The 216,286-nt window shown below is 42.2% G+C and overlaps 10 protein-coding genes across 15 annotated transcripts; 8 read left to right on the plus strand and 2 right to left on the minus strand.

Annotated features, from left to right (window-relative positions):
- The first annotated feature begins 8,018 nt into the window (after window positions 1-8,018).
- LOC146647367 (uncharacterized) lies at window positions 8,019-12,903 on the plus strand. The gene is made up of 3 exons (XM_085388907.1): window positions 8,019-8,260; window positions 9,401-9,808; window positions 10,570-12,903. The coding sequence occupies exons 1-3, from the start codon at window positions 8,089-8,091 to the stop codon at window positions 11,397-11,399; spliced, it is 1,410 nt and encodes a 469-aa protein (XP_085245033.1). The 5' UTR covers window positions 8,019-8,088; the 3' UTR covers window positions 11,400-12,903.
- An 8,721-nt stretch (window positions 12,904-21,624) lies between these two features.
- Window positions 21,625-34,946, plus strand: LOC146647368 (uncharacterized). Its single transcript, XM_085388864.1, has 4 exons — window positions 21,625-22,081; window positions 23,365-23,757; window positions 29,894-30,301; window positions 33,002-34,946. Exons 1-4 carry the CDS (start codon window positions 21,910-21,912, stop codon window positions 33,883-33,885), a joined length of 1,857 nt encoding a protein of 618 aa, XP_085244990.1. The 5' UTR covers window positions 21,625-21,909; the 3' UTR covers window positions 33,886-34,946.
- A 9,278-nt stretch (window positions 34,947-44,224) lies between these two features.
- On the plus strand, window positions 44,225-196,092 carry LOC146647369 (uncharacterized). The gene is made up of 5 exons (XM_085388859.1): window positions 44,225-46,323; window positions 186,661-186,866; window positions 191,071-191,451; window positions 192,395-192,739; window positions 193,683-196,092. Exons 2-5 carry the CDS (start codon window positions 186,695-186,697, stop codon window positions 194,747-194,749), a joined length of 1,965 nt encoding a protein of 654 aa, XP_085244985.1. The 5' UTR covers window positions 44,225-46,323; window positions 186,661-186,694; the 3' UTR covers window positions 194,750-196,092.
- Window positions 46,319-62,156, plus strand: LOC146647370 (uncharacterized). 2 transcript variants are annotated; one of them, XM_085388924.1, is made up of 3 exons: window positions 46,319-46,514; window positions 55,219-55,899; window positions 56,030-62,156. In XM_085388924.1, exons 1-3 carry the CDS (start codon window positions 46,343-46,345, stop codon window positions 56,221-56,223), a joined length of 1,047 nt encoding a protein of 348 aa, XP_085245050.1. In that variant the 5' UTR covers window positions 46,319-46,342; the 3' UTR covers window positions 56,224-62,156. The 2 variants fall into 2 exon arrangements, with proteins under 2 accessions (XP_085245050.1, XP_085245049.1); XM_085388923.1 differs by having other exon boundaries at window positions 55,219-62,156.
- Window positions 69,933-76,722, plus strand: LOC146647371 (uncharacterized). The gene is made up of 3 exons (XM_085388963.1): window positions 69,933-70,067; window positions 70,151-70,375; window positions 75,584-76,722. Exons 2-3 carry the CDS (start codon window positions 70,204-70,206, stop codon window positions 76,387-76,389), a joined length of 978 nt encoding a protein of 325 aa, XP_085245089.1. The 5' UTR covers window positions 69,933-70,067; window positions 70,151-70,203; the 3' UTR covers window positions 76,390-76,722.
- LOC146647372 (uncharacterized) lies at window positions 86,818-137,036 on the plus strand. 2 transcript variants are annotated; one of them, XM_085388960.1, is made up of 3 exons: window positions 86,818-86,921; window positions 132,874-133,101; window positions 135,337-137,036. In XM_085388960.1, the coding sequence occupies exons 2-3, from the start codon at window positions 132,930-132,932 to the stop codon at window positions 136,203-136,205; spliced, it is 1,041 nt and encodes a 346-aa protein (XP_085245086.1). In that variant the 5' UTR covers window positions 86,818-86,921; window positions 132,874-132,929; the 3' UTR covers window positions 136,206-137,036. The 2 variants fall into 2 exon arrangements, with proteins under 2 accessions (XP_085245086.1, XP_085245085.1); XM_085388959.1 differs by lacking the exon at window positions 86,818-86,921 and having other exon boundaries at window positions 132,600-133,101.
- LOC146647373 (uncharacterized) lies at window positions 86,819-204,016 on the plus strand. Its single transcript, XM_085388908.1, has 3 exons — window positions 86,819-86,921; window positions 199,332-199,572; window positions 202,671-204,016. The coding sequence occupies exons 2-3, from the start codon at window positions 199,401-199,403 to the stop codon at window positions 203,852-203,854; spliced, it is 1,356 nt and encodes a 451-aa protein (XP_085245034.1). The 5' UTR covers window positions 86,819-86,921; window positions 199,332-199,400; the 3' UTR covers window positions 203,855-204,016.
- LOC146647374 (uncharacterized) lies at window positions 86,916-97,820 on the plus strand. Of its 3 annotated transcripts, XR_014908446.1 has the most exons (4): window positions 86,916-87,121; window positions 87,435-88,594; window positions 89,734-89,819; window positions 96,471-97,820. XR_014908446.1 is itself a non-coding variant. In XM_085388970.1 (2 exons), the coding sequence occupies exons 1-2, from the start codon at window positions 86,950-86,952 to the stop codon at window positions 88,184-88,186; spliced, it is 924 nt and encodes a 307-aa protein (XP_085245096.1). In that variant the 5' UTR covers window positions 86,916-86,949; the 3' UTR covers window positions 88,187-88,800. The 3 variants fall into 3 exon arrangements, 1 of the variants encoding a protein (XP_085245096.1); XR_014908445.1 differs by lacking the exon at window positions 96,471-97,820 and having other exon boundaries at window positions 89,734-90,274; XM_085388970.1 differs by lacking the exons at window positions 89,734-89,819; window positions 96,471-97,820 and having other exon boundaries at window positions 87,435-88,800.
- Window positions 98,794-106,932, minus strand: iqub (IQ motif and ubiquitin domain containing). Of its 2 annotated transcripts, none has more exons than XM_085388856.1 (12): window positions 106,631-106,932; window positions 106,276-106,410; window positions 105,441-105,608; window positions 104,974-105,149; window positions 104,159-104,314; window positions 103,429-103,639; window positions 103,168-103,343; window positions 101,693-101,863; window positions 100,513-100,689; window positions 100,181-100,429; window positions 99,910-100,095; window positions 98,794-99,070 (listed from the first exon to the last, which is right to left on the minus strand). In XM_085388856.1, the coding sequence occupies exons 1-12, from the start codon at window positions 106,752-106,754 to the stop codon at window positions 98,876-98,878; spliced, it is 2,124 nt and encodes a 707-aa protein (XP_085244982.1). In that variant the 5' UTR covers window positions 106,755-106,932; the 3' UTR covers window positions 98,794-98,875. The 2 variants fall into 2 exon arrangements, with proteins under 2 accessions (XP_085244982.1, XP_085244983.1); XM_085388857.1 differs by having other exon boundaries at window positions 106,621-106,752.
- LOC146647376 (uncharacterized) lies at window positions 112,228-113,871 on the minus strand. The gene is made up of 3 exons (XM_085389012.1): window positions 113,763-113,871; window positions 112,900-113,064; window positions 112,228-112,824 (listed from the first exon to the last, which is right to left on the minus strand). Exons 1-3 carry the CDS (start codon window positions 113,817-113,819, stop codon window positions 112,735-112,737), a joined length of 312 nt encoding a protein of 103 aa, XP_085245138.1. The 5' UTR covers window positions 113,820-113,871; the 3' UTR covers window positions 112,228-112,734.
- Window positions 204,017-216,286: the final 12,270 nt, after the last annotated feature.

The raw sequence follows: 216,286 nt of genomic DNA on the forward strand, positions 1-216,286 counted from the left end.
GTCAAAGACAATTGTATTATAGTGTATTTTATTTCATGGCAGCCAAGGCAAACGTGCAGTCTCGGCTGTACCAAAATGACTGGGAAGATGATCTTAGTACCCTAGCAGGGGTGTATGGTCTAAGCCAGGGGTGGCCAACTCCGGGCCTCGAGGGCCAGTGTCCTGCAGGTTTTAGATGTGTCCTTGATCCATCACAGCTGATATAATGGCTAAATTACCTCCTCAACATGTCTTGAAGTTCTCCAGAGGCCTTGTAATGAACCAATCATTTGATTCAGGTGTGGAGACCCAGGGTGAGATCTAAAACCTGCAGGACACCGGCTGTTGAGACGTGGAGCTGGCCACCCCGATCTAAGTCGTTCTATGAGGTAACTTGGCGCTTTATTTTTAATAGTTCTAAAGGTGAGCAGCAGGATTTTGAATTAAATAGGGTATTTAACAGGAAGCCAATGCAGGTCAGCAAGGACGGGGGTAATGGAGACACACCGTACCAGTAAGGATACGAGCCGCCGCATTCTGAACAATTTGCAGTCTATGGAGAAGAGTAGAGTTCAGGCCAAATAAAAAATAATAAAAGGGAGTTGCAGTAATCCAACCTAGATGTCACGAAGGCGAGGATGAGCTTTTCCAGGTCTCTATGCGGGACATAATGTCTGGCTTTGCTAATAAGACGAAATTGGTGGAAGCAGGATTTAACAACAGAAGACACTTGTTTGTCGAATTTAAATGAGCTATCCAAAATCACACAGGTCACAAACGGTGCCGGAGAGGTAACTGGCAAAGCGACCAAAGGCGTCACGGAGCTGGCCGCAAGGGATATTACTGTCGAACACGATGATTTCGGTTTTCCTGTCATTTAAGATAAGAGAGTTACCAGAGAGCCAATCTTTGACCTCGTGCATACGCTCACGAAAACGGTACAAGACATGGCAGGATCATCAGTTAATTCGAAATAGATCTGAATATCATTGGCATAACAATGATGTGCAATGTTGTACTTCTCAAAGATTGCGCCTAAGGGAAGCATATACAGTGAGAAGAGCAGGGGACCAAGGACAGATCCTTGAGGCATGCCGCTTTCTTCCTTCTTCTCTCATCGTTGCGGCACGCACGTCGCGAGGCACGAGTAGAATCATTTAGCCAACATTGGGAAAAGGATCTAGGTTGCTTCATTTTAATAGGGGCAAAAGTATTGAGGATGGAGGAGCATGTGAAAAAAAAAGGTGCTGGCAAAGTCATCAACCATGGGATGGTTCAGAAGTTCAGAATTACATAAATTAACATCAAAGATAACAGGAAATCCCAACATTGCTTATATCCCTAATGCAAATGTCCAAACCATGTGAAAAAACAGATCGAGAGTATGGCCCTTAGTGTGGGTTGGTTGGTTGACTCACTGGGCAAGATTAAAAGAATCAGTTAATGCAAGGAAGTCTTTAGCTAACGGATCGTCCTTACAGCAGATATGAATGTTAAAATAACCAATAATAATCACACAGTCATATTTAAAAATAACAGAACTAAGAAGGTCAGCAAATTAATGAATAAAAGTCTTATTATATTTAGGTGGCCGGTAAACCAGAACAAACAGAGTAGTTCGAGGGGCGGTCATCTCCAAAAGTTGAGCCTCGTAGCTGAGGTAGAAAGGAGAGGTTAGCTGTCGGACTTTGTATTTACATTTAGAGACCGAGGCTAAGCCGCCGCCTCTACGGGTAAGCCTCGGAGAGCTAAAAAAGACACAGTGAAGCTCAGGAAGAGGAGAAGACATGGCTGTTCAATAGGTTTGAGATCATCTTTTCAATTGGGGATGCTACAATCATCACAAGGAATGCAGAAAACAGAGAAGTCAACAGTGTGTGGCTCCCTCTAGTGGATGTTGTGGAGTATTCTGTTGTCTTTGCTCCAAAGGTTTTTGTACAGAGTTTTGCTGTTTCCTGTCACTGTGGGCTGCAGAGCACAGTAGTACACAGCAGAGTCTGTCACTGCAGCAGAGGAGATGCTCATCTTGATTTCTTTTCCCTCCACTTGAATCTTCAGTCCAGGAATTTTTTCTTCTCCTACTGATCCTGAAGGTGAGTGTGAGATCAGGAACTCTGGAGGTTTTCCTGGATGTTGTCGATACCAGAAGAAATAATCAGAAGGTGACACTTTGTAAGTGTAGGTCAGAGTAACTGTGCTGTAACTGTGCTGTGTGCTGTGACGTTATTGTAGCTGCTAAAGTTCGCTGTCACAGCTGTGGCTCATTCTCTCAGAGTCTACAGAGGTTTAACAGTGTGTGGCTCCCTCTAGTGGATGTTGTGGAGTATTCTGTTGTCTTTGCTCCAAAGGTTTTTGTACAGAGTTTTGCTGTTTCCTGTCACTGTGGGCTGCAGAGCACAGTAGTACACAGCAGAGTCAGACACTGCAGCAGAGGAGATCTGAAGGTCCATTTGTTTTTGATCGTCATGCACTTTAACTGACACTGTGGGAAATTCTTGTTTCAATATGTTTCCTGATGCCAAATGAGAGATCAGGAACTCTGGTGGGTTTCCTGGATATTGTCGATACCAGAAGAAATAATCGTCACTTCTTGCTTCTCTGGATAAACTGTAGGACAGAGTGAGAGTGTTTCCTTCTACAGTGGACTCTTCATCCTTGACTGCAGTGAGTTGATCACAGCTGACACCTAAAGGAAGAGATAAATGTTGTTAAAGACGACGTTAAACTGTGAGCGCCTGTTCCAGTGATTTCTAGCAAACAGATCCTTTAAAGACATTTCTTCTTCCTGCTTTAACCGACCTGTTAGTGTGATCACAAACAAAGGAAACATGAGCCAGTAATGCAGTGACAGCATCTTCCACACACTATCTGTTCTGTATGCTTCACATATTGAATGTATCTGACAGTGGGAGTCCTTTTCTGCTCTGTGACAGTGTTGCTCCTCCTTCAGCCTCTTCCTCCTCCTTCAGCCTCTTCCTCCTTCAGCCTCTTCCTCCTCTCATATCTCTGCATGTTACAAACACCAAAACCAAACCTCAATACATGTTACAGCTTTCAGCACAAACTCAGAAACCTCCAGTGGCTTTCAATCTTTGTTTTTAACTCCTTTGAACATCTTCATCACTCGCCGACAAATCTTAGGAAACATTAATTTTATATGAAAAGAATTTCACTAAAGAAACCAACACATTTTAATCCATTTGATTCGTTTCATAATCCTATAATGTTTCCAAGCATTTTATGATTTCTTGTATTCATAAAACTTGTTTATGTAAAGTTTTTGTAATTTATGTTTTGAAAACCCCCCAGCACATATCTGTGGACTTTAGAGTAAAATACTGAATAAAACTAGTTAATTTGAGAGTTCATCGTTATATTTTTCTTTCTGTCTGAACGTTCCTGCAGTTGGTTTGTGGTTGATGTGGATTTGCTGCTCATGTGAATCCTCCCACAGTGTTTCATTAGCAGCTGTAACCACAGTGACTCTGATAAAACAGGAATTAGCAGAATCCATCTGATATGAAGCTGTGCTTTGAATACCACTTCCCTCCTCTTTGAAGAGTAGTCAGATATCTGTGTTCAGGTTTTTGTACAGCCTCTTCTACACTTTGTATCACTGTGTTTGTAGAGCACAGTAGTAGAGAGCTGTGTCTGCCAGGGTTAGGGCTGCTATGGTCAGATTAGTTATTGTTGGTGATGTTTCTGATCCATATCGTTTATCAGGAATATATTCACTTGTGCTGCGTTTTGCCCCTTTCCTTAGTATGAACTGAGGAGCCTGAAGGTCAGAATCATGTCTGTACCAATAAAGGTTATCATAATCCGATGTTGTCTCATAGCTACATGTGAGTTTGACAGATTCTCCTTCTGTTTCAGTGACTTCAGGTTGTTGAGGAGTGATTGAGTCTCCAGCTGTTAGTCCTGGAAAAAGAAAGAAGAAAAGTAGTGAAATGCAGTCTGTATATCTGCTTAATGCAGCAGCTTCAACTAAACTTTAATCCCTGTTCTTAAACTCACCTATAATGTGAGATAGAAGCAAAAAGAGGTGCAGCAACATGTCTTTGGAGTTATTAAAGCCAGACAGACAGCACATGAACAATGTTCTTCCACTGCAGCACAATGACCAACAAATAATGTCATTGGATGAGCTCAACTTCAGTGGGCGGGGCCAGTTTAATAGCTCAGCCAATCAAACAGTTCTGTGCTTCCACAGCAGCTCTGTCTCTGTCTCTGATCTTTACTGCTTCATTTCTCTGTTGTCTTTGTCATCAGTCCAATGACACAAGAATCAGAGGTTTAACAGTGTGTGGCTCCCTCTAGTGGATGTTGTGGAGTATTCTGTTGTCTTTGCTCCAAAGGTTTTTGTACAGAGTTTTGCTGTTTCCTGTCACTGTGGGCCTCACAGCACAGTAGTACACAGCAGAGTCTGTCACTGCAGCAGAGGAGATGCTCATCTTGATTTCTTTTCCCTCCACTTGAATCTTCAGTCCAGGAACTTTTTCTTCTCCTACTGATCCTGAAGGTGAGTGTGAGATCAGGAACTCTGGAGGTTTTCCTGGATGTTGTCGATACCAGAAGAAATAATCAGAAGGTGACACTTTGTAAGTGTAGGTCAGAGTAACTGTGCTGCCTTCTACGCTGGACTCTTCATCTTTGACTGGAGTGAGCTGATCACATGTGACACCTGAAGGAAGAGAGAACGTTTTCAATCAATAATTGACGTTAATGAATCATTTAATTGAACATAGTTTCCTGTGTAGGTGAGCAGACCTGTGAGAGTGAGAAGAATCAGAGGAAACACACAGTGATGTAATGACAGCATGTTGAGGAACATAAAGTTTGTTTTGTGTTGAACTCTGTTGAATGTGGAGGTTTTTCTCTCTTCTATAGTTCAGTAACAGCTCAGCTCCTCCCTGAATCTCTGCTCCTCCTCTCTGCTCTCAGTCACTCCTCCTCCTGTGCTTCACACACTTTATAACCAGAGTTGCTGGTTGCTTCATCATCCCAACAAATGCTAGTTGGGATGTTGAAGGTTTCAACTCTTTTGAAAACTTTTCCATTATGTGCAACAAAGAAAATTTGCTCTTTTGAATAAAAATGATTAAAACATGAAAATCTTACATCATCCATGTGTTCCTTCCAAAGCTGCTGCAGGACTTGTTGTTGCTTCTTTTAAAAAGGCTGATGAATTGCTAACGACTAACTCTTGCTGCCTGCAGTCTTGCAGTGCAGCTTGGACTTTGTAAAAATCTTCCACACTTCACATTTGCTTACAGAAGTTTTGTTCAGTATACCGATGCACATGAAACACTAATAATAAAAGTGTGATGTGAGCAGTGAGCCTCACATGAACAGAAAGTTTTGACTTATTTCTCTCAGATTAGTTGTCTCGATTTGTAGAAACGCACAGACACGTCACATTAGGCCTACGAGATCATTTCAAATGTCAGTTATTAACTGACGTATGTCTGTACGTGGGAGCCTTTGTCAAGGCGGCCTTTTGCCAATGGATTTACAGTCAGACCGAGTACGGTGGAAGCAGGGGGTGTTTATTTCCCCACACATATATAACGCCATGGATAAGTAACGGCAGCTCAAGCAACAAAATCATGATCCTGCCTAATGACCAATGGCAGCCTTAAATCATTTCAGCTGTTAAAGGATTAAACCATTACTTACTGTAAATGACTGTGTAAACACAGTGTCAACGTCCAGCAAACATCATGTAGAAAAACAGTTAAATATGTAACTTCTTTGCACTGAGAGAAAGTTTCACCGGTCTGACCCACTTAAGATCACAGTGGGCTATGTGTGGCCTGTGGTGGTCTAACAGCCCAGCCCGAGTGCTCAGTCCACTCGCTCATCGTTACAGTCTGACAGGACAACACAACAGCTTCTTTCTTAAAGACGTGTTGATGCACGGGCGAATATTCAGGTAAGGAAATCCCACAAGGTTGATTCTGTTCATCTGTAGCGTTTCAGTGGGAGAAGAAAGCAGCAGACACCATGAAGGTATCAGTTTTCTTTATTGACAACAATTTCGAATATTTAAATTGAATTTAATATATTATTTACTATTATTGTAATTTTCTTACATTTAGGAAGACATTATGATGTAAATACATCAGTTCAATTAGTTGCCATAATTGTCTTTAAATAATGATAATAATTAGGGGTGGTTGATGTGAGTTTCCATCAACATCAATGTTATTTCTTATATTTTGCTTCATAAGTGAAATGAATCCAGTCTGTATCCACACAGACTGTTTATAAGATTAAAACCTGCAGTCAGCTGAGACTGAAGAAGTCACCTGATGATGATGATGATGAAACGTTTCTCCCACAAAACGCTACGAACAGATGAAGAGAATCAACTTTTAGAGATATCCACACAGAGGTTTAACAGTGTGTGGCTCCCTCTAGTGGATGTTGTGGAGTATTCTGTTGTCTTTGCTCCAAAGGTTTTTGTACAGAGTTTTGCTGTTTCCTGTCACTGTGGGCTGCAGAGCACAGTAGTACACAGCAGAGTCAGACAGCTGAAGCTTCTGGATCTTCAGAGGAACTGACTTTTCTTGTAGCGTAGCCGTAAATCTGCTCCTCTCAGAGTCTTCATGTTCTGTTGATCCGGAGAAGCGTCGTAGTATAAACTCTGGAAAGCTTCCTACTTTTTGTTTGTACCAGAACAATCTGGGGAAATTGTCTGTTGTTTCAAATCTACATCCAAGTGTAACTGTGTCTCCTTCAGCAGCAATGACATCTCCTTGTTCCTGGATCACTTTGTCTTCTCCTTTACACTCTGAGGAAGAACAGAACATGCAGAGGAAGAGATGGATCAATAAACATGATTAAAAAGTCACCATTAATCAGACTCACACATTGATTTAAGCAGAGGAAACATGTTGATGTTTGTATCTCACCAAAGAAAAGAGCAGCAAGAATAATCCACAGCCAATGTTCCATCTGTACAACAAGGTTTAAATCAACAGGAGAAACTAGCTGATGTTCAACATTCAGTCTGAGAATTGTTCTCTTCACAGCAGCACTTATTATTGACACAATGGTTGAACACAGTGCAGAAGGAGAGCCCCGCCTACTGGATGATGTCGCCCTCTGTCTCCTCTTTGAGTCTCACTTCTCTCACTTCCTCTTCCTCCTGGTTCACAGACTGTTAGCAGCATTTGAATCACTGTGAGGAGGGAGGATGGAGCACTTTGCACTGTGTGCAAGGACAACGAGCCAAATGTTCTCCATCACTGAGCTCCCACGAGAAGAGCATTGAAAGAAAATATAAATGGTCACAAACAGAACTTGTTTCTTTGGGATTCTGGTGGGTGGTTGGACTGGAGCGGTGTCTTGGGTAGATAATGATCATGACATGGATTTGGGCGAGTGGGCACTGGGTCGTCGGATTGTTGGTTTCTTTATAATATTGCAGGGTCTTTGCTCTTTGAGGCATCTTTGATGTTTTATGTGTTTATGCGTTGGATGTGACTGTGGACTTGGTTAGGTTGATCGGTACTGTGAGTGTCATTATGGATGTGTAGTAAATACTTCAGCATCGACATGAGCGAGGCAGAAATAAAGAGCATGATAAAGCAGAAATGGTGGAAACGTTGGAAAAGCAGTGGGCGGAGGAAAAAGAAGGATGACGGTGTTACAGGACTCAGAGGAAAGCAGGAGAGAGAGGACATCAGCACTTTGATTTGGATGCTCTGGTTTAAACAGCACATGGTTCATAACAGGAAACAGGACACAGCTGTGAGGAAACCAAGCATCATCTTACACCAGGCTGTCAGAAACATGCGGCTGAGAGCTGCAGACTGACCCCAAACCTCATTAAAGTCGCTGACAGCGAAACTTTCAGGTCCTGTTAAACAGAATCAGTTCTTTTTCTCAGTGACGCGCTCGTTCACACTTCGCACCAGCAGATGGCGCTAATGCACTATTTCCCTGTTTTCCAACCACTAATATCTGCCTTCAACTGACGGAACTTCACATTGTGACACCAGGCGGAAGTAAACAAAGAAAAGGCGGAAGAACCGTTAGCTTTCCTCCCGTGTGTCTGAGCACGAAGTGTGTGAGCTGAGTGTGTGAGCTGCGGCAGCAACGATGCCTTCAGTTCAGTATCTGAGAGAGTTCATCAACGAGCGACTAACTGCTGCTGCTGAACAAATATTCTTGGAGTTTGAAAAAACGATCGTCCAGTACGAGGAAGAGATCGACCGTCAGCGCAGACTGCTGGATATCACCTGGAAACCCCAAATCAAGCTGCACAGGACAGGTGAGTGTCCCTCTGAGGGAGGATCCTGATCACAGCTCTGCGGGACGTTTCTGATTGTGAGGTAGAAAAACCTGAATGCATCATTTTCACCGAGCCGGTGTGTGTGTGTGTGTGTCTGTCTCTGTGTGTGTGTGTGTGTGTGTGTGTGTGTGTGTGTGTGTGTGTGTGTGTGTGAATAACTCTGAGCTGATGGACTCTGAGTTTGTCTTTAATGACAGTTTAATCCGAGCAGCTGCTCAGTGAGATGCAGCTCAGATGCTCCTTATCTGTTTACCTTCAGACAGCTTGAACTTTAAAACTGATAGATGTAAAAACAGGGCTCAGAGTCTATTGGAGAAGCTGGCTGGTGTCATTTGTTGCCATCAGGCTGTGAGCATGTGCTGTTTATATCAGAGATAAACTGAGAACATGACGCACGTATGAAATTATGAGTTTAGAGCTTATCAGTGTCTTAAAATGGAACTGCAGCGCTGGCTAGTGTGAAGCTTCTGACAATAAAAATTCATATATGAACTTTAATTTGTATCATATTTGTTACAGCTGGTTTTTTTCAATTCATTGGTTGCATTTTTATTATTTATTTATTTTTAATTAATTTAGGATTTTCAGTGGAGAGAAACCCACTGATGATGTAAGTCTCAAAAACTCACAAAGACTCACAAATATGATACACCAGGTGTTAAGGAGTTAAAGACTTCAGCAAATGAAACAGAAACAATCAACAGTTTCTCCAGATCTCTGTCAGTGTCAGTGTATCTACAGGAAATGTTACAAAATGATGATTTGGTTAAAAATGTCTGCCAGCTGAGTTCAAACCTGCAGAAGCACTTTGGTTAACAACAGCTCTTCTGAATGGAGCTGCTGATAGTTTTTAAGCTGCTTTTACTGCTCAGCGGACGAGCTTTCATGTTCCAGAGCAGCTAACATTAACTTCCACTATGGACCCGCCTCATCTGCAATAATTCAGCAGTCGTGAATGCACAAATACAAAAGTCAGCCATTACTTTTATGTAACTCTGGGTATAATCGGCTCTGCTCACAACCTCTTGAGATTCTGAGGAGCGAAGCTGATTTTAAAAAATGAGTCCAACGTCTAACATCATCACTTTTCTTCTTCTTGTGTCCTTTTTTTTCCTCCAGACGACCCACAGCAGCACGTCTGTAAGGAGGAGGAGGAGGTTCTCCCTGAGCAGCAGCTCTGGAACCAGGAGAGGAGCTCCAGTGTGGAGCAGGAGGAACCAGAAGCTCCACAGATTAAAGAGGAAGAGGAGGAACTGTGCAGCAGTCAGGAGGGAGAGCAGCTGGGACTGAAGGAGGAGACGGACACCTTCATGGTGACTGCTGCTGAGGAAGGAGAGCACAGTGAACCAGAAGCAAACACTGACCAGCTCCCCTCTCACAGCTCTGACACTTTTACGTTTCTTCAGTCCAAATCTAAAGAAATATTTGAAGTTATTAATAATTCTATCCTGTACGAGGAAGAGAACGACCATCAGCACAGACTCATGGATGTCAGCTGGAAACCCGAAATACAGCTTCACATTACAGGTATGTAAAAGTCTGAATGAAGTCACACATGAATGGGACTCATGTAAGTTATGAATCTAAATCATGATCAACATGTTTGAAGGAGGTCAGGAGAGAGGTCTAACAGTCGGCGTCTGCAGCCTTCTGTTGAACACGGTGGAGGTGCTGTCATGGTTTGCGCTGCATTTCAGCCAGTGTTGGAGCTCATATTAAAACTGAAGGAATTATAAATCATTAACTTGCTACATCATTTCCTCATTTTCCAGGCAAAACATAAATGAAGGATAGCTTTAGACTTTTGGACAGTATTACACTTTTATCTCACTCGTCTGTAAATTTTTACCAACTGACATTTTTAAAATACACATGCAAAATATAAACATTTATTTAAATGTACTGGAAATGTATTCAAACTGAAAGTTCTTTAAAGAATCGACTAAAAGACAAAAACCTGCATGAATGCCATAAAAACGACACAAACACAATCTTTTTATTTTGTTACTGTTAGAAAGTTGGTTTGTCGTGTCATACTGATCATTTATTCATTCAGTATATGTTCACTGCCTGCAGCTTTTCTACCTTGCCATTTAACCTCTCTCTTCCTTTACTGCTGCACGTCTGCTGATGTTCCTCTGTTGATGAGCTTATATCTGGAGTAGCAGCCTTTGTGGATGACACTTATTTTCTCTGTAAAAGTCTTATTTTGACAATGTATTCTCTCTGGGATGTTTTTTCTATTATCACATCACTTTTCATTTTCTCGTGTCCTTTTGTCCTTCCAGACGTCCCACAGCAGCCTGTCTGTGAGAAGGAGGAGGTTCTCCCTGAACAGAAGCTCTGGAACCAGAAAAGGAGCTCCAGTGTGGACCAGGAGGAACCAGAACCAGAGGGAGAGCAGCTTGGACTGAAGGGGGAGACTGATACCTTTGTGGTGACTGCTGCTGAGGAAGGAGACCACAATGACCCAGAAGCAAACACTGACCAGCTTCTTTATCACAGCTGTCCTATAAATGAGAGCCAAAATCATGAAGGAAGCTGGAATTTAGATTCAGGGACAAATAGTAACTCAGAGAGTCGGTGTAACTCCGACACGGGTAAAAAGTCCTTAACATGTGATTTTTGTGGAAAATCCTTTAAGAATAAGTACAACATGAATCAACATCACAGAATCCACACAGGTGAGAAGCCGTATTCTTGTGAAACATGTGGGAAAGGTTTTTATGTGTCATCATCTCTTAAAAGCCATGAGACTACCCATACAGGTGAGAAACCATATTCTTGTAAAACATGTGGGAAAAGTTTCACACAGAGGGGTAGTTTGACTATACACATGAGAACGCACACAGGTGAAAAGCCGTATCATTGTAAAACGTGCAGGAAAATATTCACATGTAGCAGTCATTTATCAGTGCACATAAGAACACACACAGGTGAGAAACCATATTGTTGTAAAACATGCGGGAAAATGTTCACATACAGAAGTCAGCTATTCGGGCACATAAGAACGCACACTGGTGAGAAACCGTATCATTGCAAAACATGCGGGAAAATGTTCACATATAACAGTCATTTGTGGCGTCACATGAAAACTCACACAGGTGAGAAACCATAATGTTGTACAAAATGCGGAAGAATGTTCACATACAGAAGTGTCTGTTTGGACATAGAAGAACTCACACCGTTGTATCAAGCGTATCATTTTCAGAAATTGTAGTCTTGAAACGTGGAGAGAAGCCAAGCGTGAAAGAAGATTGGCAGATTATACGTGTTCACAGGAGAGCTTTCAGAGTTCAAATATCTTTAGACTGTGTTCCGACAAGCATCATTTATTGCATGATTATTATGTATAAAGCAGAGTTTCATCTAATCTGTTCTCATCTAATTCTTCAGTGAAAATATGGTGACTCTTAAAAAATGAATTTTAGTTTTGGTTTTATTTATTGATATACAGTCTTTATTTACAGGGGGTTTGAAACTCAATTTGTATATTAAGTTTTGTATTTGCTGTCTATTAGTGGATAACCAATGACTGTTGCTGGTTGGTGTCTTGTGATGTAAAACTGCATTCGAGGTATTTGTTTTTTAATAAATAGAAAATGTTGACGTTTTTTATTTATTTTGTTTTTTATATTTGAAGCTATTCACTTTATTTGGTTCATAATATCTTTGGTTATTTAGTTCATTTAGACTGACTTTGTTTTGTTGTGTTTTATCTGCATATCAGTAACTAATGACAATAATAAAGTAGAAAGTTTCAAGGGGATGATTGTTTCCCTTGGACTCCTCCAGCCTTCAGCAAAGACCTCGTTCCTATAGCTGCACATATGTTTCTCTGATTGAGAGCACAGTGTGAGGCAAAGATGTTTTTCCTGCGTCATGGGGACCTGCCAGAGCTGAGGAAGGCTGGTTTGAGCTCATCTTTCATTCAGCATCGCTTTAAAAGGTCAAAGAGGGTTTTAAGCAGAGTAGAATAAGATGGAATAGGGATAAATGAAGATAAGGGTTTACTTCAATTTTACCTTTATAATGTTTGAATAGTTTTTTATAGATTATTGCTGTTAGCTTCTGCCTGCATTAAATAAATTGAATCTGTTATTAAAGTAAAGCCCACCTGTCATTACTTATTTCATTCAATAGTTTCTTTCAGATTGTGTGCTAGAGAAACATTTTTGCCCCTTTACCTCCATCATTTTGGTTTGTGTACACCTGAACTTTGTTGAAAACCGTTACATAGGGGTCTATGGCTGTATCCCAATTCAGGGTCTGCAGCCTTAAAGTACGCAGCCTCAACGACCCTCAAGGGCCGCGTACTCAAAGACCGAGGCTTGTGTAATGGGACGGTCTAGCCTCTGTTGCGCTGATACTGTTGTTTGTCAATAAAGTTTTTTTTAAAAAGCCTCCGTTGCGCTGCCCAGGTTGCCTAGCAACCATGATACTAACAGCTGGAAACGTGTCATACAGCTGTGTTTGACAGAAATGAAGGAGAAAATCTTTTTGTTCATTTGTTTGTTTCTACATGAGCTTTGATCATTCTCTGTAAGATTAAGCTCAGCTATTGAACGGCGTATATTTTAAAGTAAAGGCTTTAAAACCAAGTTAGTACAAACGTCACTAATGTCACATAACTTTGCCGACATGTGGCCAACAGGAATGTTTTAATGTTCTTCGTTATTAAACATTTGCACATAAATAAGTGACATAATATTCAGTACTTAGTGTACTCTTCGGCCGCCCCTCATCCGCTATGCATTCTGGGATATGTTGGGCCACGAAGTCTACACTGCCACAGCCTTAAAATTCAGGGGAATGAAGGACGCATTCCAGGGCCGCATTTCGAGCAGCCTTTGAATTGGGACAGCCTTCGGCGCGCCGCTGTGACTTAATCGGCCTTGAAATGCGGCCTTTAAGGCTGCAGACCCTGAATTGGGATACAGCCAGTGTCTGTTCGTCAGACTCCTCCCACCTGAATGCTGTCATTATACAGCCACTTGAGCTCGGTCCTTAAGATGTTTGAGATTAAATATCTGGCACTATGGCTCCATGAATATGGACTCTCAGAAGTGGAGAGTCCACTGCAGTCCAACATCAGGCTGGTTGTGCTTTGACTTGTGCAGACAGAAATCATCTCATTGGTTGAGTTCAACATCAGTGGGTGGAGTCAGAAACAGTTTCAGGTCAGTCGGTGAGGTTATTTCTGTCTTTGCCTCTGTGTGTTACTCTACTCGATCTATTTTCTTTTTCTTGTTTCCTTTTGTTCCTACAGACGTCCCACAGCAGCACATCTGTACGAAGGAGCAGGAGGAGGTTCTCCCTGAGCAGAAGCTCTGGAACCAGGAGAGGAGCTCCAGTCTGGAGCAGGAGGAACCAGAACCTCCACAGATTAAAGCGGAAGATGAGGAACTCTGCAGCAGTCGGGACGGCGAGCAACTTGCATTTGAAGAGACTGATACCTTTATGGTGACTGCTGCTTATTAGGAAAGAGATCATAGACCATGATAGGAGTATCTCCTCTCTCACAGCTAGAGAGTAGCTGAGAGAAAAGATCAGGAAAGAAAGAATAAAGATTTGGGATCATCTAAAAATTCAGAGTCAAAGTCAAAGAAGAGACTTCACATAAACTGACTTCACAGCAAAAATGTAAAAGACTCCTCTATCAAAAAGTCCGTGTGACTCTGGTGCAAGTAAAAAGTCTTTAAAATGTGAAAAGGTTCCAAATGAATAAATTTCACAGAATCCGCACATGAAAGAAGTCTTGCTCTTGTAAAGAATGTGAGAAACATTTTACTCACAACAGTACTTTGACTCTCCACATGAGAACGCACACAGGAGAGAAGCCATATCATTGTAAAACCCACGGGAAAACATTCAATGTAGGAGTTAGTTGTCAGTACACACACGAACTCAGACAGGTGACAAACATATGAATGTAAAGCATGTGGCAAAGTATTCATATTGTGTAGAAATATTTTACGCCAGCGGTCTCCAACCTTTTTTGCACCACGGACCGGTTTATGCCCGACAATATTTTCACGGACCGGCCTTTAAGGTGTCGCGGATAAATACAACAAAATAAAACTAGTACCGAAAAAAAGATTTATTCATAACACACGTGAAAAGACCCAAGAAAAACGATGAAAACAATAACAAAATAACGCTGAAAACCGATAAAAACCCTGAAAACCATACATTTCACACCTGAGCCTCAACTCTCGCGGCCCGGTACCAAACGACTCACGGACCGGTACCAGTATGAGGCCCGGGGTTGGGGACCACTGTTTTACGCCACACTGAAAATCACATGGGTCAGAAGTCCTAGTCTTGACAGTTAAACATTATTAGGGAATCCAGCTTTGGGCAAAACATCCAAAAATGTGTACATGTTTCAGTTTTCAGAGTTCAAACTCCTTTTGTGTTTGAGTTTATTACGTGTAACACTGATCAGTCTGATCTGTTATCTATCTACATCAGGCTTCTCGGTGATATTCAGTGAATTTTTATTCTGATTAGATTTTGTTGTTAAAAAAAACAAAACATGGACAGTTGTTTAGTTTATTTGGCTCATTTTCGATTATGAAGTTCATTTAAATCAGTTTATTGTTAGCTTTATTTAGGACAGCTTCCTTTGAGCTCATCGTACAGCCATGCGTCACATGATCCCAGGCAGTCATGAGTAGAGGAGGATAAGGTGGAGTAGAGTTGGATGAAAATAATGGAAGATTCATTTTTGTCTTCATGCATTTATTATTTTGAACATAATTTCACAGAATATTGCTGTTAGCTTCTGCAAGCTGTAAATAAAGCATTTAACTTGTTGTTAAAGTAAAACTCTTGTCTTTATTTTATTTGACTGTTTTGGTTTCCTTAAAATGCCAGTAGCCTCTCCTCAGTGATCTAAAATACAACTATGTAGTATGAGTGCGCTTGTTTTTAAAAAGTTCCTTCATGTAACGATCTGCTAGAGGGTGTGGGGGGGGCCACAGCCCCGTCCTCCAGGGCATGAAGCAGGTATGGAGGAGATCAAAACTCCAGACATCCAGAGGCCCCCAGAACACAAGAGACCAAGGAAGACCAACAGAGGGGCAGCCGCGCCACTGTCCCAGAAAGAGCTGAGGAGAGTCCCAGCCAGCTGTGCCAGAGCGACCGAGCCCCAGGCCGAGAGGCTGAGGGCACCCCACCCCCAAAGTGGCCGAAGTGAGCCCCAGGATCCAGGCTGGACAATCTAACACCAGACAATCAAAACTAGAAATACCGATAACTAAGCTACGAACAAGTCACACAGAGAAAACAATAATGAATGAACAAGACTCAAAAAAGCATAAAGACAAAACAAAGAGTCAGAAACCCAAGGACCCTAACAGTTTTATATTTAGACTATTATTTACTCGATTCTGTCAAAAAACAGACAAATATTCACATTGGTTGGTTGAATCTATGAAAATGCAAAAGATTTGACATAATGAAATGAATGAGGTGATTCTCAGCTACTAGCTTGAAAATGGGAATTTTATTTAAATATGAGAAGAAAGAGTTCTTAGTATTTTATTTTATAAAAGAGAAATTACGCAAAGGAATCAAAAATATGAAAAAAAATGACCTAAAGACTTTTAGCTCCATGTGAGAGATTTTACCTTAAAGAGATAAACCTCTGTTACTCTGTTTATTTTGCTTCTGCTGCATTTCTGCATGTCCTCATCCATCCATTCGCTATCGCTTATCCTTTTCAGGGTCGCGGGGGGCGCTGGAGCCAATCCCAGCTGTCATAGGGCGAGAGGCGGGGTACACCCTGGACAGGTCGCCAGTCTGTCGCAGGGCCAACACACAGGGACAGACAACCATTCACACTCACATTCACACCTAGTGACAATTTGGATTATCCAATTAACCTATCCCCACAAACTGCATGTCTTTGGACGGTGGGAGGAAGCCGGAGTACCCGGAGGGAACCCACGCAGACACGGGGAGAACATGCAAACTCCACACAGAAAGACCCCGGCCTGATGGTGGAATTGAACTCAGGACCTTTTTGCTGTGTGGCAACAGTGCTAACCACCGTGCCACCGTGCTGCCCTAGTGTGTGTCCTCATCCACTAAATATAAAATAGTGTAAATGAGCAGCTTTTGATGTTTGACAGTTTTTATTGTGTCTGAACGTTCCTGCAGTTGGTTTGTGGTTGATGTGGATTTGCTGCTCATGTGAATCCTCCCACAGTGTTTCATTAGCAGCTGTAACCACAGTGACTCTGATAAAACAGGAATTAGCAGAATCCATCTGATATGAAGCTGTGCTTTGAATACCACTTCCCTCCTCTTTGAAGAGTAGTCAGATATCTGTGTTCAGGTTTTTGTACAGCCTCTTCTACACTTTGTATCACTGTGTTTGTAGAGCACAGTAGTAGAGAGCTGTGTCTGCCAGGGTTAGGGCTGCTATGGTCAGATTAGTTGTTGTATCTGTTGTTTGGGATCCATATCGATTATTGGGAATATATTGACGACCACTGTAGTCTTTGGCTCCTTTCCAGAGTATAAACTGAGGAGCCTGAAGGTCAGAATGATGTCTGTACCAGTGAAGCTCTGGATGTGTATAACTTGTCTCATAGCTACATGTGAGTGTGACAGATTCTCCTTCTGTTTCAGTGACTTCAGGTTGTTGAGGAGTGATTGAGTCTCCAGCTGTTAGTCCTGGAAAAAGAAAGAAGAAAAGTAGTGAAATGCAGTCTGTATATCTGCTTAATGCAGCAGCTTCAACTAAACTTTAATCCCTGTTCTTAAACTCACCTATAATGTGAGATAGAAGCAAAAAGAGGTGCAGCAACATGTCTTTGGAGTTATTAAAGCCAGACAGACAGCACATGAACAATGTTCTTCCACTGCAGCACAATGACCAACAAATAATGTCATTGGATGAGCTCAACTTCAGTGGGCGGGGCCAGTTTAATAGCTCAGCCAATCAAACAGTTTTGTGCTTCCACAGCAGCTCTGTCTCTGTCTCTGATCTTTACTGCTTCATGTTGTCTTTGTCATCAGTCCAATGACAAAAACATATGTGAACTGCTTCAGTCTTTCCAGTCATGTCAAGGCTTCCAAAGTTTCCAGTGAAATGATGACTTATGTGAATGTGATGAATCTTGAATTATCTATTTTCACTAAATGATAGTTTAATTAATTATTTATATAGCACATTTAATTACAACAGGAGCGTTGACCAAAGTGCTGTACAAGAATACAACATACATAATAAAACAACTTAGAGTATTAAAAGCAAACACCAAATATGAATTAACAAATAACAAATAACTCTCATGCTGTATTAAAAGCCAGTAAATAAAAATGCGTTTTAAGATAAGATTTAAAAAGATTGACAGTATGAGCCTGTCTGATGTACAGGGGTAAATTATTCCACAGCTTAGGCGCTACGACTGCAAATGCTCGATCACCTCTATGAACCAGCCTCGACCTTGGTACAGCTAAAAGCAAAAGATCACTTGATCTAACAGATCTAAGGGGGGTATAAGTCTGCAAGAGGTCAGACAAATACCCGGGAGCCTGTCCATTCAGGGCTTTGTAAGTCAACAATAAAATTTTAAAATTAATTCTGAAGCGGACAGGGAGCCAATGAAGGGAGGCAAGTACCGGGGAAATGTGTTCACATCTTTTAGTACGTGTCAGAAGACAAGCTGCAGCATTCTGGACCAACTGCAGCCTTGCCAGGCAGGTCTGGCTGACTCCAGCATATAAGGAGTTACAATAGTCCAGCTGGGATATAATAAAAGCATGAATCGCTCGTTCAAAGTTTTTAAAAGATAAAAATGATCTCACCTTAGATAAAAGCCTCAGTTTGAAGAAAGACCGCTGTACAACTGAGCTAATTTTTTTTTCAAAGGTGAAATTGCTGTCAAGTATAACCCCCAAATTTTTGGCATGTGATTTGACAAAAGGCTCAAAACTGTGCAGGTTAAAATTAGAGGTGCTGGGATAGCCGCTTGGTCCAAAAATTATCACTTCGGTTTTGTTCTCATTAAAGTTAAGGAAATTAGAGGCCATCCAGGATTTAACTTCGCCGAGACACTGAAGTAAGGGTTCTAGTGAGGCAGGACTGTTTCCCTTCAATTGAAGATAGATCTGAGTATCATCGGCATATGAATGAAAACAAATGTTGTATTTTCTAAAAATTAGACCTAAAGGCAGCATATAAATGGAGAACAATATTGGCCCCAGTATAGATCCCTGGGGAACACCACAAGTAAGGGGAGCTGAGGAAGAGATAAAATCGCCAAAGCTCACAAATGATGATATATAGACAGATATTTTATATGAACAGAAAACATAAAAAAAAAACAAATACCGTATTTTCACGACCATAAGGCGCACTGTGCTAAAAGGCGCAGTCTCAGTTATGTGTGCCCTTACTGTATTTAACACACACATAAGGCGCACTGGACCATAGGGCGCATACAAGTACCGTATGCGTATTTAAAAATAAAGCGGGAGCAAACCTGAATTCGGTACCTTACTCACATTTTTATTACCAGTAATCGTCATCATCAACAACACACAAGCATACAAGTGTGCGTATTTAAAAATAAAGCAGGAGCAAAACAAAGTTTGGTACTCACATTTTTATCATCAATCAAACCCATCGAAGTCCTCATCCTCTGTGTCTGAATTGAACAGCTGCGCTAAATCTCCATCAAACATGCCAAGTTCACTTTCTTCACTGTCAGAGTCACTTTCCGTGCCGTGCGGCTCCTCGGAAACGATGCCGGCTTTTGCGAAAGCTTGAACAACAGTGCCAGCAGACATGTTAGCCCAAGCATCTACAATCCTTTGGCAAATTGTGGCGTAACTCGCCCGGCGCTGCCTTCCACTCTTAGTGAAACTGTGGTCTCCACCGGTCATCCATCGCTCCCAGGCCGCTCGCAGCCTTACTTTGAACGGGCGGTTCACACCGATGCCCAGCGGTTGGAGCTCCTTTGTCAGGCCTCCCGGAATGACAGCAAGCTCACAGTTCATTTGCTTCACAAGTTTTTTCACATCGGCTGTGAGATGGGCACGCATAGAGTCACAGATCAACAGCGATGGTGATGCATGGAAAAAACCACCTGGTCTCCTTACATACACCTCCCTCAGCCACTCTTTCATCATTTCCTCATCCATCCAGCCCTTTTCATTTGCCTTAATGATGATTTCTGCTGGAAACTTCTCTTTAGGCAAAGTCTTTCCCTTAAAATCACCATAGGCGGCAGCTTCTGTCCATTAGCATGGCAGCCAAGCACAACAGTAAAAGAAGACTTTTCATACCCCGTTGTGCGTATCGCTACCGTGCTGGTCCCCTTCTTCTCCACAGTGTGACTCACCGGGATGTCAAAAGTGAGCGGGATCTAATCTTAAATTCTCTCGCCGCTGCTCGATTTCCATGTTCCTCCGCGTAGCTGATGGCCTTCAGTTTAAACTGTGCTTCGTAAGCATGTCTCTTTGCCATTTTCAGGGTTGTTAAAACAACGATGTCCTGCATAATGCACATACCTGTTCTTTTATACAGGTATGTGCGATTGTCCCGGTATATACGATCAACGCCCACACTTCACCCTTTAACGTTCTCATGGTGTTCTCTACTACGTCCTCCTTACAACACATAGGACGCACCGCGCTATAGGGCGCGCCGTACTTTTTGAAGAAAATCTAAGACTTTTAAGTGTGCCTTATGGTCGTGAAAATACGGTAAAAGAAAAAAGGAAGTCAGTTAAAAACATTCGTGATATTTAAAGTCCCTGAACTGGATATTTCCTTTGTTTTTTGCCAAGTTACTGAATTAACAATGGAAATGAGTTTATTTGCTCTGTGTTGTTCTAAAGATGGTTTTTTTAGATGCCAAGACAGATTTCTCTCTTTTTTAAAACTGGCTTTCAAATGCATCACTGGCCTTGTCCCAGAGTTAGTGACCAATATGATTCTAAAAGTCAGCTCAGGGAGCCTGCAAACTACCAAAATCCAAAACATAACTTGGTGAGTCCTCGTTTTCTTTCAAATGTCCTCATATTTTGAATAGTTTACCATTTGCAATAAAACTAGCTGATGTTCAACATTCAGTCTGAGAATTGTTCTCTTCACAGCAGCACTTATTATTGACACAATGGTTGAACACAGTGCAGAAGGAGAGCCCCGCCTACTGGATGATGTCGCCCTCTGTCTCCTCTTTGAGTCTGACTTCTCTCACTTCCTCTTCCTCCTGGTTCACAGACTGTTAGCAGCATTTGAATCCCTGTAAGGAGGGAGGATGGAGCACTTTGCACTGTGTGCAAGGACAACGAGCCAAATGTTCTCCATCACTGAGCTGATTAATACTTGAAATTTAAGAATTATATGAGGCTTAAGTTTGACATGAACAGAATTTCACCAAAACAGAATCTCTTACAGAATTCACCTGCTTGCTGCTACTACTGCACATTCACCTAATGTATATACTATATATATAATGTTCTTCCTCTACCCCCCCCCCCCCCCCCCCCCCATTTCTGCACATGTCGAGGAGCGTGGGAGCGTGTCAGGTTACATTTCACTGTGTTTTATACTTATATACTTATGTATAATTATGCATGTGACAAATGAAGAACCTTGAACCTCTTATGGTTATGATTAGAAAAAAATACACATGGCATAAGCCGAACAGGGAATTAAGAGCAAAACTAAAATTGAAAAGAACACATCATCTCATCTATATGAAAGTATGAGCACCAGAACTTCTGATTTATTAGACAAAAGGCCAAATATTTAAGATCTGAATATAATAAAAAAATAATTCATGGCCAAATCGTAATAATAATTAACACATAATTTATTCTGGAAATGCTTTGTGAGTTCCTATGTAATCAAACTGTGTTTGTTGTAGTGGTGGATTAGCAGGTAGCTGAGCTAGCTCTCCTGAGCCTCCAGAACACGAGGAGAACAGCTGGACGGGCTCACCTGAGCTTCCAGCGAGGTCAGAAACTGCACCTGCCGGGGACAACACCCGAGGAGCAGTTTGTTTGTTCTAAATTCACCAAATCCAAAAAGTAACTCCTTTTTTAAAAATAAGATTTAAAAATGTCATATTATTCTGCGGTGTCAGTTTAAGGAGGCAGTGGATTCAAGATGGGAATCATGTTAAAGTTCAACCTAAGAAAACCATTCAGATAATTTCAAAACAGAAAACTTCAAATTTAATTTATAATATTTGTGATTTTCTTGTTTTTCATGGATGTAGAAAAAACATTGTTTTCAGCTGGAAACTGATTTGAAACAGAGAAATCTTCGACAGCGGAACAGTTAAAGGTAAATGCCCTCTGCCGGAACAACAACCGTGTGACACCAAGCGGAAATAAAGAAAGGAAAGGCGCGTGTGTGAACAGAGCCGGGAGTGTGGGACCGAAAGAGTCAGCACATCACTGTGGTGTTAGCGGCTTTGCACAGACTCACCGAGCTCTCTGTAATACTTTACATTCATTAATAAGAGAGAGGGGGAGGTGCGTTAATCACGTGACACCAGGCGGAAGTAAACAAAGGAAAGGCGCTAATGCCGTTAGCTTTCCTCTTGTGTGACTGAGCAGAGTGTGTTGTGTTGTTGTGTGTGAGCTGCGGCAGCAACGATGCCTTCAGTTCAGTATCTGAGAGAGTTCATCAACGAGCGACTAACTGCTGCTGCTGAACAAATATTCTTGGAGTTTGAAAAAACGATCGTCCAGTACGAGGAAGAGATCGACCGTCAGCGCAGACTGCTGGATATCACCTGGAAACCCCAAATCAAGCTGCACAGGACAGGTGAGTGTCCCTCTGAGGGAGGATCCTGATCACAGCTCTGCGGGACGTTTCTGATTGTGAGGACTTTTTGATGTGAGCTAACAAAGAGCAAACAGAGGACAGGACTGCGCTGCATTCAAACAGCAGGCGCTGAAACCATTTAAAGCTTTGAAGTCTGAACTTTTTCCTCCTGATGTTTTTTTAGCTAAGGAATCAGATTTATATATAAGACCAAGCTAAGAGAAATCTGAGCATGGATCGTGTGTGAGGCTGCACATGTGTTACATGTAGAGGTGTAACAGGGCAGCCATTAGCGGCTGGAAACACAGTGAAACAGACCAAGGCAAGTGTAGTGGAACAAAGTATTTATTTGCTATATGGCTCTCCTTAAAACAATTAACTTGTCGAGCTTCTTTACAGCACAAAAAATCCATCCTCTAATGACAACTGGCAGCCTTAAATATGTTCAGCTGTCACAGACTTAACCATTATTCCACTCTCAGGTAAATTCTTAAATCCCAACCTTCCACCACAGTATACAATATATCAATAAGAATAAATAAATACATAAATACATCTTCACATTTACATATTAATAAATATTTCACACTTTAATGTTACACAAAACCCAATATTATAAAAACCCAGAAACCCAAGCACAAAAAGATTCACCACACTCTCTTTACCAATGGTCTCTCCCGGAACCTTTAAATGGTGTCTGGACCCCCGGGGAAACATTTGCCCAAACACCTTGAAGAGGACACAGGCAAGAAAGGTGAGTAATCATTAACTTACAAACACTTATTTGCACCACTTTTATCCCTAGATTTCACACACACACACTTGCATTAGTTTTCCTTACTGGTAAACCTTAATCACAATCACCATTCTTCTCTCCTGACAGACAACCACCACATTCCTTGATGAGGAGCAGCTGTGCAGGATCTGAAACAAGGCCACCAACTGATTTTAAAATTCCCAATAAATAGTCAATAAATATTTAAACTTCTTGTGTGCAAATCCATGCTTAAAGTGCAATGCTCATAAAGTGCTTGATAAGGTGCTTTTAATAAAGTGAAAGGTGTGCTCTAAAGTGCTATACAGACAATACAATATAAATAAATGCAGTAAGGGAGTCCTCTTCCTTACAAGAGGTGACAGTATCTTCATGTAGTTGACGTTATTCCCCTTTTCAATATTTTTTTTTTTTTACTCATACAAGCTTATGGTTGCAGAGGATATTTACTGATTTGTACTTTTTTTTTTAAATTATCGCATCTGTTTCATTATTTTCATCCCTCCAGATGTCCCACTGCAGCCTGTCTGTGAGGAGAAGGTTCTCCCTGAGCTGCAGCTCTGTGACCAGGAGAGGAGCTCCAGTGTGGACCAGGAGGAACCAGAAGCTCCACAGATTAAAGAGGAACAGGAGCAACTGTGCAGCAGTCAGGAGGGGGAGCAGCTGGGACTGAAGGAGGAGACGGACACCTTCATGGTGACTGTTGCTGAGGAAGGAGAGCACAGTGAACCAGAAGCAGACCATGAACAGCTTCCATCTCTCAGCTCTGATAACTTTTTTTGTACCAAACCAACAGACATGGAAGACATTAGAATTTTTTTCCAGTACAAAGAAGACATCAACCATCAACAAAGGCAGTTGGCTGTCAACTGGAAACCAGAAATAAAGCTCTACAGAATAGGTGAGTCAGTCTCAGGGAGGATCCTATCAGGAGGATCAGAGGAGCAGGTCATTGATCCATAAAGAAACTGACCACATGACTGAAACTATAGTCAAATGTCTGTAGCTCAGTTTGTAGAGCAGGTCACCTACCAACTAAAAGGTTGGTTTGATCCCCATTTCTGCCACTCAGGTGGGTTTTTTTTTCTGTTTTGCAGCTTGCAGGCTTGTTTCACCTGCATGGAGAGCTCCTTTGACTGCATGTTGTATGTTCACAGCAAAATCTTCCAAATGCAAGCACCACAACTCAGATCAACTGCAGGCATTTTATCTGCTTAATTGATAATGGCATAACAAAAGAATTGCCCATGAAATGGTATTTGAGTCAACTGTCCAATTACTTTTACACATGTTAAGGAGCTGAAACTCTTAAACCCTTCATCCAATTATAATTGGAATAAAATGTTTCATTTCATCTGACCAGCTCCTTTGCTGATTAAAATGAGAATCTTGGGCTTATTTTTACTATTTTCTGTCCAGAAAAGAACTCAGGTTGTGACCACTGGATTATCGGACTGGACTGGTGGTACTGTCTTTTAAGAAGGGAGGGTGTGCTCCAGCTGTGTGGGGGATCACACGGCTAAGCCTACCTGGGAAGGTGTACGCTGGAGTACTGGAGAGGAGAATCCATTAGTCAAACATCAGATTGAGGATGTACAGTGCAGTTTTCATCCTGGTCATCGAACACTGGCTCTTTATCCTCTTGAGGCTGTTCGAGGGTGTGTGGGAGTTTGCCCAACAGTCTACAGTGCTTTGTGGACTTGGAGAAGGTATTCGACTGCAGTCCTTGGGGTGTCCTGTGAACGGTGCTTTGGAACTATTGGCTATTTTGCCGTTGTCAAAGGGCAGTTAGTCCCTGTACAGCTGCCCTGAACTTGGTCCATGTTGGCAACAATAAGTTGGACTCATTCCTGGTGGATGATGGGTTCCAGCAGTGCTGCCCTTCATCACCAGTTCTACTTTTATATCATCAGGACTTCTTGGTACAGCAAAGTGGCAGAGAGTCTCAGGTTTGGTGGTCCCAGAATCTTAACTGTGTTCAACAGACGACTTGTTTCTTTTGGTGGTGACTTGATGCACTTTGCAGCTGTAAGTCACCTGGTGCAGAGTGTGAAACAGCGGAAATGAGAATTTAGCATCTCAAAGTCCAGAGCCATGACTCTCAGCTGAAAAAGGGTGGCGTGCCCAATTCCAGGCAAAGGCAGACCCAGGACACAGTGGCAAGATCTGATATCCTTAACTGCTGTCTTTGCACAGTCATGTGGTTGATTGTCGATTATTGCCATTCCTTCAGCCATGTTGAATGTGTGCCATAGGTGATATGCGGCTGTGTAAGCGTGCTGGAGATCTTTGTCTTCCTGGCTGGTGTCTAAATGAATGCACTTGAGCTCAAAAATGCCACTACTCCATGGTTTGTGTTGGAAATTTCTCATGCCAAAAGCCACCAACCGACACCTCTGCCAGCATTCCATATTGGGACAAATCGTGGTCCTGGCTGTTGTTGCTGTAGCTTTGGTTCACGCTCAGGCTGTGCTCGTGTAGCCAATGCAGCAGCCACAGATTGTTGTATCTCTGTTTTTAAGTCAGCTGATACAGCCACCATTTGTTTAGCTTTTGTTTTGTTCATGTTAAACTCTGAGTCCCTTTCTTCCATCTAATGTTTAAGCAACCTTTTGGTTAATTGTTTAATCTTTTGCTCTGGTTTCTCTCCATGTCTCCTGACATGATGTTGCAAGTGCTCTCTCCATAACGAGTCTGTCATAGCACTCAAGTCGACCACCCCATCCAGCGAGTCTTGTACAGATCTTGGCACTGATTTCTCCACAAGAGTAAGGTTGCCTCACTCGTATCAGGCCGCACACTTGTGTGATGTTTTCAGAGTTTGGCTGCTTGTTCCAGATATTCAGCCAGAGACTCGTTGGCTTCCAGCTTCAATCATTTGAGTGCCCTTTAGGGCTGCCACAAATGATTATTTTCATAGTCGACTAGTCACAGATTATTTTTGCGATTAGTCGACTAATCAGATTATCATCCATTGGACGTAAAACGTACAGCTTATTGCACCAACATGAATCTGCTCTTATATGTGATTAGCTTACAGCTTTAAGTGTTTAGTAGGGGTGCAATGATACACAAAACTCACGGTTCGTTCGATACTTTGGTGTCACGGTTCGATATTTTTTTCAATACAAAAAAAGTTCATGCCTTTTTAATTAACATTTATTAAAATTATAAATATATATTTTAACTGAAAAGTACAGTTTTTAATTTAATGTTGCTGAAACTACAAAGTAATTTAAAAAATCTATCTGATGGAGAAATCCCTCATCTTTGGAAAAGAGAGTTTATTACAGAGAAATGGCTCTTTCCAAAATAAAAGCTATACTATCCGCTTCTTCTGGGCTATATTCTCAGCAGCATATTAAACATATCAGGTCCCCATAAGGAGAATCATGTGCTAACGGCTGTCTAAATGACTCGGGTAAAGTTTGTAGCATGCGTGCTTGTTGTTTTTGTCTTTGCACTAGGATGATGTCGGAGTAAATGTGCAGTCATATTCGTTGTGTTCCCACTAGTGCTGTCAGCGTAAATCTCGTTAAAATGACGTTAACGTCACAACACGGCAAATCTCCGTTAACGAGCTACCGTGGATCGCCCCGTGCGTGGGGCTGGACGGCCAACACGTTAACAAGCTAACTGCGCTAACACACTAGTTCCCACCCATGTAATTGAGCATTGCGTGGCACATCTGACACACTGTTTTACTTTAGTCCATGACGCGCTTACCTTCAGGGTCATACGTCACATGAAAACCAAAATAGTTCCAAACGCCAGATCTGAATGAGGGTGGGGGAGGTTCAATTTCGGGTAGCGTTGAGGCAGTTGCCATGTTGCAACGAGCTTAGTTTCTGTCTTGCTAGCTTGTGCTGTGCTCAGTGGATCTGCGCTCGACAGTGCAGCCTAGGCAGAGTAGTCGAACGCAGATCCACTGAGCTCTCAACACAGACAGCATCGTCAGGAGAAAAGTTGATAAAATAAATGAAAAATTTTGTATTGTTCGATACATATGCGTACCGAACCGAAAGCAGTGTATCGAACGGTTCAATGTCGATACGAGTATCGTTGCACCCCTAGTGTTTAGGTATGTACTAACTAAAAACAAAGACAAGATGATAGTTTATTAAGTTTTGATGATATTTGCAGATTGTTTCGGTGGAGTTTAATAAACTCACCCGTCTGATCCTTGCTATCTAAAATATAACAGGACACCGGAGTAAATTCTCGAGCATCTCACACTTCTGATAATCAGCTGTCTGCTTGACGTTTATTCAGCTGTGTAAAAACTATAACTTTAATCTCAGCCAAACCGATTTACTCAGGAACAAATAAAATACTGAAAAAAGCCAAACAATATCATTTTTAAGTTCTCTAAGTGACTCATATATCCTGTTGAACCAGAGTGGCAAAAAATCTTGAGGGGTTTAAAACGATTTGCCGGGAGTCCGGTGTTCTCACGGCTCTAGTTAGCCTAGCCCCCGGCTCGCTATCGAGCTAGTGGGTAACAGACGTCTCCGAAAACGTCGGAGCGCTTTTGAAAATATGCGGTGTCCTGATAAACTGAGCAGATATTTGAGGTTTACACAGCTACATTCTCGCCTGAAAATATGTTAAACGTTTATTTTGTGACCCAGAAAGAATAATAAGAGTAACATTAAAACTAACTAGCTGCCGCCATTGTTGGAAACTGAGCCGGGCCGCGCTATGAATTCTGGGGCAGGTTGGGCCACGAGGGATACACCCAACCCATCCTTCAAATCTGGGGAAATGAAGGACGCATTTGTCGGCCGCGTTTGTCGGAGTCTTTAAATTTGGACAGTCTTCGTTGTGTAGCTGTAACGTAATTGGCCTACAAATGCGGGCACAGGAGGATGCGGTTCCTCAATTTGGACACAGCTACGATACCGGACACTGCTTCTTCTTCTTCTTCGTGGATTAACAGCAGCTGGCATCCTTGTACATGCAGTGCTGCCATCTTCTGTTTCAGTCCGATATTACACTCTTAAATCCTGCTACTTATTCCTGCGTCTTTTGGGATCTTGCAAAGCTTCAAACGACGCGTCGACTATTAAATCAGTCGTCTACAATTTTGATAGTTGACGTAATCATAACTAAATGACTAATCGTGGCAGCCCTAGTATTAAAATACACCAAATGTTTTCCTTTTAAGCACATTTTATATAAATCCGATTTTACCAGTAGGCTACCATTGTTATTAACTTCTCAATGCACTCTGGGTAATGATGTCATACGGTTGCACAGCATTGAGTTCACAGTTAGCAGCGCACTGAAAATGGGTTCTGTTCAACCTTTCCAGTATGAACCAGTGCAAACCGAGAGAGGATGAAAATAGTCAACCATAGTCTATGCGGCTGCTGCTTGCCAATGGCAACGGTGACTGAGAGCATAAAGAGCTCAATTTTATGGCAGCAGCTATCCATGGTATCGCATAACTGCATGATCAAACCATTAACACATTTTAATTTTTATTATATAGTGAAATTACGATATTGTTGTTCTTACAGATTCTCCATGCAACACAGTGCACCAAAACTTTGAAGCCGTATGTCTTAATACAGATGTTCTTTGGGCAGCCCTCGTTGGCCTCCATGACCGGCATAGTGCTGGTTTACCAAGTCGTAACCAGGTCACTAGTAGGCAAGTTAATTAACACCCTCGCCGACAACCAATACGTGTCATCGTCCCAGAATGCATTGTGTACGAAAAAACATGGCCGCTCCCACGGCTCCAAAAATAGTTTTAAACAACAAAGATTTAATGGAAAAACAAAAATTGTAGTTATTCTCAACTATGTTTTTATGTAGTGAAGATAATTTGTAACATATTTAGAGTAACTTGTCATAATAGCCGGGGGTCCTTCTAAGGCGTTAAAGAATTCAGCAAATGAAAACGAAACGATCAACAGTTTCTGCCAGATCACTGTCGCCAAAGTGCTTCTCATAGTCATATGATTGTTGGGTTTTTCTCTGTATCTGTTATTATAGGATGTACTGTACAATATAAAGCGCCTTGAGGCAACTTTTGTTGTGATTTGGCGCTACATAAATTGAATTGAATCGTCGGCGTCAGTGTATCTACAGGAAATGATGATTTGGTTAAAAATGTCTGCCAACTGACTTCTTCCCCTCTTCTGTGGAACCAGCTTCCAGTTTGGATTCGGGAGACAGACACTATCTCTACTTTTAAGATTAGGCTTCAAACTTTCCTTTTTGCTAAAGCATATAGTTAGGGCTGGACCAGGTGACCCTGAATCCTCCCTTAGTTATGCTGCAATAGACGTAGGCTGCCGGGGGATTCCCATGATGCATTGAGTTTTTCCTTTCCAGTCACCTTTCTCACTCACTATGTGTTAACAGACCTCTCTGCATTGAATCATACTTGTTATTAACCTCTGTCTCTCTTCCACAGCATGTCTTTATCCTGTCTTCCTTCTCTCACCCCAACCAATCACAGCAGATGGCCCCGCCCCTCCCTGAGCCTGGTTCTGCCGGAGGTTTCTTCCTGTTAAAAGGGAGTTTTTCCTTCCCACTGTCGCCAAAGTGCTTGCTCATAGGGGTCATATGATTGTTGGGCTTTTCTCTGTATCTATGAAGCGCCTTGAGGTGACTTTTGTTGTGATTTGGCGCTATATAAATAAAATTTAATAAAATTGACTTCTTCCCAAAGCCCTATCAGCTCGCTGATCACATGAAAACCTGCAGAAGCACTTTGGTTAACAGCAGCTCTTCTGAATGGAGCTGCTGATAGTTTTTAAGCTGCTTTTACTGCTCAGGGGACGAGCTTTCATGTTCCAGAGCAGCTGACATTAACTTCCACTATGGACCCGCCTCATCTGCAATAATTCAGCAGTCGTGAATGCACAAATACAAAAGTCAGCCATTACTTTTATGTAACTCTGGGTATAATCGGCTCTGCTCACAACCTCTTGAGATTCTGAGGAGCGAAGCTGATTTTAAAAAATGAGTCCAACGTCTAACATCATCACTTTTCTTCTTCTTGTGTCCTTTTTTTCCCTCCAGACGACCCACAGCAGCACGTCTGTAAGGAGGAGGAGGAGGTTCTCCCTGAGCAGCAGCTCTGGAACCAGGAGAGGAGCTCCAGTGTGGAGCAGGAGGAACCAGAACCTCCACAGATTAAAGAGGAACAGGAGGAACTGTGCAGCAGTCAGGAGGGAGAGCAGCTGGGACTGAAGGAGGAGACGGACACCTTCATGGTGACTGCTGCTGAGGAAGGAGAGCACAGTGAACCAGAAGCAAACACTGACCAGCTCCCCTCTCACAGCTCTGATATTTTTGCGTTTCTTCAGTCCAAATCTAAAGAAATATTTGAAGTTATTAATAATTCTATCCAGTACGAGGAAGAGAACGACCATCAGCACAGACTCATGGATGTCAGCTGGAAACCCGAAATACAGCTTCACATTACAGGTATGTAAAAGTCTGAATGAAGTCACACATGAATGGGACTCATGAAGCATCCTGATCACAGCTCTGCGGGACGTTTCTGATTGTGAGGGCTTTTTGGAGATGTGAGCTAACAAAGAGCAAACAGACTGCACTGTGTAAGTTATGAATCTGAATCATGATCAACATGTTTGAAGGAGGTCAGGAGAGAGGTCTAACAGTCGGCGTCTGCAGCCTTCTGTTGAACACGGTGGAGGTGCTGTCATGGTTTGCGCTGCATTTCAGCCAGTGTTGGAGCTCATATTAACCCTTGTGTGGTGTTCGTATTTTTGTTACTCAGCCAGTGTTCATGGGTCTGGTGGACCCGCTAGAGTTTTGGCTTTCCAAATTAACCCTTTAAGACCTACCATAGAACCAAGTCCGCCAGAGCTTATATTATATTTTTACATGCTGTGGAGCCATTTTTGGGAGCATTTCAAGTTGCTATACATCAATACAACCATTATAGCCCAAACTTTAATAATATGTCTGCATTAGGTGCATAGTAATTACATAAATTGCAAAAAAGTGCAATAAACTACAAAAAAATTGAAAATCGTTTTTGTTTTTTAAACATATATTTCTAGTTAGAGAAATTTAAGAGGCTTATCCCTCAAAACTGTAAATACAAAAAAGTTGCACAAACTAGTTTCCCACCACAGGAAATTTATTTTGAGTGTCTTCATAGTTTTATTTTTGAAATACACCAATTTTTATATACTGCAGGAAAAACGAAAATAAATATTATAGTGCAAATTTGCAAAATAACAGCATATGCATCAAAATAAACTATTTCCAGCAGTGCAATATGAGTCCTAAGCATCCCAGAAATGACACAGAAAGTCATAAAGTCAAACATAACTTTTTAAAACACCAGTATAGGCTCATAAGCCCCCGATCGTAAAAAAAACTACATTTCCGCAAAATGACGTCACTTCCGGTTTCGGGCAGGTCATGCGGTCATGTGATAGTTCGCGCTGATGGACGTAGGAAGTGTTACAAACAGCTGATCGGATCGGCGAAGCGTGTTTCTGGAATATCATGTTTTTGTTGCTGCAAGTGATTTTTATGCAGTTTTTGCAAAGCTATATGTGGAAGGAAACTGTGACCGAGGACAAGCTGATGGCATCAGATGTAAGTACAACTCCTCTGGTTTCATATGCAAAAAAAATTATTGCGCTAGCTTACGTGGTTGCAGTGCTACCGGGATTTAAAAATATTTACGCAAAATGGAGCGTGCCCGCTCCGATCGGCTGTAAAGGGTTAACACTATCAAACAATTTTATGTTAAATTACTCAACAGATGTTTACTTCATCCCAATTACAAGACATATGAACAGCAAACATGGTTAATTTTTTCCCTTTACCTTTGTTAGATCACATTTATGAATTAATGTGCTTCTCGTTTTTCTTTTATATAAAATGTTATAAATAAATCAGTTATAATCAAGTGGAGTGAGTGGAAAGACACAACACATTTACACGTGAAAAAATAATTAATTGTTTAATTTTTCTTTTGAAAAAAACTGAACACGGGTCTCACAGACCCGAACACCATACAAGGGTTAAAACTGAAGGAATTATAAATGCGGAAAAGTACATGCAGATTTAATCCACCGTACAATATCACCTTGAGCCTGGAAATGGCTTCATTTTCAGTCTGAGTATGATCACAAACAGTCAGATGATGCATCAGAAGGTAATCTTTGTTAATGTTGTTGTTACTGTTAGAAAGTTGGTTTGTCGTGTCATACTGATCTTTTTTTTTTTCTTTTTTTTTTTTTTTTGCCTGTCCCGTTTGGCTCTTTTGCATCAGAATTGTTGTCTAAAGGCAAAGAAAGATGCCCAACGGATTTACTTTACCAAATTGACCATCCCAGTCTTGCCGTAATGGTCCATTTGATTCACCTTTTATTGTTTATTTTATTTTCACTTACTGAATACGGGACAGACTTGACTGGAGGAAAGAAGGGGAGAAAGAAAGAGGGAAAGAGAAACAGCTGAGAAGAGGGACGGGGGAGAAGGGCAAAAAACAAAAACCAACAGAATGAGCAGAAAAAAAAAAAAAGAAATAAAAAATGCATATATCAATCACCTGGATCACCTGCTGAGAAAGAAAAAAACAGTTTTGATCTCCTCCATACCTGCTTCATGCCCTGGAGGACGGGGCTGTGGCCCCCCCACACCCTCTAGCAGATCATTACATGAAGGAACCTTTTAAAAAAACAAGCGCGTCCATGCTCACAGGTGTACACACGGGTGATCACACCCACAAACTACACCCTTTTTGGCTCCTACCTCAAAGCACACTGTGTTCTGTTGATCTTATGTGCTGCACAATAATGTTTAATATTTAGTATTTACTGTCATATTCCCATATATCATTGTGATGTTGTTTATTCTATTACTCTTGTTCTCTTCTGCTTGCTTTCTTTTTTCTTTCTCAGCAGGTGATCCAGGTCATACTGATCATTTATTCATTCAGTATATGTTCACTGCCTGCAGCTTTTCTACCTTGCCGTTTAACCTCTCTCTTCCTTTACTGCTGCACGTCTGCTGATGTTCCTCTGTTGATGAGCTTATATCTGGAGTAGCAGCCTTTGTGGATGACACTTATTTTCTCTGTAAAAGTGTTATTTTGACAATGTATTTTCTCAGGCATGTTTTTCTATTATCACATCACAGAGGGAGAGCAGCTTGGACTGAAGGAGGAGACTGATACCTTTATGGTGACTGCTGCTGAGGAAGGAGACCACAATGACCCAGAAGCAAACACTGACCAGCTTCTTTATCACAGCTGTCCTATGAATGAGAGCCAAAATCATGAAGGAAGCTGGAATTTAGATTCAGGGACAAATAGTAACTCAGAGAGTCGGTGTAACTCTGACACAGGTAAAAAGTATTTAACGTGTGATTTTTGTGGAAAATCCTTTAATGAAATGTACAAAATGAATCGACATCTGACAATCCACACAGGTAATAAGCCGTATTCTTGTGAAACATGTGAGAAAAGTTTCACAGTGAAGGGTAATCTGACTGTACACATGAGAACGCACACAGGTGAGAAGCCGTATTCTTGTGAAACGTGTGGGAAAAGTTTTCATTTGTCATCATCACTTAAAGACCATAAGAATGTCCACACAGGTGAGAAACCATATTCTTGTAAAACATGTGGGAAAAGTTTCAGAAACGGGGGTAATTTAAATATGCACAAGAAAGCACACACAGGTGAGAAGCCGTATCATTGTAAAATATGCAGGAAGATGTTCATTCGTAGAAGAAGTTTATCTGAACACATAAGAATGCACACAGGTGAGAAGCCGTATTCTTGTGAAACTTGTGGAAAAAGTTTTTATTTTTCATATTCACTTAAAAGACATATGACTGCCCATACAGGTGAGAAGCTGTATTCTTGTAAAACCTGTGGGAAAAGTTTAACACAGAGGGCTAGTTTGACCATACACATGAGACTGCACACAGGTGAGAGACCGTATCGTTGTAAACGATGCAGGAAAAAATTTATAAGTAGTAGTTGTTTATCGGTACACATGAAAAAAGCACACAAGTGAGAAACCGTATCATTGCAAAACATGTGGGAAAATGTTCCCATACAGAAGAAGTCGTAGTCTTGAAGAATTTAGAGAGACTGACATCTGAGAGACCTAGCGTAACAGAAGATCTAAGGATTTATACAGGTTCACAGGAGAGCTGTTAAGAGAATATTTATCTACCGGGTGGTTGAAACTCAATTTGAATATCAAGTTTTATATTTGCTGTCTATTCGTTGATAGCTGATAGCTTTTGCTGATTTGGAGTTGGTGTCTTGTGATGTAAAAGTGCATTTGAGCTATTTGTTTTTTAATAAATAGAAAATGTTGAAGGTTTTTTTTTAATTTTGTTTTTTACATTTTGTAGCTATTCAGTTTATTTGGTTCATATCATTTTTGGTTATTTAGTTCATTGACTTTGTTTTGTTTTTGTTTGTTTTTTACTTTTCAGTTTTGTAAGAATGTAGACGTTGTTATGCGTTGTTATCATCAGGTTATAACTGTACCAGCATTGGGGAGGGTCTTTGTTTTGTTGTGTTTTATCTGCATAGCAGTAACTAATGAAAGAATATTTTGACAGTGATAAAGTAGAACATTTGTTTCCCTTGGACTCCTCCAGCCAGCAGCAAAGACCTCGTTCCTATAGCTGCACATATGTTTCTCTGCTTGAGAGCACAGTGTGAGGCAAAGATGTTTTTCCTGCGTCATGGGGACCTGCCAGAGCTGAGGAAGGCTGGTTTGAGCTCAACTTTCATTCAGCATCGCTTTAAAAGGTCAAAGAGGGTTTTAAGCAGAGTAGAATAAGCTGGAACAGGGATAAGTGAAGATAACAGTTTACTTAAATTGTATCCTTTATAACTGTTGAATAGATTTTTATATATTATTGCTGTTAGCCTTCTGCCTGCATTAAATAAATTCAATCTATGATTATATTAAAGCCCATCTGTCCTTACTTTATTTCATTCAGTAGTTTCTTTCAGTAGTCTTTCCTGAGTGATGTAAAATCCAGATTGTGTTAGAGAAACAGTTTTCCCCTTTACCTCCGTCATTTTGTTACATGCCTATTGTTACAACCTGGTGCCCTCGTGGTTTACTGTGGTGAAGCTCGCTCACTGTGAGAAGCTGATCATTGCATCCAATTCAAATGTTCCTCTACTCTGGAGAGGTTTCTGAAGAAAACAATACTGATGAAGAAAGGCATGAAAAACATTTATTTATTTTTTTGTTTTATCTTTTTTGTGCTACAGATGGTCAGAATCCCCTTTGCAGTAAAGACTTGCACCCATACCTGCAGAGGCAACTGTTTGTTTATAGTTTCTTTAATTTTCTTTATTTTGATATTTTTTTTGCATCATTTTAATACTGATGCTGTGCATTGGGGTTTTGTTAAAATCTAGACATGACTTTAGAATCCAAAGATGGGTAAAGGGCCACCATGCACTCAGGAGATTTTGGGTTGCTTGTTTTACACAGCGGCACAGGAGTGCAGTTTCTTCGCTTGTCTGTGTCAAAGATTTTCAAAAAGCAGATGCTGATTAAAAATCCTCACGGGCTGTTTTTGGTCGTTCGTACTCCCTCAGCCTGTTCCTGGACCCACCTAGATGTTTGGAGGCCTCTGGTCACTTAGCCAAGAAGCACAAATAAGGCCACAGCCTGAAGTTAAGATGCTTTTTCTCCTTCATGGGGACCAATCACAGCTGACAACAGCTGCCTCATTCAACTCATTCCCAATAAATCCTTCAACAATTTTTGTTTCAAACAAACAACTTTCACTTCAAACTATTTGTAACTTTTGTCACTGGACTGCTTCATTAGTTTGCTACACTTCTTCAAAAAAGCAACAAGTTAAACAGAACGTGAACGTGGCCAGACATGGAAAAGAAAGTTCAGTCTTATAAAAAAAAAATGTGGTTGGGTCTCGTGCCCCAGTCCTGGGTTTCGGCACCACTGTAAAAGATGCACAACAGACCCGACCACATGATCGCACTTTTTAGTACACTCCTTTATTGAAACTGTCAACTTACACACGTGGCCGCAGCTTTTCAGCAGATGCTTAACATGCGCAACTAATGTTGAACATTAGTTGCGCATGGTTTTTCTGCCAGGTAACTGGTGCCCCACCTGTCAGAACCCCACCAGTGGCGCACGCCACATACTTTGAGAATAACTGTTTTAAGCTCATCTATTATCCAGCCATGTTTCAAGATCCAAGGTGGTTACAAGTACAGGGAAAGAGAACCAAGGACAGATTAGAATAGTTGACTTTTTTTTTTCTGAATGCATTTATAACTGCTGCAATAAAACAGAAAACCACTGGTTAAAATAAATCTCCCCTGCTTATTGTATCAGTGGTTTCTTTAAAATGTCAGTAGTCTCTCCTAAGTCATGTAGAAATACAGATTTTGTGGCTAAGTCAGATCCTTAGTTGAAGTTTCTAAACAGTTCCATCTAAATTGCACATAACTTAGTACTAAGAACATAAATTCACATTTTAGTATTAAATGCATAAATATGTATTTAAAGTCAGTGGGTTTTGAATTTCAGCTGTGTGAATTTGCTTTTTTATTTCTTTGTGCTTGAACGTTCCTGCAGTTGGTTTGTGGTTGATGTGGATTTGCTGCTCATGTGAATCCTCCCACAGTGTTTCATTAGCAGCTGTAACCACAGTGACTCTGATAAAACAGGAATTAGCAGAATCCATCTGATATGAAGCTGTGCTTTGAATACCACTTCCCTCCTCTTTGAAGAGTAGTCAGATATCTGTGTTCAGGTTTTTGTACAGCCTCTTCTACACTTTGTATCACTGTGTTTGTAGAGCACAGTAGTAGAGAGCTGTGTCTGCCAGGGTTAGGGCTGCTATGGTCAGATTAGTTGTTGTTGGTGATGTTTGGGATCCATAACGTTTATCAGGAATATATTCATAACGACTGCTGTCCTTTGCTCCTTTCCAGAGTATAAACTGAGGAGCCTGAAGGTCAGAATGATGTTTGTACCAGTAAAGTAAAGCACCACTTGCATCTGTCTCATAGCTACATGTGAGTTTGACAGATTTTCCTTCTGTTTCAGTGACTTCAGGTTGTTGAGGAGTGATTGAGTCTCCAGCTGTTAGTCCTGGAAAAAGAAAGAAGAAAAGTAGTGAAATGCAGTCTGTATATCTGCTTAATGCAGCAGCTTCAACTAAACTTTAATCCCTGTTCTTAAACTCACCTATAATGTGAGATAGAAGCAAAAAGAGGTGCAGCAACATGTCTTTGGAGTTATTAAAGCCAGACAGACAGCACATGAACAATGTTCTTCCACTGCAGCACAATGACCAACAAATAATGTCATTGGATGAGCTCAGGTTCAGTGGGCGGGGCCAGTTTAATAGCTCAGCCAATCAAACAGTTTTGTGCTTCCACAGCAGCTCTGTCTCTGTCTCTGATCTTTACTGCTTCATTTCTCTGTTGTCTTTGTCATCAGTCCAATGACACAAGAATCAGAGGTTTAACAGTGTGTGGCTCCCTCTAGTGGATGTTGTGGAGTATTCTGATGTCTTTCATCGCTTAGAAGTAAACGTGGAGGTAAATGGACTGTGTGGAAATGAAACAACCTTGCCTTTGATTCAAAACAATGGCGATGAGCAAGCTAGTACACAGCTAAGGAGCACAGATAACATGACCAAGAAAGTAGACTCTGTGCATTATTATAAATCCTCAAGTGATAATCCCCCCTTAGACTGTCTTGGTGCAAAACCAAGACATAAATCATGTCTCCTGGAAGGGGGAGGACGTATCACAGGCAGGGCACAGCGAGCTGAAATCTCTGAAACCGACTGGCCTTCACTTCCTATGAGACAGAGAAGCTCTTCTACCCCTGTATACGGGAGGAAACAGGACTGGACAACCGTGAATAGGAAGGTTAACAACAAACCTCCAAAACAACTGAATGTGAAACTGCAGAACAGATTTGCTCCACTATCAAAGGACCCTGGATCTATATCGGACAACCATCCATCTATAAGCAGCAAAATAAGGTCTGAAAATCTGTTGAAAAGTGAAAGGCCACAGGGAAAGCTAAAGGCTAGGCCTGAAACTCTGATTGTGGGTGACTCTGCCGTAAAGGATGTACAAAGGATGTGCGGTAAGAACACTAAAGTCCTCTGCTTTCCTAACGATATGGTCAACAACCTGAAGGAGAGAATTCTTCAAATTGCAGATGAATATCCAACTGTGACAAACATTGTTCTGCATACAGGGTCAAACGATGTGTCCAAACAACAGTCGGAGGTTCTGAAACGGGACTTTACTGGATTATTAAATACTGTAAACTCTCTGAATGCAGCTGTATTCATCAGTGGACCTGTACCGCCGGTCAGAGGAGGAGACGAGAGATTCAGCAGGTTGTTTACACTGAATAAATGGCTTATATCAGCATGTGCTGACCACTCAGTGCATTTTATCGACAACTTTAATATTTTTTGGGAACGCAGGCATCTGTTCAAAGCAAATGGATTTAATTTTAACAAGTCAGGGGTGAAACTGTTCACCTCCAACTTGTTTTATTCCATACGTCATCCATCCGTGCTTGGTGCCAAGGCTGAGATAAACGAGGAGTTATCTCATAAAGAGGAACAAACAGTACTCCAAGAACAGACAAAGCCCAGCAGAAACCTTGAGGAGGAGCTCCATTTGCCCCCACCCGGGAAGAGCCTCAGAAAGGAGAGACATCCATGGCATCTGAGGAAGAGCCTCAGAAAGGAGAGACATCTAAGGCAAGAAGAGGGGTCCCTATTTGCCTCCAACTCTCTCAACAACACCAACGACCAGGACAAGGGACCACGACCTTCCCCAGTCCCCCAAACCCCTGACAGGCCATCACCCTCCTCCCCCTCCCTTTCTCCCTCCTCCCCACACCTGAAATTCACTGAGGAGATGATGGAGCGGGTCAATGCTGGGTTCAGATCTACCCCCCGTCCCAATCCCTTTTTGTCCCCCATAAACCCCCCACCAGAGCGGCCAAAGGTTCGCCATCGAGCCCCACCCTCAACAGAGCAATCGAAGTCACATTGCCCAGCCTCGCCCCCCTTAGTTCCTCTTCATGCCCTGTCTCCGCAGTCTGATGCGTGATGTGTGAAGGGTCCGGGCTGTGAGGATTATGGCAGTGATGACTTTTCCCAGGAGAAGCTGGGACCCTGTTTACTAGAAGGTTTTAAAATTTCTGTACTTTTAGGTGACAGGAGACATGTGGCCTGGTCAAAACACAGAGAGCTGCACTCTAAAAGATCTTTAAACATAGTAAACATACCTTGTGTGCCACAGACTGCTCCCAAACACGAGGGGACAAGTAATACCTCTAAAACACTTAAGTTGGCTTTATTAAACATTAGATCTCTAGCTGGGAAAACATTTTTAATTAATGATTTAATCACTGAGCACAGCCTTGATTTTATGTTTTTAACTGAAACTTGGTTGGACCAAAGTAACAGTGGAGCTGTTCTCATCGAGACGACCCCTCCTAACTACAGTTTTATCAGTGAGGTCAGGGCGAGCAGGAGAGGAGGAGGGGTCGCTGTCTTATTTAATGAATCATTTCAATGTAAGCAGCTATCTCCTGGAAGTTTTCAGTCTTTTGAATATGTGGCTTTACAGCTGAAGGCCCCATCCAAAGTTGTGTTTCTTAATGTTTACAGGCCTCCCAAATACTGCACAGACTTTTTTAATGACCTCAGTGAACTGCTGTCTGTGATCTGTGTTGATTTTGACTGTGTAATTATTGCTGGGGATTTTAACATTCATGTGGACAACCCTCAGGACAAAGGGACTAAAGACCTGAGTAACATTCTGGGCAACTTTGGGCTGACTCAGCATGTAACAGAGGCCACACATAATAGAGGACACACTCTTGACCTACTGATCTCCAAGGGCCTGAGCATTTCAAAGGTTACTGTGTCTGATGTGGGCCTGTCTGATCATTACTGTGTTTTCTTTGAAAGTAAAATCTCAGCCCACACAAATATATCAACAACAGTGATCACAAAACGGTGTATAACTGAACACAGTAGTGAGATCTTTAACCAGGTCTTCCCATTAACACCTGACCTGCCCAGAGGGTCAGTCAATGAGCTCGTCAATAGCTTCAATGCTAACATGTTAAATGTAATGGATACTATTGCTCCCATTAAGGTGAAGGTTATCTCTGGAAGGAAAAAGTCTCCATGGAGAAACTCCACACTGGTGAAAAATGAAAAAAGAGAGTGTAGGAAAGCTGAGCGCAGATGGAGAAAAACAAACCTCCAGGTTCATTATGACATCTATAAAGAGAAACTTCACAATTATAATTTACAACTGAGGAATGCAAGGAGGTCCTACTTCTCTGACATCATCACTAAAAACAGCCATAATGCTCGGGTCTTATTTTCTACAGTTGACAGGCTAACAAACCCCCCTGTGTCAGTGGCAGCTGAACTTCATTCGACCATGGCCTGCAATGACTTTGCCAAATTCTTCACTGAAAAAATCCAAAAAATTAGACAAGCAATTGGTACATCAACAGCAGATCCAGGATATGTACTGTGTCCACCGAAAAACTGTTTAAACACCATGAAACAGTTTCAACCTATTAACAGCAAAGACCTGGAGGACATCTTAGGTCAACTGAACTCCTCCTCCTGCTGTTTAGATGTCCTGCCAACAAGTTTTTTCAAAAAGGTCTCAAAGACTTTAGAGTCAGACCTGTTACAGATCGTCAACTTTTCTTTATTATCAGGTGTGTTTCCAGAATCACTAAAAACTGCTGTAATCAAACCTATACTGAAAAAGGACAATCTTGACAAGACACAAATGAACAACTACAGGCCGATCTCAAATCTCCCATTTTTAAGTAAGATCATTGAAAAAGCAGTTTCTCAACAGCTCAGTTACTTCTTAAAACAGAATAATTGCTACGATGCCTTCCAGTCAGGTTTTAGACAGAACCACAGCACTGAAACCGCTCTGACCAAAGTGTTTAATGACATATGTCTGAACACAGACAGTGGAAAAATGTCAGTCCTAGTTTTACTGGATCTCAGTGCAGCATTTGATACAGTTGACCACAACATATTACTCAAACGACTGGAGAACTGGGCAGGTCTCTCAGGAACTGTACTAAACTGGTTCAAAACATACGTAGAAAACAGGAAATACTTTGTATCAATAGGTAACTTCACATCTGAGCAGACAAGTATCACATGTGGAGTTCCCCAAGGTTCCATCTTGGGACCCCTTCTGTTTAACATCTACATGCTCCCACTGGCACAGATTATAAACAACAACAAAATAAACTATCACAGCTATGCAGATGACACACAAATATATATCACAATGTCACCAGGAGACCGAGGCCCTGTACAGGCTCTTGGTAAATGCATTGAGGAAATCAATGACTGGTTGTGCCACAATTTTCTCCAGCTAAACAAAAACAAAACTGAGGTAATAGTCTTTGGCGCCAAAGAAAAACGATTACAGGTCACCAGAGAACTTCAATCTATACATCTAAAAACCACAAACCAGGCGAGAAATTTGGGTGTAGTGATGGATGCAGACCTAAACTTAGAGAAACACATTAAGACAATAACAAAGTCAGCTTACTATCACCTCAAGAATATATCAAGGATAAAAGATCTGATGTCTCAACAGGACCTGGAAAAACTAGTCCATGCATTCATCTTTAGTAGGCTTGATTACTGTAACAGCATCTTTACAGGTCTGCCTAAAAAATCAGTCAGACAACTACAGCTCATTCAGAACTCTGCTGCTCGAGTCCTCACTAAGACCAAAAAAGTGGACCACATCAGTCCAGCTCTGAGGTCTTTACACTGGCTGCCTGTCCGTCAGAGGATAGAGTTTAAAGTTCTGATGCTGGCCTATAAAGCTCTGAATGGTTTAGGACCAAAATACATCAATGACCTCCTGACCCAGTATGAACCTTCCAGATCCCTCAGGTCATCTGGATCCGGTCTTTTATCAGTTCCCAGAGTCAGAACCAGACACGGAGAAGCTGCATTCAGCTTTTATGCTCCTTATATCTGGAACAAACTCCCAGAAAGCCTCAGATCAGCTGAAACACTCAGTTTATTTAAATCCAGGTTGAAGACTCACCTGTTCTCAGCTGCATTTGAATAAAGCACCAAATCCACACTTTTAAGCTTAAATTTCAAAACTTACATTTAACTACTGATGTTAGATTTGTATTGTTGATTGTCATTTATGCTTAGAAATATTTACTTATATATGCTTAGAGTTTTGTAATTAGTTGTAGATTGGTAGAGGTTTTGATCCTTGATAGTCTGCAAACTTTGTGTGTATTAGACAGCACTTTGGGAGCATGAGAGGTCATACCGTGTCTTATTATTTTATGGTAGGATTAACGTAGTTGCGTCTGTTCTAGTCTAAGTGCTCTTTGTTTAGATGAACTGCAGGACTTCCTCACCGTGTTATCTAGGATGAACCATCTAGGGTGAGGGGGAGGCTACCCTCTTCCTGACCAAGGATGTTTGACCCTTTGATCAGCAGTACACACACACACACACACACACACACACACACACACACACACACACACAGGCAAGGTACTCTTTGTGTATGTAGACGTCATATGTTAATGAACTTATGCATATTCATGTAACCTCAATAAAAGGACAGTGATACGGGAGAACGGACGAGAGCTACTGGGGTCAAGCGAAGGAACGGTGCCTGTCCGGTTCTCTCCCGTGCACGAGTACCATGAAGAAGTTTGCCTACTTGTGTCTTGCTTGCAGTGTAATTATATTGTCTTAACGTTCCAGCGAATAGGTTTATGCTACAAACCTATCAACTGATTTTATCTACTGTTCTGATTTTATCTGTTTTGATTTTATATACTGTTGTTTGTTTGTTTGTTTGTTTGTTTGTTAATTAGTTAGTTAGTTTATTTGCTTGTTTTATTCAATTTTAAATCATGCTTTTTATTTGTTCTTGTTTCTAATGTCTCTGTAAAGCACTTTGAATCACCTTGTTGTTGAATTGTGCTATACAAATAAACTTGCCTTGCCTTGCCTTTGCTCCAAAGGTTTTTGTACAGAGTTTTGCTGTTTCCTGTCACTGTGGGCTGCAGAGCACAGTAGTACACAGCAGAGTCTGTCACTGCAGCAGAGGAGATCTCCAGATGAAACTCACTTTTGTCTTGATCTTTTCTAAACTTCAGCTTTTCGTTTTGCTCTGAATATTCATTGATGAGAAACTGTGGAGATAAACTGGACTTTTGTTTGTACCAGAAGAAGTAACTGACAGAGCCTGAATAGTTGCAGGAGAGAGTCACAGTGCCTCCTTCCAAACTCGTCACTACATCTTTAGATGGTGTCAGTAAATCCTCAGAGGATCCTGAAAACAACAAAGACATATTTCACCATCATGTTTCTGCATCTTTAAACTTAGTTTATAAAAAGTGAATCAATTCAAACAACATCCAGATATTTTCATGTCCATCATCTCCTTTTACATCTCACTCCATCTTTTGATGACTCACCAGTCTGAAAGGAGACTATCATCATCCAAATGAAAAGCAGCAACATGATTTTCTCTTGGACTGAATGAACAATAGAGAGAACACAGCAGCTCTTCAGCTCCTAAATGAAGCCTTTCATGTTCACTGCTGTAGCTCCTCCTCTTGCTGAGCTCTGTTTCCTGTCACTGTTTCCTCATATCTGCAGAGCGCAGAGTCCAACACCCACCAGGAACAAATTCGCTTTCTTTCCAGCTATGTGGATCAAGCTCTTATGCCTTTGCTGGTTGGGGTCAGTGATGAATCAGGTGAGGAGGATTCAAGACTGAGGCGAGAGATAAGAATGTGCACTGAATGTACTCAGCTGCATGAAGAGTACATGAGATTTTCTCAGACACAATTAAATAAAACCTGAGGAAGGTCAAAGGTCGTCACTTGTATGTTTAACTACAAACTTGTGATCTGGAATTCTTTCACTGTTTTTTGCCAGTAGCGTGTTGTTTACCATAAAGTAATTCAGAGTCATTCATACCACAGTAACCAGAGATGATAATATATTTGTAAATATATAACTTTCTACAGGACTGAATATAATATCTTTATGTCCGGAGCCTCTGAGGAGTATCCGAGTATTTATAACATTACACAAACATCTCCATCACAGTGTTCATGAAATGCTGAGTTTATCCATCTTCTGGGTGGGCCTACGGAGGAGTTTTGAAGATTTCCCTGTGAGGGAGCTGGTGGTGACCAGCACCAGGGGCCTGTTCTTCGTACCTCGCTAAGTAAGTTAGCTGGATTAGATTGTTGACGATTTCGCGTGATCTTTGATCGTTCGGTTCCCCGAAGCTCATCCGGGACTTGCTGTCATAGCAACAGAGCCGTAAGCGTAAACCTGCTCGGGAGCAGGCTTACTTTATGTAAACAGGATTAGATCGCGGCCACGCAGGTATGTCCGCTTCATTTATACGAAAGCAACAGCGATATTCCACCACTGTTTCACCATAAATAAATAACATCAATGTAACTAAAGACAATGCAGCACCTGATCCATTTATTGATGTCACACAGATACATACAGGTCATTTCCTAAAAAAGGGAAATGTACTATTAACATTCTATCACATGTATGTGATTATTTCAGATGTAATTCATATTTTAGAGTAGCAATAGTAAATTACTTCGTGTAATCAAGATGAGAGACCACGGCTATAAAAGCGAAGGTGGATTTGGGAAGCCTGTCGCAGCCATGTCCTGTCCGTATACGCGAGCAGCCCATTGTGGAAGGTGCAAGATTGATAAGGAGAGTCCTCAGAATTCAGCGTATATTGCGGGACAGACAGGATCCTTTAGCTCAGCGCGACAGTGTGCTCATAGAGAGATATCGATATTCCCGTGAGGGTATTATTTACTTAACCAACTTGTTGACGAGGGGGTGCAGGACCACCACCTGTCTTTTTTTCCTCTGCCCTTTTCTTGGTTGCTGTTATGAACAAACTAACAGAGTATTACAGGCCAGTATTACCTTGCCAAGAGACGAAAAGCAATCTAAGAGATAAATATTACCATTCTGTAGAATACTCCTGTATTCCACTTTTACTTGTTCCCATGTTCTTGTGGGTCCTGTTGTGGCTCTAATGTGAAAGGGGATATAATATAACATATTATAATATAATATAATGCCATATGATATTGGACAATATAGTGTCATATGATAGATCTACCCTACCGCCTACTGGTGTTGGCCAGAGGGGCCGATGGCGCGATATGGCAGCCTGGCTACAACCGTAGCTGCCTCCACCAGTGTGTGAATGTGGGAGTGAATGAATAGTGGTATCGTAAAGCGCTTTGGGTGCCTTGGAAAGCGCTATATAAACCCAATCCATTATTATTATTATTATTAAATTACCTACGAGTTTGATTTGTCAGCAACTTTCTGCCAGCCCTCTCTCCTTGCTTTTGCAGCCTTTGCAGTGTTCTCTTGCGTTTTAATTAAACTCTGAAACTCCTGAAATCCCTCACTCAGGAGTTCTTGCTCTGCTGCCGGAAAATACCGAGCGCGCCCCTTCGACATTTTCGCCGACCAATCAGCGGGTTGCCGATCAATGTTTCTACTATCGATGCGTGGCCCCTTTTACGACACCCAGTGATGTCACATTACTGCGTCCAGCTGTACTAATCGTCAACAGCAGGTGTGTTCGGGGAACCGGATTAGCGAGCTCACGGTTAGCGCGATGGTTTGATCTTGGATGTAGTAAGCGACGTACGAAGAACAGGCCCCAGAGGTTCTAATTTAATAAACAATATGCCGAATGTTTAACAACTGAATATAATAAAAATTGATTTGTGGCCAGTCAAACAACAGTAATAATTAATAACTTATTCTGGCATTACTTTGTAAGTTTTTAATCAAACTTTATATATTTTGATCAGAAAGCACATTTTTTTTGTTTGTTCTGAGCTCACCAGATCAAACAGTAACTCTTTTTATAGGGATCATGTTAAAGTTCAATATAAGAAACGTATTCAGATCATTTCAAACCAGAAAGCTTAAAATTCAAATGAGAATATCTGCGATTTTCTTGTTTTCCGTGGATGTAGAAAAAAATTGATTTCAGCTGGAAACTGATTTGAAACAGAGAAATCTTCGACAGCGGAACAGTTAAAGGTAAATGCTCTCTGCCGGAGCAACAACCGTGTGACACCAAGCGGAAATAAAGAAAGGAAAGGCGCGTGTGTGAACAGAGCCGGGAGTGTGGGACCGAAAGAGTCAGCACATCACTGTGGTGTTAGCGGCTTTGCACTGACTCACCGAGCTCTCTGTAATACTTTACATTCATTAATAAGAGAGAGAGGGGGAGGTGCGTTAATCACGTGACACCAGGCGGAAGTAAACAAAGGAAAGGCGCAAATTGCGTTAGCTTTCCAGAGACTGTTGTTGTTGTGTGAGCTGAGTGTGTGAGCTGCGGCAGCAACGATGCCTTCAGTTCAGTATCTGAGAGAGTTCATCAACGAGCGACTAACTGCTGCTGCTGAACAAATATTCTTGGAGTTTGAAAAAACGATCGTCCAGTACGAGGAAGAGATCGACCGTCAGCGCAGACTGCTGGATATCACCTGTAAACCCCAAATCAAGCTGCACATGACAGGTGAGTGTCCCTCTGAGGGAGGATCCTGATCACAGCTCTGCGGGACGTTTCTGATTGTGAGGACTTTTTGATGTGAGCTAACAAAGAGCAAACAGAGGACAGGACTGCACGAGTGAAGTTGCCCCCCACCTTCTTCAAATCCAACAAAAGTGGTATCTAACGTTTGTGCTGCAAACATTTTCGTTTGTGCTGCTTTCATTTTAAAGATATTCAAGAAAAATTCTAGAGGTCATCAGAGGTCAACCAGCTCCCCCACATTAATGGAATCAAACAAATTTGATGTCAAACGTTTGTGCTGCAAAAATGTTTGTTTGTGCCGCTGTCGTTTTAAAGATATTATTATAAGTTTCTAAAGTTCAACCAGCCACTTCCTTTGCTGTAAAAAAAACATTGAGAGATATTAACCAGCATTGGATATTTTTTTCTCATGATCACACTCTTAAACCTAGTAATCAAACTGCTATAACCTATTTAAAAACTAGGTTAAATATAGCATTTAAAATAATTAATGCATTCTGTTGGAGAAACAACTTTATTTGCTGGTAACAAAATACAAAACTACGAGAACAACGTGGTTTATGTTTCCTGTTAGAAAAGGTAAATACATGGAAGTGTCTGAGCCTCACAAGTCTAATACAATAACTGAAAAATAACAGCTATTTCCATCATCTAACTCACAAACTAGAAAAGGACTTTCTTTCATGAAATCTTGCCATCATTCCTTTGTGTAGAGCACAGCGTGCGGACATGCGCTGGTGTTTTCAGATGCTATGGTTACATCCTTCCTTAGGTCATCATACATCTCCCAGATGTACGGGGTCCTGTTACAGAATGTCATATAATGCCCGAGTGTTTCTGGTGTTGGGCCCTCCTGAAATGTAATGACTGCTTTCAGTGTGAATTTCTCTCCTTGAAGTAGCAGAGTGGATGGGAATTCAGTAAGCAAAAACCTTTTTGGACTGTGAAAACTGTGCTCCAGAGTTTCTGTAGAGCCTTTTCCAAGGTCTGTGTCAATCCATACAAGCTCTCTCAGGGTGAAACTGTGACAAACAGTCCCTGTGCAAAGTTGCTTTCCTGATGAATCTGTTTTAAATGCTGTTGGAGATGCATCAGGACTTTCGATTGGTCTTAGGCATGGCGATGCTGGAAGGTTGAGCCCTTGTTCAACAGCAGACTGAAGGTGAGCTATGCCAGAAGCTGACAGATCAATGGAAACAAAAGGGATTTGCCTTGTGTTTGGTGTGTAAAGTTTGCAGTACTGGGAGGAACACTGTCTTGTGAAGTGAACACTTGGATTTTCCGTCATTGTTTTTTGAATTACTGTGGACACATGGCGCTGTGCATCAACACGATGAACAGCAGTCTTCAACTGAACAGGGCAGAATATTGAGCTCAGCACCTCTGCCCTCAATGAATAGGCATGTTGAGTGACACCCTTTGAAGCAAGGGATTTCACAAGCTGGAATACTTTGTTCTCCTCTGAACTATTCAACATGTTTTGAGCAGTAAGACTGTCACAGAAAGCGCAGCACAGACTTTGACAGAAGGCATCAAAGGCACAGGTGTTCATGACACAGTATTGTCCTTTGCCAAGTTTGACTGGCTGTTGATTATTTCCATTTTTTAACAGCCATAGCTTTACTTTTTTCTTTTTCACAGCTGGATCTGAGTGGAGCCATTCAGGACAAGGGGAGAGGTATGGTTTGGTGGAACTGCAAGGCCTCTCCAGTTTTCCAAAGCTGCTGTTTCTTCAATGTCCATGTCTGTGTCAATTTTGGGCTCCTGAGAGGGGTTATCATCCACTTCCTGCTCCACAAAGGCTTTGTGTGGATCCTGACGCTTCACTGTACCATCCTGTCTGGCAACCTCTGCTTCTTTTCGTATTTGTGTTGCAGAACAGATCTGCATGTTTCCTTCAATGAAACCAAGATGTCGTGCAGTGAATTTATCTATCCTTATAGGGAGATTTTCATGCTTGAACAGACCATGTTTAATGTTCTTGAACTCTGCTTCAACATTAGCTGAAGTTATCTAATGTCTTCTTCTTCCTTGTCATCAGAAACAGACATAGTCTCATCTGCAATCTTTCTTTTCAGATTTGATTTGGACACTTCTGACATAAGGGGGATTTTTTTCCGAAGCAAGACACCAAAGCATTCATTAATGTAGCTTCAAATCTGAATGATGTGTTAAAGCCTTAACTAAAGCACCAAGTAAAGCTAAGGAGAAATCACAGATGGCCTCCTTTGGGATTGGTGCTCCAGCACGAATCCATTCCGATAACCATCTTGTGATTGCCTGGACATCATGTCTCTCTGACAACATTTGCACCACTGGGACGTGAGAGTTGTCCCTTCCTGTTAACACACCTTGATACAGGAAGATGTTTCCAGATAAACCATTAGGCCTGAGAAGCTTTTTTACAGCTGAGCCAGTCGCATCAAAGGCGACTATGGGTGCTTTGCAGTCTTGTACAGCATTTGAGTTTGACTCCAGTAGTGACAGAAGAACTTGTCTAATCCAATGTCCCAAATGCTTCCACTGGGAGGGGAACTGTATTTTAATGAGTGGAGAGACAGTATTGGGTTTTTATGAGCAACTTCTAGTTGATTTTGTTCGTGTTTGTCTTTGCGCAGAGTTGTCAAATTTGGTAGATGGCTTGGCTCTGGATCACCAAAGTCCATCAGCTTTGCTGCCTCTGATGCTCTCCACACATGGGGCTGCAGTCTGCCTTCACCAAGTTCTTTTGTTACTTGTGCCCTCAGACTTCCGGGCATGGCGCTCTTAGAAAAGCCAGTGTGCATGGATTCATCCGTGTTTGCCATTACACACTTCAGCACCATTGGGCAGTGATTTCAGGTTCCTTTTCACATGTAATGTACAGCTGGCCAGCTTCCCTTTTCTTGAAAGTATTCTTTTTGTATGTGACTTTATGTGGAATCATATGTATCCACATATCATATGTATCCACATATCATATGTATCCAAATGGGAGCTCCACAGTCTTGCAGTCTTTGTTTTGAAAAGGAGAGCTGCTTTGTTCAAAATCATTATCATTGTCACTGCTGTCTGTGTCAGTCTCTCTTCGTCACTGTAATCCAGAGCAGCCCATACATTGTCTGTTTAATTTAACAAAAGTGTAAAGAGCTTTTGGTGTCATCTTTTCGCCAAGTTGTTTGCATAGATTTTTCTATATGTCACTTGGAGTTGAAACTTCCATCTTTTATGACTGCTTCTTTAGAAGCACGAAGGACTTCAAATACTGCAGTTTTGTCCACCACTGATTTCTTTGGCATCTGTCAAGCAAAAATGACAAATGTGATATATTACTGCCATAATTTGGTTATAACTTTAGTTCTACATCTTTAAGTGGACATAAAATTACTTTGATACACTGTTTTGACGTAGTGAATTGAAGTGTTGATGATTGCTGTTGCTCATGGAAGCTAGCTTAAAAATGCAAATGAGAGAGCTAGCACATGTTTTCTTCAACTCTTGTTTTTTTTTCTCAGACGTAGAATGTGTGTGATAGCGCCCCCTGGTGATCACAAACCGAACACAGGTCGCTATGTTTGCTTTTTCGGCAGAGTTGTACCAGTTTATCCTTAACAAGATCTAGTTCAAAATTCATTTGATCGGCATAAAAATGAATTTAGTCAATGTTCATAGCTCATCATCAAAATACTTGTAGATAAATCCAGGCTCTGAGATAAATGTGTGTCAATGCCACACGTGTTTAATAGCCCTTTGGGACCATGGCTACAGAAGTTTGGCTCTTTCAGGTAACATTGACAGTTACCTGAGATTCACAGTTCTGCAGGCTGTTTGGAGCCGTTGAGCTCAGATTTGCTGAATCACTGAAGTGCACGTTAATTTTATACAACTTGCTCATGACAGCCCACATACAAATGACAGCACTTTTGTTAATATTAGCATTTGAATTAAAAGCTACAGTTCACATATTATTAGGTTAATGTTTTAACAACCATTAGCATTTTAGCATATACCCTGCTGGTAGCACACTAGATGGAGTAAGGTAATGTTAAGAAACATGGTAGTCAGTGATCCACAACCAGCTTATTGGCTCAAAACACCATATCTAATTATAAACTGATACGCACCTACGGGCATGCCCCTTTAAATTTCTTCAGATAGGCTCCAGCGCCCCCGCGACCCTTAAAAGGATAAGTGGAAGCGAATGGATGGATTGATGGAATTTTATAAATATCTTTAAAATGAAAGCGGCACAAACAAAAAATTTGCAGCACAAACGTTTGATACCACTTTTGTTGGATTTGAAGAAGGTGGGGGGCAACTTCACTGACAGGACTGCACTGTGCTCCATTCAAACAGCAGGCGCTGAAATCAGCCTGGATTTGAGTTTTCTTTATGCAAGTAACAGCATAAAGTTAGAACTGTGAAAGTATCGCTTTAAAAGAAAGTGTAATGTAAAATACCCTCATGTATGAATGCATTAAGATGCAGATGCAGATACAGCGATAGAAGTCCTCCTGTGGGTCTCCAATAATATGAACGCATCAGTGTCATTTCAGGCAGCTCATGGTCATTTTCATCACAGACATTCTGCTGATTGTGTCCTCAGTTCTCAGTGGCTTGGTTTGTAAAAGTTCAGACTCAGTGTGACTTAGCGTTGCTAAGTGCATCATATAGGTTGTTGCTTAGTTACAAGGCATCAACTCCGTTGCCTTTCTTTAGCCCATCCATAAACAGAGACCAGTACTTGCTGAGTGTTTGTGTCGTGCGCTTGATTAGATGTAGGAAACATAAAACAGGTTTTCATCTTCAGATGTTTGAGCACTGAGGATGCAGCCTGGTCACATACAGGTAGATCCACCCTCTCAGTGTCAGGGCCTTCGTGCATCAGTATAAAACAGACACACACTTTCTTTGGCTCTCGGAGGAGGCGGACGCACTTTTCTCCTCTCCCTTATCTTTCCTGCTAGTTCTTATGTCCTTGTCTAGTCTCGTGTCTTTTTTTGTATTACTTTCCCTGGAACACTCTCTCACAGTCTGTGTCTAAAACCTAAAAGAGAATTATGGATTTGATCAACTGGTCTCTGAATGCTATTGACACCCTTTAACGTGAAGTCTGGGCTCGGGAGAACCCGAGTGCCCTGGAGGGACTTTCCCTGCCGGATACACGATGGACGGGTGGCAGAGGATCGTGTGCCTGGCGGGACTGTCGATCGAGGACGCTGAAGATATCTACCTATTCGGAACCACGATAACAGGGTTCTTGCTGATCGGAGCTGGCTTGGCCCTGACTTATCGGAGAATTAAGAGAGCGGAACCGGCTGTTCAAACCCCACCAAGGCTGCCCGCTGGGATTGGAACGACAGGTGCGACTTCTCAGAAAGGGCTCACTGAAGGCAGCATGGTTAAGAGCTTGGAGGCGCTAACGGCTGCAGTGAATGCTCAGAATAACACCTTTGAGCGTATGTATGTTGGATTATATCAGGAAAGAATCAACTCAGAACAACATCTCTGGGTGGAGCTGGATTACACCTCGGATCAGTTGGCTGCGGTCGTGAGGTCTCAGAATCTGCTCTGTGAGCAAAAAGAGTGACAAGACCACAGAATCGACGGCTAATAACATCACGGAGAAGCTCGCAGCTATTAACGGGAGACTGAGAGACCAGTGTCGGAGTGTTAAAAAACAGCTTGAAATTCTCAATTACCATCATAACCTGGCTACCCCTTCGGCGCCAGCTCAAGGCTGGAGCCGAACAACAACTCCCTGATAACGACTGTGTTGAGTCTGTTCCTTCCCATTCCCTACAAGGCCACCTGGGTTGGCTGGAAGACTGTTTACTTAGCCTGGCAGGGCGAAGGACAGTGTCTCAGCTGAACTATAGACACGCACACACATACATATACAGGGAGTGCAGAATTATTAGGCAAGTTGTATTTCTGAGGAATAATTTTATTATTGAACAACAACCATGTTCTCAATGAACCCAAAAAAACTCATTAATATCAAAGCTGAATATTTTTGGAAGTAGTTTTTAGTTTGTTTTTAGTTTTAGCTATTTTAGGGGGATATCTGTTTGTGCAGGTGACTATTACTGTGCATAATTATTAGGCAACTTAACAAAAAACAAATATATACCCATTTCAATTATTTATTTTTACCAGTGACACCAATATAACATCTCCACATTCACAAATATACATTTCTGATATTCAAAAACAAAACAAAAACAAATCAGCGACCAATATAGCCACCTTTCTTTGCAAGGACACTCAAAAGCCTGCCATCCATGGATTCTGTCAGTGTTTTGATCTGTTCACCATCAACATTGCGTGCAGCAGCAACCACAGCCTCCCAGACACTGTTCAGAGAGGTGTACTGTTTTCCCTCCTTGTAAATCTCACATTTGATGATGGACCACAGGTTCTCAATGGGGTTCAGATCAGGTGAACAAGGAGGCCATGTCATTAGTTTTTCTTCTTTTATACCCTTTCTTGCAGCCACGCTGTGGAGTACTTGGACGCGTGTGATGGAGCATTGTCCTGCATGAAAATCATGTTTTTCTTGAAGGATGCAGACTTCTTCCTGTACCACTGCTTGAAGAAGGTGTCTTCCAGAAACTGGCAGTAGGACTGGGAGTTGAGCTTGACTCCATCCTCAACCCGAAAAGGCCCCACAAGCTCATCTTTGATGATACCAGCCCAAACCAGTACTCCACCTTGCTGGCGTCTGAGTGGGACTGGAGCTCTCTGCCCTTTACCAATCCAGCCACAGGCCCATCCATCTGGCCCATCAAGACTCACTCTCATTTCATCAGTCCATAAAACCTTAGAAAAACCAGTCTTGAGATATTTCTTGGCCCAGTCTTGACGTTTCAGCTTGTGTGTCTTGTTCAGTGGTGGTCGTCTTTCAGCCTTTCTTACCTTGGCCATGTCTCTGAGTATTGCACACCTTGTGCTTTTGGGCACTCCAGTGATGTTGCAGCTCTGAAATATGGCCAAACTGGTGGCAAGTGGCATCTTGGCAGCTGCACGCTTGACTTTTCTCAGTTCATGGGCAGTTATTTTGCGCCTTGGTTTTTCCACACGCTTCTTGCGACCCTGTTGACTATTTTGAATGAAACGCTTGATTGTTCGATGATCACGCTTCAGAAGCTTTGCAATTTTGAGACTGCTGCATCCCTCTGCAAGATATCTCACTATTTTTGACTTTTCTGAGCCTGTCAAGTCCTTCTTTTGACCCATTTTGCCAAAGGAAAGGACGTTGCCTAATAATTATGCACACCTGATATAGGGTGTTGATGTCATTAGACCACACCCCTTCTCATTACAGAGATGCACATCACCTAATATGCTTAATTGGTAGTAGGCTTTCGAGCCTATACAGCTTGGAGTAAGACAACATGCATGAAGAGGATGATGTGGACAAAATACTCATTTGCCTAATAATTCTGCACTCCCTGTACTGATACTGATAAGCACTCACTGACGCATCACCCTCCCTACCCCGGATCCAACGCCACCTCCAACGCTTACCTCCCCCATGATGTGGACATCGGGTCAGCTGGAGGCGCAGTCGAAAGATTGTAGCGGTTCCAGATCAGATGTCCACACTGGAACTCTTTCCCATGTTGCTTGTCTGTGTTTATTGTGCTGTGGTGTGTTGATATCTGTGCATTCCTGTATTATCCTTTTGTGTTGCACATTTCAATGTTTTTTTTCCTCGCTACCTAGCCTGACCTGTCTCCCCAATGTGATGTTTGTATTGTATGTACGGTCGGCAAGGTCTGTCATCTCGGTTGTGGCCAAAAGACCTGCAACTGACAAATAAAGGCTATCTCATCTCATCTCAATGGCTGTATCCCAATTCAGGTTCAGGCCGCATTTTTTTTTTTTTTTTTTTTTTTTTTTTTTTTTTTTATTGCTACTGCTGTTCAAAATCCCATAAGGCTGGCTGACATGATAGACGATGGGCAGGGCTGTGAGTACTCAGACTGTGTTTTGATAAGATCTTGGAGAAGAACAACGGGAATTGAGATAATTGGTGACCAGTGACGGACATTAGACCAACTGTAAAAATTGGATGCAGTTGTTCGCACTAAACCCAAACATTCACCATCTTCACTCATGCAGCTATCCCACTGGCGCCAAGGTCGAAGCTGACTGGAACAACAAATTGTTCCCATGATTACAGGATTGTTGTCAGAACTCTTTGTCCCTCCTTCAAGGCCACCTGCGTCCACTGGAGACTGTTGACCTTTGCTTAACCGGGCGTGGTGACACTTTCTCTCAGCTGAACACGGGATACACATGCACACGCACGAAACATGTACACTGATACTGATGCGCCCTCACTATCACCCTCCCTCCCCTGAATCCAACGCCTCCCATCCAATGTGGACGGATCAGCTGGAGGCGCAGGCGAAGATTGTCCCAGATCAGCTGTACACACTGGAATACTCTCCCATGTTGCTTGTCTGTGTTTTATTGTGTTATGGTGTGCTGATATTCCTGTATTATCCTTTTGTGTTACACATTTCACTGTTGTTTTTTTGTTTTTTGTTTTTTTTTTTCCTCACTACCTAGCCTGACCATCCCCAATGTGATATTTGTATTGTATGTACTCTCTCTCTCTCTGTCTCTCTCTGTCTCTCTGTCTGTCTCTCTCTGTCTCTCATAATCTCATTAGTTGTCTTTTTTTTTTCCCCTCCAGACGTCCCACAGCAGCCTGTCTGTAAGGAGGAGGAGGTTCTCCTTGAGCTGCAGCTCTGTGACCAGGAGGAACCAGAACCTCCACAGATTAAAGAGGAGCAGGAGGAACTGTGCAGCAGTCAGGAGGGAGAGCAGCTGGGACTGAAGGAGGAGACGGATACCTTCATGGTGACTGCTGCTGAGGAAGGAGAGCACAGTGAACCAGATAATGATCGTCTCATCACTAATAACGCCCCTCTTGCTGAGAGCCAAGATCAGGGAAGAAGCAGGAGTGCAGATCCAGGATCATCGAGAAATCCAAACAGTAAAAATGCAGAAAGCTCTGAAGGACTGAAGGAGGAGACGGATACCTTCATGGTGACTGCTGCTGAGGAAGGAGAGCACAGTGAACCAGATAATGATCGTCTCATCACTAATAACGCCCCTCTTGCTGAGAGCCAAGATCAGGGAAGAAGCAGGAGTGCAGATCCAGGATCATCGAGAAATCCAAACAGTAAAAATGCAGAAAGCTCTCGTTCGTGCAAAAATCTCTGTAAGACTTGTGGTAAAATGTTTTCTAGGCCATCAGTACTTAGAAGGCATACACAGATCCACACAGGTGAGAAGCCATATTCCTGTAAAACATGTGGGAAAAAGTTTCGTCGAACTTGTCATTTGACCGTCCACATGAGATATCACACAGGTGAGAAACCGTACTCTTGTCAAACATGTAGTAAACAGTTTTCTGCGTCATCGTCACTTAAAGAACACGCAAGGCTTCACACAGGTGAGAAGCCGTACTCTTGTCAAACATGCGGTAAATTGTTTTCCAGGTCATCGTCATTTAAAGACCATGTACGGCTGCACACAGGTGAGAAGCCGTACTCTTGTCAAACATGCGGTAAAAGGTTTCCCAGGTCATCGTCACTTAAACAACACGCACGACTTCACTCAGGTGAGAAGCCGTACTCTTGCAAAACATGCGGGAAAGGTTTTTATCACAATAAAAGTTTGTCTTTCCACATAAGAACTCACACAGTTGAGAGGTCACATGTTGGTAACACCTCCAGTAAAAAGTTTTCAAATTCAACATCACTTAAAAAACACACAGAAATTCATTCAGGTAAATAGCTGCATTCCTGCAAAGCGTGGGGAAAGTTGAAATCCTCATTTGACTGGCCACGTAAATGTTGAACATCAGCTGTTTCCTCCTGCTGAGAGCTCACACAGGTGAGAAGCTGTAGTCTTAACATATTTTTAGAAAAGGTCAAATATTTGGAGCTAAGTTTGACACAAATGTACAAATTCATGCTGGTTCAAATGTTTTTGCTTTTGGCTTGAAAACCTATTCAGACAATGATCGTTTGACTGTATTACATGTCGCAATGTGTGAACTAAATCTGATGATACCTATCATGTTGAAGCTTTTTCATTCGTCAGGGAAAATATGATAAATCTTTTTTTTGAAATTGATGGCAGCACCAGGTCTCAAAAAAGGTTTGATAGAGGATTCTAGAGGCTCAGCAGTCCCCCGGCTCTTTGTTGTGTTTTTGATTTTCTGATGCTCCAGAGGTTTCAATTTGTCTTTGATTAGTCAACGATTATTTCAATAAATCTTGTCTCCGCTTCCTGTGGGAAGACTTCCTGTTCTAGGCTTTAGTACCTCACCTGCTCAGGTCTGCCCACCTGTGAGTATCACCCTCTCGTCTCGTCCCACAGAAAATTAAAACAATGACCCAGGAGACATGAATTTGAAAATAATGTATTTTTAACATCAATACTTAAATATTTAGTCCTATTTTACTCAATAAGACTGTCCAAATAAAAATGAAATAAATACAAATATTAAGTAATATGAATTAAATTCTAGTAGTATTTGAACCAAAAATTCAGCTTTAAAGTAAATAAAAAAAGATTTTGTTTTCCAGTCCAAAATAACAAGTTTCCAAAGTTTACAGATGATGCTGTTTTGCTGTTCCACTGCATTCTTCGTCAGTGTTGAGTGCAGTGTTGGCAGACAACATACAGTGGGGCAAAAAAGTATTTAGTCAGCCACCGATTGTGCAAGTTCCCCCACCTAAAATGATGACAGAGGTCAGTAATTTGCACCAGAGGTACACTTCAACTGTGAGAGACAGAATGTGAAAAAAAAAATCCATGAATCCACATGGTAGGATTTGTAAAGAATTTATTCGTAAATCAGGGTGGAAAATAAGTATTTGGTCAATAACAAAAATACAACTCAATACTTTGTAACTAGGGCTGAACGATATATCGCATTTGCAATAATATCGCGACATGATCAAGTGCAATTTTCTAACCGCAAAGGCTGCGATTATACTCTGGACATGTCCAAATTCATGGGCTGCATCCTTCTGAGGCCGCATTTGTAGACCGATTACGTCACAGCGACGCGCCGAAGGCTGTCCAAATTACTACCATATCCCAGAATTCATAGCGCGGCCCAGCCAAACTCCAGTTTCCAACAATGGCGGCCGCTACTAAGTTTTAAAATTACTCATACTAATCTTTCTGGGTCACAAAATAAACTTTTAAAATATTTTCAGGCGAGAAAGTAGTTGTGTAAACATCAAATATCTGCTCGGTTTATCAAGATATCCCATATTTGCAAAAGTGCTTCGACGTTTTCAGAGGCGTCTGCTACCCACCAGCTCGACAGCTAGCCGGGAGCTCGAGGGTTACTGATGCGGCCGAGAACGGCACAACTCCCGGCACATCATTTTCAGATCACCGCGGAGTTTCGCTGCTCGGGTTAAACGTAATATATAAGTCACTTAGAAATAAATAAAAATGTTATTGTTGGGCTTTTTTCAGTGTTTTGTTTGTTCGTGAGTAAATCGGTTTGGCTGAGATTAAAGTTATTAGATTAGATAAAATAAAACTTTATTAATCCCCCGGGTGGGTTCCTCCTTGGTTTTCACACAGCTGACTAAACGTCAAACAGAAAACTTATTAAACAGAAGTATGAGACAGTCGAGAATTTACACCAGTGTCTGGTTATATTTTAGATAGCAAGAAGCAGACGGCCGAGTTTATTAAACTCCACCGAGACAGCGGTGACGCTAATCAGAACTAGACCGTCCAATTTCACCCCTTTAAATTTTAAAGGCGTGTTTGTGTGTGTGTTTATACAATTGCTATTATGTTTGCACTTTATGTGTAATGTTACTGACTGCAGAGATCAGTAAGATGTGTGTATTTTTTATTTATTAGTTTTATTTATTTAATATTATTTTTTAATTGAATGACTGTCTAGTAGTTCACAGATGTCGAAAAACTGAGTGTGGTAAAGCCACTGATTTTGTTTATGTATATTTCTGCAATCTGCACATTGTACTGACTTTCATTTTAATGTTTACACCAGGGTTCCTTGTCAGCACTTTATGCTCAGATGTTTGTAAGCTAAAAATAAACTATTGTGTATGTTCAAATATACTGTTGTGATTGAAGAAGTTAAATAAAAATGTCAGTCATCAATTCATGCATCACCTCATGTCATCATAACAGAGGTCTGTCTTCCAGGAAAGAACAGTTTAAAATTAATGTAATATAGTATTGGCCATACTATATGATGTATTGCTTGTCTTTGTTTAATAATACAGAAGACAAAGACCTTAAAAAATAATCGCATATCGCATCGCAATCGCAATATTGGGGCAAAAAATCGCAATTAGATTATTTTCCATAATCGTTCAGCCCTATTTGTAACATAACCTTTGTTGGCAATAACAGAGGTCAAACGTTTACTATAGGTCTTTACCAGGTTTGCACACACAGTAGCTGGTATTTTGGCCCATTCCTCCATGCAGATCTTCTCGAGAGCAGTGATGTTTTGGGGCTGTCGCCGAGCAACACGGACTTTCAACTCCCGCCACAGATTTTCTATGGGGTTGAGGTCTGGAGACTGGCTAGGCCACTCCAGGGGCCCGTTCTTTGTACGTCGCTCACTACATCCAAGATCAAACCATCGCGCTAACCGTGAGCTCGCTAATCCGGTTCCCCGAACACACCTGCTGTTGACGATTAGTACAGCTGGACGCAGTAATGTGACATCACTGGGTGTCGTAAAAGGGGCTACGCATCGATAGTGGAAACATTGATCGGCAACCCTCTGATTGGTCGGCGAAAATGTCGACGGAGCGCGCTCGGCTCGGTATTTTTCGGCAGCAGAGCAAGAACTCCTGAGTGAGGGATTTCAGGAGTTTCAGAGTTTAATCAGAACGCAAGGGAACACTGCAAAGGCTGCAAAAGCAAGGAGAGAGGGCTGGCAGGAAGTTGCTGACAAATTAAACTCGTAAGTAATTTAATAATAACAATAATAATGGAGTGGATTGATATAGCGCTTTTCAAGGCACCCAAAGCGCTTTACAATGCCACTATTCAGTCACTCTCACATTCACACACTGGTGGAGGCAGCTACGGTTGTAGCCACAGCTGCCCTGGGGCAGACTGACAGAAGCCAGGCTGCCATATCGCGCCATCGGCCCCTCTGGCCAACACCAGTAGGCGGTAGGGTAGATTTATTATATTATATTATATTATATTATGTTATATTATATCCCCTTTCACATTAGAGCCACAACAGGACCCACAAGAACATGGGAACAGGTAAAAGTGAAATATAAGAATATTCTACAGAATGGTAATATTTATCACTTATATTGCTTTTAGTCTCTTGGAAAGAGACCCTGGAATAATCTGTTTGTTTGTTTATAACAGCAACCAAGAAAAGGGCAGAGCAAAAAAAGACAGGTGGTGGTCCTGCACCCCGTCGTCAACAAGTCGGTTAAGTAAATAATACCCTCACGGGAAAATCGATATCTCTCTATGAGCACACTGTCGCGCTGAGCTAAAGGATCCTGTCTATCCCGCAATATACGCTGAATTCTGAGGACTCTCCTTATCAATCTTGCACCTTCCGCAATGGGTGGCTCGCGTATACGGACAGGACATGGCTGCGACAGACTTCCCAAATCCACCTTCGCTTTTATAGCCGTGGTCTCTCATCTTGATTACACAAAGTAATTTGCAATTGCTACTCTGAAATATGAATTACATCTGTAATAATCACATACATGTAATAGAATGTTAATAGTACATTTCCCTTTTTTAGGAAATGACCTGTATGTATCTGTGTGACATCAATAAATGGATCAGGTGCTGCATTATCTTTAGTTACATTGATGTTATTTATTTATGGTGAAACAGTGGTGGAATATCGCTGTTGCTTTCGTATGAATGAAGCGGACATACCTGCGTGGCCGCGATCTAATCCTGTTTACATAAAGTAAGCCTGCTCCCGAGCAGGTTTACGCTTACGGCTCTGTTGCTATGACAGCAAGTCCCGGATGATCTTCGGGGAACCGAACGATCCAAGATCACGCGAAATCGTCAACAATCTAATCCAGCTAACTTACTTAGCGAGGTACGAAGAACGGGCCCCTGGACTTTCAAATGCTTCTTACGGAGCCACTCCTTTGTTGCCCGGGCGGTGTGTTTTGGATCATTGTCATGTTGGAAGACCCAGCCTCGTTTCATCTTCAAAGTTCTCACTGATGGAAGGAGGTTTTGGCTCAAAATCTCACGATACATGGCCCCATTCATTCTGTCCTTAACACGGATCAGTCGTCCTGTCCCCTTGGCAGAAAAACAGCCCCATAGCATGATGTTTCCACCCCCATGCTTCACAGTAGGTATGGTGTTCTTGGGATGCAACTCAGTATTCTTCTTCCTCCAAACACGACGAGTTGAGTTTATACCAAAAAGTTCTACTTTGGTTTCATCTGACCACATGACATTCTCCCAATCCTCTGCTGTATCATCCATGTGCTCTCTGGCAAACTTCAGACGGGCCTGGACATGCACTGGCTTCAGCAGCGGAACACGTCTGGCACTGCGGGATTTGATTCCCTGCCGTTGTAGTGTGTTACTGATGGTGACCTTTGTTACTTTGGTCCCAGCTCTCTGCAGGTCATTCACCAGGTCCCCCCGTGTGGTTCTGGGATCTTTGCTCACCGTTCTCATGATCATTTTGACCCCACGGGATGAGATCTTGCGTGGAGCCCCAGATCGAGGGAGATTATCAGTGGTCTTGTATGTCTTCCATTTTCTGATGATTGCTCCCACAGTTGATTTTTTCACACCAAGCTGCTTGCCTATTGTAGATTCACTCTTCCCAGTCTGGTGCAGGTCTACAATACTTTTCCTGGTGTCCTTCGAAAGCTCTTTGGTCTTGGCCATGGCGGAGTTTGGAGTCTGACTGTTTGAGGCTGTGGACAGGTGTCTTTTATACAGATGATGAGTTCAAACAGGTGCCATTCATACAGGTAACGAGTGGGGGACAGAAAAGCTTCTTACAGAAGACGTTACAGGTCTGTGAGAGCCAGAGATTTTCCATGTTTGAGGTGACCAAATACTTATTTTCCACCCTGATTTACCAATAAATTCTTTACAAATCCTACCATGTGAATTCATGGATTTTTTTTTCACATTCTGTCTCTCACGGTTGAAGTGTACCTCTGGTGCAAATTACTGACCTCTGTCATCATTTTCAGTGGGGGAACTTGCACAATCGGTGGCTGACTAAATACTTTTTTGCCCCACTGTAGGTGATACTGCCCCCACAGCTTCCTGTAGTGTGTTTTAGTTTAAATAAAAACAAAAAAAACATTTATGTGGTTTTAAGATGTGACAAGAAATTTCTATGTCGTGTGATCGATTATGTCGACGAATCATTGTAGCCCTACAAATGAACCTTACAGTTTTCAAAATGCTCCTCCACCTGTTTTCTTTAGCACCACTTAATTCTCCAGCCTTTGTTGTTCCATCGTGAAACATGTCGCTGCATTAAAGTCAAAACAAGTTCATAGTTTTCTTAAAATTGTAGTTTTTTCCACATTTTGTTTTTTCTGTCCTATTTTGAATAAAACGTGTTTCTGAGATGTGCATTCTGTTTTTATTTCCATTTTACACAAAGTCCCAACTTTTTTGGAATTGGGTTTGTATAACTGCTGAAGGACAACATTCAATTGTTGAGAACATGGTTCGATCCTGGATTGTAGTCCAGGAAAAGACAAACAGTTTCCTCTGTGTCTGCTTTAGTGTCCTGAGATAAAATCATGCAGTGAATTTAGTTTTTCCTTTATATTGCTGTAATAAAAGTTTGTTTACTTATAATTTTGTATTTTTTATGTCTTCGTGTCTGAACGTTCCTGCAGTTGGTTTGTGGTTGATGTGGATTTGCTGCTCATGTGAATCCTCCCACAGTGTTTCATTAGCAGCTGTAACCACAGTGACTCTGATAAAACAGGAATTAGCAGAATCCATCTGATATGAAGCTGTGCTTTGAATACCACTTCCCTCCTCTTTGAAGAGTAGTCAGATATCTGTGTTCAGGTTTTTGTACAGCCTCTTCTACACTTTGTATCACTGTGTTTCTAGAGCACAGTAGTAGAGAGCTGTGTCTGCCAGGGTTAGGGCTGCTATGGTCAGATTAGTTGTTATACGTGATGTTTTTGATTCATATCGATTATCAGGAATATATTCATTGCCACTCCATGATCTTGCTCCTTTCCAGAGTATAAACTGAGGAGCCTGAAGGTCAGAATCATGTCTGTACCAGTGAAGTAGAAGACTGCTTTCACTCGTCTCATAGCTACATGTGAGTTTGACAGATTCTCCTTCTGTTTCAGTGACTTCAGGTTGTTGAGGAGTGATTGAGTCTCCAGCTGTTAGTCCTGGAAAAAGAAAGAAGAAAAGTAGTGAAATGCAGTCTGTATATCTGCTTAATGCAGCAGCTTCAACTAAACTTTAATCCCTGTTCTTAAACTCACCTATAATGTGAGATAGAAGCAAAAAGAGGTGCAGCAACATGTCTTTGGAGTTATTAAAGCCAGACAGACAGCACATGAACAATGTTCTTCCACTGCAGCACAATGACCAACAAATAATGTCATTGGATGAGCTCAACTTCAGTGGGCGGGGCCAGTGTAATAGCTCAGCCAATCAAACAGTTCTGTGCTTCCACAGCAGCTCTGTCTCTGTCTCTGATCTTTACTGCTTCATTTCTCTGTTGTCTTTGTCATCAGTCCAATGACACAAGAATCAGAGGTTTAACAGTGTGTGGCTCCCTCTAGTGGATGTTGTGGAGTATTCTGTTGTCTTTGCTCCAAAGGTTTTTGTACAGAGTTTTGCTGTTTCCTGTCACTGTGGGCTGCAGAGCACAGTAGTACACAGCAGAGTCTGTCACTGCAGCAGAGGAGATCTCCAGATGAAACTCCTGTTTTTCTTTGTCATGTATAAACTTCAGCTTTTCTGTTTGCTTTGAATAGTAGGCGATGAGAAAGTCTGGATGTGAATTAGGTTTCTGTTTGTACCAAAAGAAGTAAGTTTCAGAGCCTGAATAGTTGCAGGAGAGAGTCACAGTGCCTCCTTCCAAACTCATCACTACATCTTTAGATGGTGTCAGTAAATCCTCAGAGGATCCTGAAAACAACAAAGACATATTTCACCATCATGTTTCTGCATCTTTAAACTTAGTTTATAAAAAGTGAATCAATTCAAACAACATCCAGATATTTTCATGTCCATCATCTCCTTTTACATCTCACTCCATCTTTTGATGACTCACCAGTCTGAAAGGAGACTATCATCATCCAAATGAAAAGCAGCAACATGATTTCCTCTTGGACTGAATGAACAATAGAGAGAACACAGCAGCTCTTCAGCTCCTAAATGAAGCCTTTCATGTTTACTGCTGTAGCTCCTCCTCTTGCTGAGCTCTGTTTCCATTCAGGCTGATGAAGCTTTGACAGTGATGCTGCAGTCATCATCATCATCATTATCATCAAGAAGGTCAGACTGAAGGAGGAGCCTGCAGAGCTCCGACTGCATCCTGCACACATGGTCTAACTGAAACATGTTCGAGCAACAAAAAGAAGTTTACAAAGTTAACAGCACAGAGCTTCAATTATAGTTTTAAAATGAGCAACAGGAAAACTTCTGAAACTCCTGACAGTGTTCTTGTTCTAAGACACCAACTGTATTTGGTGAGACAAACTTACTCTTCTCTGCGTTTAATCATTAGTTGTTAATCTCTGGCTCTCTGCCACAGCGTGACTTTGTCCTGGCTTCCTCCTCTCACCTGATGACCGCCCCTCCCTGAGCCTTTTCCTGCTTGAAGTTTATTCCTGTTAAAAGGGAGTTTTTCCTTCCCACTGTTGCCTTTGCTTGCTCATAAGTGTTCATGTTATTGTTGGGGTTTTCTCTCTGTCTCTGTTCTTAATACTCCACTGAATGTCTGTTTGGAAGTTTCTCCTAAGATTTGCAATGATTTTCTGAACTTTTTATTGAAAAGGTTGTCACCACCAGGGCTCTTATCACAGCTCCTGACTGTGAGCCCTCTGTCTCTGTCCCTTGCACTGCTGTTTTCACTCAGTTTGAGCTTGTGACGCTCTCCACTTTAGAGGATGTGGTTCGCCATATTAAGCCCACAGGTTCCCCTCGTGGTCCTTTCCCTCCACGATTCTTTAAAGAAATTTTTCCTGGTATAGGGCAGTCTGTCCTTGACATTATTAACAGCAGTCTGTCTTCTGGTATGGTTCCTCCAAATTTCAAACATACAGTAGTGCAGCCACTGCTTAAGAAACCTGGCCTTGATCACACAGTTTTAGCGAACTATAGGCCTATTTCCAAGCTGCCTTTAGTCTCCAAGGTTTTAGAGAAAATAGTTTTTAGTCATCTGAAAGATTTTCTAGATGGTAATGGCATCTTTGAGGTTTTTCAGTCAGGTTTTAAAACACTTCATAGCACAGAATCTGCATTACTAAGGGTTTTTAATGACATCCTTCTGGCATGTGATTCTGGTAGCCATGTTGTTCTTGTCTTGCTCGACCGAACTGCTGCCTTTGACACCGTAGACCACAATATTCTAACTTCTCGATTAAGTGATGTAGTGGGTATTGGTGGCACTGCACTTAATTGGTTTAGGTCTTATTTGTCAGACAGAACTTTCTCTGTCAGCCTTCTCGGTTACGAATCGTCTTCTGCTCCTCTGTCATGCGGCGTCCCACAGGGCTCAATTTTAGGGCCACTACTCTTTTTACTGTATCTTTAGAAGGCCCGGGATCTCATTTCATTGTTATGCCGATGACTGCCAAATTTGTTTGCCACTGAAGCACAAGGATGGCATCTCCATAAAACCTCTCTTGACATGTCTAGATGACATTAAAGCTTGGTTGGCTCTAAACTTTGTAAATTTTAATGAAAAGAAAACAGAAGTGTTGGTGTTTGGACCCAGTGGTCCCTGTGAGTCCTCCTCTGTTGTTTTAGGATCCCTGGAAGTCTATTTTAAATCTGTTGTTACTGACCTTGGTTTTAAGTTGGACAGTGATTTTAAATTGGACAACCAAATCAGAGCAGTGGTGAAGTCCAGTTTTTATCATTTAAGGCAACTGGCAAGAGTAAAATCTTTTCTTTCGAGGCAGCACCTTGAAACAGTGATCCATGCTTTTATTTCTTCCCGCCTGGACTGTAACTCACTTTATGTGGGGGTCAGTCAGTCGTTGCTCTCACGTCTGCAGCTGGTTCAAAATGCGGCTGCACGACTCCTAACAGGAACTCGAAAAAGAGAGCATATAACCCCCGTGCTGGCCTCTCTGCACTGGCTGCCTGTGTCTTTTAGAGTTCATTTTAAAATTCTCATGTTTGTTTTTAAATGCCTTCAGTCTTGCCCCGCCTTACCTCTCTGAGCTTCTTCATCCCCACACACCCTGTCGGTCTCTCAGGTCAGCTGACCAGCTGCTCCTGGAGGTACCGAGATCCAGGAGGAAGCTCAGAGGGGGCGGGGCCTTCTCTACCGTGGCTCCTAAATTATGGAATAATTTGCCCATGCATGTTAGAGAGGCCCCTTCACTGTCCACTTTTAAATCCCGTCTTAAAACCCACTTTTATTCCTTGGCTTTTAACCTCAGTGAGACTTAGTTTCTCTTTTAATTGAAGTAGTTATTTAATTAATGATTTCACTCTTTTATTTGTTTTTATTTATATCTCATGTAATTTTATTTTACAGTTCCAGTGTACAGCACTTTGTGTCAGCTGTGGTTGTTTTAAAGTGCTTTATAAATAAAGTTGATGATGATGATGATGATGATCTTTACCTTACAGTGTTCAGCCCATTGAGGTGACTGTTTGGTGCTATATAAATAAACCTGAATTGAATACAACCATGTGTTACTCCCTCTACAGCACAGAGTTCCTGTTGCACGCTGAGCAGTGGACATTAGAGATGAGCAGTATTGCAAAAGAGTAATTAGATTACTGTTACTTTCCCGTAGCCATGCTGCATTACTAAACTGTGATTTTGTTTGTGAATGTGTCTCATGACAGTGACGTCCGTGGCAGCAACAGACGTGTGCAGATCAACATGTATAATATGGTGTGATGGAGAGAGTACAAACACGCAGTGTTTAAAGTGTGGAAGTAATCGCATTACTTTGAATTTGAGTCTGTAAAGAGTGACAAAAATATTAGCGTCCACTGTACACTCTGTGTGGGCAGAAAACTTCCATGGGAGGAAGCAATTGAGGAAGCATTTGAGCGTAAGAAGCTGCGCTATGCCAACAACAGCTGAGGCAGAGGAGAGAGGCTGGAAGATCATGGTGGGCCCGGTGGAAGTGGGGTGCAGGGGCTTTGTGGCCAACAGCAAAACTGCTCAGAGAGACTGGGATCAGAGGACAGGCGCAACAGCAGGCTATAAGAGAACTAGCTAACAGTGCTGAGAGGAGCAGTCACTGGCCATGGTTAAAAAGGGCTGACATCACTTGGGGAGCTAAGGCAGTCAGCTAACCATGAGAAAATAAATATTCTGTTCTTCTTCCCTTTTTTGGGAGGCAGTGGGGAGGTAGAGCGTACAGCCCGATCCGGCGGGGAGGTGTGGGAAGCCAGACCGGGCGCCCCCCTTCCGGCTCTTCTCTCTCCTATCTTGTCCCGTTTGTCTTACTTCTCTCGATCACCTTTTCTATCCCTTTGAAGAAGTTAGGCTCCATAAATGCTAAAGAGGTAAGTATTATTTCTCAGTTGCAGTAGATAGAAATAGATAGAAAATAAACTGTAGGAAACTAAACAGAAGAAAGAAGGAGAGAAATAACAATTTAACACAAACCACTGACACTCCGGGGCCTGACCAACCCTGGCAGGGCCTCCTTGGATGAGGGTGTCTGGTGATAATGGCCGAAACACCCGATGAATCCAAGGTCCACAACTGATGATGTGTCCCAAATTTAAAATGATAATCTAGATCAGATCTCTAATCCCTAAACCTAACCAAGGAAGGAAAATGGCAGATTAGCCTGGGTAAAAGACCGAAAGTTGAGGCACAACGATGCGTGCTGCTGACAAAGTTTCTGGGCTTTCCTCATAACAGCCGTCCCTCAAGAGTCTCTCCATCTGAAGCAATGCATTATCAGGGACCGTAACATCGAGTCCTTTTACTGAATCTACAGCAAAAAATTAAACTTCAAATCTGTGCGAGCAGCGAGCACGCTGCCACGGGAATGTGACATTCACAGACAGACACCCGGATGCCCCCACTGACACGACCGCTGTGGGCAAACCTCCACCCGCCCCACTCCTGCTAAACAGGTGACAATAGATTTAAGAGCGACAGGACTCAGTGCTGCTGAATCTTTCATTTTATTTATTTTTGCTGTGTTTTACTTGAATCTATTTGAAAAAGTGTAAACACAAAACTTTATTTTATGCTGGAATATGCAGAAAATAGGTTTAAATGTTAAACACGTTTCTTCAAGTCAAAGACTGTTGCATATAATTTAATTTTTGCTTGATGCATAAAGTTAAAATATTAATACTAATAAAACAAATTTTAGAAAGAGACTTTCATTTGATTCAGTTTCATATGATGGATTATGGGCTAAAGGTCTATTTCTTTATTACGTACTGAGCTTGTGTATCATGTTTTTAAAAAGTAACTAAGTAATAAGTAACTAATTACTTTTGAATATAAGTAATCAGTAAAGTAACAAGATTACTTTCTTTGAGAAGTAACCAGTAATTAGTAACTAATTACTATTTTCATGTAACTGGACCAGCGTCTGAGTCATTATTTGAAAAACAGACTCCTTACAGGTCCTCAGCTGACAGCTTCATGATACCGGATTGCAAAGGGACTAAAATACATTGTTGTATAACCCTTGATGTCCCAAAGCCATTTCTTTGATCAGCAGTTGTGCAAATGTACTGTTTATAAAGTTGAGGAAACCTAGAGTCAGCTGAGACTGAAGAAGTCACCTGGATGAGTGACGAATCGTTTCTCACACTGATGAACAGAATCAACTTTTTGGAACTTGGTGTCCCAGCTTTCAGTCTGTACACAGGCTGTTTGAAAAGTTCTTTCTTCAGGTGTTATTGTGAGAGTAAAACTGAAGCCACAAAAATTGATGCTCAACACGCTCAGTTTGCTAAATGGTTCATATCAGGCCAAGAATAACTCTTTATGAGAAATAATAAATCACCTAGTTTCTGCTATACTTGCTTACTTTAGACTCACAAAACTTACAACAGCACTTAATGATTTACAGTGGACTGAGTCACATGTCACACTAGTGAAGTGGAGTGAAAAGAAGGGATTATATCCAACCAAAGCACTGAGGTTTAACAGTGTGTGGCTCCCTCTAGTGGATGTTGTGGAGTATTCTGTTGTCTTTGCTCCAAAGGTTTTTGTACAGAGTTTTGCTGTTTCCTGTCACTGTGGGCCTCACAGCACAGTAGTACACAGCAGAGTCTGTCGCTGCAGCAGAGGAGATCTGAAGGTCCAGACGCTTTTTTCCAGACAGTTTTGTGGAGAATCTTGCAGCTGATTTCAGAAACTCTGACGGTCTTGAATTGTTCGTCCCTGATATGAGGATCAGGAACTCTGGAGGTTTTCCTGGATATTGTCGATACCAGAAGAAATAATCATTAATTATAATATCTCTGGATAATCTGTAGGACAGAGTGAGAGTGTTTCCTTCTACAGTGGACTCTTCATCCTTGACTGCAGTGAGTTGATCACAGCTGACACCTAAAGGAAGAGATAAATGTTGTTAAAGACGATGTTAAACTGTGAGCGCCTGTTCCAGTGATTTCTAGCAAACAGATCCTTTAAAGACATTTCTTCTTCCTGCTTTAACCGACCTGTTAGTGTGATCACAAACAAAGGAAACATGAGCCAGTAATGCAGTGACAGCATCTTCCACACACTATCTGTTCTGTATGCTTCACATATTGAATGTATCTGACAGTGGGAGTCCTTTTCTGCTCTGTGACAGTGTTGCTCCTCCTTCAGCCTCTTCCTCCTCTCATATCTCTGCATGTTCAGTCTTATCTTCATTTAGCTGCAGAAAGTTGCAGCTCATCGGGTCGATTTGGTGAATCTCACATTCAGACAGTTTGTTCATGTTCAAATGTCACCTTCACCTTAATGTCAGCACAATGTCAGAAAAAGGCTTAATAAAGATTATTGTGACCTTTATTTTAGCGCAGTTATGAACTTTATTAATTCATTGATGTGCGGGAGCTCTGGTATATGTTTGTGTATTTTTCATCTTCTATTTGAAGAACAAACTGGGAATTTAAAAGAACATACAGACACGAGAGCGGAATTCAAAGCAACTTTCCTCATCGACAGGAAGCGCTCTGTGTGACAGCAGGCGGAAGTAAACAAGGAAAAGGCGGAAGTGGTTCCGTTTCTTGTGTGTCGCGCGAGCAGCAAGGCTGTTGCGTCTTCAAAGGCTTAATTTAGACTTTATGAGACATTCACACCTGTGCGGACTGAACGTGGAGCAATTTCTGTGTGTGAGCCGCGTGTGTGAGCCGCGTGTGTGAGCTGAGTGTGTGAGCCGCGTGTGTGAGCCGCGTGTGTGAGCCGCGTGTGTGAGCTGAGTGTGTGAGCTGAGTGTGTGAGCTGAGTGTGTGAGCCGCGGCAGCAACGATGCCTTCAGTTCAGTATCTGAGAGAGTTCATCAACGAGCGACTAACTGCTGCTGCTGAACAAATATTCTTGGAGTTTGAAAAAACGATCGTCCAGTACGAGGAAGAGATCGACCGTCAGCGCAGACTGCTGGATATCACCTGGAAACCCCAAATCAAGCTGCACAGGACAGGTGAGTGTCCCTCTGAGGGAGGATCCTGATCACAGCTCTGCGGGACGTTTCTGATTGTGAGGACTTTTTGGAGATGTGAGCTAACAAAGAGCAAACAGAGGACAGGACTGCGCTGTGAGGATGAAGTATAAATTTAAGAAAGAGGAAGATGATGAAGTGAAACTGTCTTTGATAGAGCAAATAATGTCAGGTGACCAGATATTCATAATAATAAATGTATTTTAATATTATTTATTTGAAGTGAAGTAGTAGTTATGTAGCAGACATTAGTAAATGTCTCCATGGTTGTCTACACCAGGGGTCTCTAACTCGCGGCCCGGGGGCCACTTGCAGCCCACGTCACCCCTCCTTACTTATATATTGCAATTTGGCCGTTAAAGTGACTTTTTGTGTTAGGGAGGATTTGTTTGTTGTTGAGTGCAATGTTAAAATAAGTTCTTTAAAAGCCAAAAATGATTTGATATGAAGGCAATATGAGCAAAGAGTACAAACATGTTGAGGTGTGAGTTCAGGGAGAGAGTCAAAGACGAATGTGTTCTCTTATGTCTGCATTTTTATTTTGTTAAATACAAACAAAATGATAGAAGTGCTGCCACGTGTCTGAACAGGAAGAGAGGACCGATGGGTTTGTTTGGTAGATCAGTGAAGGCTGCAGTTAGTGAAGAGTGGGACAAAGTAATGTGTGTTCATGTTTGCTGTTTTGTCTTGTTGTAGAACAGGCACGTGAGGGGGGGGGGGCTAGAGGGGCTTGAGCACCCGCCCCTTTCCTGATGGGTGCCCAAAGTGCCCTTTTGATAAGGCAACTTTAAAAAAATATGTATATATATATTTTTTTATGTGTGTGTGCGTGCGGAGTCCTGTCTGTGCCCCTCAGCAATAATATTTAACTATTAATCACAGTTTTGCTAAATAAAAGGATCTGGCTTGCATCAGTCACATGATCACATTTAACCAATGATCACTCTTGACGGCTGAACGCGCTGGTTACGAGCCGGGAACGAGCTCACAAAGAGCACGCGCATTTTTTGCGGTCCGGAGCTGCAGAGAAACACAAGTTAACTCAGAGACACAGACTGATGCGACACAACCAGTAAGTAGGTGTACAGCGTACACTGTAGTGTATAGCACACAGGAGTATTAGCTTATTACGTACACGTTGGTAAGCTGTCTTGTTGCAACTGACGAACTGAAACAAACGAGCGTGCTGTGTGTGCAACAGCGCGACAAACATTACCTGTCCTTTTATTAACTGCACATGTAGTGCTGGTCACAGCTGCTGGCTACCTGTGTAAGGCTGTCATGGATCTGTAGCTCTGTCACCGTTTTAGGGAACATGTTTAGTTTTAAAGTATTTAGAACATATTTAGTTTTAAAGTAAGTTTCCGGGCTTTTCCTGCCTTTCTGGAGGGATTATATTTCACTAAAAAACGATCTAATATGCATGTCCACATAATTATGCATTATTATAATTATAATATATTTAAAAACACACGCTGTATTTTAAAGAACATACATTAAGAAGCAGATTATATTAGATTTATATTTTAAATAAGACAAAAGTTGGATTTTACAGCAGTAAAATGATTGTATCTCTACAGTTTAAACATGTAATAAGCTTTGCCCTGCACAGAGTGGATAGTGAAACAAATGGAATCATCATAAATACATTATTTCATATTTATTACTTCCCCCTCCTCTTTGCTTTATTATTGTAGCTCTAGTAATAAATAATAATGTAAGGATGCCCATAGTATATACAGTATTCTGAAGAAGGTCTAAAATGTCACTGTGTGTGCGTGCATGTGTGTGTTTTATTTAGATGGATTTAAAAATATATATATTACTCATGATATAACATTGTGCAGACATGGCTGGTAAGGACATGAGGAGGAAACAGCAGGAGCTGTGTGAGGCTACTAAAGGCAGGGCTATAACATTTTTCTGTCATCATTTTATTATAGATTAAGTGCAGGAGTTGTTAGGTGTGGATAATTAGATTATAGTTTATTGCAATAGCAAGTTGTGCCTTGTTCTCACATAGACAGCAAGTGCAGAGTGATATATGAAATGATGGAAGGAAGAAGAGAAGCAAAGAGTGATTCACAGGCAGAGCCGAGTTTATGTCACAGTTTTTTGTTGCCTTATGGTTCCAAGCGCTGTCACCAATCTTTGCATTTTGTTATTATCTCATGACACTTGTTTAATCAGCTACCATCTCTCCTGTGGACTTTTTAATGTCTACAGTCTCAGATCAACACAGCCCTGCCCTTCCCATATTAGATTCTTGATGAATGTGTGTTGTTGTTATTCAGCCTGGTTCAATGTGCCCCTTTTTAACTTTGAGCACCCGCCCCTTTAAACCTCTCTGCACGGCCCTGTTGTAGAATATTTGAAATTTTAAAAACAAACATTTTCAGAAATATTTGTGGCTGTTTGTTTGTTTGTTTGTTTGTTTGTTTGTTTGTTTGTTTTTGTACTACTTGATCACTAAAGTTGCCCTCCAATGAGATGACAGTGCCAGCAGTGGCCCACAGCTCGTTTAAGTTTGAGACCCCTGGTCTACAGTGTGCAGCATTAAACATGACAGAAAATCTGATAAATAAATTAATTTTTTTAATATAAGGAAATATCTTAGTAAGCAGTCTCTGTTGAAGTAAAAAATGGACTTTTTTGCTGTCACCACAGTTTCCAGTGGAAGTAGCTGATATAGTCATGTATCGTGTGCCATGTCCTGATCCAGAATGGCGGCTACATCACTGCATTAGCTATAAACACCTGTGAAGTGCCCCCCCTGGGAGGGTTAGGGTTAGCAGCATCAGTCTCATGAAATCAGCTAATCCAGGTACATGTGTGTGGTTTATCAGGTGTGTTACACAGGAGGAGGACAGGGAGCACACGTGCTTTTCTGTAAACTCAGTTAGTGCAGTAACATTCATCCATCCCTCCACTGTCATGAACTATACTCACTCTACGTTCGTGAATTCATGATTTTGACTAAAAACAATACTAGCTTTACCTCATGCCATTTTCTTTAGGCTACATTTTTCAGTGTTTGCTCCCTTGAATATACCACCAGAGAAAAGTGAAGGTTGATTGTACCACATAATATCGATTATATGCTATCATAGCGAGAAAAACAGTTTTCACCTCCCTTGATTACAGGTACCTGAAAGAGTTTGAGTTTGTGTCACAGTAGGGTAACACCTTGATACAAGTCACCAGAAACTATTTTAAGCCGCTGGCAGGGAGACACGTCTGGCTTCTATCGGCCTACTTTTGAGTAGGCAGGCTAGCTCAGGCTCCTTCCCCATTGTCACCGCAGAGAGGTGACATTCCATGTCCCAATTGCCAGTCTTGGTAGCCAGGGATCGGTCCACCAGGGCTTCCGCTCCGCTCCTAGAGGTTGGGTTCCTTACACCGCCTCCTGCAGGTGGTGGGCCTGCAGGACGATGGGCCTGTGTCCCGTTTTCAGGCTGGGCCCCATGGACTAAGGCCCGGTCACCAGACGCTTGCCCATGAACACCCTTCCCCATGCCTGGCTCCAGGGCAGGGCTCTGGTAACCCTATCCAAGGAAGGGTGAACTGTTCCCTTGATCTTACACTCAAATCAAATCAAATCACTTTTATTGTCACATCACATGTGCAGGCACACTGGCACAGCACATGCGAGTGAAATTCTTGTGTGCGAGCCCCACAAGCAACAGAGATGTGCAAACACAACAACACAAACGAGCAAAATACAAGAATGGCCAACCTGAAACTAATAAATATATGTACAATATATAATAGTGTATGCATTTCTGGATGTGTATACTAAATATTTTCCTACGTGTGTGTGTGTGTGTGTGTGTGTGTGTGTGTGTGTGTGTGTGTGTGTGTGTGTGTGTGTGTGTGTGTGTATACACATTTTTACAAATTAAATAGTAAAAAAATAAAATAAAATAAAATAATAATAATAATAATAAAATATATAAAATATACAGAGTTGAATATGTGCAAAACAAGTGGCATTTATATACAGTGTGGAGTGCATAATGTTGAAGCTCCAGTAGTGAAGCTGAGGTGTCTATGACGTGTTCAGCAGTCTGATGGCCTGATGGAAAAAGCTGTCTCTCAGTCTGCTGGTACGGGACCGGATGCTGCAGAACCTCCTTCCTGATGGAAGCAGTCTGAACAGTTTATGGCTGGGGTGACTGGAGTCCTTGATGATCCTCCCCGCTTTCCTCAGGCAGCGCTTCCTGTAGATGTCTTGGAGGGAGGGAAGCTCACCTCCAATTATCCGTTCAGAGCACCGCACTACTCGCTGGAGAGCTTTGCAGTTGTAGGCGGTGCTGTTGCCATACCAGGTGGTGATGCATCCAGTGAGGATGCTCTCAATGGCACAGCGATAGAAGGTCCTGAGGATGCGGGGGCTCATGCCGAATCTTTTCAGTCTCCTGAGAAAGAAGAGGCGCTGCTGCGCCTTCTTCACTGTTTTGTTTGTGTGTACTGACCACGTAAGATCCTCAGCCAGATGTACACCAAGGAAGCGGAAGCTGCTCACTCTCTCCACAGCAGCGCCGTTGATGGTGATGGGGGTGTGTACTTCTCTGCACCTCCGGAAGTCCACTATCAACTCCTTTGTCTTTGCGACGTTGAGGGTGAGATGGTTGTCTTGACACCAGTGGGTCAGGGCGCTGACCTCCTCCCTGTAAGCTGTCTCATCACCGTTGGTGATAAGACCCACCACTGTAGTGTCGTCCGCAAACTTCACAATGATGTTGGAGCTGTTAGTGGCTGTGCAGTCGTAGGTGTAGAGTGAGTACAGGAGAGGGCTCAGTACACACCCCTGTGGAGCACCAGTGTTCAGTGTGATGGGGGATGAGGTGATGCTGCCCAGTCTGACCACCTGGCGTCTGTCAGACAGGAAGCTAAGGATCCAGCTGCAGAGGGAGCTGCTCAGTCCTAGATCCTGCAGTTTCCTGTCCAGCTTCGAGGGAACGATGGTATTCATAGGGGTCTTCTGAATCTCTCTTTGTCTAGTCCCTTACCCTGGACCAATTTGCCACATGAGACCCTTCCAGGGGGGAAAAGCCCCCAGACAACACAACACACAAACCCCTCCACCACGATAAGGTAGCGATTCGCAGCACTGACAACAAGTGGAAACCTTTTGTGCATTTCAGAGAATCATGTTCAGTTCACTTTTGTTTTTGTTGTCTCCTTTAGTCCCTCCAGACGTCCCGCAGCAGCCTGTCTGTAAGGAGGAGGAGGTTCTCATTGAGCTGCAGCTCTGTGACCAGGAGAGGAGCTCCAGCCTGGGCCAGGAAGAGCCAGAACCTCCACAGATTAAAGAGGAACAGGAGGAACTCTGCAGGAGTGAGGAGGGAGAGGAGCTTGGATTGAAGGAGGAGACTGATACCTTAATGGTGCCTGCTGCTAACGAGGAAAGAGACCACAGTGAATCAGAAGGAGGCTCTGCTGTAGCTGAGAGCCAGGATCAGGAAGAAAGCAGGAGTGCAGATCCAGGATCAACTGGAAATAAAAATGAAAGTCAAGAATTTCCTCCCAGATCAGGGAGTCAGTATAATTTTGACACAGCTAAAAAGTTTTTAAAATGTGACGTTTGTGGAAAATGCTTTAAAGATAATTATGAAATGAAACGACATTACAGAATCCACACAGGTGAGAAACCGTATTCTTGTGAAATGTGTGGGCATCGTTTTAGTCAGAAGAGTACTTTGACTGTCCACATGAGAATCCACACAAGTGAGAAGCCGTATCCATGTCAAACATGTGGAAAAATGTTTACACGCAGTAGTCGTTTGCTGGAGCACGTAAGATCTCACACAGGAGAGAAACCATATCCTTGTAAAATGTGCGGGAAAATGTTCACACGTAGTAGTTACCTGTCGGTGCACATAAGAATGCACACAGGAGAGAAACCACATCATTGTAAAACATGTGGGGAAATGTTCACCTATAGTAGTCAGCTCTTGCGCCACATGAAAACTCACACAGCTGAGAAGTCTTAGAGTATGTTGGAACTAGAGATGCACGCACTAAATTATTTTTTGGCCATTTCAGATTTTTCTCTGGGTGTCCTGCTGGTACTGATTTTTGATAATTGATGTTTAACTTTGACCATATAGAAACACCAATCACCAATGGTTTTCTCTGAACTCTGGATAGATTCGATAGATGAAGCTGATTTGTTAGGTTTGTAGCTACAAATGTTTTATGTGGGTCCAAACTGAGATATTATGGTACATAGTGGGGGATAAATAACTGACAGTTGTTACTTTATTAGTGTCTTATGGTGTGAAATAACATGTATGAGCTGTTTGGTTTTAAATAAATGGCAGATGTTGAAGCTATTATATATTTGTATATTTTTATTGCTCTATTTGTTTCACTGCTGTTTTTCATTTCATTGGGGGGGGTGATTAAAAAGTCAAGATAGAATATGGAAATCTCAGGTTGTATAGATAGGGTAAGCAGGTATAGGACCAGCATGCACTGGTTGTTTGTTTGTTTGTTTGTTTGTTTTTTTAAATACCTGCACAGGAGGGGCAGCAAAGAGAAAAAGTCTGCATGAAGGGATGAGGTCACTCAAGACCTCACTCCTGTACCTGCAGAGGTGTTTGGAGACCTCTGCTCTCTGAGCCAAGTAGCCACATGAGGCCACAGCCTGAGGGAAAGATCGTTTTCCTTCTTCGTGGGGACCTCTCAGAGCTGAGGACAGCTGCCTTTGAGCTCATCTGTTATCCAACCAAGCTTCATGAGGCTCACGGTGGTTGTAAGTAGTGCAGGATAAGATAAACTAGGGGTAAATGGAAATAATGGTGGGCTTGGTGATAAAGATGATAAAGACAATTATCGCAAAATAACATATCATGATAAAAATATGACATTGTTAATTTAAATTTTTTAGAAATACTGACAGAAACTGACATGAATGACTCGAATATTCCAGCCCACAGTTATTCAACACCAGTAATTATACCGTACCACCACATAGGAGAAATAACATCAACAAAAATATCACAAATCCTTGTGTCAAAGTCAATTAATGTAAATATTTAAAGAACAAAAGCTTGAGTCCCAGATGTGTTTGGAATAAGAATAGGTCTATATCAATACAAAAGTCAGCGTCTCCAACAAGGGCAAAGGTCAAAGCAGCTCCTCATAGCTCCTTTTGTTCTTGAAGAAGACATCTTTGCGATGAGCCTATCGAGATAATCCTTGTGTTAATGTATAGCCACTATACAAGCCATCTGCTGTCAGGAAGTATGTCTTTCAGTCAGCTATGAGTACCGAGGCACTTAGTCATGATGATAACATCTCCAGGAGCGATGCTTTTTTTGGTTCTCTGACAATTCTGACTGTCCTGAAGTTGAGGCAGATACTTCTGAAACCAGTGCTTCCAGAACAGGTCAGACATGTACTGCTCTTGTTCCCATCAGCACTGACCTCCGTCTTTCTGAAACACCCTGGTGCTACAGAGGTTTAGACGAGGGGTATCAAACTCATTTTACACCACATGACACATACAGCCCACTTTGATGTTAAGTAGGCAAGACTGGTGAATTTTTCTGTCAGTGTAAATAAGGTACATGAAGAACTGTGAGAAATACAACGACAGAAGTAGTTCTGGGAGCTCATTGCCCAAACTGTCCAGTTTTTTTTAACTGTAGTTGTAAAAAATCTAAAACTTCTATAGCAGAAAGTGAAAAAGATCAACTTTTCTGTTTCTCACAAAGTCACAGAGGTTTTGTTAGAGACACAGCTGAGCACTTTGTAGTTTGGCATCATTTGTGAAAGCTGAAATTTCTTCTGTATTGAAAAGCAAAAATGAGGCTTTCTTGTCAGAAGCCATTTTGGGGAATAAACAAAAACAGCGGCCGACAGCAGCATACACAACGGTAGACTGGTGTGTAATAAGCAAGCACATAATGCAGAAAACAGAGATTTTTGATGGTCTCAAAGCAGAAAGAGGGAGAGAGATGTGCAGGAATCATGGTGGAAGCAAAACAGCCAAAGAAAGAGTGAATTCATGAAAATGTTTTTCAAACGTGAGGCGTAGTTTTGGTCTTCTTTCATGCTGGTTCAGTGAATGTTGGTCTAATCATCGGAATCTGCATTTCCAGTGAGATGTCTACTTTCATCACGGGCGGCGTGTTCGTGTTCCTGCTGCCGGGTGAACGATCAGCTCATTATGTTTACATCTCTTTGTTTAATCTGTTTACCTGCTCTTTAATCGTTTGCTGTTTTGGCTGTTTGGTGGTCGTTGAAACTGTTTTAAGAGCTTTTAGCTGAGATTCTAACGTTTCCGTGGATACCACACATGTCTTTGTATAAACAACACATCTGGTGGTACATCCTGTTCAACCACATGTTCTCTCGCTCTGCTCCTGTACTGGGGGCATTAATTGTTTGTTGCTAGATTTCTTTGTCTGGTATGAATGGCCATAAGTTTGTATCAGTAGGAAAAACTGTAACACTTATGAACAGTCCAAAAAATGTCTGCTTGTGCTTGTTTGTGGTGAGCAGGTTAAGAATTCAAACAGGTTAAGAATTATAAGTTATATTTATAAATGGCTTCAAGTGCACAATTAGGACTGTGAGACTCATTTAGACACTCAAACACTGAGCAAGCTGAGCTTTGACACCCCTGATTTAGACATGAGATGTAACGGAGTCACATCTACATCCAGGGTTGTGTTTTAAGCATGAAATTCACACCCTGATGGCAACATATTGCACCAAGCATGAGATGGTCTTCCTGGTTGGACTTTTAGCCTCATGTGAGAGATTTTACCTTAAAGAGATAAACCTCTGTTACTCTGTTTATTTTGCTTCTGCTGCATTTCTGCATGTCCTCATCCACTAAATATAAAATAGTGTAAATGAGCAGCTTTTGATGTTTGACAGTTTTTATTGTGTCTGAACGTTCCTGCAGTTGGTTTGTGGTTGATGTGGATTTGCTGCTCATGTGAATCCTCCCACAGTGTTTCATTAGCAGCTGTAACCACAGTGACTCTGATAAAACAGGAATTAGCAGAATCCATCTGATATGAAGCTGTGCTTTGAATACCACTTCCCTCCTCTTTGAAGAGTAGTCAGATATCTGTGTTCAGGTTTTTGTACAGCCTCTTCTACACTTTGTATCACTGTGTTTGTAGAGCACAGTAGTAGAGAGCTGTGTCTGCCAGGGTTAGGGCTGCTATGGTCAGATTAGTTGATGTAGAAGATGTTTCATGAGTCATATCGTTTATCAGGGATATACTTTAGATGACTGTCTGATCTTGCTCCTTTCCACAATATACACTGAGGAGCCTGAAGGTCAGAATCATGTCTGTACCAGTAAAGTAAAGCACCACCTGCATTTGTCTCATAGTCACATGTGAGTGTGACAGATTCTCCTTCTGTTTCAGTGACTTCAGGTTGTTGAGGAGTGATTGAGTCTCCAGCTGTTAGTCCTGGAAAAAGAAAGAAGAAAAGTAGTGAAATGCAGTCTGTATATCTGCTTAATGCAGCAGCTTCAACTAAACTTTAATCCCTGTTCTTAAACTCACCTATAATGTGAGATAGAAGCAAAAAGAGGTGCAGCAACATGTCTTTGGAGTTATTAAAGCCAGACAGACAGCACATGAACAATGTTCTTCCACTGCAGCACAATGACCAACAAATAATGTCATTGGATGAGCTCAACTTCAGTGGGCGGGGCCAGTTTAATAGCTCAGCCAATCAAATAGTTCTGTGCTTCCACAGCAGCTCTGTCTCTGTCTCTGATCTTTACTGCTTCATTTCTCTGTTGTCTTTGTCATCAGTCCAATGACACAAGAATCAGAGGTTTAACAGTGTGTGGCTCCCTCTAGTGGATGTTGTGGAGTATTCTGTTGTCTTTGCTCCAAAGGTTTTTGTACAGAGTTTTGCTGTTTCCTGTCACTGTGGGCTGCAGAGCACAGTAGTACACAGCAGAGTCAGACAGCTGAAGCTTCTGGATCTTCAGAGGAGCTGACTTTTGCTTCTCATTGATTTTTGCATCAAATCTGTTGTTGTTGAATTCTTCAGCTTTAACTGTTGTTTCTGAGACACATTTGAGCATATACTTTGGGTAACTATTTACTTCTTGCTTGTACCAGATCAGTGTAGCTGCATAACTGGTCTCATATCTACAGTCAAGTGTAACTGTGTCTCCTTCAGCAGCAATGACATCTCCTTGATCCTGGATCACTTTGTCTTCTCCTTTACACTCTGAGGAAGAACAGAACATGCAGAGGAAGAGATGGATCAATAAACATGATTAAAAACTCACCATTAATCAGACTCACACATTTATTTAAGCAGAGGAAACATGTTGATGTTTGTATCTCACCAAAGAAAAGAGCAGCAAGAATAATCCACAGCCAATGTTCCATCTGTACAACAAGGTTTAAATCAACAGGAGAAACTAGCTGATGTTCAACATTCAGTCTGAGAATTGTTCTCTTCACAGCAGCACTTATTATTGACACAATGGTTGAACACAGTGCAGAAGGAGAGCCCCGCCTACTGGATGATGTCGCCCTCTGTCTCCTCTTTGAGTCTCACTTCTCTCACTTCCTCTTCCTCCTGGTTCACAGACTGCTAGCAGCATTTGAATCACTGTGAGGAGGGAGGATGGAGCACTTTGCACTGTGTGCAAGGACAACGACCCGCAGTGTCATGGTTCACACAAGGATGAGACATGTCATCTGACACAATTTGTCAGATGACACGTAATATTTCAATCAAGAGAATTACTAAAATTGAAGAGAATAACGTTAACACTAATGAGCGATATTTATCTGTATGACAGAATGGAGCACCAGATATTCAGATTTAATATACAAGATGCAAAATATTTCAAATTTAAATATCACAAAAATAAATTTGCAAATTTCAATACTAATGATTAACAAATACTTTAACGAATAATTTATTCTTATTAAGACTTGTGGTAAAATGTTTTCTAGCCAATCAGTACTTAGAAAGCATACAAAGATCCACACAGGTGAGAAGCCATATTCCTGTAAATCATGTGGGAAAAACTTTCGTCGAAACTATCATTTGACCATCCACATGAGAACTCACACAGGTTAGAAACCGTATCAATGTCAAACATGTAGTGAAAAGTTTTGTGCATCTTCTTCACTTAAAGATCACGCACGGCTCCACTCAGGTGAGAAGCCGTACTCTTGCAAAACATGCGGGAAAAGTTTTTGTTGCCGTAATCATTTGGTTCTCCACATGTGTGAAGCGACATCTTTGTAACACTTGTGGGGAAAGTTTTCATCACAGGAGTATTCTGATGGAGCACATGAAAATCCACATGGGTGAGATGTCACACGTCTGTAACATCTGCGGGAAAAGATTTTTAAATATAACAGGACTTAAAAAACACAAAAATCCACCCAGGTAAACAGCTGTATTCCTGCAAAACATACGGGAAAAGCTTTAATCAAAATTCTGATTTGACTAGCCACATGAGAATTCACACAGGTGAAAAGGTGTAACCGAAAAATATCTTTAGAAAAAGCAACACCTTTGAAGCCAAGTTTAACGCAAACATTAATTCATGATGGTTCAAAAGTAGAGGCTTGGCTTGAAATCATCTTCTGACCTCTCCAATGATTGTTTGACTCTTACATGTAAGGCTTTTATATTATTCAGTGAAAATATGATTAATCTTATTTTGGATTTGATGGCAGCAGCACGTCTCAAAAGCTGGGTCAGGTCTCCACTGTGCAGCGTCCGTGACCTGAAAAGAGGAGTGTTGTCCCATTCTGGTCTGATAGAGGGTTCTAGCTGCTCAGCAGTCCTGGGTCTTCTTTGGTGTATTTTTGTTTCATGATGATCCAGATGTTTCAGCTGGTGAAAGGTCTGGGTCAGTTCAACACCCAGATGTTTCTGCTATGAAGCTGTGCTGTTAGAATAGATGCAGTGTGCAGTTTAGCGTCGTCCTGCTAAAATATGAAGACCTCTGAAAAAGTCGTCTGGGTAGAGAATATGTCACCTGTAAGCACCTTTCAGTGTTGATGGTGCCTTTCCAGATGTGCCAGCTGCCAGATCCACAGGCACTGATTTATACCCAGTCTTGTTCCTGACTGGTGGCCAATTAACCTCATTAGTTGCCAAATGTTCCTCCAACTGTTTCTTTCAGTACAACGTACTCTTCCAGCTTTTTGCTGCCCAATCCTGAGATGTGTCGCTACCATTCAATTCAAAATAAGTTCAATTCAAAATTTGGAAAAATATTTTTTCAGAAAAAAAAACTGACTTTAAAAATGTTTTTCTGTTTTGTTGTGAATAAAATACGGACTTATGAGATTTGCATGTTGTTTTTGTTGAAATTTTACACAAAGTCTGAGCCTTTTTGGAGTTTGGATAACGTACAACCCAGCTTTGGTTTGTAGTTCTGCTAAAGAACGGCATTGAATTGTTGAGTTGATGGTGTGATCCTAGTTTTCTATTCTGGAAAAATAAAAGTTAATACCTTTATTGTCATGGTAAGACTTTCTTTTTGGCTTCGACAGCAGCTCTGTCTCTGTCTCTGATCTTTACTGCTTCATTTCTCTGTTGTCTTTGTCATCAGTCACACAAGAATCAGAGGTTTAACAGTGTGTGGCTCCCTCTAGTGGATGTTGTGGAGTATTCTGTTGTCTTTGCTCCAAAGGTTTTTGTACAGAGTTTTGCTGTTTCCTGTCACTGTGGGCTGCACAGCACAGTAGTACACAGCAGAGTCTGTCACTGCAGCAGAGGAGATCTGAAGAGTCATCAGTGTTTTATCTCCACTCACATTAAAAGTGATTCCAGGGACTGGATCTGATATTTTCCTTCCTGTTCCTGTGTGAGAGATCAGGAACTCTGGTGGTTTTCCTGGATGTTGCTGATACCAGTAGAAATAATCACTTCCAGTTGCTTCCTTGGAGTATTTGTAGGACAGAGTAACAGTGCTGCGTTCTACACTGAACTCTTCTTTGTTGGTTGGAGTGAGATCTTGACAGCAAACAGCTAAAATGAGAGAAATATGCTTTATACGAATTATAAATATTGAAATATATTTATGAATCACTGGAATGAAAAGCATTTTTAAATGTACAGATATTAGCGTACCTGTTAGAATCATTATAATCAGCAGAGGATGTGTGGAGCAGCTGAACGACAGCATGTTGAATAAAGAGGGTTTGTGTGGTCTGTATGATGAACTCTGTGTACTGTGGAGTTTTTCTGTTCTGTACTTCACCTCAGCTCCTCCCACAGTCTGTGTCTCCTCTTGGTCTTTATTTCAGGTTCCTGTTACGCTTCCTCAGAATGAAATTCAAAGATCCTGACAGCATGTTAGATAGGTGGCTGCTCAGAACAAGGTGCAGCATGTGAAAGGAAACTTCTGCCTTTGGCATTTTTACAGAGATTTGGAGTTCAGCTTGTGTGGGAATGTTTCTGATTCTTCTCTGAAAGTCTGAAGTTCATGTTCATCAGGTTGAACTGCCAGCGTGCTTCTGTCATCAGATTGCAATAACGTGTACTCTTGGTATCCAACACTTGTCTTTTCTACAGGACGATGCTTACATCACAGCATATGGATGTGACAGTTTAACCGTAAAGAGATAAACCTCTGTCACTCTGTTTATTTTGCTTCAGGTGCATTTTTGCACCTTCTAACTAATGAAATCTATAAATAATGTTCGTTGTTATAAGTTGTCAGTACATTAAAATTCAGCAGGTGTTGCAACAGTTACTCGCCTTGAGGTGACTTTTGTTGTGATTTGGCGCTATATAAATAAAATTGAATTGAATTGAACTTTGTTTCTTCATGTCTGAACGTTCCTGCAGTTGGTTTGTGGTTGATGTGGATTTGCTGCTCATGTGAATCCTCCCACAGTGTTTCATTAGCAGCTGTAACCACAGTGACTCTGATAAAACAGGAATTAGCAGAATCCATCTGATATGAATCTGTGCTTTGAATACCACTTCCCTCCTCTTTGAAGAGTAGTCAGATATCTGTGTTCAGGTTTTTGTACAGCCTCTTCTACACTTTGTATCACTGTGTTTGTAGAGCACAGTAGTAGAGAGCTGTGTCTGCCAGGGTTAGGGCTGCTATGGTCAGATTAGTTGATGTTGGTGAAGCTTCTGAGTCATATCGATTATCAGGAATATACTGAGTTGTGTCCCCCTTTGCCCCTTTCCAGAGTATGAACTGAGGAGCCTGAAGGTCAGAATGATGTCTGTACCAGAAAAGCCAAGGAGTATCATCACTCGTCTCATAGCTACATGTGAGTGTGACAGATTCTCCTTCTGTTTCAGTGACTTCAGGTTGTTGAGGAGTGATTGAGTCTCCAGCTGTTAGTCCTGGAAAAAGAAAGAAGAAAAGTAGTGAAATGCAGTCTGTATATCTGCTTAATGCAGCAGCTTCAACTAAACTTTAATCCCTGTTCTTAAACTCACCTATAATGTGAGATAGAAGCAAAAAGAGGTGCAGCAACATGTCTTTGGAGTTATTAAAGCCAGACAGACAGCACATGAACAATGTTCTTCCACTGCAGCACAATGACCAACAAATAATGTCATTGGATGAGCTCAACTTCAGTGGGCGGGGCCAGTTTAATAGCTCAGCCAATCAAACAGTTCTGTGCTTCCACAGCAGCTCTGTCTCTGTCTCTGATCTTTACTGCTTCATTTCTCTGTTGTCTTTGTCATCAGTCACACAAGAATCAGAGGTTTAACAGTGTGTGGCTCCCTCTAGTGGATGTTGTGGAGTATTTTGTTGTCTTTGCTCCAAAGGTTTTTGTACAGAGTTTTGCTGTTTCCTGTCACTGTGGGCTGCAGAGCACAGTAGTACACAGCAGAGTCAGACACTGCAGCAGAGGAGATCTGAAGGTCCAGACGGTTTTTTCCAGACAGTTTTGTGGAGAATCTTGCAGCTGATTTCAGAAACTCTGACGGTCTTGAATTGTTCGTCCCTGATATGAGGATCAGGAACTCTGGCGGTTTCCCTGGATATTGTCGATACCAGAAGAAATAATCATTAATTATAATATCTCTGGATAATCTGTAGGACAGAGTGAGAGTGTTTCCTTCTACAGTGGACTCTTCATCCTTGACTGCAGTGAGTTGATCACAGCTGACACCTAAAGGAAGAGATAAATGTTGTTAAAGACGATGTTAAACTGTGAGCGCCTGTTCCAGTGATTTCTAGCAAACAGATCCTTTAAAGACATTTCTTCTTCCTGCTTTAACCGACCTGTTAGTGTGATCACAAACAAAGGAAACATGAGCCAGTAATGCAGTGACAGCATCTTCCACACACTATCTGTTCTGTATGCTTCACATATTGAATGTATCTGACAGTGGGAGTCCTTTTCTGCTCTGTGACAGTGTTGCTCCTCCTTCAGCCTCTTCCTCCTCTCATATCTCTGCATGTTCAGTCTTATCTTCATTTAGCTGCAGAAAGTTGTTGCTCATTGAGTTGTGTTGTGACTTGTGCACTGAGACAGAGAGGGCAGCATTTAAAGCATTCAACAGAAAACCCTTCACCAAACTTTCAATCTTGCATTTTTTAAACATTTGTCCTGAAGCTCTCAGTGTGGCTGTTGTTCTTAAAATGTCCTTCAGCTTTAATACATTAAAACATTTTATTTAGAGACATCCTGAAAATAAGAACATTACAAACATTTCCTAAACTTTGTCTGAACCCGTCTGAAGGCTGACAGTCAGTACTGATTTTCAACCTTGTCTTTTGTACAGAGCATTTTTCAGAATCTTTTACTAACATGAGGTGAAACATTTCGAGCTTTATAGCGTCAGTTTTGATGAGAATCCACAGTCTCGATTTAACAGAATACCACCTACACTAGACTGATCAATGTGTGGTCGTAAGTAAAGCCTCGGTTGTGAAGTCCATCATCTCAGTCCGCTGTATGAGTCCAGAAAAATCTTCAGCTTTGACAGAAACTGTTGTACACTTTGAAGCATGTGTGTGGGAATGTATGTGAATGTTTTACTGTTATATCTTATTAGTATTTTAAGTATTCTATCTATTTTATTTATTGAATTTTATTGTTTTATTTATATTTTGATATTGCTAGGGATGATGCAATGATCGGGGACCATTCTTAATTTCGTTGTTCTCATGACAATGACAATAAAGTTTCTGATTCTGATTATCGAGCTGCTCTCCAGGCTGATGCGTTCAGTTAGTCTGACTGATGAACTTTATAACCTGTGGATTTAAAAGCGACGCAGACATTGCGGGTTGTACAGGGCGGAACAAAAAGCAACTGTCCTCTGCAGGAAGCTTTATGTGTGACAGCAGGCGGAAGTAAGGAAAGAAAAGCCGGAAGTGTTTGTTTCCTGCGTGAGGAGTGAGCAGGGAGGCTTTTCTGTTGGAAAAGGCTTAATTTAGAGTTCTGCGTTGAATATTTTAAAAATCTGCGACACCGTCTGTGGAAGCTCACACCTGTGCGGCTGAAAGCGGAGTAATATCTCCGAGAAAGAGCGCAATTTAGCGCGGAAGCATACATCGATCGTGAGCTGAGTGTGTGTGCTGTGTGTGAGCTGCGGCAGCAACGATGCCTTCAGTTCAGTATCTGAGAGAGTTCATCAACGAGCGACTAACTGCTGCTGCTGAACAAATATTCTTGGAGTTTGAAAAAACGATCGTCCAGTACGAGGAAGAGATCGACCGTCAGCGCAGACTGCTGGATATCACCTGGAAACCCCAAATCAAGCTGCACAGGACAGGTGAGTGTCCCTCTGAGGGAGGATCCTGATCACAGCTCTGCGGGACGTTTCTGATTGTGAGGACTTTTTGGAGATGTGAGCTAACAAAGAGCAAACAGAGGACAGGACTGCGCTGCGCTTTAAAGCTTTGAAGTCAGAATATTTTCCTCTTGAGGATTTTTTAGCTGAGGAATCAGATTTGTATATAAGACCAAGCTAAGAGAGGTCTGAGGATGGATAGTGTGAGAGGCTGCACTCGTGTCACATGTAAAGATGATAGTTTCTTTAAAGTGTAGTTGACTTTATTCACCATACAAGCTTATGATTGTCTCAGGTGTCCCACAGCAGCAGGTCTGTGAGGAGGAGGAGGAGGTTCTCCCTGAGCAGCAGCTCTGGAACCAGGAGAGGAGCTCCAGTGTGGAGCAGGAGGAACCAGAAGCTCCACAGATTAAAGAGGAACAGGAGGAACTGTGCAGCAGTCAGGAGGGAGAGCAGCTGGGACTGAAGGAGGAGACGGACACCTTCATGGTGACTGCTGCTGCTGAGGAAAGTGGGTACAGTGAACTTGAACCGATGTGGGAGCAGCTCCTCTCTCACAGCTCTGCTGGAGCTGAGAGTCAGCATCAGGAAGGAAGCGGGAGCGCCGACTCAGGATCCACTAGAAATCGAAACATTAGTCACAGCAACAATGCAGATCGCCCTCCTGTGTCATACAGTCAGTGTAACAACAAAACTGGTGAAAAGTCTATAAAATGTGATGTTTGTGGAAAATCTTTTAAGTATACTTCCAGAATGAAGCGACATTATTCGATGCACACAGGTGAGAAGCCGTATTCTTGTGACATATGTGGAAAAGGTTTTTCTCAGATGGATAATTTGACTGTGCACATGAGAATCCACACGGGTGAAAAGCCGTATCCTTGTGTTGCATGTGGGAAGAACTTTACTGTAAGGAGTAATTTGTTGATCCACATGAGAATCCACACAGGCGAGAAGCCGTCTTCCTGTAAAACATGCGGGAAAATGTTCAGGTGTCACAGTCATTTGTGGCGCCACAATAAAATTCACACGTGGCAAAAGTCTTAGAGAAAAACTGTCTGTGAAGCCGAGGCTGATAAATATCCATCCGAGGATTCACAGAATCTCAGAGCAGAGCTTCCAGGTTTACAAACCTTCACACTGCTCCATCACTTTATTACATGTCACACGGTGTGAGATCAGTCTAACAACAGATGTGTCAGCCTGCAGAGTCTCGTGGAGGCTTTTAAATGCTCAAGTGAAAACACGGTGAAGGTCTTTTATTTAAATTGTACTTTGGAAAAAGTCAAATTTAAAGGTCTTTTGAATGAAATATTAAGTTTGCTTTTTCTGTGTATGTTTGTACTGTCAGGCAGATTAGATCCCTGAGCTCGGCTCCATCCAGAAGTGAAGTTAAAGGCCGAAAATCCAGCCTTCATGGGTGTCATGTAACACAGAGCTTTAACAGAGTCTTCTGTATGTATAAAGTCCAAAACCTTTGTGCCTGCTTCACTTTTATCAGATGTTTGCTCTTCTCTCTCACTCAGACACACACACACACACACACTCACACTCACACAGACACAGACACACACAGACACAGACACACACACACACACACACACACACACACACACTCACACTCAGACACACACACACTCACACTCAGACACACACACACACACACACACACACACACACAGGTTGAAAGGTTTAAATATTATTATTATTTCATTGCAGCAATTCTTTTTCAGTTTTATTGATTCAGAACTGGAAACTGCATGTGAACTATGTAGAGTACGAGAGGGGGAACTGTGTTTCTAATCGAGATGATAAGAAGTCCGGTTAAAATTATACAAACTGAATTATGTTGAATAAATGTAACTAATAAAGAAACGTTTGCTGCAGAGGGAAGTAGAGAGAGAACACCAGGGTGCGGCTCGTCATCAAATGATTGGATATAATTGGATGATGACATGAGGGAAAAGTGGAGAGGACTATCAAACTCTTTCTGGTTAATGATTGGTCATTATTTCATCTGGATTTTGTTGCAGTGTACTGACTGAAAGATCCAGGATCACACATGTAGGAGCCTAAATGCATGCGCTTCAACATATAAAGAAACATTCCTGAGCTAGAAGCCAATGACATTTAGATGAGGAAGCTCCTGACCATGCACAGAGGGTTTCACCCAAAGCCCAGCACCCTGTGACTGTATGCTACGGTGTTACGGCCCTAGCAGGGCCTCCTCCTGAAGGTGCCTGTGTGGGCGTGTCCCACCACCTCTTCTGCCTGAGGTGCCACCTTTCCCTTTTGTGCAGCTGACTCTCGTCAGTAGTTAAGGAGATTTAAGCCCAGGGAAAGGTGAGCTCTGGGCCAGAGTGCCCTTAGTGTGTTTGCAGCTTGTGAGCTGCACTCTTTTTGACTTACTTTGTGCTTTATTGACTAACATTTGAGTTTCGTTTGTTTTCTTAAATGGTGATAGCGGCTTGTCTGTCTCTTTTAGTTGAGCTATTTTAATAAAACTCTTTAATTTAACCCTGTTGCCTCCTTGGCTCCTTTTTCTGACCTGGACACTTATTGTTACTTCCCCCTCACCGCCTGGACCCTTTTAGGGGAACGTAACATACGGGAAGAAAGCAGAAACCCAAGAAAAAGGAGCAAGAGGACAAACCATCATGGAAGGACAGGCCCCTGCACGGTATGTACCACCGGCAGATAGAGGAGGTGGCTGATACCCAGAAATCCTACCAGTGGCTGGACTGAAAGACAGCACAGAGGCACTAATCATGGCAGCACAGGAACAAGCTCTGAGCACAAGAGGCTGGGGTCTGTCACAGCAGGAGAGACCCCAGGTGCAGGCTGTGTAAAGATGCTTTCTTTTGTCCTCGCTAAATTGCTTTTATAAATGATCCTGTCTGCATTTAAAGTTAAGCTGGTGTACATTACCTTTGATATCATTCAATTAGACTTATCTTCTCATATAAAACAGTGTACAGAATGACAAATGGTTTGTCTCTTTTTTACTGTAAAAGCTGAGTTTTAAAGGTTTTCATATAGGAAATCTTTACAATTTGTACAATACAGAATTTATCATCAACTAGCGACGATGTTTCCTCCTGACTGTTGATGCTGATATAAAGTGTTGGTTTGTGGTTGATGTGGATTTGCTGCTCATGTGAATCCTCCCACAGTGTTTCATTAGCAGCTGTAACCACAGTGACTCTGATAAAACAGGAATTAGCAGAATCCATCTGATATGAATCTGTGCTTTGAATACCACTTCCCTCCTCTTTGAAGAGTAGTCAGATATCTGTGTTCAGGTTTTTGTACAGCCTCTTCTACACTTTGTATCACTGTGTTTGTAGAGCACAGTAGTAGAGAGCTGTGTCTGCCAGGGTTAGGGCTGCTATGGTCAGATTAGTTGATTTATCTGTTGTTGTGGACTGATATCGATTATCAGGAATATATTGAGTTGTTTCTCGTTTCCCTCCTTTCCAGAGTATAAACTGAGGAGCCTGAAGGTCAGAATCATGTCTGTACCAGTGAAGGCGTGGGTAACTTGCATCTGTCTCATAGCTACATGTGAGTGTGACAGATTCTCCTTCTGTTTTAGTGACTTCAGTATGTTGAGGAGTGATTGAGTCTCCAGCTGTTAGTCCTGGAAAAAGAAAGAAGAAAAGTAGTGAAATGCAGTCTGTATATCTGCTTAATGCAGCAGCTTCAACTAAACTTTAATCCCTGTTCTTAAACTCACCTATAATGTGAGATAGAAGCAAAAAGAGGTGCAGCAACATGTCTTTGGAGTTATTAAAGCCAGACAGACAGCACATGAACAATGTTCTTCCACTGCAGCACAATGACCAACAAATAATGTCATTGGATGAGCTCAACTTCATTGGGCGGGGCCAGTTTAATAGCTCAGCCAATCAAACAGTTCTGTGCTTCCACAGCAGCTCTGTCTCTGTCTCTGATCTTTACTGCTTCATTTCTCTGTTGTCTTTGTCATCAGTCCAATGACACAAGAATCAGAGGTTTAACAGTGTGTGGCTCCCTCTAGTGGATGTTGTGGAGTATTCTGTTGTCTTTGCTCCAAAGGTTTTTGTACAGAGTTTTGCTGTTTCCTGTCACTGTGGGCTGCAGAGCACAGTAGTACACAGCAGAGTCAGACACTGCAGCAGAGGAGATCGTTATTTGTCTTTGATCATCAACGACTTTAAAAGACACTCTGGAGAATTCTCGCTTCAATAAATCTCCATTTCCCAAATGAGAGATCAGGAACTCTGGTGGGTTTCCAGGATATTGTCGATACCAGAAGAAATAATCATTAGTTATAATATCTCTGGATAATCTGTAGGACAGAGTGAGAGTGTTTCCTTCTACAGTGGACTCTTCATCCTTGACTGCAGTGAGTTGATCACAGCTGACACCTAAAGGAAGAGATAAATGTTGTTAAAGACGATGTTAAACTGTGAGCGCCTGTTCCAGTGATTTCTAGCAAACAGATCCTTTAAAGACATTTCTTCTTCCTGCTTTAACCGACCTGTTAGTGTGATCACAAACAAAGGAAACATGAGCCAGTAATGCAGTGACAGCATCTTCCACACACTATCTGTTCTGTATGCTTCACATATTGAATGTATCTGACAGTGGGAGTCCTTTTCTGCTCTGTGACAGTGTTGCTCCTCCTTCAGCCTCTTCCTCCTCTCATATCACTATATTAGTTTTTTTTTCTTATAAAACTTGATCTAAACCCATCTACTTAACAAAGATGGCAGCCTCGTCGCGAGCTCCCCCAAGCAACGGCTTTCTTCTGTGTTTAATTTTACTTTTCCTTTATTTTTTCACGAGCAGCACTTGTCTCCTTGTGTACGACCGACAAACCTTACTGGACATAAAAGACGGTCTTTCTTATAACTTTCCGGAGTTCAAGTTTTGCAACACGGACGCTCCGTTTGCAGACCCCCCATTCATCTCACCTGAGACGCCTTTGTTCTCTGGCCCTGGAGGCCGCAAACGCCGACGCAGAGGGAGAAGATCTGGCGTTCTGGTTCGACTGAGACGGCGCACTTACAGACCACCGTTACCCAGTTTATTACTGGCTAATATGCAGTCTCTGGAGAACAAGCTGTGCGAGCTTCGGGCACGGATCTCATTCCAGCGAGAGATGCGGGACTGCTGCGTGATCTGCCTCACAGAAACCTGGCTATCGGACAAAGTACCGGACTCCGCAATACAACTGCCGGGGTTCTCTGTGCACCGCGCGGACAGGTCACAGGATCTTACTGGGAAAAGCAGAGGCGGTGGTGTATGTTTCATGATCAACAACAGCTGGTGTGATTATGCGAACGTGCACCCGGTCAAATCCTTCTGCTCACCGGACCTGGAGTACCTGATGATTAAGTGCCGGCCATTCTGGCTACCGAGGGAATTTACAGCAGTGATTATTACGGCTGTTTACATTCCCCCACAAGCCGACACTGACCGAGCACTCAGGGAACTGTACAGCGCGATCAGCAGCGAGGAAACCGCACACCCAGAGGCAGCGTTTATCACAGCCGGAGACTTTAATAAGGGAAACCTGAAGAAAGTCTCACCAAAACTCCATCAACACATCCTTTTCAACACACGTGGAAACCGGCAACTCGACCACTGTTACACCTCTTTCCGGGATGCGTACAAAGCCCTCCCCCGCGCCCCATTCGGCCAATCAGATCACTGCTCCATCCTGCTCCTGCCCGCCTACAGGCAGAAGCTGAAAGTAGGAAGCTCCAACCCGGAGGGCGGTGCACTGTTGGACGGACCAATCGGAGTCTGCGCTGCGGGACTGTTTTGATCACGCGGACTGGGAAATGTTTCACGTGGCCGCCAGAGACATTGATGAATACACAGACTCAGTCTGTGGATTTATCAGGAAATGCGTGGAAGATGTCGTCCCATCCAGAACAGTTAAATCCTTCCCAAATCAAAAACCCTGGATTAACGGAGATGTTCGCGCGGCACGGAACACCGCCTTTGCCTCCGCGAACACATCGGACTACAAACACGCACATTACCAACTCCGGAAGACGATCAAAGCAGCCAAACGTGAGTACAGGGACAGGGTGGAACAACAGTTTGACAACCCTCGGAGTATGTGGCAGGGACTAAACACGATCACAGACTTTAGAGGGAAAACCAGCACACCGCAGACCACGGCCTCTCTGTGTGAGGATCTAAACGTATTCTACGCTAGATTCGACACAGCGAACACCATGAGACCGGACAGTGTGCGCCCGGTGCGCACACTGTGTCTGAGGAGGATGTGCGGAAGTGCTTCAGGAAGGTGAACGCACGCAAAGCTACTGGTCCGGACGGGATTCCCGGCCGCGTCCTCAAGTCATGCACGGCTCAGCTGGCTGGAGTGTTCACGCACATCTTCAACCTTTCCCTCTCTCTGTCTGTAGTCCCAGCCTGCTTCAAAATGGCCACCGTCGTCCCTGTACCCAAATCCTCCACCATCTCCTCACTGAACGACTGGCGACCTGTAGCCCTGACCCCCATCGTGAGCAAATGCTTCGAGAAGCTGGTCAGGGACTTCATCTGCTCTGCACTACCCGACTCACTGGACCCTCTACAGTTTGCATACCGCCACAACAGGTCCACTGATGATGCCATAGCCCTGACACTACACACTGCCCTGTCACACCTGGAGAAGAGAGACACGTATGTGAGGATGCTGTTTGTAGATTACAGCTCAGCATTCAATACCATCGTTCCCTCGAAGCTGGACAGGAAACTGCAGGATCTAGGACTGAGCAGCTCCCTCTGCAGCTGGATCCTTAGCTTCCTGTCTGACAGACGCCAAGTGGTCAGACTGGGCAGCATCACCTCATCCCCCATCACACTGAACACTGGTGCTCCACAGGGGTGTGTACTGAGCCCTCTCCTGTACTCACTCTACACCTACGACTGCACAGCCACTAACAGCTCCAACATCATTGTGAAGTTTGCGGACGACACTACAGTGGTGGGTCTTATCACCAACGGTGATGAGACGGCTTACTTGGTAGGTCAGATCATAACCTGATTCACCTCACCCCCCGCTATGTGCCAATTGTGAGGAGGGAACCTGTGACCACCAGGACTGTTAGGAGGTGGTCAGAGGAGGCAATAGCGGAACTACAGGGCTGTTTCGAGGTGACCGACTGGGAAACACTCTGTGAGCCTCACGCCGAGGACATCAATGGGCTTACTGAGTGTATCACAGACTACATAACTTTCTGCACCGACTCCATTGTTCCAGCTCAGACTGTTCATTGTTACCCAAATAACAAGCCGTGGGTGACTAAGGACATCAAAGCCCTCCTCAACAACAAGAAGAGGGCTTTCAGAGGGGGCAACAAAGAGGAGGTGAGGAAGGTCCAGGTGTTACTAAAGGACAAGATCAGAGAGGCTAAGGACAATTACAGGAGGAAGCTGGAGTGGAAACTCCAGCAGAACAGCATGAGAGAGGTGTGGAGGGGCATGAAGACCATCACTGGATTCAGGCCAACCAACAGCAGGGGAGCTGAGGGAGGTGAGAATAGAGCCGACGAGTTGAATCTGTTTTTCAATAGATTCGACACCACAGTGTCTGCTCCCACCCCCACAACCTCACCTGCAGTCAGCCTGGAATCCAGAGCCACACCACTGTGCCAGCCTCTCTCTTCACATGTTGCCTCCTGTGAGATTCCTGACACCCCTCCCCCACCCATCACCTTCACTCAATACCAGGTTGAGATGCAAATGAGGAGACTTCACTCAGGCAAGTCTGCTGGACCAGACGGAGTGAGTCCCCTTGTCCTCAAGGCCTGTGCCCCCCAGCTGTGTGGAGTCTTTCATAAACTGTTTATGCTGAGTCTGAGTCTGCAGAGGGTCCCGGTGATGTGGAAGACATCATGCCTCGTCCCTGTACCAAAGACGCCTCGTCCCAGTGGCCCCCAGGATTACAGGCCCGTGGCACTGACCTCCCACATCATGAAGACCCTGGAAAGGCTCATCCTGGACCAGCTGCGACCCATAGTAAGACCACATCTGGATCCCCTTCAGTTCGCTTATCAGCCTCGTCTCGGAACAGAGGACGCCATCATCTACCTGCTCAATCGTGTCTACACCCATCTGGACCAGCCGGCGAGCACTGTGAGGGTCATGTTTTTTGACTTTTCCAGTGCTTTCAACACCATCAGGCCGACCCTCCTGGGTGATAAGTTAGCAGCGATGCAGGTGGATGCTTCTCTGGTGTCCTGGATTGTTGATTACCTGACAGGAAGACCACAATATGTACGTCTCCCACAGTGTGTGTCTGACAAGGTGATTAGCAACACAGGGGCACCACAGGGGACTGTCCTCTCCCCCTTCCTCTTCACCCTCTACACCACAGACTTCAGCCACTGCACAGAGACCTGCCATCTTCAGAAGTTTTCTGATGACTCTGCGGTGGTTGGATGCATCAGCAGGGATGATGAGACAGAGTACCGGGCTGTGGTCGACTCCTTTGTCACGTGGTGTGAGCAGAATCATCTGCAGCTCAACGTGGCAAAGACCAAGGAACTGATCGTGGACTTCAGGAAGACCAGGAAACACTTGACCCCTGTTTCAATCCAGGGGGTCAGTGTTGACATTGTGGAGGACTATAAATACCTTGGAGTACACATTGACAATAAACTGGACTGGGCTAAAAACACCACAGCACTTTACAGGAAGGGCCAGAGTCGTCTCTATTTTTTGAGGCGACTGAGGTCCTTCAACATCTGCCAGAAAATGCTGAGGATTTTCTATGAGTCTGTGGTGGCCAGTGCGATCCTCTATGCTGTTGCATGCTGGGGGAGCAGGCTGAGGGTCGCAGATGCCAACAGACTTAATAAACTGATCCGTAAGGCCAGCAATGTTGTGGGGATGGAGCTGGACTCCCTCAAGGTGGTGTCGGAGAGGCGGATGCTGTCCAAGATAAAGACAATGTTGGATAACACCTCCCACCCACTCCATGACATGTTGGTCAGTCACAGGAGCTCGTTCAGTGAGAGACTGAGATTACCGAAAAGCACCACTGAACGACACAGGAAATCATTCCTGCCTGTGGCCATCTCCCTGTACAACGCATCCACTTAACACACTGTTTGCTGCTACAACTACACATGTTTCTTTTCCAACTATTTATTTATAAGTGACTTATGTATGTATGTATGTATATATATGTATATATTGTACTATTCTTAGTTAGCGTATTGTCTGTCTTGTCTTAATGTTGGTTTAAAATGGAGCACTGTAACAAAAAATAATTTCCCCCAGGGATCAATAAAGTATTCTGATTCTGATTCTGATTCTGATACAGGGAGGAGGTCAGCGCCCTGACCCACTGGTGTCAAGACAACCATCTCACCCTCAACGTCGCAAAGACAAAGGAGTTGATAGTGGACTTCCGGAGGTGCAGAGAAGTACACACCCCCATCACCATCAACGGCGCTGCTGTGGAGAGAGTGAGCAGCTTCCGGTTCCTTGGCGTACACCTGGCTGAGGATCTTACGTGGTCAGTACACACAAACAAAACAGTGAAGAAGGCCCAGCAGCGCCTCTTCTTTCTCAGGAGACTGAAAAGATTCGGCATGAGCCCCCGCATCCTCAGGACCTTCTATCACTGTGCCATTGAGAGCATCCTCACTGGATGCATCACCACCTGGTATGGCAACAGCACCGCCTACAACTGCAAAGCTCTCCAGCGAGTAGTGCGGTGCTCTGAACGGATAATTGGAGGTGAGCTTCCCTCCCTCCAAGACATCTACAGGAAGCGGTGCCTGAGGAAAGCGGGGAGGATCATCAAGGACTCCAGTCACCCCAGCCATAAACTGTTCAGACTACTTCCATCAGGAAGGAGGTTCTGCAGCATCCGGTCCCGTACCAGCAGACTGAGAGACAGCTTTTTCCATCAGGCCATCAGACTGCTGAACACGTCATAGACACCTCAGCTTCACTACTGGAACTTCAACATTATGCACTCCACACTGTATATAAATGCCACTTGTTTTGCACATATTCAACTCTGTATATTTTATATATTTTATTATTATTATTTTATTTTATTTTTTTACTATTTAATTTGTAAAAATGTGTATACACACACACACACACACACACACACACACACACACACACACACACACACACACGTAGGAAAATATTTAGTATACACATCCAGAAATGCATACACTATTATATATTGTACATATATTTATTAGTTTCAGGTTGGCCATTCTTGTATTTTGCTCGTTTGTGTTGTTGTGTTTGCACATCTCTGTTGCTTGTGGGGCTCGCACACAAGAATTTCACTCGCATGTGCTGTGCCAGTGTGCCTGCACATGTGATGTGACAATAAAAAGTGATTTGATTTGATTTGATTTGAAGGCCTGAAGGTCACTAACAGTCAACATTGATTTCTAGCCTCATCTTTTGTGTGCATTTTTGCATTTTTCCTAACATAAAGTGAAATGTTTTGGAAATGCCTTTTAGCTTTAGTTTTTAAGATCATGGGATAAACCTAAAACACAATCTCCAAAAGAATACTGCCTACAACAGACTGCTCAATGTGTGGTTGTAAATAAAGTTCTCACTTGTAGAACTCAGCATCTCAGTCTGTTGTACGAGTCAATAAACATCTTTAGCTTTGACATAACCGGTTATAGTTGATGTTATTCTGTCAGTCTGGTAAAGTTTCGTGCAGGCTACACTGGTTAGTTTTCAGTGAAATTTACAGTGATGCTCGATGTTTGACTGCTGCAGAGCAGCTGCGGTGTTCATGGTCAATGGTAAATTACACTGAGAGCAGCAGACATCAATTTACATTAAAGATGTTAATGCTGTTTAAATTCACTTTGAATTTAGCTGTTTATAACAGGTTGATAGTGTCCAGGGGTCGCAAATCAGCGACAGCTTGTGTAACATCTGTTTCTGCTCCTGGACCTGGGGGAGGATGGATGATTGTAGCTGCTCGATACTCGAGTATTCTTTATGGTTTCTTTTGCTTTATGAGGCTCCAGATGTTCTCAGCTAGTAAAACGTCTGGACTGCAGGCTGGCCAGTTCAGCACATGGACTCTACAAGTACGCTGCTGGTTCCACTGAGGCACCACCATTATCTGAGATGCAGGTGTTTGAACTCTGCGCTGATAATGAGCGGGTTGCCCCCCCCCCCCCCCCCCCCCCTAGTCTAATAACACATCCACAGTTGCCAAAAAAAAGTTCAAATTTGAAACAATGGTCCAGAGAAGATTGCTTTGCATGATGGAGCTTTAACCTGCATTTGGACACACAATCTGTAACTGTGAACAGTTTTTAATTTGTTAAAATCTAAAACCAGTCTGTCCTATATCCCGTCTCTGCTGGGATTCTGTTCTGCCGTCACTGGTAAGTGTGAGTATCATCATCTAGAAACTGAATGTCTTCTTATGGCAACTTGCGCTGATACTGAATAAGGCCCCACAGTTCACCCTGCATACCAGGCCAAACATCAAGCTATGAATATAAAAGCTTGTTAAGCACATGACTTTTCATAAAGCTGAACATCTTGGCAAACTCAAAACATCCTTGAGATGTTTGTATGAGACATTTTAAGATGAGCCTCTACCTTAAAAGTCAAATCAGAGAAATAAATGTACAAAAGTCAGAACCAACATAAGCTTTACTGTAGACTTCAAATGAAAGTTACAAGAAATATGAGGCAGAAGAAATAAAACTGCACAGAGTGTTAATGATCTGAGGTCTGAGTGTCTCTGGTATGCTTGATTATTGCCATGGTAATGGGCTTGGAGACAAGTTGGTTGCCAAGGACAGCAGCAGGGTGAGTATCCAGCTGCTCGGACATAACGGGAACCTGGCTGAAGTGGCGTCGAGCTTGTGCGTGTTTGCGTTCGATCTCGTGGATTAACGTTGTGTCGTATGTCTGAACACACAAACACACACAGGCTTAGAGAATTCATCAAGGGTCCCTGCTGCACAAAGTGCTTAACAATGTAAAATGCCACCAAAACAAATAAAATGTAAAACAATCAAATGTACATCGGAAAGTATTAGAAAATGCGCAGAGTGCCTTCAATTACAGTGTAAATATGTAAGCTTTGTACAAAGCTAAGAACAACATTGGAGCCAGAAACATGAGCAGGTGCTGCGCCAAAAACCATCCGTAACGGAACGAGTCAACAGCTCTGGTCTGATGGCTTCAGGCTCTGGATACATGTCAAACCGCAAAACGTGTAATAGGCACGCCGTCCATCGTGTCCATTTCACACTTTACCTCTCCAAAACATGAAATGGACACGTATGCAGAAGTTGCATTACCAGCAGGGCGAGATAATATATAATATATTTAAAGCCAAGAAGTCGGTAATGAGCAAAAAGTGCCAATAAGTACATTCCAAGGTCCTAAATCGTCAGAATCGATTAAGCTAGGGACTAATATGTATTTACATGTAAATGTGTTGCTGTCTGTTTAAATTTTCATGTTGGCTGGAAATAAAATATCTCCCTCTGTTGCTGTTACTGCAACTTGCTGTAACTTCTGCATGCGTGAACACTTCACGTTTTGGACGGGCAAAGCGTGAAATGTAGGCGGTGGACTGGACGTGGTATGCAGGTACCTGTTCACAGAGATTAGCATTAAGGAGGTCGATTCAGAAGTGAAACAGAGTCAGAGTTCCTTCTAGTGGAAGCTGAGAGGGGCTGTCCTAATACGGACTTTCTCTCAACAAAAGATAAATTGATATTGTTCAGACATGTACAGACCGTGTGGACGTCCTCCACCTCTAAGTGAGCTGAGGTCTCTTCTTTGGACAGCAGAATGCAGTTCCAGGGGCTCCAGTCCTTCTGACGATCCCACCGAACAAACGCCAGGTTGTAGAGATCGATGTTGGCGCTGAGGGCCGACCGGGACACCCACACTGCTTCCACCAAGTACTGCATGTCTTGCACCTGAAACGATGAAGATGGCAGACTTCTGTAGACAAAAGAGTGAAATCAGTGGAGCTGTTCATTATACACAATGAAAGCAGTTCACCTTCAGCAGGAAGGGGATCTTAGCTTCTGCGTTGAGCCTCTGCTCGTCGGCTCTCAGCCTCATCAGGATGCTTTTGTAAAAGGTGAAGTCATGGCGAGATCTGGCTATGTTGTTGAGTCTGGCGCACTGGCGGCACTGGCGGTTCGGACTGCCGCTGGCCGACATAATGAAGTCCGTGAGGCGCAGGTAACGATGACAGTATTGGCAGAGTATCATGTCATTGTTCAGCTGGGAAGGATTCTGGGGAACCTGGGGCAGATTTTTAATTTTACATATGAAATCATATTTGAGATTGTGCCAAACACGTGAGATGAGGAGGGATGGTCGCTCACCTTCAGCAGCTTGGCCACCTCAGGGTTGAAAGCTGGAGTTTTGATGTACTGAAGTAACAGAGTACAGATCCTCTTCCTCAGGCCCTCCAACTTGGCTGATTTGACCCCTCGAGTCATCAGGTCTACCTCCCTGTCAACCAAATCCACGATGTCCCGGGTCAGCGCACACTCCTGCTCCTGTCCAATGAGCATGGAAGAAAGAAAATTTCAGCGCAACCGCACTGCTCATGTAAAACAGATATTTACAGTATTTTGATGTACGTACGTATCTCCAGGTCAGTAAAGTTGATGTGTCAAATTATGAACAAGGCAACACAAAGCACAGACTTTTATTCTGAAGGGCACTACTTGTCTGAGCTTCATATCGTGAGCTTCATATATTTGGCATTTTAATAATAATAATGGATTGGATTTATATAGGGCTTTTCAAGGCACCCAAAAGCACTTTACAACGCCACTCTCGCATTCACACACTGGTGGAGGCAGCTACAGTTGTAGCCACAGCTGCCCTGGGGCAGACTGACAGAAGCGAGGCTGCCATATCGCACCATCACCAGTAGGCGGTAGGGGAAAGTGTCTTACCCAAGGACACAGCGACCAGGACAGAGAGCCCGGGGATCGAACTGGCGACCTTCCGGTTACAGATACGCTTCCCAACCCCCTGAGCCACGGTCGCCCCGGGATTTTGGTGACAGTAAATAGTTTTCTGTTGAATGTGTACACTTCTGTAATAGTCAATGTTTTGGTTATGAAAAGGTTGTTTTATTCTAAAAATAACACTTTTGACCAAGAAGTGAAACTCATGAGATTCAGAGTGACACAGTGAAACATTCAAAGGGGAAAAAACTGAAGCTCCCAGAGGAATGAACCCAGTAACCTCTCACCGTGCAGGCAGTGGTCCTAACCACTGAGCCTCAGGACTCATTTATGCTATGAACCGTGCGCGATTCACTTCCACTTATCTTTGATAAAAACGTAACAGCATGAGCAGCTGACCAACTGCTACAAGGCTGAAATGTTGTGTCTCAGTCTGACCTGTTTGTGCTCAGCGAGTCCCTGCTTTCCTGTCCCCTCCCCATGACTACGTTACTGAATAAGGCAAAAGGCCCCAAAATAATATAAATAATAACAGGACGACATCAGAGTACTGTTAGCTGTGAAAGAACTGTGTGTGTTTTACCTTGACAGTGTGTTTCAGTGTCATGAGGAAGTGGAGCCTCTGCTCCTGGCTGACGGTGGTCAGGCTGATGCTGTTGTACAGATCTCGCAGCTCTCGGGCTCTGATGGTGTTCTGAGTTTCAATCTCAATCAGACGACCGTCCGCTGCTCGCCTTTGATGAGGAGACGCAGACTGGAGCAGATACAGCACAGTGTCAGTACCTGTGAGACCGAACGCTCCTCTGAAGTTTGCTCTGAGCATCCCACAGTCACCCCAGCGTTTACGGAGAAACCAGAGACTGTATATAAAAGATGGCTGTAGCCACCAAGGTCTCACCCAAGTCCTGTTTTAAAGTTGAGTGTTTCTGTGATCACCGTGTGGGTGGGGATCTGACTCGAAACTAAGGGACCCTCTATTTTCACAAACCATCCTACTTTGGCAAAACGTCCTACCGTAAGTAGTTTATGCACATTTCTGCTGTCACAGAGTAATTCCAGCAAATTTACGCAGGTATGACGGTTTGCCACTTCACGTTGCCCATCAGAGTATGCTGTAGCCCATAATCATAAAGCCAGGACGCTTTGCCACTTCATTTTACCCGTTAAAGTATGTTTCTAGCTCATATTCACAAGGGTAGGGCAGTTCGCCACTTAATTTCGTGTTGTGCGCATGTGTAGAAACAACGGGTAGGATGGTTTGTCGGGTAGGATGGTTTGTCGGGTAGGATGGTTTGTCGGGTAGGATGGATTCCCAGAACACCCTCCACTCTTGGACAGTCACTAAGGAAAGAGTGCAAGGTCTCTCCGATTCCAACGAGGATACGTTAAATAAAGACTGATCAGGAAAGTCTTTCCTAATCAAGTGAGCCAAACGAGTCATTTCTTTAAACTCCTGCAGAACTAAACTGTTTTTTTTTACAAGCAGAGGAGTCGCCCTCTGCTGGCCATCGGAAAGAATGCAAGATCAGGTTTTCAAACTTAGAAGCTATGCCTCATAACACATGTCAGTACAGCATAAAATATTAGATCTGTGGCCAAAAATTTGCTTTACATTATGTAACGAAAGCTGAGATTCTTCCGGCACACTTTTAGATTCTGGTTGCGATTGATGATTCACAACGAACAACAAGCTTATTGTCACATTTGGTGTGAAACACCATAAGAAACCCAAACATTACTGACAGCATTAGAATCTCTTTGGAACATCGTGCTACGAAAGCATGTGATGAGAGTGCTTGTAAGTGTAGCAAGCAGCCTTGCACTGACTGAAGTGCCGTGAATAAGAATGAAACAGGCTCCACCTTGTATTAAACATCTTCTAACGAGCACCGCAACAAACTGAAGGTGCGTAAAATCCAAATCAAATTAAGATGATGTGACTACACACTTAACCATGGTTCTCTTTTTGTGTTTAATGATGACTTTCATTTGCATATAAAAGATAAATTATGAAATTGGGTTGAGAGCTGGAGTAGAGTAGGTGGAGCGACCTCTGACCTTGTCCAGGAAGTTCCTGACAGCTTTGTCGTAGTTGTCGCTGTGAACGGCGATGTGATGGCGTCCGATAGCAGCAATGAGATCCATCTCCTGGTCCAGCAGCGCGCAGAGAGCTGCTTTCCTCTCAGCTCCTCGCAGGGACGAGCTGATCCTCTGCTCCTCCTCGTTCCTCCACTCTGAGACACACAAAGTTAAATACGTAACTGCTCTGCTGCATTCACAGACATAAAGCGGGGAACTCCTCCTGCCCCTAAAGCCTACTCTCCAGAGCTTGGTACAGCAGGTTGAAGTCCTCCTGCCTCTTCGGATTCAGCCAGCGGTTTCGGCGGTCTCTCAGCTGCTCCTCTTTCTCCTCGTTCCTCCTCCTTTCCTGCATCTCCAGCCAGGCCAACCGCCGGGCTCGCTCCTTCCGCAGGTGGTCCACCGCCTGCTGGGCCAACCAGCGCCGAGCAAACGTCTGCAGACGGATCACCTGGGTGTGTGACGGGTCATATACTTAGTCCCACTAAATGTATTTTTTATATTTAGTGGGACTGAATTGACTGCGTATATGATAACTACACACACAAACTGCTCTTCATCTTCTGTGATGCAGAACGAGACTGAAGACATCGAAACCATTTCAAACACCAAAAATCTGAAAGTTCAAACACCGTGAATCCCCGAGATGAAGAAGCAGAGCAAGACTTCACTGTAACACAGAGGGCCAGCAGCCTGAAGCCTCAGAAATCTGAGCATGTGTTCCCACCATAAAGCATGCTGAGCTCTAACAGCGCAGCATTGCTGGTCACATTTCTATTCAGAAGCCAAGGCAACACTGAATCATCACTCGCACTATGAAGCTCAAATGTGTTATTTCCTAGTTTTGATATCTTCAGTTTTGTTCTACAGAGCTGGAAACAGCATAAAAGAGCAGGTGTGTCCAAACACTTGGTACAGCAGGTACTCAGAAACACTGCATTGCAACCACACACGCTCAGTGTACACTCACAGCTCTCAGCCTCCGGTCGTGGTGCTCATCAGCAGTGGTGTATGTCCCTGGAGTCACCAACCTGTCGTTCATGCAGGAGACGTAGCAGCCGATGCCAGTCATCTGGGTGGAGGCACTGACTGGACACTGCTGAGCCTGAGACTTCAGCTCTACTGTCTGAAACAGAGAAAACAAACTAAATCAGGGGCTGACTGGCTTTAAGAGCAACATCTTTAAACATGTAGACAAAGTTAATACCAAAAAATGTGAAAGTTGTGTGAGGAGCTTCCGGCCTGCAGACAGACCTCGTGACTTTGTTTTGTTTGACTAGGCTGGGTTTTGTTTCAGTGTGGTTAATGGAAGGTTTTTAATAAATAATAAGATTACTGTAATGTTAATCTCATTGACATTGGGTGTAATAGTACTCGAGTAGTAACTAAAACTGAATTCAAACTGAAATTAAGTAAGTATTGACTGTGATGGGATAAATGAAAGGAATAAGAAAAGATCCCCTGTGAGGTAAAACTGACAGAAAGCTGCAGCACTGACCATATAAAACCTCGAGTGTGGAGAGTTTAAGAGATTTTAACCAAAAAAAGTAGATGAATGTTTAAATGAGCACATCAGCTGAGCGCTGTAATCCTCAGAGGTGTTTGTCTCTGTTGGTCCAGGGAGCTCATTACACTCGCTGCTTATCTCTAGAATTACATTGTTTAATTTGAACATGAAGTCTGGGCGTCCTGTGCCGATCTTTTTCATTATTTATGTAAAGACTTATTTAGTCCCAGTTTTGACTCTGATATAAACTGTGGTGCTTTTGAAGCTGTTTTCTGTACCTGTGTGTCGCGGCTGAAGACCGCCACTCCTCTATCGGGTCTCCTCTTGGGCAGCGTCTGGACTGCGGCGTGATGGTACTCCAGCCCCGTCAGCCGATGCCTGTAGCCACCGAGGAAGGCTTTCTGATGGCGTGGGCGCTCAATCTCCACCACCACCTCCTGAAGCACCCCCCCATCTGAGAGACAATGACTGAAGGTTTTTCAAAGACGGCATATCTTTGTATGGAAATCTTTAGCTTGGCACCAGGATTAAACCAGGTCTGGCAAACTTGTTTAGCTAAAAGTCGGTTCAAATGAATGCACGTCACATTATGAGGATTCTCTCTTATCCTTATCTTTACAGTGTTATTTCCTATGGAGTCTTGTAGTTTTATATAAATCAGATGTAACTCGTGATTTCTTAGTGCTTTCATGTCTAATGGAAGCACTTTGTGTATACGGACAGGTAGCAGCTTGTGTATTCGTACCTGCTTCAACTTGGACGGTGATAACATCGGGCATGCTGTCGTGCTCTAGGGGGCGAACAGGGCGGAGTGGGTGGAAGCTTGGGTCAGTGGAGCTCATTTCCATCCGGGTGGAGCTGTGAGGCCTGACACCGAGCTCCATCAGACTCTTGTGTTCCTCCACCGCTCTGCCTAAAAACACACTGACCCGTTAATCTGTATCCACACAGGCAGCAGCTCGCAGCGACTTGGTGACCAAACATCATAGGAAATGAAAAAAACACTCCTCTCAACTTGAAGGCAAATAACTGAAGCAACTACCAGTCAGGATACTAGTGACTGTTATATGGCAGGACAGTAAAGACTTTGTAGGGTTATCTAGACAACTGACACCTATGTCCACTAGTCGTCATCTTCAAAGTGCGACTCTGTAGAAAAACTTGTGGAAGTAAGGCAAGTTTATTTATAGAGCACAATTCAACAACAAGGTGATTCAAAGTGCTTCACAGAGACATTAGAAACAAAAACAAATAAAAAGTGTGATTTAAGATTGATTAAAACAAGCAAAAGATAAAATCAGTAGTTAAATGTAAGTTTTGAAGTTTAATCTTAAAAGTGTGGATTTGGTGCTTTATTCAAATGCAGCTGAGAACAGGTGAGTCTTCAACCTGGATTTAAATAAACTGAGTGTTTCAGCTGATCTGAGGCTTTCTGGGAGTTTGTTCCAGATATAAGGAGCATAAAAGCTGAATGCAGCTTCTCCGTGTCTGGTTCTGACTCTGGGAACTGATAAAAGACCGGATCCAGATGACCTGAGGGATCTGGAAGGTTCATACTGGGTCAGGAGAAAGAAACGAACCGTCCAGAGAGATCTGAAGCACGTCTGCTGGGACTCGGAGCTCTGAGGCGAGGTGACGCTTCAGCTCGTGAATGCTGAGCTCGATAGCAAACGCCACCGTCATCACGTGGCCCTCCGGCACCAGCACCACCTTGACTGCAACCACACACAGAGACACAGAGGTGCTATCGAGTCTGGCCGTGCTCAGTCACAATCCAGACAAACAGCATTTCAGTATTTCTCCCCTCCAGTGTAATAAAACCTTTGATGTGAGTTGCGCCACACGAGTCTCTGCTGCTGTGAAAAAGGTCACATTCTCTTTATTCCTGAGTATTTATCCGAACACTGTCAGGAGCTCCAGCCCACCTGGACTCACCTGAAGCCGAGCTGCCGGACCTCACCTCCTCTCCTCCCGGCTCCCCGCCGTCCTCCTCCGCGGTGTCTCCGCCTGGCTCTGTGTTTGTTTCTTTCTGCTCTTGGTTTCCTCTTTGCGCCGACATGACAGATTTCAGTGACTGAACTAAACTACAGCTCCTGTTATGATTGAAAATGATACAAAAGCCTTTCAAACGTCAGGTTTGAAGACCGGGCGCGTTGCGCTTTTCTGTATTTAACGACATTATGTGTCAACCTGGAGCGAACTGCATTAACTGGTTTCCACGCAAAAGCAGTGTTTACATGTTGCTATAGCAACGACTAGCAGTCACTTCCTGTTGGAAGCAGAGTCAGAGGATTTTGTCCCTCTCATTGGCGCGTGTTTGGGTCAGATAAAAAAAAGAGTACACCACAAACTTCACTGAAATGAAACCTCATTAAAATAAAAATCTGAAACTATTGTCTAAGAAAATGATCATTCACATCAATCACAATGACTCCTGGTTGTCAATCACAGACCACTAAAACGAATAGAATAGAATAGAATAATCTTTTAATTGTTTGGTTGTAACAGCAGGAGATGTGATGGGTCTGTCTGTGATGATTTTCCCTGCCCGTTTCCTGGTTCTTGAGAGGTACAGATCCTGGATGGAGGGCAGGGGGGCGCTGATGATCCTTTCTGCTGCCCGTACAGTCCGCTGCAGTCTGCTCCTGTCCTGTTTAGTGGCTGCTCCATACCAGACTGTGATGGAGGAGCACAGGACAGACTCAATGACCGCAGTGTAGAACTGGATCAGCAGCTCCTGTGGAAGACTGTACTTCCCCAGTTGTCTCAGGAAGTACATCCTCTGCTGGGTCTTTTTGAGGATGGAGTTGATGTTGGTCTCCCACTTCAGGTCCTGGGAGATGGTTGTACCCAGGAACTTGAAGGTCTTCACAGTTGACACAGGGCTGTCTGATATGGTGAGGGGGAGCAGAGTTGAGGGATGTCTCCTGAAGTCCACTGTCATCTCTACAGTCTTAAGAGTGTTCAGCTCCAGATTGTGCTGACTGCACCAGAGTACCAGCTGCTCAACTTCCTGCCGGTATGCAGACTCATCACCATCTTGAATGAGGCCAATGACAGTGGTGTCATCTGCAAACTTTAGGAGTTTGACAGCTGAGTTATTGGAGGTGCAGTCGTTAGTGTAGAGGGAGAACAGTAGTGGTGAGAGGACACATCCTTGAGGGGCACCAATACTGAGGGACCGGGTTTCAGAGGTGATCTCCCCCAGCCTCACTTGTTGCTTTCTGTCTGTCAGGAAGCTGGTGATCCACTGACAGGTATCTGGTGACACGCTGAGCTGGGAGAGTTTGGGGGAAAGAAGTTCAGGCACAATGGTGTTAAAAGCCGAACTAAAGTCCACAAACAGGACCCTGGCATAAGTTCCCGGGCGGTCAAGGTGTTGCAGGATGTAATGCAGCCCCATGTTCACTGCATCATCCACCGACCTGTTTGCCCGGTAGGCAAACTGCAGAGGGTCCAGCTGGTGGCCTGTAATGTCTTTCAGATATTACAGTACAGTTATTAAAGTTACATAAAATTAAATACAGATAAGAGGCGAACACAGGTTGCAGTGTGAATCAGTTGAAGCGCTGATGTAAACCTCTCTGTTGGGAACAGTTCTGATTGTGCAGTCTGGCAGCTGCAGGGAGGAAGGACCTGCTGAATCACTTCTTCATCCATTGAGGACGCAGCAGTTTGTCACTGAAGGAGCTCTGTAGTTCAGCAACATTTACATGCATGGGGTGGGAGACTCTGTCCATCAGAGATGTTATTTTGGCCAGAGTCCTTCTGTCTCCCACCACCTGCACTGGGTCCATTCGGTGTGTAACACTGCCAAAACAATGCACCACTATGTAGTTTTCAAAACTGGCAGATAAACTGATGTCTGTCTGAACGGTGTTGAAACACCTTTGTAGATATTAGGGAAGTTTTCTGGCGAAAACCTGATTTTGTGAGGGCAGAAGGCATCCAGGTGAGATCTTACACACCTATAATGTGAGTCCTGGAAAAAGAAAGAATTAAATTATTTATTATTTATTTATTATTAAGTTATTAAAGCCAGACAGACAGCACATGAACAATGTTCTTCCACTGCAGCACAATGACCAACAAATAATGTCATTGGATGAGCTCAGGTTCAGTGGGCGGGGCCATTGTAATAGCTCAGCCAATCAAACAGTTCTGTGCTTCCACAGCAGCTCTGTCTCTGTCTCTGATCTTTACTGCTTCATTTCTCTGTTGTCTTTGTCATCAGTCCAATGACACAAGAATCAGAGGTTTAACAGTGTGTGGCTCCCTCTAGTGGATGTTGTGGAGTATTCTGTTGTCTTTGCTCCAAAGGTTTTTGTACAGAGTTTTGCTGTTTCCTGTCACTGTGGGCTGCAGAGCACAGTAGTACACAGCAGAGTCAGACAGCTGAAGCTTCTGGATCTTCAGAGGAACTGATGTCTTGTTGAGTTCAGCATCAAATCTGTCCTTCGGGAACTCTTGAGCGTTTTCAGTTCCAGAAGCATCTCGCCGTAAAACATATTTCGGATAGTCGTTCACGTCCTGTTTGTACCAGAACAAATATGGAAATGCAGAAGTTGTTTCGTATTTGCAGTAAAGTGTAACTGTGTCTCCTTCAGCAGCAATGACATCTCCTTGTTCCTGGATCACTTTGTCTTCTCCTTTACACTCTGAGGAAGAACAGAACATGCAGAGGAAGAGATGGATCAATAAACATGATTAAAAACTCACCATTAATCAGACTCACACATTTATTTAAGCAGAGGAAACATGTTGATGTTTGTATCTCACCAAAGAAAAGAGCAGCAAGAATAATCCACAGCCAATGTTCCATCTGTACAACAAGGTTTAAATCAACAGGAGAAACTAGCTGATGTTCAACATTCAGTCTGAGAATTGTTCTCTTCACAGCAGCACTTATTATTGACACAATGGTTGAACACAGTGCAGAAGGAGAGCCCCGCCTACTGGATGATGTCGCCCTCTGTCTCCTCTTTGAGTCTCACTTCTCTCACTTCCTCTTCCTCCTGGTTCACAGACTGTTAGCAGCAGTTGAATCACTGTGAGGAGGGAGGATGGAGCACTTTGCACTGTGTGCAAGGACAACGAGCCAAATGTTCTCCATCACTGAGCTGATTAATGCTTCTTGTGTTCTCTTATGTTTGTTTTAGTATAAGATCTTTAAGTTTGACATGAACAGCAGAAAGGATTTATCGTGGTTCGTACTAGAATGAGACATGAGTCACACAGGGACTGATAAACAACACTATAAGGTAAAATAGCATTTAATGTTTGACAAAACATTAAAAACTGAAAAGAAAGAAGTTGTCAGGAAGTGAAATCATTGGTTTTTTTATCAAGAAATGTGGCCCCTGGAATTCAAATGCATTAAACCAGATGTTAAATATTTAAGATTTGAATAAACCTGAAATGTAAATTTGTTATCAGCCAAACAACAGATCAAAAATAAATTGCTCGAATACTGTTAGCTTTCCTCCTGTGTGACAGTACGGAGAGTGTGTTGTGTTGTTGTTGTGTGAGCTGAGTGTGTGAGCTGTGGCAGCAACGATGCCTTCACACTCAGAAAAATAAAGGTGCCAACTGGAACCAAAAGTGGTTCTTTAGACTGATGCCATAGAAGAACCTTTTTTGGTGCCACAAAGAACCTTTCAAACAATGGTTCTTTGAAGAACCATTTCTTTCAGTGGTTCATTGAAGAACCTTTAAAGGTGCCCCAAAGAACCATCAAGAAATGGTTCTTTGGGGCACCTTTAATGGTTTTTCAAAGAACCTTTTTAAAAATGGTTCTTTAAAGAACCATTTTTAAAAAGGTCCTTCAAATGGTTCTTTAAAAGAACCATTTTAAAGGACCTTTTTTGAGTGGTTCTTTAAAAAAACATTTTAAATCTTTCAAAATAAAATGCATCATAAATTGAATTTGAGTAGGGTAAAAATAAATACGAGCACAGCATAGACATATATTAATGGTTTATTGTCATTTTGTAGTTACCAAAAGACAAAAAGGCATTTTAACCCTCAGCACAACATCACTACTAATACATGTCACATATTAGTGTTTTAAACAGTAATAATTAAATATATTTGCTATACTATAAATAAATATATATATAAATACTATAGCTACAGATAACACAACAATACATGTATTGTTTAATTAATAAAACATCAAAAAGTGATAAAACACATTAGAAATAGCAATAGCTTCATAACAGACCAATAAATCAACACATTTTCATCAGCAGATGTTTGCATGTTCAGTAAAAATATTTCAACAACAAGTTTATGATTAAAATGATCAATGAACTTTAGCATTACGCTATGTAATGTACGTTTCATGTTGTACTCATGGTCCTTTGTTAGTCCAGTTTAGGATAATGTCTCTGACGTATGTTTCATATCAAATACAGGGAGTGCAGAATTATTAGGCAAATGAGTATTTTGTCCACATCATCCTCTTCATGCATGTTGTCTTACTCCAAGCTGTATAGGCTCGAAAGCCTACTACCAATTAAGCATATTAGGTGATGTGCATCTCTGTAATGAGAAGGGGTGTGGTCTAATGACATCAACACCCTATATCAGGTGTGCATAATTATTAGGCAACGTCCTTTCCTTTGGCAAAATGGGTCAAAAGAAGGACTTGACAGGCTCAGAAAAGTCAAAAATAGTGAGATATCTTGCAGAGGGATGCAGCAGTCTCAAAATTGCAAAGCTTCTGAAGCGTGATCATCGAACAATCAAGCGTTTCATTCAAAATAGTCAACAGGGTCGCAAGAAGCGTGTGGAAAAACCAAGGCGCAAAATAACTGCCCATGAACTGAGAAAAGTCAAGCGTGCAGCTGCCAAGATGCCACTTGCCACCAGTTTGGCCATATTTCAGAGCTGCAACATCACTGGAGTGCCCAAAAGCACAAGGTGTGCAATACTCAGAGACATGGCCAAGGTAAGAAAGGCTGAAAGACGACCACCACTGAACAAGACACACAAGCTGAAACGTCAAGACTGGGCCAAGAAATATCTCAAGACTGGTTTTTCTAAGGTCTTATGGACTGATGAAATGAGAGTGAGTCTTGATGGGCCAGATGGATGGGCCCGTGGCTGGATTGGTAAAGGGCAGAGAGCTCCAGTCCCACTCAGACGCCAGCAAGGTGGAGGTGGAGTACTGGTTTGGGCTGGTATCATCAAAGATGAGCTTGTGGGGCCTTTTCGGGTTGAGGATGGAGTCAAGCTCAACTCCCAGTCCTACTGCCAGTTTCTGGAAGACACCTTCTTCAAGCAGTGGTACAGGAAGAAGTCTGCATCCTTCAAGAAAAACATGATTTTCATGCAGGACAATGCTCCATCACACGCGTCCAAGTACTCCACAGCGTGGCTGGCAAGAAAGGGTATAAAAGAAGAAAAACTAATGACATGGCCTCCTTGTTCACCTGATCTGAACCCCATTGAGAACCTGTGGTCCATCATCAAATGTGAGATTTACAAGGAGGGAAAACAGTACACCTCTCTGAACAGTGTCTGGGAGGCTGTGGTTGCTGCTGCACGCAATGTTGATGGTGAACAGATCAAAACACTGACAGAATCCATGGATGGCAGGCTTTTGAGTGTCCTTGCAAAGAAAGGTGGCTATATTGGTCGCTGATTTGTTTTTGTTTTGTTTTTGAATGTCAGAAATGTATATTTGTGAATGTGGAGATGTTATATTGGTTTCACTGGTAAAAATAAATAATTGAAATGGGTATATATTTGTTTTTTGTTAAGTTGCCTAATAATTATGCACAGTAATAGTCACCTGCACACACAGATATCCCCCTAAAATAGCTAAAACTAAAAACAAACTAAAAACTACTTCCACAAACATTCAGCTTTGATATTAATGAGTTTTTTGGGTTCATTGAGAACATGGTTGTTGTTCAATAATAAAATTATTCCTCAGAAATACAACTTGCCTAATAATTCTGCACTCCCTGTATATGTCATATCAAAACAAGCCCACACCTGCAGTTGTTTCAGTTTTTCACTGGTGTTTCCTGTCAGCTGGTCAACCTCACATCCATATCAGCCAACCAAATGACAAGTTCCTCCCTTTGTGCTTCAAATCCCTCCCACTCTGAGACAAGGAGCTGAAAGAGAGAGAAAAGAGTCAATTATAAAGAAGAGAAAAGTGAAACCCTCCTCAGAAGGTCTGACTCGCATACCTGCAGTTGACCTGTGATGGACTCCAGTTTGGCGTTCACGTCATCCCTCGCCGATGCCAGCAGCCGAGTCTGCAGGGTGCCCTGGAAGAGCTCAGTTAATGTTCGACTCCTCCTGGTCAGGCTCTCCAGCTGGATGAGCCGAGGTCTCCCCTCTCGCCGCTGCCTCTGAACACAGAAACACAAATTGCATCTGAAGCAGGAGGTGCAGATTTTTTTGCTATTCTTTTCTAAATCCAGGCTAGATCAAGTGGAGGTATTTGGAAAACTTTTTTGGCCAGCGGACAACTGTTGTCTTGCAGAAAGTCAAATCAAACATATGCGATACACAATCAATTCACAAGAACACATAAAAAAATAAGTCCAGTTCTTGCCTGATTTCAAGTGAATTCTGCATCAAAACAGGGTGACAGAAGTAAAACGAGAGCACAAAGCTTCACTTTGTACAAGCCTGCTATTACAGTTCTCCTCTATGCAGACGACTTTCCTGTTTTCAAGGCACAACTTGGATCTGCTGTACGAATCTTATGGATACACACTAAATGAAACAATAGTGTGCATGACTCCAGATTCTGATCCCTCATCCTAATATGGTCCCAACATAGCAACAGCAAGAAAGCAAATGTTGAGGCTTCAAAATACAAAGTCCATAAACCAATGGCTGACGTGGGTTTTATCATAAGGGTGATAAATATACAAATTTCAGTCTGTCTTAGAGATTTGATGTTCATTTACCTGCAGATGCACTATACATACCTGCTCCATGGTTTTTCACAACATTTTGCACATCACTATTTAATACAGGAAGTACGTGAACTAAAACAAGTCATCGTTCTTTGTGAGAGGACCATATTAATGAAACCAACCTCAATGACATCATAGGGATCCCTAAAGATGCTCTTGCTGCTTCTCTTCCTCCTCATCCTAAGCTTCCTTCTCCTTGTCCTCGCCTTCCATCCAATTGTAATTCAACCTAATCGTGTTTCTCCCCCTCCTCTTCCTCATTTTGTTGGCGCTGTGAACACAATTAATGTGACTCTGGATTAATTTGTGCAAACAAGAAAAATCTACAGCTTTTTGGTCAGAGGTGCTCTTGTGATTTAAGCCGGGTAGAGTAGATTTATGTGTTGATGCTACCTGCTTCAGCTCTGGCTGCTGAGTGATATTTACACCCTGGCTGGATTACAAACTTTAACCATGTGCTGAACTTTGGCCCGGCGTTGATACCTCTTGTTAGTATAACGACCTCTTCTTAGCTTGTATGTATGATGGTGGATAAATGAAATATACAAAAAAATTAACTATATTACAAAAGAACATCTACCTTGGAAACATCAAATGACCGGAGCATAACTTGTCAACTAGTCCGAAACTAAGTTATGCAGGAACAGTCAAAGACACACCTTCTCATGTCACATTTATATTCATTTCTATATAATTCGATTAGACAATGAAGAGTTATCTAATCTAATTATTCATTCAAAACACTTATGCATAGCTGCATTTTATACAGCTCATACAGAATTCAAAGTACAGGTTCATGTGAGTATTTAATGTACGGCTCAGATCTACAGAATTTCAGAGTTTCTAGAGCAGACACAGAGCTCACGTCACAACAGGCTTCAGGCGCCATTTTAGTGACTTTAACAATATATAAAATTTTAATTTCGGTCTAGCTGACATTGGGTTATGTACGCAGCACGCAATTGAACCACATATTTTAGAAGCCAAAGGTTCAAATTAGCTGGGAGCACCTTCACTTAATTATAACAGTGGTTTTGTTAGGAAAACAGTTGGATACTAAATTGCGCTGACGTCAACGGCTAACGTATCTAGCTAATCGCTACTGTTAGCACAACATTAACAGCAAGCTACAATGACGAGTAACAAAAATAAAACCGTAATAAGGTTTTAATGGAAATGTTTTACCTTTTCTAACAATCCCAGAATCCACAGCTTCAAAGTCCAGCAGGTACTGAAGACTGTTATCCGTTTCGCTGTCACCGTCCGTGAGTTTTTTTCCCCGAAGGTCAAGGCCCGCCGCTCGCACACTCTGTCTGCGCATGCGCATCCCAACGACTGACCCCCTCCGTCCGCTCCCGGGAGGTTACAGTATGACCTGTTCTGACGTCACTCTCTCTTTCCCTGTCATTTATTTGGCTCGAAACACATATTAACAAATTGATCAGTGATGAACAACTACTCAGATCATTTACCTAAGCAGTGCGCTTTGTCAAAACGAAGTCTGTGTCCATTACACTGACATTCTGTTCTGCAATTGTTATTTACTTGTATTTTATAATTTGACTTTACATACTGCTGGGTGGTTTGTAAAGTTTACAATAACTAGTATTATCATTATGCTATATTTTCAAAAATATATAATAATCTCAAAAGTAATGCCTTGGAGTAGAAAATAGTAATGCTTTATTAAAATTTAAAACTAAAGTACAGTATTTGAATGTGTGTATTGTGTCTATTGTTTGCAAATATTTCTAACTTTTATTTGAATATTCAGTTTCCTACCATCTTCTCTTAAAGGGTAATTGCCAGGTATCCCGCCCTTCCCCTTCGCACACACATGCACACAAAGAAAACACACAGTATAATTCACAGCCTCGTTATAGTGAATAAATATTTATGCCATTTACACCATCAAACTTAGATTGCTAAGGATAAAGAACCTTTTGTTCTTTAAAGAACCATTTGTAATAGCTGAAGAACCATCCACAAAATAAAAAGGTTCTTTGACGTATGATGGTTCTTTAAAGAACCATGAAGACATCTGAAGAACCACTTAAGAACCATAATTTTTCTGAGTGCAGTTCAGTATCTGAGAGAGTTCATCAACGAGCGACTAACTGCTGCTGCTGAACAAATATTCTTGGAGTTTGAAAAAACGATCGTCCAGTACGAGGAAGAGATCAACCGTCAGCGCAGACTGCTGGATATCACCTGGAAACCCCAAATCAAGCTGCACAGGACAGGTGAGTGTCCCTCTGAGGGAGGATCCTGATCACAGCTCTGCGGGACGTTTCTGATTGTGAGGACTTTTTGGAGATGTGAGCTAACAAAGAGCAAACAGAGGACAGGACTGCGCTGCGCTCCATGCAAACAGCAGGCGCTGAAATCAGCCTGGATTTTAGTGTTCTTTATGTAACAGCAAAAAGTTAGAACTGTGAAGATATTACATTAAAAGTAAATCTATCGTTGAAAATGTAAAGTGTAAATAATCCGGTATGTGTGCGTTAAGATGCTGAAGTACAGAGGCAGACGTCTCCCTGTGGGTCTTCTTATATTCTGATTAATCATACAGTAAAATGGACTGTGTGACTTCAGGTGCAGCTAATGATCGTTTTAATGACAGATATGATCATTTTCTATTATAACAGATATTCTGCTGATTGTGTTCTCAGTAGCTTGGTTTGTTCTGACGGTCTCGGAGCGGCCTTAGCTTTGCACTGCAGTGCAACATTCAGGTGGTTTCTTCATTACAGGCATCATGACGTCGCAGCCCTCATCATGCATCAGTCTCCAGGCAGGTCCACGTGTCACCGTCGGGTGTTTCATCCACGGGAACAACATCAGCACTGGCAGCACTCATACATCTATTTTTAAAAGACAACCTCTGGATGTGACGCTGAGCACGTGCACTCAACTTCTTTGGTCGACCATGGCGACGCTTGTTCTGAACCTGTCCTGTTAAACTGCTGTATGGTCTTGGCCACTGTGCTGCAGCTCAGTTTCAGGCTGTTGGCGATATTCTTAAAGCCTAGGACATTTTTATGTACAGTAGAGTAACGATTTTTTTTTTATATATCCTCAGAGAATTTCTTTGCCATGATGTGCGATTTTAGACTTCCAGTGACCAGTATGAGAGAGAGCAATAACACCAAATTCAACTGTCATATCTTCAATGTTGTCCCATGAAAAGATGTAACAAAATATTTACAAACATGTGAGGAGTGTACTCAGTTTTTTGTGTTATAATAAATGATGTTTGTCACCAGTCTGCCTCTGGGTGAAGTCGGAGGCTCCTCAAGGATTTTCTTGTGCGCCAGAGGAACACAAACTTCTTATTTTCTGTCTGACCTCCATCATTTACAAACTGTCATCAGTGTCACAAAAACTTGTAGTTTGGTTGTCACAGCAGCTCTGTCTCTGTCTCTGATCTTTACTGCTTCATTTCTCTGTTGTCTTTGTCATCAGTCCAATGACACAAGAATCAGAGGTTTAACAGTGTGTGGCTCCCTCTAGTGGATGTTGTGGAGTATTCTGTTGTCTTTGCTCCAAAGGTTTTTGTACAGAGTTTTGCTGTTTCCTGTCACTGTGGGCCTCACAGCACAGTAGTACACAGCAGAGTCAGACACTGCAGCAGAGGAGATCTGAAGAGTCATCAGTGTTTTATCTCCACTCACATTAAAAGTGATTCCAGGGACTGGATCTGATATTTTCCTTCCTGTTCCTGTGTGAGAGATCAGGAACTCTGGTGGTTTTCCTGGATGTTGCTGATACCAGTAGAAATAATCACTTCCAGTTGCTTCCTTGGAGTATTTGTAGGACAGAGTAACAGTGCTGCGTTCTACACTGAACTCTTCTTTGTTGGTTGGAGTGAGATCTTGACAGCAAACAGCTAAAATGAGAGAAATATGCTTTATACGAATTATAAATATTGAAATATATTTATGAATCACTGGAATGAAAAGCATTTTTAAATGTACAGATATTAGCGTACCTGTTAGAATCATTATAATCAGCAGAGGATGTGTGGAGCAGCTGAACGACAGCATGTTGAATAAAGAGGGTTTGTGTGGTCTGTATGATGAACTCTGTGTACTGTGGAGTTTTTCTGTTCTGTACTTCACCTCAGCTCCTCCCACAGTCTGTGTCTCCTCTTGGTCTTTATTTCAGGTTCCTGTTACGCTTCCTCAGAATGAAATTCAAAGATCCTGACAGCATGTTAGATAGGTGGCTGCTCAGAACAAGGTGCAGCATGTGAAAGGAAACTTCTGCCTTTGGCATTTTTACAGAGATTTGGAGTTCAGCTTGTGTGGGAATGTTTCTGATTCTTCTCTGAAAGTCTGAAGTTCATGTTCATCAGGTTGAACTGCCAGCGTGCTTCTGTCATCAGATTGCAATAACGTGTACTCTTGGTATCCAACACTTGTCTTTTCTACAGGACGATGCTTACATCACAGCATATGGATGTGACAGTTTAACCGTAAAGAGATAAACCTCTGTCACTCTGTTTATTTTGCTTCAGGTGCATTTTTGCACCTTCTAACTAATGCAGTGGTCCCCAACCCCAGGGCCACGGAGTCGTTTGGTACCGGGCCGCAAGAGTTGAGCCTCGGGTGGTTTTCAGGGTTTTTTTTATCGGTTTTTAGCGTTATTTTGTTACGTTTTTATCGTTAACTCGGTTTTCCTGGGTCTTTTCAAGTGTGTAATGAATAAATCTTTTTTTCCATATCAGTACTGGTTTTATTTTGTTGTATTTATCCGCGACGCCTTAAAGGCTGGTCCATGGCGCAAAAAAGGTTGGAGACCGCTGGTCTAATGAAATCTATAAATAAATAATAAATAATAAAGTGCTATACAAATACAGGCCATTTAGCATTTAATGTTCTTTTATAAGTTGTCAGTACATTAAAATTCAGCAGGTGTTGCTTTCCAGTTGCAACAGTTACTTTGTTTCTTCATGTCTGAACGTTCCTGCAGTTGGTTTGTGGTTGATGTGGATTTGCTGCTCATGTGAATCCTCCCACAGTGTTTCATTAGCAGCTGTAACCACAGTGACTCTGATAAAACAGGAATTAGCAGAATCCATCTGATATGAAGCTGTGCTTTGAATACCACTTCCCTCCTCTTTGAAGAGTAGTCAGATATCTGTGTTCAGGTTTTTGTACAGCCTCTTCTACACTTTGTATCACTGTGTTTGTAGAGCACAGTAGTAGAGAGCTGTGTCTGCCAGGGTTAGGGCTGCTATGGTCAGATTAGTTGATGTAGAAGATGTTTCTGAGTCATATCGATCATCAGGGATATATTCATCACCACTGTTGTCTTTTGCTCCTTTCCAGAGTATAAACTGAGGAGCCTGAAGGTCAGAATGATGTCTGTACCAATAAAGCCAAACATCACTTGCATCTGTCTCATAGCTACATGTGAGTGTGACAGATTCTCCTTCTGTTTTAGTGACTTCAGGTTGTTGAGGAGTGATTGAGTCTCCAGCTGTTAGTCCTGGAAAAAGAAAGAAGAAAAGTAGTGAAATGCAGTCTGTATATCTGCTTAATGCAGCAGCTTCAACTAAACTTTAATCCCTGTTCTTAAACTCACCTATAATGTGAGATAGAAGCAAAAAGAGGTGCAGCAACATGTCTTTGGAGTTATTAAAGCCAGACAGACAGCACATGAACAATGTTCTTCCACTGCAGCACAATGACCAACAAATAATGTCATTGGATGAGCTCAACTTCAGTGGGCGGGGCCAGTTTAATAGCTGAGCCAATCAAATAGTTTTGTGCTTCCACAGCAGCTCTGTCTCTGTCTCTGATCTTTACTGCTTCATTTCTCTGTTGTCTTTGTCATCAGTCCAATGACACAAGAATCAGAGGTTTAACAGTGTGTGGCTCCCTCTAGTGGATGTTGTGGAGTATTCTGTTGTCTTTGCTCCAAAGGTTTTTGTACAGAGTTTTGCTGTTTCCTGTCACTGTGGGCTGCAGAGCACAGTAGTACACAGCAGAGTCAGACAGCTGAAGCTTCTGGATCTTCAGAGGAACTGATTTTTCTTTCTTGTCGACTTCGGCATCAAATCTGTCCTTTGCTTCAGAATTATCTGCTGATAAGAAAAATCATTGAACTAAAAGTTTTGGCGAGCAGTTATTTTTCTGTTTGTACCAGAACAAAGTCGGGCCTGGGTCACTGGTTTCAAATCTACATCCAAGTGTAACTGTGTCTCCTTCAGCAGCAATGACATCTCCTTGTTCCTGGATCACTTTGTCTTCTCCTTTACACTCTGAGGAAGAACAGAACATGCAGAGGAAGAGATGGATCAATAAACATGATTGAAGTTATTGAAAAGTTCCACAGTGTAAAATGATTAAATCTCCTCTTTCTGTCCTTGTTGTGAGTCGTGTGCAGAGGAAACATGTTGATGTTTGTATCTCACCAAAGAAAAGAGCAGCAAGAATAATCCACAGCCAATGTTCCATCTGTACAACAAGGTTTAAATCAACAGGAGAAACTAGCTGATGTTCAACATTCAGTCTGAGAATTGTTCTCTTCACAGCAGCACTTATTATTGACACAATGGTTGAACACAGTGCAGAAGGAGAGCCCCGCCTACTGGATGATGTCGCCCTCTAGTGGAGCATCTCTGTGGGTTTGCTGTCACTGTGGGCCTCACAGCAGAGTCTGTCACTGCAGCAGAGCAGATCTGAAGATCCATTCATCTTTGACCATCAACAACTTTAACAGACAGTCTGGAATTTTCTCTGTTTTGTGTTCCCAGTGAAACACAACGATCTCTGTTGGTGTTCCAGGATATTGTTGATATTAGAGGATAATTTACACTAATTAAAGTTTTTTTCGGGGGTATTCATAAAATTGTTCACTTTGCCCCTTCATGTGGCAGCCCCGATATCAATCAATCAAATCAAAATTATTTATATAGCAAATTTAAAAACAACAAGACAAGACAAGACAAACTTAGAAGCCAACCAAATGATAGTCAAACTATCTTAAGTCAGAGCCAGAGTAAAAAGATGGGTCTTTAAGCAAGAAAAGACTGAATAGACTCAGAAGAGCGAATGGCATTAGGGAGAATGTTCCACAGTTCAGGAGCTGCAATAGCAAAGACACGATCACCTCTGGTTTTCAGCCTGGACTTAGGTTGCATTAAGAGCATCTGGTTTGAAGATCTTAGTGCTTTTTTAGGATTATACAAATGGAGAAGTTCTGTTAAATAGCCAGGGGCAACGTTATTTAAGAGTTTATAAGTGAGTAAAAGAATTTTAAAATCAATGCGAAATTTCACAGGAAGCCAGTGTAAGTTAGCTAAAACTGGAGTAATATGATCATGCATTCTGGCACCTGATAAAAGGCGTGCAGCAGCGTTCTGTACTAGGCCTAAATAGAGGGAGTTACAACAGTCCAGTCTAGAGATAATGAATACATGAATAAGCTTTTCAAGGTCCTTGGGGGAGAGAAAAGGCTTGGCTTTAGAAATTTGACGTAGCTGATAGAAGCTGGATTTAACCACAGTAGATACTTGTTTCTCTAATTTGAAGGAGCTATCCAAGAGTATCCCAAGGTCTCTTACAATGTGGGAGAGGTAGCTAGCAAGTGGGCCAAGGGTAATGGTTAGTTGGTTCAGAGGGATATGGCTGTCAAAGACACTAACTTCAGTTTTACTGTCATTCAAGGTAAGAGAGTTTTGAGATAGCCAGGTTCTCACATCATGAAGACAGTTAAACAATGTATGCAATGGATCTGCGACATTCAAACTCACAGGAAAATAAATTTGAATGTCATCGGCATAACAATGGAAAGAAATATTATATCTTTGGAAAATAGATCCCAAGGGCAAATGTACAGAGAGCATAACATAGGGCCCAAAACAGACCCCTGGGGCACACCACAGAGAAAGGGAGCAGAGGAGGAAGAGTATTGCCCCATAGCGATAGAGAATGACCTCTCTGAAAGATAAGATTTAAACCATAATAAGGCTGTGCCCTTAAGACCAACTACTTGATCTAATCTTGATAATAGAATGTTGTGATCTACTGTGTCAAAAGCAGAAGTCAGATCCAGTAAGACTAGAACCACAGAGCAACCTGAATCAGTGGTTAAAAGGAGATCATTAAAAACTGTTAACAAAGCTGTCTCAGTACTATGTCGAGGCTTGAAGCCCGACTGGAATTTTTCAGTAATACCACTGGTGTCTAAGAAGGTCTGAAGTTGTTTACAGACCACTTTTTTCAGGATCTTTGACCAAAAGGGAAGCTTAGAAATCAATTAATTTGAACAACAATTATTGAAAGAACAACAATAATTTGAAAGAACACTGGAGTCAAGATTAGTCGTCTTAATAGCGGGTTGAACAACAGCATGCTTGGAGGCAGATGGTACACAGCCTGAGGACAGTGATGCATTCAATATTAATAAAATACAAGGCCCAATAGTATTCAGCGCTTCCTTAAAAATACGGGCAGGATGAACATCATAGAAAATGGGATAGCAAACAGTAGACAAAGCTCGAGGAGACGGCTCGCCGAAAACACTGGCACCATCTTGGAACCAAATCTCAGGACTTTTCCCCTGATATCACACCATCATCTTCACACAGGAAATATTCATATTAATTTCTCTCCACTACGATTAATACATGATTTAAATCCCTGGAGCAACCTCTCAGTGTCATGATTACAGGAATGCATCGACTCTAACGCAGCCCACATGAGGCTAAAGCTTTACATGCTTTTATTTTGAGAAGGTTCAAAGACAGGGGGGCAGGTAAGTAGGTTTCCTGCAGAGGGACAGAGCAGGGAGACACCAGAGAACTGCCCGAGAGAACGACTGCTGAGTATCAGTGCAGTCAGAATTGCTTATATAGTATTTATTAGAGTCCTTTCTTGTGTTTCACTTTTGGAGTTTCTGTGTCAGGGAGGTAAGTGAAGGCTTCAGAAGGCTGAGTGGGTGGAGAGTGGATGGGCAGGTGAGTTTTCCAGCTCTGTTACAAGTCAGTCCTTTCCAAACAGCAGACAATGAGAGAATCCTTCAGGTTTCAGGTAACTCAAGTCCACAGAGCTATGAGCAGACACAAGAGAACATGGTGAGGTAACAGAAGCTACAAGCACAAACTCATAAGTCATAAATTAAAGCTGAATTACCACCAGAATGAAGACAACAATCTGACAAAGAGTGGATGTTTCAGCTGGACCTTTCATTCCCCAAAACACGAGGAGTTAATGAGATCTGGTTAGGAGGTTAGCAACACTACAAGCACCAACCAGCTTGCAGCCAAAGCTCTGCACAGCCCCATCAGCAATGAGTCCCCAGCCTCACTCAGACTGCTGCCAAAGCTCTGCTGGAGGTGGGAGTTGAAGATCACCTGAACCACTTTGATACGCCAGGCCTGTCCAGCATTCTCCCCCACCACCTGACTCAACTCACCCCCAGATGGTGATCAGATGACAGCTCAGCTCCTCTCTTCACCAGAGTGTCCAGAACACACTGCTGCAGACCTGTTGATGCAATTACAGAGTCAAGCATAACCTATACTGTGGTTAGCACACAAGTCCAGTAAAACAGAAACCACCATTGTGTCACTCGGACACATAAAGTCCTCAGAAGCACAATAGAGTTACCAGATGATGCAGCGTCCAGGATCCTGCTCAGAGACCTCAAGAAGGCCAGGCACTCTGAAATGTTGTTCAGAGCAGAAGCACAGAGGAGAGTCTGGACCTGCCAGAGGGGGAACATCACAAAGTACCCAAAACTAGTTTCAGCAACCAGGAATCAGACCTTCATCTGCCATTGTTGCCACCTGACCCAAACTGCTTCATTTCTCTGTTGTCTTTGTCATCAGTCCAATGACACAAGAATCAGAGGTTTAACAGTGTGTGGCTCCCTCTAGTGGATGTTGTGGAGTATTCTGTTGTCTTTGCTCCAAAGGTTTTTGTACAGAGTTTTGCTGTTTCCTGTCACTGTGGGCCTCACAGCACAGTAGTACACAGCAGAGTCTGTCGCTGCAGCAGAGGAGATCTGAAGATCCATTTGTCTGTTATTATCAACTGCTTTTACATTTAATCCTGTGACTGGATTTAATATTTTCTCCCCTGTCCCTGAGTGAGAGATCAGGAACTCTGGTAGTTTTCCAGGATATTGTCGATACCAGAAGAAATAATCATCATAAACTGCAGCTTTGGAGTATCTATAAGACAGAGTAGCAGTGCTGCCTTCTACACTGAACACTTCTTTGTTGGTTGGAGTGAGATCTTCACAGCTGACACCTAAAGGAACAGAAACATGTTTTATTCTTTTATAAATCATCACAGTTCAAATGTGTTTCTTTAAACACACAGATTGTAACGTACCTGTTAGAATGGTGAGAATCAGTAAAGAAAGTGCAAAATAGTCCAAAGACAACATGTTGAATGAAGGTAAAGTTTATGGTTTGTGTTGAACTCTGTTGAATGTGGAGGTTTCTCTCTCTTCTAGTTCAGTAACAGCTCAGCTCCTCCCTGAATCTCTCCTCCTCCTCTCTGATCTGGATTTGAACTTCTCTCACTTCCTCCTGCTTTACACACTAGTAGCAGCATCTTCACTTTCAGGTGGGAGCTCATATTTCAGCTCTGTGCTGCTTCAGTCCAAAAATAAGAGAGTCTGCATTGCTGGCAGACTGCAGAGGGCCCGGTGGCGCCAGTGTCCCGCAGCCTCGCCTCTGTCAGTGCGCCCCAGGGCTGCTGTGGCTACAATGTAGTTCGACATCACCAGTGTGTGAATGAATGACTGATTGTAGTGTAAAGCACTTTGGGGTCCTTAGGGACTAAGTAAAGCGCTATACAAATACAGGCCATTTACCATTACATTCACAACTGTCCCTCCCAGCCAAACGGCCACGTTCCTTAGCAGTCACAAGGATTCTGGCAGATTTTCCCTGCCCAGAGTCATGCTATTCGCTAAGATTTCACTAAACACCAACACTCACTCCGTACATCCATTAGTTGATTCAAGGTCACTCCCTGGTTACTCAGCTCAACATTCCCCAGGAACTCCTTCTGGCGCCATTACAGGTTTCCGCGCTAAATCACTAACCAAGCCACTCTCTGGTTCTGTCAGGAAACCATTTGGTTCATCGAGGCTCCTGGTACCCTGTTAGTTCTGGGTCATGCTTCGTTAAAGGTCCATAATCCTAACATTGATTGGGAATGCAATACAATCACCGGTTGGAGTTAGGGGTGGGTTTTGATTATCGATTTATCGATTAAAATCGATTCTGGCTTGGATAACATGATATCGAATCATTAAAATTCTGAATCGATTTTTTTAATCTAAATTTATTTTGCCCGAAACACCAGAATCTCAAGTTAAACCTCACAAAATTTCAACAATCACTAAACAGCTACAACAGTAAATGGCAGCAGGAACACGGATTCTGCACAGAGACGTAAACACAAAGCGCCGACCCGCCGACGCATCAGAATCAATGAGATGTGAGATCTCTCTCTCTCTCTCTGCAGTTCAAGATCAGTTTCCTGTCTAAAAATCTGTTTTCTGCATTGTTCGCTTGCTTGTTACGCACAAGTCTACCGTTGTTTGCAGCGCTGTTTTTTTTTTTTTCCTTTAACTTCCGAAGAGAAAGTCTCATTTCTGCTGTTGAAGACTGAACAAATTTAAACTTTAAAATGATACAAAATTGCAAAACACTGTGTCTCTAATAAAACCTCTGTAACTTTGTTTCACTTCAGCAGCATCAGGTAATGTTCATATGTTGATTAATGGTTTTCTTTCATTTTTGATCTACACTGTAAAAACAAATTGTAATATAAAAGTATTTTACTGTCTTGTACTGTTTTTCTAGAATATCATTAAATTTACATAAATAGACTGATTTTACATGTCAAATGTAAAATAACAACATTGTCATCCCCTATGTAGCCGGTGCATCAGAAACACTCAGGAGAGTTTTCTCCAAGCATGACATCCTGATGCATTTCAGACCCACCAACACGCTCAGACAAAAACTGGTTCACCTGAAAGACAAAACTCCTAAACACAGACTTAACTTAAGCCCCACCGGTTTGAGTGAGTGTGAGAATGTGTGTCTCTCTGTGTTCGTGACCTCCAACTGTTTCTAACAACATCCTTAGTCGTAAAATGATGATCTCCCCCACACTCAATATGTGGTTCAATTCCTGTATTGGTTCACCATGCACAACACAGTGAAGCCATAAAAAGGGCAGGAAGCTGACCAAACATCAAACAACCCTTCACAAGGATGTGCTTGTGATAAAACACTACAGTGGTTACATCTTTGTGCAGAATCCGTGTGCCTGCTCTCATTTACTGTTTAAGCTGTTTGTTGAAATTTTGTGAGGTTTATCCTGAGATTCTGGCATTTCGGGCAAAATTAATTTATATTTAAAAAATCAGTTCAGGATTTTAATGATTCGATATCACGTTATCCAAGCTAGAATCGATTTTAATAAATCGATAATCAAAACCCACCCCTAGCGGAACAGCCATTCATCATTTGGACGGACGATAAAAACCTTGCATATCTCCGGACTGCAAGATCCCTAAATACATGACAAGCCAGGTGGGCCCTCTGCTTCACTCGGTTGGTTTTCATTGTCTCCTGCAAACCTGGATCAAGAAACACAAAACCAGGTGCACTGTCACAGCAATTCTTTTTCACTTGACGAGCCCGCGGAGGAATCGAACATCCTCCCTACCGCCTGTGTGGTGGGTTCCTGGCCTGGATAAATCAAGTCTGCTGTTTGGGAGGTTCCAGGAACCGGGAACCAGACCTTGGGAATGGTCCGCCCGGGCAGTTTTACATTCCTATGTCCGTCCACTCCAGGTAGTTCATAGGGCCCATACGGGGAAATTCACCTGACACCATGGAATGAACCGCACAATAACATTTTTGCAAGGAGCGTTGCGGTAGCCATCTCTCATGAGGGAAGTCCGAGAGTCTTCCAGCTCACCACCAACCAGCTTCCTCAGACCTCCTCCAACCCACAGTTCACTTCCCAGGTCTGTCAAGAGTTCTGTTCAACCGTTGGCACAAAGGCGAGTCTGTCTTCCAGTTTACATCCCCAGACAAACGGTCAGACTGAACCAACCAACCAGGAGCTAGAAAACACCCTGTGTTATCTCCTCTCTTCCAACCAGATGACCTGGAGCAGCCAGCTTACTTGGATGGAGTCTGCCCATAACCTCCTCCGTCAAAGGCTACTCTCCATTCGAGACCTCCCTAAAAATATTATAAACCAAAACACATTATATTTATTTATATATTTATATGATTATAAATATTCAATAACGTGAGCCGTAACAATAATCTTCCAATTCTTTATTTATAGTTCTGTGTCACCTGTCAAAATTGTCCTTCATACAGGATGTCATTATGTAACTTTATAATTGGGTTAGTAATCACAACACATCATTAGACGCCTTTAGTTGAGAGACTTTGATCTTGGGTGCTAACAATGAATGTTAAGGTCCAGAGCTTAACCAGCCTGGGTACTCATGTCCTCCCCGGCCTACTATACTATTGTTTAAAGACGATCCGTGACACGTTGCGGTGTTTACTGATTTACACAGTTGGTGTGACCTCGACCAGAAACGATTACATGACCCAAAACCAGAGAAGTGTAACAGTGTGTGGCTCCCTCTAGTGGATGTTGTGGAATATTCTGTTGTCTTTGCTCCAAAGGTTTTTGTACAGAGTTTTGCTGTTTCCTGTCACTGTGGGCCTCACAGCACAGTAGTACACAGCAGAGTCAGACACTGCAGCAGAGGAGATCTGAAGAGTCATCAGTGTTTTATCTTCATTCACATTAAAAGTGATTCCAGGGACTGGATCTGATATTTTCACTCCAGTTCCCGAGTGAGAGATCAGGAACTCTGGTGGTTTTCCAGGATATTGTCGATACCAGTAAAACTCGTCACCTCCAGCTGCTTGTTTGAAGTATCTGTAGGACAGAGTAGCTGTGCTGCCTTCCAAACTGGACTCTTCAGTTTTGTTTGCAGTGAGTTGTTGACAGCTGACACCTAAAGAAACAGAAATCTGTTAAATGCTGTGTTGTATACAAAGAAAGCATAAATAACATGTAAACATTGGGATGAAGCAGTTTTTGACAGATTGTCATGCACCTGTTAGAATCATGATCATTAACAGAGACGTTTCATAACAGTCCAACATCAACATGTTGAATAAAGTGAATCTTCTGAGTGTTGAACTCTGTTGAATGTGGAGGTTTCTCTCTCTCGTCTGTTCTTCAGTAACAGCTCAGCTCCTCCCTGAACCTCTGTGCCTCCTCTTTGGTTTGTAGCTTCACTTCTCTGTTACACCTCCGTCTTTTAAACTTCCTCTTCTTCAATCAGCGTGAAACACAGCAGAGTAGGAGGTGTGGTGGTCAGAAGTTTATATAATCTCATCATGAGCATGAATGTCGTGGTAATTCTGAGTTTTAATGATTTGTTTGAAGTGTTCCAGGGTGGAATGATTGTTCAACATTCACCTTTATTGACTTTAAAAAACAATAATTGGCTTCACAAGTTTGACTTTATTTTGGATTTTCTCTAATTCACATGGACCCTAAAGTATACAGACAGGCTTAAATAAATAGATCCACTAATAATAAAGGTCCTGATGGTTCTACAGTGTCTTTCACTTTGACAAGGCCACAGTTCTCATGAGTGTTTGACTGAAACTGGTAGTTTCTCTTTGCAGCATAAAAAGGATTTGTCAGACAGACCTCATGGGATCCACCAATACTCAGAACAATATGAAAGTCCAAGGAACTCAGGGAAGATCAAAGAAGGACAAACGTAGATTTACACAAATTCAGATTCTGAGATAATCGATTCAAACAAAAGTACAACGTGAGGTCTAAAAGTGATTTTATAACATAGAAGCTTAGGGATCCTGTGTTTCCATCTCACACCTGACTGAAAGGAAAAGCTTGAATTTGGAATAATCTTTAGGAGCACTCAGAGGGAAGTGATGGCAGAATAGTTGCTTGTTGTGACACGGTGACACATTAGCTTACTGTTAATCTGTGATGCTGGTCATTATGCAAATGTACTGTTTATAAGGAAACCTGAAGTCAGCTGAGACTGAAGAAGTCACCTGGGGGAGTGAAGAAAGGTTCTCTCACTGAAGACGCTACAGATTCAACTTTCTGGGATTTCCTTACCTGGATGATTGAGCGCGCATCAAGACAACTTAATGGACTCTTTTTAAGTCATGAAGAATTTTGTGCTTTATTGTGAAAAATCTTTCACTTGTTTCATTTTAAGAGAAGTCAAAACTTCACTGTGATGCTTTAGTGTCTGAAATCAGGCTTCACTCATCAACAGTTTTAAAATATCCTGAGACCCTCCTGTGTGCTAACAAACCAGAGGTTTAACAGTGTGTGGCTCCCTCTAGTGGATGTTGTGGAGTATTCTGTTGTCTTTGCTCCAAAGGTTTTTGTACAGAGTTTTGCTGTTTCCTGTCACTGTGGGCTGCAGAGCACAGTAGTACACAGCAGAGTCAGACACTGCAGCAGAGGAGATCTCCAGATGAAACTGCTGTTTTTCTTTGTCATGTATAAACTTCAGCTTTTCTGTTTGCTTTAAATGTTCTGCCATAACAAGCTGTGGATGTGAACCAGACTTCTGATGGTACCAGTAGAGGTTCCTGACAGAGCCTGAATAGTTGCAGGAGAGAGTCACAGTGCCTCCTTCCAAACTCGTCACTACATCTTTAGATGGTGTCAGTAAATCCTCAGAGGATCCTGAAAACAACAAAGACATATTTCACCATCATGTTTCTGCATCTTTAAACTTAGTTTATAAAAAGTGAATCAATTCAAACAACATCCAGATATTTTCATGTCCATCATCTCCTTTTACATCTCACTCCATCTTTTGATGACTCACCAGTCTGAAAGGAGACTATCATCATCCAAATGAAAAGCAGCAACATGATTTCCTCTTGGACTGAATGAACAATAGAGAGAACACAGCAGCTCTTCAGCTCCTAAATGAAGCCTTTCATGTTCACTGCTGTAGCTCCTCCTCCAAAGGCTGCTTCTTCTGGATAGGCTTGGCCCTGGTTTCTGTGGAGCCTGTAAATAAAGAGCTTTGAATATTTGAAATATTTAGCAGAATGTAGAATAATCTCACTCATGTATTAAACAGCAGAAGTACACGTGTAAACCAGCCAGCATCAACACTGGGCTTTAAAGATTCATTTGTAGCTGATTGGTTTTAACAACCTAACACAAGTTTATCATATCAAAGCCTGATTAGAAAAATCCTTTTCCACTGTTTTCTGCACAGAGTGAAGCTTTGGATGTAAAGCATCAGCTGTTGGTAGCTCTTCCTAAATTTCTCATACTTGGCAAGTTATAAATCTGTAGGAGTGAAAAAATAAATACAGAGTTCAGTATCAGCTCTGTTAGATATCACAGGCGTTTCTTTAGACTCAGTCATGATGAAGTTATTGAGTGATGTGCATTACTGGGTAGAAATGATTCTCCAGCTTCCTGAAGGTCTTTCAAAGTTTTCCTTGGACATTGGCTGCTTGTTCACTCATTTTCAGTCCAGTCCTTGTACCTGATCATTTTCAGGAGAATGTTTTTGATTGTTAAGACTCTAAACACTGAGTAATGAATCCTTCAAGCATAAAATGCTCCTAACTCAACACATGAACCAGTGTTTTCTACACAGAACAGAAAACTAGCAAATAACCAGTTTTATGTTGTATATTTGGAATCTTATTTATTCGACTGTGTTACAAAAAAGACAAATATTCACATTTTGTTGGTTGAATCTCTAAAAAATGCAAAAGATAACAGTTTGACATAATAAAATATTTCTACATCAGTAAGGTGATTCTCAAACAGCTGTTAGCTTGAAATTTGAATTTTATTTAAATATGAGAACAAAGAGTTTTTACTGTTTTTATTTTATACAACATAAATTCTGCAAAAGAATAAAAACTGAGCTGAAGACTTTTAGCTTCATGTGAGAGATTTTACCTTAAAGAGATAAACCTCTGTTACTCTGTTTATTTTGCTTCTGCTGCATTTCTGCATGTCCTCATCCACTAAATATAAAATAGTGTAAATGAGCAGCTTTTGATGTTTGACAGTTTTTATTGTGTCTGAACGTTCCTGCAGTTGGTTTGTGGTTGATGTGGATTTGCTGCTCATGTGAATCCTCCCACAGTGTTTCATTAGCAGCTGTAACCACAGTGACTCTGATAAAACAGGAATTAGCAGAATCCATCTGATATGAAGCTGTGCTTTGAATACCACTTCCCTCCTCTTTGAAGAGTAGTCAGATATCTGTGTTCAGGTTTTTGTACAGCCTCTTCTACACTTTGTATCACTGTGTTTGTAGAGCACAGTAGTAGAGAGCTGTGTCTGCCAGGGTTAGGGCTGCTATGGTCAGATTAGTTGATGTAGGTGATGTTTGGGATCCATATCGATTATTGGGAATATATTGACGACCACTGTAGTCTTTGGCTCCTTTCCAGAGTATAAACTGAGGAGCCTGAAGGTCAGAATGATGTCTGTACCAGTGAAGCTCTGGATGTGTATAACTTGTCTCATAGCTACATGTGAGTGTGACAGATTTTCCTTCTGTTTCAGTGACTTCAGGTTGTTGAGGAGTGATTGAGTCTCCAGCTGTTAGTCCTGGAAAAAGAAAGAAGAAAAGTAGTGAAATGCAGTCTGTATATCTGCTTAATGCAGCAGCTTCAACTAAACTTTAATCCCTGTTCTTAAACTCACCTATAATGTGAGATAGAAGCAAAAAGAGGTGCAGCAACATGTCTTTGGAGTTATCAAAGCCAGACAGACAGCACATGAACAATGTTCTTCCACTGCAGCACAATGACCAAGGTTCAGTGGGCGGGGCCAGTTACATTTTGACATCATAGTTTCAGTTCATCTCAGCCAATCAAACAGTTTTGTGCCTCCACAGCAGCTCCTGTTTCCTGCTTCATTTCTCTTTCGTCTTTGTCATCAACCCAATGACAAAAACATATGTGAACTGCTTCAGTCTTTCCAGTCATGTCAAGGCTTCCAAGGTCTTCAGTGAAATGATGACTGCTGTATCTTACACCATCCATTTTACATCTTTTGCAGGATACATAGATAAATGCACATCACTGTGAGGAGGGAGGATGGAGCACTTTTCACTGTGTGCAATCACAAGGACCCAAATGTTCCCCATCACTGAGCTCCTTAAGTATATTAAGGGTTAAGTTTGACATGAACAGAATTTTTAACAAAACAGAATTTCTCTTGGTTATGATTAGAGACAAAAAAAAAGTCGAACAATGAATTTAAATCAAAACTAAAATTGAAAAGAACAAAGTTAACAGTAATAAGTTAAATCATCTAAATGAAAGTATGGAGCACCAGAACATCTGATTTAATAGACAATAGGCCAAATATTTAACATCTGCATATAATAAAAATGTATTAGCGCTCAGCTAAACAGTAATAATAATTAACAAATATTTTATTCAGGCATTACTTTGTGAGGTTTTTTTTTGTATTTAAACTGCGTGAAAACATATTTCTTTTATTTATTCTGAACTCACCAAATCCAAACAGTAACTCCTTTTGTAAAAATGAGATTTAACAATGTCATCTGAGTCTGCGGTGCTGATCGGTTTAAGGAGGCAGTGGATTCAAGATAGGAATCACGGTAAAGTTCAATGTAAGAAAACCATTCAGATCATTTCAAAACATCCATCCATCCATCTTCATCCGCTTTATCCGGGGCCGGGTCGCGGGGGCAGCAGCCTACATTTCAAAACAGAAAAGCAAAATTCAAATGATAATATTTGTGATTTTCTTGTTTTTCATGGATGCAGAAAAAACATTGTTTTCAGCTAGAAACTGATTTGAAACAGAGAAATCTTCGACAGCGGAACAGTTAAAGGTAAATGCTCTCTGCCGGAACAACAACCGTGTGACACCAAGCGGAAATAAAGAAAGGAAAGGCGCGTGTGTGAACAGAGCCGGGAGTATGGGACCGAAAGAGTCAGCACATCACTGTGGTGTTAGCGGCTTTGCACTGACTCACCGAGCTCTCTGTAATACTTTACATTCATTAATAAGAGAGAGAGGGGGAGGTGCGTTAACAGTCCCGCTCTGGCGGAGCTTTATCACGTGACACCAGGCGGAAGTAAACAAAAGAAAGGCGCTAAAACTGTTAGCTTTCCTCTTGTGTGACTGAGCAGAGACTCTTCTGTTGTGTTGTTGTTGTGTGAGCTGAGTGTGTGAGCTGCGGCAGCAACGATGCCTTCAGTTCAGTATCTGAGAGAGTTCATCAACGAGCGACTAACTGCTGCTGCTGAACAAATATTCTTGGAGTTTGAAAAAACGATCGTCCAGTACGAGGAAGAGATCGACCGTCAGCGCAGACTGCTGGATATCACCTGGAAACCCCAAATCAAGCTGCACAGGACAGGTGAGTGTCCCTCTGAGGGAGGATCCTGATCACAGCTCTGCGGGACGTTTCTGATTGTGAGGGTTAATAAAAACCCGACTGCATCTTTTGCATCCCTGCTGCTGTTACACATTAACTGGTGATGATCAATGTTGGGTTCATTTAGAGAGAAAAGAAAAATATGCTCAAAGTGGATTTTCTTAAATTTATTAAGCAGTTGAAGGCTCACGTTAAAAAAATAATAATAAAACAAAACAACTGCTTCGCTTAGGAGGCCAAAACAATCCAGGCTTGTGGGGGTTTGAACAGCCGGTTCCGCTTCCTTAATTCTTCGATAAGTCAGGGCCAAACCAGCTCCGATCAGCCAGAACCCTGTTATCATGGTTCCGAATAGGTAGATATCTTCAGCACTCAGGCTCACCCGAGCCCAGACTTCTCATTGAGAAAAGGGTGTCAATTTCATTTAGGGACCAGTTGATCAAATCCGTAAATCCTCTTTTAGGTTTTAGAGAACAGACTGTGAGAGACTGTTCCAGGGAAAGTAATACAAACAAACACGAGACTAGACAAGGACACAAGAGGCTAAGCAGGGAAGCTAAGGGGGAGGAGAAGGAGAGGAGAAAAGTGCGACCGCCTTCGTCAAGAGCAAAGAGAAGTTGATAGAGCCAGAGCCGGATGTTTGTCAGAAGGTAATCTGGCTCTATCAACTTCATGCACTGTGGCACTTGGCCACAGGTGGCGCTAGTTGACTTGCCTACATTTGAGTGCACACAAAGTAAACTGCACGTTTCAGTTGTGAGGTGAAGACGCTGAAATCGAAGTAGTAAAACATACGATAACGAAGACAAGATTCTCCAGTAACTTAGTTTGCTGTTTCAGAAAGCTGCTGATCTCAGACATGCACAGCTTCAGCTGCATGAAGAGCACATGAGATTTTCTCTGACAGCATTAAATTAAACCCGATTAAGGTCAAAGGTAATCATTTATATGTTGAACTAAAGGCTTCAATCTAGAATTTCTCCAATATCTACAATATTGTATTATTTACCATAAAGTACTTGAGAGTCATTCATACCAGAGTAACCAGAGAGGATGTATATTTATAAGAAAAAAGAAAAAGTTTACTTTGCCTTGTTTGGTATCTTCTTCTTCTTTTTTTAGCCTCAGGCCTGACAGCCGGAGGTGTATCACTCCACCTGGCGACAGCGTTTGCTCTGTAATCTGCCTTTGGTGGCTTTTTGGCAGCAACTGTGACATTCAGCAGTTGCATCATTGTTTCGACACACACAACAAAGCTATTGACTACACTACACACTAACTGCACACTCCAAATATCATAAATCTCTCACATCACAATGTGTATGCTAGCGGCTAATGTAGCTAACAAATTACCAACATAGTGCTGTTAGATGTTGTAGACATTGTTACGTTTCGGTGTTGTCAGTGTTTTGTTTTTTGCGTGACTGTCATGTATTTCCTGTTTTACTTTGAAAGTCTGTGTTATCTTAGTGTGTTCAGTTTACTTTTCCTTGTCTCGTCAGGTCTAATTTGCCCCAGCTGTGTTTCCCTCCTGTGGTCCATTCCCTGATTGCGCCTTCTATGTATTTAAGCCTTGTGTTTCAGTATGTCATGGTCGCGATCTCCCCCCCCCCCCCCGTGTTGTAAATAAATAGTTTGTTGTAAATAGTTGTGAATGGGTTTGTCAATGCTTTCGTTATGGGATATTTTCATTTTGGAATTTTGGTGGAGAGCCTTCGTGGTTTTATTTTCCTTATTTCTGTTTTTCTACGTTGCACCCCGGTTGCCTAGGCCGGGGTGTAACAACATATAACATTTTTTGTTTGGGGGGTTTGGGTTTTTGTTTTTTTGTTTTTATAAATAGGAGCAATGTGGTTGTATTTACCTTAATTTAATGAGTCATCAGTGGGAGCAGCCGGGCTACATAAAAACTAAAGGTCGGCGATTTCGTGGTCACGTCCAGCAGGTGTATGGGCGGGAAAGTAATGTAGACGCTCCACCTCAAGTAACTACTGCGCAGACTCTGACAAAAACTTGGACCCACCTTATCTGCAATACTTCAACAGTTGTAAATGCACTAACAAAAAACAAAATCAGCTATAAGTTACATCCAACCCTGGGTCGCTGTTTTTCTCATAATCTCTTGAGATTCTGTAAAGAAAAGCAGATTCAAAAAGAAAAAAAGAGCTCTCAGTCTATCATCATTACCTTTTCCTCATTTCCTTTTTGTCCTGCCAGAACTCCCACAGCAGCCTGTCTGTAAGGACGAGGAGGTTCTCCCTGAGCCACAGCTCTGGAGCCAGGAGAGGAACTCTCTGCACCAGGAGGAACCAGAACTTCCACATATTAAAGAGGAACAGGAGGAACTCTGCACCAGCCAGGAGGGTGAGCAGGTTGGACTGAAGGAGGAGATTGATACCTTTATGGTGACTGCTGCTGAGGAAAGAGACCACCATGAACCAGAAGCAAACAGTAACCAGCTCCCTTCTCAAACCTCTCCTATAGATGAGAGCCAAAATCACGGAGGAAGTAGGAATTTAGACTCAGGGACAAATAGTAACTTAGAAAGTCAGAGTAATTCTGACACAGGTAAAGAGTCTATAACATGTAATCTTTGTGGAAAATCCTTTAAGTATAAGTACAGAATGACTCGACATCAGAGAATCCACACAGGTGAGAAGCCATATTCTTGTGAAACGTGTGGGAAAAAGTTTTGTATGTTATCAACACTTAAAAGCCATTTGACTACCCATACAGGTGAGAAACCATATTCTTGTGAAATATGTGGGAAAAGTTATACGCGAAGCAGTGGTGTGACCATACACATGAGAATGCATACAGGTGAGAGACCATACCATTGTAAAACATGCAGAAAAGTGTTCTCAAGTAGTAGTCATTTATCGGCACACAGAAGAACACACACAGGTGAGAGACCGTATAATTGTCAAACATGTGGGAAAATGTTCAAATCTAGCAGTCATATATGGCGCCACATGAAAACCCACACGGGTGAGAGACCGTATCATTGCAAAACATGTGGGAAAATGTTCACATCTAGCAGTCATTTATGGCGCCACATGAAAACTCATACAGGTGAGAAATCGTAGTCTTGAAAAATTTAGAGAACAATGTCTGAGAAGCCAAGCGTGGAAGAATATCTGAGAATTTATACAGGTTCACATGAGTACTTTCAGAGTTTAGATACCTTTAAATACCATGTTTATCATGTATAAGGCAGATTTAACCCTGTAAGACCCAATCCATCAATTCTAAAAATAAATTATTTTTCTGGGGCGGGGCTGAGATGTTTAATAACCCTTATAACAAAATCCACATTTTTAATGTCATGTTGTTTATGATATATAATAGAAATATACTTTTTGTTTCCCTTTTGATAATTTGATGTTTTTGTTTTGATGAGATGGAGGTCTTAGAAACTAATGTAGCAAATATGACACTAAGGGTGTTATAGGGTTAATCTGTTCTCATCAAATGCGTCAATGAAAATATGGTGACTATCAAAAAATGAATTTTAGCTGTTTTATTTATTGATATATTTCTCTGTGGCAAAGTTGAAACTCAATTTGAAGTACAACGTTCTGGAATGGCCATCTCAGTCCCCAGACCTGAATATTATTGAAATCTGTGGTGTGAGTTAAAGAGAGCTGTCCATGCTTGGAAGCCATCAAATCTGAATGAACGAGAGATGTTCTGTAAAGAGGAATGGTCCAAAATACCTTCAACCACAATCCAGACTCTCATTGGAACCCACAGGAAGCGTTTAGAGGCTGGAATTTCTGCAAAAGGCGGATCTACTAAATATTGATTTCATTTCTTTTTTTATGTGGGGCCCAAATTTATGCACCTGCCTGATTTTGTTTAAACAATTTTTGCACACTTTCTGTAAATCCAATAAACTTAATTTCACTTCTCAAATATCCCTGTGTGTGTGTCTCCTATATGATGTATTTAACTGACATGTTTTATTGTAACAACCAACGATTTATACAGGAAAATAATGACTATTAACAATGTTACCCAACCTTTTGCATCTCACTGTATCACTTTTGGTTATTCCATTCATTAAGGATGACATATTTTTTCATTTTTGTTTTTTGTCGTTTTTTAACTTTTGAGTTTTGTAAGAATGTAGGCGTGTTGTGCTAATGGGATCATCAGGTTGGGTAGGCAGGACCAGCATGGGGGAGGGTCTTTGTTTTGTTGTGTTTTATGTACACTGCAGTAACTAATGGATGAATATTTTGACAGTAGTAAAGCAGAAAGTTTCGATTGTGTCCCTTGGAATCTTCCAGCCTTGCTCAAAGACCTCGTTCCTGTAGCTGCACAGGTGTTTCTCTGCTCGTCAGCACAGTGTGAGGAAAAGGTGTTTTTCCTGCATCATGGGGACCTTCCAGAGCTCATCTTTCATCCAGCACCACTTTACAAGAAAGGGTTTTAAAAAATGGACTAAAATAGACTAGGGTTAAATGAAGATAATGGTTTACTTGCATTGTACTTGTATCCTTTCTAACCGTTGAATAGATTTTTATAGGTTATTTCTGTTAGCTTCTGCATGCATTAAATTAAAGCACACCTGCCATTACTTTATTTCATTACTCGGACTCCTCCCACCTGAATGCTGTCATTGTAAAGCCACTTGAGCTCGGTCTTTAAGATGTTTCAGATTAGGGATGGGCGATATAGCCAAAGTTCATACCTCGATATTCTGGAACCTGATTGGCTCAAAGAAGGTGGGCGAGAAGGTGACTGGACTAACATGATGTCAGCAAAGAGACTGACCGTGTGGGAAAGTGGCAGTAATGTCTGAAATGCAGATTAGCAATTACAGACCTTCCCAAACAAACTTACACATAAGCGTCATACTCAAAGCATTTTTTCGCTGTAAAAATGAACGAGAGAAAATACCTGAAAACGACAAGAAGTCTTGAATAATTCCTAATAATTGAAGCTTTCCGCTGGAATTTTCAAACCGAATCTGTGATGATCACATGGGATGTTGTTTTTAGATAGAATACATGTATTTAAATAAGCCGGTTTTGCATTTTAGCTGTATTCATGTTTTTTCTTTGCACGTACTATGAATCCCAGTTCCCTCCTCTTTGAAGAGTAGTCAGATATCTGTGACCTGTGACCATTCCTGCAGCAGAACGCTGCTGCAGGATTGCTCTCCCCCCACTTCAGGACACCTACACCAGGAGATGCCGGACTAGAGCAGCGCAGATGCTGAAGGACCCATCCCATCCTGGCAACGAACTGTTCCATCTTCTGCAATCCGGCAGAAGGTTCCGCATCATCCGGACAAGGACAGAGAGACTCAAGGGGAGCTTCTATCCCCAAGCCATCCGGCCTCAGTGAAAGAAGCCATTTATGTCCACTGTGAGCGACCATCTTTGAACAGAGGCGGTGGTTGACCCTTAGAACTGAAGAAGCTTCTCGGATGAGAGGTGAAACATCTTCAAGCCACTTAATCAAGTCCAGACGCTTTTCTTTCCAAGCTCCTTAGAATGCTCTTTCTCTACCCGCCACCCGCCCCTTTTTCTTGCACAAGTTGAGGAGCATGTCAGGTTACATTTCACTGTGTGTTATACTTGTATAACTATGCATGTGACAAATAAAGAACCTCGAACCTTGAACAAACAAATAAACTCGGTTGTTCGTGGCAGTTTTTTACAGCTCAGGAGCATTTCTAAACGCAAAACTTTCTTGTGATCTAAAGATCTGAAAGAGAGTATTACTTTGATACTTGGCTGCCAGCTAAATACAGAATCTACCTCAAGGTTCTATTATTTGTTTAAACAAATAATGAATAATGAAATGTAACCTTGAGGCAAGGTTACACTTCAGATCTCCTCCAGATCTCCTTTGCAGATCTCCTCAAGCCTATAGTGTTGTAAATGACCTACTAATTTTATTCAGGTCTGTTGCAGCAGGGACACATGCAAAAGTTTCAGGACATACAAATAAAGCTCACTACTCTCAACTTGAATCAGTGGTTTAACAGTGTGTGGCTCCCTCTAGTGGATGTTGTGGAGTATTCTGTTGTCTTTGCTCCAAAGGTTTTTGTACAGAGTTTTGCTGTTTCCTGTCACTGTGGGCCTCACAGCACAGTAGTACACAGCAGAGTCTGTCACTGCAGCAGAGGAGATCTGAAGACTCATCAGTGTTTTATCTTCACTCACTCTAAACGTTATTCCAGGGACTGGATCTGACAGTTTCACTCCTGTTCCTAAGTGAGAGATCAGGAATTTTGGTGGTTTTCCAGGATATTGTCGATACCAGAATAAATAATCATTCCCATCTGCAGCTTTGGAGTATCTATAGGACAGAGTAACAGTGCTGCCTTCTACACTGAACACTTCTTTGTTGGTTGGAGTGAGATCTTCACAGCTGACACCTAAAGGAACAGAAACATGTTTTATTCTTTTATAAATCATCACAATTCAAATGTGTTTCTTTAAACACACAGATTGTAACGTACCTGTTAGAATGGTGAGAATCAGTAAAGAAAGTGCAAAATAGTCCAAAGACAACATGTTGAATGAAGGTAAAGTTTATGGTTTGTGTTGAACTCTGTTGAATGTGGAGGTTTCTCTCTCTTCTAGTTCAGTAACAGCTCAGCTCCTCCCTGAATCTCTCCTCCTCCTCTCTGATCTGGATTTGAACTTCTCTCACTTCCTCCTGCTTTACACACTAGTAGCAGCATCTTCACTTTCAGGTGGGAGCTCATATTTCAGCTCTGTGCTGCTTCAGTCCACAGATGATTCATACTGTAAATACTTTTTTATGGTTTATGATCTTAACATCTGCTCAGAGTTTAAAAGGAAATCTTTTCTGCTGGGTTACATTATTTAAAATAAAATAAATTAATAAAAATTAAAACTAAAACGAGAACATAAAAGTTCTTTTCTTTTGTCTACATTGTAGATTGTTACTTTTCGTACATGTTTTTAAGAACAGGCTCAAGACCCACCTTTTTTAATTTAGCTTTTACTTAGCGTTTATTTATTTTATGCTTATTTATTCTATCCTGTTATTCTATTATTAATTTAGGCTTTACCTAATATTTATTGATTTTATTCTTATTCATTTTTTAATCTTCTTACTCTATTTATATTTATATTATATCCCGTTCTTATTTATTTAATCGTTTTACCCTGTATATATCCTATTGTGTCATATCTCCAGTGTTTCCTCGGAGGGGGCTCTCTGCACCGGGGCTGTGATCGACCGTGGCTGCTGGGTCTCTGGGGGTCCTCTCAGCCTGGCTGGGGGGCTCCTTTGCCTCCCTCCTGCTGTGTGCCCAGCCTGGAGGCTGCGGTCTGTGACCGGCTCCCGGTGCAGACGGCTCCCTGTTATAGTGTTTCCTCACTTGGCTCTTGCGAACCCAGCCCAATTTTTACTCTTTAAGTGTGCGCGTGTGTGTGTGTGTGTGTGTGTGTGGGGGGGGGGGGGGGGGGGGGGATATATGTGTGTATTCACATCATTTATGTTAATGAGAGTGTGGAGAGTGAGTTGGAGGGTGGGGTGGGCTGCTTGTAACTATGTAAAGCACTTTGTGCTACATTTTTTGTATGAAAAGTGCTTTATAAATAAAGACTGATTGATTGATTGATTGATTGATTGATTGATTGATTGATTGATTGATTTTCTCCAAACCTAAACAGGAACATTTAAAGTCTGATTCAACAGTTTGTTGAACCCTAAAATCATTTGCAGTGGCTCAGTGTGGGGAAACAAATCAAAACTCAGAATTTCTATTGAGAGCTCCTGTAGATTCTCTTTGTGTACAGGCTGTATTCAGCTGACCTTCTGTTCTTTGGGGTTTGACACAGTGTATATAACATGTAAATAGATGTTTCATGAGTTGTCCTGGCTGATCTCCATCCTCGACACTGACACAACACTGTTTATGCTGTCTTTATATCAGACAGTAAAGAGCTGGTATGAAGGTAACATTCAGTGACTGAATCTTAAGCAGCTTAAATACAAATTCAACTGTGACCATGAAGACCACAGCCACTGTGTATCAGTCCAACACAGTGTTTTGCTGTAAATTCACCAGTAGGACAAACTAACCAGTTTATCCTTCACTAAACTACCCAGTATTTTCAATCAACCTTTGATTAGCACACATTTAGTGGACATTTCACAACACATCATATACAGACCCAGTCTGTGATTAAAAATGACAACTGTTATGGCCCGTCTAGGGATGGCTACGCCATGACATAAGGGTGATCCATCCCCATCCGACCCCTAGCAGCACATCACACAATTAGTACTTTTTGATGGTGGTTTATTTACAATGAGTGAATTTAAAAGCAAAGGAAGGGAGCATATTATAACTCTGGGGTGGGCCTAAGGCCAAAATAACAAACAAAGGGCGCTTATCCATCCATCCATCCATTCGCTTCCGCTTATCCTTTTCAGGGTCGCGGGGGGCGCTGGAGCCTATCCCAGCTGTCATAGGGCGAGAGGCAGGGTACACCCTGGGCAGGTCGCCAGTCTGTCGCAGGGCTAACACACAGGGACAGACAACCATTCACACTCACATTCACTCGCACATTCACATCTAGTGGCAATTTGGATTATCCAATTAACCTATCCCCACAAGTTGCATGTCTTTGGACGGTGGGAGGAAGCCGGAGTACCCGGAGAGAACCCACGCAAACACGGGGAGAACATGCAAACTCCACACAGAAAGACCCCGGCCTGATGGTGGAATTGAACTCAGGACCTTCTTGCTGTGCGGCAACAGTGCTAACCACCGTGCCACCCTACAAAGGGCGCTTATCTCAAAGATAAATCAAACTTACCTACTCAAAAGAATTAAACCAAATGACAGCGACTTACCTCCCTAAGTAAAAAGAACAGGAGAAAACTGTAATCAAACAAAAAGGCAGTCCATCATAGTCCATAATAAAACAAACACAAATGTGAGAAACTGTACCAATGGACCACCTCTGGGAACACTTTTGTTTTTCAAATCCAGGCAGAAATCAACAGGAGAGAAGCTGTGTTTTTGCAAAATGTGAAAAAGGTTCAAAGTTATCATTTGACTGTCTACACGAGAAGCTACAAAGAGGAGGAGCTTGTTGGAAATATTTATTTACCGATGCAGGACTATAAACCACATTTGACATTGTGCGCCGTAACATTCTTGTATTCAGACAAGTAAGTGTGTGTGTGTGTGTGTGTCACATGTCGAATCCTAGCTTATGGTCCTGAAAATATACCAATTTAATCTTTGTTTAATAAATCTTTACTCATGAAATAAGGTTTCATTACACTCTAACTAAATTGTTATACTTGGGAAAAATCGGGGAAAATGTGTTGCAACACGTTTAAAAATGAATGCATTGATTAGAGTGCTGTCCATCCAAGGTCTGACTACTGTCAGGACAGGGTCCAAACACGCGGTCATCATCCCTCCCCCTGTGTAATTTTTTAAACCTCACTGAGCAGAAATTCCTGCCAAAGAAGCCACAATATGTTGAAAAGAACATCAAAATTTGAAGAGCTAGAAGATGTTCTGTTGCCATTTGTGTTCTTTAGGATTGAATTTCCACTTCATCTATGAGTTCTTTGAGGACATTTAGAATCAGGTCTCTTCCCTGTATTTTTATCTTGAGAAAGAAAATCCCGGAAATGCATATACAAGAGGGTCTTACACACTTAGCACTTAGTTCCTCCTACGCCGGGCGGCGCATCAGGCAGCTAGTGATCTCCATCGATGTCGGTCAGCAGCGACTGCTTCAGCTTCGTCCCAGGCAATGGCGACAGTTCTCAGATCGTCCATGAATGTTCGACGCCATGTGGTCTTTGGTCGGCCTTGCTTTCACTTGCCAGTGCGTGTATGCCATGTCATGGCAATCTTAGCTGGGCAATGAGGGGGTAGGCGTAAAATATGGCCCGCAAAGCGGAAGCACCTTTCTGCAACAACATCAGCTAATGGGCGGGTGCCTGCTCTTCGTAGGACCTCCTCATTTGTTATTCGGTCCCGGTAGCAAATTCTCAGGATTCGCCGCAGGCCACGTTGTTGAAGCACGTTCAGGTGTTGAATAATTGCACTTGTTGAGCGCCAGGTTTCACTAATGTAAAGTGCAGTAGGGAAGACGATAGAGTTCAGTAGTTTGATCTTGACCCTAACATTCAGGGAGGTCGAGTTCCAAATAGGTTGGAGACATCGCAGGACACCAACTGCCTTCCCTACTCTGGCGTCGACATCCCGATCAGAGACCCCGTCATTCGAGATGATGCTGCCAAGATATGTAAAATTCTTCACCTCTTCAGCACGTTGTTGGTTGACAGGAATGCGGGCACGTGCATAGCCAACTCGGAGTACCTTGGTTTTTTTGGCGCTGATTCTTAATCCAACTTTCGTCGCCTCCCTCTGCAGGGCCGCGGTCAACTTTTGGAGGTCTTCCTGAATCGAGCCAAGCAGGGCGACGTCATCTGCGAAGTCCAAGTCAGTGAGATTACGCACTTCGTGCCAGGGCACACCGATGCCAGCTTGTTCAACTGATCGTCCCATGATGAAGTCAATTACCAACAGGAAGAGGAAAGGGGATAGCACGCATCCTTGTCGGACGCCAGTATTGATCTTGAAGAAATCTGTGCAGCCGTCATCCGTCCGAACGCAGCAACGGGAGTTGGAGTAGAGACAACGAAAGGCATCTACAAACTGCTGAGGGACTCCATAGTGGCGTAGGATAGCCCATAGAGTCGGCCAGTGGATGCTTTCAAAAGCCTTCTCGAAGTCAATGAAATTAATAGAAATCTTCCTTTGGTTTTCCAGTGTTTGTTCAATGATCATGCGGAGGGTGAAGATTTGCTCGACACATGACCGGCCACTCCGAAACCCAGCCCGCTCTTCTCGCAATTGTTCATTCACTGCGTGTCGTAGCCGATTCAAAAGAGCGAGGCAAAACACTTTCCCGGGTACCGACAGCAATGTGATGCCCCGCCAGTTGTTACAGTCACCCAAATCACCTTTCTTTGAAAGTTTGATGATGGTGCCTTTTGCCCAATCATCGGGTACATGTGATGTTGACAAGCAGGCATTTAGGAGTTTTGTAAGGGCGGCTTCAAGATGGGGTGCGCCATGCTTCAGCATTTCGACGAGGATTTCGTCCAGGCTTGCGGCCTTTCCACTCTTGAGGAGTCGGATCGCTGTCTTGACTTCAGCGATGCTGATTTGTCCGATATCGACAGGAAGAAGATCCATGGAAGGTGCCAGGTCCTCGGCCTCGAACAGTTGGGGTGGCTCAGGTTGGTTCAGAGTATCGCGGAAGTCTTCGACCCTTCGTTGGTCTTGTTCAGCTGCAGTAAGGAGGACACGTCCATTTTTGTCTCGGATTGGAACACCGCAGCCACCACGAGCCCCAGTTAGATCTTGTACAATGCGATATAAGGTTCGGGTATCATTCCGATCGGCTGCTTCTTGGGCTTTGATGCCTTTAGCTTCAATCCATTCACGCTTGTCACGCCAGCAGCTGCATTTGACCTGTCAGGCAAGGTCTCGGTAGGTGGCCATGGCCCTCTCACGCTGGTCTGCAGAAGCATGTGGGTCAGAGGCCACCTGGTCCCGAACTGACTTCGCCAAGCGACGTTGATCTATAACTTCCCATGAACGGTCGGTGATCCAGCGCTCCTTGAAGCCGCCCCGTTGGTGACCAATCTTTGATTCTGCTGCACCGACCACAGCTTCTTTTAGCTCATCCCAGAGTGTATCTGGGTTTTCGTTGTTATTTCCTTCCGCAGCAAGGAGCTGGAAGCGGTTTCTCAATTCGAGTTGAAATTCCACTGCCGTATTTACATCTTTTAGGCGTTGAAAGTTAAAAGGACTTGGCCGCTGCAGTCGTGGTTGGAGGCGCTTCAGGTGAAGTTTACATTTGGCAATTAGCAGGTAGTGATCAGAGTCGATGTCGGCTCCACGCCACCCTCTAACATCGCTAATGGTGGATGCCCAGCGGGATGATATGCAGATGTAGTCGATCTCCTTTGTATATTCGCCACCGGGGGCCTTCCACGTCACCATGTGTATCCGCTTGTGGCCGAAGAAGGTGTTCTTGATGGTCAGCCGGTTTGCCGCACAGAACAAGATCAGCCGCCCACCGTTTTCATTTGTCATTGCTGCGATTCCAAACAGGCCGATAGTCAATTCCAGGCTGTCCCGGTTATTGCTTATTTGCGCGTTGAAATCTCTGCCAGCAAATCATGATGCGGGGAGTTGTCAATGGCATCCTGGAGCATCGCATAGAAACCATCCTTGTCAGTATCGTCGGCCTCTTCTGTTGGAGTGAGAATTGTGACTTTCACATGCCTAGCTTGGAAGCGAGCCAAGATTAGGCGGTCTGAAATGGCCTTCCAGGCCAGCAATGATGTTGTTGCACGTCGCGAGAGGATGAATCCCACGGCGCGTGCATGGTCTTGGGCATGGCCATAGTAGAGCACCTTCTTTCCATCACTAACCATCAGTGTTGGTCAAGTTACTTGAAAAAAGTAATCAGTAACTAATTACTGATTACTTCCCCCAAAAGTAATCCTGTTACTTTACTGATTACTTATTTTCAAAAGTAATTAATTACTTAGCTACTTAGTTACTTTTTAAAAACACGATTTACAAACCTGAATAGGTGATAAAGCCCAATTCTACTTTTTCTGCATAATCCATCATACAAAATGTAATCAAATGGAAAAGTCTCTTTTTTTTAACTTGTTTTTATCAGTTTTAATCTTTTAACTTTATGCATCAAGTAAAAATTTAATTATATGCAACATTCTCTGACTTGAAGAAATTAGTTTAACATTTTAACCTATTTTCTGCACATTCCAGCTCATAAAATAAAATATTTTTTGTGTTTACACTCAGTCTTTCAAATAGATGCAAGTAAAACACAGCAGAAAATAAATAAAATCAAAGACTCAGCGGTCCTTTTGCTCTATTTTCACCTGTAAAGCAGGAGTGGGGTAGGCAGAGGTGTGCCCTGGTGCAGGTGTGCTGCAGTGGTCAGTGGAAGAATCCACGAGTTTCTCTGTGAATTTCCAATTACGTCGTTGCGCACTCTGTGCTTGTTCAGGGGGGGGGGGGGGGGTTTCGCTGTAAAAAGAAGTTTTCTTCCCACGCACAACGGACACTAATGTTTTTGTCACTTTTTATGGAATCAAACTAAAAGTAAGGTCAGTACTTCCACGCTTTAAACGCTGCACGCTCATACTCTCTCCCGTACTCGATATATTATCCATTGTTGATCTTCACACAGCTGTTGTCACGAACGTCGCACTTGCTTACGTCACTGTCATGAGACATTCTCGCAAAAAAATCATGGCTTTAGTAACGCAGTAACGCAGCGTTCCTACAGGAACGTAACGGTAATCTAATTACCATTTTTGCTATAGTAATCCCTTACTTTACTCGTTACTTTAAAAAGTAATTAGATTACAGTAACGCGTTACTGCCCATCTCTGCTAACCATCTTCCCGCTTCCTGCCCACCGCATTTCTGAGATGCCCAAGATGTCCATCCGGTACGAGTCAAATTCATATAGAAGCTGGGCCAATTTGTCCGTTTGGTACAGAGTCCGTACATTCCATATTCCATAACGAGTAGTTTCTTTTGGGTCGAAAATTGGTCGATGCATCGGGCAGTGGACGACCCGAGGGCTTTTCTCCACTGCCGTCATTAAGGGTTGCCGATATCTTCGCCCTGATTCAGTCGATAATGAGATTCACTTGCTGTTTCCGTAGCAGTTGGAGTTTTTACAGGGTGGGGTTGCTAGCCCCACGCCCAACCCTCCTCCTTTCTCATCCGGGCTTGGGACCGGCAATGGCAGAGTTATGCAAGAGGGTCAGCTGATAAAATTTCAGTTGACTCTCTTGTCTGTTGGAGCAGTGGACTATGGTGTTAAAACAAACTAACGCTGCAGTAAAACAATAGTGAAATCCATACAGTGATTTTTTTTTTGTTGTTGTTGTCCCGTTTGGATCTTTAGCCATCAGAATTGTTGTCTTAAGGCCAAGAAAGATGCCAAGTGGATTTATTTTACCAAGTGGATCATCATGGCCTTGCCATATTGGTCCATTTGATTGACCTTTATTATAATTATGTATTTATTTTATTTTCGGTTTCCATACAGTGATTTTTACAGCTGGTCTTGTTGCCTGTGTCTGTAGTTTTCTTTCAGACTGCAAGTTTAAGGAGGAGAGGACATAAGGATTATTAATTGGGGAGTAAATGTACATTGAAATATGAATCAGTGTTTAGTGTGGCTGTGATACCTGAAGGTATCGTCAAAGAGTGAGTGGTGGGAGAGAGAATTTCCTCCACTCGAGTTTACTTTTTTGTAATGAAAGAGGACAATTAGATGAAAACATGCTGAAAGTGTTCATTGTTCTTATTTTTCAATAACTGCATAAAAACTTTTTGCATGGCTCAAAAAGATGTTTAATACCTTTGAAAAAATTTTTCAATAACTTCAACTTCCCTGGGAAAGGCCAGCTTATCCTTGACATCAGTGTTTCTGACCGTAACCCTATAAATAGAGAGAGCTTTGAAATATTTAGCAGAATGTAAAATAATCTCACTCATGTATTAAACAGCAGGAGTACACGTGTGTCTGAACGTTCCTGCAGTTGGTTTGTGGTTGGTGTGGATTTGCTGCTCATGTGAATCCTCCCACAGTGTTTCATTAGCAGCTGTAACCACAGTGACTCTGATAAAACAGGAATTAGCAGAATCCATCTGATATGAAGCTGTGCTTTGAATACCACTTCCCTCCTCTTTGAAGAGTAGTCAGATATCTGTGTTCAGGTTTTTGTACAGCCTCTTCTACACTTTGTATCACTGTGTTTGTAGAGCACAGTAGTAGAGAGCTGTGTCTGCCAGGGTTAGGGCTGTTATGGTCAGATTAGTTGATCGATCTGATGTTTCTGATTTATATCGTTTATCAGGAATATACTGAGTTGTGGATCCTCTTGCTCCTTTCCAGAGTATAAACTGTGGAGCCTGAAGGTCAGAATCATGTCTGTACCAGTAAAGGTAAATATTTCTGTAACTTGTCTCATAGCTACATGTGAGTGTGACAGATTCTCCTTCTGTTTCAGTGACTTCAGGTTGTTGAGGAGTGATTGAGTCTCCAGCTGTTAGTCCTGGAAAAAGAAAGAAGAAAAGTAGTGAAATGCAGTCTGTATATCTGCTTAATGCAGCAGCTTCAACTAAACTTTAATCCCTGTTCTTAAACTCACCTATAATGTGAGATAGAAGCAAAAAGAGGTGCAGCAACATGTCTTTGGAGTTATTAAAGCCAGACAGACAGCACATGAACAATGTTCTTCCACTGCAGCACAATGACCAACAAATAATGTCATTGGATGAGCTCAACTTCAGTGGGCGGGGCCAGTTTAATAGCTCAGCCAATCAAACAGCTTTGTGCTTCCACAGCAGCTCTGTCTCTGTCTCTGATCTTTACTGCTTCATTTCTCTGTTGTCTTTGTCATCAGTCCAATGACACAAGAATCAGAGGTTTAACAGTGTGTGGCTCCCTCTAGTGGATGTTGTGGAGTATTCTGTTGTCTTTGCTCCAAAGGTTTTTGTACAGAGTTTTGCTGTTTCCTGTCACTGTGGGCCTCACAGTACAGTAGTACACAGCAGAGTCAGACACTGCAGCAGAGGAGATCTGAAGAGTCATCAGTGTTTTGTCTCCACTCACATTAAAAGTTATTCCAGAGACTGGATCTGACATTTTCTCTCCTGTTCCTAAGTGAGAAATCAGGAATTTTGGTGGTTTTCCAGGATATTGTCGATACCAGAATAAATAATCATTCCCATCTGCAGCTTTGGAGTATCTATAGGACAGAGTAGCAGTGCTGCCTTTTACACTGAACACTTCTTTGTTGGTTGGAGTGAGATCTTCACAGCTGACACCTAAAGGAACAGAAACATGTTTTATTCTTTTATAAATCATCACAATTCAAATGTGTTTCTTTAAACACACAGATTGTAACGTACCTGTTAGAATGGTGAGAATCAGTAAAGAAAGTGCAAAATAGTCCAAAGACAACATGTTGAATGAAGGTAAAGTTTATGGTTTGTGTTGAACTCTGTTGAATGTGGAGGTTTCTCTCTCTTCTAGTTCAGTAACAGCTCAGCTCCTCCCTGAATCTCTGCTCCTCCTCTCTGATCTGGATTTGAACTTCTCTCACTTCCTCCTGTGGAAATATATCGAGTGCAGGAGAGAGTATGAGCGTGCAGCGTTTAAAGCGTGGAAGTACTGACCTTACTGAGTTTGATTCCATAAAAAGTGACAAAAACATTTGCGTTCGCTGTTCGTGGGAAGAAAACTTCTTTTTACAGCGAAAAAACACTAAACTTCTGAGCAAGCACCGAGTGCGCTACCACGTTTTGGGAAACAGAAACTCGTGGATTCTTCCACTGACCGCTGCGGCACACCTGCACCAGGGCAAACCTCCGCCTGCTCCACTCCTGCTTTACAGGTGAAAATACAGCAACAGGACCGCTGAGTCTTTGACTTTATTTATTTTTTGCTGTGTTTTACTTGCATCTATTTGAAAGACTGAGTGTAAACACACAAAATATTTTATTTTATGAGCTGGAATGTGCAGAAAACAGGTTTAAATGTTAAACAAATTTCTTCAAGTCAGAGAATGTTGCAGATAATTTAATGTTTGCTTGATGCATAAAGTTAAAAGGTTAAAACTAATAAAACAAGTTTTAAAAAGAGACTTTTACATTTGATTACATTTTGTATGATGGATTATGCAGAAAAAGTAGAATTGGGCTGAAAGATCTATTTATCACCTACTCAGGTTGTAAATCGTGTTTTTAAAAAGTAACTAAGTAATTAATTACTTTTGAAAATAAGTAATCAGTAAAGTAACGGGATTACTTTTGGGGGGGGAAGTAATCAGTAATTAGTTACTGATTACTTTTTTCAAGTAACTTGACCAACACTGGTCACCGAGGTGTTACTGCTCCAAGACCAAATTCTCCTCTGCCCTGTTGGACGTCACACCACATCACAATGCCGAATGGCAGATTTGGCCTGTAGCACAGATGTGGCTGGGGTCCACTTCCTCCCCGTTGCTAGAGTGGGAGCAGTGCCTCTCACTATGGGGTCCTGGGAGTTTGTGAGTGACATCTCAAGCCTCACTTTTGCACATTTAAACTCCTCTACCAGGCTAGGGACAGGCAATGACAGTATCCCGTCGAGATAGAGTCCGAAAACAAAACATCCACAAAAACACTGGAGCACAGGGAGCACTTCAAAAGCAGTTCGGGAGGCCAACCTGGAGGACGGCAACACAGAAGTCCATAACAGGGCAGTTCAGGGGGCCGACCAGGAGGCCAGCAGCACAGAGGTTCAAAACAGTCCATTTCAGGAGGCCGACCAAGCAACGGCAGCGACACAGGCGAAACAGGTCCAGAGGCCAACCGCGCGGAAGGCAGCAGCAGCGACATAGGTGAAGAAGGCAGCGAGCAGCGGGCAGCGGACAGCGGACAGCGGGCAGCGGCGTGGCAGCCACAGGACGAGATGAGGCAGGACCAGACGATGGCGTGGGAGCCGCAGGTGGTGGTTCTGGCCGAATGAGTGGCTGAATAGCAACCCGAGCTAGCGGGGGACACTGGAGACTGAGCTAGTGGCTGCTGAGCAGGTGACACAACTGATGACTGGGTGAGAGCAGTCTCAGGGAAAACAGTCTTGTTGACAGCCTCAGAAATGGCTTCAGAAAAGGAAGTCTCTCCAATCACGGGTGAAAGCGGGGAACCACTGTTATCCCCATTTGCCATACAAAAGAAAGACCCAGAATAAACAGTCTCAATACCATAGAAAATGGGAAAAGAGTCTCTTTCTCTCAACACAGGAGTTTGCTCCCCAACTGTGGAGTGACGGTGGCATGACCACCTCTTTTTCCGAGAGGGAGGAGATACACTGATCTGCGAATCCTTCAGTGGACCGGCTGGAAATCTTCTGCTGGACAGGGTAGTTTAGAGGTAGCAGATGCAGATGTAGAATCTTAAGGATGAAATCCTGTGCAATTGGGGGAAGTGATCCCAGAAGCCACGGAAGCCCAGAAATAAGCTGCTGCAACCGGGCCTCCACAGTGTGATGAAACTCCTCCCCTGAATGATCCAGCCACAGGTTAAGAAGTGTCTCCACATTGTAGATTATGTCGTCTTTAAGCTCCTCAGAAGGATTGAAAGCTGCTGGGTCCATGTTGGCTGGTTCGTTCTGTCACGTCTGCAGTGGCAGATGAGTGGAGGTTGAAAGTAGGACCCATGATGCAAGCACGGCTTCTGATGAGAGTGAGCTTTATTGTGATGGTGACGGTACAAACAGCAAAGGAGGGGGCAAGTGAAGAACCTAAGATTGACTAAACTGGAAAAACTCACAAAAGCAGACCTGAAATAGAGATGCAGGGAGATCCGGGGTAACAATATAGGAGGACGCAGGGAAATAACGCAGATGAACCAGCAACACACACCAGAAAACACAGGGCTTAAATACATACAGGGCAATCGGGGAATGGGAGACAAGAGGGAGACACAGCTGGGGGAAATCAGAGCTGATGAGACTGAGGGAAGTAAAACAGAATACAACCTGAGACACGGACCTTCAAAATAAAACAGGAACTCACACATGCAAAGGCACAGACTAAGAAACACGGACTTTGCACAGATGAACACACAGGCAGCAATGACTAAACACAAAACTGAGGAAGAACAGAACCAAACACCAAAGAGCTAGAAAACCATAACCAAAATACATCACAATAATAGAAAACACAAAACGCTGGGTCAAAAGACCCAGGACCATGACAGCCAGGTCTTTATCAACTGAGTTCTGTCTTCCTGGAGTCACAGAGCTCTGGGTTAGTTTATGTGGTTGTGGTGATGTACAGCATGATGTTGTAGATGCAGCAGAAACAGCTGCAGTAGACACACTGGCACCTTCATTAATATAACACTCTGTGTTTTATCTTCCCATTGCACTGATGCATGTACAGGTTGTTTGAGCCGGCTGTATTTGATATTCTTTTCTTGCAGACTCTACACTCTGCCTATGTCATGTCAATAAAATGGAAATGGTTTAAGATTTAGCTCCTTTTCTTGGTGTCATTCATTTTCTTTACTATACCTTTCTAATGTGTCAGTGTTGTCTCTTGTTGTTGCCCCTTGCACTCTTTCTCTCTCTCCTGCTATGTTTGTGTGCTGCTGTGAGAGTAATTACCGCCCCTCCCCCCTCTACTCAGCGCAAATACAAGGCTCACGTGCGGCGTGAAGCGAAAAAAGTGAGTGAGAGAGAGAGAGACAGCGAGGGTGAGAGAAAGAAAAAAATGGCTCCCAATAAGGTGCCGGCTCCCCTCATTCTTTTCAAAGAGTCAGAAGAGTCGTTTCATTCGCGACTGACACATCACTAGTGTGCACCAGAGAATCCACAGAGGAGAGACACCGTACCTCTGTAAAACCTGCGGGAAAACATATATCTGGATGTCGCCAATAAAAAAAACACAGGTTAGATTAGGTTAAATTCTTTATTCTTGTAAAATGCAGAAAATGTTTCACCTAAAGTGTCAATTTAAACTGTGACTTAAAAGCATGAAACAACAACAACAACAAAAAACCCACACCACATATTTCAGGTGTAAACAACAAGATTTTAGTGAATTCTGAAACTAACATTTGATTACTTTATTTAACTTCTAAGCATATTTGCATATAATTGATGATATATAAACTGCTTACACATAATAGAGGCTGGCCTGTGGTACACCACAAAAAAAAAAAAAAAAATTCTGGGTTTTAATGATTTGTTTGAAGTGTTCCAGGGTGGAATGATTGTTCAACATTCACCTTTATTGACTTTAAAAAACAATAATTGGCTTCACAAGTTTGACTTTATTTTGGATTTTCTCTAATTCACATGGACCCTAAAGTATACAGACAGGTTTAAATAAATAGATTTACATGTAAATATATACATAATAAAGGTCCTGAATGTTCTACAGTGTCTTTCACTTTGACAAGGCCACTGTTAGCGTCTCATTAGTGTATAAATGATGACACTGGACGCAGCGCGTTCGGATGATGTTTACCAACTTTACTTCGTAACCCCGGAAGTTCCCCCACACACAGCCTTTTGGGTACAGTAGTCTACCGCTACACCCCCTCCTTTTAACTAAAGACATACTTCATAACAACTCTAACAGCTCATAGGAACAGAAATGCGGAGCATCATCAAACGTGAAAATTGCACATGTCCCACACTTGTTCACTTACATTTAAACGAAACACATTATTGTAAACATCTCCAGCAGCCTAACCCAGCTTTGAATAGGGCATAATTGGATAACTTCAGAGAATTACACATCCAGTCTTTCAGGAGGTCTCACCACTCGACCAGATCTGGTAAAAGTCCCTGTTGGTCTGAGGTGTCTCCTATTTCTCCTCAGAAAACCCCTGTCTGTCTCTACCACATAAGATCTGGGAGCACGGGCAGGTCCAACTGCTGCTCCAGTGGTTCCTTCAGTGGTAATCCACACTTTCTGTCCTGACAATAGTTCCAGAAGTGGTCTGACTCTATGTCTGCGGTTGTAGTGTTTTGCCTGCTCACGCCTCCCCTCCTCATCTTTTTTGCGAAAAGCCTGTAGGTCGGGCCACTTTGGCACCAGCTTTGCCACAGCTTGTGGCAGCGTGGTCCGCAGGTGTCTCCCCATTAGCAACTGCGCCGGCGAGAGCCCATGTTCCAGTGGGGTGGCCCTGCACGCTAGAAGTGCTCTGCTGAAGGCACAGTCCTTTTTCCACAAGTCTTTAATAGTACGAACAGCGCGTTCTGCCTCCCCGTTGGCTTGGGGGTACCTGGGGCTGCTCGTTTCAGGTGTGAACTGATACTCTTTGGCAAAGCGCTTGAACTGTTCTGAGGAAAACTGCGGCCCGTTATCCGATACGACAGTCTCGGCAACACCATGTCTTGCAAAGGCCTCTTTTATAGCATTAATAGTGACCTCTGCTGTTGTGTGTCTCAGTTCAGCTATCTCAATGTACCTTGAGAAAAAATCAATGATCAGCAGGAAATGTTTCTTTGACCACTCAAACAGATCCATGCCGACTTTTTGCCATGGGCGGTCAGGAACAGGAGTCGCCAGCATTGGTTCACGGCACTGTAACCTGTGTTTTTGACATGTTTCGCACCTGTCTACCATCTGACATATTTGGGTTGAGATGCCCGGCCACCACACCAACTCTTATCCTCTGGCCCTGCATTTTGAAACGCCCTGGTGGACTTTATGCAAACGTGACAAAACCTCTGCTCTCATTTGAGGTGGTATCACGAGTCTCTTCCCTTTCATAAGAAGACCATGAACCACATTGAAGTCCAGTCTGTATTGCCAGTACCCCTTTAACTCTGGATCTAGTTTACCTTTTTCTGGCCAGCCTGTCCCACATTGATACACCACCTTTCTACACAGGTCATCCATTTCCTGCAGCAGCTTTATCTCCTCCACCCTTTTATCTGTGGCTGGGAGATGGGAAACTACACAGTGCATGAAAACCTCCACCTCTTTTTCCAGCTGAAGATGCCCCAGCAGAAGGAGGCCCCGCCAGCGGTGCTCGTGAGAGAGCATCAGCAGTGACGAGGTTCTTCCCTGGAACATGGACAATGGTGAAAGTAAAGCGCAGCAGCCTGAGGCGGAATCTCAGGATGCGTGGAGGCAGGTCGTCCAGGCCTCTTGTGCTCAGAAGAGGAACAGGGCTTTGTGATCTGTGATTAGAGTGAACTGTAGGGCCATGAGATAAGATGACAGTCGTTCACACACCCACGTTACAGCGAGCGCCTCCTTTTCTGTCTGCGAGTAGCGTTTCTGTGTCTGTGAGACCTCTTGAGATGTATGTGACTGGTCGCCAGGAGTTGTCAGACTGTTTCTGAGTGAGAACAGCCCCGATACCATATGGCGATGCATCTGCAGCGACTCGTGTATCAGCTGAGTTGCACTACAGAGCGAGCACTTCTGGAGAGCTTAATATGCCTTTTAGTCTCCTAAACGCTGTATCCTGTGGCTCCGCCCACATCCACTCGTTTCTGTCTTTTAGCAGTTCCTTTAATGGTGTGGTGATTGTGGCTAGTTGTGGCATAAACTTGGCAAGATAGTTGGCCATGCCCATGAGACGGCGCATATCTGCCGCACTCTGAGGCTGTGGCAGGTTATTAGGATCAGCCTGAATGCCTTTTGCTGACACTTTGTGTCCCACAAAGATTATTTGACTTTTGGAAAACTCACACTTCTCATTCAGAGTGAGACCCTCCTTCTGAAACTTTTGAAGGACACAGTGCAACCTCTGGTCGTGCTCCTGCCTGTCTCTGCCATATACAAGCACATCATCGGTGTGACAAATCACCCCTTCCAAATCTTTGCAGCACAAAAAGGATTTGTCAGACAGACCTCATGGGATCCACCAATACTCAGAACAATATGAAAGTCCAAGGAACTCAGGGAAGATCAAAGAAGGACAAACGTAGATTTACACAAGTTCAGATTCTGAGATAATCGATTCAAACAAAAGTACAACGTGAGGTCTAAAAGTGATTTTATAACATAGACGCTTAGGGATCCTGTGTTTCCATCTCACACCTGACTGAAAGGAAAAGCTTGAATTTGGAATAATCTTTAGGAGCACTCAGAGGGAAGTGATGGCAGAATAGTTGCTTGTTGTGACACGGTGACACATTAGCTTACTGTTAATCTGTGATGCTGGTCATTATGCAAATGTACTGTTTATAAGGAAACCTGAAGTCAGCTGAGACTGAAGAAGTCACCTGGGGGAGTGAAGAAAGGTTCTCTCACTGAAGACGCTACAGATTCAACTTTCTGGGATTTCCTTACCTGGATGATTGAGCGCGCATCAAGACAACTTAATGGACTCTTTTTAAGTCATGAAGAATTTTGTGCTTTATTGTGAAAAATCTTTCACTTGTTTCATTTTAAGAGAAGTCAAAACTTCACTGTGATGCTTTAGTGTCTGAAATCAGGCTTCACTCATCAACAGTTTTAAAATATCTTCAAACTGATGTTTTGTTTTGTTTTAGTTGTCATTCATTTTCAAACTGACCATAGTGAAGAGCTTGAACTTTAAACCTCTTAAACAAGAATCAGAGGTTTAACAGTGTGTGGCTCCCTCTAGTGGATGTTGTGGAGTATTCTGTTGTCTTTGCTCCAAAGGTTTTTGTACAGAGTTTTGCTGTTTCCTGTCACTGTGGGCTGCAGAGCACAGTAGTACACAGCAGAGTCAGACACTGCAGCAGAGGAGATCTCCAGATGAAACTCCTGTTTTTCTTTGTCATGTATAAACTTCAGCTTTTCTGTTTGCTCTGAATGTTCTGCCATAACAAGCTGTGGATGTGAACCGGACTTCTGATGGTACCAGTAGAGGTTCCTGACAGAGCCTGAATAGTTGCAGGAGAGAGTCACAGTGCCTCCCTCCAAACTCATCACTACATATTTAGATGGTGTCAGTAAATCCTCAGAGGATCCTGAAAACAACAAAGACATATTTCACCATCATGTTTCTGCATCTTTAAACTTAGTTTATAAAAAGTGAATCAATTCAAACAACATCCAGATATTTTCATGTCCATCATCTCCTTTTACATCTCACTCCATCTTTTGATGACTCACCAGTCTGAAAGGAGACTATCATCATCCAAATGAAAAGCAGCAACATGATTTTCTCTTGGACTGAATGAACAATAGAGAGAACACAGCAGCTCTTCAGCTCCTAAATGAAGCCTTTCATGTTCACTGCTGTAGCTCCTCCTCCAAAGGCTGCTTCTTCTGGATAGGCTTGGCCCTGGTTTCTGTGGAGCCTGTAAATAAAGAGCTTTGAATATTTGAAATGTGTGTGGACAGCACATGAACAATGTTCTTCCACTGCAGCACAATGACCAACAAATAATGTCATTGGATGAGCTCAGGTTCAGTGGGCGGGGCCAGTTTAATAGCTCAGCCAATCAAATAGTTTTGTGCTTCCACAGCAGCTCTGTCTCTGTCTCTGATCTTTACTGCTTCATTTCTCTGTTGTCTTTGTCATCAGTCCAATGACACAAGAATCAGAGGTTTAACAGTGTGTGGCTCCCTCTAGTGGATGTTGTGGAGTATTCTGTTGTCTTTGCTCCAAAGGTTTTTGTACAGAGTTTTGCTGTTTCCTGTCACTGTGGGCTGCAGAGCACAGTAGTACACAGCAGAGTTTGTCACTGCAGCAGAGGAGATGCTCATGTTGAGCTGGTTTTTTCCCACTTCAATTTTCAATCCAAAGATTTTTTCTATTCCTTTTACTCCTGATGCAGAGTGAGAGATCATTAACTCTGGTTGTATTCCAGGATATTGTCGATACCAGAAGAAATAATAATTTCCAGCTGCTTCTCTGGATAATCTATAGGACAGAGTAGCAGTGCTGCCTTCTACACTGAACACTTCTTTGTTGGTTGGAGTGAGATCTTCACAGCTGACACCTAAAGGAACAGAAACATGTTTTATTCTTTTATAAATCATCACAGTTCAAATGTGTTTCTTTAAACACACAGATTGTAACGTACCTGTTAGAATGGTGAGAATCAGTAAAGAAAGTGCAAAATAGTCCAAAGACAACATGTTGAATGAAGGTAAAGTTTATGGTTTGTGTTGAACTCTGTTGAATGTGGAGGTTTCTCTCTCTTCTAGTTCAGTAACAGCTCAGCTCCTCCCTGAATCTCTCCTCCTCCTCTCTGATCTGGATTTGAACTTCTCTCACTTCCTCCTGCTTTACACACTAGTAGCAGCATCTTCACTTTCAGGTGGGAGCTCATATTTCAGCTCTGTGCTGCTTCAGTCCACAGATGATTCATGCTGTAAATATAAATCAGTGATGGGTGGCTCAAGACTTTCACACAGTACTGTACAAAGTACTGACTGCCTCACATTAACCTGATCTCAGTGTCATCTTTTCCTTGTTTCCTGTTGTATTCTGACCTCTCTGTTGTTTTTACATTGGACTGATTTATGTCTGTGCTCTGAACACAACTTTGAAGGCTTGAAGTCCTCATCAGTTTCAGCCTAAAAATACACAGACATTAACCCCATGCCTGTAACTCAGGCTGAAGTGTGTGTATTAGGGAGGAAGTTAGTCTAGTAACTGGAGGGCTGATGGTGCAATTCCCTGCTCCTTCAATCTGAATATTTAGTTTAACTCAGTTTTGTTATAAAGCACCAAATCAAAAAAAAAAAAGCACCCCAAGGTGTTTCATGTCATAAAGACTCAACAGCATTAAAGGAAAATTCCACCAGCTGAGCAACCACTTGGCAACAGTGGGAAGGAAGAACTCACCTCCTGGAAATACTAAGAAAGTTACAAATAATACTACTATGACTTCTCCAAAGAATGATAATTGTTATTGACCAGAGTGAAGTTGCCCCACCCACACACACACACACACCTTTTTCAAATCAAACGTATGTGCTGCTGTCATTCTAAAGTTGCTGTGAGCGTTAATCGTGTTACTATGATGTGTTGATACAGTCCTCACACGGGGGCGATCCGCATTAACTCGCTAATGGGGATTTGCTGCGTTAATGCAGTTATGGCGTCAGCCATGGTGTTTTTGGCCTTTAATCTTTTATTAATATCTTTCAAACAGAAGCAGCTCAAATGTTTGACATCAATTTTGTTTAATTTTGTCTGGTTGACCTTGGATGACCTCTAGAAACTTTTATTAAAGTCTTTAATATGATAGCAGCAAAACAAGAATTTTAGCAACACAAACTTTTGACTTCACTTTTATTTGAAGAAGGGGGGGGGGGGGTAAGTTCACTCATGTTTATTATTGGCATGATGTGGTGTAGAAAACGCTGGTGATTATATCTATGACCACATACAGAAGTAAAATAATGTCCTTGGTTGGCTGAGATTCAGTAGGCGGGACCAGTTACCTCTTGACGTCATCATTTTAATGTTCATCTCAGAGGTTTAACAGTGTGTGGCTCCCTCTAGTGGATGTTGTGGAGTATTCTGTTGTCTTTGCTCCAAAGGTTTTTGTACAGAGTTTTGCTGTTTCCTGTCACTGTGGGCCTCACAGCACAGTAGTACACAGCAGAGTCTGTCGCTGCAGCAGAGGAGATCTGAAGAGTCATCAGTGTTTCGTTCACTTTAACAGAAAGTCTAGAGACTGGATCTGATGTCAGCTGTCCTTTGTCTGAGTGAGAGATCAGGAACTTTGGTGGTTTTCCTGGATATTGTTGATACCAAAAGAAATAATAGGTACCAACAACAGGTTTAGAGTACCTGCAAGACAGAGTCACAGTGCTTCCTTCTAAACTGGATTTCTGAGTGTCGAGTGCTGTGAGCTCCTCACAGATCACACCTGCAGACAGAAAAAACTCAGTCAGAACATGGAAAAGTCTTACTGTCTCACACACAACCGAGAGAGTTATTAAATATGAACTCACCTGTTAACAGGAAGAGAAGCCAGTAAGGAAACACACAGTGATGTAATGACAGCATGTTGAGGAACATAAAGTTTGTTTTGTGTTGAACTCTGTTGAATGTGGAGGTTTTTCTCTCTTCTATAGTTCAGTAACAGCTCAGCTCCTCCCTGAATCTCTGCTCCTCCTCTCTGCTCTCAGTCACTCCTCCTCCTGTGCTTCACACACTTTGGGATTCTTTTATAACCAACATCACAAACAGTACAAATATCTGTTATACTAGGATTACAGTTTCATACAAATAAAAGTTATTATTCATTTTTTAAAAAGCGTTTGTGCCATAAGGACTTATTCTCTTGGGTTCTCTTTACATTGTGAAGATTTTATTTGCCTTTCAAAGGCAGTTATGTTATAAACTGGTGGTAAAAATACTTTTCCAGTGGAGCACCTGGTTCCAAATTGCACTGATTATCTCCCACAGCTTGTTTCAACTTTGTTCTCGTGTAATAATTATTTATTCTAACTTATAATTATTTTCCTCTAACTTTTATCTACTTCTCTGCAATGAATATTTGCAGGAGATCGAGTCTTTTCACTATATTCCGCTATCAGGGGAAAAAGAGATTTCAGTGTCAACATCACGTGAAAGAGTTCTGCTCCTCTGACTGCTGCTGTAGGACAGGTTTGAGACTGTCTGGGAGGATGGTGTTGAACTATTCTTGGAAATTATAATTGATGAAGAGCTCAGGGTGTTTTTGGATTTTTGGATGACATGTATACCTATAAACACTATAAATCTATCTGTACTGAACTGTAACTTTCATGTATTATGTTCATGAAAGCATGAGACATTTTGCAAACATGTGTTCAAAACTGAACACATTGACATCAGACACAGACCTTCAAAGTAAAACAGGAAATGCATAGACTGGACTCAGAGACACGGTGCAGACAGAGAACAGAAGGAACACACGGCAGACACTAAAAAGAGGAAGCACAGAACCAAAACCCTAAAAACTGAGAAGTCTAAACCCAAACACATAATCAGAATAAACTAGAACACAAGATCATAATAATAAACACAAAGCGCTGGGTCAAATGACCCGGGACAATATAATCATATATACAGATACACTACGCTGGAATCTTTTTATATATGAGAATCACCATGTTAAACATTTAACCTGTAGGTTTAAAGTTTAAGGTAAATCAATCAATCAATCTTTATTTCTATAGCATATGTAAAAAGGACAGTGTCCAACGAAGTGCTTCACACAAGGCAGCAAAGCGGATTACAACAAATGGCAACAAAACCAGTTATAAAACAGTTACAGTTACAGTTACAGTTACACTGCACAAATGCAGACCGGGAGGAAGTCCAAACTAATTTGCTTCAAATGCTAGATGGAACAGGTGAGTTTTTAAGCGTGATTTAATCGATTGAATGGATTCTGACACGTGGACATCGATTGGAAGATTATTCCAGAGTTTGGGTGCGGCAATTGCAAAAGCTCGATCCCCTCTAGTCTTTCGTCGGGGCCTCGGTTGCACTAAGAGCAGTTGGTTAGAGGATCTGAGCACTCTAACTATACACATCGAGAAGGTCTGTTCGGTAACTGGGCGCCAAGTTATTTACAATTTTTAAAGTATACAAAAGGATTTTAAAAACAATTAGGTATTTAAAGTGGAGCCAGTGCAGACTGGCTAGAACTGGGGTGATGTGATCATGCCTTCTGGTGCCAGTTAAGAGGCGTGCTGTGGCATTTTGAACTAATTGCAAACGCTGGAGGACAAAGAATTGGAGGCCCAAGTACAGAGAGTTGCAATAGTCCAGTCTAGAAGAAATAAAGGCATTGATAAGCTTTTCAAGGTCTTTATGTGGAGTATAGGGCGTTGCCTTGGAGATTTGCCATAGCGGGTAAAACTCGTTTTCTCAACTGAAAACATTTGCTTGTCTAATTTGAGGGAGCTATCCAGGACCACTCCAAGATTTCCTACGGTATAAGAGAGATGGCTGGCACAGGAACCCAGTGTATCAAATAGCTGGTCCGGGGAAAGTGATTATCAAAAACAACAATTTCTGTTTTATTTTCATTTAGAGTTAGAGAGTTTTGTAATAGCCAGACTTTAACATCCCGCAGACAGTTGAACAAAGGCACTAATGAGGACTGGACATCCTGATTCAGGGGGAAGTAGATTTGGATGTCGTCAGCATAACAATGAAACGAGATATTATGCTTTTTGAAAATGAGTCCCAAGGGCAGCATGTACAAAGAAAATAACATAGACTTAGCACCAAACCCTGGGGCACACCACAATGGAAAGTGTCAAAAGAGGAGGAGTATTTCCCCATGGTGATGGAGAGCAACCTCTCAGACAAGTATGATTTAAACTATCAAAGGACTTTTACATGTTCTAGCCTTGCCAGGAGAATATTGTGATCAACCGTATCGAAAGCCAAGGTTAAATCTAATAAATTCTAAGACCACTGAGCGCCCTGAATCAGCAGTTAAAAGGAGGTCATTAAAACATTTAGTAGTGCTGTCTCAGTACGGTGACACCATTTAGACCCAGAGTGGAATTCTTCACTGATTCCATGAGTCGCTAAGAAGGTCAGTAATTGATGAAGGACTATTTCTTCCAAGATTTTTGCCATGAAAGGAAGTTTAGAGATTGGGCTATAGTTGTAAAGAACATTAGGATCAAGGTTACTTTTCTTGAGAACAGTTGCATGATTGCATGTTTGAAGACAGTCGGAACGCAGCCTGATAATGTTATGAAACGGCTGTGTGCAAGCAGGAAAAGGACCCAAAGTGCAGACTCCCGAGACAGACGTGAACTCAAAAAACAGCTTTAATGCTGAACTCAAAGTAACCAACTTTCAAAAATACAAAGAATAAACGTAGGCAGGCAGGCAGAACACACAGCATGAATGAGGGTAGATAAAGCTGGGCTTACACTGTGCGACTTTTGGCCCATTTTGAGCTGATTTTTGAGTCGTGCGACCGTTTTGGTGATCGGCCCGATTTTGGCCTTCATCGTGCGTCGTGCTTCGTGTAGTATACGTGGGGTAACGAGAAGCGATTGACACCTCACGACCAGCTCCCGATCATCAATCGCTTGGTCGTGAGGGTGTCACCATAGCCGCTCACACTGCGCACGCACAAACACGTAAACGTCGGAGAAAAACACGGAGCAGCACGGCTGTGCAGCGTGTGATCTGGACACAAGCGACGGAGGCACAACTTGTAGAACTTTGGAAAGCTCATCCGAGCCTTTTCGATGTGGCCTCACAAAATTATCACGACCACAACAACCGTGAAAATAGTTGGATCTACACTGCTGCTCAATCACAGCTGCCTGATCATGTTTTTCATTAGCAATTTAACAAAGTTGATGGTGGTGGTGTGTCTGTGTGAGTGAAAGACAGAGAGAGCGACAGATTTTCTGTTATAACCTTCATGTTATGGACGCACAGTGTGAGCACTCAGGTCGCATCAGAGCATCGGGCCGTATAGTGTGAGACCTGCATCGTGACCTATGAACTTCTAACCCCTGCGAGTCAATCGTGCAGTTTGAGCAGAAGCTGAATAGCGCGACTGAAAAAATCGCAGTGTCTGCCTTAACATAAGACCTGGACCTTCAAAGTAAAACAGGAAACATAACACGGAGACGCAGACCTGACACAGGAATAAGCAACTATGGAACAGAACAGAAACCAGAAGGCACAACTCTGACAAAGAAACCGAAAGACTAGAAATGATAAATAAAGGCAAAAACCAAAGTACAATAATATTGAAACCTCTAAACTCTGGGTCAACGACCCAGGCACCCCAACAGATAACAGTGACGAGTTCATTAGGAGTAAGATACAGGGTCCAATGACATTCAGAGCATCCTTAATTATATGGGAAGGGAGAATGTTGTGCCAGGAGTTCGAACTTTTCAATTGGTTTATTATTTCTTTGAGAGTCGGGAGAGTCACAAAAGTCACAGGCTCAAACTGTTGAAAGACCGTTGAGCATTCAGAAATTGGAATTTGGTTTGCTGCTGATGGATTTGAGGCCCTTAGTGCTGAGATTTTATCTATAAAATAATTTAGGAATTTTTCACAGAGAGCCTGAAAGGTCTCTGTTAGAGTGGCAGAGGATGGGTTCATCACTGAATTAAGAATCCTAAACAGGATTTGGGGCTTGTGGCTATTAGTCGCAATGATTTCCAACAGGAAAGAAGGTTTTGCGATTTTAACAGCCTTCTGATATTTCAAACGGCAGTTGTGCAGAATGTCCAAGGAAATCTGGAGTTTGTCTTTGTTCCATCTCCTTTCAACATTCACGTCTCAGAGTGTGCGTAGATTCATTCAGCCAGAGTTGCCTGGGGGGTTTAAAGCGTTTAGTGTTTATCGGAGCCAAAGTGTCCAAGATAGAGGTAGATGTAGAGATACAGGAGTGAGCGTGTTCATTTACTGGTGCACTTGTCTTACAATTAGCATCATAAAAGGCAAAGTTAGTCAAGGCCGTGGAGAAATGGGCGATTGCTTCAGGATTAATCATGCGTAGCTGGTACAGAGAGCCCTCACAGTTCAACTGCACATTACATATTTCAACATTAAACATAACCGGGAAGTGGTCTGAAATCCCAGCATTGCTGATATCCATAACGCACAGCAAGAAGGTCCTGAGTTCAATTCCACCATCAGGCCGGAGTCTTTCTGTGTGGAGTTTGCATGTTCTTCCTGTGTTTGCGTGGGTTCCCTCCGGCTTCTCCAGCTTCCTCCCACAGTCCAAAGACATGCAGTTTCTTGGGATAGGTTAATTGATTAATCCAAATTGTCCATAGGTGTGAATGTGAGTGTGAATGGTTGTCTGTCTCTATGTGTTAGCCCTGCGACAGACTGGCGCCCTGTCCAGGGTGTACCCCGCCTCTCGCCCTATGACAGCTGGGATAGGCTCCAGCGCCGCCCGCGACCCTGAAAAGGAGAAGCAGAAGCGAATGGATGGATGATATAAAGACCTGCAGAAGGGATTTTGCAAACATGCTTACACATCGTGTGTAGAGTCAGGCTGATATTTTTTCTGGGCCAAGGGAGTCCAAACAGAATGTCCTCGACTCAGATAATAAGTAGAATCAACAGGCTGAAAAGATAGATAGATCATTTTAATGCAGCATGGTTAGGTTAAGGATAGAGAAAGAAAAACACACCTATTGCATGTTTTTTTATTCTCTATCTTTTTTCCAGGAAAGGAGCAGGTGCTAGACGAAGTCAGACGTGGACAGAGCGAAGGAAAGTATCTGCAGGGGAGACGGCAGGACCGCCATGTCACTTCCCAGAAGAAGATGGTGTTGAGGTTCACTTCTTCTTGACCTCATCGATCCTTTTGATATCCCAACTGGAGAAGAAGGGTCAGGTGAGGCTGGAGTATTTTCATCAAAGGCTTTATTTCCAATGTGCATTGGGAGATCCCAGAACAGTGGTTCCTAGCTATAACGTCATTCGCCTTTCATGGTCTTGTTGTTTCACAGATTTTTTTCGTGCAAATTTTTATGCTTTTTGTTTGTTTGTTTGTTTTTTATTTGTATTTTTTACAGCGCATTGTGTTCTGCTGTCAGGGGTTGTGTGTGGAGGCGTGGAAGAGATGACCCAAACGCAGGACTCACTGTGCAGAATGAAGAGGATTTATTGGAGCGAGTGAATGGACAAAGCAGGAACGGCAAGACTGACTAGCTGACTGGAAGACTGAGTGGCTGGCTGAATAACTGAACACAGACGGGAACGACAGTAACGACAACATCACATCAATGACACGACAAAGAACTGGTGAAACCGAGGAACTTAAATACACAGGTTGAATGATGACAATGATTGGAAACAGGTGAGCCTGAACATAATCTGACTAATGACACAAGAGACAAGCTGACACGGGAAAAACAGGAAGTGAGAACATTAATGTGGCGAACTAAACTGAACATGAACAAACTGAAATCACTGGGTCAACCCTGACATCTGCATTCTGATTGGCTGTAGACCATTGTCAATCAATCTCGTGCCGTGTCTCCTGTACAGTACAGAATGCGTCCAGCTTGTCAAATCTTCGATCACTAGCAGTGTGCCTCTAAAGAGCTGTACTGTGTGTTTGTAAGTTTTCTCCAACAAACACAAATGTTGATGAAATGTTTTGCACCATCAAAGGCAACCGCGGATGCCTTTGGTTTCATTCTATAACACTGGTCTTATTTTTCTACGAAGGTTTGAACTTTATAGTGTTTAAACCATAGAGAAGTGTGGAAACGTGTGTTTACTTAATATATTATCGTGCTTTTTACATCTACATGAATGTGCTATTGCTGTGAGATTTATGACTATTACTGAAGGTTACTCTCCACACCAACACCAGCTAGATGTTTAAATCTTAATATAAATGAGTAACAGTAGGTGGACATTAGGTAAGGCTGCACTTTTTGCAGCGATCTCGTATAGAAACTATTCCTCGCGTATATAAAACAGGTCTGAACTGTAGTAAAGGGACCTCTGGCTGATACGTCGGGTTCGTGTCGGCTCGTAGCTGAAAACTAGCTTTACTTTGTTGTCTGGGTCAACTTTGCTAGCGAGAGACAGAAAGAGGCGTTGAAAGGCTGCTGCAACGGAGCTTATTGTTTCAGAGGAAAACAGGAACACGGTGTACAGTCGAGTCTTAACAGCTTACTTACAGCTGGGCTCGTCAGGCTCTCTGTTTGGCTGCAGTGGTTATTATTATATTTACATGCTTCCAGCTCCCGTTTTTGCTCCGTGACAGCTCGTACTTTTCCTTGTTCTCCCTTCCTCGCTCACAGACACATCACAGGTACAGCAGTCCATTCTCCCTGCAGCACGGACTACACTGCCCATCAGGCTGCATGCTTTAAGGTGATGCCTGTAACACTCTGCTATTGCCTTCATATTAAATAATTTAAAAAAATATTTCTTCACGTCATTATGAGACATGAGATTGAGACACAGGCATTTGAGCCTCTTAATGCGTGTTTTGTTTGGGTTTCCACCGGCATGGAATTACCAAAAATAGAGAGGGCAGAGCCTAACATATGAAACAGGAAAAGACCCCCGTGTAATCCCTTTATTTCAGCAAAGTAACTGTATTCTGAATACCACCTCTTTAAACAGTAACTGTAACGGAATACAGTTACTGTTTAAAGAGGTGGTATTCAGAATACAGTTACTCATATTTTGTATTTTATATACGTAACGGCGGTACATGTACTCTGTTAATCCCCAACACTGCACACTGCAATATTGAGATTACATGCTTAGTCACGGGGGCTACAGGTGAGCCCACCTTACGCCTGTTACAGTCAGCAAACCATAATCATAAAAAGAGTACATGTTGTTTACTTATCAAGCACATTCAAGGAAACTCTCTCTGTGCTGTACACTTCAGAGCACAGGCTCAGGTGAACTTAGACTGAACAAATTTTTCAGGAAACCAACAAAAGGTAAATAGACTGTATTTGTACTTATTCTTTTTATTAAAGAAAATTTTTTTTGTAACTGTTTTTGTCGTTGTCATCAGTCCAATGACACAAGAATCAGAGGTTTAACAGTGTGTGGCTCCCTCTAGTGGATGTTGTGGAATATTCTGTTGTCTTTGCTCCAAAGGTTTTTGTACAGAGTTTTGCTGTTTCCTGTCACTGTGGGCCTCACAGCACAGTAGTACACAGCAGAGTCAGTCACTGCAGCAGAGGAGATCTGAAGAGTCATCAGTGTTTTATCTCCACTCACATTAAAAGTGATTCCAGGGACTGGATCTGATATTTCCACTCCTGTTCCCGAGTGAGAGATCAGGAACTCTGGTGGTTTTCCAGGATATTGTCGATACCAGAAGAAATAATCATCTCCAGCTGCTTGTCTGGAGTATCTGTAGGACAGAGTAGCTGTGCTGCCTTCCAAACTGGACTCTTCAGTTTTATTTGCAGTGAGCTGTTGACAGCTGACACCTAAAGAAACAGAAATCTGTTAAATGCTGTGTTGTATACAAAGAAAGCAGAAATAACATGTAAACATTAGGATGAAGCAGTTGTTGACAGATTGTCATGCACCTGTTAGAATCATGATCATTAACAGAGACGTTTCATAACAGTCCAACATCAACATGTTGAATAAAGTGAATCTTCTGAGTGTTGAACTCTGTTGAATGTGGAGGTTTCTCTCTCTCGTCTGTTCTTCAGTAACAGCTCAGCTCCTCCCTGAACCTCTGTGCCTCCTCTTTGGTTTGTAGCTTCACTTCTCTGTTACACCTCCTTCCTTTAAACTTCCTCCTCTTCAATCAGCTTGAAACACAGCAGAGTAGGAGGTGTGGTGGTCAGAAGCAATGTTCCCTCTAAGATGCGCGCGTGCACACTGCTGGCACGTCTCTGCGCACAAAAAAATTCTAACCTGAGTTGAAATTAAAACTTTAACAATTCTGTTCTGCAGTGTGAGTCAGTGACTGGCTGCTCCTGTATGGGATTGGAACGATGCCACCTTATCCCACAGTCCAGCCAATGATGCGATTCACATTCGTATATACGCAGCTAATCAGCGTCGTTGACAGGCTATGACAGCGTCTTTATGTGCCGACACCGGTGTTTTAGCAAAGCGGCTGATGTGGAGTGAAGCCACGTTAATGACAGCGTGTACAACCATTGGAGATGTGAGCAGGACAGACGGAACAACTGATGGGAAAAGTGTGGACTTTATACCAGTTTTTAAACTGTGTTGATCGGCCACGTAAAACCAGAGTTATGATAAAATTATATATTGTTTATATTTACTGCGGGAAGAAACGGTAAAAACTGCGTTTTATAAGGAAAACGTTCGAAAGCCTGTGAGCAAAACCAACACACCCCCCCCCCCCCCCCCCCATTCTTTCCTATAGGTGGAAAAATGTACCATGTGGACCAATCAAAGAATGATAAGGCAACATGACATTTAGTTGTTTAGGGAGGGGGAAGTTTTAGGAGTGACGGCGTGTTTGAGATGTGAGAGATTTGCGTCGTTTAGCCCAAATCTTGTGTAGTCAGTGTGTAGTTAGTGTGTAGTCAGTGTGTAGTTAGTGTGTAGTCAGTGTGTAGTTAGTGTGTAGTCAGTGTGTAGTTAGTGTGTAGTCAGTGTGTAGTGTAGTCAGTAGTTTTGTTGTGTGTCAGAACAATGAGGCGACTGCTGAGTGTTACAGGTGTTACAGCAGTGACACATCTGCTGCTGTCAGGCCTGCAGGTATCAGGCTGTTGTTCTCCTTCATCTCATAGTGGACAGGAATTATTTTTTGGAGCGGCACAAATAATTTGTGTGGCATCAGATTTGATGCAGAACAGCTGATTGTTCTGTAAATAGTTTGAAATGTTTGTTTAAAAAAACGTCTTGGCTGCATTTTTAGGTAAACAGCTGCAAAAAACTTGCAAAACTCAGTTACTTTTTGAAGAAGTAACTATATAATTAATTGCCCAACATTGGTCATTATTTACTGTATTTTGCAGACAGAGTCACAGACTCTCTCCCAGACCACAGACTCATAATCAGAGATGGGCAGTAACGCGTTACTTGTAACGCGTTACTGTAATCTGATTACTTTTTTCAAGTAACGAGTAAAGTAAGTAAGTAAAACCGTGATTTTTTGCAAGAATGTCTCATGACAGTGACGTAAGCGAGTGCGCCGTTAGTGACAACAGCTGTGTGCAGATCAACAATGGATCACATATCGATTGTGGGAGAGAGTATGAGCGTGCAGCGTTTAAAGCGTGGAAGTACTGACCTTACTTTGAGTTTGATTCCATAAAAAGTGACAAAAACATTAGTGTCCGCTGTGCGTGGGAAGAAAACCCCTAAACTTCCGAGCAAGCACCGAGTAGCTACGACGTAATGGGAAACTCACAGAGAAACTCGCGGATTCTTCCACTGACCGCGGCACACCTGCACCAGGGTAAACCTCCGCCTACCCCACTCCTGCTTTACAGGTGAAAATAGAGCAACAGGACCGCTGAGTCTTTGACTTTATTTATTTTCTGCTGTGTTTTACTTGCATCTATTTGAAAGACTGAGTGTAAACACAAAAAATATTTTATTTTATGTGCTGGAATGTGCAGAAAATAGGTTTAAATGTTAAACTAATTTATTCAACTAAGAGAATGTTGCATATAATTAAATGTTTGCTTGATGCATAAAGTTAAAAGATTAAAACTAATAAAACAAGTTTTAAAAAGAGACTTTTCCATTTGATTACATTTTGTATGATGATTATGTAGAAAAAGTAGAATTGGGCTGAAAGATCTATCGCTTTATCACCTCTTCAGGTTGTAAATCGTGCTTTTAAAAAGTAACTAAGTAATTAATTACTTTTGAAAATAAGTAATCAGTAAAGTAACGGGATTACTTTTTTGAGGAAGTAATCAGTAATTAGTTACTGATTACTTTTTTCAAGTAACTTGACCAACACTGCTCATAATACAAGTCAGAGCTTTATATATATATAAAAGAAAGTTGTGTTTTAAAAATTGGAGTTCAAGTTATTTTTCCTTCCAATAGTGTTAACATGCTGCACAGGTCATGAACAAGATTTTTTTTTAATTTTCATTGTAAGTGTGATAAAGCAGTTAATTAAAAGTAGTCTAACATAAATGCTGTAATCTGATTATTTTAATAAACATGTAACTTGGATGGATTCGATGCTGGCGTGACCACAGTGCACACGTCTGCTGTTGCTCACAGTGGTGCAAGGGACGCTCAGGGAGTTTGTGTGTTCGCTCAGACACGTGAAACATTAGAGGGAGCATTGGTCAGAAGTTTATATAATCTCATCATGAGCATGAATGTCGTGGTAATTCTGGGTTTTAATGATTTGTTTGAAGTGTTCCAGGGTGGAATGACTGTTCAACATTCACCTTTAACATCTTTAAAAAACAATAATTGGCTTCACAAGTTTGACTTTATTTTGGATTTTCTCTAATTCACATAGATTCTAAAGTATACAGACAGGCTTAAATAAATAGATACACATAATAAAGGTCCTGAATGTTCTACAGTGTCTTTCACTTTCACTTTTGACAAGGTCACAGTTCTCATGACTGAAACTGGTAGTTTCTCTTTGCAGCATAAAAAGGATTTGTCAGACAGACCTCATTGGATCCAGAGCTTGAACTTTAAACCTCTTAAACAAGACTGAGACCCTCCTATGTGCTAACAAACCAGAGGCTTAACAGTGTTAAAATGCTCTTCATAGACTACAGCTCTGCATTTAACACCATAATTCCCTCCACACTCACCACCAAGCTGGAGCATCTGGGACTCAGCTCATCTATGTGTCAGTGGATCTCCAACTTCCTAACTGGCAGACCACAGGCAGTAAGGATGGGCGGACATGTCTCAGCCTCCACCACTCTCAGCACTGGAGCCCCCCAGGGGTGTGTTCTGAGCCCCCTGCTGTACTCTTTGTACACATATGACTGTGTGGCCACTACCAGCTCCACCACCATCATCAAGTTTGCTGACGACACCGTCGTGGTGGGCCTGATCTCTGATAACAACGAGACGGCCTACCTGAAGGAGATTAGGAATCTGGAGAACTGGTGCCAGAGGAACAACCTCCTTCTAAACGTCAGTAAGACAAAGGAGCTGATAGTGGACTTCAGCACTAAGCAGGAGAGGAACTACCAGACCCCCGTCATCAACGAGTGCCCAGTGGAGAGAGTGGACAGCTTCAAATACCTCGGAGTTCACATCACGCAGGACCTGTCATGGTCCTGTCACATCAACACCGTGGTGAAAAAGGCCCGACAGCGTCTCTACCACCTCAGACGCTTGAGAGACTTCCAACTGCCCTCCAAGGTGCTCAGGAACTTTTACTCGTGCACCATAGAGAGCATCCTGGCGGGAAACATCTTAACCTGGTTCGGGAACAGCACCATGCAGGACAGACGAGCTCTACAGAGGGTTGTGCGGTCAGCTGAGCGCACCATCCGCTCCGAGCTCCCTGACCTGCACTCAATCTACAGCAGGCGGTGCTGGACCAAGGCCAGGAAGATCGTGAAGGACCTCAGCCATCCCAACAACAGACTGTTCTCTCTGTTGAGGTCAGGAAAGCGATTCCGCTCCCTGAAGACCAACACAGAGAGACTGAGGAGGAGCTTCTTCCCGCAGGCGATACGGTCTCTCAATCACACCACCACACAGTACTGACCCACACATATGGTTCTTACACACACACTGGACTTTCTGGACTTTGGTTTTGCACAACACTGGTCACTATATTCTTCATTTCCGGTTAATACTTGTACAGCTGCTGTTATTGTGTATATATTTATTTATATTTAGATTTCTTCATACATTCTTATATAGTTCTATATTGTGTATTGTGTATTTTGTTGTACAGTTATTTTATTTTCAACTTTAATTTATATATTTTATCTTATTCTTCCCAGTTAAATTTACCCTTCATTCTAATTTGTGTTGTACAGTTATTTCATTTTTAACCTTAATTTATATTTTATTCCTTCCTAGTTAAATTTACCCTTTTTAATTTTTCATATTTATTTCCTATCTTATTCATAGCCTTTCCTTTTTTTGTTTTCTTTAGGTCACGAGCAGTTGTCCAAGCATTTCACTACATATCGTACTGTGTATGACTGTGTACGTGACAAATAAAATTTGAATTTGATTTGATTTGTTTGGCTCCCTCTAGTGGATGTTGTGGAGTATTCTGTTGTCTTTGCTCTGTTGTTAAGACTAAACACTGAGTAATGAATCCTTCAAGCATAAAATGCTCCTAACTCAACACATAATAATAATAATGGATTGGATTTATATAGCGCTTTTCAAGGCACCCAAAGCGCTTTACAATACCACTATTCATTCACTCTCACATCCACACACTGGTGGAGGCAGCTACAGTTGTAGCCACAGCTGCCCTGGGACAGACTGACAGAAGCGAGGCTGCCATATCGCGCCATCGGCCCCTCTGGCCAACACCAGTAGGCAAGTAGGGTAAAGTGTCTTGCCCAAGGACACAACGACCAGGACAGAGAGCCCAGGGATCGAACCGGCGACCTTCCGGTTACAGATGCGATTCCCAACCCCTTGAGCCACGGTCGCCCACATGAACCAGTGTTTTCTACACAGAACAGAAAACTAGCAAATAACCAGTTTTATGTTGTATATTTGGAATCTTATTTATTCGACTATGTTACAAAAAAGACAAATATTCACATTTTGTTGGTTGAATCTCTAAAAAATGCAAAAGATAACAGTTTGACATAATAAAATATTTCTACATCAGTAAGGTGATTCTCAAACAGCTGTTAGCTTGAAATTTGAATTTTATTTAAATATGAGAACAAAGAGTTTTTACTGTTTTTATTTTATACAACATAAATTCTGCAAAAGAATAAAAACTGAGCTGAAGACTTTTAGCTTCATGTGAGAGATTTTACCTTAAAGAGATAAACCTCTGTTACTCTGTTTATTTTGCTTCTGCTGCATTTCTGCATGTCCTCATCCACTAAATATAAAATAGTGTAAATGAGCAGCTTTTGATGTTTGACAGTTTTTATTGCATCTGAACGTTCCTGCAGTTGGTTTGTGGTTGATGTGGATTTGCTGCTCATGTGAATCCTCCCACAGTGTTTCATTAGCAGCTGTAACCACAGTGACTCTGATAAAACAGGAATTAGCAGAATCCATCTGATATGAAGCTGTGCTTTGAATACCACTTCCCTCCTCTTTGAAGAGTAGTCAGATATCTGTGTTCAGGTTTTTGTACAGCCTCTTCTACACTTTGTATCACTGTGTTTGTAGAGCACAGTAGTAGAGAGCTGTGTCTGCCAGGGTTAGGGCTGCTATGGTCAGATTAGTTGTTGTTGGTGATGTTTCTGAGTCATATCGATTATCAGGAATATATTGATCACTCCACGATCTTGCTTCTTTCCACAATATAAACTGAGGAGCCTGAAGGTCAGAATCATGTCTGTACCAGTGAAGGCGTACATACTCTGATGTTGTCTCATAGCTACATGTAAGTGTGACAGATTCTCCTTCTGTTTCAGTGACTTCAGGTTGTTGAGGAGTGATTGAGTCTCCAGCTGTTAGTCCTGGAAAAAGAAAGAAGAAAAGTAGTGAAATGCAGTCTGTATATCTGCTTAATGCAGCAGCTTCAACTAAACTTTAATCCCTGTTCTTAAACTCACCTATAATGTGAGATAGAAGCAAAAAGAGGTGCAGCAACATGTCTTTGGAGTTATTAAAGCCAGACAGACAGCACATGAACAATGTTCTTCCACTGCAGCACAATGACCAACAAATAATGTCATTGGATGAGCTCAACTTCAGTGGGCGGGGCCAGTTTAATAGCTCAGCCAATCAAATAGTTCTGTGCTTCCACAGCAGCTCTGTCTCTGTCTCTGATCTTTACTGCTTCATTTCTCTGTTGTCTTTGTCATCAGTCCAATGACACAAGAATCAGAGGTTTAACAGTGTGTGGCTCCCTCTAGTGGATGTTGTGGAGTATTCTGTTGTCTTTGCTCCAAAGGTTTTTGTACAGAGTTTTGCTGTTTCCTGTCACTGTGGGCTGCAGAGCACAGTAGTACACAGCAGAGTCTGTCACTGCAGCAGAGGAGATCTCCAGATGAAACTCCTGTTTTTCTTTGTCATGTATAAACTTCAGCTTTTCTGTTTGCTCTGAATGTTCTGCCATAACAAGCTGTGGATGTGAACCAGACTTCTGATGGTACCAGTAGAGGTTGAGGACAGAGCCTGAATAGTTGCAGGAGAGAGTCACAGTGCCTCCTTCCAAACTCGTCACTACATCTTTAGATGGTGTCAGTAAATCCTCAGAGGATCCTGAAAACAACAAAGACATATTTCACCATCATGTTTCTGCATCTTTAAACTTAGTTTATAAAAAGTGAATCAATTCAAACAACATCCAGATATTTTCATGTCCATCATCTCCTTTTACATCTCACTCCATCTTTTGATGACTCACCAGTCTGAAAGGAGACTATCATCATCCAAATGAAAAGCAGCAACATGATTTTCTCTTGGACTGAATGAACAATAGAGAGAACACAGCAGCTCTTCAGCTCCTAAATGAAGCCTTTCATGTTCACTGCTGTAGCTCCTCCTCCAAAGGCTGCTTCTTCTGGATAGGCTTGGCCCTGGTTTCTGTGGAGCCTGTAAACAAAGAGCTTTGAATATTTGAAATATTTAGCAGAATGTAGAATAATCTCACTCATGTATTAAACAGCAGAAGTACACGTGTAAACCAGCCAGCATCAACACTGGACTTTAAAGAAATCCATTACTGACCTGTGATGGACCGAACAGTGAAGGAAACTCAGGCACAGGTTAAAGTCCAAAAAAGGTTTGTTTGTTTGTTTGTTTGTTTTTTCATTTAACCCAAAATCAAAGTTGGTTAAATTTATACAAAAGATCATCAAAATCTTAGGCCCATAAAACAGGTCAAAGTAACAGAACTCTACTCAATGTGTAAAACAAACATTATGACTCAAACAGACCTGCCCGCATCACCGTCTTCTTCTACATTTTAATGGCGGTTGGCAAAACAACTTTAGGTGCATTACTGCCACCTTCTGGACTGGAGTGTGGGTTGGCGCGGTTTCTCCACCTACAAATCCATTTATACGTCCTCCCTTTAATACCGATCTGATGCAACCTGATCAGGAGTCCTTCTTTCCACATCACATCGTACGCCTTCTCGACATCTACAATCACGGCTGCTACACTCTCACTGTTCACTTGGGCACGCCTTATTTCATGCTCTAGACGCACAGCTGGATCTATCGTGCTTCTTCCTTTTCTAAACTTTGGTAATACTTGATCTTACTATTAGTTTCCAAAAAGTCAATTAATCTTTCATTCACCATTTTTTCCATTACTTTCCCCAAATGTGATGTCAAAGCTATCGGTCTATAACTTTCCGCCAAGGCTGGATCCTTTCCTGGCTTACATACGGGAACAATGATCGTTTCTACCTTCTTCCCATACTTTGAACATTTTACTAATATAGTCTTACGAGGGTTGCTTAAGTTTTTAATCATACAATAACTATCTGATCTCTACCTGGAGTCGTATTTCTTACTTCCATTAATGAATTATTTAACTCTGCTACTGAAAACATGATATTTATCAGACCTTCGTGTTTCTTCTCTTCCGCTGATTTCTGCAGTAATTTTCTGTGCTGTGAACTTTTGCAAATGCTCTTTCCAATAATTCAGCTTTACTCCTATTATCTACTAATAATCTGTCATTATCTTTCATTACTGGATAACCATACTCGTTCCTCTTCCCAGACATTTTCTTTATAGTTGTCCAGACTCTCCAAAGGGGTCGATCTCCCCAAAGTATTACAGTACTTCCTCCAATATTCCCTCTCAGCTGATTTAACTACCGTTCTTACTTCTGCCCGTTTCCTTTTGTAGCATATGAGATTTTTAAACACACAGTGCTCTTTTCAGCATTTTAAATGCTTTGTTCTTGGCTTTGATTATGGCTGTACGTTCTTGCGTCCACCATGGCACTACCTTTATCCTTTTACTGCCACCTTTCTTTGGGATGGATGCTGTTGCTGCATAAGTCATAATCTGACTAACTGTAGAATTTAACTGATGCTTAATGTTTTACACAAACACCAGTTTGCTTCGTCAAACCTCCATTTCCTCTTTTTCTGTTGCATCAGCGTCTACACAAATATCAATAACTATCGGATAATGATCACTACCAATCGTACTCTCTTTTAACACTTTCCATGTGCTCCTACCTGACAAACATTGTGAAACCATTGTGACATCAGGACACGACTCTGTACCTCTTACCAAATCCACCCTTGTGCCAGAGCCATCATTTAGAACCACTAAATCCTTCTCCTCAACTACATCCTCTACCACCTTCCCACTGGTGTCATTACACTGCCCTTATAAAGTGCTTGGTGTAGTTTCCCTCTCCAATCCCTAAGAAGCATTTGCATTTCTTTCCTCTCCAACTTTTTAAACGGACTCTAAAAATTAATTATTTTGATATTTCCTTTCTGAGACCATACTTCTACAACTATCACCTCTAACTCTGCTGTAGCCGACTATACTTAATTTCATTCTTAACAAACGTTGCACATCCTCCACTTTTACCCACCTGAATGCTCGAGTATCCTTGAATAACAAAGTCTAGACTTGGTTTAAATCTGTTTCTTGTACACATATAATACCCGGCTTCAAATTTAATGCACAAATAGCTCCCTTCAGTTCTTGTCCATTTGCAATACGCTCCTAGCTTTCCATTGAAGAATTAGCATTAAGTTATAGCTTGTGGGTCTGATGTACATTCTCCATGACTAAGATCTCAATGTATTTTTCCCCAAGACAAATCTTCACTTTGAAAAACTTTGCTGCTGCTTTTACTACTATCTTGATCTTTTCTGTTTTGACTTGCGCCAAGAACAAGACACGTTTATCCATTTGGACTTCAGGCTGATTCCTGCCCTTCTCCTCCATCCCTCTCCCATCACCTATTCCTTGTTCCTCATCAGGTTTTCTGCCCTTGTTATTTACTCTCCTCAAAGCTTCTGCATAAGATATCCTCTCCTCTGTTCCAACTTGTTGAATCTCTGCTGCCTGCTTCCTTACTGTGCACCTGTCATGCGCTGCTGCATGTGGCCACCCACAGTTGCAACACTTAACCTGACTCCTGCCACAGTCACCATACATATGTTCTCCCCCGCATCTTCCACACCTCACTCTTCCTTTACACACTATGGGACCAAAGCTCTGACATTTGTAGCACCTGAGTGGAGGAAGCACATAAACACGGACACTAAAACTCATGTACTCCACCATGACTTTCTCTGGCAGCTATTCCCTTGGAACTCAAGCAGTACTGACGGACTATTTTTCTCCATTTCTAACAGCTTGCAGTCTTTTTATTCCAGTGATTTCTCCTCCGTTGATCACTTTCCTCATCTCCTCCAGATTTTCCCCACTGGGAATACCTGAAATCACTCCTCTACATCCTCTCCTCTCACTAACCACCTTCCTGTCCATAATCTCCTTTTTTACAAAGCATTTTCAACTTGAGCGCTGTGAAATGCACTTCACACACACGCACAGTTCTTTGTCGCCAGATGCCACGTTTATTTTTAGTTTTCATTTGTTATGACTGTGCACAGTCTGACAGCTCCGGTCTCAGCTGATTCCCAGCTTCCTCTCCGCTCCTCTCCCATCTCACTAAAAAAGGGGAAGGAAACCATCATCAGTCCGAACGCCATCAGCTGTTCTCACCTGCGTCTCCAGCACCGCCCCGTTGAGCTCACTGCACCACTCCTCCCCTGCAGCCGTGCCCGGTGTTCTGACAAACCATCCTACTTTGGCAATTTTAGCTGTTAAAGTACGTTTCTAGCTCATGTTGACAAAGGTAGGATGGTTCGCCACTGAATTTTAGCAGTTTAAGTATGCTTGCAGGTGACATTAACAAAGGTAGGATGGTTTGGCAGTTAATTTCATGTTGTGCGCATGCGCAGAAACAACGGGTAGGATGGTTTGCCAAGTAGGATGGATTCCCAGAACACCTGGACCACACCTCCGCCACAAGCGCTTTAGACTTTTGTTCTGCATTTTTACATTTCACAAACAATCACCCGTCTCGGAGCACCTTAGCCAGCTCAGAGCTCAGTCAGAGCAATTGGACTCAGTCCCATTATTTCATTCCCAGGTTTGAATTTCAATATCACTTTAAATTCTTCCATCATTACTTCATGCCTACCATCTTCCTCTTCAAGTGCTCGCTTCCGTGTTGGCGCAGATTTCAACCTGTCCTTCCTAACCCCCACGTTTCTACTATGTCCAATTTATTTCAATCAATGTCCATTTCCTCATCGTCAGAAAGCCCTCCACTACTACTTGCCATTCTGACCCAGTCACAGTCCAGATTATGCCAATCCACCGGCGATCGAGTGTTATTCCAAACAGCAAGCCTCTAACCGAACAACTCCTGCCCGAGCCAGCTGTCAAAGCGGCGGCGCGTCGAGCTCCCTCTGTCAGGTAAGTGAGACAAAGGAGAAACTTAATAGTGGCTGATCATCCCACAAAAACACATAAAAGGGGTAAAATACACAAAAAAACTAACTAAAAAAAATCCAATTCCCCCCATGATCCAGAGTTATGGTATGAGCCAGTTTGCAGTTCTCCATACAGACTTGCTCCGCCCCTTTTCCACCTCTTGGCTCATCAATCAAGAGACTGAAGCAGCTGCAGCTGAGGTAACTCAGAAAACAAAAAGATTAAATCATACATAACAGTGTCAACTAAAATGTGCGCACTTATTTTAGAATACAGTGTTATATGAGTATTTAAATTAATTCTAAACCAAACCCAGTTATTTATTATCCTGTAAATTAAATTCTATGTTCAAAGAAAGAAAAGTGTGAATGTTGTTGGATTGTGTGTCCACAGGTGTTTGTATTTTGCGCCGTAATAAAATGACGGTAAAAGGCTCCGCCCACTTCCCATCCAGGTCTTACCATGCAACGACTCTGTGAATGCACTGGAGAAGTGTAGTGGTAGAGTCCTCCGTCAGGAATGAGATATGTGTGTCGACTTTTTATTCTCCCTTAAAATTATTATGCCATAACGCTGCCCAGAGCAGCTCTGCTAACAGGTTATGGGCCCAGAGCAGCAGTAAAGAGATCCTAGAGATCCTGTAACTGCCAAAGGAAGGGCAGCGTTTCCTGAAACCGCAAGTTACCGGCAGGTGTTAAAAGTTTGGCACGATTGAGTGAGTAAGCGTTTTTGTGCATCATGAGCAGACGCACGGCAGAGTCGGGCAGTCGATATTCCCGTTTGCAGTTTGATGGAGATGAAAGGAAATATGAGATATGGGAAACGAAGTTCCTTGGTCATCTCAGACTACAAGGTTTGAAAGATGTCATCTTAAAGGCTGAGGGTGATGAAGAAGCCGATGGTGAAGATGATGACAAAAATGCAGAAGCATATGCAGAGTTGATACAATTTCTGGATGACAAAAGTTTATCGTTAGTTATGAGATATGCAGTTGATGACGGACGGAAAGCCCTAAATATTTTGAGAGGTCATTATGCAGGAGTGGGCAAGCCAAGGATCATAAGTCTGTACACTGAACTTACTTCTCTCACAAATGAAAAGAATGAAAGTGTGACGGACTATATTATCCGAGCAGAAGCAATTATCACAGCGTTAAAAAATGCGGGTGAGTCATTAACTGATGGACTTCTGATCGCAATGATAATGAGAGGTCTACCAGAGACGTTTAAACCCCTGATTGTGCACGTTACACAGAGCGAAGCAAAAATCACATTTTCAGAGTTTAAAGTAAAACTCAGAAGTTATGAAGAAACCGAGAGAATGCGTGCGGCTGTAACTGATGACAACGTAATGAGGACAAAAGTGCAATTAGACCAGGATTCTACTTCATGGCGAGCAGATGACCGAAGATCAAAGAATAATGAGATTGTGTGTTTTAAATGTGGACTAAAGGGACACACTGCAAGAACGTGCCGATCCAGAGTATGGTGCAGTTTTTGCCGGAGTAGTACACACAAAGATGCGACCTGTAGAAGGAAGCTAAGACGGGATGAAGCGAGAGGGGTTGTGGAGAAGGACTACGCGTTCAGGACGGGCTCCGAACCCCAGAGGGTCCCGGACGGCGGCCAAGAGATGCTGAATAACCAGCTACTGGTGGATACGGGAGCGACGTCACATATCTTTACGAAGATCGAGAGTTTTAAGACTTTTGATGACACATTTCGACCCGAGGCTCATTGTGTAGAGTTGGCTGACGGAAGGCGGAGCAGAGGAGCTGCAAAGCGGCGAGGAGATGCTGAGATAAGTATGATTGACAGTAAAGGACGCAGTCACAAGGTAACATTGAAACAAGCACTCTACATTCCATCGTTTCCACAGGACATTTTGTCAGTAAAAGCAGCTACTAGTAACGGAGCCACTGTGGTTTTCAAACACGGGGACAGTTTTCTTAAACATGTTGATGGAACAAAATTCCCTATATATGAACACGAGAGACTGTTCTTTATAAACACTGTGCAAGAGTTTGAAGAGAAATGTAATGGATGTTTTGATATGCAAACGTGGCATGAAATTCTAGGACACTGTAATTATGAGGATGTTCAAAATCTGCAAAATGTCGTTGATGGAATGGAAATTAAGGGTAAAATCAACAAAAACATGCAATGTGAAGCCTGTATACAAGGGAAGTTTACTCAAACTAGGAACCGAGAACCAGATGAAAAGGCCAGGGCAGCATTAGAGTTGGTACATACGGATTTAGCTGGTCCGATTACGCCAAACTCTAAAGAAGGGTTTAAGTATGTTTTGTCGTTTGTTGATGATTATTCAGGTGCAACATTTGTATATAATCTGAAAAGCAAAAGTGATACAACTCAAGCAACTGAAAGATTTATTGCAGAGGTGGCGCCATATGGGAAAATCAAGTGCTTTCGTTCTGATAATGGAACTGAATTTACAAGCAGACAGTTCAGAGATTTATTAAGTAGACACGGCATTAGGCAGGAAACTTCGGCGCCATATTCGCCTCATCAAAACGGAACAGCAGAGAGGAACTGGCGTACACTTTTTGACATGGCGAGATGCATGTTAGTTGAGAGCGACTTGCCAAAGTCTTTATGGCCATATGCAGTACAAACCGCGGGAGTGATTCGGAACCGATGTTTTAACAAACGCACAGGTCAGACAGCGTATAAGATGTTAACTGGAAAAAGACCTGATCTTTCTAGAATGAAAAAATTCGGATCATTGTGCTATGCTTATAAACAAAATAGGGGAAAGCTGGATCCAAGATGCGACAAAGGTGTTTTCTTGGGATATGACAAAAATAGTCCAGCATATTTGATTTATTTCCCAAAAACCGGGAAAGTTGAAAAGCACAGATTGATAAAAATACTAAATCCCGCGACAATGGATCAACAAACACAGAGTGATCAGATGTATGAAGATGAGGTTTATGAATCCAGAAAAGATGGTGAACCCAAACAGACGAAGGATGAGGATATTCCAGATGGTAGTGAAAGCAGTCAAACTGAGTCCGAGGTTAAAACTGATGATAAAGTAGATGCTGGAGCTACACGTTATCCATCCAGAATCAGAAAGAGACCTGATTATTTGAGTGATTATATCACGGATGTGAAAGAGTGTGAAAATGAACAGATGCAAACCAGTGTTGATTATTGCTACAGATTGTTGTGTGAAATACCCACATCATTTAGCGAAGCTATTGTGTCAAGTGAGTCAAAAGAATGGGAAAGAGCGATGAATGAAGAAATTCAATCCCTTAAGGAGAATGACACATTTACTTTAACCACCTTACCAGAGGGTAAGAAAGCAGTGGGGGGTAAATGGGTTTATGCCGTTAAAAAGAACTCAGACGGATCAGACAGATATAAAGCTCGATTTGTGGCTAAAGGTTTTAGTCAAACAAAAGGAGTTGATTATGAGGAGACTTTTTCACCGACTGCTAACTTATCGAGTGTGAGAGTTTTGATGCAGAAAGTGGTTCAGGATGATATGTTGGTTCACCAGATGGATGTAAAAACCGCCTATCTACACGCACCAATAAATGAAGAAATATATATACAACAACCAGAAGGTTTTGAGACAGAATCAAGTGAGACTAATAAACTGGTGTACAGATTAAAGAAATCACTTTATGGGCTGAAGCAATCGGGTCGTAACTGGAACCAAACCTTACATGACTATTTAAGCAGTTGTGGATTTAGACAAAATATTGCTGATCATTGTGTGTATTCAAAAGAAACTGAAAGTGAAAAAGTAATCATCATAGTGTGGGTGGATGATTTACTCATTGCAGCTAACAATGAAAATGTGCTTTCAGGCGTGAAAGAAATGCTCTCTTCTAAATTCCAAATGAAAGATCTGGGGAAACTTAACCATTTTCTAGGAATAGATTTTATTCAAGAAAAAGAATGTGTCAGAATGTCACAGAAAATATATATTGAGAACATTTTAAAGAGATTTAACATGCAAAACTGTAAGCCAAGGTTAACACCCTGTGAACAGAAATGGACTCATTCTGATAAATCCGAGACATTACCAGATGTGAGGAGATATCGTGAAGCGGTAGGATGTCTTATTTATCTGAGCTATTGTACGCGACCTGATTTAAGCTATGTTGTCAGCAAACTGTCACAACATTTCAATGCGCCAACTGTTGATGATTGGACAGCAGTGAAACATGTTCTGAGGTATCTAAAAGGTAGTCGAGGAAAAGAACTGTGCTTTAGGAAATGTTCAAGTGGAAAACTAGGTCTACAAGCATACAGTGATGCAGATTGGGCATCCGATGTTTCTGATAGACGCAGTATGACAGGTTATTATGTAAGCCTAAATGAAAATGGTCCTTTGATATCATGGAAAACCAAAAAGCAGACAACTACAGCACTATCAACTTGTGAAGCCGAATACATGGCATTAGCAGCAACAGTTCAGGAATGTATGTATTTGACTTATTTGATTCAAGATCTTGATGAGTTTGAGTATGAAATACCTATGATATTGGAGGACAATCAGGGAACAATCGCTTTGTCAAAAGATCCAGTGAACAGACAAAGATGTAAACACATTGATGTGAAATATCATTTTATAAGGTCAGCTGTACATGAAAGGAAAGTGCTCATTGATTACTGAACAACTGAGTCAATGGTAGCAGATATGATGACGAAACCAGTTTCAAAGTCTAAGTTAGAAAAATTCTCTGTATTTGTGTTTGGAATGTAAGATGTTTTTTCCGGAGGATTGTTTTTCCCCAACCTGTGTACAAGTGGGGGTGTTGGATTGTGTGTCCACAGGTGTTTGTACTTTGCGTCGTAATAAAATGACGGTAAAAGGCTCCGCCCACTTCCCATCCAGGTCTTACCATGCAACGACTCTGTGAATGCACTGGAGAAGTGTAGTGGGAGAGTCCTCCGTCAGGAATGAGATATGTGTGTCGACTTTTTATTCTCCCTTAAGATTATCGTGCCATAACGCTGCCCAGAGCAGCTCTGCTAGTTAGCAGTGTTACATATAAGCCTCTACACTAATATTTGGTGGATATTACCACTGTGTGGCTGTAACTGCAGCCATCACGTCCTCAGATCAGAGGATACTGACCTAAGGCTGATCTCCAAAAGTTGATTCTGTTCATCTGGACGTCTTCAGCTGGAGAAACGTTTCGTCACTCATCCAGGTGACTTCTTCAGTCTCAGCTGACTGCAGGTTTCCCCAACCTTATAAACAGCACATTTGCATTGAAATTAGCTACTGAAGGGGAGGTCAGCTCCATCATGATTATGCAAATTCTCCAACTTTTGGAGATTTACTTAGGTGGATGAGAATGCATCAAGACTAAGACCCTGTACACCATGAGAAATGACAGCTGGACAAGAGAAAACACAAAGGAGCTTCTTCATTAGTTAAACCTGACAGTAAATATAATGATTTCCTGGTTCTTTGTGTGGTTATATTTGCTACTTCCAAGTGAGAGATGAAGAACTCTGGTTGTTTTCTTGGATATTGTTAAAACGAGAAGAATTGTTGCTCTCAGCTTGTCTGGAGAGTAACAGTGCTGCCTCTAAACTGGACTCTTCTTTGTTTCGTCACAGCTGACAAACTCTGTAACTTCATGATCTAGGATGATCATGAAGGTACAGCGCAGTCAGAAACACACTGACAGCATCTCTCAAACAAAGAGAACCTGATCAAAGATCACTCACAGCTCGAGTTTCATTCATTCATTATTGTTTGTATAGTTTTTTGTTTGTTTATCAAATCTTACTGGGCATCCTTACCCTTAATCTCACCTCTCTTCTTCCTCTGCTATCCTTCTTACATCTTTCTCTCAGTCACATCACACAGCAGCTGGACCTTTATCTGGCAGACACAAACATGAGTGTTTGCTGACATTCGTTGAGCAGAAACGTTAGAAAATGTTCTTCCCTTCATGCTCATTCCTCGTCAAGATGCTGAAGTCCTGACTCAAAATTTATATCAAATTTATGCTGTAAATAACACACATTTTTAACATATAATTTAATATTTACCTGTTTCATGTTTTTGTGTGATAAGCAATCTTGGTCAAGTTACTTGAAAAAAGTAATCAGTAACTAATTACTGATTACTTCCCCAAAAAGGTAATCCTGTTACTTTACAGATTACTTATTTTCAAAAGTAATTAATTACTTAGTTACTTTTTAAAAACACAATTTACAGCCTGAAGAGGTGATAAAGTGATAGATCTTTCACACAGTGAACAGCAGACGCTAATGTTTTTGTCACTTTTTACAGAATCTAACTCAAAGTAAGGTCAGTACTTCCACGCTTTAAACGCTTTTACTAGTCCCTAACAACCCCAAAGCGCTTTACACATCCACCTTACTTAAAAAAAGTAATCGGATTACAGTAACGCATTACTGCCCATCTTTGATGATAAGTGATTACACCAATAGGATTTTCATTATCTGTTATTGTTTCCTTTATTTGGGTTCAGATCAGTGTGAAGTTTGAAGACACACTCTTTATTTTCTTGTTTGTTTTGTTTTTGAGTCATAAAGAAATAACAAAAAAGCTGTATAACAATGACCCCAGGAAGTGTTTCAGTGGGAGAAAAGTTTTGTCACTAATTCAGGTAACTCGTTCAGTCTTAGCTGACTGCAGGCTTCCAGCCAATAAACTGTACCTTTGCACAGCGACTGACACCAGCAGCGTCAGGAAAGCGATTCCGCTCCCTGAAGACCAACACAGAGAGACTGAGGAGGAGCTTCTTCCCGCAGGCGATACGGTCTCTCAATCACACCACCACACAGTACTGACCCACACATATGGTTCTTACACACACACTGGACATTCTGGACATTGTTTTCACTTCATCACTTAAATCACTTTAAGCATATTTGCACTGCACAAGACATAATGTGGATTGCACAACACTGGTCACTATATTCTTCATTTCCAGTTAATACTTGTACAGCTGCTGTTATTGTGTATATATTTATTTATATTTCTTCATACATTCTTATATAGTTCTATATTGTGTATTTTGTTGTACAGTTATTTTATTTAACTTTAATTTATATATTTTATCTTATTCTTTCCCAGTTAAATTTACCCTTCATTCTAATTTGTGTTGTACAGTTATTTCATTTTTAACCTTAATTTATATTTTATTCCTTCCTAGTTAAATTTACCCTTTTTAATTTTTCATATTTATTTCCTATCTTATTCATAGCCTTTTCCTTTTTTTTTTCTTTAGGTCACGATCAGTTGTCTAAGCATTTCACTGCATATCGTACTATGTATGACTGTGTACGTGACAAATAAAATTTGAATTTGAATTTAAATTTGAATTTGACCAGCAACGAGCTGTGAGGTCAGTTTCATGATCATTAATATGCAAACAGTCTTCACCATTGATCAGTGGTGATGGCAGGGAGAATGCATCAAGACATGTACAATAATGTCATTATTATTATTATTATTATTATTATTATTATTATTACTACTACTACTACTACTAAGCAAAGAAAGCAAGCAGACAGATGTATTTATATGTGAGTGTTGTCACTGATTGGAGTCGTGCAAAAACCAGTATTAGTGAATTATAACATTATTTCAGCCAAACAGACCCAAAAATAATTTAATGCCAAACTTTAAAATAGAGGGCTGGACATCTATTCATGGTAGTCATGGTAACGGTTTGTGTTGTGGGTAAAACGGTCACTGAACCCGGAGGAACCACGAAGGCAGACCTGCTGGTGAGATTTGTGGGTCCGTCTGCTGTGTCGTCACTTTGTGATTGAAATCACTGTTCAGATCAAACATGAAGTTTTCTGTGAGAGCGATGTGACAACAGCGGAACGAAAGTTAGCCGCCCTCCACCGCCGGAACTTCCCTATGTGACACCAGGCGGAAGTAAACAGGAAAAAGCTGAAGTAGCCTTAACTTTCCACAGGTGTCGGGGTCAGTAAAGTTCGAAGGTAGCAGAGTGTATAGTTGTGTGTGAGCCGCGGCAGCAACGATGCCTTCAGTTCAGTATCTGAGAGAGTTCATCAACGAGCGACTAACTGCTGCTGCTGAACAAATATTCTTGGAGTTTGAAAAAACGATCGTCCAGTACGAGGAAGAGATCGACCGTCAGCGCAGACTGCTGGATATCACCTGGAAACCCCAAATCAAGCTGCACAGGACAGGTGAGTGTCCCTCTGGTGGGCTGGATTCAGTCACACAAACCGATGTTCTTCCGTGGACCACAAACAGCGCACTTTGACCTTCAGTGGGCCGGTGTTCCAGATCTACTGGCGTTTAGATCAACTGGCGTTGGTCGAACAGATGTGTGGCATTCTTGCGTTTCAGGAGCTGCTACCGACAAACCAGCAAAAAAACACCAAATGTGTCATCTGTGACACTTGTGAGGTTGTCTCAAACACACTCCGTCAGTCTTGATGCTGTTGAACAACAAAATGTTTAAAAATGTGGCGAGTTTACCTGGTGATATCCTCACGCGCGACGCGATCGCGAAAACAGCAAACAAGTAACACCACGCCGATGTTGTTCACAGGACAGCAAGAGTAAAGATCGGGAGACTCTTGTCGTCGTCATCGTTCCACTCGCACGGTTTGTTTCTCCGGTTTCAGCGTTTTTGCTTCACAACTACAGCGAGCAGTTTACTTTGTGCACTAACATGGACTCGAGTCAACCAGCGCCACCTCTGGCCACGTGCCACAGCCTACAGCCAGATCAACCTGTGATACACATCTGCACCACGTTTGAATTCGTGTCATGCACATTTGTACCTTTCAATTGTGTGTTTGTGCGTCATGCAAATAAACCTTTGAAATGAATGAAATGATATCATATATTCCTTATTGGCCTACATTTGTACAAAATTCCAAATTATATACACAAAGTCATAGACATCACCACTCCAATTGGTCATCATGATTTTGATATTCTCTTTTTCCATAACAATGAAATACGCCTTGGACAAATATGACACATCAATATTTCATTAGTGTTGTCACATCACATCCTGTAAGCAGAGTCTGTCTGTGTCTTTTACCTGGAAATTAATATTTCCAGCCAATATAGGCAACCCATCAACATGGCTGGAGTTATATACAGTCTGTATAAGTGTGGTTAATCCAATGAAGATTTGTAAGGAGACGGCAGTTACTGTGAATTCACAGCAGTTACACAGTGATTAGTAATAAACAGCCAGTGAGAGTGAGTGGATTTAAGAAAGTCAGTGACTCAGGTGTGTCGCTTGGTTTGTCATCTGTTTGTGAGACTGGAGGAGACGTAGAAATCTTTTGTTTTAAATCTTAGTTAGGAAGGTTCCTGTTTGAAAACAAGCACGTTTTGTGAGAAATGCAAGAAGTACATCTGCAGAAAGCACACAGTTACATTCTGTCCATCATGTGGACAAAATTGAAAATGTTGAGCATTGAAAAACTGAGAACGTTGGGCAAGTTCAACAGAAATGTGTTTGTAAGAACGAAAAACCAAACTGTTCCTAAAATAGTTATGGAAAGTCTAACTGTTGTATGTCTGTGTTCTACATGTTTATCTGATGGGAAATAAAGGTGCTATTGTTTTATTGCAGTTTTTGGATAATTCTGAGTGGATTTACACAGTACGGGTCAAAATGACCTGCAACAAAATCAATGTCACTTTTTTGTTCTTCAACATAATACAAGGGTTCATTTCCAAAACTTGCTTATGATCTTCAATTTGTAGCAGATCCACTATCACACAGCAGCTGGAGCAGTTTCAAATGGAGGTCAGTCCACTGCTACCACAGCCCACTACTAGATTAACTTGTGACACATCTACACCTGCTGCTATGATGAGTAGAGGCTGAGTGGCTGCACTTACCCCTGGTACATCCAAATCTACCCACAAACATGTTGAAAGATGCAATGGCAGCAATGTGGATTGTCAACACTGAAAACAATCAGTAAGCACAGACAACAGGGATCATTTGTTTCTGTTTATTTAGCACCCACAACATTTGTAGTCGCCTTCTGCACAGGGGACGTCCACACACACTGTGTGGTACCACTTTCCACAGAAGGTGCATTCAGTCTGCAAGATTGAATGAGATTGTCAGAGTCATTGTCTGACTGTTTATTACTAATCACCTGCTGTACATTCACAGTAACTGCCATCTCCTTACACATGTTTCTTAGATTGACCACACTTATACAGACTGTATATCACAACCAACTCTAACATGTTTGTTCGCAGAGAAAAGACACAGACAGACTACGCTAACGACATGTGATGTTACAACACTAGTGAAATGTTAGTGTCATTTCATTCATTTCAAAGGTTTATTTGCATGACGCACAAACAGACACAATTGAAAGGTACAAATGTGCATGACACGAATTCAAACGTGGTGCAGATGTGTGTCACAGGTTGATCTGGCTGTAGGCTGTGGCACGTGGCCAGAGGTGGCGCTGGTTGACTCGAGTCCATGTTAGTGCACAAAGTAAACTGCACGCTGTAGTTGTGAAGCAAAAACGCTGAAACCGGAGAAATAAACCGTGCGAGGGGAACGATGACGACGACAAGAGTCTCCCGATCGTTTACTCTTGCTGTCCTGTGAACAACATCGGCGTGGTGTTAGTGGTTTGCTGTTTTCGCGATCGCGTCGCGCGTGAGGACATCACCAGGTAAACTCGCCACATTTTTAAACATTTTGTTGTTCAACAGCATCAAGACTGACGGAGTGTGTTTGAGACAACCTCACAAGTGTCACAGGTGACACATTTGGTGTTTTTTTGCTGGTTTGTCGGTAGCAGCTCCTGAAACGCAAGAATGCCACACATCTGTTCGACCAACGCCAGTTGATCTAAACGCCAGTAGATCTGGAACACCGGACCGGTGAGCGTCCTCCTGCCCCTGGAAAGTTTAACTACGCATTTAATCCGCATATGAGAGAAAAAACAAAGAAGCCCAGTTTTAACCGCGTGTCTGCTTTTCTGCTGAGGTCTGTCAGCTCAACTCTTTGTCGTGTAAAGTTGTAGAAAAGCTTCTGGTTGCTCTTTGTCCGGACTGTGTCGTCATTATGAAGCAGGAGAGTTTCATTCATTTCATTCGTATCCCAGCTACCACAGGAGAGGTACACCCTGGGCAGGCCGTTTAGCATCACCAGTTAACCTAACCCCACTAAGTGCACGTGTTTGGACTGGGAGGGATCCAGAGAACCCACTCAAACACGGGGAGAACATGCTAACTCCACACAGGGCCGTGAGCAGGGGGTGGATTCAAACTCAGGAGCGTCTTGCTGTGAGGCAACAGTGCTACCCACCACAGCACCGTGCTGCCCTGGATCACAGTCAGTGTGTTTCTGCTGTGGATTGTTGGATGCACTCAAAGTGTCCAATCACAGTTTGTGTCTGTGACGTAAATGCTGACCAATCAGAAGGAGTTTCTCTGTTCTGTGTTGTACATCAGTGGCTGTGTTTTGGGGTTTGTTTTAAAGACATTGGTGCTTAAGTTTTAATCGTATGTACTGACACACTCACTCATTTAGCTGAGACAACAACAGCGCCTCCTTCCTGCTCCGTCCACACAGGAGAACACATGACCTTTTCGCTCTCTTTTCCAAAACACTTTCTGGTATGACGGAATATTTGCTCCAGGAGAAATTTTCCCTCTTTCCAGCAAACCTCCTCCTTCTCTCTCCTCTGTACAGATACACAATATGTACTATACACAAACCCTTCCTGAGAGTTTCCCTCAGCATGTCAGCTGTGCTTTCCAGTCGTCTGGGAACTCTTCCCTGCCACTCGGAGTCCGTCTCAGCTCCTCCTGAGCTCGGAGCAGCTTCCACCATTTATTCCCTTCCTCTGTCTTCTCTCACTTCCTCTTATTGATTTCCAAAGTTATCTTGCAGACTTCCATCTGATGCCCCCAGCTATGTCTCCTTCAGATTTCACCTTCTGTATAAGATGGAGTTCACCTGTGTGCACCTTCCTGCAGTCTCATACATCCCTCTGTGTTCCTCCCTCTTGTTAAAGTTCAACACAACCTTTTCTATCCTTTCTTTAAAGGCACTCCTACCCAGCGCCTCCTCATCACCTCTCCTCCCTTCACTTACATGTTTGTTGAACTCTCTCTCCCCCTGCAGACACTCAGTACTGCTTCATCCAACTTACTCCAGAATTCCTCTTCTTCTTCTACATAACCAACCCGTGTTATCCACATGTGTACATTGTGCAGTATAGACACACTATAAGCGACTCAGAGGCCTTTTTTCAGCACGCGTGTATTCTCTGTTTTGGCTTTTCTCCGTGTAGTAACTTTGAAAGCTTGTGTGTGTGTGTCGGAGTATTTGCCTTTTTATAATATTATTTATTTCTTTTTTGTGTCCTTTTCTACTTCCAGACCTCCCACTGCGACTCCTCTGCAGAGAGGAGGAGGTTCTCCCTGAGCAGCAGCTCTGGGACCAGGAGAGGAGCTCCAGTGTGGAGCAGGAGGAACCAGAAGCTCCACAGATTAAAGAGCAACAGGAGGAACTGTGCAGCAGTCAGGAGGGAGAGCAGCTGGGACTGGAGGAGGAGACGGATACCTTTACGGTGACTGCTACTTACGAGGAAAGTGACCTCAGTAACGCCACTCACTCTGACTCCAGTGTGTTTGTTGGGACTGAATCCAGAGAAGCATTCAAAGTTTTAAATAATTCTACCCAGATCGAGAAAGACATCAACCATCAGCCCAGAGAGCTGGACGTCACCACCAGTGCTGAGACAGATGTGCACAGAACAGGTGAGTCTCACTCTGATGGTCTGGTCCTAATCAGAGCCCTGTTACACAATTTATGATGCAGCTGCAGTTATTTTTCAGAGAGAAATACCATGAAGTATTGTTATAATTAAAGAGTTTCAGCATTAGACTCAAAGTATGTATAAAACGAGTGGATCCATGTCAGCTGCAAACCTACGAGTGTTGTTTGGTTAATGTTGTTGGCTTGGTGCTTAAAGACATGCTTTTGTTGTCATTCAGTGTACAGCAAGTGTACAAGGCACACAGTTTCATTACAGTTGGCTCGACACAGGATGAAAATATAGAAAAGCTCTAGTACATATAGTAAGATGTGTATATATGACGTCAGTGAGAGTTACAATCGGTCTAAAGACTTTAGACCGTTTGTAACTCTCAGTGATCGTTTGATTTATGGACCTGCAGCGCAGTTTGAGCGCAGACACGGCTGGTGACGTCAGACTTAAAGACCGGATTACATTTGCACTCAGTAACCTTCCTGTTCTTTCAGAATATAAACAGAATAAATCCACCAACAAAGCCTCATTTAAACTGGTGGAGACGTGTTAGCTGTTAGTCTGCATTGATAAAATAGACAGCAGTTATTTGAGACCTTCAACAATCTCTTGTAGAGTGATTCCAGTCACACTGTAGCTGTCTTCCGGGTCAAACGATCACTGCGGCGTCACAGAGTTACAAACTGTCTAAATCCTTTAATCTTTAATAAAATAATCAGTGTGGCTGCTCTATCAGCTGTAACAGTTAAGTTTAACATTCAGGCATCCACGAAAACAGAATTTATGAAGTTTAACCAAGTTCGAAGTTAGCAGGGAGTTAGCTCGCTAGTTTCCACCTAAAGATGATACAGCATGTTCATTACCCCGAACATGATTAAAGGAACAATGTATTTCACTGCTTTTCTTTTTCTGGGCTCCTATTGTCCCTGCAGACCTCCCACAGCAGCAGCTCAGGAACCAGGACAGGAGCTCCAGATTGGACCAGGAGGAACCAGAACCTCCACAGATTAAAGAGCAACAGGAGGAACTGTGCAGCAGTCAGGAGGGAGAGCAGCTGGGACTGGAGGAGGAGACGGATACCTTTACGGTGACTGCTACTTACGAGGAAAGCGACCTCAGTAACGCCACTCACTCTGACTCCAGTGTGTTTGTTGGGACTGAATCCAGAGAAGCATTCAAAGTTTTAAATAATTCTACCCAGATCGAGAAAGACATCAACCATCAGCCCAGAGAGCTGGACGTCACCACCAGTGCTGAGACAGATGTGCACAGAACAGGTGAGTCTCACTCTGATGGTCTGGTCCTAATCAGAGCCCTGTTACACAATTTATGATGCAGCTGCAGTTATTTTTCAGAGAGAAATACCATGAAGTATTGTTATAATTAAAGAGTTTCAGCATTAGACTCAAAGTATGTATAAAACGAGTGGATCCATGTCAGCTGCAAACCTACGAGTGTTGTTTGGTTAATGTTGTTGGCTTGGTGCTTAAAGACATGCTTTTGTTGTCATTCAGTGTACAGCAAGTGTACAAGGCACACAGTTTCATTACAGTTGGCGCGACACAGGATGAAAATATAGAAAAGCTCTAGTACATATAGTAAGATGTGTATATATGACGTCAGTGAGAGTTACAATCGGTCTAAAGACTTTAGACCGATTGTAACTCTCAGTGATCGTTTGATTTATGGACCTGCAGCGCAGTTTGAGCGCAGACACGGCTGGTGACGTCAGACTTAAAGACCGGATTACATTTGCACTCAGTAACCTTCCTGTTCTTTCAGAATATAAACAGAATAAATCCACCAACAAAGCCTCATTTAAACTGGTGGAGACGTGTTAGCTGTTAGTCTGCATTGATAAAATAGACAGCAGTTATTTGAGACCTTCAACAATCTCTTGTAGAGTGATTCCAGTCAGACTGTAGCTGTCTTCCGGGTCAAACGATCACTGCGGCGTCACAGAGTTACAAACTGTCTAAATCCTTTAATCTTTAATAAAATAATCAGTGTGGCTGCTCTATCAGCTGTAACAGTTAAGTTTAACATTCAGGCATCCACGAAAACAGAATTTATGAAGTTTAACCGAGTTCGAAGTTAGCAGGGAGTTAGCTCGCTAGTTTCCACCTAAAGATGATACAGCATGTTCATTACCCCGAACATGATTAAAGGAACAATGTATTTCACTGCTTTTCTTTTTCTGGGCTCCTATTGTCCCTGCAGACCTCCCACAGCAGCAGCTCAGGAACCAGGACAGGAGCTCCAGATTGGACCAGGGGGAACCAGAACCTCCACAGCGCACAGAGGAACAGAACAAACTCTGCAGCAGTCAGGAGGGAGAGCAGTCCGTAGTGACAGAGACGAAAACTTCTACGGTGACTCCTGCTCACAGCAAAAGTGACCACAGTGAATCAGAAGCAAACCGTGACCAGCTCCTCACTCACGGCTCTGCTGCAGCTGAGAGCCGAGATCAGGAAGGAGGGAAGAAGGGCGATTCAGACTCTGGAAATCCAGAGTCAAAACTTCATGTAAACAGAAGTCAGAGCAACAATTCTGAAGAATTCCCACCATCAGCGAGTCGGTGTAACACTGACACGGGTCGAAAATCTCTCCAGTGTGACATTTGTGGAAAGTCTTTTAAGAAAAAGTGCCAAATGAAGGAGCATTACAAAATCCACACAGGTGAGAAACCATTCACCTGTAATACATGTGAGAAAAGTTTTGCTCAGAAGAGCACTTTGCTGCGCCACATGACTGTCCACACAGGAGAGAGGTTGTTTTCCTGCCACATATGTGGCAAAACTTTTAGGCAACGCGGGAATCTGATGATCCACCTGAGAATCCACACCGGTGAGAGGCCGTATTCCTGCACAATGTGTGAAAAGACTTTCAGTCAGAGTAGTCATTTGTTGGGCCACATGCGAAGCCACAGAGGAGAGAAGCTGCACCAGTGCGATCACTGTGGGAAATGTTTTTCCGAATCATCGTCACTTAAATTACACAAAGTGATCCACACAGGAGAGAGGCCTCATTCTTGCCAGTTATGTGAGAAAACGTTCATTAAACGCAGTAACCTGCTGCGCCACATGAGAACGCACACAGGAGAGAAACCGTATGTTTGCGAGACCTGCGGGGAAAGATTTACTCTGTCAACATCGCTAAAAAGCCACAACGCGATCCACACGGGAGAGAAGCCGTATCACTGTAAAACCTGTGGGAAAATGTTCCGCCAGAGTCATCATTTGTTGTTTCACATGAAAACACACAACCAGCAGAAGCTGCAGTGCTGAAAGTTTTGTGGAGAAAACAAGTATCTACCAACAACTATTTTGATGTTGTCACGTGTAAAACTGTGTTCTTCATTTGATTTTGATTTTCCGTTCTGCGATGAAGCTTTGTTTCTCTAATGCAGGGTTTCTTTTCACAGTGAGTACCACCACATAAAATATATGGCTCTTAAATTACCAGCCTTTGACCAACATTAGAGTACAGTAGTATACACCTATTAAACACCACATGCAGTTTCTTATATGAATGTTATTTATTAGAACTGTCATAAACAGGATGTGACAGGTGACAATAACAACTGTACTGCATTAAAACATTCTCAGCAGGTGGGATATCCAATCTTTAAGTGATGACGTATGAACAAACTACTCTGCATTTATTAAGGCTGTTGTGTTTTTAACATGTGTCACCAGTGGTACGCATACCACATTTTAAGAACCACTGCCCTAATGAAAACATAACGCGTCTTTTAGAATATATTACATGTTAGATTCCTTTTCCTTTTGGAGAAAGCCATGTTTAAAGTCTTCTTGCTGTGGTTGGTTGGATGCACTGAGAACCTGTCTGACTGACCAGCAGGACTGAGTTCATCCATCTTCTGCTGCTGGGTTTGGGACAGTAGCCTGAGCAGAGAAGCTCAGACCTCCTTCGGGGGAACACTCAGGTATTCCCAAGTCAGGCGAGAGGTGTAATTGTTCTGGATCTGCCTCGGGGCCGCATCCTGTGATTTTGTTCTTTCATTTATTTATTTTTTATCGTAATTTCTTGTTTTGGGAGATTTCTTTGACACTCTGGAAAAGGACTTTAACTTTTCTAATAGCATTATATCGACCTCTCAGAGATTCCAGTTATTTGTACGTTCAACACGTTTTCAGTGATTTTCTCCAGCAGCTTTTGGATCATTTTCTGACATTTTAAATTTATAATGGTGGTGTAAATATTGAAGTGGAGAAGTAGTTTTTCACCTGGTGTCATCCATCTGCAGTTTTCGAACAGCAGCTGTAACAGTCACACAAACCTTTTCATCGTTACTTTGGTTTCTGTGTGCGTCTGAGTGTCATTTAAACCAGCAGGTATGAGACAATCTCTCACTGATAGAAATGTGTGTTCTTGTTTTTCCGTCTCGTGGTTATTTGTGAATTGTGGGTTCAGATTTTGGAGCGTTGAAAGTGTCAAAGAATTTAATTTCTTTAAAACAGCTTTAATTTTTCCTTTTTCTTCTTTTTTTTTTAACTGTTTGAGTTTTAAAGGAGACATGAACAAACTGTAGATGTTCAAAGCTGTTAGAAACATTTTGTTATAAATAAAGGGTTTTTTCTTCTAACAGTTCTGTGCTTCCACAGCAGCTCTGTCTCTGTCTCTGATCTTTACTGCTTCATTTCTCTGTTGTCTTTGTCATCAGTCCAATGACACAAGAATCAGAGGTTTAACAGTGTGTGGCTCCCTCTAGTGGATGTTGTGGAGTATTCTGTTGTCTTTGCTCCAAAGGTTTTTGTGCAGAGTTTTGCTGTTTCCTGTCACTGTGGGCCGCAGAGCACAGTAGTACACAGCAGAGTCAGACAGCTGAAGCTTCTGGATCTTCAGAGGAACTGATGTCTTGTTGAGTTCAGCATCAAATCTGTCCTTCGGGAACTCTTGAGCGTTTTCAGTTCCAGAAGCATCTCGCCGTAAAACATATTTCGGATAGTCGTTCACGTCCTGTTTGTACCAGAACAAATATGGAAATGCAGAAGTTGTTTCGTATTTGCAGTAAAGTGTAACTGTGTCTCCTTCAGCAGCAATGACATCTCCTTGTTCCTGGATCACTTTGTCTTCTCCTTTACACTCTGAGGAAGAACAGAACATGCAGAGGAAGAGATGGATCAATAAACATGATTAAAAACTCACCATTAATCAGACTCACACATTTATTTAAGCAGAGGAAACATGTTGATGTTTGTATCTCACCAAAGAAAAGAGCAGCAAGAATAATCCACAGCCAATGTTCCATCTGTACAACAAGGTTTAAATCAACAGGAGAAACTAGCTGATGTTCAACATTCAGTCTGAGAATTGTTCTCTTCACAGCAGCACTTATTATTGACACAATGGTTGAACACAGTGCAGAAGGAGAGCCCCGCCTACTGGATGATGTCGCCCTCTGTCTCCTCTTTGAGTCTCACTTCTCTCACTTCCTCTTCCTCCTGGTTCACAGACTGTTAGCAGCAGTTGAATCACTGTGAGGAGGGAGGATGGAGCACTTTGCACTGTGTGCAAGGACAACGAGCCAAATGTTCTCCATCACTCAGCTAAAAGTGAGACTCAGAGTCAGATATGTTTCCAGATTAGATGAGCTATAAATGTGGAGACACCAGAAGAATTTCCAGAACCTGACTCCTGGTGTTTATATATATATATATATATATATGTGTGTGTGTGTGTGTGTGTGTGTGTGTGTGTGTGTGTGTGTGTGTGTGTGTGTGTGTGTGTATATATATACACACACACACATATATATGGTTTATTGTTTAGCATGCCTTTAACATTATGAATCCATGTTTCACAAAGCCAGTACACAGCAATTACAACACAATACATGAAGAGAGACTTAAAAACTAGCAATAAAAAGTAAAATAAGTTATTTGTATTTGTGTGTGTGGAGCAGCAGATTTGCAAACAAGCTGGTAGATTTGAATTGACTGAAGGATTAAACTCTGTGGTGAAACAGCGTGTGACGCCTGTCGGTTCAAATGTCCATCAAAGAAATTTAAAAAAAAAAATCTTCCTAATTTGTCTTTTTAATCATAAAAGAAAAATAGAAAATGGAACCAGCTGGGCCAAATGGACAATGACTTCTAATATGCACTTAAATATTGTAACCAAGTTACCAAGTCTGATCACCAAACCAAGCAATGATACAAAACAGTAAAACAGATTCAATCAAACCTTTATTTAAAAAAAGGTTCATCATTTCACATGAAACATTAAAAACTTTCAATCTCCTTAAAACGTGCAGCTGTTGTTGGATCTTTTTCACTGTAGCATCAAGATGTGACTCAAAGGACAGAGCATGATCGAGAACAAACTTACTTCCAACTGTCCACCAGTTCAATGGCTGCACTGTTTACTACTGTTAGTGCAGGATGGGGGGATGTCCTCCTGGAGTCAGTTACCAGGTCCTCAGTTTTCAAGGTGTTGATCTTTAAGAATGACCGATCGCACCAAGAAACAAACTCATCCACAACAGGCCTATGGGAATATTCTTCACCATGACTGTGTCATCCACATATTTAATGAAATGCCTGTTAGGCTGTGTACTCCGACAGTCATTGGTGTACAAAATATACAGTAGGGGAGAGAGACAACATCCCTGTGGTGAACCAAAAGAATTCAGCTGATTGGAAAAACAGCCGTTTACTCTCACACGCTGACATCTGTTAGTTAAAAAGTCTGAACCTACACAATGGGATGTTTCTGCCTCGCGCCATACCTGGTTCCATAACATTCTTTGTGTTTCATTTTCATTCATGTTTCATTTACTGAAGCTCAGCTCTTCTATGTTGTTTGTTTTATTAAATGTGAAGGACTTTAACCTCCTAAGACCCGAACTCTTCCACAGCAGCGTTTTTAATTTCTCTTTGATATTTGGGCTGATTGGGACCTGATGAATGTAAAAACAAAGAATTACCAGATTTTTTTAAACCTGATTTTTGTTTCTAAGAAAAATCAGAGCCACATATGAGGATATTTGTTTAAAATGTCGATAGAACAGTGGCAGTATAACGTCCTCGTAAGTGGATATCAGGCCCTTGTAGAGCAAAATTGAGTATTTTGGTTTAAATAACCCAAAATGTGATGTCCACATATGTGGACGCCAGGTCCTAGGACTTTAAAGATGTGATCATCACAAACTTATCATTTTCATTTTTCAAAGGCTAAAAATCACATCATCAGCTCCTTTAATCAGCAGCTCACTGATAAGGTTTTTAGAAACCTGGATGGAAACAATAGTACCATCTGTGACCCACTTAATGAACAAATATAATGAACAACTGGATAATTAATTCAGGCAGAGTTTATTTCAAAACTTTAATTTCCAACAAATGAAAACAGCAAGGTGATGGAGATCATCCGGGACCCTCAGAAAACCTCAGTCCACCCAGTCAGAGAAGCACAGCAGTCATAGATCCTGCTGCTGCCTCTGAAGTAAAAAACACAGATAAAAGCAAAATACAATAAACAGGCTGACTTTTATTTTTTTTACTTTTCTCCTTTATAATGAGCAGAAATAACTCGTTCAGTACCAGTGGAATTTTAGCTAATTTGATTGTGGTCTCTAACTCTCTGCTGGTTTATTTATTTATTTCTGATTTTGGTGGAAATTTGACCGGATACACTCTGCATGGACCCTCACAGCAACGGAGAAAAACAGAAACTGAAAACTTATGGTGGTTATAAAAGTGTTTGGGGATCAAGAGAAACAGACACGTTCGAGCATTACGAAGCGGAACGAAAACGCAACTCTCCTCTTCTGCCGGAACTTCACCGTGTGGCACCAGGCGGAAGTAAACGGGGGAGAGACGCTAATCTTTTTTTCAGCAGGAGGTCGGTTGTGTCGTGTTGTGTTGTGTGAGCTGAGTGTGTGAGCTGAGTGTGTGAGCCGCGGCAGCAACGATGCCTTCAGTTCAGTATCTGAGAGAGTTCATCAACGAGCGACTAACTGCTGCTGCTGAACAAATATTCTTGGAGTTTGAAAAAACGATCGTCCAGTACGAGGAAGAGATCGACCGTCAGCGCAGACTGCTGGATATCACCTGGAAACCCCAAATCAAGCTGCACAGGACAGGTGAGTCTGTGACGTTTGTTCTGTAGCGATTTTTCGGGCAAAATAAATCCACAGTGTGAGTTACAGTGGTATCAATATAATCAACCAGCGCCAAAATGGACACATAAGACGATCAAAAGAGCAATTTTTAATTTCAGTTCAATGTATATGGCGCTAAATAACAGCAACCGCATCAAGACACTTTATACTGTAAGGCAAAGACTCTACAGTAGTGCAGAAAAAACTCCAGCAATCAGATGACGCCCTGTGACCATGCTGGTGAATGAATGTTAGGGGCCTCCAAGTTCTTAAATCTTTTTAGAGCCCTTCTTCAATTCAATTTAATTCCCTTTTATTTATACAGCGCCAAATCACAACAAAAGTTGCCTCAAGGCGCTTTATATTGTACAGTAGATACAGAGAAAAACCCAACAATCATATGACCCCCTGAGCAAGCACTTTGGCGACAGTGGGAAGGAAAAACTCCCTTTTAACAGGAAGAAACCTCCAGCAGAAACAGGCTCAGGGAGGGGCGGGGCCATCTGCAGACCAGTGAGGAGTGAGGAGAGGAAGACAGGACAAAGACATGCTGTGGAAGAGAGGCAGAGATTAATAACTAATGATTCAATGCAGAGAGGTCTATTAACACACAGTGAGTAAGAAAGGTGACTGGAAAGGAAAAACTCAATGCATCATGGGAATCCCCCGGCAGCCTACGTCTATTGCAGCATAACTAAGGGAGGATTCAGGGTCACCTGGTCCAGCCCTAACTATATGCTTTAGCAAAAAGGAAAGTTTGAAGCCTAATCTTGAAAGTAGAGATAGTGTCTGTCTCCTGAATCCAAACTGGAAGCTGGTTCCACAGAAGAGGGGCCTGAAAACTGAAGGCTCTGCCTCCCATTCTACTTTTAAATACTCTAGGAACAACAAGTAGGCCTGCAGAGCGAGAGCGAAGTGCTCTAATAGGGTGATATGGTACTACAAGGTCATTAAGATAAGATGGGGCCTGATTATTTAAGACCTTGTATGTGAGGAGCAGGATTTTGAATTCTGGATTTAACAGGAAGCCAAAACAGGAGAAATCTGCTCTCTCTTTCTAGTCCCTGTCAGGACTCTTGCTGCAGCATTTTGGATTAGCTGAAGGCTTTTCAGGGAGTTTTTTGGACATCCTGATAATAATGAATTGCAGTCGTCCAGCCTGAATTAAGAAGCAGAAAGTTAGCGGCCATCCAGGTCTTTATGTCTTTAAGACATTCCTGCAGTTTAACTCATTGGTGTGTGTTATCTGGCTTCATGGACAGATAGAGCTGGGTGTCATCTGCATAGCAGTGTAAATGTATGCTATGTCTTCTAATGATGCTGCCTAAGGGAAGCATGTATAATGTAAACAGAATTGGTCCTAGCACTGAACCCTGTGGAACTCCATAATTAACCTCAGTGTGTGAAGAGGACTCTCCATTTACATGCACAAACTGGAGTCTATTAGATAGATATGATACAAACCACTGCAGCACAGTACCTGTAATGGGTACAGACATACATACCTTTGCTTTGATGCTTCGTTTAATGCACGGCTCTGTTGCACGCCGATGTGTTAAATGATGTAAACACGAGCATTTCATCCACTTTAGCAACTAAACACAGACCTGCAATACAAACAGATTCAGGAGCAGCGTGTGAATAAACAACATTAAGTCCTCACAGCCTCCAGATTTAAGTCTGCAGGGGGGCGTGGGGTGTAATCCACCGTATTCATTTCTAGGCTTTCATAACATTTTTCAAATTAAAAGTGAAATAATATAAAATATTGTATCAATTAAATTGCATTAATATTTTTAAAATATGCAAATAAAAGTTTTTTTGACAAGTCAGTAAAATTGTACATGAACCAATAAACTCTGAGCCACGGGCCCGAGGGTTGTTAGTTTGACACTGAATTATTATTAATATTAATTGATGTTTGTGCTCTTCTCAGCAGCACAAAAACTTAATGTCAGAAACTTTTCCAAGAAAACAGAGTAAAGGTACATTTTTTGCCTTAATTTAGATTCCATATAAATCTTAATTTTATTTGACTTTGACCTTCGACTGTACTCAAAAAAGTTTGATATTTTTTGTGTTTAAGAATTTTTTTTCTTTAAAAGTTACATTTTGATTAGATCAAGACAAAACACAAAGATTACATGAAGAGGAGATGCTTACATAAGGCCAGTGACTCAAGAGTGGAGGCAGAAAGCTGTTCCAAAGTTTTGCAGTTCAGCATTTGGAAGGTTTACAACGGTGCGGAAATCCTTTAAGACTTTGAAGTCGGACTGGGATTTTCCGTCAGGGCTTTCTGGTCGTCACCCAGAAGCAAAGCAGCCCCACAGCATCACACTGCCACCACCATGTTTGACTGTTGCTATGACGTTCTTTTTTGAAATGTTGTGTTAGTTTTACATCACTTAAAACGGGACTCAAACCTTCCAGAAAGTTCAACTTTAGTCTCGTCTGGTCTCCCAGATTCTGTCTTGCTGTTGAATATTGAGCTAAGTTCTTTATGTGTTGTTCTGTTTTTCTGTGACATCCTGGATGAGTTGTTGCTGTGCTCTTGAAGAGATTTTGGTAGGCCGGCTCCTCTGAGGAAGGTTCACGTTGGCTCTTGCTGTGGTTCGCTGGAATCACTTTGTCAGATGGCTTCTTCTTTTTTTTTCATTCAGCAGGTCTGGCAGTAACGAGGCCTGCATGTTGGCAGTGGAAAAAAACCTGGTTAATCACAGTGCATTTATTTCACAGCACTGCACTGGTGGTTTGTAATGAACCAGGAAAATAATTTACATTTGAGTACTACTAAACGAGTCGGTGGTCAGTTAGTTTCATCATTGGGAGGGGGGCATCTTGGTTTTGTTAGTCCAAAATACTGAATTAGTGTAGACATCCATTAATTTGGAGCCATTTTTACAAAGTGAAAGAAACCTTGCTTCTCAGTACTCTGCACTGCCACAACAGCTGGGATTGAAACCCTAACTTGCTACAATGAACGGTGATTGACACGCTGACTAAGTAATAGGAATATATGGTGATGTCCTATTGTCATAACAGTGTTTGTTTATTTTTCTTGTCTCTTTCTGTCCTTCCAGACCTTGCACAGCAGCATATCTGTAAGGAGGAGGTTCTTCCTGAGCAGCAGCTTTGTAACCAGGAGAGGAGCTCCAGACTGGACCGGGAGGAACCAGAACCTCCTCAGAGTACAGAGGAACAGCAGGAACTGTGCAGCAGTCAGGAGGACGAGCAGGTTGTAGTGAAGGAAGAGAATGATACCATTTTTAAGGTGACTGTTACTTGGGGGGAAAGCAACCAGAGTGAAGCAGAACCAGACAGTGACCAGCTCGCTGCTCACAGCTCTGCTGTAGCTGAGAGCCAAGATCGGCAAGGAAGCAGGAATGTCAATTCAGGTTCGACTGGAAATAGAAGCAGAAGTCAGAGCAATGATACAGAAAGCTCTCCCATGCCAGCTGATAAGTGTAACACTGATACAGGTAAACAGCCTTTGAAAGGAGATGGTTTTCCCTTAAGAAAATGTAAAAAAGCCTTCAAGAAAAAGTCTCAAAAGAGGACACGTCACAGAATGCAAACAAGCGAGAAGCATCATACCTGCAAAACGTGTGAGAAAACCTTTAGTGAAAAGAGCGTTTTGTTGCGTCACACAAAAACTCACACGGGAGAGAAGATTCATTCTTGCAAAACGTGTGAGAAAACCTTTGTTCAACGCAGTGATTTGATGAACCACATGAGAATCCACACCGGCGAGAGGCCATACTCTTGTAAAACATGCGGGAAGTCTTTCAATCAAAGTGGTCATTTGATGGCCCACCAGCGAATCCACACCGGTGAGAGGCCGTATTCTTGCACAACGTGTGGAAAAACCTTTAGTCGAGGTAGTAATTTGTTGAGCCACATGCGATGCCATACAGGAGAAAAGCCTCACGTTTGTGAGACCTGCGGGGAAAGATTTACAACGTCAGGGTCGCTTAAAATCCACACCACGAGCCACACAGGAGAGAGGCCTCATCCTTGCCAAGCATGTGGGAAAACCTTCACTATACGCTGTAACCTTCTGCGCCACATGAGAACGCACACAGGAGAGAAGCCATATGTTTGTGAGACCTGCGGGGAAAGATTTACTCAGTCAACGTCACTTAAAACCCACAAAACTATCCACACGGGAGAGAAACCGTATCACTGTAAAACCTGTGGGAAAATGTTCCGCCAGAGTCATCATTTGTCGTTGCACATGAAGACCCACAAACAGCAGAAGTCGTAGTGCTGAAAGTTTTGTGGGGAAAACCGTATTTCAAACACCTTTACACTACTCCAACAACTATTCTGATTGGCAGCATTTGTTCTGATAATATCTGTTCATTTTTCTTTTTTTTGTAAGAAGTCCCTCATGAACAGTTGACCTCCTCACCCGATCACTAAGGAAGGCCAGTGTTAGATTTGTATTGTTGATTGTCATTTATGCTTAGAAATATTTACTCATATATGCTTAGAAGTGTATATAATCATTGGTGGATTGAAAGGATGTTTCATCCTAAAGTAACAGCTCTGTGTGTTAGGGAGTGCATCCGTTCTTCTAGAGTGTCCTTGGTATAAATCACATACTCCCTAGGAGAGTTTATCTTTTCTTGTTGATTTATGGTATAGCAAGCACATGTATATCTGTTTAAGTATAAGAGCCTTTTGTTAGATGGACTCAGACATCCTGGCACTAGCTTTAGGGAGGCTTCACAGGGTCACATCTTGACCTACATACACACACACACACACACACACACACACACACACACACACACACACACACACACACACACACACACACACACAGTATTCTTTGTTCACATGTATACCTATGTAAGACGTCATATGTTAATGAACCTATGCATATTCATGTAACCACAATAAAAGGAGTGCTATGGGGAGCCTGGCTGAGAGTCTCTGACGGAGGTCAAGTGGTGGGACGACACTTGGCTCCAGCCAGACACCTCCCTCATGCATGAGTAAACCAGAACCTTGTGTCTTGCTTTGCAGTGTAATTATATTGTCTTCAACGTTCCAGCGAATAGGGTTTATGCTACAAACCTATCATTAATTGGTCCTTCGATGCCGGCTCCCTGGGATCGCATTCACCGAGGGGGGGGGAGAGGCACGCTGAAAGACTGACGTCAGCCAGGAAGTTCCTGTGGATTCGCTGTCTGTCCTTCTCCTCGATAAATGGCGATCGGCAGGATTCAGGCTGATATTACACGCTAAGCAACGCCAAGTAAGTTTAAAGAGGCCGACTCTATAACCGTGTCGTTGTGCAGTCTCTGCCATTTTGTGAGGCGTTGAGAAGTTCGCTGCTTTGTGGAGCGATAACTGGGTTAGTGTCCCGAAAAAGAAGTTTTGGTTAAATCGCCCAAGGGTCCCAAGCGTCCGGTGTGTGTCCGGTTTTGAAATCGCCCTGGGTGTGTGTCCCGAGCGTCCCTTCATTGGGTTTTGTCGCGCGAGTGGGTGAGCGTCCCACAGCTGGGTCAGGGTCCCGAGCGGTCCGGTGTGAGTCCGGAGTAGGCCTATTTTGTGGTATTGTCATTTTTGTTGTCGTCTCGTTGTTGTTGTTGTGTGTGAGTGTGTGCGGAGCAGAACGCGTGGTGTGTGACGTCAGCAGTTGTTGTTGTTATTATGGTTTCTAAGCAACCAAGAGTGAGTTAGAGGGAGAAAGACGTTTGTGCTGGACTTTGCTCCTGGCAGCACAAAGTATTTATGTATAAAAAAGAGAGAGCGAAGGCTCCACAGCTGCGTGGGTGCACGCGAATGCGGTCGCGCGGGTTTCACGCGGACCTGAGCCGTGCGGTTAATCGCAGGCTTATAAATGGAAGAGATTCAAATGTTAGAAGTTTTCAGAAAACACACCAGCCTTGAAGAGTGTGTGGAAAAGGCCAGCCCACATCAGCAGCTGTGCTCTGGTGGGTGGCTTTCCCCCCACCCCTTCCTGACACAAAATGTTAACAGCCTGTGTGCCAGACCATGGACGTAATTGAGGTGGATAGTTGTTAAAAGTAATCTACATTAAGCTTGTGGTTGCTTAAATTCAGTACAATGACATGTGAGGTGAAGTGATATAGGTAAATATTTAAACTAATGAAGTGCATAGAGGCACTTGACCTGTGTGAAAGACTGTCGTCTTATTATGAGCCATTGTTGAGATATACAGCACGCCTGTGAAAACAACTAATATGCTGCAACTACTGTGTGATGTCGCGTTGCAGTTTTGTTTTTGTTTTTTGAGCTGATGAGCAAGCTACACATTATCAGATCAAGAGCTGTCTGAGAGCTGCTCAAAGAGAGGGAAACAGAGAGTGTGCAGCGTTTCCATGAGCAGTTTTTCTGCACCTTGACTCGTGTGTGTGTAGCATCAGTTTTTGTTTATTTGTTTTGTTGGATTAAAAATAATTAAATAAACTGGTGATCATGCCTATGGATCACCATGGCGCATATCTCCAGCCATATGGTTTATTTATGTAGATGAAAAAGTGAGTGTGAATGTGTCTGACATCACAGTGTTTTTGTGCACTGTGCAAAAGTAATTGCCTTTGATTGTGAGTGAGAGCAGTGATTTTGCAGATCACAAGCTATTGTGAAGGGAAAAAAAAAAGAGTGAAAAAGAGACAAATTACATTGTAGACGAAGAAAAATAATCATAGGAAAAAGGTTTTGTGTTGATCAGCCGAAAAACAACTACAATGTCATTTTCTGCTTTTAAGAAAGGATTGTTCACACAAACACAGACAGAGAGATGTGTGATGATTAAGCAGTGATGATAATAATGAAAGTCTCTCAGTCTGTCGTTTACAGGTGGGGAACGGACCTGGATCAATCCTACACGGGCAGCAGTCGTAAGAAAATTATAGGTTGAAATCATTAGAAAAATTAGAAACACTCAGCCAGAATTTTTGGCTGAATTGTTTTGCAGCTTCCCGTCCTCATCCTGAACAAGCAAGATCCAAGGAAACAAATCTCTCCCTGAAGACACCGAGTGCAGTTTCAGAAGCACGAGCATGAACATTTAACAGTGGACAGGAGTCCAAGAGACAATCTGAGCAGAGAGGTCCAGCAGCGCTGTGGGCAAACGGCATCAGAAAGAGAAGAACCACCATCTAGATTGGATGGATGGAGATGCGTTTCCAGCCAGCTGCAACCTCACTGTGTGTGAAGGACTTTTGAGAAGACTGTCTGAGTTTGACATTTGCCATGTTTGGAGTGAGATGGCAATGAAAGAGACAGTGGGACAAAGAGAGACACGGGACAAAGCTGGAAAAAAAGCTGACTGCCATTGGACTGAAAAGTGGGAGAGAAGGAGAGGAGGAGAGGAGGACTGAGGCTGCTGTTTTAGTGTGGCCAATCAAATTAGGTTAAGGAATTCGGGGAGACAAGCGACTGCCTGGAAGTGGAGGATTGACACAGTGTCCAGACCACCACAAAAGGGGGAAGGGGACAAGCACTGAGGTATGCAAGTGTGCTGTTAGAAAATGGAAAGGTGACACCACACATGCAGCTAATATCCACCAGAGATAACACAAGACCATACACAAAGTGTTACACATTAAAAGAGGGTATTTGTAGAAGGGGTTAACAACACACAGTGTGGTTGCCGATGGTAACCTGTTTCAGAAGATACATAAAAACAGAACATATATTAACCCTACTAACAATTCCAAACACAAAATAGCTTATGAAGATTAGACAACATTTTAAGTGTGTGAGTCTGTTTATTATCTTGTCCAAGTCACCTCGTGTGATGTAAAGACCAGTGAAACTCATAGCACATTGCATGCTCTGCTGGATATACAGCTCCACACACATGCAATGAAAATTAGCTTGTTATCTTTCATCAGTGTAAAATAGTGTCAATTTAGCAGACACTTGTTATCAAATACTGAATTTATCCTAAAAAAAATTGACTGTCCAAGTTGCAGGACAACAATTTAACTTTTGTGGAAAACAATCCTGGTTTGACTAACCAGCGATCAGACAATAAATTTAGTGTTAAAATGGTAAATTGGGAGAAGCTTCCTGCTTGATTGATGCAGCAAGTAATTTACTGTATGAGGGAAATTGTCTTTTGTGATAATATTTTGAACATGCATTTCTGTCGTCCTGTCAACGTAGTGGGTTAATAACTGATATGCAAATTAGTTGATCAGTTCTTAGATTAATGAAAGGTGACTGAATTTTAGCACGAGTGAATGAGATGTGTTGGAGTTTGTTGTGTTGAGTGGAGACCCTATAACACTGAGTTTCCTGTTTGATGTGCGAGTGAATTCTGTATCTAGATATACAACTCTGAACAAACGTTTTTTGTGAAGTGCATGACAACATGTTACATGTTTTATGATGAAGGAAAAAGGAAAATTGAATAGAATAGATCTGTGGCCTAAATGAGTGACGAGCACAGACTTGGTGATTAAACTCATAGCTAATATGACATTAGGGTTATGTTGTGTTTTGTGCAGCTGATGATTGATTTGGAGTGAATCTAGCTGATGATTTTTCTTCTGTTGTGAAGTCGAGCCTGCCGATTAGTATGATGGTATGATGCCATGAACCATGCTAATGGTATGATTTACCTGAGGTGAGGAGTTTGTGTCATGACTTAACAAGGCCTTTTTATTTTGATACTTTTACAGTGCACTGAAAGTTTGGTTTGATAATTTGTTATTTTTCATTTTTATCTTTTGAACAGGCACTGATTTTGTTTGTTTATTTCTTTTCTTTAAAGCAGATCTGCACGTCGGGAATTGAAAGTGCTATGCGACCGATCGAGAAAGCCACTCATTTGGGACAATTATTAAATGAAAGTCCCTGTCCAAAACCGGATTCAGCGATGTAAACCTATCAAAAGTTCTTTTTCTTTTTGAAATGACGTCATTTTGCTGAGAGTGGAAACTAAATGCGACAATCGATTCCACTATCAGCAAAGAAAGCATGAATGAATGGAAATAAAAAGGGAAGCTGACTGATTGGTAAAAGAAACTGTGAGAAATTGTATACATCTGCGCAGCGCTAACATTGCATTTTTTTTTCTACAGCATTACAGTTTTTCATGTGGTTTGATCACATGATTTATACCAGGACAACTGGTTGATGTTTTTCTACTATAGGATTTCTGGGTTTACATGTGACTGACATTCTTTCCACAGCTAGGGTTGATTTTATGGTCTTTTTTTTTATGGCACCTCTGGAACCTGTTGACCTGTGTCTGACCTCCGTCTGCCCACAGTCAATGTGTATTGCTAATGTTTGTTTCTTTGAGAATGCTGTGGAGGATTCAGCTGAAACGGACAAGTGACATGAGTAAAACAAATAAGAGATTGCGGTATTTATGGAATAGTTTATTATGGGCTCTTTGCTGGCCACTTTGAGCCCATAATAATAATATGTGAGTGGAGTGACTTTGCTTAAGAGAAGTCACCGATTACGTTAATGTTAACTGAGCACATGGGATGATCCATGTTTGGGGCGAATTATGGTAATGATAGTGATTTAATGATTTGAGAAAACATGCACATGACACTTGTCTTGCCCGTGCTGAATGCTTACTACTCTTTTGATATAATTGTTTATACATGTGAAGGTTGATTTTATTTCCAGATCTTGTGTATGCAGGCTCCTGGTGGAGCCAGTTTTTAAGACAGGGATCCAGGTTTGGTGAGTTGACGCATGAGCGTGTCCATGCGTCAAGAGGTGGGGTCCAGAATTAATATTAAACAATGTTTACTATTATTGTTGCAGTGATTTGTGTGATTAGCTGTTTATTTACAAGTATTAAATCTATGCAAGTGGTGCATCCATGTTCAGATGAGGCTTCGATGGCCTATAAGTGAAGTTCACTGAACTAAAGAATGTGGTTTGATGATTGTTGACATGCTCTCCAAATAGAAGTTTTTTTGAAATATAGTGGTGCAGCAGCGAGGAGAAACATTCCAGGCATAGCGGACAGCCCAGGCAGTGGTTGAGGTCAAAGATCAAGCTGGTTGGGGCCCATCATGAAATCAGACCTTGGAGCCACAGCAAGGACCATGAAACTGCCTGCAAAATAGAGGAGAGGATCGTCCACAAGATGGGAGAGAGACTTCAGGAGGATCAGAGATCATCTTCAGCACAGCAGACAGGACACAGAGAGCTGTGCTACTAAGCTTCCAGGAGATCAAGAGGAGACTTCCCACAGCAAGATTTTAAATAAAATGAAAGATTCAATATTGACGCTGAGGAAGACAACTAAGGTGTACGACGTGCTCTGCCTTAAACCTTCAGCAGCGTTGGAACACGAAAACTCGAGGGATGAGGAGCGTGCCAAGCTCCACCGACAGCGCAGAAGGAGTTCGAGGATGACATCATGATTCTGTGAAAGCACAGGAACCAGAAACTATGGTGGTGATGACAGCAGTTTACTATGAACATCACCTAATGTGCCACTGTACTGTGCATACGATGACACTCTGAAGGCTGCTGGGATCATAACAGCAGTAAGACAACCCTGCACCCTTTCCACAGAGGTGTTTCTCTGCAGAGCGTGGACAATTAAGGAGTCATAAATATCCCCCTCGCAGGACGAAGGCTTGAATGGGGTAATGAGAGGCCATAAAACTAGAGTGCTGAGAGGTCTGCAGCTTTGGAAATAGCTGAGACCCATGTTGACAAACAACAAAACCAACTGGTATGTTTGAATGTTTATTCTACATACGTTTGGACTCTGGTCCTATGGACAATGATGGAAACATCTGGAAGAGACATTCATGACGCCCTGCAGAGCTCAAACCACCCTGCAGAGAGACATGTGATTTGCACACCCGGAGGAAGCATCACCAAGCTGAGATGTTTTTGAAAATGTTACTTTCTTATTTTCACTATTAAATTAACAATTTCTTTGTTTGCTTGTAGGATGCAGTTTGCCATGAGATGAGATCAATGAGGAATGAGATAACTGCTAATACATTTGTTAAACTGTGTATTTTTTCAGTAATTTAGGGTGATTTGACATATGCTGAATATAACAATGTTTGCATTGAAACTGTCAGACATGAGGTATTCATAACTGGGAACTTTTCAAGCATAAAGGTCAAAAAGGGGGGAAATGTTAGATTTGTATTGTTGATTGTCATTTATGCTTAGAAATATTTACTCATATATGCTTAGAAGTGTATATAATCATTGGTGGATTGAAAGGATGTTTCATCCTAAAGTAACAGCTCTGTGTGTTAGGGAGTGCATCCGTTCTTCTAGAGTGTCCTTGGTATAAATCACATACTCCCTAGGAGAGTTTATCTTTTCTTGTTGATTTATGGTATAGCAAGCACATGTATATCTGTTTAAGTATAAGAGCCTTTTGTTAGATGGACTCAGACATCCTGGCACTAGCTTTAGGGAGGCTTCACAGGGTCACATCTTGACCTACATACACACACACACACACACACACACACACACACACACACACACACACACACACACACACACACACACACAGTATTCTTTGTTCACATGTATACCTATGTAAGACGTCATATGTTAATGAACCTATGCATATTCATGTAACCACAATAAAAGGAGTGCTATGGGGAGCCTGGCTGAGAGTCTCTGACGGAGGTCAAGTGGTGGGACGACACTTGGCTCCAGCCAGACACCTCCCTCATGCATGAGTAAACCAGAACCTTGTGTCTTGCTTTGCAGTGTAATTATATTGTCTTCAACGTTCCAGCGAATAGGGTTTATGCTACAAACCTATCAGCCAGCACCACCCTTCAGAGGATGCTCATTTCTGCTGCTATATCTGTGATAACGTTCTTTTGACCTTTTGAATTTCAGGGAGTTTCTAGTTTTGGGAGATTGCTTTGCGATTCTGGAAGAAGGGTTTTGTAACTTTTCTAATAACGCTATAATCAACCTTTGAGTTCAGCATGTTTTCAGTGATTTTCTACAGCAGTTTCTTTGTCATATTATTACAACTGTGTAAATTTATAACAATACATTCAAATATTAAAAAATTGGAGGAGCATTTTGTCAGCTGATGGTCTTCATCTGCAGCCTTTGAGATTTTCTCCTGTGACGGAGTCGCACAAACTTTACCTCCATCACTTTGGATTCTGAGTGTTGTTGAAAACCAGAGGATACGAGACGATATCTGACTCTGATTGAAATATCTGTTATTCTTTTTTACTGTGTCTCAGTTGTTTGTGGGTTATGAGCTCAGATGTCGGAGTGGTGATATCTGACAGCTGAAGCAGTTTTGTTTCTGTTTCTTCAGAAGACAAACAAACTGTAAATGTTCGACATTGTTAGAAAATGTTCTTTATAAATAAAGTTATTTTTCTTCTAATAGTTTTGTGCTTCCACAGCAGCTCTGTCTCTGTCTCTGATCTTTACTGCTTCATTTCTCTGTTGTCTTTGTCATCAGTCCAATGACACAAGAATCAGAGGTTTAACAGTGTGTGGCTCCCTCTAGTGGATGTTGTGGAGTATTCTGTTGTCTTTGCTCCAAAGGTTTTTGTACAGAGTTTTGCTGTTTCCTGTCACTGTGGGCTGCAGAGCACAGTAGTACACAGCAGAGTCTGACAGCTGAAGCTTCTGGATCTTCAGAGGAACTGATGTCTTGTTGATTTCAGCATCAAATCTGTCCTCCTGGAACTCTGGGGCTTTATCTGTTGCTCCAGAGAGAAATTTCCGCAAGATATATTTTGGGTAAGCGTTTACTTCTTGTTTGTACCAGAACAAGGTGGGTGTTGTTTGACTTGCAAAAGTACATCCAAGTGTAACTGTGTCTCCTTCAGCAGCAATGACATCTCCTTGTTCCTGGATCACTTTGTCTTCTCCTTTACACTCTGAGGAAGAACAGAACATGCAGAGGAAGAGATGGATCAACAAACATGATTAAAAACTCACCATTAATCAGACTCACACATTTATTTAAGCAGAGGAAACATGTTGATGTTTGTATCTCACCAAAGAAAAGAGCAGCAAGAATAATCCACAGCCAATGTTCCATCTGTACAACAAGGTTTAAATCAACAGGAGAAACTAGCTGATGTTCAACATTCAGTCTGAGAATTGTTCTCTTCACAGCAGCACTTATTATTGACACAATGGTTGAACACAGTGCAGAAGGAGAGCCCCGCCTACTGGATGATGTCGCCCTCTAGTGGAGCTGAGCCATGTGGAAAAATCTTCCAGTACCTTGTGTTTTTGTACATCCTGTGTTAACCTGCTGAGGCCTGCAGAGTCTGAGCTGTAGCTCTTGGGTTTGTTGCAGTTTCACTGAACATCACATGATCAGACCTTGGGATGAATTTGCTGGGACTTCCTCACCTGGGATGATTGGCAGCTTAAATGGTTTCCACTTGTGAATAATAATCTCACTGCAGACAAAGGGAATTAAAACAGTTTGAATACGGCCTCATAATCTCTCCACTATGTCTTTTTGAAACTGACCCACATCTTGTATGGACGGCACGCTCCAAGGTTCAGGTGGTTTGTGCTGCATGTTTCCCTCAGACGCTGCAGGACGTTACAGTGGAATGTGCTGACAGTCTGACCCCGAGGGATAAATGCATAGCGAACAACCCTTTGAGTTCTTTAGGAACCAAAGATTTGCATGCTCACTGTGGAGATGATCTAATGCCTCCTCTTCAAACTCTGACACTGTGGACTCTCCACTGAAAACTGCTATTTGGTGTTTATCAGAGTGGGAACCCAAGAGAGCCCCAAAGTTTCTGTTTGGCAAAGAAGAAAATGTCTTAAACTAAACTGCATCAAAATATGTCATCAGCATATTTTTGTGATTTTATGTCAGGTTATAATTTGTATTTGATTCAGAACTTTCTAATTCATGTTTTCACTCTGACTCAGTTCAGGGTTGATTGTGTGCGCTCTGCCAGCTCGAGTCTCCAGTAGATTTTTTTTTCATTTGCTGTGTTTTGTGTTTGTTTGGTGCTTTAGACGTGACATTAATTCAATAAGGAGAGATCACTTGGAAGAACTGAACGTGATTTTCTGAGATGGAGAAGTTAATCAGTGTATTTGGAGATTGGACTCTGATGGAGTCCCAGCAGTGACAGAATCTAGGACGGGACTCCCGGCGTTTTAGATGCTGCTGGTGGTGAAGATGAATATTTAGGCTCGGATGGTGCTCTGACTGATTTGGGTGAGGTGGAGATGTGGAGGAGATGGGTTCAATGAATGAGTGGCTGAACGGGAGAATAATGGAGAGCATAGACATAAACCACACAGAGTGGGGGCTGAGTACAGTGAGCACATTTAGAGTTGGGTGAATTGGTTATTTGTAAGCTTTTATCACATCTTTGTTGGCATTCACTCTTCTAGCATGAGCTCTTAAATCTCCGTGCAGCTTTAACTCTGCCATATCGAGCGCAAAGTATAAGACGCGTTTCTTGTCTTTGTAAAATATCTGCACAAAGAGACTGTGTGTTGAAAATAATAGTAAATCAGTTTGTGTGCTTGACTTAAATATTCCCCTCCCAGTGTAGTGCGCTTAGAGAAAGCAACTCCCAGAAATGCACAGGTAAGAACTGAGGGTCAGGTCAGGAGTTTCCACCTCTTACATCAATCTTCTCACTGAGCTCCCTTTATAAATGTCAACAGTACATTTTTTATGTCAAATCCATAAAGGATACCATCTCATTGGCTGAGTAAATCAGGGGGTGGAGCCACAGAAAATAACTTTCAGGGTCTGTTGGAGCAGTGAACCATCTGTTGGTGTTAAACAATCCAGCGAGCTGCAGCGACACGTTAGAGAAATCCACACGGTGATTTTTACAGCTGGTCTCGTTGCACAAGCGTCTGCACAAGTTTCCATATCAGACTGTAAAGTTTAAGGAGGAGAGGATTTGATTGTGTTCGTTTATTTTTAATCCCAGCAGAAGATCAGATCAGAACACACTGAGAGTGTCGATTATTCCCACTTTGCTGGAGGAACTCAAAGATAATCTGCAACCTCCAATCCTCTAATACCTGAATCAACATTTCCTGCAGTATGTTGACAAAAATTAAAGACTTTTAATACATTTTTATTTTTCATCAGGCTTCATTTCAACTCTGGAACAAACACTGAGAAAAGAAATACTGAATTAATGTTATCCTTTATTTAACCAGGAAGTGAATCTCTTTCCTTCAGCTTCACAACATTTACACTTCAGAGGCTTTGAATTTCAGGACCACAGACAGCGACGATGTTTCCTCCTGACTGTTGGTGCTGATATAAAGTGTTGGTTTGTGGTTGATGTGGATTTGCTGCTCATGTGAATCCTCCCACAGTGTTTCATTAGCAGCTGTAACCACAGTGACTCTGATAAAACAGGAATTAGCAGAATCCATCTGATATGAAGCTGTGCTTTGAATACCACTTCCCTCCTCTTTGAAGAGTAGTCAGATATCTGTGTTCAGGTTTTTGTACAGCCTCTTCTACACTTTGTATCACTGTGTTTGTAGAGCACAGTAGTAGAGAGCTGTGTCTGCCAGGGTTAGGGCTGCTATGGTCAGATTAGTTGATGTAGAAGATGTTTCTGATTTATATCGTTTATCAGGAATATACTGAGTTGTGTATCCTCTTGCTCTTTTCCAGAGTATAAACTGAGGAGCTTGAAGGTCAGAATGATGTTTGTACCAGTAAACATCAGGGGTGCCACTTATCTGATAGTCACATGTGAGTTTGACAGATTCCCCTTCTGTTTCAGTGACTTCAGGTTGTTGAGGAGTGATTGAGTCTCCAGCTGTTAGTCCTGGAAAAAGAAAGAAGAAAAGTAGTGAAATGCAGTCTGTATATCTGCTTAATGCAGCAGCTTCAACTAAACTTTAATCCCTGTTCTTAAACTCACCTATAATGTGAGATAGAAGCAAAAAGAGGTGCAGCAACATGTCTTTGGAGTTATTAAAGCCAGACAGACAGCACATGAACAATGTTCTTCCACTGCAGCACAATGACCAACAAATAATGTCATTGGATGAGCTCAGGTTCAGTGGGCGGGGCCAGTTTAATAGCTCAGCCAATCAAATAGTTTTGTGCTTCCACAGCAGCTCTGTCTCTGTCTCTGATCTTTACTGCTTCATTTCTCTGTTGTCTTTGTCATCAGTCCAATGACACAAGAATCAGAGGTTTAACAGTGTGTGGCTCCCTCTAGTGGATGTTGTGGAGTATTCTGTTGTCTTTGCTCCAAAGGTTTTTGTACAGAGTTTTGCTGTTTCCTGTCACTGTGGGCCGCAGAGCACAGTAGTACACAGCAGAGTCAGACAGCTGAAGCTTCTGGATCTTCAGAGAAACTGATGTCTGGTTGAGCTCAGCATCAAATCTGTCCTTCGGGAACTCTCGAGCATTCTCTTCAGCTCCCGTACTGTCTCGCCTTAAAACATACTTTGGAAAGTTGTTCACATCTTGTTTGTACCAGAACAAATATGTCGCATATGTAGAAGTTGTTTCGTATTTGCAGTCAAGTGTAACTGTGTCTCCTTCAGCAGCAATGACATCTCCTTGTTCCTGGATCACTTTGTCTTCTCCTTTACACTCTGAGGAAGAACAGAACATGCAGAGGAAGAGATGGATCAATAAACATGATTAAAAACTCACCATTAATCAGACTCACACATTTATTTAAGCAGAGGAAACATGTTGATGTTTGTATCTCACCAAAGAAAAGAGCAGCAAGAATAA

Source organism: Rhamphochromis longiceps, linkage group LG18, assembly GCF_057381845.1.
Source record: "Rhamphochromis longiceps isolate RC_006_pf linkage group LG18, R_longiceps_female_GT1.1, whole genome shotgun sequence".
NCBI classification, from domain to species: domain Eukaryota; kingdom Metazoa; phylum Chordata; class Actinopteri; order Cichliformes; family Cichlidae; genus Rhamphochromis; species Rhamphochromis longiceps.

Excerpts from the sequence above, each read along its gene's own strand:
- LOC146647367 (XM_085388907.1), top strand. The coding sequence starts at position 8,089 with ATGCCTTCAGTTCAGTATCTGAGAGAGTTCATCAACGAGCGACTAACT. Across the intron at positions 8,261-9,400 it reads AATCAAGCTGCACAGGACAG|ACGACCCACAGCAGCACGTC; the intron begins GTGAGTGTCCCT and ends TTTTTCCTCCAG. Across the intron at positions 9,809-10,569 it reads AATACAGCTTCACATTACAG|ACGTCCCACAGCAGCCTGTC; the intron begins GTATGTAAAAGT and ends TTGTCCTTCCAG.
- LOC146647368 (XM_085388864.1), top strand. The coding sequence starts at position 21,910 with ATGCCTTCAGTTCAGTATCTGAGAGAGTTCATCAACGAGCGACTAACT. Across the intron at positions 22,082-23,364 it reads AATCAAGCTGCACAGGACAG|ATGTCCCACTGCAGCCTGTC; the intron begins GTGAGTGTCCCT and ends TCATCCCTCCAG. Across the intron at positions 30,302-33,001 it reads AATACAGCTTCACATTACAG|AGGGAGAGCAGCTTGGACTG; the intron begins GTATGTAAAAGT and ends ATCACATCACAG.
- LOC146647370 (XM_085388923.1), top strand. The coding sequence starts at position 46,343 with ATGCCTTCAGTTCAGTATCTGAGAGAGTTCATCAACGAGCGACTAACT. Across the intron at positions 46,515-55,218 it reads AATCAAGCTGCACATGACAG|ACGTCCCACAGCAGCCTGTC; the intron begins GTGAGTGTCCCT and ends TTTCCCCTCCAG.
- LOC146647371 (XM_085388963.1), top strand. The coding sequence starts at position 70,204 with ATGCCTTCAGTTCAGTATCTGAGAGAGTTCATCAACGAGCGACTAACT. Across the intron at positions 70,376-75,583 it reads AATCAAGCTGCACAGGACAG|TCCCTCCAGACGTCCCGCAG; the intron begins GTGAGTGTCCCT and ends TGTCTCCTTTAG.
- LOC146647374 (XM_085388970.1), top strand. The coding sequence starts at position 86,950 with ATGCCTTCAGTTCAGTATCTGAGAGAGTTCATCAACGAGCGACTAACT. Across the intron at positions 87,122-87,434 it reads AATCAAGCTGCACAGGACAG|GTGTCCCACAGCAGCAGGTC; the intron begins GTGAGTGTCCCT and ends TGATTGTCTCAG.
- iqub (XM_085388856.1), bottom strand. The coding sequence starts at position 106,754 with ATGTCGGCGCAAAGAGGAAACCAAGAGCAGAAAGAAACAAACACAGAG. Across the intron at positions 101,864-103,167 it reads TCAGGAACTTCCTGGACAAG|TCTGCGTCTCCTCATCAAAG; the intron begins GTCAGAGGTCGC and ends TATCTGCTCCAG. Across the intron at positions 99,071-99,909 it reads AGGTGGAGGACGTCCACACG|ACATACGACACAACGTTAAT; the intron begins GTCTGTACATGT and ends TTGTGTGTTCAG.
- LOC146647376 (XM_085389012.1), bottom strand. The coding sequence starts at position 113,819 with ATGAGGAGGAAGAGAAGCAGCAAGAGCATCTTTAGGGATCCCTATGAT. Across the intron at positions 113,065-113,762 it reads ATCCCTATGATGTCATTGAG|AGGCAGCGGCGAGAGGGGAG; the intron begins GTTGGTTTCATT and ends TTCTGTGTTCAG. Across the intron at positions 112,825-112,899 it reads CCATCACAGGTCAACTGCAG|CTCCTTGTCTCAGAGTGGGA; the intron begins GTATGCGAGTCA and ends TCTCTCTTTCAG.
- LOC146647372 (XM_085388960.1), top strand. The coding sequence starts at position 132,930 with ATGCCTTCAGTTCAGTATCTGAGAGAGTTCATCAACGAGCGACTAACT. Across the intron at positions 133,102-135,336 it reads AATCAAGCTGCACAGGACAG|AACTCCCACAGCAGCCTGTC; the intron begins GTGAGTGTCCCT and ends TTGTCCTGCCAG.
- LOC146647369 (XM_085388859.1), top strand. The coding sequence starts at position 186,695 with ATGCCTTCAGTTCAGTATCTGAGAGAGTTCATCAACGAGCGACTAACT. Across the intron at positions 191,452-192,394 it reads GACAGATGTGCACAGAACAG|ACCTCCCACAGCAGCAGCTC; the intron begins GTGAGTCTCACT and ends TTGTCCCTGCAG. Across the intron at positions 192,740-193,682 it reads GACAGATGTGCACAGAACAG|ACCTCCCACAGCAGCAGCTC; the intron begins GTGAGTCTCACT and ends TTGTCCCTGCAG.
- LOC146647373 (XM_085388908.1), top strand. The coding sequence starts at position 199,401 with ATGCCTTCAGTTCAGTATCTGAGAGAGTTCATCAACGAGCGACTAACT. Across the intron at positions 199,573-202,670 it reads AATCAAGCTGCACAGGACAG|ACCTTGCACAGCAGCATATC; the intron begins GTGAGTCTGTGA and ends CTGTCCTTCCAG.